The 288,358-nt window shown below is 38.4% G+C and overlaps 7 protein-coding genes across 15 annotated transcripts in view; 3 read left to right on the top strand and 4 right to left on the bottom strand.

The window, feature by feature from the left end:
* The window catches only part of agrn (agrin), a 242,698-nt gene extending 228,388 nt beyond the window's left edge, over positions 1 to 14,310 (bottom strand). For all 5 annotated transcript variants that reach the window (XM_052593910.1, XM_052593914.1, XM_052593918.1 and 2 more), the window contains exons 1-2: positions 13,849 to 14,310; positions 12,565 to 12,826 (exon numbers count right to left, since the gene is read on the bottom strand). In XM_052593910.1, the coding sequence (XP_052449870.1) occupies positions 12,565 to 12,826; positions 13,849 to 14,049 (463 nt within the window). In that variant the 5' untranslated portion in view covers positions 14,050 to 14,310. The remainder of the gene's footprint in view (positions 1 to 12,564; positions 12,827 to 13,848) is intronic.
* A 43,822-nt stretch (positions 14,311 to 58,132) lies between these two features.
* Positions 58,133 to 59,925, top strand: her9 (hairy-related 9). The gene is made up of 4 exons (XM_052593936.1): positions 58,133 to 58,482; positions 58,621 to 58,716; positions 58,820 to 58,907; positions 59,023 to 59,925. Exons 1-4 carry the CDS (start codon positions 58,375 to 58,377, stop codon positions 59,604 to 59,606), a joined length of 876 nt encoding a protein of 291 aa, XP_052449896.1. The 5' UTR covers positions 58,133 to 58,374; the 3' UTR covers positions 59,607 to 59,925.
* Positions 59,926 to 128,554: 68,629 nt separating this feature from the next.
* Positions 128,555 to 135,128, top strand: perm1 (PPARGC1 and ESRR induced regulator, muscle 1). The gene is made up of 4 exons (XM_052593919.1): positions 128,555 to 128,645; positions 129,195 to 132,742; positions 133,835 to 133,948; positions 134,209 to 135,128. The coding sequence occupies exons 2-4, from the start codon at positions 129,220 to 129,222 to the stop codon at positions 134,313 to 134,315; spliced, it is 3,744 nt and encodes a 1,247-aa protein (XP_052449879.1). The 5' UTR covers positions 128,555 to 128,645; positions 129,195 to 129,219; the 3' UTR covers positions 134,316 to 135,128.
* A 1,036-nt stretch (positions 135,129 to 136,164) lies between these two features.
* Positions 136,165 to 149,747, bottom strand: LOC128011469 (pleckstrin homology domain-containing family N member 1). Its single transcript, XM_052593925.1, has 16 exons — positions 149,503 to 149,747; positions 147,459 to 147,549; positions 146,664 to 146,825; positions 145,595 to 145,675; positions 144,966 to 145,056; positions 143,534 to 143,667; positions 142,967 to 143,113; positions 141,243 to 141,323; positions 141,072 to 141,147; positions 140,762 to 140,907; positions 140,519 to 140,665; positions 139,608 to 139,856; positions 139,278 to 139,439; positions 138,664 to 138,885; positions 138,049 to 138,109; positions 136,165 to 137,122 (listed from the first exon to the last, which is right to left on the bottom strand). Exons 1-16 carry the CDS (start codon positions 149,574 to 149,576, stop codon positions 136,947 to 136,949), a joined length of 2,100 nt encoding a protein of 699 aa, XP_052449885.1. The 5' UTR covers positions 149,577 to 149,747; the 3' UTR covers positions 136,165 to 136,946.
* A 5,847-nt stretch (positions 149,748 to 155,594) lies between these two features.
* On the bottom strand, positions 155,595 to 170,513 carry klhl17 (kelch-like family member 17). 2 transcript variants are annotated; one of them, XM_052593932.1, is made up of 12 exons: positions 170,323 to 170,513; positions 166,734 to 166,995; positions 165,818 to 165,939; positions 164,818 to 165,039; positions 161,409 to 161,525; positions 161,013 to 161,226; positions 160,781 to 160,925; positions 160,052 to 160,219; positions 159,775 to 159,863; positions 159,565 to 159,638; positions 159,279 to 159,460; positions 155,595 to 157,972 (listed from the first exon to the last, which is right to left on the bottom strand). In XM_052593932.1, the coding sequence occupies exons 2-12, from the start codon at positions 166,945 to 166,947 to the stop codon at positions 157,744 to 157,746; spliced, it is 1,776 nt and encodes a 591-aa protein (XP_052449892.1). In that variant the 5' UTR covers positions 166,948 to 166,995; positions 170,323 to 170,513; the 3' UTR covers positions 155,595 to 157,743. The 2 variants fall into 2 exon arrangements, with proteins under 2 accessions (XP_052449892.1, XP_052449893.1); XM_052593933.1 differs by lacking the exon at positions 170,323 to 170,513 and adding an exon at positions 169,143 to 169,311.
* Positions 170,514 to 170,833: 320 nt separating this feature from the next.
* noc2l (NOC2-like nucleolar associated transcriptional repressor) lies at positions 170,834 to 195,907 on the top strand. The gene is made up of 19 exons (XM_052593924.1): positions 170,834 to 170,990; positions 171,894 to 172,022; positions 172,856 to 173,054; positions 173,188 to 173,301; positions 174,592 to 174,706; positions 174,791 to 174,884; positions 174,973 to 175,051; positions 175,126 to 175,236; positions 175,355 to 175,468; positions 175,827 to 176,015; positions 176,355 to 176,494; positions 177,320 to 177,431; positions 181,141 to 181,254; positions 183,953 to 184,054; positions 184,666 to 184,809; positions 188,576 to 188,689; positions 189,694 to 189,829; positions 195,262 to 195,363; positions 195,547 to 195,907. Exons 1-19 carry the CDS (start codon positions 170,971 to 170,973, stop codon positions 195,675 to 195,677), a joined length of 2,259 nt encoding a protein of 752 aa, XP_052449884.1. The 5' UTR covers positions 170,834 to 170,970; the 3' UTR covers positions 195,678 to 195,907.
* Positions 195,908 to 197,290: 1,383 nt separating this feature from the next.
* Positions 197,291 to 255,839, bottom strand: LOC128011466 (sterile alpha motif domain-containing protein 11). Of its 4 annotated transcripts, none has more exons than XM_052593921.1 (13): positions 254,693 to 255,838; positions 253,179 to 253,270; positions 241,785 to 241,957; positions 230,041 to 230,132; positions 221,282 to 221,374; positions 215,262 to 215,417; positions 209,588 to 209,732; positions 203,325 to 203,440; positions 202,762 to 202,840; positions 201,858 to 202,582; positions 200,720 to 200,796; positions 200,126 to 200,236; positions 197,291 to 199,061 (listed from the first exon to the last, which is right to left on the bottom strand). In XM_052593921.1, the coding sequence occupies exons 1-13, from the start codon at positions 255,147 to 255,149 to the stop codon at positions 198,819 to 198,821; spliced, it is 2,559 nt and encodes an 852-aa protein (XP_052449881.1). In that variant the 5' UTR covers positions 255,150 to 255,838; the 3' UTR covers positions 197,291 to 198,818. The 4 variants fall into 4 exon arrangements, with proteins under 4 accessions (XP_052449881.1, XP_052449880.1, XP_052449883.1 ...); XM_052593920.1 differs by having other exon boundaries at positions 200,672 to 200,796; positions 254,693 to 255,836; XM_052593923.1 differs by lacking the exon at positions 254,693 to 255,838 and adding an exon at positions 254,444 to 254,496 and having other exon boundaries at positions 200,672 to 200,796.
* Between the last annotated feature and the right edge of the window lie 32,519 nt (positions 255,840 to 288,358).

The following is a 288,358-nucleotide window of genomic DNA, read 5'->3' as shown; positions in this document are numbered from 1 at the left end:
CTAATATATTACATATTTTCCAATATACTGCAATATATTTTTGTTTCATAAGGGCTTGAGACCTATACACTCTTGTGGAATTGTTTTCATTGGTAACTAACTTAGAACTACTATTTGAGTCACAAATCAACAGCTAAAGATGCCTTTTTTTTAAAGCGAATTAATTTATGTAAATAAATAAATAATATATTTTTATGTTTGTTTTTTCATATTTATATATATATATTCATATTTATATTACCTTGAAACATTTTTGTAAGAGAAACTTTACTGTGAAACAAGCTTAAGCTCTGCAGCCAAAATATTAAAAACTAAAAAATAAATAGATAAATAATATCAAGGGAATAAATAAAAATGAAGCAATAAATAAATATAAACAAGAAAGAAGATCCATTAAAGTAAATAGGTCCATTACATTTTACTAAAGAAATTGTAAAAGAAGGGACAAAGAAAAATTTAGTCGAACTTTTGTATTTTTATCTATGGTTCAGATTATACTATATTTTTGGTTAATGGATATTTTACTTATTTTTCGGATAACTAAATAAATAAATAAATAAATAGGTGCCTGAAGAATTGAAAAATAAGAACTGGGGACATCAGACAAAGGGGAAAATGCAAGGAATTAAACTGATTAAACATTATGAATACACATGATTTTACTTTTGAATACATCAATATTTTCTACATATCGTTTACTGTAAGGTAAATCATGGGAACATGTCGCCATTTCTGATTTCATGTTGTTGAGTAAAACCACATTTCCAAAGCACCATTTCCTAATTCCCAAATCCATGCCATTTATAATTGCTGAGCTGCGAACTATGAACAAGGGTGTTACAAGCCCAGAAACAATAAGTAAATTATTTTCTTCAAAGGCCACAACTTCTTTACAAGACCTGTCTTACTTGAAGTGTGCCACATTCCAGCATTTTCAGCTCCATAATAACAGAGTAGTAATGAGGCCGTTTCCTTCCACATGGCCACTGGTTTACAGATACTGACAGCTCGGCACAGCAGGCGGCCATTCTCATGGGCATGTGTGTGAGAAAGCGCGAGGGAAAGCCAGAAGGACAATCAGGAAGAAAGAGATGTGGACGTGAACGTCCCTAAAACTATCTGTCAAAGTCTTAAATATCTACTAGCAGTGTGTGTGCGTAACCAAGATGCCCTGTGTCAGATATCTCTGTTTGCCTCTGAAAGCCAGCACTTCCTTGCAACTGTTAGCTAAAACAACAGGATTACTAGTCAAATTCATTTGAGCCAGACAGATATCTTGACTTAAGAGGCCTTCAGCAGAACAAAGATGACCAGATCGCTGGAAAAGAGTGGCACTGCTTAACTACATGAGATCTGGAGCCTGGAGATTTTCTCATATGCTCATTCAAGGTGCTACATTTATGTTTCGTCAATGACGAATAAAGTGACAAATATTTCAAGAGATTAACATACACAGTTCAAATTTGTATTGTCAGATCGCATATGCTTATAAAAAATGGTGATACATTGGTTTCAAGAAAAGTATAATCATGTAGTGCAATCATAAAGTACTTATAAACAACATAAACCATTAATGCATGTGATTATACATTTTTCACTTCAAAGATTTCTACAAATAAATTTACCATTCAAAAGTTTGGACTTGGTAAGATTGTTTATGTTTTTGAAAAGCATCTTGTGCTTCTATCTGAATAGAAGCATTAATTTATATAAAAAATAAATAAAAACTATTAGTAACCCCAAACTTCTGAACGACAGTGTATGATGAATTTAAACACTATCATAAACACTATTCAAATATATAGGCATTTAAAAAAAAAAAAAAAAAGAATTCTAAGAAATTACACTAAAAAGACTATGCTAGATTATATTTTCTTTTCTTCATTAGGATATCACAACTGCTGCATCACCTGATCCTATTTTTATTTAAAAACATACACACAGTGTTAATTTTGACACGAAATTTTAATTTAGTTTTAGTCTTAGTCTTTTGACTATAATTCTTTTTAGTTTTAGTCAAGTTTTAGTCATCTGATTTGTTTTAATTTTAGTCTTATTTTAGTCGACTAAAAATTCTTGGTATTTTAGTCGACTAAAATTGCTTGGTATTTTAGTCGACTAAAATAAGACTAAAATCAATAACAGATTTACTAGACAATTTTTTACAGCTGGTATAGGAAACAAACTTAACCAAAATATATAAAACACAAATTCAACTTTATTTCAACACAACTGTGTCTTTATTTCGATTCAAAAGCTTTTATGCAGCAACAAACAGTGTCATGATAATGTAAACAATAACTAGCTGCCAATTGACCATCAATAAAAGAAAAATAAAGTTAGGTCCAGGACCTTAAAGCTTACAGCTGAGCTGAACAAGGAGTGCATACATTTAAAGTAAATATTTAATAAGTTGGCAGCTAGGTGGATAAAAAAAGTAACAAGATTTTATAAGGTATTCATTTGTCTAGCAATATTGTATGTTTTAAATACTACAATATTGCTAGATTTGTATGTATAATGATAGGATGTGAACATTCATGTTTTACATGACTAATATAGAAATATTTGTGATATTGTCAACAAGTAGAACATTATAAAATATACTAAACAGTATATTAGTTAGTATTAATCAAATGTATTTATCATGATATTACGTATTAGTATTGTGCTCTCATCTAATTTGAAGAAGGGGCTATTTTACAGTACTTTTCAGTTCGTAATATTTAATGCTACAACATCTACGCACTGCAGTCTTCCAATTTTGCTTAGCTCAATAAACAAAAGAACATCGTTGTGAAATTACATTTGAGAAAATGTCCGGGTGGCTCGTCTGTAAATGTCTTTTCAAATTGGTTGTGTTCTTGCCACGAATGAGCGCTCCGCGTGCTTTACGCTTTGTTTTGTTTTGTTCGTTGTCAAACGTGAAGTGAGCTGTGGACATTTTGTCGCTCTTTTAGACATCACCTCTTCGAATGCCGTCTTCCCGGGAGCTCATTTAAAAACTGAAAACCTTCGCTTCACGTCTCAATAAGTCAGGCTCGGATTGGTTCTCTTCTCTCATGCAGTCTCGCCTGTTCCATTTTGCCGGTTCTTGTGTTCATTCCTCGCATCTCTCCCGTCTGCTGATTTGATTTTTGTCACAGTCTATTTTCGTCTCGTCCTTTATTCGTTGACGATAATGTCAATCAATTTAGTCATAGTTTTAGTCTCCATCAGTGCCTTCTATTTTAGTTTTTGTTTCGTTTTCGTCCGCAAAAATATATTCGTGACGAAAATAATGACGAAAATATTTAGTCAACGAAATTAACACTGCATACACAGCATGCGTTATTCTAAGCATGAATTAAATCTATTTGTAAAAAGAAGTCAAATGATCCAGACATTGACCCACAGAAAAACCAAAATGTTTGGAGGTGATCTTAGATTACAGGATGTGTACACAGACCTATTCCCTCTCACACTCCATGTTGGGTTTAATAAGTACATGTTTGAGTAGAGAATTAGGTCGGGTCTGCTGCACCTCAGCAGCAGGTCTCGGGTCTGCACCTGGTGGTTATTACACTGGCAGCTTTACAGGCCAGATTCCAGTGTAATTACAGGTATGCTCAACAGGGCTCTGTAATACAGAGGACTGTGGGAAAGCTAGTGGCACATCTACCTCACTTTCCAAGAGCTACCGTTTCACGTGCATTAAGCATTTATCTTTAATGGTCAAACATATCGAAGTCATTCAGTTGCGGACAGCCCTAATGTCGGCCAGATGATGAGAGGAACCCATGATGAGAACCAAATGAGCTGAAAATAGAACAAGATGCTACCAGCAGGAAACAATCTAGGCGAGAATGACGAAAAGGAGGTAAAAGCAAACAGGAAAGGATTGTATCCCGACATTCCCATGGAAGTGACCATGCGATAACAAACAAAAAAATATTAACATCCTGTGATAGCCAAGTCTGGGATAATTTGAATCCAGCTAACAGGACACAAAGAAAAAAATCAGAAAGGCTAAATTATTATTAGAACCATTGTGGGGGGGGGGGGGGGGAGTGGGAGGATCAGCTATGGATTAAAGCAGCACAGGTTCCTCCGTGACCTTTCAAGTACACTTAGAAGGACAGAAAACCAGCAATGCAGCTCCAGTTTAATGATTGACCAATGCCAGGTCAGTGCAGGACAGTTTCATGCTGATGTTGGCTCGTATGAATGAATTCTTCCTTTTCAAGGAAGAAACACATTGCACACACTCCATTAGCATGTGTTATTCGGGCTTTTGTGTGCTCTTTGTGCTTTACACCTTACAACTACTGACATTCCAGTAGGGGCAAACGAAACGGCATCGAACCCCCTCCGTCATGGGTTACTTCACTCAACAAACAAACTGTAAAAGTGGATTGTATAGCCCTGAGTGAACTCTTGACCAGCATTTAGCTTGACAGGTGGTTGTCCTGTGTGCTATAGATGGGTAGAACATCTTGAATCAGCAGCCAACCAGCTACCATCTTCAAAGAGTCAAGCTAGATTTGGGAACTTGGTGGTCCAAGACAATCTAGAAAGCAGTTTTGACCAGCTTACTACAGACATCTGGTCAAATCTGGTTCAGAATTGTTTATAGCTAATCTAAGATTGTTATATCCCATTTGAACACAAGCTATGGCCAACGAGAAACCAGTGACAAATGGATATTCCATCAAAGATGTCCTCGAAACATTGAAAACTAAGCAATTTGCTTGGTTTCTATTAGCTGTTTTTTATTTGTTTAATTGAAATAGCATTGAGTTTGAGAAATGACCAGGGTGTTGCAAAACAATACTTGTATTTCTATTACAAGTTTGGAAGTTATAGTTCATTTAAGAATGATCATGTGACTTTTACGTACACCAGGTGACATATAAATGTGAAACAAAAAACTTTTCCATTGCAGTTTCGTGAAATATTCCTTTTTTGAACCACCTCATATGAGCGTAAAAAAAAGTTTGCGATATATGGGAGTTTTACGTGATATTGACGTGTTTCCATTGGGCTTATTTTCAATTCGCAGTTTCAGTTTGCGCAATTTGAAGGGTCATGGAAACACAGTTAATATTTTCTTTTCAAAAATCTTAATTTGCCTATCAACACACTATACAAAATAAGTGTAGGGAGACAATATCTGGTTCAAGAAACTGTCTCATACATTACAGCCCTGTTTTCATCTACCTATTAGAAGGCTTTTTTTCTTCCCAAAGTTTGACACCATGACCATTCAATTAGCAATGAGTTTTTCACACCATCAGCGAAGAACTCATTTTCACTGGACCCTGACATTAAAGTCAAGCTTAAATGGGAATCATAGTCTGTAGCAGGTTCCAGTGTCTAATGAAAAAGGAATTTAAGTTTTCCTCAACCTCAGCACTTGCTAGCGCCTTTTAAAAAATGAGCTCTCAAATTTAATTTAACCAGTGTTAATGCCAGAAATAAGACGGTGATGAAACTTGCTTTAGTCTCTTGAGATCTTATGGTCATTTAGAATGATCAATGCAAACAAGCTTAACAACAACAAAGTGTGAGTTAAAACATTGTCCAGTGACTAAACGTGTCTCTCTGGTGCCAGATGAATCTCTGGCTGTAACAGTGAATGGTGGTGGATTAGCCACATTAACCGCAGCAGCTGTCTATTGCCTCACATTTAGACCCCTCTCAAACCTTGCCACAGATCTCAAGGAATCCACAAGTGAAGTCTCCCCATCCATTCTACCCATTGTGTCTGGAATGCAAGGGGTTTTCCAGTCTATTGCCCATCTAACTCCTGAGAACATACTGACCAACTGAGTTTTTTTCCTCCTCACAGAAAGCACACAGCTTTTTTCTAAAAAGTACCAACAAACATCTATCTCACTGGACAGAAGTAGCAGGGACAAACTCTTTGCATTACATTTAGTGATGGATGAGTAGAGGCCAAACAACTGGTATTGATATTTCAGTTTGAATTAACTTTTATTTTTTACCCACAACCAAGGTATTAGGTTAAAAAAGACTCCAAATAAAATATTTTTAAAATGAAATAATTTTAAATTGAGGCCCCAACGAAGTAAAACATGCACAAAATCACAAAGTAAATACTACTTTTTTTTCTTTTTTTTATAAAAACATCCCTATAGAGATAACATGGCAAAAATAATACTTAATGGTCAATAAAAATGCAGTTGCCTCACTCTGACATATTTCCTTAAATCTAACAGATCTAACATTGAATTCCTCACATTTTTGGACTCTGTGTAATGAAATCAGTCTGACTTTGAGACTCTTGACATGTGTTGCTTAAACAATGATGTCTGCTGAAGAGATTAAACCAGACTCGGACTCAAACTGCCAAGAAAAAACTCTTGTCCTTTCTACAGGAAGAAGGAGAATATAAAGTAAAAAGAGGTGAGCAGAGGGCTGCAAAACACTCTTATTCCTTTGTTTCACAGCTTTCTCATTCCCAAAGCTTAATTAGCATTCCGAGCAAGTGTGGAGGTTTCAGGGTTTAATTAAAATCTTCAAATGTAATAACTTGGGAAAATCTAACAGGTATAATTCCCAGCCTTTGGCCCTTCCTCCTTACTTGAGTTATCTTTTCGCTGTCAGTTTTTCTAGCCTCTCAGTCAATCCGTTTTCTAATCATATTCCACAGAGAAAGTCCCAGTGATACAACATGCTAGAAATCATCCTACCAAAAAACACCTTCCCATGACTACCCAGACAAAGAAGTGCTTGTGCACAGACAGATGAATAAAGTGATAAGCCTATACAATGACTCAATGGAGACCAAAGTTCTCTTTGCATTTAAGACTAAATTACAGACAGATTTAATAACAAATTAAATAACCTGAGAGAAAAAAAATTAGATACTAGTTCTGGCATCTACAAATTTACACATGCAACTAGAATCGCCCTATTACAAACAGCCATCCAGTGACGCATAACAGTTATTTCCTATAGATCATTTCGGCCCCTGGATCCTTGTGTTATAGTGCCGACAGGCTTTCAGCTCCATTCACCGATGGCTGGTCTCCCAAATCTCATAAAACACATTTGGAAATCCCTGGGCTAAAGTCTGACTCAGGGAGATCAGCCTGAAATAACACAGGGGTGATTTTTTTAATAAAGCCCCTTTCTGAGAGGGCCCTTCTCCAATGATTCTCATCCCAAGACCATTAACAAGGGGTGAAGGAAGTCCTTCAGCTCAATTATGCTCGATCTATTAATCATTACGTCCTCAGGGCTGAGTGCAGGCGGGCTGACCTACGTGCAATGTGGAATCAGAGACACGCCAGTCCTCCTTACACAAACAGCCAGAATAAAAGGGAAGTGCGCCTGAAGACCTGCTACTCTCATTCCCAAATCGCCACACACACACACACACTCAATCCAGAGAGTTTTACTGGATGACCTACACTCATTATCACGACACACCACCAGCACTGAACTCTCTGTCCTCAGGCTAAAGCTCAACTTGAACTGGGCCCCTTGAACCATGTTGCCCTCGTGACAGAGGGACAAATCGGAGGAGAAGTTACCAAAAAATAAAAGAAAATGAACAATGTTGCAGTTCATTAGCTATATTAAAAACAAAATCTTACAACAAAAAACTTACTACAAAAATCTTAACCTCTTTCTCAAATCAAGCCGATCTCAGAGGCCTGTCTTTGTGATGTCACACAGACAGGCCCCTCCCACAACTGTTTGATTGACAGTAGCATTTCAGCACAGACTGGACTGGCATCTTACCTTAGACCCACCCTGAGTGAACTGTCTTCAGTCCACCATTGTTTCACCACCGGACCAGATGTAGACAAGAATGTCTCCTAAGAGACTGAGGTGTTCTGTTGTTGGATGAAATAATGACCATAGCAGTCTTCAGTTACTCAAAACATCTGAGCCACTGAAGATGCAGTGGATTACATTTGATTTTGAAGGGAATGAGCCACCGATCTTCTTAAATCATTTGTGATCAAGTTACAGAAAAAGTGCGTATAAGGTTTTTTAATGAATCTTTGCAAATCGTCTTTCCTAATAATGTGCTAAATAGCAAGTTTAACGATAAATGTGGCTAAAGTAAAGGGGGCGGGGTCAGCAGAGCTCATTAACATTTCAAGGAAAATACTATAAAACTACTTGCTCTGAAAAGAGCTGTATTTGACAGGGTAAAAAAATGTTTTTTTTTTTTACGATACCATTGAGAAATTTTAACAAAACTATGTTAAAGACTTTTCATTAAGAACCTAGAGAATTATATCAACTGGGCATCCTATAACCCCTTTAACAGGCACCCAAATAATCTGTTCATAATCAGACTGATAGTAATCAGACTAAAACTCTTAATGTAAACACCTTAAACGATCTGGCTGATCAAATGAAATTTCAATTGGATTGAAAGGGATGGTGTAGACCTGAAATAATCTGATCAACAGACAAAGAAATGAAGCATATAAACTTCTTAGAATATAAAACTGTTTTGGATTCATTCCAATTTTTAACCGCATATATTGAAGCAAAATGAGGAGGGATTTGTTTCAACACCAGTGTTGATCTGAAATAAACACACTTGTTAAAAATTACAGCAGGGAAGAGATTCTAGCATCCATTCATTAATATTAACCTGTTCACAAATCAATCATTCTTTTGAACTAATTTAATGATTTGGTCTCTAAAGGGTGGATTTGTTTTTGGTTTTGAGATTATTATTTGAGATTTTCATTGAAAATCTATAAAAGTATGAATTTTAATATTCAAAAATTATTGTGTCAATAATTTGGGGGACAGCAAGAACAATAACAATGATTTTTGTAATAATATCAGTAATGAACTCAACTTCACTAGTTCACGCTTACATATAATTAGCTGAGGTATGGTATGTGTATTTGGTGTGCTGTCCGGCGAAGGGCTCCGAGCTCGAGAATGGCATAAAGTGAACTTGAAGTGAGGAGATGGGGAGGAGGAGGGATGCTGATAAACCGTCAATGGATAGAGGTAAGTCAGCGATATTTATAGTATGGGATTGATTACTTGATTATTGTCCACCTGTGTTGATTAGGCTAAGTATCTGACGCGTTCCTCCCGAATCTTATTGATAAAATTTCATATATGAAGCCACAGTGTTTCATTTAATGACTTTTGGAAACACTTTTGACAAACACCTCAAAAGAATTTTAGAACAGGTTCGCTGCAATGAACAGATTCACCAAAAGGATCTGACTTCTCATTGCAACTATAAATCAAGCTTCTTCATGCTTTCATTCTCTTTGCTTAAGTTTCATCACTTCTTCCTCAAGTTCAAAAACTGCTGCAATGCTAACACATGAAGCCATAACATTTTTTTCTATCCAACTTGCTTTCCAGCTGTTCTTTTTCATAGTTAAAGTCTTAATTCACTCTATTCAGGGATCAGAAATGCAAGGATCACAACGGTTTGAAACAGGACCACTTTGATTTAAACGATTATCCTCCAGTACAAGGCAAGCTTCCACTATTGTGTAGTTTGGCATTTTATGAATTAGCATCCACATACTCATACAAAGTCAGAGAAACACTGAAAAGCAGCATGTTCTCACATGCCAACTTCACAGAAAGGAGAACACTTGATTTGTTGACTTAATAAACAATGCCAAAATCTCTGCTTTCAGGTTTCCAGATTCCAACTGTGGAATAAGACAGGATTTCAAAGATTAGTTCACGCAATAAAACCACTCTGTTAGGCTTTCTATTTATTTCCATTAAAAAAGTCCTGCTCTATTTCATTCAATGAAAGAGCCCATCAAGCTCCAAAAGGACCAAAAAGCATCATAAAACAATCATAAGTTGAAAGTCAATATGACTTGCTTGCTGTATGCCAAGATATTTTGTATTATGAAACAGACTGAAATATAAAAAGTCGGTACTCATTAGAAGTCTTGTTTTACAGCTTTGGACACCATTCCCTTTCATTGTATGAAAAACAGCAGCTCCGATATTCTTCTAACCATCTCATTTCAAGTTCCACAGATGCATTTGGTGTATTTTTGCCAGATGAACGCATTAACCAAAGTGCATTTTCACGTAACAACCCAAGTGGTCTGTTTCAGCAAAGAGCAAACAGGGTGGGATTGAGAACGAGATGCCTCTAGGCCTCTCCTATAAGCATTCCAGTCTACACTTGTATCAAGAATTTCTGATTGCGTTCTCTTGTTATCCCATTTCACCCTCCAAATCTTGTTATTATAAACAACGTTTTTTCCACCCTTAAGAAAACTTTGGCTTTGACGGCAGTATTCTAAACTTCAGCTAGGAATCTCTTCATTTCTCAGTGCTATCTAACCTGTCAGAAGTGAGGAGAGAGGAGAAGATACACTCAACAGGCTGGCAGGTACGATCTTGTTCTTTCCACCTCACACGCTCTCTTTTTTTTTTTTTTGCTGTAGGTCTAATACTAAGCAGTGACAAAGGAAAGATAAAAAATAAACTTCACTAAAAGGTCATGCTTTATTAAACAATTGATGGATAACATCAAATTCCCAAATCAGTTTAGCCAACTCAAAAGAACACCATTAGGCACCATTCATAAGTCACTCAGCCTTCAGGGCAGTACTTTTTAATTCAAGGCCTGGTTTATAGTTTACATGTCTAACCATGTCAAAAACAAAGACAGAACCACTGTTTCTGAATGTTTTGAAGTACAGGTCTCTGTTTATAGTCTCAAAATAAGAATTCGCAAGCTGCGTGTTTAACAAAACCGTTGGCCATTCTGAGCACAGCTGTTTGCTATTTGTAGCATGTACTTGAGCATCTTGTGTGCAAAACAAGATCCAATCCTATTACAATATAAAAAGAATCCCATTTGTTAAATAAAGCACATGTCCTCTCATTAGCCAGAGCAGCGTTTATTTTCAGTGGCCTTACACTTAGCCCTTCAAGTGCGAATGCAAAATACGGTATTTGCTAAATTACCCCCTTATCAAACCTTTTAGATTTTAGCAGCCTCAAAAAAGACAGTCTCTCCACAGCAGTGGCTTGTGCCAAAAAGCACAGCACTAAAAAGTAGAGAACAAAGAAAAAAAGGAGAAGGAGAAAAGGGACGTTTAGTGCCCTGAAGGAAAATCGTTCTGATTTGTGCTTGATTCTATTGAGCACTAGAAACCAATGAGGGCTCGTGAGTCACCTGCCATGTAGTCTCAGTCTCATGGTGGGCACAAATATGGCTGGCATGTGCTTCATATACCAATGTCTAATCAGTCTGGTTTACTTAAAGGTATAGCTCACCCAAAAATACGAATTCTTTCAGAAACAGAAGCTCAACCGTAGCTTCACGCAACAGCATCACTGATTCTCACGCATCAAGCAAACAAGCTTGCGCTTCCATTGACCATATTTATTATGCATTATGTGAGAGGTCAATATCCATATGAATAAAAGCCTAAATTAAATCTGTTGTCTGTGTCTATAAGCTTTTTGAAGCCTCAAAGTGTTGGTGTAATGAACTTTCAATGGAGGGACAGAATTGTGCTTTAACACTAACCAACAAGTAAACCATGGTTTCAAACTTTTAAAAGTCAATCAATCTCTTCATATTAAAGTGGTTGATTCTCAGGCAGAAGAAGCTGAAAACTGGACCAGACTTGATGTCAATATTCAAAAGTCTAGACAATACAACCTGCCATACAGAGAGGCTCTAGAGTGCAGATTTACACAATCGATTAGACCTATAAGAGTGATGTTGGCTTCAAATGCTCTGTATTCCAAACTAATGTGTTTTTTCTCTGTTTGTACGGCTGCCAGCATAACTACAAGCACTGCTGATTTACAAAATGGAAAAAGGAACTCATTATTTATAGGAGAAGGACAACAACTATTTCGCATTTACATTAATAAACCAAAAGCACTTTGAAAAGACACAGAAGTTTGGACATCAGTCTGGCCTTATTGATTCAACTGTTCTTTCCCACTGAGACAAACTTTGCTCTGATGGTCTGGCTTTGAGAAGGTTGAAATAAGCAGTGACTGCCATCATTATACAGATACAGGCGCCCTTGTGAGCTTGAAGCTATGCGGTTATGTTTTAGTATCTCCACTCTAACTCTATAAATGATTTCCCTCAAGGAAAGGTAGAGGTTTGGACTTTCACTCAGGTTAGTCAAAGGCCCTGGAGGTGCTCAGTAAGTGAACAGACACACCCTCCTTCGAGAACACTGACTGTCAGTGGCTGATTACTAGTGACGGTACACATGATTCGCTTTGCTTTTAAGGCCTGAGGGCCAAATAAATTTAATAAATGTTGCCAGCTAACAAAAAAGTTGGGAGAAGAACAAAAAAAAATGTAAAAAGTTTCATTTGGAATGCTATGATTGCTGTATTAATATAATGTCAATGGTTTATGTAATGTCTCAAAATGCGAGCTGCTTCATTAGGTACAATAAAGATGCAGTTGGAGCAGAAAACACCACCTGCTTTTGCAATCAGGACCGCCGTCACCACCACGGGAGATTTTTAACTCTCAAATCTCTACACGGCCAGAAGATGTGAGTTACAGCTTTATGCTGAATCAGGAAAGTGTTGTTTTTTTTTTACCTTCAACGCAGTGCTCCACCTCCTCCAAGTTGCGGAGAGTAATCCGCATCAGGCTTGAATTGAGCATCAGTTCGTTCTTGTGGCTCTGCCACATGTACTCAGGGGCCAGGTTGACAAAGAAAATGCGTGTATCTCCGGTGGCCACCTGATTGTCGCAAATATGGGGGTCTCCGAAACCGCCGATCATCACCTTGTTTCCCCCGTCCAGCAGCACCTCTCCATTCACCATGGTCTTGCCTTTTAGATAACGCCATACCCTGACCTTCAAACAGGGGAAAGACAACATGAGATTAAGTAAAAACACCATTTTCTGCAGATCAAGGTCACTTTCTTGCACATTCCAAAGCGGCCACCTACCGCCAGTTGCATAAGACCCTGCGATCTAACTCTGCACAACACTTACAATGCATTTCTGATTCATATATGCCTGAGTGATGGTCCAAAAGCATGAGGCCACGTTGAAAATATCTAAAATAATCAATTATGCTATGAAATGAATAGGAAATATAAGATTCTAGACTATTCCTATGTCACACGTCAAATTTAAGTAAACATGTGACTCTTGTGAACTGGTCAGATGTCAATTGTTATGTTTACGATATAATTTAACATTTTAAAAATGCAAAAAAAGATGCAGTTTTCATTAGTATCAGACATTGCCGAATAAGCTCTGCAGTGTTTTATGAAATGATGGTAGGAAGAGCTGCCATTTCAGATCAGTCTTCTTTTCACACTTTTTATCTCCTAATGATTAGTTTCTGCAAGACTTTGATATACGTGACCGCATTCAGTTACTTCTAACAGAGTAAGCACATGATTAGATGATAATTGCAGATAATTGAACCCAAAGCACTAATATAGCTTGAAAGGACATCAAATCACTGCAAAGGCTGTTCAGGTTTCTTGTGTTTGAAAGATCAAATTACAGGTGGATCAAAGTAGGACTGTGGACATTTTTCATCAACTGAGTAAAACCAATGTCCACACGTTACAAAAACCCATTAGAAAGATATTTAAACAAATCCCTTTTATATACAATTATTAGGCAATTCTAAGTGGTTGCAGCTACTTGGTGTTCATGAGTTAACCACTTAGACAGCATTATACATCATGTTCCCATCATATGAGTTTCAGACCAGGACAACTGAAATATTGAGCTGGTAGCTTTCGTCTATATGTCTAACAGGTGATATACATTGCAACACAGTTGCACAGAAGTACATATTTACCTTTTTTGCTTTCACTTTGATGCATTTGAAGAGTGTCTGGTGCGCAAAGTCTTACCTTGCAGGAATAAGTGTTGTGCACCGGATCCATGTTCAAGATCTCCTCTACAGTCCCTGTTAAAACTATATTCGCTTCTTCTTCTCGTTTTTCCAGGTCCTTTTCTGAACAACTTCCATGGCAACGCTGACTCAAAAGCACAAAAACAACAGCAAACGACCAAACGGGCCAATAAAACGCCTTTCTGCGAGAAAAGCCCATGGTCAAACCAAACGGATAAACGAGAAAGTTAGAAACTCTCTCTCAATGCAAACGCCGGACGAGTTCTGCAGCAAGTTTGATGTAAATAACAACACGACCGCGCGCTTGTCTCTATCTTCTTCAAACTTCACTGCATGTGATCTGCGCTCATATCTGCGCTGAGTGAACGCGCGAGCATCAGCCGGCAGACAGAGAAGAATAGAGAGAGGAACGAGGAATGCCTCTGCTCACCCCCCTCGTGCGCACACTCTCTGTCCCTTCAGAATGACGCTCCTTTCACAGGACATTTGCATGCAATCTGAATTGCTGATACGAGCGGCGGAGGGGGCGATTTCAAGCGCGCTGGTGAGAAGCGGGTGTAAAACGCCACCCCTTGGAGAGATTGTGCCAATTCGGGCAAATCAGCCAGTCCAGAGGATTATAGATAGAGTGATAGAATAAACTTTCAACTAACAGTGATCTTTTCAGTTACACTTGCATGAACATAGAGAGATTCTCAGTTTGAAGTCTTAAAACCTTTGGAATTGTAATGCTACTGGCTGGATTGTCACCAAAACTATCATGATTTACGAGTAAGTCAAGATTGAATTCTGAAGTTAATACTATTTACACGTTTTGTTTTACAACATACTTAGTCACGCTTCAAAAGTGACCTTTACAGCCGCTTTATAAAAAAAGCCTGCTAACAAAATTATATTAAGACTACAACGGCACTCGAATTTATCATGCATGTAAACTCACATTATTGTGGTAGTTGTAGTCCATACATAGAAAAACATTTTATTTTAAATATTATCGCTATTAACAAACCATTAGCTACTACTTTTGCCACAATAAACTCCTAATTTGCATCTTATAACAGTTAATAAGATAGTTGTTAAATTTAGGGATTAGGGATGTACAACATGGTCATGCAGAATATGTTCTTTATTACTGTTAATGAACAGCCACATGTTAATAATATGCTAATAATATGCTAATAATAGTGAGAATACTAAAGTGTTACTATATATATATATATATATATATATATATATATATATATATATATATATATATATATATATATATATATATATATATATATACCAAGAATAAGTATTAAAAAACTATAATAAATAAACCTGTACACACACACACACACACTATATACTTACTCTATATATTGTAAATCTTTTTTTACCTTCTTGTTGTAATAACAATTGAAATAATCATTATGTGGTCAAATTTGGCCAGCATTTTAGGTTAAGTGGGTTCTCCTTTCAAGTGTTGTAATAAGAACTATGCAATTACAACCAGTCCCAGCCAATAATTACATATTAAGTTAATGTTGTTCATTAAAATTACTTGGTATTTACTCATGCAAATACAGTACACTGTAAAATGCACTGTAAAGTACAGCATAACCAGATAAACAAAAAATTTAACCTTCACACAAATATTTGTACCAACTTTCATCTTAACATCTATAGAGGGCAATGAGTAACAGTGTTACTAATACAAACATCATTCTGAGACACACAACTGATAAAAACCTTACAGTCGCTTCCAGTTCTAAACTGACAGTGCATAAATTTCCACCCTCTCAAAAGCTGTAATTTCACTACCCGTCCATCTATTCCTGGAAAATGACAGGGCGTGGAATCTGTGGTTGCACTGATATATTTGTAGGAATACTTTCATTTTAATGGCACTATGTCCTGACCCTTAATTCTTATACCACAATACCAATGGTTTTTTAAAATATTATTTACAATCCAGGTTTGTGGTTTGAGAAATGGTTCTATTACTGACAAAGGTGTGAATTATTACTTGAGAAAGCGGCTCAGTGAAGGATATTTTTATATATTGCAGGTAACATTTTAATACATTATTAATGTAATCAACTTCACAGGCTCTCCAAGCTGATGTATAACCACCTTTCTTCCATGTTCAAACAGTTGCATGGTCCTAAAATCAAATTACATTTTTAATTGGAGAATGCAATGTAATAAACAGGGGACTCATATTTTAGCTGGAAGCAATGGTTTGAAGTTAAAAATGTTATGATGATGAATTTGTTTCTTACAAACACAAAGATGTTCACTTCACAAGGCATCAGTTGATGAACATGGAGTCAGGCTATTTGTGAATTATTGTGATTTAAACATTTTTTTTCAGCTGTTTGAACTCTCATTCTGAAGGCACCCATTCACTGCAGAGGATCCATTGGTGAGCAAGTGATGAAATGCTTTTACATTTCATCAAACTGATAAAGAAACAAACTAATCTACATCTTGGATTGCGGGTGAGTAACTTTTCAGCAATTTTTCATTTTTGAGTGTTCTTTTAGGTGGCTATTAGTTTTTATACAACCAATAAAACAAATCTCAATCTAAGACTGAAGTCCTATATACCCACCCACTCACTCACTCGTACACTTTTCTGTAACATAATGAAGTCAGCCCACATAAAGCCCATTACAGTCAAGCTCATTTGAGAAATATCATTCAAACTGATATATCACCCCAGTGGAATCACTCCATATACTTTGAAACAAGCGTAGGAGTTCAACATTTCTGGAAAACTATTGCAGCACTTCACAATGTGAAGAGAGTAATACTGCCTATGGATTGATGCGAAAGCAAAAGACTTGAACCGTAAGCCACAGACCCCACTGTTGAAATTCAGGTAACATAAACCATCAGCTTCTCTGTCTCAGCTTGAGAGCTTTTAACATCACAACAACAGCTCGCTCCTGCCCACAAATATTTCACCACAAAAGGTTTGGAAAAAAAAACAATTATTAACAAGCTCACCCAGAGGAGACACTTTCTTCAGCACCATGCAGGTCAAAGCATAATCGGCTTGACGGACACAATTATTGTTTTAATTCAGTTTAGTGATATTCTCTTAAGTCATTTGTTATTTGGATTTTGCTCCAAATAATTGCTATGCTATTATGGGGGATTTCTACTTTATTCACAGAGTGATGAATGATTGTAATGTGGTTAAATGTGCCAATTAAAACAATTCATGGCTTGTGATGTAAGTGGAGATGCAGTAGTTCTTGCTGAATTATGTACAGCTGCAGTGTTTGGACTATGGTCTATTGGAAAAGCAATTTATTACCAAAGGCATCTTCATCTAAACAGTTCTTACAAAACATACATGCATAAACATGGTAACTCAGAGGAGCTTTCTGGTTTGCTGTTGTTTTTGCAATGGAAAGCATAATAATTCATGAGTCTGCATCAATTTATTAACATGACTGTGAAGAATTACAAAATTGCTGAAGCACTTTAGTGCTTATAGGAGAATGTAAATGGTTTAAAAAGCAACAGGATAAATTAATACAGTGTCGATACATTTACAGAATTAAATCTATCTTATAAAATACTATATAAATATATATATATATATATACATATATATACACATATATATTCTCTGATTAATTTGGAATTTATTTAACGTAAAGAATAAAATGTGAAACTCTTCAGTCTCATTTGTAACGTTACTACGGTTTGTTCCTGGTGTGTGTTGCACCTGCATTAATGTCGGTCAGATGTCTTTTTATTTAATTTAGGGATTTTTAAAAGCTTTGTGGGTTCTGTGTTAATGCCCCTCTTTGCTTTCAACTCCTAAGTATTACAAACATTGTGTATTTTTGTAAAGACCAGTGTTAACCATAAAGAGTTTTGGCCAGGCACATGATTGTTCCCATGTGTGGTCTCCAGTTCTTCTCTCTGCACGCAACTGCCTCGTACTGACAATAAAATCACATCCTTATTTTTCATTTGAATCCCTCAGTTCTCTCCAAACATCTCAGTGTGTCTGCTGAAAGTGAAACATGATATTTTGACCATTCTGACAACAAGCTGCGAGCGACCCAGAATCTCTTTGACGTACCAGTGAAAAACATCCCGCAGTGCCAACGCCATGATAATGCCAGTCGACAGCTCACAAAGAAGACAAGAGACATCTGTATCACAGCAATATGCCCAACAATGGCACTATATGTCACTGCTACACTGAATGAAAACCATATGTAAACTTGCAAGAATATTCGCAATGGGACTGCTTTCAATAAAACTAAGTCCAGGTGGTCTGGACTGCATTCAGATGTCCAAGAGAGATCAGACATGAGTCCACACACTCTTCAAAATAAAGGTTCCAATAGGTGTTTTTTGTTTGTTTGTTTATTTTTTTATGGATTTGCAGTGTTGCCACAAAAAAAAGGATTTTTGGTTCCTTTCAAATAAACCATTTTTCTTAGTCTGAAGAACCTTAAAATAATTTTTTTTACTATAATAAGAGTCAGTACCCATCATACACTATGCAACATCCAGTGAAATCTCATCAACTGCCCAGTATCTGAAGACTGGCTTTGATTTTCTGCAACTAGCTCTTGACTGTAAATATGGCCAAAAGTTGAATTCCAGCCTTTAGCAACACAATGTGCTGAACAGTAATCAAAGCACGGGCCAAAGTTGAGCACCTTATTGGGATAAATGAAGCCAGAGATCATTGAAAAATTAACTGTGTGTTTCAATCTTTCATCGTCTCACACGGAGCGAGTACTGCAAGCCAAACATCAAGAGGGAACGGAGCAAACACACAACGATGGCAGCTTATGGCCAGATGTTGTTGTGCATGGAGGTGTCAAGTCTAAACAGGAAGCAGTTTCTCACACCTGTTGTAAAACTGGTTGCTTGGCAGGAATTTCTTCCTCAATTATTTCCCTAGCAAATTACTGCATTCAGTGCATAAAAAAAAAAAAAAAAAACACCTAAAAAGCCCAGCTCTGGTCTTCTGTGTTCGATTGGTTTGAGTATAGATGCAATATTTTCTGTGGTCTCTCAGGGCACTAAACAAACAGACAAACACTGGCCATCTGGATGCATTGGGGTCTTAACTTAATGCTAGCACACTACTGCATTCCCAAGTTTTCTTTTAGAAGAAAATAGTATCCTGTTCTACAATACTGTGTGCTCTGATGTACTGTATACTGAGGATTCCAGTCATCCAGGTATTTCATGCATGCAGAAGATTTGCATTTTCTGCAATACAGAAAATGTGCATACTGTTAGAGTATACATGCTATATATGTGGCTGGGGTATATTTTTAGCAATAGCCAAAAAAAAAACATTTTATGGGTCAAAATTATCGATTTTTCTTTTATGCCAAAAATCATTAGGATATTAAGTAAAGAACATGTTCTATGAAGATGTTTTGCAAATTTTCTTACCCTAAATATATGAAAACTTAATTTTTGAAAAGTAATATGCTTTGCAAAGAACTTCATTTGGACAACTTTAAAGGCGATTTTATTAATATTTAGATTTTTTTGCATCCTCAGATTCCAGATTTTCAAATAGTTCCATCTTGATCAAATATTGTCTGATCCTAACAAACCATACATCAATGGAAAGTTTTTTTATTCAGCTTTTGGATTATGTTCATGTATTTAGAAAAATTGACACTTAAGACTGGTTTGTAGTCCAGGGTAAAAAATACAGACAAATAGTATGAGGCACGTCCTGATTTTGCCAAGTTCGATGTGTTCCTAGGTCAACATATTTTGTTGACCCTGGAACAACATTTTACTCCAAAAATATATTCTTAACCATATCCCTACACCTAAACCTAACCTTAACCATGAGTAATCACTAAAATCAGAGGAAATGATAGATGAAAGACACTGATGTAAAAGCACCAAACACTGATTTTAAGCATAAACTTCACAAAATCTATAAACTGGTTCTTCAAATCTGATTGGTTAATCACAATGTTGTTCCAGGGTCAACAACGATGTTGTCCCAGGAACATGTCTCACTTGGTAAAATCAGGTTCTGCTAGTATGAGTAGTATTGTGATATGACATGTTTCAGACTCCATTACACATACATTTTACCACCCTCATGTAAACACGCCTGCATTACTTCAGCACAACCTTGAAATATTGACATCCACTTAACCTTTTAACATCTGCTTGTAAAGTGTCAGGCTTCACCCGAGTCTCACAAAATAAACACATTTACTGGTATCAGTCTCCATAATATAATGTGCACATGAAGGGATCTTCAATCTCCACTGTAGACCATACATGGCTGAGGTTATGAAGAGACCTGGGACCTCACACATTAAACTTTGCATACATTTAATCCTAAAAGTGTGCTTAAGCACAAAAGTAAAGAAAACTTAATGTACATCACAATGTACTCAGTTGCCTCCCTGAAATAACCATGTATATATATATATACATATATATATATATATATATATATATATATATATATATATATATATATATATATATATATATATATATATATATATATATATATATATACAGTATATAGCAATGTTTTATTGCACTGTATTAAAATATGAGTTAAGTTTATTGTTCTCATTCCACTTACAAATTATTTTTCAACTAAGCATATGCAAAATACACTTCAGGGATGTTTAGATATTACTACAATGACACCTATGCATGGTTAAATATGATTGGAAACAACACAGAGTAAAATATATATACAAACGGATAACTAAAATAATAATAAATATTACCGATTTATTTATCCTACATCTCACTAACTGTTGAAATAGCCTAGTAAATTCAATACAAAGCTGAACTCAGATGGCATTTTCTACAGGGCATTCCATATGTGGGGTTTATGATTACCTTCATGCCGAAATTATAACAGATCTGATTTTTTTATTTTTTTAAAGCAGTCATATGTTGTGAATTTCTGCCTTTGCCACCAACAAAACACTTGTGTGGTCTGTATAATCCTATTTAACCAATTTGTAAAATGTATAAGTATGTTAAGTATTTGTTCTCTTTCATCCGTGATAGAGCAGGCCTTTTAATCACAGGTGAAGTAATGTGAGGTGAACATGCCTTTCAAAATTCAAATGACGCAACGTAATTTCATCAACGTAGTTCTTCAAGCCAATCATTTTTCAATATCACTTTAGTGGGCCTATTTGAAGTTAACTCTATCCAACAAGTGAAATCTGAAAGAATATGAATAACAAATGAATTACTGTTTTATATGATCAAATATAAATTTGCCGCATTGAAGGAGTGGATTATGGAGTTTGCCTACACATAACCTACAGGCAGATACAGATGTTCATTCATTTATTTAATGGTGTTTAGATTTCTTCCCATAGTGTTGAGGTTTTGATTATAACGCACCGATGATCTAAACTACTTTTTTATCAAGAAGAGTTCATTTGCACACAGGAGCATGATCATTACACATCTACTGTAAGGACTTTTGAGATGGACTGAAGATTGTATTGATTTGTGTGGTTGCTGTAGGTCGCAGACCAAACAAACTATGGTCTTGAGCAAAGGCATTCTTAAAAAATTTGTTCTTTGCTGGTAACATGCTCATATATGTTGCCTAAATTATTTCTATGCTTATTGTGTGGGTGTAATGCAGGCTATATTGTTTGTTACAGGATTTGTGCGCATGATGGTGATTTGTGCTAATTGGTGGTTTTGTTTCCCTCATGTGTTTAATGATGCTGGCCATTTGTCTTGTCTTGTCAATACAATGATTCTCAGCATTTGTAAGGTGTAGTCCTCGTTTTATACAGTAGGCCTACTGTTGATAATGATTGTCTGTTGGATATTTTAAAAGTGGCAAAAAGCAGAATGATGGATTTTTATATTTACTATTTCTGTATGTTTAGACTCCTAGACCCATTATCTTAATTATCATTATGTAGCAAAGTTTTTAAATAGATTTTCTTTTTCTCTGTTTTTATTATTAACATTAATTTTCCATTTGTCCCATACCGTACTTTTCTAATCCAACTGTAAATTAATCATGTGAAGTAGACCATTTAAATGTTAAATACAAACAAATTTAAATTTGTTTAAATTAAATATTTTTGAGTAAATAATTTGTTACTTTTTTATAAAAATTTAAAAGGAGACAATAGTGTCAGTAAAGAGCTGAGATGAAAAAAAAGATGAATGAATGTAAATATCTCATGAACAAAATTTTAATTTTACTTTCAATCAAACTGTTTTGTCAAATTGTACAAAAATGCTATTTAATTGTTTTCAGAATACATTAAATTCTAAATGAATGTTTAATTCTAATTTGAATGCTGTGTTTTCATTAAAGTATGCTGGTTATTAAGCAAATTAAATAAGTGAAAGTTTGAAAAGTACATTTTAAGAAGAGCTGAAACTGAATAAAACATCAGACAGAGAGACGCAACCTTATTACTCAACAACAACGACAACAAAAAGCTCATCCTTATATTGCATTAGTTTTTCAAAACCTGCTTATGTTTCTGAAAGGGCACCATTTTTCAGCGTACAATCAGCGTGGGGAGACTTTTTGATTAGAGCTAATTTACAGTGGCGTGAGAGAGTGGAGTGGCCCCAGTGGACACATTTCCTAATTGAGTGAATGCGTTCTGCCGGCTTGAACACTCTGTTAATATATTGCCACATAAAATGGATCCGAGCTCTAAATTATGTCTACTCTTCTCCTTGTGCTTTCTGCAAACCACTCAGGAGACATGGACATATAGCCCCTGCAGGCATTGACTAAGGAAAAAAACTCAGTTTGTTTTACTATGACAAAGGTTGTGCTTAATATACAATGTAATCTTGTAAATCCTGATGTGCACTCTGATAGTCTGACTCAACAATTATAAATAGTGCTGTATGGGAACAGAGACAAGACATAAACCGTGATTTGCTGTGGGAAGGATCTTGGAATCACTTCGGATGATTCAGCTGGTTTTGACGGTGAGTTTGGCCAGTGTCTATGCTGTAGGTTATCAGTCTACTGGTGATGAGATAAGACCTGCTCCTGTCTTCCTTTTTCAGTTGACGAACAACACAAAGTCCATTTAAGGAACAGAAAGTGTCACCTAAATAAACTGGTAATCCGTGATTGTTAAAGTAGGAGTAGCATATAGAAATCACTTATATACAAATATATATATATATATATATATATATATATATATATATATAAATTACATACAAATACATTTGTTTGCTGTAACTCCAGGATTTTAAAATAAGCAACAACTTGGTAAAACCTTTTCAAAGCAGCTGTAGTGGTGCACTTTTTATGTCTTCTAGCTTTAGTCGTTCATGAATCACTGTAAGGGTGAACAGCATGACTAGACAGAGACTTCAGTAAAATCAGTGGGGTCAGAATGGAACAGAAGAACTTGAGAGCTCCACACAGCCCACTCCGCTAATGGGCCGTAGCATTTCATTAGGTAACTGCAGAGACACGGCCTGCTGGAAATGATTTTTCTGACTGATGAACTGCTGACACCAGCTGGCCCTGTGATGAAGTAGATGTCCTTCTCTGACTTCTGTTAAGCAGACAGATGATTTGCTGCATCATGCAGTGACAGAAATGGTGCGGCAGAAATCAGAGAAGTGATCATGTGTAGTGCACTGCCCAAATAGTTACTTTGGATACTGCCCCCATAACAGATAAACAGCTGATGCAACATGTTTATAGATCCAGACGATAGAGTGAATCATGTCAGTACTTATCATTTAAGCAAACAACTCTCAAATAAAAATGAGTCTGAAGAACGTACAGTAAGTATCTTTGTCTAGTTTGCAGTAAAACAGAGCAAGATAATAAGACTTGTTTTCAGAAAAGAGTTATACAAAAAGTCTGTCTTCATTTAATCCAGTTGTCTATTTGTTGATAATTGATTTAATTGAACAGAAATGCAAATTTCCTGAAAATGTCCTTAACTACAAGCCATAAAAAATGTCAATTGGCACAGACATGGTGAAATTTAGCATTACATCATTTGCTCAACGACTCCTCTGCAGTGAATGGGTGCCATCACAATGAGAGTTCAAACAGCTAATAAAAGAATTATGATAATTAAATAAAAAAAGACACATGGATCTCTAATTGACATTAGTTCATTATAACGTCATGTGAACAGAAAAGCTTCATCATTAAGATGTTTTTAACCCTTGCTTCTGGCTAAAATATAAATAATATTGTTTTCTCCAGTGAAAAATTGTCTCGTCTGAATTAGGAGAGAAGTATGCACAGATCAAGCACTGTTTACTTATTCTAAATAAATGTGAATTGTGAGTTGTATGATTTGTGAATAGTTGTGAGATTGTTATCAGCTGTTTGGACGGCACCCATTCACTGCAGAGGATACATTGGTGAGCAAGTGATGAAAGAAACTTATCCACCGTACATGTTGAATGGCCTGAGGATGAGTAAAGTTGTGACAAAACATTCTGATGAATTAATAAGTAGTCTATTTAATTTTCCTCTATCTTGAACTAAGTTTTTATTTTGTCTCATTGTTGTGTACAGGTTTGCTTCTCAAGTATCTAATATTGTTATGAATTATGTTTTAAAAGGGTGTTTCAATTTGTATCCCCCTGGAAAACAAGATAAAAATAAAAATTAGAAAATGATTTTCGCAGTGCAGCTGTCTATCTGTCTGTCCATCAGAATAGCAGCAGTGAAGCCAGTTATGGCATGTTGTTCACTCCACACGTCTGCCACTGCAGTGCTCTCTGACCACAACGCCTGCAGTCCTGAATGTCTCAACAGTAAAAAATGCTTCGGCTGTATCCGGGGTCCGTGCCACAGCATGGCCAATGCTCAAAAAGCGGCTGTTACACCTCTTGACTGTGCCTTCTAATTTCCTTACTCAGCGTCATTGAGCCTCCAGCTATCCCTCTCAGCACCTCGGCACACGAAAGGCCTAGAAGAGGAAAGGGGGCAGTGCTCCTCCCTCTTAATAATCCCTTTTTCTTATCTCTATTCCACTACTATACCTTCCATGCATCAGCTCCAGTGCACCTAACCCACAATCTGTCAATCAGCGCACACATTCAGGTGTTATAGACATTCCCTCAGTGCACCCACATCAGAGTATATGGAAAAGACTTATGACTACCTCTTTGTCATCTGGGTGACCATTCTGGGATGCAGATAGAAATGCAGACTTTTAAGTGCTAAATCTTAAAGGACATAAAAAGTGTTTAAAAGTGTTTGCCCATATGGTCACCTTTTAGAGAATCAAACACCTACAGCTTACCACTGACTGTGAATGGAAATTTCAAAAATGAAAATGAAAAAAAAAAAGGTAAAAAAATATATTTTGAGAAATGTATGTAATTTTGTTTGTTTGATGCTTTGTTTATTTGTTTATTTTATTTTTTTATAAAATAAAAGTGAATGGACACCTAAACTGTTTAGTTACCAAATTTTTTTTTTAAATTATCTTTTGTGTGTCATAGGAGAAAGAATGTCATACAGGTCTGGAATGACACGAGGGTGAGTAAGTAATGGCAGAATTTTTGACTACAACACAAAAGTGCATAAAAAGTATAATACAGAAATGCATTCCAAGATTCTAAAACATGCAAAGCATCATGCAAATAAAGTGTAGCTACTGACTGGTTGTTCATATGGTTTTAGGGGAAACCTACCAATGGATTCTCTGCATTGCAGTGCCATCTTTTTTTCTTCTTATTTAAAAAAAAAAAAGTAAATCTTGATGTACATAGCTTTGGAGACGGTCACACTCAGAATGAAATATATTTTTAATAATTGTTCTAATTGTATGAGAATAGGAAAGTCCACAACAGAACTTTAATGAAAACAAGTGATAACACGGAAATCACATTCAGATTAAAATATAAAATCCTTTTATAGTACCCATACAAATAACACCTCACAGACTGAACTGGCACTTCGTGGTTATCTGTTCCAAACAAACACATAAATGAAAGGGAGAGAAAACATTATTTCAGCCATACAAAAATGTTCAATGTAATGCACAATAATTTCAGCTTTCATTGTCCAAATGTGGTTTTAAATGAGGAAAAACTCTCAGGATGCTCCCTGTGGTGTCATTACTTATGTCGTGAGAATTCTGAAAGATAGACAGGCAGTCTGAGATTATACACGGCTGAGAACCAGAGTAAGGCAGTAATTTGGCGGTCTGAGAGCCAGGTAAAAGATGCCATCTTCACAGTGCACATATCACAAACATGTCTGGTACTGATAGCAGGATCACACTTGCTTTAGGGCTTCTTATGAAATGCAGAATATAAATATGGAAGCTAAGGGAGTTCTCAGAGTAAAACCTCAGAGAGCCCAGCAACAGAACTGATTTCGTTCAAGATTTTAAACATAAGCATCGTTAGTTTCTTCTGAACACAGTAGGCCTGTCTGGCTGTCCAACATCCAGCACGTAACATTCTTTGCTTCCACCTGCTGATCAAATAAGTTAACTGCAATTTTTAGTCTTAAAGGGATAGTTCACTTAAAAAAAAATGCTGACCTCATGTTGCTTGCAGCATGCTTTTTTCTTCTTCTGTGATATATAAAAGGTGCATTTTTAGATGATTGATCTTGCTGATTTTTCCATATGAACACGAATAAGGACTTGACAGGGCCTGTCAAGCTTTACAAATGACACAGGTCTTCTGAAGTCGTATAATAGCTTTGCATGAGAAACTCTGTGAAATTGAACCTCTTTTACAGTGTTAATCTTCCCCTCCAGTGAGCTGTACTGAGTGAGCTGAACTGAACAAATCATTCACACCGGTTTTGTGATCTGGGACAACCATTTCATCAGAAAGATTTAATTTAATCAGAGTTTGTTTACAAATTGGAATTTATCCATGGATATATTAAAAATGTGGATATGTCAATAATTTAATTGAGTAACAAATTAAATTTTGTCCATAAATTCTGTATTTATTTATTTATTTTGTACTGTCCTAGTTCTTTCACCTTTACTTACCTTTATGCTAAAAACAAACAAAAATAATCTTCCAAAATTCACCTTTTGTTATTGGACAGAATTTAGATTTCTGATTAATACTTTAAGTTCCATTGCAGAGGTATTTGAGCCTTTGCTATTGTTGGTCCTAGTCTATGGAGAAAATGTTTTATAAAGAAAAAAAGACAGTTTGTTACTGGACAGAATTTTGAATTCTGATTCAAATGTACTTTAAGACAGCAACACTGCCCTTCAGTGGTCACTTAGAGAACTTTACTTATTGTAATAATTTAGTGTAGATTGTTTTGTACATTTAGAGAAACTTTGCCTGGTGTAATCAGTCCTTAATCAGTCTATTTATTTACAATATTACATTGTCAGATAAAACCACTTCTCCACTTCTGCCAGTGTGTCTGAGAGTTCATTCGAACAGTCTCTCAACTCTAGCTCCAGCATGATGGATTGAATGGCTGTCCTCTAATCTTGGCAGCAGTCTCAAATTAAATTGGAGCTTTATATCAAGCTGGTGTCATTTAACATTACGGGAGTGAAACACTCAGGTGCGGGCAAAAATGACAACCAGTGGCAAGGTGCCAAAGCTGACAGTGACCTGAAAGCAGAAGGAGTGAGGGAGAGGGAAAATGACAAGCCCTTCAAAAATCTTTTTACAACGTGGTTTTGATTTGTCTGCCTGCTCATGTGCTCTTTGCATACTAAACAGCTCTTTGAAAGAGCCAGAGCGGGGCTTGTGAGATGTGCTCTGGTAATGGGAAGTTCAAAGTAACAAAGTAAGTTCAAAGAGTTCAGAGATGAAGTGTGAGTTTTATGATGTGTGACTGGCATCAGTATACACAAAATATGTATTTTGGATTGAGCATGGAAAGCAAAACCTAATTTCCATGCCATTATCACATTGTTTAGTGTATGAACAAGTTAAACATGTTAATACAAAACTTTAAAATATCAAGAAATAGTAGTTGATTTCCATACCTGGAAAAGTAATGTACTGCAAATGAACAAACTTAGAAAAAAGTTAAAAAAATGTCTTCAGTCAATGTAAATTTTTCTAATTGTTTATAAAAATGTAAATGTTTACATTCATGTTGGCTTGATGATTTCCTTAAATATTTTAACAGGTAACATAAAATTAGCATTTTGTAAAGTAAAATGTTTGTTATAAAAGGCAGTGATTTGATTTGTTTCCCGTTTCTTTGTTTTCTTGTTAACAACTTTCCATTTCAGTAGATCAGAAGAGGGCAGCAGAGATGCGTGTTTATGAACACTCACAGGCCAGCTTGACCAGAATTGCCAACAAAAACACTTGGTTTGTTCTGGAATTTCTCTCTGGGAATCTTAACCTGTAAATACTGACAAAAACAGTGTAGCAGAAAACTTACATAAATTCATGGAATTATCAGTTGTCGCTCAGTATCTCCCAATAACGTTTTAGTAAAATAATATTAAAAAGCTTAGTTTTATGATCAAAGGTCTGCAGTTTTTATTGTTAGTAGTTTCTTAACAAAAGGTATTTCAACAAAAAAATCATGTTGAATTCTGTTGATAATTTGAATGGCCTTGGAAATGAATAAAATATGATGCTTTAGGCTTTATGGGGTTAATAAATGCAGGTACGTGTAATTAATTATGAGAACAGATGCGACTGAAGCAAAAGTATTCTTGAAAAGAAATTTCAATAAAATGTTTTCTTCAGTCAATGTATTTTCTTTCTTCAAGCCATTTAACCTGTTTCTAAGCTTTGTAATGGACTCTAACTTTCAAATGATATTATCAGATCATCATATTAGTATCTAAATTATCAAAATATTAAAAAAGAGAGCATTTTAAATTAAAGCAAAAAGGAGGCAAAGGTATCCAAAAATGGTCCAATACAAATTTTGCTATATTCCATGTTCTTTGAAGCAATACAGTGTATTTGTATCACTAATTAGTGAGCAATCTCTCTCTCTCTCTCTCTCTTTCTCTCTCAGCTCACTGGAGAGGAAGATTATCACTTTCTTTCAGTTCCTCACATGTTGCACAAGTCATATGGATGTTTATTAAAAAAAAAAAAAAAAAAAAAAAAATATATATATATATATATATATATATATATTTGTAAAATATGAAAACTATGGGAATTAACAAATCTGTTGAAATATAGTCATAAAGGTTTGGAATAACATGAGGGTGATTAACTGCAGAATTTTCACAGTGAACAATTTAAATATTTGACTGAAATTTAACTCTTCGAATGCTTTGTTTTTGAATTAAGCAAGAAGAATTTGTTTCCTGTCAACGGATAAATCAGTTATGTCTTGAGAGCACATAAGCATTCTACTTTCAACAGCCCTGAAATGTCCCAATGATTCACTGCATTTCGGGGACACAAACAAAACAACAACTTTTAGAAATGCTTTATGTTCTTCGTCATGCTTATCTGCAGGCCCTCGTGTGAACATGAGTGGAAGGGAAACAAATCTTGGACCTGCTGACCTACAATCTTCACATCCCGTCTTACCCGTTCTCAGACATCTTTGATGCCACAAAAACAAAGAGGAAGTGGCATCCATAAGCCTTTGGGATTTATGCGTAAACCCATAGAGATGGCACTCCATCAGAGTCACCATTCATGCGAGCGATCAACTTTATATGGGAAGCTGAAAAGAGAAGGATTTGAGGCAAGAAAACGGGGGAAATTTGTCTGGATTGTCAAAAGGAAAAGCGCTGCATACTTCTCCAAAAGACTTTGATGTCACACAAGATGATTGAGAGATGGGAGGCATGGTTTGATTTAATTTGCCAGAGAATGTTTGGAAGGGGAGGAGGCAGTTTTGTAAAAAAAAAAAAAAAAAAAAAAAAGTCAGTTCACATAGAATGACAAAAAGAGCACATTTCAACAAATGTATCAATCTGCCAGTAAGGAGCCCCAGAAAGAGGGAGTGCAGAGGTCTGAATGACGTGAGAGGCTGAGGAAGAGAAAGCAGGTTGTGAGAAAATGCTCCGGTTGGCTCCTCTAAAGAAAAAGCTTTCTCTCTCCTGCTGGGCCCAGCTCGGCTCCTGTCCCCCGTCACAATGTGGGGCCTGCTGAGGCCCCCTGCCCCCTGACTGCCCTTGCTTCACTAGGAGAGCATTCCCAGCCTGGCTCCAGAACCCCGGCATATGGAGGCCAGACTGAGGGGGTTGCTCTCCACTGCGGCCCCCCAGCAGCAGCTACACTGTCTGGCAGCAGTGTGGAGCCTACTCCTAGAGAGCCGGACACGAGATCTTACTGCAAGGGTCGGTGCTTTACTGCAAGGGCACACTAAAACTGTTGTCAAAGACAGCATGAAGAGTGAAAGAAACATGAAATATATTCCGCTCTCATTTTACTTAAGAGCGGGGGTCTAGTTTGGACTGTCAGAACTGTCAGAGCTTAGTCGAGGACGACAAGCTAGTAACACCATCGAATTGCCCCCCTACCTGTTAAGCTTCTGATGTGAATTAAAAATGCTTTTAAACTGGGAGAGAAATCTCAAGCTTCTATTGGATTTTCCATTTGGTGTTTAAATCACACTTTGATTTATTGATCGGATTACTCTACTTTGATTGGTCAAACCAGTATCATCAGATAAATGTGGCTTTATAAAGTTAAAGAACTGGTCTGATAAGTAAAACAGGCCATATGTATAATGCAGTTGTTAAACAATGTAAATTAAAATAATCAGAGCCTGAAAAACCTAAAACAAAATAGTATTAATGGACCATATATTCCAGTTTATTCTTTGTTTTTGTTAAAGCTAAATTTTTTCATTTAAATTTTCCAATTATCTGCCAAATTGTTAATGTTAGTGCATCCCTAAAAATAAACAATAAACATGTCAAAACATTTGGAAAGATTTTTATATCAACCAGATTTAACTTGAGATTCTGCACAATAAGAAACCAGGGGGCAGAGATGAAGGGGGCATTCTCTAAATGCCTTTTGTATAGTTGCAGTCAACGGCTGTCTGTAAACTAGCTTCAAGTGTCCATTTGAAGAATTTCACTGTAACTGTAATGCATTGGTTAATGGCCCCACTAAATGGGCCACACATGCCGTCCCAACATGAAAGGTGCAATCTGTACAACCAAGTACACTTTACTCAGGAGAGCTATGCTTCTTGGCCTGCCCTCAGCCCTTCAGCTCCGACATTAACTAATGTTGGTTCACTGCAGGAATATGCAGCCATTCTAATGCAAATGGCAGATTTAACCAGCTCCTTATCCTCAGTGTCGGAGCCTCTGTTCAACTTGATCTGCTGGGAAAAGCGAGCGGAGAAAAAGAGAACCGGGAGGTGAGGTGAATAAAAGAGAGAGAGAAAGAGCAAGAAAGCGAGGCAACAAAAAATGGAGTGTGTAAAACATTATTTTCAAAGCACAGGCACAAGCAAGTTTGTTTCTTTACTTTGCCTTTGTGAATCTTAAGTAACTGGTGGTCAGTATGAATGCTGAATGTATGCTTGTAATTATGCGAATAAGTAACATTATGGTCGGATTATGACTGGAAAGCATGACCCAGTCAGCAAAGCGCCAAAGGAAGTGAGAACCCGGCGGAGAGTTTTACACTCTCTCAATGCAGAGCAGCAGAAAGGCCAGGTGGTCATTAAAACTGCTGTAATCCCCTTCATGAATAGATCACGGTTTCTCTCACTGTGAGGAAAGCTATGCATGAGCAGTACTGCAGAGAGAGAGGGCGAGAGAGAGAAGAGTAGTGTTTGATGCTGGGCCCCCAGGTCCTTTAGCACAGTGGCTGAACCATGTTTCTGAGCGGATGTGTTAACAGTTTCAGGCTCAATGGAGGGAGAAATCCCCACAAAGAGAGGTGTACAAATATTGTGGGAAATCCGTCCACTCTTTAATATTTCATGAAGCCCCACAATCTATTCATTGGACTTCATTCCTTTGGAGGGGCCCTCATTCAGACTCACTCCACCGCCTCAATGGGCAGCTCTTAATTGAGTGCCCGCTCATTTTCCAGCTCCCTGGCAGATTGTTCTTGATGAAAAGACCCTGGCTCTTCATCCTTCTCCTCTTCTGCCTAAGAGTGGGAAGCAGAAATGAGGGCGTGCCTTGCTGGTGGTATGCGTAAGAGGGAGGGTTTGTTCGGGGGAGGTGGATGAAAAATAAGAAGCAAAAAGTAAGGGAGATGGCAAGCAAGACCATTCAAGAGTTTGCCTGTGTTGTGAGGCGAAAACGCAAGGGTTGTCCCTCATCCTGGGCGAGATAAGGGTCCCATGCACTGAGAAAGTCTATGCCAGCACAATACAAACTGCTGTTCAGAGTGAGGCCTTAGGGCTGAGCAATGATTCAGTCAACTCATTCGGGCGCCCCGCTGCCTCTGGCTGACAGAGAGGCCTTTCAGCACCGCTGACAGCACCTCAGAGAAATCCCCCATTTGCACCCTGGGAGTCCCGCATAGTCTGGTGTCAGCCCACACCGCGTTTTAAAACAGTCCGCAAGATAGATGCCGCTGTGCTAATCAGTCGTTTGTGTGCTGTACGGACACCATGCTGGGAATCTCAAGATGCTGAAGAGCACTGAGCACCTTTTTGATCTTTTCAAGGGTTTGTTAGATCAACTGTTTATTTACCACACAGCGAGGCCCCTCTTTCATACCTTACGTCTTGAATGGGTACAACAGTGAAGTAACCTTCACACTTGTTGCACCTGTTCCCAAGCTAGACAGAGTTTCATTGATAAAACAACAGACATCAAAGCAAATCGTGCAGACCTGCCAAGGTCTCACATTGTGGGTCTTTGGTGAATTGTTGGTATGCATGTAAATTATATTCTGTGAGGTAAAACTGGACTGAAAGGAGTAATAAAGTGCTGTGCAGTGTAAAGACTGATATGCTTAAACCAAAGTGACATTGATTACAGCTGCTCGCACCGATTTAACTTAAGCCCCTTTCACACTGCACGTCGGACCCGCAATATTCCCGTAACATTGCCTGGTCGCCTTCTGTGTGAAAGCAACCACGTCCCGGAATTGATTACCGAATTGAACCCGGGTCGGGGACCTAGTAACATTGCGGTAATCAATCCGGAACGAGCGCTGTGTGAACAAAAGCCAGATCTAATTCCATATCGAAGTGATGACGCGCGTTATCGCGCGACTCTTTTACCGGCTGTTTTGAAGGAAGATCAACATTCGCGACGAAAACACATGTGCAAACTGTAATGAAGCAGAGATCAGTTAGTTCCTCACTTTCCGCGCTGACGCCGAGATCGTTTGCTTGCTTCAGTTAAAGTATAACGTGCCAAGCATTGTCGACTCGTACATTACACGTCACGCGCTGATGTCACGTGTCGTTACGGGATCTTGAAGGGTTGTGTGTGAAAGCACGCACATATACCGGGTCATCACCGGCAGTGTGAAAGTGCCAAATCTAGCGACCAGGGAACAATTACAGGAACACTTTACCCCTGTATTTGCCGGAATGGCAGTGTGAAAGGGGCTATAGATAAATCTTGAAACAGACCGAGACGTGGGACTCGAACTGTATAAAGCACCCCATCATATAAATCGGACCTGGCCCCATGTGACAGTGACCCGACTGTGAAAGTGTGACCTTGGGTGTTATCAGGATCCTGGATATGTCCAGCTGCATGCATGGCCCCTGATCCCATGATTAAAGGTCATCCGGTCAAAAAAGCTAAGCCTGGCATGCTCCAGCTGAGTCCGCTCACACTAACCCTGATGTGTGTCCAACAGGCTTAGGGCAACTCATGAGGGATGTAGGATGCCTGTTGAGAGGAGTCCAAGGGAGAAGAAAATCCACTAGTACCACCCCCTTCCATCAGCTCTTTCCTCCCCACCATGCCTGGTTTGCTTCTGGGCTCTAACGCAGGGAACTCTGGTGTATGCATGGAGTATAGATTCCTCAAGGAGATACATTTTTTAAGGCTGATCATACACGGGGCAGCTTTCTGATCGATGTTGTTGACAGGACCCACGACTGTTCTAAAGTATCCATATAGAAATTTGTTACCCTTTCTCGATGGAAAAGTGCACAAGAAACATTGCTCAAAAAAAGTTGCCCCGTATATCATCAGCCTTAGACTTCCTTTTTTAAGTTCCTGCTCTTCACATTAATGGGGGTGTCACACAACACGTTTGACTTTTTGAAATAAAAGTAACAGTTGACCAAAGTGTGTTGCCAGGAAGAAAATTATAGGAATACCTTTAATGTGAGCTAACTTGACTGGAAACATAGGGAATTTCATTCAAGAATACCGGAAAACGTATTTTGCATTGAAGTCTGAGAGTCAGGTTTAGAATATTAATGTGAGACTTTCAAGAGCCAGTCTAAGTGGTACCTCGTCTCTGTGTCTAATCCCGATTTTTTTTTGATTAACTTCAAGAATGCACTGTCTGAGAACTTAAAAGAGCTGTAGGAATTTGACTTCAGAAACATTGCCTTGATCCAGAGAGTGGTTAAATCCATCACAGAGCTGATAAAGTGCCACCACCTCACCCTGTCCCCATCACTACCGAGATAATGACAAGAGCATGCAACACTCAGACAGCTTGCCCAGCTCAACTTTTCAGTAACATTACAGGTGCTTTCAGAGTCAAGAGCCCAGCATAGAGATGAAGGAAGTCAGGGTTAAGCACAGTAACATGATTGCACCTTTCTTGTTAACCTAATAAGCAGGTGATTAATTCGAGGAGCTAATATTGATGTACCCAAGTCAGGAGGAAATACCTCCGGTGGCCTAATCCACACAGGCTTGGCCCAAGACACTCACTGTGCTAATCAGCAAGGCTCTTTGTGTTGGACAGGTATTAGCCAACAAGTGCAGGTCTGGCCTGCAATAGTTGTGGGCTTGAGAGGAGGCCTACCTCAAAGACCCCGGAATGGGAGGGGCGGAAGGAGGCCACTATTATCAAGGGTTTCTCCTTTTTATTTGCTAGGCTTGCATTTTCTATCTGCATGCAGTGGACATGAAAGAGTCTGGGTCTCAGAGTGGTCTTTGTGCCTCTTTATATTGGACGGCATCTAAATCTAAGCAGCCAGACTATGTGCTGTTCTGATTCTTAATGAAGCCCATTCTCTCAAAGCAAGTTTGGAAACACTGTTTGAGAGTCAAGATGTCCTTGTTCATTTTTTTTTTGTGTCCAGTAAGCCATCAAATTAAAAAGGAATCAGCTTCAGAGTGTTTCAAGTGGTGTTGGGTATGTCTATTACATTGGCCGGCTTGACCCACCTAGTTTGGTGACCAATAAAATTATACTGCCAATTGGCAGCTTTCATGTTTGGAATATTTATATCCCTAAAACTGAGCAGCGAGTGACATAAATAAACACAGTGGAGGTTCATCTTATCTGAGCTACAAGGGGCACGAGTGTGTCGCTGCCAAAGGCTGTAGTGAACTTTGACCCTACTGGGTCACAGAGAGCGTTTGTCCCTCCATAATTGGACAGAAGGGTCCTTTCGCTCTTCATTTAACCTTTTCTGACTGATTCTTTCTTCCCTAGTAGCCACAAAGCCCCTGGTCCTGACCCAGTTGTTCCTGGCATATCTTTGCTCCCCCAACCCAGGCCTTTGAAAGCTGGAGAAAAGCTGGAGTGTGCTTGGCCTGTAAGGAACAATGGCAGAGTTAGTGACCGCTGACCTCAAGGGCTTTGAGATTTTTTTCCTGGATCAGGAGCTGCCTTTCTCCATGGCTAGTTACTGCTCTACAGCTCAGGAACAGAATGAGAGTAAACACTTGTTAAGAAGTGATTCTTCTTCTCCTTCATCCTTGCACCAACACTCCCCCCCCATCTCCTTTTTTTCTTTCCTCTTTCTGTCTCTTTGGTTCTTTTGTGTCCATGTGTTATAGAAGTTAAGGCAGGTCCTCTCTTCTGGCAGAATCCTGAAAGTCCATCACTGTCACAAACACAATGTCCATCAGTCACAAGACGCACACTTAGTAACTATATGTATTTACGACTGTGGAAACTGTCAGATCTTTTGCCTTGCTTTTATTTTCTACAAAGAACAAAATGGAAATGTTGTGTATTTAGGAACTGGTAAAATAGAATTCATCAGTGTTAACACACACACACACACAAAGTATATATTTAAAATTGTGGAATAATACTTTTGAGGTAATGTTGTATTTTGATCCAGTTGGGTTCAACACAGACATGAGACAGAAAAAGTGCAATGGAATGTCCAATAGAGACAAATCTGCTGAAACACTACTATTCTGATATTATGCAATTAATGAAACAATTACATTTAGGTTAATACACTTTGTCAACTTTTGCTTTCATTTCTTTCGACAGAACAACTCAAGCTGCATGAACTCTAAGTTTGTGTATTTATAAATAACACAGAAATAAGAATCCATTTTTTTTTGTTTCAGCATTTCTTTTCGATATATTTTTTAAAATCACAGAATTTCAGTGTGGTCTCAGACTTCTATTATTACTAAGAATGCATTCAATGCATTCAACTTCATTCAAGGATCTTGTATTCACCGGATTCTATCTCCATTCCTATTGCAGTTTCCAAGAATGCCACCCCCACCCTATGAGGGCTGGTCGTCGAGGTGACCATAGTGCTGTCCTCTCGCGTGTCCAGATGCTGAACACAAGGCTGTACAGCAGAAGCAGACTGAGAGGGACCCATGAGAGGTCTGTGAGTGGGCAGAAACATATGGGCTGAAAGAGAGACCCACTGGGGCTGGAAGCTCCAGAGACCACAGGAGGCTTTGTCTTCAGCCCTGCCCTCCATACCACTTAATCGTGCAAAACAGCATTGTACAGTATTGTCAAGTGCTGCCTGACTTTAGTGTGTGGACACCCATGAAAAGAGACCCTCTCTCACTTTCTTTTGCTCAGTAGGTGTTTTAGTGCTTCTCTTTTAACCCATTCTTCTTCGTCAAATCACCTCGCTGCTTCCTTTTGGCCTTTTTGTCCAGTTTGAAATGTTCTCTTGACTGATGACCAGAGAGGAACTAAGTGAACTGATTTCCATTTCTGCATTGTCCAAGCCATGTGTCTGTAAATCTGTAGGATAGTCCAGTAATACACAAAAAAATCTCAGTCCTGCTGCCTCTTTATCAGTTATGGAGTCTAAAATAGCTGTTGTCCTACAAATTGTGGTCTGTCAAGGCCAAAGTCCTATACTAGAATGAGATTTTAATTGGGTTGGTAAAAAATATAGATTTTTAATTTGCTTCAGTAAAATAATTAAAAGGTTCAGAGTAGTTTGAGTAGTTTGAGCTGTTTTATTAATAATACAAAAAAATTGTAGCCATTTGGAAGTTTCTATAATTTATCAAATATTTTCTCTAATTTACAGTAAAAGCCTGAAGAAAATTTCTGTAAAATAATCAGGCATTATAAATGAAATTATAATTTCAGAATGAGATAGAACCAAATCAAATCATGAAAACTGAATCAGTACCTAGTCCTAGATTTCCATTAATGTCCATTAATGTCTATCAATTGTTTAAAAGTGCACTCAGTATTTTGTCACTATTATCACTTTACATTAATAATTGGCTGCTAATAGTTCACTTTGACAATGGTTTCACTAAAGGAACATTAAAAACATGGGCATATTTAATTCATTCATTTTTAAAAAAGCAACCAAAATTCTAAAAGACACTTTGCTTTCTACTTTTTAGTCTACATAACAATGGGGATAATTCAGACCTAAAGATTCATAAAGAAGCCTTCTTTACGCCTGAACTATTTTCATTTGCATTTTAAATAGACAAAGCACTACACATCCCAATATTCTAATTATATTACTCAGAGGTCAGCTGTTTGGAAAAATTACAAATATTATAATGGTACTGATTTACTGCTGAACGTGAGGTGTCCCATCCCCTTTAAAGCTTCCTGTCTTGTTGGGTTTATAAAGCTGTCCCTGGCCCTGTGAGGCATGAAATACATTCCCATTTAATTGACAGAATTCTAAAACAGCTGGCTGGCTGCTTTTCACAATATGGCATGTCTGCACACTTTTACTTCTTTATAGTTCTGTGTCTGGAGTGTCACAGATGTGACCCTGTCTGCAATCGTAACCACACTGTTCTTTGCACTCTTTTCTTCACAAATACTTTCCGCCCCATTTCACCTGTCTGTGACACACCCACCCACCACACACTCACGCACAAACTCACACATACACACACATTCACACACACACACACACAACACACACACACACACACACACGCGCACACACACACACACACACACACACACACACACACATGGATAAGTGCACCCATCACCACAGTGGTTGACCCCTAAGGCACCCAGGTTTTGTGTAATTTTTATTGTCATGTAGTGTCAAGTATTGTCAAGTTATGCTTACTTTATTTTACTCATAAATTAATAAACTCCATTAGAAAACCCCATAGAAAAATCTGTAGGGCACCCATAACGAATTCATTTTTTTGGGATTTGATGTCAGCTCTGCAGCACTCTATTGCTAAAGTTTGGGGATTTTAAGCACATTTGTGTTGTTACTGTGGCACATCAGAAACAAAAAGAATCTGAGAAAGTGTAACTTCAGGTTTGCATAGGTATTACATTTAAGGCAAAATCTGATTTTTCAAAATGTGAACATTAAAAACACACTTTATCCTATAAATTCTCTGGCAAAAGTCCACTGTACACCAAAATGCTCTAATACAAACATACCTCATCTGTCAAACACTGCAAATGTCTAACACAGTATGTAATCCCTCGGAATCGTACCCATAGATTCATTTTCCCTGTCATGTACACAATGACTTCAGTGGCACTGGAATCTGCTAATGGTTAATCATCTGCCCTGCCACACTGGGGTTTTGTGATTACGCTTGAGAACACTGGGGTGCTAATGGAAGAGAGGCCGGGCCGGCCTGACCCTGTCATTACCTTAATGTGGGCCTGAGCTCTCCCGCCTTGCCTCCTGCCACCATCAAATGAGCCTCACACATGCTAATGCCAGCCCTTTGATTGTTGCGCTAAATGAAAATTAATTGATTCTCATTCAAGTCTTTTTTCAGCTCCCTGTTTTCTCTACCGTGTGCTCTTTCTTTTTGGACCTGGCCACTCAACAATACACACCGCAGCCTTCTCCCCAATGCATTCTAAAGCATGTAAATGTACTTGCCATTGCTATGCAGACTCCAGAGGTACAAAAGAGAGTGAGCCGAGCAAATACAGCGCCTTGTCAGTTGGTTATGTATGTGTGTCGCCCTTTGGTTAGCAATGCCCTACCTGTAGGTTCTTCAGATTCCCTTTTGTGCATGCTAACACGCTGTGAGGAGTACAGTTCTGGGGGACAGAATGTGAAACTCTGTGGGTTGGTCTTCGGTCACAATGCGTAGTCCATGGTGTCCTGATGGGACCACTTAATATGGAGAACAGTGAAACAAAAACGAATTCCGTTATGTCTATGAATCATTTGCGGTCACACTGTAGACAAACTGTTGACAAGTATAAAAGATTCAAATTACTTTTTTGAACCAACAGAGCAGAAGCGTCTTTTCTAAAAGTTCCTCATGAGGCCTTTCTCATCTCATGATGTCTTGCCAAAATGCACGGGAAAGTTCTTAACTGAATGTAAAACCATTTCAGCACAATCTTTTTTACTTTTTATGTCATCATTTACTCACCATGTTGTACTAAAATAAACTTAATCTTTACTTTTTGTCATTATATAATTGACACTCAGTATAATGAAAGTGAATGAAGACTAAGGGGTTGTTGCCATAAAATGACATAAAATCACCTTAAATGTATCATAAATGTTTTTACTCACTGAAAATCTTCTTCAAACCATTCTTTTGACTGATCTTTTCAGTTGACAGTATAGTTCACAAAACTGGTCTGAATGATTCATTGAGGTATTGGACTGACTTGAATTTAGCTCAAAGACTCTTAGCATTCAATACAGACAGTTTACAGAATTATTTGATTTCAGAAGGCTTGGGACGAGATGTTTAAGTCACTTTTATGGTGCTTTTTGCTTACAGTTCAGCTGGATGGAAAATTCAACCATAACATTATTTAATATTTCCACTTTCGGTTTAAACGAACATGATTGATGAGTAAGCGACTTAATGTTCAATTTTGATGAACTATTTCATTAATGAAGTCAGCTGATTGATTTCCTTGCGTGCAGTTTGTCCACAGACCATTTAACTCCAAACATCCAGCGCCCTCATGCTTTGCTGCGGTTCTAATGGACTGTGATAAATTAATGTGCTGCAGATACACAGAGGAAAGAAACTCCTCGGTCTCTTTACATTGTCCCTCCAGCCGGTTTGTTTGTCGATCGATTGCCTTCCATTTTCCCCTTGATTAACCAACCCTGCTCTGCTCTCCTCTCCTTTTCTTTTCCAAGGCGAGGGAAGCAAATGGAGGGCTGGTGAAACATTAACCAGGTCGTGGTGGCTGACACTGATGGAATGAGACAGGAGTGTGATGTTCCCGTTGTCCAGTCTGAGGAGGGATTGTCCTCCGCTCCGGCTCGGTTGTCCGGGGTCACCTCAAAGGTCACCGTGGGCTTAACCCTCAGATTAATTTAAGGACGGGATGGTGAAAAGTCACCAAAATGGCCTTTGATTTATAAAGCTGACACTAACACGAAGCCCGTGACGTGTTTTGGAATGGCTGAGCGAGGAAGTGCGACAAAATAAGCAGGTCACTGTGAAAGATCAGCATTTTTGCTGCAGTGCAATTCCGCTATTGCGCTCCGTGTTTTTAGATGGGCGGCATGAGAGCGAAGTAGGTATGAATGCCAATAAAAGGAATGCCATTCGCAGGGCCATCATTCATGAGTGAGGGCTCCATGCCTCCACAAGCTTGCTCCCAGCTCCCCACACTCGTCGCCATTGTGACACTCTGGCAGAGAGGATCTTCTGTAGTGGTCGGAATCAATTCATTGGCCTGACAACACAGTACCAAACCAGGCTGCCCATGAAACCGCCATGAAACAGCCCTGGCCCCATCTGTCAGGGCCTCTGAGGCACATTGTGCCTGTGTGAATGTGCATGGGAGGGAAAGAGGAGGTTAATCAAGGTTTGGATGAGGAGGAGGAGGAGGGGAGAGGGTGTGTGACTGAATGTGTGGGAGGGGTGCATGACCATTATGATGATCTGCCTGTTTTGCTGCTATTCAGAGCCATTAGAAGAATACATTCTTTGGCACTCCTTTGGCTTGGGCAGTGTTCTGTCACCTATGCTGCCCATTTTCCAGCAGCAAGGGTGGTCACAGGGCAGTGGATTGTGGGAATCAGGTTAATTAGAGAGGCCAGGGCGTTCGATGATGAGGGTGAGTAGGAGAGAGGCGTTTTAAGATAATCAAGCAGACCCTTGGCTTGACCTGCTCCTTGTTTAACCAGCCCTGTTGTGATGTTCCCGACAGATCCGACCTCTTCCTGCTGACGATCCCTGGTATACCTTTCATCAGATCTCGCATTGGTCTTTGCGCACCTGCGAAGTCCCAGCCTCTGTTTGTTTTCTTGTTTTGTTCCTTCATCATTGATAACGCACAAAAGGCCTACAAAGCCTGGCGACTACATGTTTTCCTCCTAATTAGAATTCCTCCTTTCAGCGTTCAGAGTGGCAAACCGTGTCGAAGAAGCGCTCTTGTTCATTTCTCATTCCTGAACCTGAACCGCCCCGCTCCTACGGTGTCGCACAGAGATTCATGTTGGCTCTGCCGCACAATAGGATAAGTGCTGACCCCTAACCCTCTGGTTGACCTGCTCTATTGCGAGGGTTAGGGAGCGGTGCAGATGTGGGTAAACTTCCAGAGATCTAGAGAATGCTGCGCACTTGTTAAATGGCTGTTTCCCCCCTCGTTATTTAAAGAAAACTCCAAAGAGAAGTGGAAGATGGTTGTAATTAGAATGTGGGGTTCAAGCACAAAGGCTATTCCAAGAGGACAGATATATTCAGCTGATTAGAGTTGCCGGTGCTAACTAGCGGCCTGAGTGAATGAAGAGTATCAAAGGGTGTCTAAAAAGGAAAACAGTGCATAACTTAATTAACAAGGATCATCGCCTAGCAAAATCCAGGCTAAAATAACAGTTCAAACTGAGTACAATGAGTTTTTTTTAATTCTTTTAGTTAGTTCTTTTAGAAATGACGCACAAATATTATTCGCATAAATAACCTGCTAATCTACAGTTGTGTGCACCAGTAAGTTAACCTCTGCCTAATATATATATATTTTTTTTTTTTGTGTTTTTTTTTTTTTTTTGGACTTTGCAACGCACTGGCATCTCCGTTTCTCTCACTGCAGCACTTATCATTAGCCACCAGAAGGTGGCAATCTACACCAAATCATTCCTAGCTCATTCCTTTCATTCTTACATAGCTTTATTTATGTATATTTTCATCTGTGTTGTTTTCTTTAATAATTGCACTGTCCATGGAGCGGACCTGACTCACATTTCACTGCTGGTTATATATGCTATATATAATTTTGTATGTGACGAATAAAAATCTTGAATCTTGAATCTTGAATCTTGAATCTTGAATCTTGAATCTTGAATCTTGAATCTTGAATCTTGAATCTAGCTTGGTGTAAATACTGCTCATTTACAGGAGTGAATCCCAACCGGGGCCACAAGGGTATAGTTTCTATTCCAGAGGATCCTCAGAAAGATTTTGATTTTGTTATATTTTAGATATCATTGGACAAAAATAGTAATGAGTGTTGATTAATAACATAGAGATCAATGGGAAATCTAAGATAAATAACATAACAGCTCAATTTTGTGGGCTTCATCTTTCTGATTAAAAAAAAAAAAGTTAAAAAAAAAAAAGTTTTTTGTGCAAAATAAATTACTATAATTGCCCATTTTTAGAAATGTTACTTTATTTTAGATAGTTAGCTTGATACCAAGTAATCAATATTTTAAAACAAAACAAACTAATTTATGTCTAGTGTTAATAATATTAATAATATATTGAACAATCTTTTTCTTTTTTTTTTTCTTTCATAAACCAGAAATTATGGTTTCATTGGAAGGACTTAAATTTCTACAGGTTGTGGCTGATTTTATTTATTAGTCTGTTAATTATTAATTGCAATGTTATCAGGCCCTTTGATATTTTAGTTCTCACAGGAACCTAAGAGATCTAAACTAACTGTAAATTTAGCACAGAACAAAACAACACTTTAAAAAGTCTTATGTGTTCCACAGAAAGAAAGTAAAAGTCAAAGTGTTGGTAAATGATTTTTTGGTTAACTATTCCTTTATAATAAATGTTGTCTAACACACAATGCAACTGCTATTTCAGTAAAGCTGTATGTTTGGATTACTCTGGTTTTCTGCATTGCATACACAGTATGTTCTGAGTATGACCCAGAAGTTCAGTCATTCTCAAGTAAGTGATTTGTTTGCCATGCATTGCATCCCACAAAATACCTATTTCTAAGCTGTATCAGTAAACACTTTCAGATAAATGTCAGAGAGCCTGTTTATTAATTAATATCAATCAAATATTTACAAATATGAGATGCAACTGTCTTAAATCTGTCATTTGTCGAACTGTTACTATATTACTACATAGGAACCCTTGTTTCATTGAGACTGGTGGACAGTAAAAATGCAGGCTTTCATAGAGAGAAAGTGATCACATCTGAGAGACAATGCCTAGGAAAGCTAATAACATACCATTTAAATCAACCAAATGGGACAGGAGGAGTCTCCCTTTAAACTCTCTCCATGTCCACCTCTCAAAAATGTGGAGGTGTCTGTCTGAGCAGCCCGATCCTGGGGTGTCAGACAGGGATACAGGGAGCTCTATGGCTCGGGAATGAGACCCTTTTATTTTTTTCACCGTATCAGCATCATAAATGTCCTGTTTCCTATTGTGTGGGAACTCATCTCTGACATTGTTCCTGTGGATGCGGACACTGGTAGCCAATAAGTGGAACATGGTCTCCCATGGGGCTGGAGTCTAGCATTCCTGGCATTTCCAGTCGTCTGTGCTGCATCAGGCATGGAGGACTGGTGCACTCATCACTGATTGGGTTGGGATGTTTCTCCTGGCATGAAAGCACATGTGCGACCTTCATTGGAATGTCATTGTTTTTCCCGACCTGTTCCCTTAGTGATACTTTTTAAAATAACATCCGAAATGTTTGGTACTACAACATGTTTTTGTAAAAATCACTCCCACGTTGAGTTGAACGAACTGATTTACCGTTTCTCAGTTTTCCACGAATCCCGTATATACTGTTGCTAGTATGGTGTAAACATTCTGAAAGGAATGTAGGGGCAACGTTTCAGTTGACAGCTGCTTGTCATGGTGGGTATATTTTGCAGGTGAAGAATTCATCCTGTACAGTGAGAGAAGGGTTCTCACAGCCTGTGTTTGCTGTTTAGCTGGTGTGAATTCTACTCACAGTGTTCTGATGCCCTGTAGGGTCATGGTGAGATCAGCCCTTCCTCACACACTATCTAACAGTCTCTCTTTCTCTTCCATCTTTTCCCACACACACACATAACTGGGGTGTATTAGTGTGATTCATGCAGATTATCTGTTCTTATTAATTGCACGTCTTTAAAAGTTGTTTTGCAGTTGTTTAGTGTGGTCATGTGCACCAACACCAGAGAAAAATAAAAATAATGCATATACATAATATAGAACATTTAAAGATAGTGCTTTGCAAATGCTTGGAGATTCGTGCTCTGTACTCTGTTTAGCCTGACATGGACAAGTGATGTATTAACAGTAGTCTGCCAGTAAATGAGTAAGTGTATCCATGTGTCCTGGCAAGCACTGGAGTCCATTTATAACCACCCATACACAAGACAAAATCCTGGTGTTGAAGGAGCTTAATAATTCCTGGCAAACAAACGTAATGTATATATATATATATATATGTGTGTGTGTGTGTGTGTGTGTGTTGAAATGAACAACCAGTTCCAGTGAAAACCAGTGATTATACTTGAAAAAATTAAGGAAGCAACATAATTCTTTAGAGTGTTTTTTCTAATGATATATAATTTGTCTATATGTATGTAAGTATATTTTAATATTTTAATTGAGTTTTATTTATTTATTTTTGTTCATTTTTTTTTTAGCTTTGTCACAAATTTTTACATAAATTATCTGGTACATTAAGATATTTTAATATTTCAAGTATGCAGTGTTCATAGTTAGCCATATTAATAGCTAAATTTGATTCATGTTTCTGGTTGATGGTAGTGGCATTTAAAGCTAAAAGGGAGTTTGAAAATCGAATCATTTCTAATCATTGAATGTTACATTTGCAAGTAACACCTTTATAAATAAAATAATTACAAGTATTTAATCTGACATTATCCATTGACGTTTGCATCTGATATATACCGATGATAATATATTTTTTGACTAAAAAAAGAAAAAGAAAAGACCAGGAAGTTGATTCAAATCATAAATGAATAGCCTACCCCCAAACTTCATTTTTCACTTGTGTAGCCTGTTTTGTTCCATGTACTAAGAGTCAGAGTTCAACAGTTGTTTAATACACTTTTTCCCCTGTGTTATCCTTCTGTTTTGTTTGGATGTTACTAACTCTACCGTCAAATCCATTCTGGTGTCTTCCAAAGGTCTTTTGATATCATCTCGTCAGATCTTCAGTTGGCTCTTACTGTAAGTCAGAAGTGCCAAAATCTCATTGTCCTCTATCAAAACCGTATCACAAGTGCTTCGACCCTGAAACAAATGAAACAAAACTAAATTATATATGAGAGTGTGTGTGCATATTGTATTGTGTTACAGACTAGCCAAAGGCCATCAAAGCACGCTAGGGACTTGACGCTCCGCTCTAGCACAGGAATCTCCCAAATCACTCATGCAGCAGGAGGTAAAGCAACACATTATTGGCTTGCGCACTTTCCCAGGAAGGTAGGCAGGTCTCCTACCCTTTACTTTAATATACTCAACAACAGGGACCTAAGCCCGCCACAGTAGTGTAACTCTCTTCTTTTTAATTAAATATGCCCACGCTGACAGTGAAGACCTTTGCACCTTTTTTAATCGATATACTTCTCCGCATCTGTTTTCAGAGTATATGGGATCTTTAACTTGTCGGTCATCTTTTACATGCTATAAATACACAAGAAAAACCTAGGTCAGTTGATAACGCACATTGTTTTTTGTGCACAATAAATTAAGTGCATATGAGAAACAGTCTTTCTCTTGGCCCTGTATCCCAAAGGAAATGATTACCCAGGATGATTTAGGCTTAGTCAGACATTTGACTGAGCGCAATTAGGAGTGGAGCCGCTAGAAGCCTGAAAACCTGCTGTGCTCTAGAACTGCTTTCCAACCGCACACTGTTAAATCAATTCAGGCATTAGACACTCTCACCAGCGTCGTCCAACAACATCACTGAGCCAGGAGAGACCTGCACAGCCCTGTTCATGACTATCAGGCTCAAAGAAACAACTGTCACATTATTTGTTAAAGGCATAGTTCAATCAAAAACGAAAATTCTGTCATCCGTCTTGTCATTCCAAACCTTTATGAATTATTTTCTTCTGATGAATGAAAAAGAAGACAATATTTTGAAGAACGTGGGTAACCAAACTGTTGACTTCTATAGTACTTTTTTCCAATGCTGTGTAAGTCAATGGCTGCCGTCAGCTGTTTGGTTTGGAATGACATAAGGGTGAGTAAATGGTGAAAGAAATTTCAGCTTACTTTTTCAACTTAAAAAAATCTAAATAAACCAAATCTAGACACTTTTGTCCTCTTTTGGCACAACATTTTCAAAATAAATAGCAATGCTAAAAAATATGGCTGCAGCAAACTTATAAGCAGAAGGGAAATTCTCGTTATTTAAAGATTATTAGCTTTAATCTAGCTAAAGGAGCGTGAAGGCTCAATCACCCCGAAGGCTTTTTCAGCCGTTTTGAAACAATGGAGAAATTCACTGAACTAGAGATGACCCATTGAGAGAGAACCATTCAGTTTGAAGACCTACTGACTTGAATTGTTTTAAAAGCTGAAAAATACCATCACTTCAGGTATGTCTCAGATTGTGACGAGTGAGTATGTAAATAAGTGATGTCAGTGGGATTTTTCATGGACCACTTTGTGCCCTGCTGGGCCGTGGCAGGTGCCTGAAGGTAAATTCGGCTAAACTCCTTTGAACTGTTGGCTCAGCTGAATAAGAAGGCTTTCCACTCATTATAATTTTGACTAGCATAGCTTTTCTGGAAGCACAAAACGGTGAATGTTAAATATTTAAAGCCCAAATCAAAACACATTTGTTTTATTGTTTAACTTGATTACATACACAGAGAAAAGAACAGTTTTGTCTATGCGGGTCTAGGCTGTATTGAAGGATCACTTATTGCTAATCAGTGTTAGCTAGGCGCTGTGCTCCTGTCTCAGTGGGGTGAGGCTAAGAGAGCACACGGCCCAGAGGTGTCGACGGGGAGCTTCACCTGAGGCCATGCTTAGTCATCAAACAGACCGAGAGCTTCATGAGCTCTTCTAAATGCACCATTGTCTCCTCCCCGCTGTTACTTTCAATTCAAATCTGTCATCATGCAGTTAGTTAGGAGGAGAGAGAGTGTAGAGCTACTGTTAGCATCTGTTCATTAAGGCGCCTTCCCTACTCTGAAGAGAGGTTAACTAGGGTAAAACCAGATAGTAAGAGCTGATTTTGAGTGCAGTGGATGGAATAGATATGCACTACAAAGTGGCACAATTGTAGGCTATAAAGTGGATGAATGCAGATGCAGATGCAGAATTGATTGTGAACTATTTGTCTTTATTAAAGGCCCTGTTGATTTAGTGTGTTTGCATTTTTGTAATGTTTCAGCAGTATTATAAATTTTGAAGACCTAATTTGGATATAATATATGTCTGCAGGATATAAGTAATTATGTTATGTCATGCATTTTAATGTCCCTATCATATATCTTGATATAAAAACCAAATAAACTATGGGTATCATATTGCTTTTTTTTTTATTACAAATCATAATTAAATGAACATAAGTTTGGATTTTCCATAAATTTTACAAAGATTATATATATGCATTTGGAAAGTTACTTAAGGAGACCATCAAAATAATACAATGTTTTCTTGAGACCTACTCTGCTATTTTGTAGATGATAAAAAATAATAAGGTTAATTGAAATGAAAAAAAAAATAATCTTAGTAACAGCATAAGTAACCAAAGTATTTTATTAATTCTTTGAATGTGTTATGATTTGTTTTCTAGTATTTTTAGATTTGTGTGTCAATCGTTTAAATTTGATAAATATAAATCAATATTCTTAAAATTGTTGTTAGTATCAAAATTATTCTTCAATTCAGTGCTGCAGTGATTATGTATTTTTGATGGCCAACCCAGAAGTTAGCATCACCCTGGTTCTCTCCAAAGAATCCCAATAGGACTTTTCCATCTGCTTTTGGATGATTGGAATCAAGCTCTGTGACCAACAAATGTTATGCAAAAAACGTCTTAAGACTATTTGTTCATCATGAAAATCCAGAAATGAACACTACTTTTGAAATCACAACTTCAAAAAAAGTCAGTCTTAAGCAATAATACAATTTGCAGAAGGAAAAATCTATATGTTTGGTTATAAACAAACAACACCACATTAAACAACTCTTTATTTGAAAGAAAGAAAAAGACACTTCCCTCAAAGAATGAGTAAAATAGTTTTCAAAAAGTTCTTATAAATGTACTAAAACACGTTCAATTTATTGATTAACTACTTTTATTCACTTATTGATTACAAATCCTTAGAAAGTTACAGTTCTGTCTGTGAAGGTCTAAGGCTTGCTATGCTTTGAAGCATTACTTATAAAACATCTGTTGGGGAGTAACTATAGTTACATGTAAAGGAATTACATAATTTAATTTCAAAGTAAATGTAACTGTAATCTACCGAGATAAAACGTGTAATTAAATTTTGTAATTGTATTTATTTGTGCTTGTAAAATGTTGACAATTACAGAGGGGGTTACATCAGAATATTTTCACACACATACACTGTTTTAATTGATTTCTTTCCCAATATGAGACACCAGTGTTTCAGGAGTTTAGGACAGAGTATAGAACACATGCCTATTCATTGACTGTTTCCATTTCCTATTTGGATTTATGTATATGCTTTATTTTTTAAGAATAACTGTTTTGTCCAAGGCATTGTTAGATGCCAGTGTTTCCTGTCATAGCTATGCAAAGATTTGATTTCAAAAACAGTATCATAACTAAACTATATCTTATGATTTAAAATCTGTATTTAACCTCAGAGCGATCTCAAAGTAAGAAGAGGTGCTAAAGTCAAGGCGAGAAAAAACATTACAAAATCACACGGCTATTACTGATGTTTCAGATATTTTTATGTTGATGAATAAAATGTGAAAATATGTCAACAATATATCAACAGACCTTCTTTCAGGCATTTAACCAAAACATTTTTGGTTGACTTACGGATGATGGAACTGGAAGTGCTAAAATGCTAACTTTTGTAGGGATTTGGCCCACCATAATATATCATTCTCATGTAAGCACACTAAAAACAACACTGATGTTAACCTTTTACACAAAATTACCATAATACTAAATACCAGCAATCCTAATAACAGTTCTACCCGTCATCATCATCATCATCAAAACAACAATAGTAAGCTTGCAGGTTATGGAGTTTGACATGATGTGGGAGGCTTCGACTGGAAACAAAATACAAAAGTTGAAACTGTTAACCTTATAATGAGTTGCTCTCAGAACAGTGAAGAATGTGAGAGGAAAAAGCATCACAGGGATCATTAAAGTAATTGGCTGGAGCTATGCTGTGGAGGCATCCATGCTGTTGTGTTGTGTTTTCTTGGCTGGTCTGTTGGCTCCAATCGGACCTTGTGTCACAATGTTGCTCATAGCCCACAGATCAAGGGCCTGGACCCCGTAGGCTGCCCACTGGGCTCCAGGTGGGCACACTAATGAGCAAAGGCCCCAGCTCGACTGCAGCCTCCCTGGGCAGGAGAGGCCAGAGGCCGAGGGGTGCGGGGTCAGCCATTCGCAGGGGGCTTGAGCTGGGGGGGAGTCAATGTAGATGACAGAGAGTCCATTTAGGTTTGGGATACAGACTCTAAGGCTGCGTGGAGTGGCATGGAGTGATGATTTGTCAGCAAAAATGCTTATTTTGTGCATGTGCTACCTATAAGTTCTCCAATGCTGATTGTTGATGTGTTTATGAAAATAGTGTTGAATTGTCTTCTTGTCATCACCCCCACCCCTCAGGCTTTACAGTATTCCCAGTGTAAACACTACAGCAGTGATCTCGGTGCTGAAACCCCTCAAAAGGAGAGAGGAACGACTAATGGGAGTGTTTGTCTCTTCTATCCAGCAGAGCCTTTGTTGCTCTGATCTTACAGGAGTTTATTTTATCCCATGAGTTCATGGTGTTTTGAAAGAAACAGCCCATCTCCTCCACCACTGTTTGGCCCAAAATAAGATGAAAGGCACTGTAAGACCCCACTTTCAAACCCAGGTACTGTCACTGAAGAACATGAATGCGTAGACCTTCGATAATGGCTTCATAAGTTCGGTGTCTTCTGCTATCTTGTCTGTCATGGTGTCCTAGAGAGCAACAGAGGAGAATGGGTCATGGCCATGGATTTCGTGGTTTGTTTAGCCTGCCTTTCATGGGGGTAAATAGTCCCGGTTTGGCTGAGGCACCGATAACACGTGGTGGGTGTCCCGCAGTGCTGGTCAGTCAAAAGGGAATAAACTCACTCCATACAATGTGCTGCCTCAATAAAAGCTTCTTTGTGACTGGAGAGAAGGGTCAACTCACTCCTCCAGCCAGCTAATAAATGCCCACATTCTCTACCTTTTTGATTTTGTTTTGGCAAGTAGGCGCAGACAAAAGTAGAAAGACGTTTAATTATTCACAGGGAAATAGATAAAAGATTAATTTGCATCGATTTTGCTTCCTGACAAAGGGAGACGTTTTATGGACTCAAGGACCAGAATGCAGGCCATTTTCCCCAACCAACCGAATGGAACAAAAAGATGAATGGCACTTTTAGCATGGTTATCAATGACCAAAACCTGGAAACGGTCCCTTTGAACAATATTGGTTTTGTGCATTCTGTGCATTGTCTGGGTCCAAAGTTTATGCCGAAACCTTCCGAGAAATGCGCGTGCTTTAGCACAAGAGAAAACCAGATGAATTTAAATAATTCTGTTTGTTGCGTTTACAATGCAAGATTTCAGTAAAATCAGAGGATTGATGATAGCATTCAAAATGTTAAAGCAGTGACAAATGCTATTTTTTCTGGTCCATTTTAAGCTTTTAACTCTTCCAAATGCATTAACCAAAGCGTTTCAATGATTTGTCTTGCTTGTTTTTTTGTGTGTTTTGTGTAGAAGGAAAATAGATTCAACACAATCTTGCTTATTCGCTTACATGAATCATTTGTGCTTAATGGCTTTATTTAGAATTTCTATACCGTGCAATATTCAGTATATTTATCTAATAACTGATTGTACAAATATATTTTAAAGAGCCGTTTCTATCAATTCCCCCAAAAAGAAACATTTAAGAATCAGTACAGTATATATTTTTATAGCATATAAATAAAAGTTGTTGTTGAGAAAAAATAATATATGTTGCAAACTTTCAGCTATAGAGCTTTGAAAAGTGACTCTTTTTTTCAATTTACACAGAACCAAATCTAACAAACCCAAGCTGACCTAAAACTTTAAATACTACTCTATTATCTTGTTACTTTTTTCTTTTCTTTCTTTTTCTTCAGTCAGTACACCTAACATCTCCCTCGTGAGCTATTTTAAGCAGATGCACAACACTGCAAACCTGCCTTGGAAATAATTAGATCTTGTATATGTTTTTCCATTCTCTTTGATGTATTGTTTTATCTGCGTCACTCCAAGTCTTCCAGGAATTTGCAGCTGGGATGGGGAGGGTCCGTACAGGGAAGGCCGTATCTGTCATGATGTGAAAGAAGTGTGCAAGTTTGTCACCACTTAGTGTGCGGGACCCAAACCACAGCTGATTCCTCATAGAGTAATTAAAGCGGCAGGCCTCGAGATATACGAGCTTGCCTCCTTATGTGAAGGGAGGCTTCTTAAAACCTCATGAAAAAGGCTCCTCTTCTCATTGTGCTCATTGTCTCTAAAGCCTGTTATTAGTGCAGGGAGTCAAATGATGTTGAGCTCCTGATGAGGACATCAGAGAAATTACAGGTGTAAGATCTGTTTTTAATTGGATATCTGCCTAGCTTTCATACTGTATGATTGAAAGGACGCAGCGGTGGGAGACAGCAGGACTGTTAGGGGAGTGAGATGCATCCAGATCAACTTAATATGAGATGTAATTATAAGCTTCTCCTAAAGACACTGTTCTTGAGCTTGTTTAATGGCACCAAAATGAGAGTCCTGTTAAAGTGAATAATTATGGACTATGGGTGTGCCGGGTAACACCAGTATTTATCTCAGATCAGTTCTTAACAGAAGGAACAGATCCAAGAGGGCTCACCTAGGCTTTCATCCAAAATACTTTTATAACTGTTGTAGCGTGAGCTCATTGCAAATGTCCTGAAATAACGTGAGATGATATTCTGCATTCTGTATGTGTGTGTGTGTGTATGTGTGTATTATTCATACACACTGCATTTTTGTTTAGTTTTTTTTGTTTGTGTGTTTGTTTGTGTGAGAGTGCATGTGTGTGTGAGTGTGAGTCTGAGCGTGTGTTTTTTACTCAGCAGGGCTGCTAATTTTTTGATACAAAATACAGTAAACGGTAATATTGTGAAATAGTATTACTATTACAAATAACTTTTTTGTGGAAACAGTATTTTTTCTCAGTCCAAAAGAACAGCTTTCATTTATTAAACAGAATCAAATGAAATGTATTAAATTGAATGTTACGTTTAGTTTTTTTTTTATTAAAATGTTTTTAAAGTATTTAATCTTTTTCTTGATAAACTTAATGCATTTTTTCTTAACAAATGTCTTTTTTTATCTTTAGATTAAATCTTACTGACCCCAAAGCTGTGAACAGAATATTACAATTTAAATATTTTTTAAAAGTATTTCTTGTGTACTAGTTTCTTCTACCAGCAATTCTATAACAATTTCAGCGTTCTAATCAACCTAAATGCTCTGATAATCAACATCTCGCTGTTTTGATAGAACATTAGCATGTTGATTGCAGCTGAACTGAACTACAAGCAACCATAATGGCAACCACTTATGCCGTATCATTGTTTTAAAATGAGAGAAGATTGCATTAGCGTTGTAGTCCCTGTAAACTCCTCCAAACATTTATTTAAGATTTAAATTAGAGGTTCCAGTGATTCTCGGAATTCAATTTGCCGTTTTGTGTTTCCACAATCTGTCTCGCTCCACCCTTTTACATCGACATCAGCAAGAATGATCAAAAGTGTCACTGCACAGCTTTTACGCATTTGGTCCCGGCATTGTAGTGAAGTGACCCATTCCAAGTAACCCATATCAGACTGGAACTGAGGTTTATGAAAGAGTCTATTGGAACTTGCTCTCAAAAGATTTTGGGGGGGATGCCACGATGAAAAGTGCTCATAGAAATAGTATTTGGAGATATCAGCAGGCTCTCTGAGGGGAAAACAAACTAAACCGACCAATATGAGTTGACTTAATCTGATTAGGCTAACCTCATCAACGGCCTCTTAAAAAAAGAGAAGAAAGCCATGAATTGGTCAGAAAGGCTAGGGGATGGGGGATGCTCTCGCTTGCTCTAAGAGCACCAAAGAGTCTCAGTGAATACCACACAATGTAAAAGACATGCTGGTCCACAGATGGTAAAATGACAACGATCCATTTGAAAGGCAAGGCAAACTGAATTGGTCCAAGTTTTTACAGGTACAAAAACAATGAAATTGAATGCTACACGTTATATCACACCACTGCTAAAACTTTACTTTGAAGTCCTGAGGACTAAATGCAGCCACCCTCAAACACGCTGGAAAAAAATATTTTAATATTTTAATTAATTAATGTGGGATTCCACCTCAAGACTCCCCACAGGTCCAGTAATAAAGATGAAAGACTCGGACAATATTATCCGACACATAGATGTATTACAGCATTTTAATACAACAATGTTAGGTTTATAGAAATCCTTAGCAACAGTGTGTTTAAGATATCTTCCCTGCCAAGATTAACGCTTTAGATCTTTTGCCAATGTTTTCTCTCATTTTGGATATGGTCAACTAAAGACCCCCAGAATATGTTCTGAAACATATAGCACCGAATAATAAGTGAACAGAATCTTATTCTATAACCGTATAAACACAAAGTTGAGAGGTGTTCAGTACTGAAAACAGGATCTATTATTGTTTAGCACAAGCCCTGTATGTTTATTTATTATTATTATTACGTGACATGCATCTGAATGCTACCAAGAGAGATACAAAGTCCCACCAGAAGAACAACTTACAGTAGCAAAACAAGAAGCCATGAGAGGAACTTGAAGCAATGTAGCAATTTTATTTATAAATGTGGATTGTTTCAGGATGTTTCATCAACAGAATGTATTGTAAAACCGATTTCAAATACTTCTGTTTTTTTTTTCTTCTTTCCTTGATTCATACGTAGACTATTGAGGCCAATAAAACAAAACAAAAACAAGAGAGGTCTCGGATTATGAAAGAATTCATCATGGAAAAACTGAGGTCAGTGTGACTTTGAATTCTCAGATATTGTGTGGCTCATAATAGAAGTTTTTAAAAAGGCAAAATAGTAAATTGAAGTCAAAAGTTTTAAAAAAGGATATTAGAAAATACTCAAGTCAAATGCTTATTTGTTTTTAAGCTTTAAGCTAGATGCCGGCCATGTGACTTTACAATCTAATACAATGTTTTCATCATAACATGCATGTCAATATTCAGGGGCTATCATTCTATATTTTGAATCAAAAATGTATAAAGTCTTCCAGTCTGTTTTTTAGGGCTCTCTGCAAAACTCAAGATCAGAATCGAGCGAAGGGGCAGTGTGATCAAAGAGCATGTAAAGGGATTGACTCTACAACAGTGGCTAATACAGGCATAATTGACTGTTTTCGGCATTCTGTGAACAGATTTGGATAGGGACTGAGACTCATTACCCAACAACAAATGAACTTTTCTTCAGTCCAAAGAAACTACTATGCACGCTCTGATCTTGGACAACAGTGTGCTGGTCAGTGTTAAGTCTAATTACAAAACACACAATGCCTTGATCTTTTTTCATCTCGCTTTCCTTTTCAGACTAAAAGTTTCTGAAGGCAAAACACATCTCACAATTTTGGATTTAATCCAGTGATCTGAATTCCAAGAACAGTATTTATAATATTATAAATTTTTTGTGGGGTGGGGGGTGTACTGCCCTGAATTTCCTATTCATCAAAGAAGCCAGAGAAATTATACTCAGCTGTTTTCAACTTAACAATAATAAATGTTTTTGAGCTGCAAATCAGGATATTAGAATGATTTCTGAAGGGTCATGTGATTGGAGTAATGATGCTAAAAATTAAGCTTTGAAATCACAGGAATAAATTACATTTTTAAAATATATTAAAATTGAAGACAGTTATGTTACATTGCAAACATATTTCAAAATGTTACTGTTTTGCTGTACGTTGTATCAAATAAATGCAGTAGCAGAAGAGACTAAAAATCATATTCAAAAACTTTTGACTGGTGGTGTATAGATTTTAACTCTAAAATATATATGCAAAAAATGATTGGACAAAGTCTCTGTCTAAAATTTGTGTCCTGGCCATCTAAACAATTCTCTGAGCTCTATTATGGAGGTATAACACATACAAAAAGCAGGATTAAGGGCTACATAATATACCTCAATCCCAAAGCAAATAGGGCAAATTTGAAGGGGTGAGCGCACAGCTGGCCCCTGAGACCTCAGGATCCTGGGCAAACAGGCTTCCAGCATGCCCCAGCTAGTCTCGGCAACAAATGACATACAAGAGTCCCTAAACAATGGTCAACAAGCAGCCAAACAAGACTTAATAAATTCTCATTGCTATGGGATTTCTCTACATTATTAGATACATAGAAGACAGACTTAAATAAAAGGAGTTTTTGTAGCACTGGTTACACTGGTAGTCCTGTTTTATGTTAATTTAAATAGGTGTAATTAAAAAAAAATTATATATAATGGTCATATTATTATTATTATTATTATTAATAATAATAATAATTATAATAATCTGTGCTATTAACTCTCACTGTCATGTTGCAGAACAAAAGGCTGTTTTATAAACAAGTTTTTGGATGCAAAACTCTTGCAATGTTGTATTTACTATAGGAAGTTTCCTCTTTCTCAATATATCGATCCTCCAAAGTGAATAATATGAGATTTCAAAACACAGTTGTCTGTTACTTACAAATCATTTGATGTCATTTCTAGTCATTTGTGTTGAGGTACAGAGTGTGTTACCTCTGTGCTCCGCCTCGTGGTCAGATATGATATCGCACTTGACTGTTTAAAGTTGTAGTAAAACTTTCGATAGATGGCGCGCGAAACCTACAATTTAGTTCTTCCACTCAGTATCCCATCGGAAAATAGTCATTACGCTTGATAAATTATATTTTCTCCAATTAATTACACTAAATAATTTAAATTTTAGTGTTTGTGTTTAAAGTGGTTGCAATTAATCTGGGCCAGTTCCTTTTATAATTTACTGTCTTTTTCATTTTAATAAAAGTACAGAACTCAATAATAATAATAATTTACTTAAATATGCAGACGTGATGGATGTATTTTGTGTTTCATGTATTTCGTTCATTGCTTTGCTTCTACAAACATTTGTTTATATATGCAATTCTAAATCTGTTTGTTTTTTGCATTTTCCTAATAATCTTGCAAACGCACCAACAATCATGAACAAAACTCAAACAAGTTTAAAAACAGCCCGTCAAAGAAAAAACTTGAGTTCATAATTCAACAGCAATAAAAAAGAAGCCGCGAAACTTGCTCTCTAAACCCCGCAGCCTGCGAGTTTAGCAGCGGCACGTGCTCAGAGGACGCAGCAGTGCAGTGAGCGGGCGCGCAGACTGGCTGGCACGCGGACAGATGTAGCAACACCTCCCCCGCGCGCTCTCTGCCTCCTGCACTACTGGAATGATTGACGCATAAGATGTTCACCCAGCCAATAAGACGAGACTCCGCTTTATTTGCATAAAGCAGCCAGCTTCCCATTGGTTTCCTGCGTGCTGCTTCGAACCGCCTCGCGTGCCTGTACAGCTGTTTTCTTCTTTGAAGCGCAACCAGATCCTCAAAGTTTTTTCGGTTTTATTTTCTTTCTAAAAGGACTGGTTCCTCGTATTTCTTAAACGCGCAGTTAAACAAATACATATAAAATGCTAATACTGTCAACGTTTATTTGTCATATACACAATTTTACACAAAAGCGTTTTATAGAGAACATATATATATATATATATATATATATATATATATATATATATATATATATATATATATATATATATATACGGAACATCAATAAGAGTTAAATATTTAAAGAAGAAGAATCATGCAAGTCCCTAAATAGTTGGCTACAAAAAGTGCAAGATTGCAAGAATGTAATAGCCTACTGTTAATGCTAGTGAAACGATAGTAATTCGAGGAAAACGCATCCAGAAAAAAAATGCGTTATTTTGCCCCAGTGTAAAATGAGAGTTTTTGCAATGTTGATAAAATTACGTTATTTGTCAGTTGAACCATTCCGACAGCAAGTGCACAGGAATGCTGGTCTCGCAGTGCGTGTATGCAGAAATAGGCTACGTGACTCGGCTATAAAATAAAAATAAAAAAACTTCCTTTGTGGCAAACAGCTAGAGAATGGCCGCTATGTCATTTTTAGGGGGGCTATAGGTTATAATAATAATAATAATACGCGAAATTAATTTTACCTATGAAAGCAATACTTTATAAAACGATCAAGTTGCCATTTTCATTTGAGAATGTCACTTTCAATATAATACATATTCCGGTGAATCTGTCAAAGAAGGTTTGCATGCAGCTAAGGAGGTTGTACTAGAAATGCAAAAGAGTATTCCCCCAATTCCCCTTATCACTTCACAGCCAGGTCGACTCGACTGCACTCGTCTCTTTGTTGTTTGTCCCTCCAGGGCTGATTGAGCAGCGCGTGACTGACAGCCCGCGGGGGTGTTGTCCAATCAGCAGTCTGCCCGCGCCCAATGGGTGAGTCCGCGCGCCTATTGGCTGAAGCGAGTGTGGGAAAGAATGCAGAGAGGGTTTCACACGAACTGGGAGCATGCGATCTATCTATAAATACCGCTGGCGTGTGGCAGTGGGAGATTCGACTTGCCCTCTGAAGCAATACGCCACACACGCTCGTGTCCTCATATGACAGCCTGCAGACTATAAGTCATATAACGTAGCTGATAAGAGGGACTCACACTCTCTCTCGTGACGATCCCGAGATCTTGGCTACGCTCCGCATCTAATCCTAACAGACCGTCTCTGTGTTTTTATAAATCCATACACGGAATATAAACCCTTTTCTTGGCTTATACCGGACCCAGCTTTGGTTTTGATCATGCCAGCCGATAATATGGAGAAGCAGACCGCATCACCGATTGCTGGTGCCCCTGCCAGTGGATCTCATACTCCGGACAAACCAAAGAATGCCAGCGAGCACAGAAAGGTAAATGTCATATAATATTTTGGCACGTTTCGCGTTTGTAGGCTACTTTTAGATGAATGTCAAGTTGTCATTTCCATCTTTTTATTTAAGTAGCGTATTTTTTTATAGTAATTAATTATCTTTGCATTTCATCTGCAGTCTTCGAAGCCAATCATGGAGAAACGCCGTAGAGCGAGAATAAACGAGAGCCTTGGCCAGCTGAAGACCCTGATTCTTGATGCTCTTAAAAAAGATGTAAGTTGTAGCTACGAATCTGTCTATTCTTTAAATGTGTCAATAATCTAATAATCAAATTTTATTTTAAACAAAATGATTAACCGGTGCTTCTCGTTCACAGAGCTCCAGACACTCTAAATTGGAGAAAGCTGATATTCTTGAGATGACTGTCAAACACCTGCGCAATTTGCAGCGTGTTCAGATGACTGGTAAGTTATAAGTCAGATGTAGCTATTAAAATGCATAACTTTAGACATATAATTTAAAAACGTTATTTAATTTCCTAAATGCTCAGTATTAATGAACGTTACCTTTGCTTTGCAGCAGCCCTGTCAGCTGACACAAACGTCCTCAGCAAGTATCGCGCGGGATTCAACGAGTGCATGAACGAGGTGACTCGATTTCTCTCTACCTGCGAAGGGGTGAACACGGAGGTTAGGTCGCGACTTCTCAACCACCTGTCCGGTTGTTTGGGACAGATGATGGCCATGAACTACCCTCAGCCCGCCCCAGCTCAACAGGCGCATCTGGCTCAGCCTCTTCACGTGCAGCTTCCTTCAACTTTGCCCATCAACAGCGCCTCAATGGGCCCTAAACTCAGTCCATCGGAAGCGGTCTCACCCAAAGTCTTTGGAGGATTCCAGCTGGTGCCAGCCACCGACGGACAGTTTGCTTTTCTTATCCCCAACCCAGCTTTCGCTTCTGCTACAAACCCGGTCATCCCCTTGTACGCAAACGCAGGTGTCCCTATGACAGTGAACGCCAGTCCCCTCCAGGCCAGCTCGGCTCCCACGGTGGCATCTCCTATCCAGGGAATGACCTCCTTCGCGGGCGTTTCACAGGCCGTCAGTCCCGTTGGTGTTAGTGCCGGAGCAGAAAGCAATGAACCGGTGTGGAGACCTTGGTAGACTTGCTCATCCCATTCGAACTTTTAAAACAGTTTTTCACGATGAAGAAAATATGTTCAGTTTCGTTCTAAGGGACTTTGTTGACCTGTTGGTCAAGGCGTATGTTTATTAGCTGATTCCAATATTTGGATGTTGTTAATGAATATGCTGTTGTCAATTCAACAGCATAACACTTAATGTTTATAAAGTACTTTTTAAAATAAAAGAATTTAGTTTTGTACAAAGTTTGTAAAAGATTGTCTTATGCCAAAGCTTTCTTGATTGTTTTTTTCATGATAAGTGTTTTATGTTTGATGCTGAATAAATCAAAATAACGAAATATATCGTGTTTAAGCCCTTTTTCTATTAAGGTACAAATATATATATATATATATACATATAAATATATTACTTTTTGATATTACTTGCATTATGATTATTGCTTTACAATTTAAATTGACAAGTAACAAATTTACGATTTTAAGCAAGCCTTATTAAACTTTATCTGTTAACAAATAAGAGCAAAGAGTTTCCAAATGCGTAAAACTTAAATTGCATCTGTTCAACTTTATTTTTTATTTTTTATTTAAAGTCTCAATTAAGTTTTGTGGCTACCGCCTATTGCTCTTAGTTCTACGTCTGGCGGGAAGAGATCACCCTAAAGTGTCACAGGTTGAAATGACAAAGGCAATGAGAGGGTTTTTTTCTTTTCTTTTGCAAAAAGGTAATTAAACATCTGAAAAGGGCCTCATCTTGTATGCAGCGGGATCTTCAAGAAGTCCTAAACCCCCATTCATTGGTCTGGGAAATACGCTTTGGGTTAATGTCACTAACAGATTGCCTCAATGAAAAGAGAATATGGAAGAATCCTCTCTTCCTTTTGTGTACCAGTCGCTGTATTGCTGCACCTGAATAGCGCGTGGGGTGCTTTCGCTCCTCTTTTCTGACTAAACTGATGAGTTACCTCAACACCAAACATCTTTCCTAGTTAAAATGTAAAATGATAAAAACAAAAATTGTAAAAAAGACGACATGCAGGTCTTTCGCAGGAGAGTAGCTATAACTCCAGGCGAGTCGTTTATGTCTATGTTATCACAGGATGTAAACTTATCTTCCCTTTGAGCGCGAGCTCCGGAACTGCGAGACGTGTGTGTAGTGCGGACTGTCGGCATGGCGTTTGCCGTGTGTCTGCCACTTGCAGTCAGCAGCCCACTTCGTTTTCGGATTAGGTTACACACACCATGGCGACCGACGGCCACAGGGTTTTTCCCACTTAACAACTCCATAGTGTTAAACTCCGTGTAAGACCTACGGCACTGTAAAGTTATGTATTAATACGTCAAGTAATTTCAATAACAAATTCTATAAATTGTTCTGCTTTAGGCTATTTTGCGATTTGCTTAATTCACTCCAATCCATTGAGTGTTCATATATTTCTCCGTTAACTGGAAAAAAGCAATTTTAAAATCACAAAATCAAAAAAACGATGCCTAAACAGAAAGTTTGTGATGATTTTAATAGGCCTACATCAAGCACAAAAGTCGCGTTTGGCCAGCAGGTATACAGTTGTCACGAAAATCTTTACACTGAGTTTAAATCTAAACACAAAATTTGTGAAATAATTTTTCACAGAAAAAAAAGAAGACCCCCCTGAAAGCCATTTAAAGATTCGAACACTGCTCAAAACCCTCGGGGCTAATCTAAATCGCACAGAAAAGCTTGTTTTTGCACATGTGCATTGCTGAAACACTAGTTGGCAGTGTGTGGGCTCCGTGGCTTCTCTCTCTGCCTGCGTGTCTGAGTTAATAGTTCAGACTCAGAGATGCCGTTGTGGTGCTGAGGTCGTGAGAACCGAGCGAACTAGACTGCCTGCGGCCGGGCAGAGCGCCAACCCGTAAATCCCCGCTGGCAGGCCGGGTCGTGCTTTGGCCGCACTGCCTCTCTGGAGGTGAAGAGGCGCACACGCGTGGCCGCCAAGATGCGAGTTTTGAGCCAGAGTATAATAATTACAAGAGCCACTGTCCAAATCCAAAACACGGAGACTTTTGAAGCAACATGGAGAAGGCTACTTCTCATAGATGCACTTGTTTTATACAAAAAAAGTGTTATTTATAAATCAATAAACCTGTTGACAAGCAATTGATTTATTAGTATTTAGAATAGCCTGTTGAGGGCATGTTTTATGTGGGGTTAAGGGCATTAATTTACATTTTTATTGCATAGCCTAAAATACCAATTTTATGTAATATTTTATTATTTTATATAATAGCCTTTAAAGTTTGCCTCTACAGTCAAAACTGTACACACACGTGGTACAGAGGCTGTTCTACTAATACAGAGTTGAGAGTTGAAGATTAGCTTCTGAGTGTTTATATTAACAGCCATAACAAGCATTCCTCTCAGGTCTCGAGATAAAATACCCCAATCTAACAGAAATAACAATGAATAAATCCCCCTCTTTTTAATCAGCTTACCCAGAGAGATACGATCAGCTCTTATATTTCAGGTCCTAAACTCAAACTGGACAGTATCATTCATCAAAGAAAGGAAAGCGAACAAAGAGTGTATTCTGAAAGTATTCTAAAGGTATCTGAAAGGATGCACTACAACCACAATAAAAGTGTTAAAAACATGAGTAACACATTTTATAAAGACTCCATTCATGGAATGTTTTTGTGGACTGTGAGCTTTTGTTTGATCTGTTAATTCAGAAGATATTTCTCAAACACCTAACTTATTTTATACCAACAGAATAGCATTATGATTCTATGACTAGACAGTACTGGTCAACAAAGTAGTGTGTGTGCTTATATGTTTTTCCATCCTTTGCGTTCACAACAAAACAAGCTAACATATACACACTCACCTAAAGGATTATTAGGAACACCTGTTCAATTTCTCATTAATATAATTATCTAATCAACCAATCACATGGTAGTTGCTTCAATGCATTTAGGGGTGTGGTCCTGGTCAAGACAATCTCATGAACTCCAAACTGAATGTCAGAATGGGAAAGAAAGGTGATTTAAGCAATTTTGAGGGTGGCATGGTTGTTGGTGCCAGATGGGCTGGTCTGAGTATTTCACAATCTGCTCAGTTACTGAGATTTCACGCACAACCATTTCTAGGGTTTACAAAGAATGGTGTGAAAAGGGAAAAACATCCAGTATGTGGCAGTCCTGTGGGCGAAAATGCCTTGTTGATGCTAGAGGTCAGAGGAGAATGGGCCACTGATTCAAGCTGATAGAAGAGCAACTTTTTAACTGAAAATAACCACTCGTTGCAACCGAGGTATGCATTAAAGCATTTGTGAAGCCACAACACGCAGAACCTTGAGGCGGATGGGCTACAACAGCAGAAGAAATAAAGGAAATAGGAAAAAGAGGCTACAATTTGCACGAGCTCACCAAAATTGGACAGTTGGACAGAAAAATGTTGCCTGGTCTGATGAGTCTCGATTTCTGTTGAGACATTCAGATGGCAGAGTCAGAATGTGGCGTAAACAGAATGAGAACATGGATCCATCATGCCTTGTTACTACTGTGCAGGCTTTTGGTGGTGGTGTAATGGTGTGGGGGATGTTTTCTTGGCACACTTTTAGTCCCAACTGGGCATCGTTTAAATGCCACGGCATATACCTGAGCATTGTTTCTGACCATGTCCATCCCTTTATGACTACCATATACCCATCCTCTGATGGCTACTTCCAGCAGGATAATGCACCATGTCACAAAGCTTGAATCATTTCAAATTGGTTTCTTGAACATGACAATAAGTTACTAAAATGGCCCCACCAGTCACCAGATCTCATCCCAATAGAGCATCTTTTCGTGCCCTGGATGTGAATCCCACAAATCTCCATCAACTGCAAGATGCCATCCTATCAATATGGGCCAACATTTCTAAAGAATGCTTTCAGCACCTTGTTGAATTAATGCCACGTAGAATTAAGTCAGTTCTGAAGGCGAAAGGGGGTCAAACACAGTATTAGTATGATGTTCCTAATAATCCTTTAGGTGAGTGTAAGTAGCCCTGTCTAAATTTATTCTAGTTCAAATTCACACTCACGGGGACAAGGGGGAAATGCTCAGCATGCTTGGATATGGACACTGTGGGAGAAAGGTGGGGGGCAAGAAAACATGCTCCAGAAAAGAACCAGATGAGGCTGACACTCCTTCTTTCTCCTTCAGCACCTGTTGTCCAAGAAGTCATGAAAGACACAGCCATCAGCAAAACTTTTCTGGAGACCCAGACGAAGATCCTCATCCCAGAACATCTCCACACGTGAATTTCATGAACTGATGAAGACTTTAAATGAAACAGTTAAAATTAAGTTATCATTTAATCATATTTTATGCCATTCCAATACTATATGACTTACTTTCGTTGGCGGAACACGAAATAAAATATTGTTGAAAAAGCTTTTTGACCATACAATGTAAACCAATAAAACATTTGTGTGTTCTGCAGAGGAAAGAATGTCATACCGGTTTGGAACAACATGAGGTTTAGTACAACTTTTGGGGTAAATTATCCCATTAAAAACACCTCCTTTGACAGTTGTTCTTCAGTTTTATTTCTTTCTTTCATTATCTGTTCTTCCACTGATATTAATAGCAAGCGGCCCATCTTTCCCTAGTAGCAGGAGTCGTGTGGTGGGGAGGGTGGACACTCATATGGACGCACTGCCGGCCCTTATCAGATATCACAGCTCAAGGAGCCGCAAGGTCCTTGTCACTTGTCTGTAGGACATATTTCTGAGTCCAGGTTTCGCTTTTCAGCACAATCTATGGTTTCAAGTCATGGTGTCTGGGCAGTCTTTGAAGCCTTTGCGAATAGTATAGATGCCAATGGAGAAAGTTAAAGACCACCCCCTGACAGTCAGGAGGTCATTCCAAGTATTTATAATCCCATCTCCTTGGAGGCCTTGAAGAAGACCGACTTTATATTTGGACATGCTTTTTATTTATGATTTTGCATCTTGAGGACCATTTCCTTATGAGGATCTGACTGGTCAGCTGTTGGGCTATTTTAAGTGAAGTTCTTATATTACAAACATACTTCAGAGAAGATATCTATATATTTTTTTTTTCAAGATTTTATGTAGTTAATGATCACACACACACATATATAATGTATGAATGTGTATTTATATATATATATATGTTTGGAGTTTTGACCAATAAAACTCCCTCTCATTGGTCTTATTACTGACATGGACTGAATGATCAAATTTAGTAGCACTCTTATGGAAATATTATATATGTAATATTCTGTATTTATTTAAATCCGATTAAATCGCTGTATAATTAACTGTTTTAAAGTGTCAAGTAACTATTACAATTGCATTCACCTGCCTCAATATTTAATAGCCTTTTTAACAGTTTTGAGGATAATTATTTCTGAACAGATTGCAGTGTATTTTTTTTTTTCAATACCTTAGTACAAAAGTCCCCATTTTGGCACAAACCTACAGTATACATAACTCTAATTTCTTATTAGTGTGGATGACAAGTGGTTAACTGAAAAGTCAAACAGAGGGCATGATCTTTGGGTTCTCTCGCAATGAGTGCACTGTCTGTAGGATGCAGTTCTGAGGTAGTGAAATCAGTCCTCCCAGCATGGCATTTCCCCTGCTCGTTGAACTCAGTAATACATTAGGGCAAACTCTTTATTGCAGTTGAGTTTCAGGAAGCCTAGTGAGTCATGTTCACATTAGGTGTTTATGTGCCAAATGGTAACCATGAGGTCCAGTTTTTTATTCGCTTGTTTGTCCCAGTTGTGCTTTTTGCAAACTTCGTTAATGATTGGGGTGTTGCCATACATTTTCACATCCTCTTAATATGTGAGAAAAAAAGCAGTTCTTGTGTTTTGCCAGGCTGGTAACGTGTCCGTAAGGGTCACAGTGAGGGCACAGTTAGTGGGAGTGGGAAATCTGCCCACTGCATGGGTGGTGAATCAGCCGCTGTCTCACCACAAGCGCAGACATGCCCTAGATAGACACCTGAAAGTAACTGCTCACAGCTCTGACTCATGTCAACCCTTTCAAACCATCTGTGAGAATGTGCGTGTTTGTGTGTGCTCATGTCAAACAGAGGATCTTCACTGCCCTTTTAATGCACAGCCAAGAAACAAAACAACAAAAAGCAGAACAATACATTAACACAAATGGCGTAGTACCTTTCCTGTTGGGTGCTTTGATGATGGCCTGGAAACAAGATAAATACAACATCAGTCTTCCAATCAGGGTTTTTTTCTCTATTCATTTATTATTTATATATTTTTTGGTTGGTTAAGAGTCTTCTGTATTTTTAAGATTTATTTACTTATGTAGATGTGTTTTTATTATTTCTTGGTGAAACATTCATTCATTCATTCATTCATGTGTTTAAGATATATAAGATTTTTATTATTTCTTGGTGAAACATTAATTAATTCATTCATTCATTCATGTGTTTAAGATATATACGATTTTTATTATTTCTTGGTGAAACTTTCATTCATTCATTCATTCATTCATGTGTTTAAGATATATACGATTTTTATTATTTCTCGGTGAGACACATTCATTCATTAATTCATGCATTCATTTATGGGCCACTTTTTGGGAAAAAGTGATCATTCATGCATTCATTTATTCATTCATTGGTTAAAGATGTGTGGGGGTTTTATTATTTCTTGATGGGACACCATCATTCATTCATTCATTCATTCATTCATTCATGGGTTTAAGATGTGTGGGTTTTTATTATTTCTTGGTGGGACACCATAATTAATCCATTCATTCATTTATTCATTCATGGGTCACCTTTTTAAAAAAGTAATCATTAATTCATGAGGTTAAGATGCGTATTATTTCTTGGTGGGACACCATCATTCATTCATTCATTCATTCATTCATTCATTCATTCATTTATGAGCCACCTTTTTGGAAGAAAGTATTATTTATTTTTTTATTTTAGTTTTTTTATTCATACATTTAAAAATAGCCATTATCTTTTTTTTCTTTCTTTTAAAAGTGATGTGTGCATTTCTTGATTTGTTTGTTTGTTATTGTAATATTGTTATGAATAATGTTATTAAAAAATATTTGGGAGCCATAAATTAGTGTGTGTGTGTGTGTGTGTGTGTGTGTGTACACACACACACACACACACACACTCTCTCTCTCTCACACACACACACACACACACACACACACATATATATATATATATATATATATATATATATATATACATATTATTTTTTTTATATTTTTTTTTAAGTGAAGTGTGTAATTAATGAATACCTCAAAAGAACTCATTATTTTCATTATTTTTTTATACATTTTCTTTGAAAGGTGATGTGTGTTTCCATTTGTTGTCACTAGTAGCACAAAAATGATACACTTCACATCTAAAGACCAATCTGCTGATGTTATCTGTGTTCAGATGACAAGGATTAGGTGTGTGTTTATGATAGATCGCTGAAAGGCAGTCTAATCTCTCCACTTATGTACAGCGATACACAATAAAGTGCTATATGAATGCCTCATTCATTCGCTTATCCAGTCGTGTGGCTCATTGTCTTCCTACAGGATGTCCTGGTCTCTGGCAGGGCACTATCAGGCACAGGGTTGCTAGGGTGCGTGTGACAAAGAAAAGTAAAGAGAAACTACAAGACAAATCCCCTCACCAGATGTTACCAGCTTTTGAAAAGGTGCCTGGGAGCTTTCTCGTCCTGCACTTTCCCTCCCCTCATCTTGTCAAAAGATCAAATTGTTTTTCTTCATCTCTTTATCATGCAGCCTCATGTGGGTCTGCCTTTTTAAAGACTCTTGACTCAGACTGTGACAGGTCTCTGTCTGTATGGGGCTGCTCACAGTTATGAGTGCTTGTCTTCTTTTTTATCTCTGTTCTGTCTTTTCTTCTGACGGGAAGGTAAAGTTTACTCGTCTTGTTTGCCTTTCACTTCTTATGGTAAATACAGAGTAGTGTGCCTCCACTTGGAGATTTTATGGTGTTGATTCTCATGCATGAAACAGTCGAGTCAAGTGTCAATAAGAGAAAGGCTTCACTCCAGACAAAAGCAGCTTGTGAATGGCAGGGTGAAATGAGAGCACAGCTGGGCACACATGCACACAAACAATACAGGGTGAAACTCTCCACATAAAGTTTCCTTGGTGAATTAATCCTTACTAGTGACCTAGTGAATGTTGATTCATCTCTTAAGGTTTATATATATATATATATATATATATATATATATATATATATATATATATATATAAATGTTTAGTTTATTATGCTAATTTTGAGATGTTACTTTTTTGAAAGAATGCTGGCTAGTGAGTAAAATTTTCCAAATATACATTAAAAAGCTGGTTTAAGATGGATACATTTTTAGCATTTAACATGTTAATAAAATGCATTCCTGCATCAAAAGTCATGTGACTGAATTCAGTCAGACGATTGGCTACTATTACACACTGTCACTCTTAGACATTTGTGCTGCATCCAAAAACTGAAAAATGCTGCCTTCGGAGAACACATTTCCAGATAGAAGGCCATTAAGGCATTAGCTTCACTTCCTGACTCATGCACACTCATGTGCATTCCATCTCGTGATGGTTGAGCTAAAAAAAATTTAAAATAAAGATGGCATTTGAAAGTGGCATTTGGTGGTCACTGGTCAGTTTGTAAGTGTATATTAACTAACTTTTTGCACTTCTGATGTTATTAAACAGTTAAGCTTCCTCAGAATTCTGTCCGAAATCAGTTTCATGAGGTGCCTTTGTGCAGAAACGCTGTCTGTAAAGTCTTTGCCTGATAAGGCAGTAAAGCAGCAAGTCAGCTGAGGTGTTTGGAAGCAGACAAGGATTCTGCCTCGAAGAGCTACCAAGCTTCCCCAGCTCCAACTGTATAAATCTGCTGTGAAAATCTAACCTTTCATTGGATAATAAGAATTTTAAATGGGGAGAAATATCATTATGAAATAATTTTTTTCTCAAATACACGTTGGCACCCCTGGAAATTCTTATGAGTAAAATACCTGTGACTACTACTACTAAGTATATTCCCATTTATATTTACAATTTTGAGCACCCCTGGGTGATTTTGAACATTAAATAATCCAGCGATGGCTTCCTGTTTCACAGAAATATAAACAGGAGGGAAAAGAAAGCCCAAATTCCCCTAATCATCCATCACAAATTAGTGAAGTGGCTTTAAGAAAAGAGCTAGAGCAGTGAAAATTTCGGTTTCCACCATCAGGGCAATAATTATGAATTTCCAATCAACATAAAATGTTACAAATCTGCCTGGAAAAAGATGTGTGTCTATATCATCCAATGCACAGTGATAAGGAGCGTTTGAGTGGCTAAAGACTTTCCAAGGACCACAGCTGGAGAATTGGGAAAAAAAGTACCCCATGTGTACAATGAAATATACTGTTGTATTTTTAATATTGTGGGCCTATATTTCTGCTGGAGGTCCTGGACATCTTGTTTAGACACACGGCTTCAATGATTCTGTCAGTTATTAGAAATCTTATAATGGGGCATGTTTGGATTTTCCAACCGTGCAATAATCCAAACACAAAACTCAAAAACAAAATAAAAATGGGTCACTGAGCACAAAACCAAACTTCTGCTATGGCCATTCCAGTCCTCTGACCTGAATCCTATAGAAAATGAGAAAAGTGATCTGAAGAGAAGAAGAAGCACCAACATGGAGATGGGAATCTAAAGGGTCTGAAGTGATTCTGGATGAAGGAATGGTCCCTGATCTCTTGTCAGGTGTTCTCTAAAATCATCAGGCATTATAGGAGGAAAGCTGTTTAACTGGCAAATGGAGGTTTTTAAAAAGTATTGAATAAAAGGGTGTCGTTAATTGTGGCCAGTGTGTATTAGAGAAAAACATTGATATTTACCCCCAGGTTGGGGGTAAAAATGAGGTTGGATTTTTGTGATTAATATATATATATATATGTGCAGCAGCAGTATGTCTTAAATACTCACAGCACAGTATCGCTATGCATTGACAGTAGCAAGTTCCTGTACTTGCATACATTTACATTTAGCCATTTAGAAGACATTTTTGCAATAATTTAAAGCAGCAGCAATTCAGCAGCAACAGAAAAGCAGATCTATTCCTAGACCAAGTATATAAACATTGTCATATCCATCACCATGCTAAAATCTTCAGAGTTGTCATGAAAGAAATGTATTTATTTTTCTTTGATTGCCTAAAATATATTTTTATAAATAAATATTTTTTAAAACAGAAGACTTATTTAAAAAAAAAAAAAAAAAAAAAACACACAAAAAATGGATTATTATAATTTTATTAATATGAATATTATTTTAATTTGTGTGTGTGTGTGTGTGTGTGTATAGTTGATGATCTACTTCAAGCATGTTATAACTATCTAACTATTGTGTATCTGCCTGAACTTCAATATTGCAATATTATAGGACAAACCCATGACTTAAGTAACAAGATTAGTATAAGCAAACATAGCAAAATCCAATAATTAAGGCATCTGCACAAGAAGGCAGATCTTTTTATAGTATCTCATATTTAATATTCAAAGTTTCATATATCATTTCAAATTTACTCCTAATATAACTCAATGTTTATCAAGCTAAAGATGCTTGTTTTCACTTGCAGTCAGTTTCTTCACCAAAGGGCATGAACTGCATGGTGTTAGTCATAACCGAGACAAGTACCAAATCAGAGCATAAGACATGAGTGAAAATGTGAGATTTTGAGGCAAGACGGTCCTCTCAGAATTGAAAAAAGGCTTGTACGAAAGCTTGTTTGCGCTTGTGGTTAGGAGACCGTTTGTTTGAATTGCATGGAAGTGGATGTGGGTATGAGAACACAAGTTACCAGGGTTTCCGCTCTGAGCATTAGTATTCGTGCGCTACTCGTTGGTTCCTGCGTCACTGTATGCTCTGATGACGAGGGTCCCTGGAGCAGAACCACAAAATTGTTTTTTTTTTCACCTATTCTGCAGACTACCACATTGTGTCCTCCCTTTTCTCCCCAGCCAATCAATACCTCTTTGTGTCCATCTCTGTCCATTGATAAATCACTCAGGTCAAATGGTTTTTTGTGCTGCTGTCAGTCAAAGCGAAGGTATGACTTTGTTTTTTCCTCATTTGACAATAGCATTGCTTTTAACACACACTCATTGTTCATGGTAGGGCCACGTTTAGGGGTCTTTATCAGTGTAAAGTTGATTTGCCTCTCTCTATACTACAGTATCTGATCCAATCTTGGGCTTAAAAGTGAGATAAAGTGAGGTGGACCAGTACATCCACTGTCTGCCGGGCCACACTCTTGCTTGATAGATCTGTGGCTTCCGTCCATTGACATCAGCGCTTGTTATATCTTTCACGGGTCCAGCTCTCCAGTATCTGTTTATCACATTTAACATCCTATTCTTTTGATGTGGCCACTTGCCATGGCCTCCAGGTTTCCATGTCCAGCTCCAAACAAGCTTAGACACAACAGTTTAGCAGAGGAAGACAGCCCTCTGCAGCCTCTCACTTCCTATAATGTCTGAGGTGATTCCGATTTATGGAAAGTTTATTGTTCGCATGCTGCTTTGTACCGCTGGGCCTATCAGTCTGGAATGTTGCACTTCCCATGGAATATTTTTAGACCAGACATTAAATTCAAGACAGTCTTTGATGCACTTTTATTTAAACAAAAGGTGTGATTTAGAAGCAGACAAAAGGGTGTTTGAACAGCCTATTGTCTTCCATGACATTTTATGACAAATCAATACATAAACTGTCAGACGGCAGCATTGGGTCACTTCCTGAGGGACTGTTTGCTCCCAGTGGGGTGTGTGGCAAGGGGACAGTGGGGGCATTTTGGGGTCCGTGACCCTGCTTATTTAGGCTGGTTGAGAGTCGACTGGGACTGGGGCCATTGAGAAGCCTTCAATGGAGGCGGCCATCCAGTAGACAGGAGCACTGATAACCAAAGGGATGGACCAGGGTTAACAAGACATATTTAGAGAGCATTGTCATTTCTGGTGAAGAGTGGCCTTAATAAAAGAAATCTTGGAAGACGCTTCTTTCAGCCTCACACCATGAAACCTAGAGAAACGTTGACTTTCTGTCCAACAGAGGAAACATCTGGGGATAGACAATAAAGAATGTGTATGTATGAATAAGCAGAAGAGACCACCAGCTATTCAGCTTCACCTCAGTTTTCCGTTCTGGTGTCTGCTGAATTAAGATTTCTTACCCTCAAAGGTCTGATTATATTAAAACTTATTTCTGATTTTATTTATGTGTATCTATCTGGCAGCTAGACAGTTTTCTTGCTTATTGTAACCAACAGTTTATTTATTTAAGCCCATGTGTCTTAATAACAAGATACTATGCTTCTAACCACCGGTTGAGACTTGTAGTTCCAACCACACAAGTTTGCAACGTTGTTTTGGGAAATGAACCCCTGATCGATTCAGTTCAGAGCGCTTTTGTGAGACTGAAGGATTATTCAAACTCAAAACGTACATTTTGTTTAACCATTCATTAAAAGAACTGACTCATTGGTTCGGAAATCAGATGATAACATTTACACCAGAAACTAAAATACTGTTTAAGAGCGGAGAGAGGCGTTCACATTACAATTTTTCTGAATTGCTAAAACACATTTCTTGGAACCATCACTCATGTTCTCAAAATCTGAAACACATATTCAAATGCTTAAACTAAATTCACGAAACCTCTGACTCTTCCATGAAAATCAAGCAATCACAGCAAAACCATTTCACTTGCACTCAAAATCAACCGGTGCTCTCAGATCACACACACCAGACAATAAAATAACTACTACAGAGAATTAATTTGACACTACATAGAAAAATGGAGAACATGGCATCCAGAATTTTTTAAAAAAAAGTATATTTAATTGAGTAAGCAGTTTTGCAATTCTGTAAAAAAAGTATAGTAATTGCAACTGAGTATGTTGAATACATTGTATAGGCCTACTGAAGAACAGTACTGTGCTGAATATTGAATAGTACTGAATATTTGTATATATTCATCACTTGGATTCTGCAAAAATACTGCAGTCCAACTGCAAAGGCCAAAAAAGTCATATAAAACTCTAAATGAATAGCATGTTACAGTAAACTCAAATACTGTAAGTTTTACTCTTTCTCTCCTCATCCTCTTCCTCATCATCTTTCACTTCTTATATGTACTCCTCCTCTCCTTCTCAGATTGTTTCCATTTACTGTTCGTATCATCATTCAGACACCTGTGCCGCTTGTGTACTCTGAACTGGCTTATATTTTGTCCAGTTGGTTTGATCAAATCTTTACAAACAAGTGTGAACAAATTTGAATCGTGTGTAAACGATGACAGCTGTGCTTTAGCTGTGTTCAACGTTTCCTGCTTGTGTTTAGCATTTTGCAGCACAAATGCATCACAGTGTGATAAGTGTTTAAGTGAATGATAAAAAGAGTGCAAGAGATTTGCAAATAGAGCCTAACTGCCTGAACGACTGGTTTAAGCTAGTGAGAATTTGGTTCAGAATATGGGGTCAGTGTTTCAGCAATTCAGAAAAAAAATAACATAGTCTAACATAGACTGTGTTACATTTCAGTGGCACCATCATTAAAGGGGGGGTGAAATGCTCGTTTTCACTCAATATCCTGTTAATCTTGAGTACCTATAGAGTAGTACTGCATCCTTCATAACTCCAAAAAGTCTTTAGTTTTATTATATTCATAAGAGAAAGATAGCCTGTACCGATTTTTCCCGGAAAAACACGACCGGCTGGAGGCGTGACATGTGGGCGGAGCTAAAGAACCACGAGCGCCAGTAGGCTTTTGCGTTTAGAGCATGTGGAAGCTGTGACATTACCGTGAGGGAAAAACCATCATCCAAAACAAACCATGGCTTACAGTCAGATTCAGCCGTTTATTTATGATCCAGAATCAGATCCCGAGGCTGAAACTGAACGAGAGCAGCAGCAGCAACGACTCGCTCCGAGCGGGGCTCGAACCCGGGTCTCCGGCATGAGAGGCGGACGCACTAACAAGGAGGCAGAGATATTTTAAGCAGTTTTACTCACCGCCTGCGGTTCCAACACACGATCGTGACCCTTTTTCGTTGGGATTGCATCATCCTTAAGAAATAAACGATATGCAAATCCGTCGTCTTTACTGTTTGTAAAACAAGCATCTTCGAAATGCAGGGAACAAACAAAAACACTTACACAACTCCGTTGATGCTCTGTAAAAATAAACTCCATCCACTGGTCCCTTAAAGGTGCCATCTGTAATGTTTAGCAAAAAAAATCAAGTCATACTCCACATTCCATAACAGATGGGGGCAGTATGCCTCAATAAAGTGAATTGGTCCTATTGGCCCCTACTTTCACAACAACACTACAGCCATAGCCGAAGCCTAACTGTGCGTTTTGAAAGATTTGTGAGCGGTCAGACGCGCTAACGTAGATCGAATGCTTATTTTGAATTTAAAGCTGCCGCAAAGCATACAAGCTTGTTGATCTTGTGCAGACTAACCACAAGGAGTTATAAGTTAACCTCATTAAATATTGTTGTGGACGAAATATTAGGATCCTTTACTTAAAATTAACAATCTCAGACACCTTGGTCCACGTATCACTTTTAATTTATTTTTTATGTCCCTGTACGTAAACAGGGTCACATCATAGATTAATACAAACGCTAAACAGCATTAATCAACCTGTCCTTTATTCTGCTTGGAAACTAATGTGCCAACTCTCAAGCATTCACCGTAAGACACACGCAATTGACTCTTTTCACCCGCTTTCACGCCACACATCAATTTTTTCACGCACAGAAAAACCACGAAGCAAAGAGGACACGGAGACCAACAGACTAGACAGAGCAGCTTAGTTATGATATAATAATAGGGCTGTGCAAAAAATTGAATGCGATTTTCATGCACCTCTCATCAGTAAAGACGCTCCTGTAATTAAAAGTATATCTCCAGCCTGTGCGTTCAGATCAGGGTTGCCAGGTTTTCACAACAAATCCTGCCCAGTTGCTTCTTAAAACTAGTCCAAAACTAGCCCAATCGCGTTTCCGGGAGGTTCCCCGATAAAAATTGCTTCCCGGGGTTAAAATATACATTTTTGGGAAGGGTTTCCCTGGTAAAATTAGCATTTTAGGGGCTAAATATCACGTTATTGGTATTGTGATTGCTTCAAACCGCGGACATGAAAAACAACCGCAGACTTGGCAACACTGGTTCAGGTGGAGCGGCAGTTACTACACAGAGCCGTAGTCTACCGACAACTAACACAAAATCGCTTTCAAAATCGACAAAGAATCGCCTGCGATTTTAACATCGATTTTGTGTAGATTGTCAGTGAATTACGGCTCTGTGTAGTAAATGCCAACCAGTGTTGCCAAGTCTGTGGTGGTTGTTTTTCATGTCTGCGGGTCGCAGCGACCCCAATACAAATAACGTGATCTTTAGCCCCTAAGATGCGAATTATACCAAGGCAACCCTGCTAAAAAACGTATATTTTAACCCCGGGAAGCAATGTTTTATCGGGGAACCTTCTGGGAGCGGGATTGGGCTAGTTTTGAGAAGCAACTGGGCAGGATTTGTTGTGAAAACCTGGCAGCCCTGATCTGAACACACGTGCTGGAGATATACTTCTAATTACAAGAGCGTCTTTACTGATGAGATGTACACGAGTAAAGACATGCACAGCCCTATATAATAAAATGGGTAATGTTAAGTTATAGCTAGCTAATTATCAAACGCAGCTACGGTTAGCCAATGCTAACATTAGCACGTTTATCGAACAGCCTTCGATACATTTCTATGTTATAACTTCCCGAAAACAAATACACAAACATATAAAACAAACTTCTAGCGAAATACTAACAGCATCTAATTTACCAATCCAAAAGAAATGTTGCAAGATCGGAGTCGAACCTCATTTCTTTCAGGTCCATCAGTTGTCTCCAGTGATTAAAAGCAGTGCCGATGTTTACTCTTGATTTGTGTTTCCGAGCGCGGTTGTTTCCCTGTAGCGGGTGACGCTCTCTTCCCTTAACTGAAATGAACTAGTGGGCTGTACTTTCCACATGATTGACATCAGGTTCAAGTACACGCCCACAAGCCGTGCGAGTTATTCGTGTATTGTAGGTTGGCTGGTGGTTATGTTGCCCCCATACCGCCTCCCATGGCCGAAACTGGTATTACGACACCTGTCGGGCCGGGGCTAGTAATGCTAATGCTAATTAAGGTTGATATCTCTGCAGCACTATAACTTGACATTTTTTTAATGACATCATCGCCCTTACTTCTTCTCATTCTTTTGATGCGTGTAGGTCATGTTATGGATATTTTTACCTAAATTTTTGCATATGGCACCTTTAATGCATTTTTTTTTTTTGGTAATCTGTGCAGGGTTGTCTTGCCCTGGCAACCAAAAACACAATTCTTTTGTGACTTTTCGCGACGCTCTCGCTCTGATCAGTGAATCGTTCTGATCAGTGAAATGTCTGTGCTCAGCCTCACTATACGGGACCCATATAAGGAAATTCCGCTCCATCTAACGTCACACAGAGCAATATTCGAAAAAAACCAGGCGGCAAGGAAGTCGACCGGAAGTTGAAGTTGGCCGGGGGCTGCCATCTTGAAGCAGAACTTAACTTGTGTTAGCATTCCCATTAACTCCCATTCATTTTGGCATCACTTTGACAGCGAATAACTTTACATCTGAGGCGTTTAAAGACTCCGTTTGTCCATTATTTATTTCTAAAGATACACGACAATGTATAAAGGGCTCCATTACCTTCTATGTTACATTATGGCCCCGTATAAACAGTTTTTGTAAAAAATAGGCTAATGATTGCGTCATAACCACTCGACTCTCTGTCGCATTACCGTACAGACAGGAGGAGAAGCTCGCAGGCAATTAACTTAATATGTCGTACTGGCGTTACATTTTAAAATACTATACACAATAATTAATCAGAATACTTACTCCTGCTCACTCACGACAAAGAACTCCCCGCTCATGCTTGCCGTCTCTGCAAAACTAACGATGGCAGTTTGCACGCACAGCCACTTAGAAGATTTACATCTGTCAGACAGGTTGCTGACGTCGTCAAGCTTCGTTTGAGTCTGCGCTTCAGAAACGGAAGTGCTAAAAAACACTACAAATGAGTTTCACTTGTCTCAATTGAGTTCCAGTGGGGTCGCTGTGTCCATTTCTTTTACTGTCTATGAAAAAAACTTTCCGAAACTTGTGACAAACCGGAAGGAGTATTTTAGGAACAAAAATACTCCTTTAAACGTACAACTTAATTTTTGAAACTTTGTCCATGTTTAGCATGGGAATCCAACTCTTTAACAGTGTAAAAAAACTCAGTATGCATGAAATAGCATTTCAGCCCCCCCCCCCCTTTAAGATGCTTTCTCCACACCTTTACCTTACTTTACTTTGATAATCTCAAGCACATGCGCAGTGTTTTAAATGCTGTAAAATTGCCTCATATGCGATTACATAATCGTTATCGTGCAGAAATCGAGGTGTGCTAAATCTCTTTATCTAAATGCCTTAAACAAAATGGGGACAATGATTTAAGCATTAATATGTTTCAGAACTAGGCCGGTTTGATTCATTAGAAATAATCAACTCATCAGAGTAATAGATTTCAAAATATGCTGGATCACGCTTTGTGTTTGTGGTTCACACAAAAAAAATAACTTCTGAGAGTCATTCGTTAAAAATCAAACACACTGGTAGACCTGTATGTTTTTGATTCATTAAAAAGAACAGGTTCATGAAAACTATTTATTTGTAAATCAGACTATGCTGGTTGCGTTATGGTTTGATTAATTTTAACGAACTGGCTCGTAATAGTCATTCGTTCTGAACTAACTGAACAACACTGATCGAGTTGAATGGTTGTTTATGCTTGCAGCCCACCAGAACAACAGAAAAAAGCACATTCAATGCAAAACGGCATACTCAAATTCATTTAATTTAATTCATTGGTTTATTAATTTGTGCAATTTGTGATGGATATTTTGTTGCTTTGGGTTAAAGAAGATGTATAGAGCAAAAATAGTTAGTCTGCATGTCTTTTTCTTTTCTTTCCATTCATTCATTTTTTATCCATTGTGTCATGTGGAGTTTAAGAAGAGGGCTCTTATCCCTATTCAGAGTTCACTCCCAGCCCCCCATGAGACAAAAGTCTGTGATGACATCACCTAGTTTTCTCAATGAGTAATCCACAGGGACAGCTCATGAGATGTCTTATTCAAACTCAGATTATCTCCGCAAATCCAGTTAGCAGCGAAACTGTGCCACTTCCTCACAATACTTTTACTTTTGCTTCATTTCCATCCTTTTTCTTCTTTTCCTATGTGTTTCTCTCTAGTTGCTGTTTGTGTCTTTGGGGGGAAAAAATGTTGCAAAATGCAAATACGTTTTTCTCAATAACCATTAACTGCATCCACTTTTTGAGTGTTTGTCTTTGAGCCAGCTAATTTATTCAGACATTGTTGTTTTCCCATTCACAGTCAGTGTGCGACCGCAGTTACCTTGTCATTCATTCATTTGGTTGTCCAATTCAGAAGATTAATTATGCTAATCAAAGTTAATGCCACACGTGAGCACTTAAAGGAGCAGTTCACAGAAAAATACCACATACATTCACATACAAGTCTAATAAGGTAAGGTGCTGCTGAATGCTTCGACAATACTGAAAAGACTAGCGAGTATTAATGAGTGTGCGTATTAATGAGAAAACTAGTTAAATAATCTGTGTGATTTGTTTCAGATTGAATAACTTTCTTTTGAATATATATATATATAGTTCAGTAACATGTATTTTCTAATTTTAGTTGTTGTTATGCTCGTTTCCTTTTACAAGTATGTTCACTCTCTCTCTCTCTCTGCGACAATTAAAGTATTGAGTTTCTGCACAAACTCTGGGGAGTGAATTGTTTCCACTTTAACCATCCGAAGAATTCAGATGCTTGGCACCCGCTGCATTTAACTACATTGAAAGGCCCCACTACATTGGTCTCTGATCATTTGTCTTACCATTCCATGGGAAAGACTGGCATAACTGACTGATCTGCCCAAGCTGCATTTACTCATTTAGGACAGAGTTGAAACAGAAGAAGACATGTTTCAGGAATCTGAGAAGTTTATCACAGAAGTAGAGTTTGACACTTTCTTATAACATGGTCACAGTTTCAGTCAAATGAATGGAAGCTTGCTTCCATCACAGAATAAATAAAGATTATTGCTACTTTTTATCTTTGACATTTTTCTTATAATTGTAAGATATAAAAAACTGAAATGCAAGACATATTCTAAGACTTTTTTTCTTGCAATTCAGAGTTTAGAATCTTACAGTTCTGAATTTATATCTCGCAATTCTGACCCTTTTCTAGGTTTTACATCTAACAGTTCTGACTCTTCTCTCTGAATTCTGAATTGTGAGATATAAAATGTGACTTAATTGCAAAGCTGAGGAAAAAAGTCATAATCGTGAGATATAAACACAATTGCAAGATATAAGCTCAGAATTATGACTTTTGCCTTCTGAAATCAGTTTGTCTCTTGCAATTCTGACTTTTTCTCATAATTCTGAGGGAAAGAATGATAAAATGTAACTCTGAATTCTGTTTTTTTTTCAATTCTTCATTTACATCTCAAAGTTGTCACTTTTTCCTTATAATTCTGAAATGTATGACATATAAACTTTGCAAAAATTGCAAGATATAAACTCAGCATTCTGACATCTTGTTTAAATTTTGAGTTTATATCTCACAATTCTGAAAAGAATTCCAGACTAATGGCGATTTAAGTAAGTAATAAATAACTTATATATATATATATATATATATAGCATTTCAGAGTTTCAACTTTGCACTGCTATTGCTATATACTCTAGAAAGGAACAAGCTGTCAGTAATGTCCGTATAAATGTAGGAGCAGGTGGTGAAGAGGCCTTTGTTAATCACTTAATGATGAATTCTTCACTTTACATGGTGGCTTTGGGGCCTCTGTTTTAGTCCTTGTGCACAGGCTGTAGAAACTTTATAAAAAGTTTATTTTAGCATGAAATGAGTAGGCACAGATAAATGGCCAGCTCGAGGGTTTTGTCATCCAATGCAGTCAGGGCTATTGGGGGTCTTCTGACCAGGCAGGTTGAGACCATATGTCATCATTCCTGGGCTTTGTGTGGGCGTGTCTCTGTGGCAACCGCATCAGCTGTGGCCATTGTGTGGCTGGACTCAATAGCCCATATATTCATTGCTGGGCTATTGCAGGCCCTGAAACAGAAACAAATTGATACATACAAGCCCCTGCCCCATTGGGATCACATGACACATTTGAAATGAACAAAAAAAAGAACATTTTGGCCTGTTGAAAATCTTGAGAAAAGATTGGTTTCCATGGAGATGCTACGGCCCATTAAACTCGAATCAGATGTAAATTTCATTTGCCCCGACGTCACTGTCTCGCAGCCCCCTTCGCAGCGTAGACACAAATTAAACAGTTTGTTTGCCAATTCACGTGTCATTTTAATGGCTTTTTATGCGTCTCCTCTTTGTTTAAATGAACAGAATAACAAACCGTCATTGATTTATAATATCTAGCCACTTAAAAGAGTCTGTTCACAAGGGCTTTCACATGAACAGGCTAATTAAAGAGGATTAGAGGTGCAAACAGAGCCTTTTATTCAGATACTTGTCATTTATAGATACATTTTATTCCTGAGGCTGAATATAATCATGTATGATCCTCACATAAATGTCCAAATATTTGGGAGGACCGTTGCTGATGGCTAGATTTAGGTTTGTGTCATTTTGTATTTATCTTCAAAATAAATTAATAAAAAATACATGCGTACATGAACAAATAAGCATAAAATAAAGATTAAAATACTTAGATAAAATATTTATTCAATCAATAATTTTAAACAAAAATATATAAAAAACATAAAAATATATAATAATTACATTACATTTGTATATATATAAACATAAAAAACCATGGGGAAATGTAATGTCAGATGTTTGGACCATATTGCACTCTACTGATTTTAACAAATATTTTAATTAAAATTTTTATTTAAAATAATGCAATTATTTATCTTTTTGAAATCATCCACTTCACTTTATCCAACCTTTGTATTTCAAGATGCCATATGTGTGTGTGTGTGTGAGAGACATATCAGGAACTCTGTATAATGACATGGGTATGACACAGGTATTACAAGGAGAGGGTGACTTATGAGGACATAACCCATGTCCCCATTTTTCAAAACGCTTATAAATCATACAGAATGAGGTTTTTTTGCGAAAGTAAAAATGCATAAAGTTTCCTGTGAGGGTTAGGGTTGGTGAAGGGCGATAGAATATACAGTTTGTACAGTATAAAAACCATTATGCCTATGGGATGTCCCTACTTTTCACAAAAACAAACGTGTGTGTGTGTGTGTTAGAATTCATAGTGATGTTTAGTTTGACACAGATTTCTATTGCTCCTCTCTGTGCTTCTGTAGCAGGCCATAAATCCTGATCTCTTCAGTGTCTCATTAATGAGTTGAGGTCTGGGCGGCATTTTCAACCTCACAAAACTGGCTGATTTTACAGCCCTCTGTGTGGTTGTTTCTCTACGGTTGCTAAAGAGACTATTCCCGTCCCCTGACAGCCCTGAGATCACTCTCACAATGGGCAGCTTTTCTGTTTTCTGTTTCCCCTTTTGTGGATTTTTAGTTTTTTCTCAGAAGCTGGATGGCAGTCAGGAAGTTGTGGCATGGAACACTGGTCGATGTCTCCTCCAGAACAGGAAGTAATGTGCCAGTCTGATTGAGCAGAGAAAATATTTTTCTTGACTTGTTGGTGGGAGATTTGTTCAAGTATGCCGGGCTGTACTGTGTGTCTGTTTGTCTTGGGCCCAGTGCACTTTCTCTTTCCTCTTGTTGTTCTAATCATTAATGTCATTAAACAAGAAGGTTTATCCTGTGATGAGATGAGCTCGCTGGTGTTGCCTCAGCTTACAGGATGGCATTCGCTCTGCATATCTGATCTGGCTCTCAAGCTTTTAAATAATCAGTCATAATAGTTTTTAGTCAACATGTTTTGACTTTCAAGTTTTCTGACATTTTGTTATATTTTAAAATATAATTACTAGCACTTCAAAGTTTGAAAATTCAACTTCCATCTGATCTCCTTTGTTTGAAAATTCATTTGAATAAAAAAAAAAGTTGAAAACCCCATAACAAAATGATGTTCTTAGTATTTTTGTCTTGTTTTACTGTGCAAATATTTCAATTGAATCAGTCTAGACAGATGAAAAATTTAAATATGATAAGAAGTCCTGTTTTCTGAGATATTTATCAAAATGTATTGAATTTATGATCAAAATGGGACCAGTAAGTACCAATGGACTGAGAAAACAACCTAATTCAAAGGACAGATATTTGTTTATGTTTTAAGCATTAATTCACAAAATTTGGTTTAAACAAGACTTCCGATCTCCATTTTGCATATTAAGTAAATATATTTTTATTGAAGAATGTTCATATATTTGTACACAAGACAAAAATGACAAAGAAATTCCATTTTGCAGTGCATGCAACATATAATGTCACGATTTTAAGTCTTTCTGCTTCAATTTGAGACCTTTTAAGAACTTTTTAGGATCCGCAAAACCCCAGATAAAAGGTGTGATTTCAAACACTGAGGATAAATCCACAAATGTAAAAATGTAATGCAACCAAATAATAATAATATGTATAATGTATAATATGTATAATAACCAAATAATAACTAAATGAAAATGTTACTTAGAACACAAAGCTCTCACAGGTGTAGTCTGGCGGGTTGCCATGTCCATTGATATCCCACCATTTCTAACTTGTCCTAGATGGAGCTCAACCGACGAATTTGACAGTCCGATGACTGATTATAGTAGCAGCAGCACCAGCGTTGCTAATTTTCATATCTTATTGTGTTCTGCATCAGCCCTCCCAGTGTGACAGAGGCTTCCATTAGTGGATCATCTGTACCGCGGAGAGACAGACACGTAAAGCACAGCGGTACGGAGGATCCGAGGCTCGCTTGCTCTCTCCGTGTCATCCATTCATGTGCTGTGTGATTTAGTTGATGGAAAGGTCACTTTTCAAGTGTAAACAATGTTGCTTTATCATTCTGTTTGGATCAGACTCATTGATCGACGCTACTGTTGTTAGCATGTGAATGTGACATTGATTCTCAGTGAAATCTTCTGTGAAATTATGAACATAAACACTTCGTAGCATTCGTCATAAATCATCTCAGTGACAGAATTCCCAGAATTTGAGAGCGCAATGAAGATTTATTAGATGTTTGTGAAGAAGTGTTCATCAAAATGTCATGCATTGTCTGTGGCATTTCAAAAGCTCTACACGCCGTAGGTCATAATAGGAAACATCTCAGGAATGTCGCGACTCTTCAATGCTAATGCAAAGGAATGTGACCGTCTCAGTCATTTAATTGTCTGTATTTTATTCATGTGAAGAGGAAAGAGAAATGGATTTGGTTGGTAGACCATTGGCATGTCTGGTGTTCGCTGTTCTTTGACTTGTAGAGTGCTGGTGGCCCAGAAGGAGCCATGTTTACGCCCTCTCAGCCTGAGTGACAACCCTCCATGACCACTGAAAACCCTCTCAACAATTATTGCAAAATTATAATTGCCCATCTGGTTGTTCATTGAGGGTAACAAGGGTGTCCTCTTGGAAATAAGTCAGGGGTATTGAGGGAAAGTTAAGAAAAGGCAGAAGATCTCCAAGGTCCATAGGCTCCAATTATACAGAGATTATCCTTTCACGTTGACTGATCTCGAATTGAATAAAGTTTGGGCTGCATTACTGACAGCTGGGTGCACCACTAAAGGGGCTGGAGGCGGATCAGGGCCCCGGGTTACGGCGTTAGTCTGGGTCTGACCCTGGAGGTTAGTGAGGTGACATTATGTAGTGACAGCACTGAGGCATCTCCTCTTGGCTTTCTTCAAAGCTGGCGGGATAAATGCAGAGGGCAATCACATTAGGCAGCGCTTTCTGTTTCTTTTGCTCACCCTCGTTTGCCCTGAATTTTAAAGCAAAACTCCAAGATCCTGAAGTGCATGCAGGCTGTTGTCTTTTAAAGTTAGGTTAAGAGATGTGGGTCATGAGGCCGAACTCAGGTTCTGATGTCATCCAGCACTGACGTATTTGCATCTTTTATGTCTGTCCTCGCTTGTGAATTAAGAAAAAAAGTTAAAAAAAAAAAAAATGTAGCCACAGGATTTATTTATTTATTTACTTATTTTTTCATATACAAACTGAGAATCCTAGTTACAGTATAAGAGCCAGACTGGCTCCCTGGTCAATATTACAGGATTTCTTTTATTATTATAAATATATATATATATATATATATATATATATATTATTATTATTATTATTATTATTATTATTATTAATTGTTAGTTTAGAAAAGCTTGGAGTCACACTGTAAAAAAAAATCCTGCAGCTGTGGTTACCGGCAGCTGTGGTTACCAGAACAATACTGTAAAAATGACATCAAACCGTAAACATACTTACGGAGTTACATGTGAATTTTACATTTTAAACATGTATATTTAACATTGGATTTTAGTAATATTAACATTAGTTACACTGAAGTGAACAAGTTTGTTTAGTAAATGTAACATTTTAAACATGTGAATTCAACATTGTGATTCCGTGATATCTATGTCACTGCTATGCTAAACTGACGAGTTTGCTCAGTTAAATTTACATCCGGCTGTTTATTTAACAGTACATTTTTTACTTTTTTTTTTAAAGAAATTAATACTTTTAACTTAGCAAGGGTGCATTAAATTGATCAAGAGTTTATTAACTGACAATGAAGACATTTATAATCGTATAAAATGCCATTATACCGAAAAAATTAATCAAAGGTTCCACAAAATTATTAAGTAGCACAACTGTTTTTAACACTGTATATATATTTGTTTAATTATTCTCAGTGTTAAAAACAGTTGTGTGTTAGAAACAGTTATTTTAGATTGCAATAATATTTCAGAATATTACAGAATATTACAATATATTCTACTATATTTTTATATTATAAATATAAATAAACATAGTCTTGGTGAGCATAAGACACTGCTTTCATAAACAATTAAAAAACCCACCCTCTCCAAACTTTTCAATGGTAGTAAATAAATAAATATCAGATTTTCTTTTCGGTGCATGCTAATTTTCTCTACTTTTACATGTAGAATACCTTTGCTGTCATTTAAAGTTCACTAAAAAGTAATCATAAATTTAGCAGCTTCTCAAAAAAAATTTTTTTAATTGATTATATTTCGTTTATTTTTTTTAGACAAATTACATAATTTATTATTGACCATTTATGAATCATAACAGTATATCAGTATTGGTATATATCGGTATCTTGCGGAATAATTAATATTGTTGTATTCCTACAGGGTTCCTGTAAATCTATCTGCTAAAATTGGATGATCTTCATAGCAATTGCTGCAATAAATGCTTCTGGCAACAGATTCCATGCATAATTATTGTTGACCCAGGCCCTTAACCTGTGGTCATATCTTAGTAAGACACTGATTACTGTGTGATTATGGAGCATGGATACAGCGCCCTGACACGCTGCTCCCAGCATTCCCATGCAGGCACCTCTCCAGGTTGTGAAAAGGTGCTCCTGTGTGTCTCCTCCCGTGCCACCTTCCCTCTGGCTCTATAGTTTCACGCTCCGTTCGGAACGCTTAGATCTGCTGACAAGTGTTGCAGAGGCCTCTCGTTTTTATCATGGAAAAAGGCTGCGGGATTCTCATGCCATCGCACAATGCCTAAACAAGCGGGTATGTCTAATTCAATTAAGTACACGAGGCTGTGCCAAGCCTCTCCACTGCCGGTGTGACAGTAATAATGAGTCTGGGCTTTGAGCCGTGCTGCTGGTGGGGCGGGGGGTGTGTAGGTGGGGTGGGCTTTGGTTGGGGAGGGGGGCACGCTCTCCTTAATTCAATGCTTCTGGCAGACAGTATTTGAAATGCTGAAAACAGCTTGGAAACACTTATTTAGGCTCTTTTAAATGGAATATTCCACATTCCTATACGACTGTATGACAGAGGATTGAGAAGAGACACAAGCAGGCATTATATATTACACTGTGATTCTCTCTCTCTCTCTCTCTTTCCACTGTGTGGCACAAACACAGCTGGCCCCTAATCTTTGCATGCCAGGGGCCACACTGATTCAGAGCGGATGTGAAAAACAGTGGCTCATAATCTGTGAAAGTTTCTTTGAAGACACATCTATAGAGACCAGTGATTGTTGCGGAAGGCGCTGCCCTTATGTGCATTTCCGTTATATAGTATGTCACAATCTGAATAGCACACAATATAGCTTGGATCAATACTTTTGATAAGAAAGATGATATTGAATTGATAATTTGGGAAAATAATAAAATAAAATATAATAATATGTAATTAACAAACAAATAATTTAATAACGGGGGGAAATTCATATATAATAATTAAATATAAAATAAATCTGGTAAATTGATGCTCTTTTGAGATCGTCTAAGGCGTGTTGTTGATTAGCACAGACAATAATTTTAACTCATTTCGAGTTTATATGTATGATTATTGATTATTTGAATTGTTAATGATTATCATTAAAGGAATACACTTGATAAAACACAACATTCTACTTTGAAAGCATCTGTGGCATTCTGCTGATTGTCAGACAATAATTGTGCACCATGGTAAAAAAGTGCATTGTGTGGTAAAGTTACCTGGTTTTAAATCATGTTATTCAGTATGATTAAATGGTCCTGCCTGTTTTGAGTTACACCAACAAAGAGTTTTTGGATATATAAGTTTTTGATATAAGGAGATATATCCACCAAACATGACCCATAATATAGGCTGTAAAGCTTATCACATTTACTACGCAAATTCTGCATAAGATATTATCAGATATGATACCTCATGCTTGTAAAGAATGTTTATTTTTGCATCTTTCAATCATCATTGTATGGCATTACATTATATTTTCCCCCTCAACAATAAACTGCATTGCTTTGATCATAATAAGCATTTAAATATAATCTTAGACATATTATTGGAAGATATAGATTGTTGGACTGATATTTACATGCATTTTATGTAAATAGTCTGTTATACTGTCATAAAGATCTCAGTGATTTGCATTACAGGCTATTAGAATTTCATCTTTATGACCATACAATTTCAACAACTGCACCAAATTGCATATTTTTGCAATTAGTTTGGACTTCTGAATAGAATCATATCACATTCTCACCATATTATGCAATATATATATATACTCAAAACAAAACAATTATGCAACTTTAGTTGAAAGCATCTGCTGCTTGCTGTTGATTGCAGGAATTCCTTTAGTCTATAAAAGCAAAAGAGTTTACAGTGATGTGTAGTAAATGTTCTCAATCAAGCTCATTTTTTATTTTACCCAGAATATTCCTTTATTGATAATTATTAATGATTAAACTATATTTATATGTTGTTTCATGATTGGAGAACAATACATGCTTGAAATACAGATATATAGATTCAGTTAAATAATTCCAACTGATTTAGTTCTCTGGTTTGTCTGTGTATAAAGTCTCCCAAACCCGACTTTTTACCCTTTATTAGGCAGTGATGTTGACGTACTGACACCTCGTTGACTCAACTGATCCATCACTGCGATTAGTCCTCTTTAATCTGGCTGCTCTAAATTGTATCTTAGGAACCCTTTGGCATAATTTTAATAACAATAAACAAATGCATTAATAAATAAATAAACAAACAAGACTCTAACACTTCAAGGCCAAAGGAATACTTTGAATGAACACTAAGCGATAAAAGGAAGGAACGGTCTAGTGCAAAAGTCCTAGAGGACAAACCATTACACATTGCTTAGGATAAACAGCATTCTTATGCATTCCGGCACTTTTGACTCCAGTTAGCAAACATCAGGGACCAGGACAGCCTTTAGCGTCAGGGAAACTCACAGAAAAGGCCTCCCGCTGCACCCGTGAAGCACTGATTCTCAGGCGCTTTCAAAAAAGCCTCTTAAACGTTTGACTTTCTCACAGAAACAGCTTGCTAAATGGCATTTCTGTAATGGACTCCTGCTAGGGTTCATATGCGTTGTATACCCACGCTGCCCAGAGTTGTGTCAACACTATTAACATAAGAATGCCCTAAAAGAAAGGCGAGAAAATTTTTTTTTAGCGTAAAAAAAAATCTGAAACTATAGAATTCTTTGTTTTCCCGGCGAAAAAAAAAAGATTTGAATCAAAGACATTGATGGTCATTTTTTTTTCTGCCTCGGATGGAAAAAGTGGTGCTGAATGAATGTCTTATTTACATGCCAATGGAAAGGGGATGTGGTTTTAAAGGATGGGAAAAGCAGGCCCTCTATTATGGGGGGTGCTGGTAGCAGGGGCCGGGGACAGAGCGGGAGCCTCCCTGCCAGGCAGCGGTTAACAAGGCGCTGGCTGAATTAGAGAATGGCAATGAGTTTTTAATTGGTGACACATTATATTTATCAAGCTGACAGCCAGAGTCCTGCACCGGGGCCTTTCTTGTTTTGTCCCATGCTGTGCATTACTTCCCCCTAGGTGCCCCTGCACGATACCCACTGTCCGGGCCGGTTCCCTCACGTGTGAAAAAAAGAATCAAAACATAATAACTGAGCGGCAAGTTGAATGATAACATTGAATTATTCATTAGGGCTGTTTAAAGTGTTAGATAAATCGCGGGCCCCTCAACCCGGACAAAAGCCTGCTCATTGTTATCGGCCAAATCAGCACGGCAGTTTAAGGCCTCACATAAAGGCAAATCCTTTTCAGTCCTGTTTAGCAAGGCTGACAGAGCTCTTTGCGCTACAGAGGCTAAAGTTATTAACAAGTGTTTAATATTTGTATGGGAGTGGTTTATCATCTTCTGTTGGTAGTCTATGATTGCGAAGCTGGCGAATGATAACTATCAGCAAACACACTTTATTGAATGAGCATCAGAAAACGGAATAACTGAAAATATGATTCATTACAGACGAATTATGAATTATTAATAATTATGTAAGTAATTTACAGGGGTTTTGTTTATTGTTTTCAATTTAGAAACCAGTTTAAGTCAGTCTCTCAAGTTGTCTATAAAGTTAATTATTAAAATGAGTAATAATTGAGTCATAATAATGTGATTAATTTAGTGATATTGTGTTTTTTTTTTTTTAAGTTATAATAATTCATTTATTTGCAAAAATAATAATGAAAATGATTCAGATCCAGACCAATTTATTTTAAGCACAAATAAAGGAGAATTCACGTTACATTTGATATTTAATGTTAAAATTAATAGATATAATGTTTTAGTGGCTATACATAAAGTATATTCTGATCCATCCAATGAACTTTTTTTCCAATTCTATGTGTTGTTCAATTTTAAAAGTGATTAATAATCAAACAATAATTATGCATTTTAAGCAGTTTTGGATCTCAAATTGCAGATATTTTCTTATTATCAACTTTAAGTCACAGCTTGATTAAGATCCATCCATAATGATTCACGATATGAACGGTCGACATGAACACAAAAAAGAGATCAAAGGAAGTTTAGCTCCTTTTTTCACAGTTTGAAACTTAAACACTGGCGTGTTTGAGGAGCAACAGGATTGCATCAGAACTCAAACAGATTTGAAGAAGTCTTTTGTTGACCCTCAGAGGAATGGATTTCAGGGTAAAGCGCAGTTCGCCTCTTCATAATAGACCTGAAGAATGGGAGCGGGCGAAGGGGGCCTAATGAAATATTTAAGATTTTGGCTAAAAAGGGCCTTGAAAGTCACAACAAAGGATTTGCTGAGGGCTCTCATTGTTCGGTGGACTTGCGGAAGCCACGGCCGGACCACTACAGATGTGATGAGGGCCCATATTGAGCGGGGCTGTGCAGGCTCTGTTCACAGCTGTGTCCTTGCGCTCCCGACTGGGCCACCAGCCCTCTGTCTTTGTGCCCCATTGTGGCCGGCACAGAGCACCAATTTTACACAGAGCTGATTGCACAGCAACGCCTTTGTGTCATGGCTAAAACAGAGCCCCACCCAACCTCACCAAGACCCTCGCTTGTTTCCTCCCCCCTTCTGTCTCTGGCATCATTCTGATCTCAAATCTGTGGTCATATCAAAGATGACAAGGTGATTTTTTTGATCATATGAACACTTCAGAGAATCAGAATTGTCTTCAGTCTATCCTTGACATGTTCCCCTTCAAAATCTGCCTATTTAGAGCTTAATGGTTGTTGATTAATGGACCCTCCATTGAATGGAACATATGCCATTTTGGGATTCTATAAGAGCTTTATTTTTGGTGTCACAAGGGTCAAGGCAAGCTTTTTAACACACTACACGTGAAAAGGAGGTGATGCATAATTTACTCAAAATGCAGCTATTCACTGGGTGGTTTAAGCTCACAATAACAATTTCACCCCAAACTGAGGAAGGTTGCAAAACATCATTGTAACCTCTTCAAATGCTTGTCAGGTGCATCTGCCCATGATTCTGCTGTTCTTTTGAATTTAATTATCCTTTTATCATTGCCGGCTTTGCAGGATTGTGCATTGCTAAAAAAATATTATGTTTTGTGTCAAAGAGAGCTAAACTAAGCTAAGGAAGCCTTTTTCTGCTTCCGAGCAGAAAATGTGGTGTACATTAAAATAATTATTGTGAAAAGAATTTAAGCGGTAACAGTGCAATATATAGATAAAGTGAGATATACAATTATAAGATGCATTTGTTGGATTTAATGTTGAAAATGATAGATGTATGGTTGCTATGTAGATATAGAACGTTGCAATTGTGAGATAGAACACTGTCATTAAGAGTTTGAATGTTGTGATAGGGATATATGAAGTTGCTCTTGTGAGATAAAAAGTTGCAACTGTGCCGAATAAATTTGCTATTCTGAGATGTAATATATTGTAAGAGATTGTTGAAAATGAGATATATAAATGTGCAGTTAAAAAATAAACAGTAGCGATTGTAAGGTATTCATGTGCAAGTGAAATATGCAGCTATGAAGTTTCAATGACCAACTGTGAAAAATTAAGTTGCAATTGAATTATATAAAGTTAAATTTTTCCATTTAAAATCAATTTTTTGTAACCTTTCAAGTGAGATATATTAAGCTGCAATTTAAATAAAAAGGTGCAGTTATAAGATGCAGATATAGTTGCAGCTGTAATATTAAAAGTCACATTTGTGAGACATAAAATTATAATTGTGATACTATACATGACTATACAGTAGATGCAACTAAGAGATATAGTCACAATTATGAGAAACGTGTCCGCTTGTGAGTTATAAAGACAAACAGGAATAATGAGATATAGTCAGTTGTGCGATATAAAGATGCAGATAAGTTATTTGAAGTTGCAATTTTGAGATTTAACATTTAAATGTAATGCAACTGAAATAAAATGATGCAATTGATAGATATACAGTATAGTAGCAGCTGAAAAATGTCAGAATTCTAAGATATATCAGTGGGGCAGTCGCAATTATGAGAAATGTGTCAGTTGTAATATATTATGAGATAAAAAGTTGCATTTGTGATATCTTGTAAATGAAATATATCAATTCACAACTGTGAGATATAGAACCAAAAACATCCTGAAAGTTAATTAAGTTGCAATTATGAATAACAATTAGTCAGTTCTGAGATACTGGACAAAGCCACATAACAGTCATAAGAAATAAAGTTGAAATGAGGAAACTAAGTTGCAATTAGGAAACTGCAATTGATAGAAATACAAATGTGTTCTTAAATTAAGTCATTAACACTTTTCATTTTCATTCAGAAACTTAGCAGAAGAGGAATCATACCGGTTCATTTTGTTCAAGTAGTAATTAGTGATGCATACTGAGACTCTAGTCTCTTAATAAGCTTGCATTCCCCAGGTTAGATTCTACACTGCAACTTCTCAAAAACGCCTTTATCACATTCTTCTCTAAAACAGTCCTGTCTCCCGCTGGGGAATAACTCGAGTGGGCTGTAGGTTTCCAGCAATGTCCATAATAACGATAACGCTCACTATGGAGAATGCGACTGGGATATGTAACCATTATACAGCAATTACGCTCTTTAGCGTCCGTCTCGTTTGGGATACGCATAGAAGCGCAGTGTTGACGGCAGCTGAGCGGGAGCCTAGGGTAGACAGAGAATTATTCATGGGAGATATGGAGTCCTCCGTGTGGGCTGAGAGGATTGATGTAAACCAGAGCCTCTCGATGCCCTCCTCATGCACAGCGGCCGAGCCTCATCTCTGCCGTGTGTTTCCCCTCTCTCCACAAAGACCTGTCACGTTTAATGGCCTGTTGGCTGAGTGGGCTGCTGTAGACCTCTCCAAAAGAAAGGCCAGGAAAGAAAGGCTCATAGACAACTAATGCAGCTTAATATTCTTTAAAAAGGTCGAGGGACAATTAAAGGAGTGTTTCCCATGGTTCTCCCCCAGCGGTTTCTGCCCGCCTGCACAGCAGCTCGGCTGTTTGATGGAGTCTGAATACATCTTATTGATGGGGTCAGAGATTAGAGGCGATTGGGCCGGCTCTGAAAGGGGCCGTGCGCGGCCTCTGAGAGAGGTTTTTCAGCCAGGCCTGTCCGCCGGCTTCACACACCAGCACATTTGCTCCACTTCTCTGCCTGCAAATGCCTTTCCACAGAGCTGGTCTATTCACAGAGGCAGTTTGTGCGGCTGCTCTGTGTGCTTGGAAATGTTTGTACTTTTTCTGTGTACATTCATCTTAAGGTGATCTCAGTTAACCCAAATTTCACTTGGGTTACCAAAATCAAACGAGTAAGTAGTATTTGGCTGGTCATGTGATCTTAACATGGCGCCCCCATGATGCGATCCACTCCATGTAAATAAATAGATTAAGTGTCGCGATACAGTATGACTGGATTCTTCATCTCACTGAGTTGCCATTGCACTGGACTGTTAAACCATTTCCTCTTTCTCTAAAGGAAGTGGCATCCTAAATGTGGATGTGGGCAAAATACAATGTCTTGAAACGCCATTCTAAAGTGTAAGAAAGTAAAGTATGGTTTTAGTGTGTGCCTCAAAAAGATGGAGGGAAAAATACTGAAGAAAGCTGTGAAAATTGTACAATGAAAAAAAAAAAAACACGGTGACATTTATGGTAAAATACTAGCAGCTGTGGTTGCCTGAAAATCACCATAAAAAAATATGGTAGTAATATTTTAGATTTTACAGGCGTAACTTAAATTCAAAATAAAATTATATATGTATTTCCTTACCTGTTGTAATGTTAATATACCAACTTATTGGAGTACTAATATTTGTTTCAAACTATTGTAAATACACTAAAAACAAACAGCAGGCGCTGATGAGAAAGTCACATGATGAATCAGAGCTCATCAGAAACTGATTTTCCCCAAGCTGATGAAATTATAAAAAATGCAATCTTATATAGCTGTAAAAACTGAACTCACAATATAGATATTAGTAAAGTTAGTATATATATACATACACATTATAAATAATCTCCTGAAAATAGTATGGAGAATTACTATAAAATACTTGTATAACTAATATTTTTATATAAAACAAACTAAAATAGAGACTGATAAATATAATACAACCCCTGGCAAAAAGTATGGAATCACCCCTCTCAGAAGATGTTCATTCAAATGTTTAATTGTGTAGAGAAAAAACCAAGCACATATATGCCACAAAACAATTTTCACTTAACAAAACAATATTCTGGCTGTATAAAATACTTAAAAAAAAACAACAAAGAAAGATAACAATAGTCAATTACAAGTGTTTTTACAGATCAAACAGAGGAAAAAAATATGGAATCACACAAATCTGAGGAAAATTATATGGAATCACCATGCACTTTGCATTTCTAAAACAAACACCTGTATCTGATTACAACTGCTAATTAGTCTGCAGTTAAAAAAGAGTGCTTGCACACATTAGTGATGTGTTGAACCAAGATGATTGACATAACTCATGGCTCCAACACGAGAGATGTCAGTTGAAACAAAGGAGAGGATTATCAAACTTCTCAAAGAAGGTAAATCTTCACGGAATGTTGCAAAAGATGTTGGTTGTTCCCAGTCAGCTGTGTCTAAAATCTGGACCAAGTACAAATCAAATGGAAAGGTTGTAAAAGGGAAGCGTACTGGTAGACCAAGAAAGACATCAAAGCGCCAAGACAGAAAACTTAAAGCAATATGCATTGAAAACAGAAAATGCACAACAAAACAAATGAGGAACAAATGGGCAGAAAGTGGAGTTCATGTCTGTGACCGGACTGTAAGAAATCGCCTAAAAGAAATGGGATTTACATACAGAAAAGCCAAACGAAAACCATCATTAACATCTAGACAGAAAAAAACAGTGTTTCAGTGGGCTAAAGAAAGACAATCTTGGACTGTGGATGACTGGATGAAAGTGATGAATCACAAATCTGCATTGGGCAGGGTGATGATGCTGGAACTTTTGTTTGGTGCCGTTCCAATGAAATTTATAAAGACAGCTGCCTGAAGAAAACATGCAAATTTCCACAATCATTAATGATATTGTCACGTTAGTGTTATGGGAAACACAGGAGAAGGAACCAATTTGCAGGTACGTCGTTTATTAGGGATAATCCAAAAGGGTAAACAGTCCAGGCAGGGTCAAAACCAGAAGATCAAAGCAGACATAAACAAGACACTAACGCAAGGCAAGACAAGGATGACGGGCATGAAATAACATAACATTAAACAAGGACTCCGTAACACAGACTAAGACAGACTGGGTATTTATACAGAAGGATAATGAGGAGACAGGAGACAGGTGGGGAAACAATCAATTAACTTAACAAGGAGGAAGGTGACCATATAAGGAAACAGGAAGTGATCTGGGACAGACACCGTGAGAAGGAGGACATCTAGTGGAACCCCGGGGAACAACAACCCAGACACTGTGACAGTACCCCCCCTCTACGGAGCGGCTCCCAGACGCTCCAAGACAAGACACAACACAGAGACCAGGAGGGAGGCGGACAGGTGGAGGCTCAGGGGGAGGGACGGAGGGTCGGAAAAGAAAAACATGGGGAATAAACACCAGAAAAGTAACCTAAAACAGGGAGAACCAGGAGGGAGGAGGAACGGAGGAGGTTCAGGGGGAGGGATGGAGGGCCAGAAAAAACTAAGGGGAACAGACAGTAACATCACAGAACTCAAATACACAAAACAGAAGTCCATAAAGGGCATGTTGAGGCGCCCACCAGGGCGGAGCAGAGGACAACCACAGCCATGTGGTCAAGGCCAGAGCACTCCAGGGCGGAGCGGAAGACCACCACAGCCTTGTGGTCAAAGACAGAGCCCTCCAGGGCGGAGCGGAAGACCACCACAGCCTTGTGGTCAAAGTCAGAGCCCTCCAGGGCGGAGCGGAAGACCACCACAGCTTTGTGGTCAAAGTCAGAGCCCTCCAGGGCGGAGCGGAAGACCACCACAGCTTTGTGGTCAAAGTCAGAGTCCCCCAGGGCGGAGCGGATGACCACAACCTCTTTGTGGTCAGGGCGGAAGCCCCCCAAGGCGGAGCAGATGACCCACACGCCCCCGTGGTTGAGGCCGGAGTCCCCCAGGACGGAGCAGCAGACCACCCAGTGACCTGACCCGACTCCGGAGAGTCCACCGGAATCTGACCCGACTCCGGAGAGTCCACCGGGACCTGACCCAACTCCGGAGAGTCCACCGGGACCTGACTTGACTCTGAACTGTCTGTGGAAACCTGAGGCGCCTCGGTCTCTGGGAACTGCCTCTTGAACGGCCTCGGGCATCACCTCGGTAACGGCCTCTGGAACAGCCTCGGCATCAGGCACAGCCTCGGCCTCCGGATCAGTCTCGGGCACCGCCTCGGCATCGGGCACCGCCTCGGCCTCCGGAACAGCGTCGGGCACTGCCTCGACCTCCGGAACAGTCTCGGGCACCGCCTCGGCATCGGGCCCTGCCTCGGCATCGGGTGCCACCTCGGCCTCTGGAACAGCGTCGGGCACCGCCTCGGCCTCTGGAACAGCGTCGGGCACCGCCTCGACCTCCGGAACAGCCTCGGGCACCGCCTCGGTAACTGCAATGGGAACAGCCTCGGGCACCGCCTCGGCCTCCAGAACAGGATCGAGCACCGCCTCGGCCTCTGGAACAGCAACGGGCACTGCCTCGACCTCGGACACCACCTCGGCCTCCGGAACAGCCTCGGCATCGGGTGCCACCTCGGCCTCTGGAACAGCGTCGGGCACCGCCTCGGCCTCTGGAACAGCAACGGGAACCGCCTCGGCCTCCGGAACAGCATCGGGCACCGCCTCTGCCTCCGGGACAGCATCGTGCACCTTATCTGGAGACTCAGGCTTTGAGTCGACCATCTTGTGCTGTGGCACTGGGCTGGCGGCCATCTCGTGCTGTGGCACTGGGCTGGCGGCCATTTTGTGTTGTGGCGCTGGGCTGGCGGCCATCTTGTGCTGTGGCGCTGGGCTGGCGGCCATCTTGTGCTGTGGCGCTGGGCTGGCGGCCGTCTTGTGCTGTGGCGCTGGGCTGGCGGCCCTCTTGTACTGTGGCGCTGGGCTGGCGGCCCTCTTGTACTGTGGCGCTGGACCGGTGGCCAATTTGGGCATTGGCGCCGGGTTAGCGGCCATCTTGTACTGTGGCGCTGGGCTGGCGGCCATCTCGTGCTGTGGCACTGGGCTGGCGGCCATTTTGTGTTGTGGCGCTGGACTGGCGGCCATCTTGTACTGTGGCGCTGGACCGGTGGCCAATTTGGGCATTGGCGCTGGGTTAGCGGCTATCTTGTACTGTGGCGCTGGGCTGACGGCCTTCCTGGGCAGTGGTGCTGGGCTGACGACCACCCTGCCGGAAGAGACAGGAGTGGCTGGGGCATCCCACCGACACCGAAACTGCAGGTAGCGCACGAATTCCCAGAACTCCAGCGTCTCCAACTGCGCCATCTCTTCCTGAGGCACTGGATCATCCAGCCCGCCATTGAAGTGGTCTTTAAGGGCCGCATCATTGTATCCCATGCCTTCAGCCAGGGACCAGAACACTTGAGCCAGGGCGCCCACTTCGTTGCCCTCTTGACGGAGGGCGGTCAACCGAAGATACTTGACCCGCCTCTCCGCCATCTTGGCTGGGGAACGGAAAAGTGACATACCGCTGGTTCCTACGTTGACGGAGTCCTTCTGTCACGTTAGTGTTATGGGAAACACAGGAGAAGGAACCAATTTGCAGGTACGTCGTTTATTAGGGATAATCCAAAAGGGTAAACAGTCCAGGCAGGGTCAAAACCAGAAGATCAAAGCAGACATAAACAAGACACTAACGCAAGGCAAGACAAGGATGACGGGCATGAAATAACATAACATTAAACAAGGACTCCGTAACACAGACTAAGACAGACTGGGTATTTATACAGAAGGATAATGAGGAGACAGGAGACAGGTGGGGAAACAATCAATTAACTTAACAAGGAGGAAGGTGACCATATAAGGAAACAGGAAGTGATCTGGGACAGACACCGTGAGAAGGAGGACATCTAGTGGAACCCCGGGGAACAACAACCCAGACACTGTGACAGATATGGGGTTGTATGTCAGGTAAAGGTATGGGAGAGATGACAATCATTACATCTTCTACAAATGCACAAGTTTATGTTGAGATTTTGGACACTTTTCTTATTCCATCAATTGAAAGGATGTTTGGTGATGGTAGCATCATTTTTCAGGATGATAATGCATCATGCCATAGGGCAGAATCTGTGAAAACATTTCTACAGGAAAGACATATAATGTCAATGGCATGGCCTGCAAATAGTCCGGACCTCAATCCAATTGAAAATCTGTGGTGGAAATTAAAGAAAATGGTCCACGACAAGGCTCCAACCTGCAAAGCTGATCTGGCAACTGCAATAAGACAAAGCTGGAGACAGATTGATGAAGTATACTGTTTGTCATTAGTTAAATCCCTGCCTCAGAGAATTCAAGCTGTTATAAAAGCCAGAGGTGGTGCAACAAAGTACTAGTAGTGTTTTTATTTGGTGATTCCATATAATTTTCCTCAGATTTGTGTGATTCCATATTTTTTCCTCTGATTGATCTGTAAAAACACTTGCAATAGACTATAGTTATCTTTCTTTGTTGTTTTTTTTAAATATTTTATACAGCCAGAATATTGTTTTGTTGAGTGAAAATTGTTTTGTGGCATATATGTGCTTGGTTTTTTTCTCTACACAATTAAACATTTGAATGAACATCTTCTGAGAGGGGCGATTCCATAATTTTTGACAGGGGTTGTAATAAATTGATAAATAACATATTAGCAGTGTTAAATACATTTTGTAACTTTTATAAAGTAATGATCATTTTAAAGAAAATATAAATACAGTACTTACAATATAAATATTAACGATGTTATGAATTAATTAGATCAATGGTAATTTATGAAAATAAATAAATAAATAAATGTTTTTCTAGCATTGCTATGGCATTATGACTCAGTCTGAGACGTTTCAGTGATACTCACAGCAGACTGATGTGTTCTGCCCGTTCAGTCGCCTGCGAGGCTGCCCATCGATCTGGCACATGTCTGCAATGTGGCCTGTAGAACAAGTGTGAATATGCAAGTGCACTTTCACTGGAGTGCATCCCACAGCCCTTCTCACCCCACAGTCCTCTGCGCTTGAAAAAAGAACAACAAAATTGCCTTGTAATCAAACAGGCCAAACCATTAAATAATAAAGTTGCAACTTTGTATAGTGCACAAGCAAAATCTGTTCTTCATTTGTGACCCGTATATCTCGCTCAGATACTGGCCACTCTATTTAATCAGGTCATCTCTGATAGTCGGCTGTGTGCAAACTACCTTCCTGTTCGTCTGGAGAAATACTTTGAAATGCTCCTCATTTGGGAGTGTGTAGATGCGACCCTAAAGGGAACGGGTGCACAGCTGTATTATACAAAGCTGCTGTAATTAAGGGAAAGCTTCGGGTCAGTGAAAGCACTGGTTTTGTTTGGCTAGGTCCCTACATTCAATGGCATCTATAGAAGCATCAAAGAAAAGAACCCAATTACTGCACTGAGCGTTTTGATTTTGCTTTCTAATCTCTGCAATTAGGAGGCAGCTTTAAAATATTTAAAGAGTCTGCTAGATTAATTTTTTGTTTAATGTATCATTAGGCCAAATGGCATGCCCTGCACATGTGCTTTATGGCTGAGTATAATAGAGGAACTTTGTATTGCTCAGCGCTTGTTATATATTGTTAGTGTGTTGTTATATCTTGTTATACGTATAGGTCTAGCTCCTTGGTTTCTGAAGTAGTTGAAAATGTCATTTGAAAAAGCCAGACCTTTTGTTTTGTTTACTTCCTAGTATGTGTAAGGGACCATACCATAAATACAAGCCTTTTAGTTTGCCATTTATCCTTACAACAACAAAATGTTCTTTCTTACTTTCTTTCTTCCTTTCTTTCTTTTTTATTTATTTATTTATTTGTTTGTTTGTTTATTTTTTTGGAGGTTTAATCAATAATTTCAAAAAAGAGAGACACATTTAAAAAAACATCCACTCTCAAAGAGTAACCTGAACGTGTGATACAACAGGCTACATTATTATGTCTACAACATACATTTCTTCAACTATTCACTTCTTCAACTATAGCCATTTTTGGACCTGATGACTTTAAGAAAACACATAAAACACACTTTCACACTCTCATTTGTTGAATTTGTCCACAAACAATATTCCACAATGGGCATGTACAGTATGCACCCCAGGGCAATTCTGTCACTTTTTTCCTTTTTTAAATTATGAATATTCCTGCTACAGTGTCATTTCCACCATATACCACCATTGAGATATATCTCAAATTATAAAATTAAGCATTTTTGTTGGAAATGACAACAGTTCTCGCATAATTTGACAAATTATAGACTGAAAATTACACACAGTAAAAATACTACCGATTTACAAAGATTGTTTTCTCCACACGTTTTTTAACACTTTTTCATAAGGTCCCATTAGTTGCAATAACAAACGCTAATTAATAATAAGCTACATCTTTTTTTACCGTATTTATTGATCTTCGGTAATAAATATACAATTTTCATTGTTAGTTTACGTTAGCTCAGGCCCATTAAATAATATTTACAAATTTTTTTTATTTATTTATTTATTTATTTAATAATATATTAGTAAATGTTGAATTTACCATTAACTAATAAATGCTTTAGGAATATTTTTCACTTTAACTAATGTCTGAGTCTGCTAGATTAATACAGATTAATACATACAGAATCTAAATTGTAAAGTAGTACTTACACATTATGTATCATATTTTATCTCAAGCTCTTCACTGTCATTTTTGTCTCATTGGTAGATGCACTAAGTACTCAAGCTTTAGAATGTTTCTAATGCTTTTCAACAAACTTTTGAACAGAATGAAAAATAAATATAAATTAAACCCTGAGACAAAATTGTCTATAGTCAAAAACAAACAAAAAAAACACTGAATTCCAGTACTCAAATAGTCTCCTGTGTCCATAGTAATTCCTGCGTGTTGACACTTCCTGTGATCTGTGTAGATGCCCCCGGTGGAGTTTGAGATGCACAGTTGCTGGGGGCGTTTCTGACATTGGCATGGGTGGGTGGGGGTTCATGGGAAGGAACTGTGTGAAATGTTAATATCTCACAAGTGGCCGAGGCTGGTGGTCACCACATTAATAATATGCTACTACACTGCTGGCATCTGACCCAAGGATACATTCCTGCTGTAATGGGCAGCAGATGGACTGGGGTTTCCGGGAGGACAGCTGAGCGCTGGGCGACACAGAGGGACACCCCGACCTTCCCGACCTCCCTACTGACTCATCCAAGTTTTGGAACTTTTGCGGTTAAATTGCACTTTGTTTCATACCCATAACCCTCTGTCTTATAATTGCATGCTATTACGTCCAATATTACACATAATTTCAGAAATTAAAGCATATTTTCTTGACTTATGAACTGCCTCGTGTTGGAAGCAGTGCTTTTAACTCTTTTGTCAGGTCTTGAAGTAGCAACATATGGTGCCATTATAGTGCACTGAACATACATTTCAACGTGCTGCTTTGCTGCTTAACGGCTCTCTGGGGACACAAAAGGTCACTCAGCTAAAGTCCTGCGATTACACTCTAATGAGTTAACTCTCAATGGGAATGGCTTATTAGGACATTTTGGAAAGCTGTCAGCATGCAGCTAAAGAGGAGAAGTGTTTATGTTACTCAAATGGCTTTTTCTTTTCTTTTCTTTTTTTGCTACTTGTAAACATAAGTATAAAACGTTCGTGATGAGACAGTGATTGCTAGCAGTGCATGCTTTTTTCTTTCTTTTTTCTTCTCAAGTTTCTTGTTTTTCTTCCACATAAAACTTTGGAAGCTCGATGGAATGTAAAATGTAAAAATTATTATTAATTTTTTTTAATGGGAAGTTTATTGGAAAGTTGGAAAGTCGTCAGGTCAGGTGGATTCAGATGACTTTATTTTATTTTTTTCAAGATGGCAATGCATGTTTTAAACAAAATAATACAGCAAGATTTTTCTCTACTCTACTTTTTAATGATGAATGAAGAATATGATCAAGCGTTTTCCCCCCAAATGTTTTTATTCAATTTATTAAAGGTGCCATAATCTGAATCATTATTCAGTGCATTAACTAATAATGAGCAATACATTTGTTATAGTATTTATTCATCTTTGTTAAAAAATTGTTAGTAAAAATACATCTATAAGTTCATGTTAGAGCAATTCAGTGAAATAATATTAACAAATACAACAATTGTTTTTATCAATTAAAAAATGTTTAAATTAACAATAAGATTAATAATAGTATTTTAAGTGTTTGTTCATGTTACTATAATGTGATTAACTGGCGTTAACAAATGGAACTGTAAAGTGTAAAAAAATATATATATATTTAATTAATTTTGCGAAGTTTTGAGGTTTTGATTCATAATTAGCTACTACTTTGTGGTGGCGTAATTATAACAAATAAATATGTTATTTACTAGATGTGACCGTGTCTTGTGATTAAGTCAAGCAGCAGTTTCAGAATTCAGTTTGAAATTTAATTTATTGCTTTGCATCTTTTTAGGAAAAGCCCATCTATGCATATTTAGATGTTTTAACTTGAGCCAGTAAGCAAGCCTATAGCAAATGCACAGCAATAGGCCCCAGCCATGTCTTGGCACTGGAACATTGTGGAAACATAGAAGTGGTCTTTAGACATGGTACAAAATCCTAAATTCTGGTGATGATTTTTACACAGTCAGTTTGACTTGGTCTTGTCCACTTTTAGTTCCAAGCACGTCTTGTTAAAAGCACCTCTATGATCTGCGGTTTTGCGAGGTGACCTTGACATGGCATCACTTTGCCAGGAATATATTTTGAAAAAGAAGCTTCATTCTGACACACGGACACAGTCTTGGCCGGTGACCAGCGGTCGAGCAGCATTGGCAGCGGGACCGTGAGAAACAGGGGGGCGACACCCAAATGTCAGCACAGCTGCAGAACTGCTGAGCATAAAAGCCTAATTACAGAAATATGCAGCCAGAGGCCTCCCAACAGTGAAAACAGAGCTGCGTTTGACTGGCCTCTGTCAGAGAGCAGTAGTGTAACGTGTTCTCCGATCAGTGACGTGAGATTTACTGCGCGAGGAGCTCCAGGATTCCTCAGCTGCCGTCTGACATCAACCCGCGCGTGCGTGGGTGTGACGTTAGGTTTCTTTTCTCCAAAACTTAAACACGAGAAGAAAAAGAAATAATTGCAGGTATAATTAAAGTTACATAGACTAGCTACTACCTAGACCCTAATGAGTAACAATGGCACCTGTGAAATGAACATATTCCACATTACATATAAATATGTAATTTTATCACTTAAGAATTGTATTTAATATTTATTGCTAGAAAAACAGTGTTTTAAACTGTTGTGTTATTATTATTATTTGTAGAAATCAGATAATAACAAAGCTCATATGAAATCTCCTAAGGTTGACTATCAGCATTTTTAAAGGTTGAGCCCCTCCTTTCACCTTTGTTTACCTTATTTCACCTTTCACCTCATTTTCTCTTCATTTCTGTTGTAGGCCCTATTTCTTTTGTAATCTAATGTTTATATTATTCCTCTTCCATATATCTTCCATAACAGAGGCACCACGTTGACAGAATGCTATTGTGCTACTTATTTTCCATGCATTTCATTTTTAGAATTTCACAACATCTCATGTCTTGTCTTAAAGCAGAAAAAATTCCATGGTTTCTCAAATTGTCCTCGCATGTAAAAAAACAAAACAAATATATGACATTTTAAACCAGAGTCCCTTTTCTACAGAACAAGCCTAAACCATGAATAAATAGTTTTCGGTTATCAGCTGCTTTTCCTGTTAGCCCATATAACCCATTTCACGCCCGCTCCCATCGAATGCACTACAACATGCTTAGTTGTGTTTTACCTCTCAGTTTCTTACTTACCAATCATCAGATTGTCATTCTCAGTGCTCTGCATTTTCCCCATAGGGGCCTGGCTTTGAAGTGTGCACATTATGCTTAGGTCATGGCAGCTTCAGATTTCCCCTTATTTATGTACTTTTTAAGCAGAGAGCTGCACTGTTAGTCGCATTCTGTTGTGACTGATAACAAAACCTGAAAAGATAGAACACAAAACAACAGGGTGATGACTAATACTTATTTAGATCCATTAAAATGATACAAATGTACCAAGTTAATAGACTTCTTTAAAAAACAGTTTAACTTGCAACACCTGAAACTTGTTTCAAAGCATTGTAGGCTTGTTTCAAAGTATTATAAAGTAAAGTAAATTACTTTACTTAAGATGTGCTGTAGTTGCTAGTTTTAATGCTTTTCATGCAATATTTTGGAATCTACCAGTATTTATTTATTTAGTTAGTTTTTTAGATTTGTATTAGTTGCAACCTTTATTTAGTTTGAATGCATTTCATGCTATATATTTTGGAATCTATTTTTATTTTAGTTTTATTTAAGAGATGTACTTGTTGCTACCCCTAAAATATCCATATTGATTTTTTATTATTATAAGCATATCGTATTGCACACTAATATTTGTCTAGTATTTGTTCTATAATTCTTTTTACCCCTTGCTACCTTAATTTTTTTTTTTTTTAAGTTTTGTCATTATTGATATATTCTTGTTTAGAATAATAAGCACAGACATATTATGCAGTACTTTGATTTTGTCCAAATTTTCTGTACCCCCAAAATCACCCTCATATTGTTCCAAACATGCATTGATTTATTTTTCCTTTAATTTTTTGCAGAACACACTATTAAGACTATTTTCATCTAGTTTAATAGACTAGATGGTGGTCTAGAACAACACAGGACCCCATTTTCTTCCAACGCATGGGCAATACAAAAAAAAAAAAAAATTAAACATTTTTCAAAACATTTTAATTTGTTTTCCACAGGGAAAAACCAGTTCATACTTATTTAGAGCATCATGAGGGTGGAAAAATGATGATTGAATTTTCATTTAGGGTGAAAATCCCCTGAAAACGTACAAAATGTGTTAGTGTATGTGAGAGACAGAGACCCTCTGTAAGGCAGACTTTGTGATTTGTAGCATGTGTATCTGTGCTTACGTGCGGCCGTATGCTAGACTCATGTTTACATGTCATATCTTTGACAGACAAGTTTAAAGAGAGGCAGGAGGCAGCGTCTGCGGTCGGGAGCTGGTCAGAGGAGAGTTAAACAGTAAGCGAGGGAGAGGAGGGAGAGAGGGAGCGTGTGAGAGAGAATAAGAAAAGGGATAAAGAGCCTGTACTTGTGCCTTTCAAGGTGTGTTATTTGTTCAAGGCTGTCCAAACATTTACAGAGTGCTGGCAGCCTAGGAATGCAGAGGCAGGGCCGAGGCGGGCGAGCTTCAGCCGTGGGAAACCGCTGCTCTCCTCAACCTCTGCCGGCTCCTTCCCCCTCGGGCAGAGTGTCAACATACCCGGTGCCAGAGATTTGTGAGACTGATAGTGACAAGTCCCGTCAGCAGCCTTACGCACACACACACACCCATAAGCACACGCACACACGCTCCCAGCGGCACACAGGCCAGCTTTCCACCTCCCTCTCGCGCTGACACACTTTAACAGTTAGACGAGCAAGCACGAGGCACCCACACACCAGCACACACACTTAAAAACACGTAGTACAAAGACCTCTCTCATCCTTCAAAGATATACATTTTTACAATGCACTTTATTTGTAGCCGTCCGGATTGGTTAACAATACACGTACAATGCATGCAAATCAATATGATCGAGGACAAACTGGAGGGTTGGAGATTTCAGCTGTTTTTCATAGCCACTCCAGCTCATGTCATGGCTGAGGTCATATTAAGGAGATATTATTATAGGACTGAATGCTGAGCGTCCTCTGCTCCCTGTCATTTAGTTAATGGCTGAACACATTGTGTTTTGTGTGAGGGATAGAGTGGGCTGGGTGTGGTTGGGACACAGCAGCTGACAGTGAATGGTGATAAAGCTCTTCAGACTGCAGTAAACACTCTCACATGCTGCCGGAGTAGGAGTGTCCACTAGCTGTCTCATGAGTGTTTGTTTGATACTATGTGTGTGTGTGTGATTGTGAACAAAAAACTCATTTATATATGTCTATAAATGGATGGATGGATGGATGGGTGGAATGCTGTATTGTGAACAGTTTTTTTCTTCTTCTTCTTTAAAGCATAAACCTCATTAAACTTTATTAGATTTATATATCTATTAGTTTATAATAAAACTTTTTTTTGCACGCAAAAAAATGAAGGTTGTCAAAGGGGATTTGTTATGCCCCATTAAAATATTAAAAAACAAACAATGGTTTGTTAAGAACCATTTCTGATTGTCCAAAGAACCTTTCAGTGATCAGTGAACCAAAAACATAAAACATTTTTTTTTTAAATCCACTATAAAGATCTAAGCGCTTGTTTTTATGATTATTGATAGATAGTGGATATCCAATGGAGATAGAATCCAATGGAAAACTAAAAACTAGAAAATGTTAATGGATGGAGGAATATAGGATGGTTGTATGGATGGATGGATGGATGGTGGATAGATGTCTCTGGTTTCCTCATGCATACGTCAATGTTACCACATCTGAGAGCTTCAGATGGTCACCTCCTCAGATCAAAGTCCATTGCAAAGATATCCACAGTCAACAGACTCAATGTATTGCAGTTCAAAGGAGTCTCCAAATGGTTAAATATTTGTCTACTACTCGTCATCGAGTTATACGAGTGGCAGCAATTCCATGCGTGCAACTTTTTGTTAAGCATGAGAAACATGTCTGGTCGAAACCCGAAGCAGGAAGCCTGTGGTATCTTATGGCTCGGGGCAGGATGAATGTCACGCTGCTGGCTGGAGCAGAGGTGATATAAAAACAGTTTCAATCTTACATTGTAATATGAATTTCATCATGAATGGCCAAATCACTATAGGAAAGGGGGACATTACGGAAGATCTGAAGAGCACATAATAAACTATTGTAACGTTTGTCTTAGTTGCATTATATTCAGTATTTACTGGGTCATGTAGTGTTTGTTTAAGAGTGACAGAAGGAACAATATAAGGTGAAACTTGTTTTAGCTTTCCCACGTCTCTGTCTATACGTGTGCACTGCTCCTCTTGTCTCCAGGCTGCAGACACCTGCCTTCATTGCTGGGTAGGTCAGGTTACAACGATGAGGCAAGATCTGGCCAATCGGCTCCTGTGAGAACGACGAATGAAGGTGGTGGGAACTCTCCTCCCTTCTTTCTCTTTCTCTCACTCTCTTCCTCTATCTCCGCTCTGACGGCTTTAAACGGCCTTACCTGGGAAACTCGCACAAGTTAAGGGAGGGGCCAGCAAACTGCCCACCTAATGAATACAAAACAAAACCTTTTACCAACAGGTGAGTTACAGAAGTCAAGTGTGTTCAATTTACTCCCTTTTCCTTCCCCTTATTTCATTCATGGCATTGGGCTTTACATCAGCCTATCTTGGCACTATTCAGAAAGGAAAGAAAAGAAAGAGAAAAACTAAATAGAGGCAAAGTGTGGGAACTTTTCCTCCTTCCTTTATTTTCCAATCTGAGTGGTTTCATTGTTGTTAACCCTGTAGATGCTGGTTGGAGTTTCACACTTTGGCATGTCGGCACATTCTACATGTCTCATGTCAATTTATATGTAAATATCTTTTTCTTTCTTTCTTTCTTTCTTTCTTTCTTTCTTTCTTTCTTTCTTTCTTTCTTTCTTTCTTTCATGGTTGAAGGATATTGCTGATTATGTTTCATTGATTGATTCTTGTTTTAAGTATAAACCTCAACAAAAACTGCATAAATAAACAAATAAATAAATAAATAAATGTAAAACTTGACAATATGGTTCTTCTTTTGACAAAACTTTATTTTATTTATCATGAACTAACAATGAAAAATAGTTTTTATTAATGTATTATATTTTATTAAGAATGTATTAAGAATGTATTCATTTTGGATGCATTAATGAAGTAAAAAGCTGTATGTGTTACATATTAGTTCAAGGACCTATTTTTATATTTATTAACTAATGTTAACAAAGATTAATAAATACTTTTAACAAATTCTGTTTGTTAATGTTAGTTAAAGCAGTAACTAAAAATAACTAGTTGGACCTCATGGACTAGACCTTATTATAAAATGTTACTAAAAATATTTTTTTTTTGGACAGATAAAGCTATAAAGTAAGAAAAGAAAAACTTCAATCAAACTTAATTTAAAATATTGTAAAAAAAAAAAAAAAAAAACGTCATGCATTTTCAACTTTATATATTATTGAAAGCTTATTTTGCAGTTTGATTTTATTTATTAATTCAGTTATTTATATGAAGTCTAGATTTTACATTGTGATTTCTCAAGGCATCACAGTTAGAGAGCTCCATTGTGCGCTGCAGGAATTCTGGTTTCACACAACCACTGGGGTAGATCTAATACTGCCACCCTTGGGTCATGGAAAGTATTATGATATATGGTGATGTAAAAAAAAAAAAAAAAAAAAATATATATATATATATATATATATATATATATATATTAGATCATAATTAGATGAGATTATTAGACAAAATTAGATCTATTAGATCACACATAATAAGACAACTAAATTAAGGTGTGTATGCCTTTTATGTTAACAATGGTTACGGTTTAAAACTGGTGTGTGTGTGTGTGTGTGTGTGTGTGTGGATAAGATTATGTGTGTACGTGTATGTGTGCACATACAGACTTGGGCTGAGTATGAATGGAAAAGACAAGTACTGTATCTATCCATGACACCTTAGTGTGTCACCTTAGTTTCTGTTGCCCAAATGTTTCACACTGCCTGTAAATGTGGAGAGGCCAGACGCTTTTTGCAATACTGTGAAGCAGGGAATTGTTTGGAGGGTCTTAAAATTAAGCTAGCTCAGTATAATTGCAGTGGATTATTTTGGCCATGACGGTTTTCACCATTTTATTGTTTAGTTAAATGTTTTTATCTTTTAAGCACTTTTTATACATTTATACTACAAACCTCATTACACTTCCTGATTAATGATCTGTGTTTTGCATTGATGCATCTCCCACAGTCAGTGGAGGATTGTTAGGAATGTGTAGAGTGTGTTGTTCTGGCGGTTGATTAAGAGCAGGAAGGCTGAAGGTGTGGGCAAAAGTGGTGTTGAGAGACTCAGAAAAACACTGAGAGCGTTTACATGCACAACAATATGCTGATAACAATCAAAAAGCAACTCATTATAAAAAAAAAACCTGACAATGCAAGAAAACAGGACAAAAATTTGAAATGACTGTGCTTTTCTCTGGTTTTGACATAAACAAAAATGTGCACATAGGTAGTTTTTTACATGCATATATATATATATATAACATACACACACACACACACACATATACATATCACGTGCATACATACAGTGCATATTAAATACAGTATACACTTATAAGAAAAGGCTGTAAAAAATATGTCCCAATGTACTGCGATAACATGAAGGAATTTTCCATTTCGTATTTTAAATGATGCATTATGTTATGTTTTTGAGTTAACAACTGTTGAAAATTCACAGGAATAAATAAAACTGAAAAAAACAAAAAAACAGTTTTTACTAACCGCAAACTTTCGAACAACTGTTGAAAATTCAAAGGAATAAATAACACTGAAAAAACAAAAAACAAAAAAACTGTTTTAACTAACCGCAAACTTTCGAACTGTAGTGTATTTATGATATATTCATACAGGTTCTATTACTGTCGTGTTTAACAGTTCAGAGAGACAGACTATGCAAAACCCCGCTATGGTTCGATTATAACTGCGCATGTAAATATACTAGTGTAGTTAGTCTGTCTGCGCCAGCTCCATCTCAGACTGACAAGCACAAGCTCAAATTGTTTTTGTGGTCACTGCAAGAACACCCAGACACTTGTCAAACTGGATTTGGCTGACTCATGTCACCGGTACGTTTCTCTTGAAAAGCACTACCTACACAAAAGGTGTGTCGGGTTTTGACAGACATGCAAATGGTAAAAATTACAGTGATGTAATCTTGCAACTATAGTTCAAAGATGAATTTCAAAGACACTTATGAAGGGCAAACTCAGCACCACAGCAAACTGTCCAGTCAGCAGAGCAGCAGTCGGGTAAAACAGTCTTCTGTTGAGCTACTAAATAGACAGAAACGCCCCAGACAAATCCAAATTGAGACTTTTCCTCAAACGCACATGTTAGTCACTAAAATCGTTTCTGACCCCGGTGGGAAACCAGAGCATGAGCTGAATGAACAGTGTCCAGTCACTGAGCCCCGTCCCCAGAGTGCATCCCAGGATCAATTCCGCCAATACTGATCTGTTGTCTCCACACCGCTGGACAGCCCTCTTCTCTCTCCATCCAGACTCATTTACATGTTGTTATTGTCCACCGTCTGCAACGTAATCTGATCGCTTCTACAGCACACACAAAACCTACATGAGACACAGGCCCTGTTTCCCATTGTGAGGCCTTATTTCCCATGAACCATGGACAAAGGTGAGAGAGGAAAGGAAAGGAGAAAGCAGAATCGACGTGAGAGAGCAGGTGGTGCCAAAACTGACTCTGTGTCTGAAGTTACTGAACCCAAACCTGTAGCCAGTGCAGCAGAGATCAAAGCAATGTATGCTTCAGTATTCTATATGCCTTTGCCTTGCAATACAATGAGTGCTGCAAAATTACACATTGGTGAGAACATAAAATAGCAAAGCCAGTTGGAACTGTAATGGTTTAAATCAAACTGCATGAATGATGGTCTGACTAGTGGACTGACTATAGTGGATGGATAGATGGATGTATGCATGGATGGATAGATGCATGACTTTTACAACATGACTATGTAATGAGTTAAATCGATCTAGTGCAAGATGAGCATTCGTGGTTAAAAAGTGTATTTTGTTGTTGTTGTTTTGGAAAATGACTGATCGTTTCCCGAGCTTATTTCTTGGCTGGGACTGTGTAAAGCCATTTGAAGCTGCATTGCATCAACATTCAGAACTAACAAATATTGCTACAAGTGTGATTGCATCATATAATAATTGCTGTTAATAGTGTTCATCGTGTGGTTGACTACGTCTTGCATTAATTTTTCTGAAAATTCCTGAAATATGCATATAAACTGATGGTCACCACTTATAAGCTACTACTAAATATTATAAAAAAGGTAATTTTCTGTAAAGTTGCTTTGCAATGATTGTATCGTAAAAAAAAAAACGCTATAAAAATAAACATTAATTGCATTTAATTGAATTGAAACTGCATTTAGGACATTTTGCCTGTTGGGTCTCATTGATGTCCACTACAAAAAACCTTAATTTCTTTTCAACTGAAGAAAGAAAGACATATCTTGGATCACATGGGGGTGAGTAAACTATGAGGAAGTGAACTGATCCTTTAATACATTAAAATACAAAGGTAATGTGAATCCGATCATGAATGCCTAAATCAACTCTCTCTCTCAACAGATGCAGAGATGTTGCTTTAAGAGTCATTACAGACCACTGAAGGGAGTATGCGTGGTTAACATGACCTCAGTGGAACAGCTGCCCACGTAAATGTTATTTGTTTGTGGAGGGCCAGTGTGAGTAAACCTTGTAATGCTGATGTATGGTGCAGTTTATACAGAGGCGTCAGCTCGGCCCATGCCCGACACCTAAAGTGTGGGAGACCTAATCGCACACGGCCATAAATAACAACAACGTGTGAACGCAGTCTGAGATGTTTCCTCAAGGTGTGAGGGTCATCGATTATCCCATTAGCAACTAGTCAGGCAGCTAATGCTTTCTTTGGTTTAGTTAAGCCCCTTTCACACTGCACGTCGGAACCCGCAATATTCCCGTAACATTGCCTGGTCGCCTTCTGTGTGAAAGCAACCACGTCCCGGAATTGATTATCGAATTGAACCCGGGTCGGGGACCTAGTAACATTGCGGTAATCGATCCGGAACGAGTGCTGTGTGAACAAAAGCCAGATCTAATTCCGTATCGAAGTGATGACGCGCGTTATCGCGCGACTCTTTTACCGGCTGTTTTGAAGGAAGATCAACATTCGCGACGAAAACATATGTGCAAACTGTAATGAAGCAGAGATCAGTTAGTTCCTCACTTTCCGCGCTTACGCCGAGATCGTTCGCTTGCTTCAGTTAAAGTATAACGTGCCAAGCGTTGTCGACTCGTACATTACACGTCACACGCTGATGTCACGTGTCGTTACAGGATCTTTAAGGGCTGTGTGTGAAAGCACGCACATATACCGGGTCATCACCGGCAGTGTGAAAGTGCAAAATCTAGCGACCAGGGAACAATTACAGGAACACTTTACCCCTGTATTTGCCGGAATGGCAGTGTGAAAGGGGCTTTAGTGTCTGACTACAACCTACAAAGCTAGTACTGATCACTGGAAAACTAACGCTGTATCTAAATGCATATTTTTTTCAAAATTCGAAATAAACAAAATTACATTTAGATGTGAGGTAAAGTGTATGCTACTGTACTTCTAAACAATGACAACATTTAGTAGATATTTATATTTTGAAAAGTACATTCTTTCTCTTAAAAATTTACCAAAATATTGATGACTCATCCTGCACCACACAGATTTTTTAGTCCAATCATGTACTCTCTAGAAAGAAAAAGGCCCGCCCCCAATATCTTCTTCATCTGACTAAATCATGATCCATGACTGTCAAAATTTCTGTTTCAATACAAAATATGTCAAACGCAAGAAAGAAAACCATATGCTAACAATAAATGTAAGGATTTATGTTTGAAGATATATGATATATATCTTTTGTATATCATAACAGTTGCTGTCAATGTTATCAATGTTTTACGTAGCTATCAATGTATTTACATCTCACTTCTCTTTAAAATGCAACTGTTTTCTTCCTCATTTCTTTAAGAAACAGTAATCTAGATGTGACTAAGGCTACCTGGGCAATAAAAGGCAGAGCAGACAAATAAAAGAGCAGAATGTGGTGAAAGCAAATAGAGGAGGAGGTGGAGAGGGAAAAGTTTAACTCCTGCGTGTTTAATTGAAGTCATTGAGGGGAGAGTGGCACGTTCCCTCAGGGCCGTGAAGAGAAAGGACAGCTCAAAGCGAGAGGAAGGGGAGGACTGCAGTAAAACAGCTGCTTTCTCACAGTGTCATCCATTTCCAGAAGAAAGTTATATTGTAGAGTCAGATTTTCATGGTAATAAAGGGGTCCGTTGGGCATTTTTCAGCCCTGATGTCCTAAACACCATTGTTTATCAGTCTGGAGAATATATACAGAAACATGTCAGATTTTAAACAACACTGTCAATGACCCAAACTGGCCACTGCAATACCTCTGCAAAATGTTTCAAAAGACAATCCTAAATGCAGAAATACAGATGACCCACACCAGAAACGTTAAAAATCAGTAGGTGATCTAGATTTTCCTTAAGACATTTTTTACTTCAAATGGAACCTGGAAGGTTTTGACCAAATCGTGGAAAACAGGATTCTTCTGCCAATTCGCTGTCTATTATAAATAGATTGAAGCTGTTGGTCCAAATACCACTTTTGAAGAAGATGAATAAACAGGTGAAATAATGTGACAAATGGAAACTCAGGCTAGCTTGAGAGTTGTTGTTTATGTTGGATTCTTGAGCTTGAACATGTCATTTAGATTGAATGGAAGTAAATTTTATGTTTAATGTTAAATTAACATTTCTGTCATTGTGAAGAAGTACTGGTGGCACCATTTGATCAATTGTCCACTCAGTATGTGGCAAGTGGACTCAGAATATAATTAATTACTGCATGTTAAATTATACATGTGGCTCACGTTATTTACAGTCTATGTAATGTCTTAACTTTAACCTGCCTGATCGTCAGTCTGCAGTCTTGTTCATCTCAGTTCATTGGTCTTTTACTTGTCAAGAAATTTTACCATTAGTCATTCAAGTGCTTGGCTTAAGATATAAATGAACTCCAGGCTGTTGTGAAATGAATCTCTCCTGTCCACTGAATGACCTTTCCCACAAAAACATTATCATATATAAGTGAGTCTTGGAAACTTTTCTCCTAATCCCGAATCCAGACTTTCAATTTTAAAATATGAAAATCCATTATAACATATAAATTGTAGATTATGACTGTCCGACAGGTGACATAATTTCGACAATTTAACACTAATACAGTTTCCTCTAAAAATGCTGGTTATGAGTGATAGTTAAGAGAATGCATAGAAAATAATATAGAGTGCCAGTGAGGGTGTCAAAAGTGCATTTTAAGGTTTAAGAGGTTTTATTTTTTACGTCCTCATTTTAAAAGTGCCCATAATTAAAACATCATTCTATTATTCGTGGCTAATGTGTTATATGTTAATTAATTCATCCTGCATTTCAAACAAAAGCCTTTCATTTTCCCTCAATTTTCAGAGCCTAATGCTCTCCGACCTCAGACAGGGAGAGTGATTCTAAAGATGCACTGCATTTCATTCACCTAACAGCAGGAAGATTACAGTTTGTTTTCTTTATCTCTCTTTTTTTGTCATTTTAAGGTCTCTGTAAGTCCTGCTGTTTTGCCATTTTAAAGCCAGACTTTAATCTCTATATCTGTGTTTTGTTCTGTCCCCTCCTGCTGGAGACTGAGCTGTGAGACAAAGCGCTGTTTACACTAATGGCCCACTAGGCCTTTCACTGCAGAAACAAACAGCGCTGGGGAAAGTGAATAGAACTTAACATTTTGACATTTTTCCACATGCTCTCAAAACCAATATTGACCTAGCTCCCCTGCAAGGTGGGCTTTAGTCCAAGGACTTGGCATTAAAATCAAACCCATGCATCTCAAGCAGCAGGCAACAAGTCAAGGCGAGAGCCAACAATGTCCTGCCCAGGATGGGGTTCTCCTGCTGGGAGGGCAGAGTGGACACTGTCCTGGGCTCAAGCTGGTACACAGAAACAGCCACAATGAAAGGCTTCGTGCCACCCCCCCAGTTTAATGATTCCATCTGCGAAGGCCGATTGTAGCCGAACCGTAGACCTCGCTGGCGCCCGATGCAGACAACAGGAAAGGGACAGCGGGGGGAACCCATAAGTGTAGTACCACCCCGTGGCAGGGAGTGCTTCTCAAAGGCCACATTACAATCAATTAGGGCTCTAATGAGCAGGATTTGGACTTGTAACCTGTGGCTTAGGGTCAGTATTTAGCAGAGTCTCAGCGGCACAGCTGGACAACGCGTCAATATGCTCCGAAATAGCTTCAGACTGGAAGAGTGACGCAGCGGGGAAGTGCGGCATGCATAGAGGTGTCTGCTTCTGCTCGGGAAAACACACATACATATACTCGCTTCTCTAAATGGAGAAGACACTAATGGTAAGGAGAACAAAAGGAACAAATCTCACTCAATAAAATCCATTCATTTAGTGTGGCTCTGGATGAATGTATTATAGACATTGCAGGCAGCGAGGTGACATATGGGTAATGTGAAGAGAGCAAACAGAGAGCCTCGAGGCTGCAAGTTTACAGCATTTACATACATGGCCAGCAGCCATTTCAGCAGGTTTTTGCTCACAGGGGGTCCGACAGAGAGAGTGTTGTGTATTTGAGGGTAACGTTGCCCCGGGGCCGTCAGAATGACTGCACAAGAGGGCTCTCAAATCGCAAAGTCCTTCACAACTGAGGGGGAGGGATCCCTGATGGTAAACTATTGTCAGCAGGGGGGAAATGCAAAAAGAGGAGGATAAATTGATCAGAGATCTCTAATTATTTATTTATTTATTTTTTTGGTGTTTTGCTAACTTCTAATCAGTGTGTTTACTTTACCTTGCATACTTTATCCTTAACATCAAGCATTACAGCTAAAGGTTTAAACACATGGTTTAAAACTTAATCAGAGCACATTTTACTATTGTTTTGGCGATGTATTCAAAAAAAAAAAAAAAAAAAATATATATATATATATATATATATATATATATATATATATATATAATGTGACGAGTCAGCTGCCTCCTCCCTGATTGTCACCGGCACCCCGTCCTAAATCGCCGCCCTTCACCAGGCTCCCGACTGGAGTGGGTGTGTGAGAGGAGGGGCGCTGGACGAGTCAGGGCTGGCGGCGTGTGATGGGGCACACCTGAAGGAAGTGGAGCCTCATTACCGCCGCTGTTTAAAAGCCCAACGCGCCTCTCCTCAGGAGACCGGTCTCTTCCCCGTGCATGCACACTGGTGTCCTCGTGGGTCCAGGAAGGGTGCGTTGAGGGACTCCCGCGCCACCAAGACGTGAGCTGCCGGACCCGCGATCCGGATGGGAACCGCACCCGTATACACGGCCGACGGGCCAGGATGCCGGGCCGTCCATCCCCTACCAGCGCCGCGGCCAACGAGAGAGACGCGGCCGCTAGGAGAAGCCGCCGCCCCTCGCGCCCCGGACCAAGGAGGGGAGCGCGTGCGGCCGCCGGACTCCGCCCCTTGCCTGGACCCTTCCTTGATGAACACTGCCCGACCCACACAAACCCCGCAGCACAACGAGGACACCAGATCCCCTGTTATTTTGGACACTTTCCCCTTTTGGCCACTTTTATTCCCTTTGTTTTATGATTTCTGTTAATAAAAGCCTCTCCGAGGCCTGACGCCACGCCCACTGTGTCTGTCTTGTGCTCCTCCCGTGACACTGGTGGAGAATGCGGGCAAGCGGAGCCTAGACAGCGCAGTTGGGAAACGTCTGGTGACGTCACTCCCTCTCGCTTGCAAACGTTCGTGAGAACCCAGACTGGGACGGAGGAAAACTGGGGACAGCCTCCCAGCCACACAAGGGGTAAGTGACTTTTCCATTGTCATTTTGCCCGGTGGTTGGTTGAGGCTGTCACTAAAACCCGGTTTCTCTGTCCCTGTTCTGGTGCGCTGCGAGAGGGAGGACCGCCCGGAGAGGAAGCCCCGCCCACTCCGACCGTTTGGAGCCTGGTTGAGGATGGTAGCACTCCCGTGTGGGTGGCGCCCTGGGGACGGGGATGTCGCTTGGGAGGGGGAATGTGACGAGTCAGCTGCCTCCTCCCTGATTGTCACCGGCACCCCGTCCTAAATCGCCGCCCTTCACCAGGCTCCCGACTGGAGTGGGTGTGTGAGAGGAGGGGCGCTGGACGAGTCAGGGCTGGCGGCGTGTGATGGGGCACACCTGAAGGAAGTGGAGCCTCATTACCGCCGCTGTTTAAAAGCCCAACGCGCCTCTCCTCAGGAGACCGGTCTCTTCCCCGTGCATGCACACTGGTGTCCTCGTGGGTCCAGGAAGGGTGCGTTGAGGGACTCCCGCGCCACCAAGACGTGAGCTGCCGGACCCGCGATCCGGATGGGAACCGCACCCGTATACACGGCCGACGGGCCAGGATGCCGGGCCGTCCATCCCCTACCAGCGCCGCGGCCAACGAGAGAGACGCGGCCGCTAGGAGAAGCCGCCGCCCCTCGCGCCCCGGACCAAGGAGGGGAGCGCGTGCGGCCGCCGGACTCCGCCCCTTGCCTGGACCCTTCCTTGATGAACACTGCCCGACCCACACAAACCCCGCAGCACAACGAGGACACCAGATCCCCTGTTATTTTGGACACTTTCCCCTTTTGGCCACTTTTATTCCCTTTGTTTTATGATTTCTGTTAATAAAAGCCTCTCCGAGGCCTGACGCCACGCCCACTGTGTCTGTCTTGTGCTCCTCCCGTGACAATATATATATATATATAAATTGAAATCTTGAATTGTCAGGTTATTATAAGAAGCTGATGTTTGGCAGTTATCAGCGCTTTGTTGTACATGTAAACACACTCATTGACAAGATAGTGGAGAGAGGACAGGACGTGATATGGGAATGGGATCAGGAAAGAGTCTGGCTGCATGATGTCCGTGAAAGATCCGCAGGACCTGACGCAACAGAATGCAGCACGGGACAAATTTTGTCTAGCTGAGTACAGATATGAAATGGTATACTGGTGCATTTTTGGATTTTCTCTTTTTTTTTTTTTTTTTTTGATTGTAGGCAGCTGCAACAACCGATGGCACCAGAGCGACACAGAATCTGTTGGCAAAAGTGGGACAAAATATATTTTTTTTACATTTGTCAGGAGCAGGACTAAAAAAAAACCCATCTTGCACACACCACTGCTACATGAGTAATAGAGCACATCAACGAATAATATTTAAAGCCTGAAAAACAAAAAGTCTTAGCATCATTAAGCTTCACTGTATCAAACTTGGATTTACCACCTTTTAACTTCATTGTGAAAGGGGAATAGTACTGTTTTGACTTACAGAGTGATAAGAACATCTACATTTGTTCATCTACCTCTAAAAGAAAGAACATCTTGAGACAGTAAGATGTTTGTAGGCACTTAACATTAACCTCAATAGCAGCACCAATCAAAAACCACACCATAAAAGTAAAAAACCACCACACATCCACACAACAGCTGAAATAATTACTAGTTAGTAGCTAGTACAATTAGTATGGGTTAGGAATAGGATTAGTAATGAATCACCAAACAATAAGAACATTTTCCAAAGCACTTGTCCTATGTAGTGTCACAGGGACGGTGTAGGCCATTCCATCACAGTAAAACTAAATAATATAAAGGTCATTTATTAATGCCACAGTGCATACTGGGAACTTCTAAATATGTATCAAATTAGCAGCACCATTCAGTATGACATGTTCGTGGTCCACTCTCTGCAGCTCTCAAACCTGACGTGTATATGTACAAATCAGTGCTTTGGGTCAGTTGTACCTGATATCTTTCTCATCATCTCAAAAGTAAAAAACAAAAATCCGACATAACCCTGTGGAATGATTCGACTGCCACTCACAAAAATCTTTTTCAGAGTCATAAATGGATATTGTAAGGCCTCATGCCCCCAAAAGTGATCATGAACACCAGACAGCGGAACTGCTATGAAGTGCTGCCCGAGAGTAATAAAAGTATAGCACATGCACCCATGAAGGGATTTTTTAATCAAATGGAGTGTGCAGAGGAACCTACCCCCCCTCTATGTGTTCACCTCAGCAACCCCACCCCAACAGTAAGAATTAAAGTATTTAATGTGATTTCGCTGTGTGAACCTCATAATGCATTAAAGGCCTAAATGTCTTGAAGTCCTGCTCCTGCCTCTCTTATCATATTGGCCTCAGTGGGAGCTTGGAGAGGGAGTGAAGGAGCCGAGGTTTATTTTAAGTTTCCCATTGTTTAGGCAGGCCCGTGTTGTTCTTGGTGGCTAGGAGTGAACTTCATTCCCAGCATGCAGCTCACCCTGTTTGATTAAAACTGAGACTATCGTGGAAAGCTAACAGCTTGTGTTTTCGAACCGACTGTCGCTCTCATCTCTTTGAAGCTAAAGCAAAGTCATATTTTGAGTTTCATGCATTACATTATTTATCACACTTCTAGTAAGAAATCTGAGATGGTTTGGACTGAGAAGGTCTGGGCGATGAAAAGCACGTTTGTACTTCATCAAAAATCATTATTGGCACCTTTAAAGCCAAAAAAAAATAAAAATACTGAGACAGACAGCCATCAGCCAGTTAAACACAAAAGCCCTAAAAAAAAAAAGTGCCTGAAAAATCACGAAGTAGAGGCTGAAAACTTTCAGTGTTTCATGTGACTGCGATGACATCATGGGGATCGCTGTTGAGGAGCTGTGGACCTTGGGAGCTGTTTGCTGTCTGGCAGGTGTTTCTTTCTCTTCATTTTACCTCTTTTTTTATTTTTTTCTTCTCATGCGATGAATGAGAGAGTAAATATCACTTCAAAGAGCAGGGCAGCTCCACGTTGAGCTGTGGGAGAGAGGGGCAGGGAGCTCCTGCGGAGAGGTATAAAAAGTTCTTGTCTCTTGTTGGCAAGGTACACCATAGATTAACAGCTCTGAGGGCTATGTGGGCTTTTATTCACCATCATAAGGCTGGAACACCATGGTGTGATAACCTTGAGAAGTTCCGAGACATGCATTGAAGTATATTAAAGTCTCAGAGTGACGTTTGTGGCCTTTAAAGGGCTGAAAAGTGCTTAAAGCCCTGTCTGACATTTGACCTATCACCTATTCTTGTGCCTCATTAAACAAGGCAACACATCGGTTGCAACTACTTGTTATCCTACTGTTATGGCAACATTCAAGCAAATAAGCTCCAACCTCTTGCCTCAGATGGTGTCGTCATCTACATAAGGGCTTTTACCCTTCAGAGAGCAGCACTCCTCCAGAACAAGGTCCTGTCAGCAGCACTTGCTTGGAATCCACCTCATTGTCCAGAGAATGGGGCTGCCCGGACACAAATTCTTCAACGCTCTTAATGAGAAAGAAAGAATTGACTCATTGGTTATGTTAATGTAGTTGTTTTCACCTCCAAGTCTTATCTACAACCTCGCTGGTCTCATTTAGCTCTGGGTAATTTGACAGCGCTGGTGAAGAATGTTGCCATTCAGCAAGAGAACTAAACATCGGGACTCTTCAAAACCTTCATTTACACGTACAAACAAACTCACAATAGAAAAAAGTTAGGGCATGCAGAAAACAGAACATACAGAGGTGTTTTTATCTTTAAATAGTTGCATGCAATAATATATCGTTTTATAGGACCTCTTACAGGCTTCTTAATTTAGACGAATATGGTTTGTAGGGTTTACTGGGATTTCTGGAGGAAGGAAACAAGTTCTCATTTGTTTCTTCTACACAACAGCAAATTGAGATTTTGTCTTCTTCTCAGATATTTCTTGGAGAGAAAAATCCATGAGTAATCTCAAAGTCTGTATCGAAGGTTCACAGAATTGTAAGTTAAGGTCCATTCAGATCAAGAAGTATAACACCACCATGGGGTGGTGATGGCGCGGTGGATAAGATGCATGCCATTGGTCGGAGAGCATCCACTGTGAGACACCAGTGTGTCCCTGAGCAAGACACTTAACCTCTAGTTGCTCCAGAGGCGTGCGACCTCTGACATATATAGCAATTGTAAGTCGCTTTGGATAAAAGCGTCAGCTAAATGTAAATGTATAACTATTAGCATCCACATCAAACGGACAACACTCCAACAAAATTGCATGAAAATTTCCAGTGAGTCTGAAGACCTTGATAAGTCAGGTAAGGTGTTTAATTAGCAGGACACCTCTGGTTTATTATAATCGTTATTGTCATACTTGGTGGTGTGAACAGACTCATACAGTCAATCCGTGAATCACACAGAGTCATTACTTAGCTAACACCTGACTCTCTCACTTGATTATGAGACAGAGATTTCCTTTCCAAACCGTTAGAAATATTAAGTGGCACAAATGCAATCAGTTTCATTACAGTAAAAGCATCAAATTAGAACTTAATTATTCTAAACACAACTAGAAAACACCCAAAATTATATTACATCAATTGCTGTAATTTATATATTAACCCATCCCTTCACTAAAACATACAGCAGTGACTGCTGTTAAAGGTAAAGCAAGTTATTTGGTAATTTGTCAACTATTTGTCGACATTGTTTTTTATTCAATGTTTTTATTCCTTATTCCTTATCAAAGAGCAACATTTTAGTAATATAACTTTCCTCTGGTGTTACCAGTGACTGATTAGCTAGTGATGTTTACCTAAATGGGAGAGAACTTGCTGATCCAAATCAGAAGGACACAAACAGACTCCTTCAGAGAAGGAAACATTTGTACGCTCGGGGGCCATTTACCTGAAAAATAAGATAAGATTTAGCACTAACTCCTCTGAGACACTGCACTCCTATAGGTCCAATTCTGAAGACTGAAGTGAGGACGGTGAGTGTTGGTAATTCAGCTATTTAACTGGATGTTAAACACTCTACCTTCTGTAATGATCCCGTCACAGCAATTACAAGTTTTGAAAGTTCTACCTTCTAAATTCCCCCTCGCTCAGGCTCCAGCTGAGGCACATTTTTCAAACAGCATCAGCCGCCAAAAACATTTCAAACCATATAAATGATAAAAGGCGCGTCTAGTATGATTTATTGGGAGCCCACGAGCACAAATAGCATCTCAGATGCTATTCAGGCCCCAGCCTGAAGCCTGGCATACTGCAGGGGGAAGTCCAGGGAAAGCACCGGACCTCACTCCTCTCAGCAGCAGGCTATTACTCTGTCTGTCCAGCCAATCCGTGAGCCACATAGTAAGGGAGTGAACCGAGAGAGGGAGTAGGAGTGAGTCCAGACGTGTCCTCCCCATGCCGAACCGGGTGTGTTTGCGGTGAGAGAGTGGATGCCCTGTGATTTACTGTCTGATCCTGACTGCACTCCAGCCTTGACGTCATCCGCTCTCTACTCCTGCAGAGCCGAGCACACAGGCACACAAAACACTCCCTAAAGCAGTAATGTCTCAACGCTCTGCTCGCCTGGCTGCTCTGCCAGGACCCGGCTCTACTGTACATGCTCAGTGGGCTGGAGAGAACAGAAGAGGCAGTGTGCGAGCCGTGGAGCGTGGGATGAAGACACACCTAGATGAGTCTAAGAATGGGATTTAACCATCTAAAGACTGTGTGTTTGTGGAGGTACATGAAAGAGAATCAGAGATGACGTCAAAAGTGCCTGTCAGAGCATAATGAATTCTAACTGTGTTAAAGCGCAACAAAAGCTCTATTTCTAAACATTTCACCTCAAAAACAGGAAAGAAAACATTAGTGATTTTGTATGTGCTCCAATGTGCAAATCTGTCTCACACGGTTGTGAATAAAAAGCCCTGTATAGACATTAAAAAAAGTAGCAGAATACATACATAGCTGAAAGTGTTCAGTAGATATCTGATATATCTTAAGAATGATATTCTATATTTATTGCAAGCTGTCTTTCAACCACAAAAAGGCATTTGCATAATTTACAAATTAGTTAAAATTATCTCCATCCATCTGCACAGGGATGCAGAAGCCAATTAGAGTTTGTTTGTGTGTGTGTGTGTGTGTGTGTGTGTGTGTGTGTGTATATATATTAGAGAGAGAGAGAGAGAGGAAAGAGAGAGAGAGATATATTTTGTCTGAATTTTTGGAATTGGTATGTATTACATTTTTCTACATATATTTACTATTATTTATTAATATTATTAATAAACAAAGTTATCATCATTAGAATTTTTTTAATTCAATGATCAAGCTGTACTGCAAAAAGACTCACTTAAATTAAACCACTACAAAGAAACTATCCACTGATAAAACATCTTTCAAGATTTGACAATGTAAAATTATAAATCACTTCCAAAGTATTCAACACTGTTCCAATAAAATCAGTCCAGAAAATGCTAAACAATCTGGTTATAAGTACATACTTTGCTTATCTTGAATATCATGCAACATCTTTCATCAGAGCTATTCAGCACTTATAGTGGGTATTGTTTCTCGGTCCAGAGCTGATTGGGCTGTGAGGAGTAATAGCTGCAGACCTGAGAGGTCAGAGGGCAACTCTCAGTCCAATTACGGTGTGGTTAAATTAATGAGTAGTGACAGCCGTGCTCTTGTTATCAGCCATGATGAGTGAAGAGGGCTGTGTGTCCAGTGCTGGTTTGTATAAGTCTGTAGACATGCAGCCTGTCAATGCTAGATCTGGCCAGTGCCTGGCCCCGCCGGTTCCTATTGTTTCATGGCTGCTGATAACCCGGGTGACCTCGGGGAAACAGGTTGAGCCATCAGTCTGTGTGTGGTAGAGGGTCTGTCAAACCTTTGTCATCAGATCACTCATTAACAAACACTTCCACAAACGGAGAATAGGTCTGTGATCAGTCCTGGTATGTTTAACTCAGAGCAAACACACAAGCCATGAGGTTGAGAGGATGTAGTGCGTCTGTCTGGAAGGATTTTAATCACATTTCCTGTCAGCCCCCCAGCTCGGCTTGCCTGATATTAATGCATCCATACTTTCTCTACAGTTATAATAGCTTACCAGTCCAGGAATCCCTTACCAGGGATCTCCTAATAATTCATTTTGTTCAGTAACATCTGCATTAACTGGTTTTAGTAAAGCAAAAAAAATGATCAGAACCTGAGTTAATCATCCTGACCTCACACCAAAGTAATTTGAAGGGTTAAAAATGAGTGTGTGTTGTTAACTTTACTAACAGACAAGCTTCCGTACAGTTTGTGACATATGGAGGCCACATGTCTGTCTGAAAAGCTGATAAGGGACTAAACTGATGTGTGAGGCCAAAAAAGAGACACGGCCTTTCAGAGAAACATAATTTAGTGTTTATTCAACAGTAATCCTAAACTGCTGTGAAATTTCCATAAGTACTTTATCCAAAAGCATAATTTGAACTAAAAGCTGTGTCCCTGATAATAATAAATGGGATCATATTACGCAGTCATCCAAAATCTTTGTAACAGGATAGGACAATGGAGGTGGGTTATTAAACTAAATATAACTCTCATCCTATTCCTGCCTGTATGACCTTTAATGCTTCAGAAATGACTCATCTTGAAGAGGAAGGCTGCGGTCTGAGACCCTTCCCTGATGATCCCTCCCAGGCTGCCCTCTGCTGAGTGAGATACATTGTGGACCACAGCCAGACTTATGAGTCAGAGAAAGTCAGATGGATTTTTCTTTTGTATTATATACTTAACAGAGCTTTGTGTAAAAACTCAAAATTAATGCTTAGACTAGACATATACTGTATGTAACTAGCGTTTCCCAAGACTGATGCCATAGGCCTAAACTTAAAAGGAAAAAAAAAACAATTCAACTGAAATGCAACACATCAGGCCTGCTGGCAATAAATTATAAAACTAGTGTATTTAATTTAATTGGAATTAAAGTAAAGAAAAACTGAATGTCTAAACGAAATGTATAACTTGATAAAAACTTGGTATTATTACATGTAGCCTACAAATAGATTTTACAGGATGAATGTTAACTGGGAACAGATAATGCGAAACTTTTGAACACTAAGCAATAATTCTCTTCTGCTGTAATATTAATCTCGACTGCCACCTTGTGGCCAACAGTTAACGACATTGCAGAGCGATTGCATAGATGCAAAAAGCTTTCTGGTTAAGTTAACTTCACATAGATTTATTAAATGTTTAATTATTACAAAAAAAAAAACTGTATTTCGCAATTTCAAGTATTCGCTAAAAGGCCTAGACTTAAAAAAATAAAACAGAAAAAGTTACCCATTATTTACATTAATAATAGTAATTGTAATCTTGTTTCTTTGTGTAGCCTGTGTGTGCGTTTAGCTGGAACCTGACACTCGTGTCTCAAATCCAGTCAATCAACAAGTAAGCCTATAACTGATACCCTCTGAGAATCTGAAATGAGCAGTTCCTGTGCTCCTTTAAGGACATTTAAGCTTCTGTAAATAATAGGATTGAGCAATGGCTGAGGTCCCGATGACCGCTATCGCAGCGCGCTCAGGTGCTTTCGCGAAACAATGCGCATTTGTTGTTATCTGCTCCCGCGTGCAGCGATGAGCTCCGAGCACCGGCCCGTCATTGTCTGCAGTCAGTTAATGCTTTTTAGTGCCTCCGGCTCACAGGAAAAGATAACGACATGACAAAGTGAGACGCATTCTCACAATACAGTACCTATGTTGACAGAATCTGTCGAACATGTAGCCTTCGCTAACTTTTTAGGTCAGCTAACTGAGGATGACGAGTAGGCCCACCTGAGGTAACTTGGCTCGTTGGTTGTGTAAGTTAGGTTTCTACTTCTACACACGCAATTGATGTGATGGTCTCAACTACTACACTGTGCCAGCAGAATATTACTCATATTACACATATTTTTGTTTGTTAATAAAATTTAAAGTTTATAGTGGTTGTTGACTTTACTTGGAACTGCAACCTCATATATCTATGGATTATATCTATAATAACCTAGCGGAAGTTATTGGTAGCCTAATTGCTCAGCTGGTCTTGGAAGAAGATAACCCCAGAGGCTGCCATATTTACCTCATGTAGGCCTAGTTAGCTATGTCATGTGATTGACCATTTCCCAAAGAAAATAAGTCAATTTACGAGCAATTTGTAATCTAAAAATAATTTATCTCTGTTAAAGCACACTATAATTACATGAAATACTTTGTCTCAGTCCTGATTTGTGGTTTTAGATTACAAACTATTTATCTGGCTAACTTATCTAGTTTAGGATTGATGAATCTATTTGATATCCAGACATTCTTTCATTTATTCAGAGAGTAAGGCATTGTGAAGTGAACTCCATATTCCATGTGGCAACACGTTTTTAGACCAGTGGTTGTCTCAACAAATTATATAAATTTAGGCTAAATGATTAAAATTATTTAAATGTATTTATATTAACCATGTCAATTAAAATGCAAAGAAAAACTTTCTTCATATACTTTGAATTGAATATTGTCTCGAACAAAGGAGAGTAAAAAAGGTTAAGAATGGCATGTTTATCTTATATGCAGAGATGGACCAGGATAGCCTGCTATAAACATTGATAGTATGATTTTTTATACTATTTAGTGTCTTAAATAGTAATTTTTCACAATGCAAAGACACTATTAAACAACTCGAATAAAAAATGAAATTGCTATAACAAGAAGGAGTCCTGTGTACAAACCTCAGATGATGTTATATACTTCTTCAATAAACTATTGGGCATACAGACCATGATGCCCAAATATTTCATTTAAACTCAAGACATGTTAGCATTTGTACCAATAATGGCACCATTCTTTAAAACGTAAGATTTCAGAGAAGACAAGCATGAATTTAATGATCTTTTTCTCAAAGAATTACTTAAAGTTTCTTTTGTTACATGCAAAACTAAAAAGGAGATGCCATGCCATGCTTTGTTGAAAAACTGTCACTTGACCTGGGCGTTTCTATTTACAAGGAATTAAAAAGTCAGGCAATGAATAGTCACAGCTGAAACAGCAGTACAATTAGAGAAGAAACACCACAGTATTAGCAACTGCTAAGTAGTCCAAACAGATCCCAATCTTAATCCCAGAAACGGATTTATTGGGCTTAATCCTGTTGATGAAAACAAAATCCCACCTGCGTTCAGACAGCCCAACGCCCCAGGTGCAGTAAACTCACTAGACAAGGCCTTTACCCCTCTGTCTCAGTAAAGCTCTGATGAATTGATAGTGTAGGACCTCTCTGGGCAACGTGCCCGTCCTGTGGTTGGTTAATTGGTGGGGGGAATGTTTTCCCACAGAAGCCAGAATAAAATGTATAAAGGTCATGAATAATTAAAAGAGTGAATGCAAAGTGGGTTTTGTTGGTCTGAATGTCAAGCAAACTTCTCACTTCAGAAAGACTTGAAGAACATTCCTACTGTGAAAGAAAAGGGACTCAAAGTGCTACTGACATGTTATATGATATATAGTCTTCGGTTCTCACATTTAACATTTTTCTAATATGTAAGATAAACCTGCTACAGTTTGTCCTCTGATTCTCTATGGAGTTCAGACACTTGTGAAGGAAGGAAGAACAGAAGGCGCGAGATCTCTGATGATGATGGGATAAAGAGAGATCTGTTATCTTAATATCATAATGATTTAATGACATTTTGCAAAATGGCCAGATTAGGTAATCCTACTGTCTACATTTACTGTGTAATCTTGATGTCTCTAAACATGCCCTCGGACCCCATTTGCCATTCAGCCTTTTGCTGGACAAGAGCCAACATGAGCAACTTTGTACAAATCATACACGTGTTATTTGCTGAGTTTGAAATCATTATAAAATATGTTAGTTCTTTATGAATTTGTTGCAAAATTGCATTTATGCATTTGCCAGATACTGTCCAAAGCAAATGACATTGTATTCAAAGTTGACATTTACATAGTCATTTCTTGTTTTCTTTGGGAATCGAACCCACGACCTTGACGACTGCCAAGCACTACTGTTTGAGTTACAGTCCAGGAAAGCTACAATATAGCTTTTAAAATTATAATTCATGATCTGGTTTGCTAGCATTTTTGTCTTTAGATGTCCTTGTATAATATGCAGCATGTGTTTTAAGCACTGTGGTGAAGAGACGTTTCAGACCATCACGGCTGTGTCAGATGACCAAAATATGAATGTGTTCTTACTGTGACATTAATACCTTGAGTGGCATTCGCCATGACTTGTTTCTAAGCTGCTGGAAAGAAGACCCTACATATATTCACATGATATCACAGCAGAAATCTGGCAACAGACACAATCATATGACTTTTAGTTATAGAGTCCTCCACTGTGTCAGCTGATGGAATCTTTTTGATGGCAGGCAATACAATCCTTTGCCTTCCTAGCTAAACTTGCGCTGAAAGATATGTGCAAAATGGAATGTCATTGGAAGCTGAAATGAAAGGCTACAATATACCAACAGTATATACTGTAAAAGCTTTGTTCAGTCTATATAATGTATGTGTTTTGTATGTCTTAAGGTTTTTTTTCTTTTTATTTTTATTTTTATATTGCACAATGGAATGTTTTGTTAGAACTTGCAATGTAATTGGAAAATGAAAAGCAAGTCTTTCAAGGACTTACACAACTATTACATCTATATGGTATTTGTATACATGCATTTATCACCCACAATAATTGTTTTTTGTTGTATTTAGTTTTTTGCAAATGTCCTTCTTTTGATGACTGTGATTTCAATGTGTTTTACTTCTCTTTTCTTTTCTTTTTAGCTGTAAGGGGTTCAAAGCTGAGATCGGTGATGTACTATAAAATGAAAAAAAAAAGATAATGTAAAAAGACAAATTATATTTTGAGAAAAAAAAAATCACAATTTAAAATAATTGTTTTCTTTTGCAGTATATTTTAAAATGTAATTTTTGCAGAAATGACAAAGCAAATTATTAGCAACCATTAATCCAATCATCCGGTCTGTCACATGATCTTTCACCCTGGGTGCAAAGTTGCTGAATAAAAGTAATAAAATCTTTACTTTTTCCAGCATGTGAACATACATTTAAAAAAAATCGTATAATATTTTACAATGTAAACACTAATAAGACATTCATTCTAAAGCTGCCACATCTCTCATTAACTTTTTGTCAATAATATGTCATTTACATGCAACTGAAGCATGGTTTTTCGTGGCCAGTCATTCTTCTGGAAGACTGCTGTGACTTCTGCAGTGCTGCAAACTATAATAATAAATACTAAATCTAGCAGATTTTGTAACAGCCTTGCCAACTAAGAGTCTATGGTGTTCACTTTGTACATATTTGTTTGGTGGGCTGGTGGAAGGTGTCAGAGAGTGAGACAGAAAGTGCTGCGTGTATTACGTGATGTGTAACACCGTTCTATTTATAGCAAATCATAGGGCCTGTGGTGTACCACTCTTACTCAGAAGGACACACTTCAAAGGGCATTTACTATGCCTCAGGCTACTGAAGTAGTGTGACAGGCTAACTGCTCTGGAACTTTTGCACTTTCACACCATTGAACAGGTACTGTACAGATTTCTGTGAATTTAATATTAGATTTATATTATTGTTCACACCCAACAAAAATAAATGTGAACAAAAGCAGTGGATTCTGCATACTTGTTTCCCATGCAGTTTTACCAGAGAGATGAACATTTGTATTATTTTTTTTTTTTCAAAGAGTTATGTTTGATTGTATGCATGATTTACTTTGATAGTAAAAAAGATGGACTCATTAAAAAAAGATAACTTTAGTAGTAAATTGTAATGCAAAAAAAATAAAGCTTGAAATAACTGCAATTTTAGTTTATTCAATGTTATTGAGCTTTAGAGCACTTTGCTTCTGAAAAAATTGATTCAAGTATGTTGTTTCACGATTTGTGGTTGAAACATCTGTTTTTCAGAATAAGTTTAAAAATAAGTACCAAATGACACTGCTTGTGCCATTCTTATAAAGCAGGTAAAAACATCTACATTTTAGCATTTTCTCTTTTTTGTGAAATGTATTTATTTATTTTTTTGCCACACTATTTATTCATGTCATTCATTGATTAATTCTTTTTTCATTTGTAGATTCAGAATTGATCATCCATTCACGATGGACGACTTTGAATACAGTGTGCACATCTCCGACCAAGACTGGGACTGTTTTTTTCAGGAGTGTGAGAACTGTGACCTGCTCTCTCCAGTGCTCGCCAGCCGAGAGGACTCGGGTATGAGTGACATTGATGAGATGGGCTGCTTCCTTCTAAACAGGACCCCGGCCGTAGGTACAGCATCCATAGACCCTGATCCAGACCTTCAGATTGATGGCCCGCCAGACTGTGAGGCGTCACCTGTCTATAATTACCTCAGCAAGTACGGAATACGTAGTCCAGAGCAGGTTCTCTCTGGCAGTGAGGAGGACTTGCACCTTCAGACTGTCAATCTATTCTTTGAGCAGTTAAAAAGTGTCACAGAAAATCAACAGCCCTTGGAACAAAGCCACGTTATCATTCGTGGAAGTGAGAAGACAGGTCATCTGGAGGGTTTGATTGATAAGCAGGATATTCTGTCGGCAGACACAGGCCCATCTGGCCGAAATGAGGCTTATCTTAGAGGAGAAATAACTAAACATGGTGTGGCTCATACCTGGGGCGATATAGTCTCAGAAAAGTCATTAGAGATCACACCCGCTATTGCACAAGAAGGTGCATCAAAGTCTGACACAGAGCTAATCATTGGAAGGAAGCTATTGACAACACCCCTAATTACAGTACAAATGAAGCAAGAGAAACAGGGAAGATGTAGCGGTCTGAGCAAAGATCTAGAGCTCACAACTGAAACAAAGCCACCTGACAAAGAGAAGATGGTAGTGCTTAATAGGAAAGATGTGATTGACCCATATCTAGCAAGACAAAACATTGCTCATCTGGATGCTATAAGTAGCTCTGACTCGAAGGATTCACCAATCGGTCAGATCCCAGTGTCACCTTCCAGAAGAAAGCGGAGGAAGAAAAAGAGACTGAGTGTTGAACCAGTAGAACAAGGACATGAGGCTCCGATCCACTACCAGCAAAGTGAATCAGAGGAAGAGAGATTTATTCAGCGGGAAGAGATATGCAACCTTCCTGCAAATGTCTGGAAGACAGAGCAACTATCATTTCAAAGAATTAAAACACCTTCAAATGCACATAATAATACTGATCATTTACAGCTAAGAAACACATTTGACTTGGAGGCCTCAGCTGATTTTAAGTTTTCAAACAGCTTGCCAGTATCTTTTACCAGTAATATAGGCACCACACTTCCGAAGCCGGAAGTTGGACGCATAAGCTTAAATACTATTTCCAGAAGCATGCATGATACATCCCTTATAAACAATGGACAATTAAAAGCAAAGATTTGTGAGCTGTCATTATTACCCCAGATAGATAAAGTTCTGAATGCAAAAGAAAGTGGATTAAATATAACCGAATCCCTTCAATTTGATCCTGCCGTGCACTTAAAAGAGAGCAGGAATGGTATTAAAGAGACCTTATCAGCACCTCTAAGTGATAATTCTGATGAAGGATGTCAGAGGAAATCCTCATTATCTCCTAGCGTTTCCAATGCTCTTGATTTAACAGAGTCTTCTTCCTCTACTGCATCTTTTAAATTGACAGAGGACAAAGATTTATCCTGTTTAGGAAATGAGGATGACTATTCTCCATTAAAAATTGAACAAACAATTCCAAACAGTAGTAATATAGCAGCGATTTCAGCTACCGAAGAACGAAGCTTGTCTTCTGACAACATTGATAGAGCAGAATCTTCTTCAGATGGAAACGTTCCAGAAACCTTTACTTGTTCACAGAAGGCTTCTCAAGAATGGCAAGCATGTATTCATGAGAACATTTCAGAATCTCAAAGCCATTTGACTTTTGAAACCATTGAAATAAACACGTACATGCCTGTAAGTGAGACAAATTATCATGTGTCTGATAATATTAATCATGGAGCAGGTGAAGGTCTTATCAAAAGTGGAAATAAAACTAGTGAGGTAATAATTGTGAATGCCTCGTCCATAAAGCCAAGTAATTTAGATGAATCAGAAGATAAGAGAGACATTAGTGATAGTGAAGTTGCTGTATCAGCCAGGAATAGTAGTGAACAGCTTTTTTGTGAAAAGTCCATCATATCTTGTGGTCCTACAGAAGGAACGCTCACTGAAGATCCTACTCAAGATGTTTCAGAGTTGCCTCAAATTATGGCTGCTGAAATTAAGGACACTTCCTCCGGGGAGTTGAAAAGTGGAACCAAAGATCTCGAGAGTGTTTCTCTTGATGCTTCAAATCAACTTCCAAGTCCTGTGTTTGCTATCTCCTCCTTTTGGAATGAAATGGAGAAGCTAACCATCAATGACATACTGCGCCTGCGGTTGATCAGTAATGCCCAGCACCCCAGCGTTTTGACCCAGCCCGAGGATGGTAACATAGCAGACATTACAGATGCTGCAGACTCGGGATACTTTACTCAACCTGATGACTCTAAGCCAGAGCGCTTAAGTGGAGACATGTCTTACATATCTGACCTGGATGAAGACCTTGCACAGCTTCAAAACCCATTTCCTTCTAAGCAAGAAGACGAGACGAGTGAGTTTCCTAGCTCTTGTGGTCCGATGTGGGAGAACGGTCCAGATCCAGATATTGTGGGTGATGAAATGGTGCACATAAGTTCTGAAACGGCTCTTCCTGACCATCTCTACCCAGCAAATTCACAGCAGTGCTTCAGAAGAATGTGTAAGAACATGTCTGTGCAGAATCTGCAAGCTCTAGATACTCAACCAGTCAGACAAATCCTGAGAAATGCCTCGATGCATTCACTCCATTCAGAGGTAGAAGACGATTTGATGGATCCTTTTTACCATGTGAACACTTCAGGCTCAAAGATCTTTTCTGATGATGAAGAAGAAATAGAAAGCAGCGGTATAGCATTTTCTGAAATAATCCAGTATTTCTTTGGTGAGGATGAGCCTGAACGATGTGCGTCTCGTGCAGATAACATAGCCGCCTCATACCTTGATGGCACCGGCACCTCATTGCCTGAGACCTATGACCATTTTTTCTCAGAGTTTGATTCTGGAAGTTTTGTTTTTCCAATTGTGGAAGAGTCAGGTGGTGATAAAATGGTTCCCATATTTTCCTGCTCCCGCTCGGCTAACAGAAACCTTCAGTTCCCAGAGGCATATGACTATTTCTTCCCTGATTCTCCTGGGAATTCTGATGAAGATGATGAGAATGACAATGCAGCAATCAAGGTAGTGACACGGTATGACTACAAGTCTCCCAACCATGATCCTATTGACATGTACGAGCACTTCTTGTCTGAAGATGAGAGCGACTTCCTCTGGACGAACCCTCTGTCACTTAGAAAAGTTCGACGCACAGGTTTTACAGTCCCCAAAGGGAAGGCATGTTCTGGGGAACTTGTTCCTGTGAAGACATTTCCCAAAGGAATCATTCAACCTATCAATGCTATGAGCCCTGATGGAAGCCCCTTTCCAGATTCCTTGCTCCTCAAGCTGGAGAACCGTATCTTCCAGCAGCTGGCTGAACAACAGAAGAAGTGTGTGGAGATGCAGACAGTTGTTGCTGATCCAAGTAAGAACCTCTACCATGCAGTATTTTGCACATAGACACTGAAACTGCAAATTGCAAACAAACACTTTCTTGAAGGGTTATTTTTTTGTTCCCTTTAGACTTAAGTCTAAAATAAGAAAATACATTGGTTTCCCTAAATAGTTTTCATTTTAATCAGCTTTCCCCTCTTTTCTGTCAATAGCTGTTGACTAAGAGTATCTAGTCACATGTAGAGCCATGCCCGGGCTGATGGAATGGTAGTACGTGCAAATTAGTCCTGCTGGGCAAGTTCTCAAATCGGCCATGTCCCAGAATTGAAGAACATGTTTCAATTTAAAGTCCAAGTAAAAATAGAGGAAACTCCAGGAACATCAGGACACTTACCATCATCACTTCATCAGTCACTTATTATCATTTGGGATTCAGCCATAGATTATCAATTCACTGTTAAATCACTAACTGCCTACTGATATATGATTTTATAAAAAAATGTTAGAATTGAACAAATGTTTTTGTTAGCACTTATTGATATATAAGAATAAATACTTAGCAAGGAAACAATAAATTGAGCAAAAGTGTCACTAAAGAGTAAGAGTAAGACTTACAAATGCTTCAATTAAATTCTGTTCTTTGGCACTTTCTGTTCATCATAGAATTCAAAGAAAAAAATATATCACTGTTTCCACAAAAATATTAAGCAGCACAGCTGTTTTCGGCACTGATAATAATTACAAATGTTTCTAGCATCAAATCAGCACATTAGAATTATTTCTGAAGGATCATTTGACACTGTAGACTGGAATAATGGCCGCTGAAAATTCAGCTTTGCCATCACATGAATAAATTCCATTTTAAAATATATTAAAATACAAAATGGCTGTTTAAAATGGTAATAATATTTCATAATATTAATGTTTTTGCTATGTTTTTTTAAATGTTGAAATAATAGTATATATCTTTCATTTGTATTACATTTTTATTGATTTTAGGAACCCAATTAGGATTTGAATATGTTCATGTTTACAGGTATTTAGGGGTGTTTTTTTATTTTTTATTTTTTTGACCATTAAAAGATACTGTACTGTTGTTCTGATTTTGGTGCATCTTTTCTAGGGTTGGATGCTACATTCTTGCCTCTTAAACAGGCAGACATGTGCTTGGTTTGTATTGCTTTTGCCTCCTGGGTGCTAAAATCAACTGGTTCAGGAGCAGACACCTGGAAAGCTGGTATGTGTTTTTATTTTCCTGGTTAGGGTTAATAAAGTGAGTCCTTAATTTAGTCATTTGGTTACGTTTTGACAGCATTTATTTCAAATGTTATGCTTTTCAAAGAAGAAATGTGCAGACTAAGCCTTTTCCCTGGTAAAAAGCTCTCAGTCGCATCAAATTTAGCAAAATTTGGATTTATATGAAAGTTTGGTTTTGTAAATCAATTGATAGTAATCCTTAATGACGTATATCTGTATTGTTTGATTTTTTTTATTCAGCTCTCCTCGCGAACGTCAGTGCACTCTCTGCCATACGATATCTGCGCAGACACAAGAGGGAGGAGGTCTCTGGAAAAACTCCTTTGCGTCAGATAGAGCCAGCATAACTCTGTAGCACAGCACAGCCCTCAGATCTGATTTCAGTCACATCTTCCTTTTTCCATGTAATCCAAAAGGGTGATTGTGAATGTCAGACATGTGCATGCATGACTTTTTCCACCATTCTCAGTACATATTATTATGATTGACACTCTGATGTGTGTTTATTGCTGGTGAACTCAGTTGATATACAATAGAAGTTGCAAAATATCAGAAACAACTGTGACTTCAGGCCAGTGGCATTTCAATAACTTGCATAGTTTGCAATGTAGTTTGTTTATGAAATGACCAAAGCTCTTTTTCTGATTCTGAGATATTGTGGATTCACTGTTTGCAGTGAATGCTGTTGTGCGTTGTGAGGAAAGCAGCAGTATGTTGATTAATATTTGATAATGAGATGCTTATGAAGGTGTTGTGATGGAAGATGGACATGTGTGTCTAAATAAGGGTACCTGTGAAGAGATTTTAATGGAAGAGCTAATGTCTAGGCACAAATATACAGTTTATTGTGATATTATGGGGATACTGGAATTTTTGCTGGGCCAAATTATTTTTGTGTATTTATAGACCATCTAAATATTCAATCATAAGCCCATGTGATGATGTCACTTCGTCTGATTCGTTTAAATTTTAAGCATATGGTGCTCCCAGTTTTCAATATCATGTAGGATAAATAAATCTTATGTTTATTTGAAAGCATTTAAATGAGTTTAAAGTGTGTTTTGTTTATCAGTACACCTGTATGTTAATAATAATGATTATTTTGGCCACTAGAGGGCACTATGCAGCTAATCGTACTATGAGCCTGTCTAATAAGGTACGTTTTTTTTTTTTTTTTTTTTTTTACAGATTGTAAAATTAAAAATTTGTTACAATTTGGATTAACTATTTTTTTAATGGAAATAGAAACTGAGATTTGTGCTAATAGTTGTATTTACTTATTGCTTTATTGAGACATTAAATACGTATACTTCTAATTGTTACCAGCAGATGGCAACAGAAGACTGAGGTGAAGGTCTCAATAAAGACCGCGCGCTGACGATCATTATTCAAATAAATAATTTCTAGCACACTGTTGAAGGTTTAATTTCTTAACGTTTTACAGCATTTGTCACCCTCCAGCTTTACTGGATTAATTGTAGGGTTGAGCGGGGTAAGATGAACCACACACCTAAACCTACTTTTTCTCTTGACCATAGCTGGCAGAAAATATAATCTCAACAATAATGAATACACAATGTTTTTAATCTTGTCATTTCATTTGAAAGCAACATCCGTTATATTTAGTCAATTGAAACAGTTTTGACGTTGTGTAATGTTGAATATCGAGTTTAAAAAAAGAAAAAGAGAGATCTGTGGACACGTCCGTGCTATTATTTGTGGGGTAAAAGTTATATTTTTCATTTTGAAGTAAAAAGTTTTTGGGAAAGATGGACCCCCGAGAATTGGTACAGAAGGCTCAAATGGCATGTTATTACTGGTGTTTTTTTTTTTTTTTGTTTTTTTTTTTTTTTTTACTGAATACTTATTGCAATTAATGGGGTTATGTGATATTTCCATAGATGTACATTTCAGACATCTTCACTTTCTTTAAAACAAATAGGTCAAAACTGAGTGAAATCATTACATTTGCATTCATAGTGTTCCAATTAGCATATCTTTAAATAAAATATTGACAAATAAACATGTACATTTCCATTGGCCTGTATATAAGTTTTAGAATAATTTTATCTTTCAATAACTAAATTGTCAAAACAACATTTTATATAGAATAGTAGATTTGGTATTTTATATTAATGACATTTAAAAATATATATATTTAAATATTAGAATAAGAATCATATCAAAAGCCATTCATACATTCTGTAAATGTTTATTTAGGAGGCTTCTTACTGCAATAGGTAACATCTTACCCCTCTTTTAATATTTTGTGCTATAACAACTAAAATAGCAAATGTCTTTATTTATTTTCGATAATAAATCCTCCTGCACATGCTAACCTTACATCTAAATATGTTATCATTTAAAAGTATACATTTTACACTCAAAAATGTAAAAATTACCAACACATTCATAAAGTGTTTTATCACTGTTTATTTGTCACAAAAAAAAAAAAAATGTGAGAACAGTACAGACGTCTTTTCCACAGAACAAATAGATTTCTTGAACAAAAAGTAGAAGGCCATAAGGAAAGTATAAGTATAAATAAAATAAAAATAATAATAATAATCAACAATAATACAAACGTACATTTAAAACTTAAATAGAAAATAAAATTACATATTTACACTTGGTATGTATTTAAAAAAATATGCATATCCAATAGTTTGTTGGACTCACAAACTAAACTAAATGCAAAAACTCCCAAATGCTACTTTTCCTATATTCATATATACACATATGCATCAATCATTGTAATACACTTGTTTGTACCTAATTCAGCAGTCTGAAGCCATCTCCACAAAATTAAAGGGTATTACATGCAAAAGATGTCATAGAGCCATTGAATAAACAAACTGTGAATATCCAGATACTCGGGCATGTCGGCCCTCGGTGAAAACATGCCCAGTGTGCATGTGTGGCTTTGATTAGTCTGCTATGTGTGCAAGTCCAGGCGGGCATAAGCCCATTGTTCTCTTTTATGACCATCTCTGCTGTGTTGTCACAGTGCCTTGAGCTCCAACATAAGCCAGTGTCCGGTGTGGTAAAGGTCCAGGCATCGACTGAATCATCATATTATCCGGGTCACACTCCCATATGTTATCATAGTCCATTTCCTGGTCATCTGGATCCACTGGCTGAAGGTAAGAGTCATCTGTGAAAAGCAATAGACAAAAAATTAATGTCTTCCAATACTTAAAATATTTAGTTTAAATCCATGATTGTTTTTAATTATCATGCCTGGAAATCCCAGCTGTAAACTTCCCCGTTTTCAAGGATTGAAAGGTACCCTGTTCTTATGGAATGAACCTTCGAAACCCGGATTTAGTATGTAAAAATGTATTATCTGAAATCCAAATCCACATGCCAAGTTTAAGAAGTTCGTAACTGAGCCATCTAAATACTTCATGCCCTAATTTAAGATCTGACATATCGTTAGTTGTGTTCTTTTCCATAGAAGGGTTCTAAATGTCTTGCAGGATATTTTGTCTTGTCTTGCACTTGTGAGCTTTAAATCACCCTCGGCGGTAATTCTGTCCATTCGCTGGTCTTTCCTTCATGTGCCACCTGCAGTGCTGTCATTTAAAATACCCTGGGCCTGAGCCGCCTTACACACACAAACATACACACACATGCCCCTTCATCTGCACTCTTGTTTCCACTGTCATGTCCTGCCTGGGCAACCACACCCCATCAAACCCTGTGTGTGTGTGCGCGCGCGCTAGAGAAGGTCATTCTAAAACCATCCTATTCGCTGTGCCGTGAGAATCTGCTCTATGCACGTGTCACCATGCATTATTTCCTGCTTATGGTGTTGTGTTTAAACCTGACAAGTGAGAGTGTATACATGTGGCCTTATTAGACAATTAAGCTATTCATTTAAACTTTTTTTTTTTCAATCAGTTGAACCAGTCTATACTGATGATCTAGGTAAACATTTCACACGCTAAACAAAACCTGTGTCCACAAAACTGGTCGTGCAACTCGCTGTGTGTACCTTGTGTATCTATTTCTCTATCTACATCCGTGAAACATGCATAGCATCGTGCCATTGTGGTGCTGGATGTCAAAAATTCTCACCTGGTGAGTAACTGTAAGATATCTGCTGCGCCTCCATGATAGTGTGACCTGAGAAACCTCTCTGTAAAAGACAGAAGAACAGGAGATCATTTTCATAAACTGTTTTGAAGCTACCTACATGTAGAACAATATTTCTATTGTTACAAAAACAAACTTATTTCAATTAATTATCTTCTATTCATCAGAGAATCCGGAAATATTCACAGAAATATTTAAGCAGCACAGTGGTTTACAACAAGAAATGTTTCTTGAGAACTAAATTGGCATTTTAGAATGATTTCTGAAGAATCATTCAAGAAGAAAATTCAGTTTTGAATCACAGGAATGAATGTATATTTGAAATATTTTAAAATAGCAAACTGTTACTTTAAATTGTAATTGTATTATTTCACAATTTTCCTCTTTTTATAATATATTCGATAAAATAAACGCAGCCTTGGTGGGCATAAACAAAAACATTAAGAAATCTTACAGTAGTGTACATTGAAAAATACAATTAAAATGTACAGGGGGGATAAAGTAAAAAAATGTCTGGGTGATGCAACTATCCTGATATCATCAAAAAAGCCACATTTAAAAGAATAAAAGTCTTGAAATCTACTTCCATCCCATTACCTGAGAGATGAGTTTGTGTTCTGGCTGTCGTTTTGGGGTGGGCAGTAACTTCAGTTTGGAAACGGCCTGGGCACGTAGCTCTTCAGACCTCTGACTGCTGTCCAGCTCGGGCTCCAAGGCCTGGCCGTGTCTGATTTTCCGTCCCAGAGGAGGAGTGCAGAGCCGGAAGGAGGGAGGAAGGAGAGGGGCATACGACTGCTCCATGGAGCCCCGGGAAGAGTGCTGTGTAGCAGAAAATATACACTTCATGAGATTTGCACTCACTCAGAAGGGTGATTTAAGAGATAGCATTGTGAACCAAACCTGACGTACTCAGCCGATTAAAGGATTTAGACCTAAACCAGTTATTTAATCCAGGTTTGAAAACCCAACAAGTGTAAACCTGCATTCAGTGTAGAAATATTGTCTCAAATGTGAAAAAGTTAGAAGGAATCACACTTTTGTCTCATTCGGTCAGCAGCCTTTTTCATTATGCATCTGATGGTTAAATAAGTCATGTAGGCTATGGGGACTTTCCATGGCTTTAGCTCGTCAAATCAGTGCCCCTGCTTTCAGGGTGTTTGGTCACCACGGTGTCAAGTGAGAGAGCGGATCTGATATCCTGACCCACTTACCGATGCATGTGCAGTGTTCTCCTCCAGAGGATACATACTGGGGGTGCTGGGGTCGTCATAAAGGGGCGAGAGAGGTTTGCGGTGGCCGATCAATTCGGAGTGGCGGTGTGGAACTAAGAGCTGGTGTTTGACATTTGTCTGCGGTGTGCTCCAGCTGTTTGACTGAATAGAGACAGATGGAAAAATATAAGTTACACTAGTTGTTATGCATTCCATTTCCCCCAAGAGCCAAAATGCAAAACAGATGCAAATAATGCAAATGTCACCTGTCTTCAAAGTGAAAAAAACGGTTCTAAGTAGGTCATCAGATTACAGTCATGCTCTGCTAACCTTGACTAGCGGGGCCTTCTCGATGCGTTGAATGGGGCCATTGCAGTGCACCGAAGTGTACGGCGTGTTGTAAACCGGTGACATGAGCCCCTCTGAAGCGAGATAGGATGTCTGTGGAGGGGAGGAGTAGTGGAGTGAAACCGGACGGTGGTCAGGGGTCGGTCGGACGCGAGAGGAGAAGCTGCTGCTCCTGCTGCCCAGGTGAGCTGAGTACTGTGTGTCTGAAGAGTTCGGCCTGCTGGAAATGAACTGTACCAACACACACAACACAGAAACAGATTAACTGGACTGTATTCACATTCAAATGTACTCAGTTTAATAACTTTCTACTATACAATCAATTTCAGTTGATTGAAAAGTTCTAGTCGTACATTTTTTTTCTGTTTGAGTCAAAAAAAAATTGCTTTAAAAACATAAAATGTGCTGTGTATCACAGCTCATGTTGACTAAGAAGAGTTAAAATGTTGTAGCACCGTATCATATTGTGGTTGAACATCAACCCCTGCTTCTATTAAGTCTTCTATTAAAGTTATTTTAAAGAGTTTTTAAGAGTTTGAATAACAAGAATAAAGAAAGTTTGATGTATACTTTTGTAGGATACTTGGTAAATAGTGTTAAGTGATAATCCACAAGAGTCTTGTAGGTGGTAACACGATGGAAACTGATTGCACACATGTTAATTATTAACAGCCCATCTGGAACACTGCTGATCTTGTTCACAACCACATGTGCTGCTCCTCCAAAATAAACATGAATGTCATTCTTATGAATAATGCCCCATATTTTAAATCTGTAGATAACCACTGGCTAACCCAATTTCATTCTAAATATGAAATCAAACCCATTCCGGATGGGCAAATATGTTCACAGCTTGATGTTAATGGGTTTGGGTTGTTGAGATAGACACTTACACAGAGAGGCTCAGCATAACCAGGAGAAATAGGGTTGTCGTCGGCACTGGGCAGCTTGAGCTCATGGGATCTGCGTTTGTCCTGGGACTGCCTTAGCGGGTCGGTCGCTCCATGGCTGCTGCTGCTCCACCTGTCAAACTCTGGAGCCTGAGAGTAATGGAGGAGAAAGTGAATATCTCACAGCATTTAGACGCGGTATCTTAGATATTCAACACCATGTCCAATATGGAAGTGATCGCTCACCTGTTTCTGTGTTGGGGTGTAAATGATGTCATAGACAGGGGCAGGAGGTCTGAGAATGGGGACGTCAGCACTTTTGAAATACTGGATCCAGTCATTGAACTCGCTCTTGTCCAGACAGGAGACGATGATGGGATTTATCAACTTCCCTAATGACAAAACCCACAAGAGTTAGAGTCACATGTGCCTCTGTGCAGAAACGTCACAGCATGATAGGAAACCAGTCAGAGTTTACACTCATCTTTATGGCACATATCAGATCTTTGCCAAGAACTAAAACATCCGGCAGCTGAAGTTTGACTTGTTAACTCACCCTCAACCATAAATGTGTTGGGCTTGATGTCCTGGCAGGGAGTTGTAACTGTGATCATGTTGAGAGGAAGTTTGCCCTGCAATCGCAAATACATTCAAGATTATTTTCCTCACTTGATTATGTAATGTTAAAGCTGTATTCATTTGTGCAGATGAAATTATTTTGAGATACCTTGTAAAAGAGGCCATCACTCTCTTCTGACAGAATTATGAGATAGTTGGGATACAACACCAGCAGACGGTCATACTGCTCCTGCAGCCAGAGGAATTGAATCACATTCATTATCACTCATATAGGCCTACAGTACAGTAAAATAAGCAAGAAGCTAATATTGAGTAACTTGCTTTAGTCACTTTATTGCAGTTACTTTATTTGTTTTTGGTCCACCAACAAACAATTTCCAAATAAGTAGCAGAGCTGGTGTGGGTATGTAAGCAAGTTTGTGTCCCCTAACTATTCAGAATCTTTGAACAAATCGATTGCAAGACTATTATTAAAGACTATTATTATAAAGACTACTATTAGATTAAAAGACTAACTCATTAACTTGCTTCCTTCGTAAGTGAATCAGTGTGTGTGAACAAATAGTTTGAGTGAATGATTCAGTATCTCACGGATAGCAATGGGAGAAATACATTTTTTTGAAACTCTGAATCAAAATGTTTTTTTTTTTTCATTTGAAGCGCTGAAAAAATCCAGGCTGGCATTCCCTGCTGGTCAAAACGGTGTAAATGCAACGAGCTCAACCTTTTACAAACCAATTACAACTGCTGTTATGAAAGTGCAGTCTATTAAATGTAATCTACAAATCATTAAATATCATTAAACTGGCCTGGTTACTTGGCTAATTAGACAAATTAAAAACACTTTTCCTTTTCTTAATCATATCCACATTCATGGAAATTCAGTTAAACTGAAAGAGTATTATTTAACTAACAGAGGTCAAATTAAAATCATATAGACCCTATAGTTTACCAGTAATAGCCCTTTAGCTGAACCATCAGAATTGTAACATTTTTAAAACAGTATGATTCGAAACAAAAGATTCATAAAGGCTTCGAAGAATTGTTTTGAAAGCACCAATTATCTGGAGCACAACTTATCTGGAACGCCAAATACGGAAAAAGCGTAGTGAAACAAAGTGCTATTGGAGCGGAATATCTAAGAAGCTGACCATCATTTTGCATTGTGTGAAGCACAGATTTCCCAGAGGTCTTGCTCCGACCCAGAGTGTGTGTTTTAACTCAGGGTGTGTTCAGAGACAGCTGTTGGGTGAGTCAAGTCAAGTGTGTGAGGCAAGCAACTGGTTTACACACCCTTTTTCACAAGCAGATCTTCTCTGCTCTCACAGTACACTTAAGAAGGACTATCAGTTGCGCACTCTCCGGGAAAGTTTTAGATATTTGGCCACAAGGACACCGGATATTGGGTTACACTACAGTCCCCATCAACTGTCATGCTTTGTGTTTGTATGCTGTCAGTTCAAGGAGACTTGCAGAAACAAGGCAGACTCTGACTAATGAGGGTAGTGTGAAAGTGGCCATGCCAAAACAGACCCTAAGTGTAAACTGAGCTTGCTTTGCACCTCTTAAGAAAGCATGGGGGTGAATTTAGACCCTCCTCATGCTAAGACCAAACAATTAATTCAAAGGCTTTTCAGAGTTTATGTCATTCTCGGTCGTGTAATACCAATGCACAAGTGAACTTCACTGTAACTGCATTTCCTTATATTTTGAGTAATAGATGACATTTCAATTTTGCTGTATAATGTTTACTATTGTTTTATGCCATTATATTTATGCATATATATTTTTTCCCATTTTTTTTTTAGGTTGTGTAGATAATCAAACCAAAACAAAGGGTGAGATGATGAGAACATCCTGGAGAGCTCTTACCTGACAAGGCACGTGTTGCAGCCTGACTTTCGTGACGTAAGTCATGGTCCCTAGACTCTCTCGCTGCGAGCCCTCCCACTCATAAATAGGCTCTTTACTGATGGAGTTCCTCAACTCCTCCTTTTCCACTTTGGTCTCTTCTGAGCACTGCACATTTGGAGGCAATATTGGGTTTTAAATCCATGTTCAAAAGTAAAAACTGGTATGACGTGTCTTATAATATGGGAAAGATAAGGGAGTGTCATCGGCATTGGGGATTTCAAAGAAATCCATTGCTTCTCGATAGCTAGTCCCTGCCAAATATGGGATGCGGATGTTTGGCTCAGTGAGCTCACTTGTTGCAATAGCATGTGTCAGAACAGGAAAGAAAACATGTCTTTTATAAAATCCAGCTAAGGTGACCACAAAAGAAACCACTCCCTTATGAAATCCCAGAGGACAATGGCCAATATTAGTCACTCTGACCTGAATTAACACCTTTTTTTATTACGTTCATTGTCTTATACTTCAATCTGGCAGCTAGCTAATACAGGTAATTCTGATTAAAGGTAGATTTTTTTTCAGTACCTTAATTCTTGTGTAAGTCTCTGGTAAGATAGCACTGCCACCATTGGCCTCGATTTGTTCTTTCAAAAGCCCAAACCAGTTGTTCATCTCCTCTTCTGTCGAGCAGTACACGATGATTGGATTTAAGCTGACCCCTACAAAGGCCAAAGACAAGGGGTCAGAGGTTAGGTCAGATGACTGTGACCAGTGACCATCTGGATCTCTTTAAACCCTGCAACAGGTTGCTAAATATTTTAGTGAATTTCTTGTTTTTAAGTATAGATGCATTCATCTAGATACTGTTGCTCTGTTTCATGTCACTGTTGACACTTCTGACCCTGAGAGCAAATAATCTGTTTCAAGAACTCTTAACATTTCGACATGCCATGCATTTGCAGTAAACCAGTTGTCCCTTCTTGAAAACAGCTATTCTGAAAGTATGCATCAAACCTGGAATCTACCTTTTATCAGACCCACATTCCAGCCATTATCAGCGTAGATATCAGCCACTCTGACCTGCCCTGTACAGTCATTTCCAGTTAGGTGTGATGTTTTTTTTTTTCAGAGACACGTGTTCATGTGCAGGACATTTTTTCCCCCCAGAATACATATTTAGTCAGGACTGGAAATGCTGCTGTGTGCCTCATAGATTCCCAAATCTCACTCCCGGCATTAATCTAAAACATCATCTTTCCAATCTAAAATACAGTAGTGAGTCCAACTGATATAATGTTGTGGCCAATAAGTAGATGTATTCTCTTATTTGGAGAGTGGGACTTAACATCACTTAACGGTTAAGCTTTAATTATGTTTCATTCAATCACGGCCACATTGACTCATCTTCCGAGAACATTAAGCATAGTTTAAGCATTTTGTGGATTGCTCAGTGTGACAAAGCAATAAAGTCAGTCATTTCTTATGTGGTAAATTCTCATAAAAAATTTATAAGCAAACTTGTGTGTTCAGGTCCAGTGCTCTGGAATGTGGGGTATTTTAACTGTGAAGGAGAGGTGAGGAGGGAAAGGGCCCTCGTAGCTTCACAGCTGAGCGAGTTCAGGCGCACCTGTCGTATAACAAGGGGGGTCTTGAGGACAGTTTATCTCTCTTCTGACTAGTGGCAAATGGAGGAGGGTTTACTTTGTGTTAGTGCTTTTGAACCTCTGGAATGTCCGAACATGGGAAGTGGTTTTGAGCCTACATAGTGTGGCTTTACAATGCAAGCCTCATCCGTCATTTGTTTTCTGGTTAGTCACAAATTCCACTCTTAAATATATCACTGGGAATAACAGGGGTTGGAATTAAAAAAAAAAGACCTCCAAAATGTAAGAAATAAAATCTCAGAAAAACACATAAATTTTTATTTTCTGCAATTAAATCTCCCCATCACTTTATCTTTTTGTTTCATGCCTACCTTTTCCTGTTTGTTCAACCCTAGATTATCAAGCACACTCACCGTTTATCTGGAATGTAAATTCCTGCAGTTCACCAAAGCTGTTCCTATTCTGCACCTTGCAAATTGTGAGCTCTTTGAGAGGAAGTGTTCCCTGTATAACAAAAATAAACCATAGTGAGTTTAATTAATCTGACTCTATAGTGAATTAAATAAACATTTTTATATAGAGAGCCATTAGAAAATCTACATTGGAAATATGGGATTCAAAATTTATATATTTATTTAGTTTTTAATACACACACAAAAAAAAAAAACTTAATATTGTTACTGTACTGTAGATGCCTGTCACTTTGACACATTCAGTATTGCACAATCCTCTTTACCGTCGCCTCCCAGTGACTCAGGTTAATGAATACAGACATAATAACAAAGGTAACAACAGATAGAGCACATTTTATGATTGAAGACAACTTAGTGTGGCACTTTTGGCATGGAGAGGTGACACATTTTGCATCATCATAAAGCATAGAATATCTGTAATTTCCGTCTCCGTTACTGAATGACTCAAACGACAGTTCATGCCTAAGGCAGTGACACAAGCATGGACATATGGAGCTCCTTTATATTTCGGCCTGTGGAATGCATTGTTTATTGTGTAACAAAATGAGTAGAGTAGGTGCATCTTTTACCTGGTATGTGAGTCCAGTTGTGTTGTTTGAGACAAAATGAAGATGGGTTTGGAACAGGTCCAGATAGCAGTCATGCACATCCTAAAAGAACAGACACATTCCATCAGCTCAGCATCGACACAATCAGGGGATCATTCTGGGTAATGCTGCTTTATAGGTTTGAATTCAACAACAATGCGGATTAAAAGATTTCACTCTCCCATAGTCTGAATAGCAAGATTTTCAAAGGTCATGTTGAAGGCAAACTCTAAACAAGATGCAACATTTCACCCAGACAACTTTATTATAATATTATAATAATAGACAGGGCATTAATATGTGGCATCTTGTTCACAATCCCATGAATGAATGGTTAAATACTCCTGTGTAAATCAAGTCTCAGCGAATACTTTCTAAGAAGTGTTTGTTTGCATTAAAGACTAGTTTAAAGCAGCTGACGTTGATTTATCCCAGACAGCTCATTTCCTTTCATCTGATCTAGGTCTTTACCACATGTTACAGAATATGCCATTATCACAAATACTGTTAGGTAACATTTCCTTTCAACTGTAATGTCACAGCTGTACAGTATGTTCCCCTTTAACCTCACCCTGTGTTGGGTTATTTTACTTCCCTCACCTTCACACTGTTTTTTCCCCAGTATGACTACATGTTATCAAACCAAAGAGATTCCCACGCTTCAGAGCCAATGTGTAATTTATCAGTGGTTTGATCAGTGTGCTCTGCCCCGGGCAAACTCTGAGCCATTTCACAACACCTCACATCTATGCCTGTTCTGACACGGCCTTAACTCCCCAAACTGAGTTGCATCAATTAATCAGCAAATGCACGTACGTCATTCCCACAGTGCTTCGTACAACCACCATGTGACATCTTGTATCTTCCATCTGCTTGTTATGCATTACCTCATAAAGAATGAGTAAGTGACTGTCACGGCTGCTTAGACCACCTTAATCATCAATTAAAAGTCTGTTTTGAAAGTTTTATTGAATGATTATTCTTGACGACTGCGTGTTTGTTTTGGAGTTTGATTGGATTCGAGTTTTAGATGCGAGTTGGTGTGTCTTACCTGGCAGTGCAGGAAACGGAAGCGGACTTTGGAGCTGTGGATCATTCTGCCATAGTTCTTGACGTTGATGCTGCTCTTTTTCCATCCACTAGCTGGGTCGTAGGGGAACGGAGGGTCCCATTTGATGTTCTCGATCGCCTCAAGATCTTTGGGTGACATTTCCTATGTCAACACAGTGTTAAAAGTTAGCTCCATTTCTCAATAACATCTCATTAGCAAAAGTGTACTTCTTAAATGTCAAAGCCTAGCTAATAGGGAACGTTTTAAAAACTTTGTCTAAATTTGATTAGCCTTTTTTTAAAAGTTTTTATACATTCAAAGCTTCCAATTTTGTTTTCAGGTAACATTCTACAAACATTTGTTACATTTTGTTTAACGTAAGTATAACAAAATAAAACGTTCTTAAATGTAAAAAAAAAATTGAAGTTTTGACTTTTGGATGCAATATTTTCATAAATTAAGCAAACGTTTTAGAACTTAGACTTGTTTTCTGGTAATATTCTGCTAATGTTTTCTGAAATGTTAGTATAACAAAATAAAACCTTTTTTTAAAACACAACAAGAAAATGACGTTTTGAAGCTTCGCAACTTTGGAAAATGTAAGAACATTTTTGTAATTTAAGAAAAATCTAGATAGAACATCATCTGGTAACATTCTGCTAACATTTCCAAAGTGTTAGCACAACCAAGGAAAACATTTCTCAAAAAATGCAAACGTGATGTTTTGAACATTCTCTGAACTTTTCATGATTTTACTGAGAAGGTTAGAAAATCATTCGCTGGAAGGTTCCTCACCTTTCTTGGTGTTACGGTGCAGAGAATGTTGATGATGCTGTTGGACTTCTCCTGACCCTCCTGTGGGTACTTTTTCCGGAACAAACGGCTGCTGCTCAGAAAACAGTGCATAAAACAGACCCTAGTTAGTCAAATATAGGGTTGTGAAATAAGAAAAAAATGGATCAACCCCACACAGGGGTTATCTTGACTCAGGATGATCAGTTAATCAAGCTGAGTCAGGGTCAGTCTGTCTGTGAAGACTCTGGTGCTCAGTGTCCCACATGAAAGATTGCATCACTATTACACATGTCCATTCTTCCTTAGCTTGCACTAGTCAACATATCAGTTTTACATCTCTGTCTGCACCACTAAAAGAGAAAAAAACAATAAAGCTTGTGTTACAAACCACAATGCCCCACTCATGAAATGTCTTTTGTTACCCTTGACTCCCATTTATAACCATTAGCGTCAGATCTATATAATCAAGTCCTTCCTGCCCAACAAATGGCTAAGGAAGTCAAAGTCAGCGAGGAGATCATGCTCAGAGAGACATCCTCAGTGACTCCCATGTTTTTCTTCTCTCTCTTTGTCAACCTGTCTCTGCTTTGAATGCAATCAGCATAACAACACTGGGCTCATTCATGCAGACAATAATGGGGAGTATCAGTGATTTACTAAGGCTCAGTGATGAACGTGTTTGGCATCCGGAGAATTCATCCGGGAGAAGAATGCAGGTTGTAGACAGTCTGTTACACAGAACATGCTTGTAAAAGTGATGAAAGTTTGACAGTGACAACTTTACGTAATGATTTCCAGCAGACCACCCTTTGTTTTCATTAAAAATGCAACCATTAAGTGGACTTACTTTAAATCTGATAGGGGTCCTCCTGTGTTTTAAAGGGTCCAGGGTCCCACTACACTGAACTCTGATCTGATATGTTCACATTAAAAATACAAATACTTTTTTTTATGGTCTCGAACTCTGAACACTAACTGAACCCAGTAACTTACATTCAGAGCACATGCAAACCAGACACAGTCTATTTTACTGACAGGTAGTCAAAAGAGTTGTCCAAATTGGGCAGCAGTAAATTACACAGATCGCTGTCACTAGCAGTGCAAACACAATAGGATAACTTTCTGCGCATAATAAACCCATTTCTCTCATAAAACCACGAAACCTGAGAAATCGTTCCTTCCCTGAAGTCTGCACTGGAAACAGAAATATATCTAACTGTATTACACAAGTGAATTCTGTCAGCAGATGAATGGATCAGTCAGTGTGAAGTGAGATCCTGACACTGAGCTAATGAGATTTACAGAAAGCATCATTGCACCGCTAAATTCAAATCACTAACCCATGTTCATCATTTTTCAATGAGTATTTTTTGCCTTGTTTTCCATTCAAACGTCATCATATATTACTAAACGTTTTAAGCAGCAAAAGGTTAAAAGCAATTTTTTCCCCCACTAGCAATTTTTCCTTCTTTTATATATATAAAAAAATATCTAAAATGTAAATAATATTTTAAGTTAATTAAAATAATCATGATAATAACAATAATAATAAATATTTGTAATAATAAAATAATAAATATATTTAAAATGCTAGTGGGGTGAGGAGAAAAAAAAAATGTTTGGAAGCAAATCTTATAAACGAATATCTTATACACTTTAAAATAAAATGTCTTTGTTGTTTTTGTAAATAAAATATTAAATAGAATAAATACTTTTACAGGTTTTTTTTCCGGTTTAAAATGTCATGTTTAATTAAATGCGTTATATGCAGTTTGTGCGTATTTGTGAAGTTTATCAGACAATAGTTTCTACAATTGTTTTAAATGTACACAAATTTGCTTCACAAGTAAATGTCCCTGGTTTTAATGATGATTAGAAAATTCTACTGTATAGATGTTTGAGCTAATATAGTTATTTATTTTCCAAACTACCGGTATTTCAATCCAATCCATCCTCAATACATTTCATGACATCCCTCTTGTTTGCATGACGTCTTCATACTTTTGAAGCTTGATTCTTTTAAGGTAGTTTCTCTGGTTCTTACCTGTTCCTGCGTATGAAGCTCTTGCTGGAGAACCTGAAGTTGTGTTGGGGGACGCATGACATACTACTCCCCATGTTGCTCCTGGGACAGTGTGTGTATCTCCTCGATGAGAGAGAGAGCGCTGGTGTATCTGCCGCAAGATCAATATCGTGTAGTGATCCCTGTTGTAATCCAACCTCCCTGGAGTGAGTGAGTGTGTCTGTTCACCGGAGAGACGAGACTGATACTGAGGCAGCAGACAGGCGAGAGAGGAGTGTAGGAGAGAGGGAGTGTGTCAGTGGGTGGAGATAAAGTGAGGTGTGTGTGGGCAGGGGGGGAGGAGGGAGACGAAGACGGGGGACCAGAGCAATGAAGTTCACACCTTCTGCGTGAGATCTCTTCTCTAAATAAAGACTAAATGGCAAAGGGGAACGTGTAGTTTTTCACACCTTATAGTGGGCAAATGGCACTGATTCGAATGTTTGTACACTCTGATGAAAGAGTATTCAAATCTGAATGGAGCCTGCTGGTGTCACTTATCACAGTGGACACTGCAAACATGTCTGGACGAAGCCATGCTCTGAATACTACAGCCTGATTATATTATTCACTAAAATAACTAATATTTTTAAGATGTCTGGAGATCTGTGTAATGAAAAAGTTCGAGAACACTTGAAAATCACTTAATGTCCACAATTTTCTAGTATTTTTTGTTTATTATTGATATTTTGTATTACCCTTGCTGTCAGTATTACTGTTCTCTTGAGTGTTGAGTGTTTTCTGGTATGTTGTTGTGTGTGTGTGTGTGTGTGTGTGTGTGTTTTATTACCATTCCTGCCAGTATTTTATTTTGTTAATTATATTTTATATTTTCGTATAATAATAATAATAATAATAATAATAATAATAATAATAATAATAATATAATTTATTATTTTTTGTTTTGTTTATTATTAATATGATTTCAATGCTATTACTTTATTTAGGTTTTATTTAAATGTATTACATTATGTTTAAGTATGTATTATATGTACAAAATAAAAGTTTTTGTTTGCATAATATATGTGTGTTCTGTGTATATTTATGTATATATAAATACACACACATATATATTTTGAAAATATTTACATGTATTTACATGTCTATATTTATATTCATATTCATATAATTTATATTAGAAATAAATATATTTAATACATATGCATAATGTATTTGTATATACATAATAATTATACAAAGCACATATATGTATATTACGTAAACAAAAACTTTTATTTATTAAACGAGAGCAAATAATTGTACACCACGAGTTTTTATATTTTATTACCTGAACAAACACAAAGCTTCCACAGAGCTTTTACACTCGTCTGTATTTGCTGTGAACATGGCACTCGTGATTATATGGTCTCTGCGTGTTTGCAAATGTGTCAGATATGATCTAATCAAATTAAAAGTGCAACACTCCCCGTATGCAATCAAGGAAGCACAGGTGAATAATCCCATCCTGGTCAGGGTTTGGATCCCTGATATCTTCCAGCTGTCAGACATGCAGATTGCCTCAAGAATATTACATTATATCAAATGTAATTACAAGTTCTAGCCTCCCTCTTTGTATGTCTTAATGATGATTGGCTGTTGTATGAGGGATTCTTTAAATGGTTCTTCTAATGACGTGTAAATGTATTTGTACGCAAACTCCGTGTATGCATTTCAGCTCTTGCCATTTATGATTTCATTCCCACAGCATATTTTCAAACAAACCCTCAGAAATCAAATTTTAGAGGTTATTGTTCTAGTGTGGGCGGTTGCTGATTCAAACCAGCTGGAAATGTGAGTGAGGCCACGCCGGAGGCACTAAACTGACACATTCCAGCTCAAGCGTTTCTCAATTCACTATATTAAACAGCTACAGCATGTTCATACCCTTATGAGATGCTATGCCATTGTTTATAGCTTACTGAGAAGTTCCATGGTTCAGACTAATAATAGCTGAATTTCGGAGTAATAAAAAACTAATCATAAAAAGTATTGCACAAAACTTGAGGATAGTGTTCCTCTGTTTTATTAACTCTTTCATAGAGCTGTCATGGAAAAACAGAGATGATGTATCATTCCCCCGTTGTGCGTCTGAACACTGAAGATCTACGCTGTGAGTCATGAGGTGCTCACTCTGTATCAAGCTCGGAGTCTCCTAAAGGAAATTACAATGTAAGAAATAACAGGGAAACATCTGACATAGTCTGGGAAAATCTCACTTCCAGTCATATGGGTTTCTGTCTGCTCATCTGAGTTTCAGTTGCTTTTTGGAATACGGGTCAGATGTAAGGGAAGGGTTGGATCCAGGATTTTCAACCCTTACAAATCCCTCTGTTCTGACTCACAGTCAACTCAGAGACCTCCTGTATTTATAAGATCTTACACTAAAAATAATTTTCATTCATAAAATTAACAAACATGATTACCTTTTATTTTGCTTAATATTTAATTAGCACATTTACAAATATATATATATATATATATATATATATATATATATATATATATATTATTTGACATTTTATTAGTATTCATTTAATTAGTCCTTTAAATTATATTTTTAGTTGTTCTTTCTTTGTTTTTTTCACATTATTTGTCGGGGTCAGTGAGCATTTTTTTTTAAAGAAATTAATACTTATATTCAGCAAGATTTTTTTTTATGTTGTTACCATAAATACCAAAAATAAATAAATACATAAATACAAAAATATTAAACAGCACACCTGCTCTCAACACTGATAAATAAAAATACATATTATTAATATAGCATTTTAGAATGATTTCTGAAGGATAATGTTTCAAAAATAAAAAGTTTTAAGTTATTTTAAATTGTAAAAATATCTAACAGTATAACCTTTTACTGTATTTTTGTTTCAATAAATTCAGACTTTTCGAAAACATCTAAAAGGGAGATTTAAACATTTTTTTAAAGCCCTCAAACCTTTCACAAAATAAGCTGCTTTTGGATTTTAGTACTCATAAGTTTTCTTATTTTTATGGCATTATAAGGTTCAATAGTAGTTGTATACTACGATGAACAACAATAATTATGATAATATACCTAAATGATTTGTTTACACTAATGTTTTGTATGTACTGTAATCATTGTCCAGTAACAACAGCATATTACCGTGAATTCATATAATCCATAAAAACAGAAGGTTTACATTAGGCCCGTGTTTTTGAAAGTTGTCACAAAGGAGAAAAGACGGATGTGGAAGGAAGTGGAAAACCAAGCCAAACACAACAGTGTATCTGACTGCCCACAACATTTTATGAGCTTTTCTTCCGATCTTATTCAAAACAATCAGTGCTTCCTCATCTGAAAGAGATTTTCTGTTTTGGATCCTATGGGGTTAAATGCTTAGACTGTGTGTGGATTATATCTCCAAACAAATGGAGGGAAAACACGAAATTCTCAGTCACCATTTACTTATGATTCATATCCCTAATATTCATTTTGACCACACTATGACCTGCGTATTACACGCCTAATAATATGACATTATCTATTACATAAATTCAACTTTTTCGAATAAAGTTGTTTTCAAATAAGTTTACAGGAAAAATGATCTCAAATATGGTGATAAGACAGACTTTAGTTCACAGTGTACTATCAAAGTCATGAATCCTTCAGACAAACATCTCACACACAAGTATCAGAGCTGTGCATTGAGCAAGGCTATCTGCACGAGCCCATCTGGGAAGTCCCTCTGTAATGTTTTTTCAGACTCTCTGGGTGCACTAGAGGTGCTAACATCACACCTCTGGCTGTTTTCAATGTGTGCAAGAGAGAACCACGGGTGTCAGAGCTCTCACAGTACAAAAAAAACGGGTGTAAGAGTTGGAATAAACAAGGCTTTGAATGGCCACATCAAACAGGTTTTTATTCTTTATTGACAGATTTCAGTGGAGAAAAAGGAGAAAGTACTGTTGAACTCGAAACCAAATCCTTCCTTGTTCCCTGGAATACCTGCAGGTGCTGAATCAGTTTTGGAAGGATTGCTCAATATCCAACAACGTTTGTCTTTAAATATATTGTCATAATTCTAGGGAAGACAAGGTAGTACTTTTATATAACGGTTTGGGGCGGGGGGGGGGGGGTGATTTTTCAGCAGGGACACATTGCATTACATTGCTCAAAAGTAACAGTAAAGACATTCATTTTAGAACAGATTATTTTGTACTTTCTGTTTATCAAAGAATCCTGAAAACCAATCAGTTATGATAAACCTGTCATTTATGATATTTTGAAAAAATAAAATATATTTTTTCAAGCAGCACAGTTGTTTTATTTGTAACTTTCTTTTACCAAATCAGCATATTAGATTGATTTGTGGATGATCATGTGAATAATAATAAAAAAAAAAGCTTTAAAATTTAATTTAACAATAATACTGTTATTCTGTATTTTGAATCAAATAAAAAGAAACACCTGGTGAGAATAAGAGATTTTCAAAAAAATAAACATAACATTTCACATCATAAATGAATATAAAATCTGTAATAATTATTATACTTGAACTCACCATGTATTTAAAATAAATAACTCGTTTTAAAAAAATGTTTAAAAAAACGTAATTTATTCCTTTGATGGCAAAGCTGTATCTTTAACAGCCTTTACTCCAGCCTTTAGTTTAGTGTCACATGATCCTTCAAACATTATTCTAATATGCAGGATTTGCTGCTAAAATAACATTCCTTAACATTATCAGTGCTGAAAAGAACTTAAAATGTTTGTGGAAACCATGATACTTGTACTTGTGGAAACCATGATACTGCTGCTTTTTTCAGGATTCTTTGATCAATAGAAAGCTCTAAAAAAACAGCATTTATTGATCAATTTAATGCATGATTGCAATGTATGAATATGAATTTCACAGGGCAAAAAAACAACCTTACCCCTAACTTTTGAATGCTAATGAAAATTAAAAAGTAAGAATTCTTATATAGTTTGTATCTAATGTGATAGAAAAAGCTAGCAGAGGTTGTTTTACGGTGACTGGGGAGCCGCTGGACAGACACTGGGGCCGTGTTAGCGTCTCCTCTGCTGTACAGCTATGCCTGTAGCTGTTTTTCCAGGCTGTAAACTCATCATGGTCCCTCATATCAGTGCGCTCCAGGGCTCGGGACATGCGCAGTGGCTTGCGACAGAGCCCCCAGCCCCCTGCCTTCATTAACAGAGCTGCCTAACAACAGACGGCTACGAGGGGAATACACAAACACAGATGCTAAAATAACAGAGGACAATACTGCAGTCCTGAAATGAATCTCCTCCACATACATCATATCAGATGAACTGCCCAAATGTGTCTGTACGTGTGTGTAAGTGTACAGCACAGGTGTTCGTGCCGTGAAGCTGAGGTCACGGTGGGTAAAGTGAGAGTGCTCAGCTGTTTGCTTACATCAGTCAGACAGCAAAACTCGAATGGGCTCAACTTTGGATGGTCTTGCTCTTAATCCAAAAAGCATTTTGTTTATTAAAGGGACTGATCACCTAGTAATTCAGTTCTGTCATTATTTACTCACCCTCTTGTCATCTTTATGATGTTTAAGCTAAAAAGGAGATGTTTAGCAGAATGTCCACGCTGCTCTTTTCCATACAGTGGAAGTGGATGGCGAGCAGACATTAAGCTAAATTAATCTTCTACATACAACATACAATGCATTCCTGAAACCTTTTGAGAACAATCTTGCTTGACAACTTTGGTTGCCCTTCACTTTCTTTGAAAGCAGCTTGAATATTTTGGTATGAATTCTTTTACTTTCTACTGAAGTAAGTCATTCAGGTTTTATAACACGTGAGGTGAGTAAACAATGACAGAATTGTATTATTTTAACTCTTTGTGCCATTTTAAACTTGCACATGCACAAATGCTAATACATAAACCGAGTAGCTAACACCTTCTTCTGATATTAGTTTGTTCAAAAATAATGAAAATTATCATAATTTACTCACTGTTGTTTCAAAACTTTTTTTTTCTCTCCTGTGGAACATGAAATTATATTTTGAGAAATTTCTCAGTGCTTTTGGTTTGTCTTTTGTCACTGGGCACAAAAACTGTTTTGTTAACACATTCCACCTGAAAACAGCTTTATTTCATTTACAGTAGTGTTTTGATCTTGTATACAGCAGTATATTGCTCCATTTGACATTAGTGCAAAATTCATGTTTGTTCTTAAATATAGCAAAACATAATAACTGGCACAATATAAATAACACATTCAATAACATTACAATCCAAAAAGAAAGCCACAGTTACACTGACATTGCACAAAGTTTCAGGATATTTGGTTATATACATGTACTTTAATTCCTTTCTGTGGGGTTGTGGTCCTGTGGTGCACATATATATACTGTATGTATGGTCAAAGTGCAGGATGCTTCACTTCTACAGAATCACACATACACAGCACTCTTGATTCCCTAGACACAAACCTTTACTGTCCTTAAACAAGTCTCTCTGAATTAACAAAGTCCTTTAAAAAAAGGAAACAAAATCTTAACTTCTTAGAAGTTTTGAAATCATATAATACTACGCTACATTTTAAAACCTACATAAAATGGCAGAGAGCAGGACTGACTTGAAAGTATAGTTCCCCAAAAATGAAAATCATTGACTCACCCTTAGTTATGTCATTTCATAACTTATTTTATAAAAAGAAGATATTTAGCAGAATGTCCAAGCTGCTCTTTTCTCATACAACTGTCTTTATTCCTATTAAATTCAAATTGTACAGACAATTCTTCTAAATATATTCCTTTGTGTTCTACCTAATAAAGAACGTCATGCATGTTTGTAACAACCATATTTTGGGGAAACTATCCGTTGTTTTGGGGTGATCTGTGCTCTCTTCAGATAAACTAATTACTCACTAAACTCACCGTTCACTCATCTACCCATCTGAGGTAAGATGCATTGGTAGTGGCTGTTACCAAAGACATCACAACACAACACACACGATCTATAGCCATCAAAGCTGTCAAATCTGACAACCCTGGCAAATAAACAGGTTCGAAAATGCAATACACAATGACGTGGTTAACGAACTTAAGACCTGCGACAAAATACAAAAAAATGTGACATACAACATAAAGGAGCTTATAATAGCCGAGTTACTCGCATTGAAGGGCTTGATATTGAAGTGTCATTGTTACTGATTCCATGTCGAATCAGAATTAGTTCTGAGCACCTTTCACCCTTTCGAAAAACGCGAGAAATGAGAAAGTGCGGCTTTAACGTCACAGCTAGTTTTAGGTATGGCTATTGTCTTTATTTAAAAAGACATTTCTCCTGGTTAGTGATATAGACGTGTCATATTAGTAAAGTTTGTACTCATGTAGAGTGTGAGCTCTCAAAGGCTTGTAATACATGACTGTAGAAAACAAACCAAACATGTCTGTTAGATTAAACACTTAATAGCTGTTCTTCTTAAATCTCAACATTTCATATCAAACACCAGTGCTTCTATGATATGTAGAATGTCCATTAGTACGTTAAAACTATATTTCCCCTCTTAAGTCAGAGGTTCTCCTTGAAACATCTCTGAAATAGTGTTATATGTTTTTATATTACATTTGATAAATAAATAGGAAAATAAGTGAAACAAATATTATGTTGTCAACACGATCTGACACACTCATGTGTACGTAGTGTAGAATCCAGCCACCGTTTTGTTTGAATTTTCTGCTTCTAAATGTCCATGCGCATCTGTGGTGAGACAGGGCAGCATTGCACATTACTGCCACCTAGTGTGAAACAGCAGCACTACAATATTATTTTCTGCCAGGACGAAATTTCTGTAAACATGCGTGGCAGAACCTGTCAAGAGCTACATTCCTAAAGTTTTTCATTCTTTTTTTTTCTTTTGTTTCATATATTATTTCTTCATATTTCAAAAAAGAATCATAAACATAAATATACATTTAGATATACATCATACACAAAGTGACCGCAAAATGGCAGAGCAACATTATTTTGCACTTTCAAGCACTGGGGTTTATAGGGGGAGAGCTGTGGAGGCCTAGAGTGTGTGAGAGGGTGCGTTTTTTCTTTTCATCCTTTTTTTACCCTCGTAATCTGCAGAATGCTGCAGTGTTCCTCCAGGCAGAAGGAGGGCACTGTGGCCCATGAAACACTCCTCGTCTGATGCTCAAACTGAGCAGTTGCGCCTCTTGGCCACACAGGGCAGGCCGCTGGAGCTAAGCCGGGTCTTTACCCTTTGTCAAAGACTGGTGGAGGAAACGGAAAGAGTGGGAGAGGACGGAGGAGGAAAGTTGAGGAGCTCCAGAACAGCAACTCCCACACTGCTCCGGCGTGTGAACATACACGACGCCGCCACCCATTTGTTGCTACGAGGGTTGTACTTTTCTATGGAGTTGAGACTAGAGCTGCCATCATTGCCTCCAACCGCATATAGCCAGCCATCCATGGCAACAAGGTCATGGGTGCTCCTGAAGATCAAGAGAAGAGATGGTCCATTAGGAACCAAATACATTTTTTTTTGCATTTAAAAAAGGGTTGTTTCTTTCTTTAAAGGGATAGTTCACCCAAAAATGAAAATTCTGCCATTAGTTACTCACCCTCATGTCGTTGCAAACCTTTTAAGACCTTTGTTCATCTTCGGAACACAAATTATGGTATTTTTTATTAAATTCAAGAGCTTTCTGACCCTGCACGGGTCTTTTTGCAAATTCAACAATTTCTTCTCTTTAGTGTCAGTCTTCGAAGCTTGTTTTCGACAGTACAATTTTAAGAAAGTCCTTATTAGGGGTTGCACAGAATAATCGACTAGTCGACTGCAATGCACTTGTCCTATAGAGGAAGCAACAGGATAATAAATCTTTGAAGGACTTCCACATGTACGCTCCATTTCCAAACAGTTAAAATGACAAATAAATGTATAAACCCAATAGCTCCACAAGACGTGTGATTATATTACTGGATGCTCAATATTGAACAGGAGAATGTACATTCTAAACAGCTAATTGTACAGGTAAATTAATCACCATTCTAATCTAATGCGCTGCTGCACTGTAACGCACACACATAGACTACAGACAGTAGCTCGTACGTCATGCGCAGATTGCGCGCGCACAGAATCATTCAGCACGGAAATGTACTGTCAACACTGTTCTGTGATTATTTTTCAATAAAATAGCTTAGAAACTGAAAAGTTCAAGCACATATTTCTTAATAACTAAATCCCACAGCGTTGCTACAACTAGAGAGATGCTGCCATTTAGAAATAATTTACACACACAATCGCTCTCACTAATTCATTCATATAAATGTAATCTTTACTGTGCTACTTTATCTACATCTGATTTATAAAGAGCAAAAATCTGTGAGAAATAAAACGACCCAAAGGCAAAAGAACTGATAAAAATGAGCTGTTATAGGAGAAATAGCCATGTACGCAGCGCTGTGTCATATGCCGTAGATGTGCACAAGGGGTTCGTCACAGCTCCAGACTTATTTGTTCATTAATGATGTCATCAGCGACTAGTCAACTTCAACTCGACTTTCATCACATAAAAGTCGACTTTAAGTCGTTCAACCCCTAGTACTTAGTACCTTTCTGGGCCTTGAACGTGGTAGTTGTGTTGCTGTCTATGCATCCTCTTGTATGTAGTGTTCCGAAGATGAATGCTCTTACGAGTTTGGAATGACATGAGGCAGAGTAATTAATGAGTTATTAGGTTTTCGTTTTTGGGTGAAGAATCCCTTTAAACAAACACTTAAAGGTCACTGTCAAACCTGCGGATGTTCATGGGGGCCACTCCTTCCCAGGTGTTGGTTTTCGGATTATATCGCTCCACTGAATTTAGGCAGCTGGTACCATCATTGCCTCCTGCAACGTAAAGCATGCCCTCCAACACAGCAACTCCTGCGCTGCTCCTCCTGCTCAGCATGTTGGCAATGGCAGTCCAGGCATTACTCTAATAACAAAACAACATCCTTTTGCATTCATTTAACCATGGACAAAAAACATAAAACACCCCAGAGATGTTTTCAACATGTCAGAGAGACATGCGTCACCTACCTGAGGGTCGTACTTTTCTACAGTCGCTAAGTGTGACGAGCTGTCATACCCACCGACAGCGTACAAACTGCCATCTAATAGAAGAAATAGGAGAAATGGTTTCATGTTTGTGGTTCAATTTCAACTGCTTAAGATATAGAGGAAGTGCTTGCAGCTGAACCGATGACAATCCTTTAAATTTTTTAGTACATTAGCATTACATATTTCTACCTAATGTGGCCACTCTAACGTATCTCCTCCTGGTGCTCATGGCAGCGATGGAAGTCCAGGTACTGGTCAGAGGGTCATACCTCTCCGCACTGCAGACAAAATCAAAGAGAGAGAGACTTATCAAAGAGATTTCTTTTTATTGTATGAAACATTTTATTTTTTATATATATACACAAGTATATTGTAGATACCTTTTATTATTATATTTACTTTCAAAGTCATTTTAGATAACTTTCTCTACTATTATTTTTCACATTTGTTTGTCTAGATAGTATACCTGTTGAGACAAGAAGCCCCATCATATCCTCCTGCTGCATACAGCAGCCCATGCAGGACCGCCACACCTAAACAGCTCCTCCTCGTTCCCATAGACACCTCAGGTTGCCACGCATTAGTTACAGGGTCATACGACTCCACAGTAGCCAAATCAGAAGTGCCATCATACCTGGTTTGGGAAAAGCAAAGAAGAGACAAAAATTAACAATAGATCTTTCCCATGTTTTTGTATATATTGCATCTTTATTATGCAAGTAAAGACAAGACCCGTCATCTTTCTCCGAAATTTATTAGTCAACAGCTGACACATTTCCTAACTTATCTTAGGTAACTCTTTGATTGCTTCAGCAAGGTAATCTTAAGAAAATATTGGGGCTTTCCGAACATTCTGTTCCTTTTGTAATGCAACAAATCATTTCTGGATGTGTGGCCTTGGCTGCGGTGTTGCATCTTGGTGTTTTTTCAGCATTGTGGGTGCTGCATTTTAAAGATGCTGTATCAAGTTAAAGACTGTTCAACTTCTATGGAAGCACATTTCTGCCACGTAAGAAAAAAAAAAAAACAGGTGAATACCAAGTTTGACCATTTTTATGCTAAAGAAGCACACATTGATGCCTCAAAAACTTAAAAGGTCTGCAATACAAGGGTCTCTCTACCAATTTAGTTTAATGTTATGAAAGTAAAAAACAGTTGATTCTCTGACAAAGATGACGCTTTTGGGTCTGCGTACCCTCCCACAGCATAGAGCTTGTTTCCAATAGCAGCCACTCCAACTCGTGCCCGCCGCGTCGACATGGATGCAACCATGTGCCAGCGGTCCGTCCTAGTGTCATAGGCCTCACAGTCTCCATGAATGGCGAAAAGACTGCCCCCACCTGAAAGACATTTAGCATTTAAATCAACCAACCAACCCACTGACATATCTGCATGTGTTTTATGTGCTCATTTCCTTATTTACAGACCTACAGCAAAGAGCACCGGACTGGCCCCCTCGCAGCGGCGCGGTCGGGTGCGGCTGTTACTGAGGACACCCCTCTGCTCGGGCATCAAGTGATACTTCAGTGCCTCGATCAGCAGGTCTTTGCACTCGGAGTGGTGACGCACCAGCAGCTCCGTATCCACATTACTCATCAGGAAGTCTCGTGTCAGCAGGGGCAGACGCACACACTTCATCAGCTGAACACATGGATGGAAAGAATGAGAGGTAAGATGTGTGTGTAAAAAGGATTAAAGAAAGCAAAGGGAGGGGATAGAGAACATGTATCGATTTGCAGAGGCATAATCCCTTATAAGCATTAATCCTGTGATTTACTGGGATGTTGCTAAAAGCGCAATTTGACAGCAGGAATCATACCCACCCGGGGCACATGCTGTCTCCGCCCATCAATGTCATGCTTGACCCAGCTCAGCACAGCCCTGTACACCTCCTCCTCTGATGGGACATTCAGGTTATCACTAGAAATCAGATCCAGCACCTGCACAAATCATAACCGATCTTAAAACTAAAGGAGTGGTGTGGTGTCAGTTGGACTCAAGTGTTTGCATAACTAAAAGACAAATTGCTATTTTAATCTGATCTTAATCTTATGCAATATATTGTACAGGACAGATGTGCACAGTTTGAGTTTGAGCACATCGTGTTCTGCACAGAATGTCGAAAAACAGATCTCTGTTTGAAAAAGAGCTTGTTTAAAGTCAGTATTACATTGATCAACACTGAATACAGATGTATATTTTCACCTATTCTCTATTCAGTAGACAATTTAAATAAATTAAAAATTAAAAATTAAAACAAATCACTGGAACCTTTATGTCATTGCAAAGTCACATAAATTAAAGGAAGTTTGTGTAATATACACATTTTGTTAATACATATAAACACACACTACCATTCAATTCTTTGTGGTAGGCAAGATTTACAAAATCTCCAGTAATGCAAATTATCAGCAGGCATTATTCCAGTCTTCAGTGTCACATGATCCTTCAAAATAAAATGCTGATTGGTGCTCAAAATGTAACATTTCTTTTTTTTATTAATGTTAAAAACAGTTGAGCTGCTTTATATTTTTGTGGAAAACATGGCCATTCTTTCAGTATTCGTTAAGCTCCAAATAACAGTTTTTATCAATTAGACTATTTGAAAAATACATTTTTGCAACATAATATATTTATATTAGTGCGGTCAAATGATTAATCCAAAATAAAAGTTTTTGTTTACATAATATATATGTGTGTGTACTGTGTATATTTATTATTTATATATGAATGCACACACGTTTGTATATTTATACATGGAAATATTTTCAAAATATATACTGTATATGTGTGTATTTATATATACATAATAAATATACACAGTATACACACATATATAAATAAACGTTTATTTTGGATGCTATAAAATATTTTATATTATATATAAAATGCAAAATAACAACTTAGTTATAATTAGACTTCTTTTCAAAATATTGCTGTGTTTGTTGTGTTTACGTTATGCTAACATGTCAACTTCTGGGTTAACCAATAGTGCTGAGTGAATGTTTAGATTAAGCAATGGCAGACGGGGAGGTGGGGGAGGAAAGGCTGACAAACTGTTTGGGAAACAGTTGTCACTCTTTTTCAATTTCAATTGCTGCTGTTATTGATGCAAAAATTGCACGCATTAGCTTTGTTTTCTTTGTGTTGACATAAGATTAGATTAGATTAGATTCAACTTTATTGTCATTATGCAGAGTAAAAGTACAGAGCTAATGAAATGCAGTTAGCATCTAACCAGAAGTGCAAGAATATAGTGTTTCATATACATAAAAGTGCAGAGTAAGTGAAACCATGATACACCGAATGTACAGTGGAGTTGCTATATACAGTATTGAGCAGAGTATATACAGAATATAAATGAGAATGCAGACTTTGGCATACTATAACAATATCATCTAATCTACACTTGCAATAGCACTACAGTCACAGACTGCTTGTTTATTTGGGGCAGAGGCCACATTTAACATGGCTACAAGCATTTCCCACGTCTTATGGTTTAAATACGGGGCCAATGGAAGCCTCCAGCCTGCAACAGCTGTTAAGAGTGAGAGACCCAGAGAGAGAGAGAGAGAGAGAGAGAGAGAGAGAAAGAGAGAGAGAGAGCGGAGAACTGTGTCATCAGCAACCTCTTCCTAACGGTTCGCTCCAATCAGTATCTAACCAGCAGGGGGATTTCAAAGAATCACGCAACCTTTCAAAGCACAGAGATACTAATACCAGCAGCACTCCATTAATTCAAAAGATGCTTTTCTGCGAAGAGAGCAGTTTAGGGCTGATGAAATTAGTGTTGTATGAGAGAAGGAGCTGCTTTCTGCTGATTAGCTGTCTCAGCTTCTCACGACGTGCTGTTTTCACCGTGTATTTGAGCGGATGATTGACACTGTATTGAAGGTGCTGAGGCAGAGAGCACTTATATCAGTGTCACCATGGGCCAATGCGTTCTGACATTTTAGCTTTTGCAAGTCGAAGAAGAGGTCAAGGTTTGGCTGATTAGCATGGTCCAGTTAGCTCCTGCTGATAGATGCTATAACTATATTATCTTAGGGCCCAAAAAAATCTCTCTTGTTTTCACAGCCGTGTTCCTGTGTATGCTGGATGAAACCATGTTTTTTTTTTTTTTTGTACTATTACTCCAGTCGCCAGTGTCACATGATCCTTCACATGATCCTTGCTCAAGAAACATGGTTCTGATGGTTAATGTTGAAAACAATTTTTTTCAGGATTCCTAGATGAATAAAAAAAAATCTAAAGAAAAAGAAATTCATGTTGTTAATATCCCTAAATAATATACTACAATTAAAATGTTTGGGGTTTGTTTTTATAATGTTACAAAATATTTCGATTTCAAATAGAAACAAACCAATCCGAATTGTGTAGTATGTATTGTAATATGTTGTTTAGGGATATTAATGAATTTCCTTTTCCGCTGCCTTTCACGTCACACTTTCTGGTCACATGGTTTTTACAGCTCGGATGATTATAAACATCTGTTCCCAGAGCACATGTGAGAAAAGATGGCAGAATTTGAACAACGTAATTCCGAGAGACACTGCACCAGCTGAGCAACTGACATTGAAATGAACAGAAATTCTATCTGACAGCTTTCTCCAGAAGAGAAGGGAGATTCTTTTCTTTCTTTCTTTTTAAGAGGGTGAGGGGCATATTAAAAGCCAGGATGTAACCAGTCTTCCTGCGCTGAAGGTCAAAATGGTACGGATCTTTTTTTTCTCAGACCGAGTCAAAAGAATCAAGACTTCCCAGGCGACAGGGAGGAGGAGAGAGGATCAAGAGATTCTGTTTTTAAAAAGCTCAAGGCCAATGTGACAGGAAGTGGTGTCAGTGACATGTATATATAATTAGACATCCGTAGCCAAAACCATTTTTCCTCCAAGGATTGTTATTGCTCAGCTCCCCATGCATCCTTTAATGGATACGCTTTACACCCCTCTTTTTACATCCTGAATAAATCTATTCTTGAATACCCTCTAGGATCATACTTATATTATAAATATTACATATAAAATGTAAAACAAACAACTTAAAAATTTGACCAAAATAAATAATTTTAAGCACATAAGAACTGAAATACTAAAACTGAGCAAAGTAAAAATATTTGTAAAAATATCTAATAAAGATATAATAACACTGAAAATGATGGCATTGTTTATTTTTTATTTTTGTGTGAACTATGCATTTAACTACATTACTGTCCTAAAGCAGATGGCTCACCTGTTTGAGAGGTAGCAGCATAAACTCTTCAGTCTTGGATACCTCTACAAAGTGCTGCAGGACATACTTGTGGGCCGACTTGAGAAGGTCGCTGCAGGAGTGAGTGTCTGCAAAGCCACGGATGCCCAGGCAGTTTGAGGGGTCCAGCTGGCTGAGAAGGAATTTGCAGCAGGCATCTCTCACTCCGTTGAGCTGCAGGAGACTAGCTGCAGGCAACAGCGTCTGCTCGAGGTTCAGACAAGATGAAGTGGATGAAATGAAGGTAAACTAGAATAAAGTAAGTTAATCTTTAACATCATTAGGCATTTAGCCATTAAGGTGTGGTCACATTAACCGAGTTTGCTTACAGAATTACAATAATATCCCACACAATCGGGAGGTTCAAATGAGAAAGCTGCTTGATTCAAAAGTGACTTCTGAGTGAGTTTTTACATTGCTACACTACTGACAACAGACTTTCACAAAATTTTATTGAACATTTTATTTTATGTATATGTATGTGTATATAATGATCGCCTAAAGGCGGATTCGAACCCAGGTCGATAGCGTCAAAATTAAAATGTCACACTTTTTACTATCTGTACCACTGGACCTGAAGATTATCAGAAGTCTTTTGCAGTGTTGACTAGCCAGATCACACCTTCGTGGGATATCTGCACTATTTTAATACTAAAATAGTTATTTTAAATAGTAAAATTATTTCAAAATGTGACCGTTTATGCTGTACTTTGGACCAAATAAATGCAGGCTTGGTGAGCAGAAGAAACTTTAAAAAACATTAAAAATCATACTGTTTAAAAACTTTTGGCTTGTAGTGTATGCACATGCTCTTTTGAAAAAGCACATGTATCAGAGGACCTTCGACCTTACGATTTGCACAAACCGTCTGAACTTCCCATCTTGGTAGTACCTCACAAAGCAAACAGGATAACCCCACACAGGGTAATTATGAATGTGATATATACATAATGCACTTCAAAAGAAACTAAAGGTGACATACCTGCACATTCCCCTCTCCTACTACAATTTCGGCAGTGTAGGCATACTGCACCAGCTGCTCCAGAGCCTGAGGGTCAATGTCATGCAGGGTCACATGGGTCTGACGGCTCTCCGACATCTCATCTGCACAGTCACAACACACAGCAGTTTATCTCAAACAGAGGCTTTTGCAGAACACTAGTAGATTTAGGCAGTTTCCAGGGGTTTGACTACACTGTTACGGTCCGTTCACACATACAGTGGCCTCTGTGTGAACCGTCCATCAAAGCAGGTGCCCTAAAGTTATCGTTTGCATGAACATTTGCTTGATTTTGATATGTTGCCAATGGTCAATGATGTTCAAGACACCAGAAATCACAGTATGAACGAATTAACCTTGAGACAATGTTGTTTTTGTTAACTAAACCTTTTTTCTTTTTTTTTTAAATGGGTCTTGTTAATTGAAAGAAAGCTGAAACAAAAGAAATTTATATTAAATGTAAATCTATCTACGGTAAATTAATATCAGAAATGTCGCCATGGCTACTTTTTGAAATAAAATAAGTTGAAGTACTAAAGTACGAAGTACTATTTGCACAAACAACTTTTTCATAGGAAAAACCAGGCACCTGCTGATCTGAGACCAGGACAGGGAAGAGAATAAAGCATGGAAAAACATTAGGTGATGACAAACGGCTGGAAGGAAGGAAAGGCTTGAAAAGGAAGCCGAGGTTATGTACACATCAGAAATAAACAGTACACAATACACAATACACCTTAAAGACCATGTGAAGTCAAGATTTATTTTTATGTGACTTTTAGTTCATGTGTGTTAGCTTTTTCTAAATGGTAACATGCTCCAAAAAATTCACAACCATTATCTTTAATAAATGAAATGCTTTAAAAAAAGACTTATAGTAACAGAGAATGAGACATACTTGTAAACATGGCATGGAAGTACGGACTGCAGGAGGCCAGCACCACCTTGTGTGCCTTGATCTCCTTGTTGGCCACATGGAGCACAATGTCGCAGAGCAGGCCACGCTGCCGCATACGGTTCATGGACACAAAGGAGTCATGGTAGTGGCGCTTGGAGTTGTGCGAGATGCTGTGGCCATCCCGGTTCAGCAGCTGCATCCCCCCCTCCATCATGCCGGTGCTCACCGAGGCCAGCTGGAGCCTAGGCCTCACTCGAAGACACTAAAGGAAGACAGAAACACACCTTATAAAACCAAACATAGAGTTTTGTGGCTTTTAGTGTACTCCGTTTATATGCTAATGCACTAGAACTTGAAACTATTTTTTTTTTTTACAGATATACAAATTTGAAATTGACACTCTACAAAGAAAAACAAAAAGTATTAATGATCCTCTCATCTTGCACTATTCAGATTTTTGTCCAATCAAATGCTCTCTAAAACTAACAATACCCCGCCGCCATCAAATGTAACCCTAACTTTTTTCAGAGGGCTTGTTTCTTTAAGTATTTTACCTATAGGGATTATAATTGTCTATAAGCAATGAACCAAAAAAATTATATTACAAAGTTTGATTTGCAGCAAAAGGATATTTAAAAATCTAAAAGACAGTCTACTTCCCTACACAGCTATAGTCCCATGAAGCATTGTGAATGGCATCAACAAAAGCATATCATCATACAGTATACCATTTATGAACAACCTCACTGAGTGTAAATTTCTCTATGGAGAAAATAAATAATAAATTTACCAGGCTGTTTTTCAATAGGAAATAAGCCAAGACTAAGTCAAGGAAATAAAAAGTGATTTCACAAGGGTTTTTAAGAACTCTAATTCAAACTAAAGCTAATTATTAATTAGCTGTTAAACGTGTTTACCGTCTGTGCATTACCTCTAACAATCTTTGAGTTATTTGCCCAGGCTGTAAATCCATCTTAATTTGTGCGTTCTTGTTTCACATTTCCTTTCCATACAGCATAATGGTTGCTTCGAGGCATTTTGAACAACGTGTACAGAATCATAATGGGAGAAGCGATCCAGGCCGACGCGCTCAAGCATTAAATATCATGAAAATGATCACTTCACAAATTCCCACTCATTTTATAGCTTATAGCTACATATGGTTTGCTCTTGAATAGTCAGTGGCCTTTTCTTACTGGCCCGAGGCCTTGAAAGCTTTTTATATTTGGTCTCCTGTGCACAAAGACTCCTGCACACTCACTGAATAAATAAACCGGCTGGTTGATTATAAAAATGAAAGCGTGTTCCAGCTGAAAGGACCAGTGGGATGGAAAGGTTGGACCAGGACACGTCATGATGAGTTGGCCAGCCAGCTGCACACATTCAACTCTCCATCAAAAGCATCACTATAGAAACCAAGGTGCCCACGGTAGCATGTGCTGGTATCTGTCATACACTTCACTTTGAGTGGGATGGAGCTGCGTGAGACATTTTAAAGGAGGGTGATTAATAGCATTCCAGTTGACAAAGATGGGATTGCAAGATGCCACTTCTTCTATATCAGTGTTGAGGTGGATTTTGTATTAAAGAAAATCAAATACAGCACCCAGCAATGGGATGCTTTGGTGAATAGAAAGATTAAAAAGCACGGTTTTCCTTACAATACCACTCCAGCTCCAAAGCATTACTCATGTTACTCCAAATAACAGCCGACAGGTGAAAGAGCATGAAAAGTGCATGGATTCATAGGCTCAGTATTACAGCCAGCAGTCGTGCGGCTGCCCACAAGATGGCTGTGGGGTTTCAGATGTAGAAATCCTTTAGTTATACAAAGCAAACACTGCGGTCTGAAACCTGAGGTCACTAATAAACTGTTTAAACATGCAGATGAGATAAAACGGTTGCTTTTGGTAGGCATTCAGTCTCTTTGTGGCGCTTAAAAACAGTAACAAATTGAGAAAACTTGTATTATGATGGTTCATTTCAGGCAATGATGCATTTATCAAAAGATTTACTAAAAATGACAATTGTAACCATTATAAGACCATTGTTACTAGAATAAAACTGTACCGAGTTAAAAAACAAAAAAAACAAATGAATAATAAAATAAATGACTATAATAATATGAGAACGTTTTTGAAATCTTTGTACACTGTTAGAAAAAAATAAAGTATTCTCATATTTTAAGATTTTACCGTAACTTAACAGTAATGTAAGAATCAGACTGCACAGTTCATATAGAAATTGCACTTTTCTTCCTATATTCTAGACAAGCTGTGCCAACAAACATCCCATGTATCATTAAATCTGACTCAGCACACAGTGTGCCATCCAGACAGAGCATCTCCCCTCCTCCTCTGTTCTATACAAGTCATGCAGCACAATAACACTGAGTATAACCAGCACTACCTGATCTGATGGACGCCCTTTCCTTTAGTTTCGTTTCTCTGCTTTATGAAGAATATCTCGGATTGAATCCTAGAGTGCAGCAGATGAGTATCAAGAGCACAAATAAAAAAAAATGCATAAAGCCTCAGTTTGGGAGCTTGTGTGCTGTTGACGTAAATGAAAGCCGCATGAGTGCTGGAGGCTGACGTCACTTTTTAAGGTCGTGCCGGATGTTAGTTTTTTTATTTTATTTTATCTGAATCTTAAAATTGGTTTCTAATAAAACTGCTCACATACAAACAGAACTGAACAAGAGATTGTCGAGCAATTTGATAACGCCCCCTCTATAATCTTTCAAAGCTACAACACAATTATTAAATCACAACTCCTTAACAACAGTGATGGAAAGTCCGATTCATTTTAGCGAATCGGTTCCTTCTAACGGTTCGTTTCAAAGAACCGGTTCTAAAATAATTCAGCAATTATTTTACGTCGTGAACTCAGCAGGTTTACATAAGATCCCTGATACTCCAGCGTTTATTACTTTTTTCTTTTTAGATTTTTCTCTAATTTAAAAATAATTTTTGAAAGCTTAATACAATTTGTCTTACCGTCTACGCGATTAGAATTGTTCAGAGTGGGTTTGTCAATACGGTTAAAACGATTCATTGAAAAGATTCAAAACAATGATTCGTCCACGACTGGGAAATTGCTAAAACTCATTGTGCAGGAAATAAATATTTTGCTGTCCAAGTATATACAATAACTACACTTAAAATCATACAATGAGGAATATGTTGCCTTATATTAGCAGTATAATAAGAATCACTTAGCTGATCTCATATTTTCTTTGTTCAAAGGGGATACAGTGCAGACATATACGTTAGAGATCAGTTGCAATGAAAGCTGACAAATGAAAAGCATCGTTCAGCCCTTATAACATTTCAAACGCTTTATTAAACTACAGCTCCAAACATGGAGAAGTCAATGTTCAATGCATGAGCTTTAAACATGATCAAGTGACAAACTGATGTCTGTAAAAAAAAAAAAAAGAGCACAATACCATAGTGCAATTTCATAAGACTGCAGCTTTGACACGATGAGCATGTGTTTGCATGACGTATATTTTTAAAACTATTAAATGATAATTAAATAAATGTTGCTTAATTGTCAGCTGTCTGGATGAGATCAGTAAACTCACCTGGCGTCGTCTTTGTCTGATTGACAAGACTCGTTTCTTTCTGTGTAGCACTCTCTCCAGTTTCGTCTGTGTGTGTGATGATTAATTTTGATGCATGTAGTGATTTATTTAGCCGTGTGTGGTAATTGACATGCTACATCACATGTCGCGTCAAAGCAGACGTCTGTCTCAGCACTGATCGGCATTACTAAAAAAAAATAATGTTCTGTTGAATATGTCACGCCCACCACAATTTTGTCTCGGCTTTGTTGTTACAATGGTGCTAGGATGTGTTATTGTCTACCAACCTTTGTGGTGGGAGACCTGTATCGGTGGATTTTAGATGTTTAGATATGAGGTATTTTATATATTTATTATATATTATATATCGTCAGTGGCTGGAAACCTTCTGAAAAAGAAATTAAAAAAAATAAATATAAAAAAATCCTGTTTCACCTATATGTTGAGACAAACACAATCGGTTTATAATAATATTACCAAAAACAAAATGAATAAAAAACGCAGACATTATTACCTTTAGTTAAAACAACTGTGGGCTTTCGTTTTTGTTCTGTGTTTGACGCAACGTTAACCAAAAGATCAACTCAGTTTATCTTCCGAGAGCGGTGCATTGTGGGTATTGCGTCCCTTGCACGTTTCTTATCCAGCATGGCAGGAAAAAACAAGAGGTATGTGCCATTCTTAGCTATTTAACCTCACAAAAATCATCATAAATAGTTAAATTACAGTGAACTTGACTGTATATGGAGGTGTCAGAACGCAATTCACTTCAAATAACACTTACCTAATTATATATTTGACGATAGCTAGCTAGTTCTAGCCACTGATGAACTCAAATTTAGCTGTCTTTTGGAGATCAACCTATATATTACTTAACATTTGTGGGGAGAACATGGTACTATTGACCGTAAATATATAAGAGTTAAGTCTAAATTGATTTCTTTGCATTTTTCACTATAATCAGCTCCAAAATGAGTTTAGGAGTAACTTTAACGTTAATCATTTTCTGGTGTTCTAAAACTACATGTGCTTATTAAGAGTTGGATGAATATTATTCTAATTTTGAGACAATAAACTTTTGCTTTTGTAACTTAAGTATTTAGTTACCTTCCGAATGTAATTGCTTTTAAAAAAAACACACATTCTTTACATTTTCACGTTATAACGGAAGGAAAGTTGTCTAACCATGCTTTCTTGTTAACACACTAGACTAATTTTGTTACTATAAAAAGCTCTAACTTTACGAATTATTAAGTGAACAGCACTTTTGAGTAATATTACAATCATGTTGAAGTTATCTAGAACAGGGGTTTCTGTTTTTTAGATATCATGGATGGACCCCCAGCTATGATCATTTACATGTTAGGGACCCTGTCCTAAACTTTAAAAGGCAGCTATATACTTTCATATATAAAGGTCATGTTAATATGTATTATTTGGAAAATATTTAGTTTATATTACATTACATCATAACAAAACAAACACAAAATACATACTTGGGACGCAACTAGCTGAACACGTAGTAAACAAAAACTTACCGAATGCTTTAGTGATGTGCCATCTATGTGCAGGAAATTGGAGGATCTCAGTGTGGATGAGTTCATGTTATCTGGGTTTGATTCTGGTGAGGAAGATGATTTTGAGGATGAGGAATCAACACAACAGAAAGGGAAGATGAAGAAACCTGCACCTCAGAAGATGTAAGTGTGCTCTTTGCATTTTAATGGTAATTCCAGTGTGCCATTTTTATTCCAGTTCTCTGCCTCATTCTACAAATGTTTGCGGAGTATATACAAAATTCAAGGCATTGATGTTTGCCTACAAAACTACCACTTGCTTTGCACCCATTTACCTAAATGTGTTACTTCAGACTTATGTGCCCTCTAGAAACTTGCGTTCTGCGAGTGAACGTCGCTTGATTGTGCCATCCCAAAGAAGCACAAAGTCACTTTTACAGACTTTTAAATTAAATGTTCCCTCCTGGTGGAATGACCTCCCCAACTCAATCCGAGCAGTTCTTCGCTATCTTCAAGAATCGGCTTGAAACCCATCACTAACCATATTTATTTGACCCTCTAACTTTAACACTCACTGTTCTAATTTTATTCTTAAAAAAAAAAAAACGAACTACCTTTCTAATCTTTTTGTATTCTATTTTCTTTTCATTTATTATGCAATTGTGTGTGTGTGTATATATGCATATATATGCGTGTGTGTGTGTGTGTAAAGACCTCTAACACTAGCTTGCTCTATTCTTTTTTTTGTTCTGTTTTCTTTTTATTTATTATATTATTTAAAAGCCCATGCTATGTGTACTGTGTTAAGATAACTGAGACTTTTTATAGCACTTATATATCATTGCTCTTTTTGTTGTTTTTGATTGCTTCCACTGTCCTCATTCGTTAGTTGCTTTGGATAAAAGCGTCTGCTAAATGAATAAATGTAAAGGTAAATATGCTATTGTTAGCACTGGAGGAAGCTAGTGGGATAACATGTTTTTCCAGTGATCTAAGTCTGATCAACTGTGTCTCAGGTCTGACAAAAAGCAGGGCAAGGCATCTGAACACAAGGACCAGCTGTCAGCCCTCAAGAGCAGAGACCCAGAATTCTATGAGTTCTTACAAGAAAATGACCAGAAGCTCCTGAATTTTGATGACTCTGATAGCCTTGAAGATGAGGAGGAGGAGGATGAAGAGGAGAGGATGTACCACAAACTCCCTTCTCAACTGGAGGTCAGTCATTTAGTTCTTCCTTTGAAACTATTCAGTACTTTTTATAATATAAATCATAAGTTTACAGTTAGTGTGAATGTGTGTTTCTCTCTTGGAATATGAAAAAAAAATCACAGTTTTTATGTGACAATAGGAAGCTGACGATGATGAAGACGAGGGGGAAACAGGAAAAAAGGATGTGAAAAAGTCTAAAGAAGCTACTAAAGTCACAGAAGCAATGATTGAGAACTGGAGAACTGGACTCAGGGTAACATGTTTATATTAGCTTATATTCAGTAGGCCTGTGTTTTTACTTTCAGATGATCAGTATGAGCTCTCATTCATTGTCAAAAGGGGGTGCTTAACTATACTGGATGACCAGTGTGCTTTGTTTTTTACTTTTCTTAGAAAGCTGTTATATGGATTTATTTTGACAGTAAATGAGACATCTTAAATTTACACACAAAAAACCCTGAAATGTAAATTTTCCAGTGACTTGGTTAGCTGTAGATTTGGAAACTGACACAAGGGGGAGATATTGTTATTTATGTTGTAGAATCACTAATCAGTTAAATGAAATGTTTAGGACCCCATCACTACTGCCAGTTTAGGGTCAGTCTTTGTTTTTTTTGAAGATGTTGTTACTTTTATTTAGTAAGGATGCGTCAAATTGATCAAACATTAATATAAAGACATTTATAATGTAAAATAAATGCTTACATTTTTAAATAAATGCTGTTCTTTTGAACATTTTATTCATCAAAGAATAAAAAAAAAAAAAAAAAAAATAGAACCACAAAACATTAGGCACTGTTTTCGACATTAATAAGAATTGTTATCCGAGCAGCAAATCAGCATATTAGAATGATTTCTTAAGGATCATGTGACACTGAGAACTGGAGAAATTACTGCTGAAAATTCAGCTTAAACATTATAGGAATAAACTGCTTTTATAAATGTATTTAAATAGAAAAATGTTAAATACATTATAACAATTATAAAAGCTGTATTTCAGATCCGATAGATGCAGCCTTGGTGAGAATAGAGACTCAACATTAAAAACACACATACACACACAAAATAAATAAGCTTTCCATTGATGTATGGTTTGTTAGGATAGAAAAATATTTGGTCAAGATACAACTCTTTGAAAACCTGGAATCTGAGGGTGCAACAAAATCCAATCAAAATATTGAGAAAAGTACCTTTAAAGTTGTCCAAATGAAGTTCTTAGCAATGCATATTGCTAATCAAAACTAAGTTTACATTTATTTCTGGTAGGAAACTTATAAAATATTTTTATGGAACATGATCTTTACTTAATATCCTAATGGTTTTTGGCATAAAAGAAAAAATCAATAATTTTGACCCATACAGTGTATTTTTGAATATTGCTATGAATATACCCATGCTACTTATGACTGGCATTGTGATCCAGGGTCACATATATATTTTTTGTTTTGCTTTAAATCAAAGTTTGTAATGTTTGCAATGTAATCTGGAAGATTCATGGTTTAGAACTCTTTACTGAAGATCTTTCTGATGTTTTTCTTTCCAGAAAGAGCCCACGGCAAAATTGATTAGGGACATCACACAAGCCTTCAAGGCTGCCGTGGCTACAACGAAGGGCGACTCTGAGGAGCTGTGTCGATATACCATCTCAGACAGCGCTGGTAACTAACCGGCTTTTTAAGAACACCTGCATACAAAGCCGAATATGTTTAATGTGTTCACTGACAGCCTGTTTCCAAATACAGTGTTCAATTCCCTCATCCTGTTCTGCATAAAGGACATGCATGCAGCTCTGAACAAGATGCTGAAGCTGAAAGCTCCAGAGAAAGGCCAGAAAAAGTAACTGCTCTGTTCCTCTTGCTGTGTCGATATATGCTTGCATCAGTCAGATTTCTTCACATAATATTGTGTTAATCTGTATTTTCAGATTGATACTTCCATCTTCAAGTCCCAGGTGGCAGAAAAATCAGATTGATATTAAGATGTATATTGCCGGTGTTGTTCAGGTAGATTTTTCCCTACATATTTTTTTATTGTCAGTTCATGAATCTCAGTGTTAACGTGATACTTTTCTGTTCAGCTCCTCTCCAGTTTAACCCAGTCCACAGTAGTAGCTGCAGTTCTCCGTCATGCCAACCAGATGGTGCCATACTACCTGTGTCTGCCAAAACAGTGCAGGCATTTTCTCAAAGTAAGCACTGCAAATCAATGACACTAACTTAAAGAGCGTAATGGTGCTCAGTGTTGGGTTTTTAATCCAACAACAAAAAAAGCTGAGCATCTGTGGTGTTTTTTGTTTGTGACACTAGAGTCTGATCAAACACTGGAGCACAGGAGAGGAGACTGTGAGGGTCCTCGCCTTCCTGGCTCTCAACAAAATCTGCCGAAACAAACAGGAAGTCTACCTGAACACTGTTCTCAAGGCAAGTTAGGTTTTTACAACATAACATATATGCATATCAACAAGTTTATTTCAAATTTGTTGAGATTTACACTAAATATTCCTGCCATATTGTTGTTTTCGATTGCTGCGTTCTAAATTGAGGAGAACATTGCAATTGGTAACATTTGCAACAGTAACAGTTTTTAAAGCTTCTTATGCTCACCAAGGCTGCATTTATTTGATCAAAATCTTTTGAATAATTATAAATGGATCAGCTGTTGCTTTTGATCTATTTCATGTATTTTTGCTGAATAAAATATGAAAAAAAAGAAAATACGATGAAATACTAGTAGTGAATATATTATTATCATTATTAACAGTGAGTTTTCTGTTTGCAGCAAATGTACATCGCCTACGTAAAGAACTGCAAGTTCACGTCACCCAACACTCTTCCCATGATTAACTTCATGCAGCGGACTCTTGCTGAGATGTACTCACTGGACACACAGGTCTCCTACCAGCATGCCTTCATTTATATCCGTCAGCTAGCCATCCACCTCAGGAACGCCATGAATTTGAAGAAGAAGGTAGTTAGGAGTCTTGTCCTGTTTTCTCCTGTTTTAAAAAAAAGACCATTTGAAGTTAACATGAAAATAAAATCGACCGCATTTGTTTTCTTAATTCTGATCTTATTGTGAACGATTCATCTGTGCTTGTTATTCCAAAGAAAATTCTTCAGATCGCTGTTTAAGAATTGTTTGGCACTGTTGCAGCAAACTCTCATTCACACACTTTTTACAATCCACTTAATTCTTGATAAAAAATATCTTTTGGATATACTCTATCACTTAGAAATGCGTCCGGTATATGTTTTTGCAGGTGTCAGCTTATGTTTATCCATGTTTTTCTGTTTTGTGCATGGACAGGAGACGTATCAGTCGGTGTATAACTGGCAGTATGTGCACTGTCTGTATCTGTGGTGTCGGGTGTTGAGCACCATATACCCCAGCGAGGTTTTGGAGCCCTTGATCTACCCCCTGTGTCAAGTCATCATCGGCTGCATCAAGTATGATTGATTGTGTTTTTGTTTATTTGTTTGTTGTTGATGTTTTTTGCGTACTCTGCATTTTTAAAGAAATATTTCACCCACTTTGAGTATATTACTCGAATCCAATGGGTCAGTGTGGTGCTTGTTTTTGTTTTGTCGTTTTGGTGAGAAAGTCAGTAATGTAGGGCTGTGTGATTTAATTAAATAAAATCGATTTTGTTAAATAGTTTGGCGTGATTATCCAAAAGAGTAAAGTGCAACACTGTGTCCTTAAAATACAATTATTATATTTCTCTCAAGTACTTTAATTTACAGTGAATAATACAATAGTGTTATTTTTTATTGTTTCATAGTAGTAGTTATATAATAATAGTATTTTTTCATTGTCTATTTATTAATGATAATAATAGTGATTATTATTATTTCATAGTTTTAAAGTATAGTCACAAAAGTTGCACAGCCCTACAAATAAGAGATTTTTTTTATTCAAAATAAAATTGCTATCACTTTTTTGTTTTTTGTTTTTCAATAAAAAAAAAAAAAAAACAATAAAAAAAAATTTGGGGGTGAGCTATTCTGTGTCTTGACAATGTTTTTACCAGCATGTGGCGCCATTAACCACATTTAAATTTACAATTCTCAGCGTGTCGATTTGAGCTCAGCTTTGAATATTGCATTGCTTTTCTTCCTGCAAAAGTGAAGACCTAAAAGAAGATCAATTTGGATAAAAAAAAATGATGCTAAAAAATCCATATTATTTGTTCGCTTACAGAACTCCTGTTCTCAGTTCATCTCTATCAAGTCATTGATGGCTCTGTTGTGTGTTTGTGTGTGTATTTGTAGGCTTGTGCCCATCTCTCGATATTACCCTCTGCGCCTGCACTGTGTCAGAGCGATCATCCTGCTGTCTGCCAACACCAAGACATACGTGCCCACCCTGCCCTTCCTGCTAGAGGTGAGACTGACATATCATGCCTTCATCAACTGTTGTGATGTTCAGATGTTAAAATAAGATTTTTTTTTAAGTTTTAAAAACCTTTATTTAGCAAGGAGTTGTTAAATTCATCAAACGTAACAGTAAAGACATTTATAATGTTACAAAAGGTTTCTGTTTTAAAGCGGGCATAACACACAGTTTTGCGCAATCTCCTGTTAATCTGTACCTATAGAGTACTGCATCTTTCATATCTCCAAATATGAAGTTTTATCAGATTTATAAAAGACAGATAAAGCTGCGGACGAGCTCCTCGAGGCGTGCTGTGGGCGGAGCTAAAGAGTCACGAACACGTGCAGCTTTTGCATAGCTGTGACAACATAAATAAAATGAGAACAAAAACATAATTAACTTAAATTAACTTTGGCTAAATATGTAATGCTAGTTTTGCATGTCTAGCATGAGAATCGAACTTTTAGCAGTGTAAATAACTCAAAATGCCCAAAAATAGACATCGACTGGAAAAAAAATGCTGTTGTTTTTAATTGTGGAAAAATGATCTGCTTCAGGTTTCAATGTGTTGTGTGTTCAGAGATGGTATTCTGCATACCTTGGTTGTAACAAGTGGTTATTTGAGTTACTGTTGCCTTCCTATCATCTCTAACTAGTCTGCCCATTCTCCTTTGACCTCTGACACCAACAATGCATTTTTTTTCACACAACTGCCGCTTACTGGATATTTTCTCTCTTTTTTTTGGACCATTCTCTATAAACCCTAGAGATAATTGTGCGTGAAAATCCCAGTAGATCAGCAGTTTTTGAAATACTCAGACCATCCTAACTGGCACCAACAATGATTCCATGTTCAAAGTCACTTAAATCCTCTTTCTTCCCCATTCTGGTGCTCGGTTTGAACTTCAGCAAGTTGTCTTCACCACATCTAGCTGCCTAAATGCTGCCATGTGATTGGCTGATTTTATTACCATATAAAATAATTGTTTCTCTTTTAATATACTTTCAAATATAATTTATTTCTGTGATGCAAAGCTGAATTTCCATCAGCCATTACTCCAGTATAAAGAGTCACCATGATCCTTCAGAAATCATTCTAATATGCTGATTTATTATTAGAATGATCAATGTTGGCAACAGTTGTGCTGCCAAATATATAGATTTTTTGGAAACTGCTACACTTTTTTTCAGGATTCTTTGATGAATAAAAAGTTCAAAAGAACAGCGTTTATTCAAAATATACATTTTCTAACAATATAAATATTTGCTTTCACTTCTTAGCAATTTAACACATCCTTGCTAAATAAGAGTCATTTCTTTCAGAAGAAAATAATTTGAAAAAAAATACTGACCCCAATCTTTTGAACGGTAGTGTGTATTGTTTGAAAATGTTGCTATTTTAAATGAATGCTTTTCTTTTAAACTTTTTATTCGTCAAAGAATCCTGGGGGGGGGGGGGGATCACAAGTTTCAAAAAAATATTAGGCAGCACAACAGTTTCCAGCACTGATAATAAATCAGCATATTAGAATGATTTCTGAAGGATCATGTGGCTCTGAAGACTGGAGTAATGATGCTGAAAATTCAGCTTTGCATCACCAGAATAGATTAATTTTAACGTTTATTAAAATTGAACAATTTTATTTTACATTGTAATAATATTTCACAATATAATTTTTTCCCCTCTATTTTTGATCAAATAACTGCAGCCTTGATGAGACTAAGAAAATCGTTCTGATCCCAAACTTATGAACGGTAGTGTGTGTATACATATATATATATATATATATATATGTGTGTGTGTGTGTGTATATTGTGTGTAGTTATATAATATTGTTTTACTGTTTTTTAAATCAAATTAAAGCAGCATTTTAAAGCTCTCCGAATGCAGAACTGTCATCGGTTTTTAAAAGGAATCTTAATTCAAATAGTTTTTGAACTTGTACAACACAGACCCTTCCTAACATCACATCTGACTGGGGTCTGGTGCAGTCTAATTATACAGATTAGTCATTCCGAAAACCCACCAACTAGTCACCATTGGAAAATTAAAAACCAAAAAGTAAGACGCGACAAGCTACCTAAACGGTTGACAAGCTTTGAATTAAAGACTAAAAGATAAAAGACACCAGAGATCAGAGACTGCGGTCTGCATGAATGCGCATCCTAATGTGTGCGAACGCTGCGCGTCTTCGTTTTTGGGAGAAGTAGAGGTCACAAACTGTCAACATTTTCCACAGTGTGAGGCGGGTGACAAAACGTGTGTGTTTGTGTGTGGCTGGCGTGGGCCCCTGCGGTGACAGCTGCTGTGAGAATAGAAGCGTAGAGGCGACAGTAGCCGAGACCAACGGAAGAGAGGGATGGAGACGGGGGGACGGGGTGGGGGGTGGTCACTGCTTGGCTGCGATCTCCCACCAGTCCTAACCATACTGCGATAAAGCCTGGGGGGGAAGAGCGTACGTGTGTGTCCGTGTGTGTGTGTGTGTGTGTGTGAGGGAGGTCTGTGGTTCTCACTCAGCTCTCAAACGTGTTGTGCAGACCACATCCTCTGTCAGTGTGGCGACTCCCACCGACCCCCTTCTTGCTCCCTGTGTTTATTTGCGATGCAGGCCACTTCCTGTTTTCGCGCTCATGTTAAAAAGTAGGCGTGCAGTGATGTAGAGTAGGACATGCCTCTCTCTTTATTTTTCTCTTTTCCCGCTCTTTCTCCCTCTCTCTGTTTATCTGTGCTCTATGATTTCAAGCTTCCTGTTGCAGTAGCCCCTGAGCGTATCAGGTTGGGACCATGCGCCACCACTTCCTCCTGTGTCCCGCAGGCCGACACCACATCCGTTGTTTGCACAGACCGGCCGTCCATGAGCACACACACACACACGTCACACACACACAGACACACAGACACACACACCTCACTGATTCTAGATGACCTCGTCAAGCACTTTTAACTGCTCTCAAATGCGGAAGCGCAGAGAGCTTTGGGAGACGTCATAGACGTGTACCAAAGTACGCAGACTGACTGAATCTTTCAGTTATTTGTAATGGAGAAAGTGAGTACTGTAGTATTATAATCTAAGTTGTAGTTACATATTTTTAAAAAGTTATGGTGAAATGAAATTCATTCTACAGGTCTTTGCACACTCTTTATGTTTCCTGCAAAAATGTGTATTATGAGAAAAAAACCGCCAAGTTACTTTTACTACACTGCATATTTTTGATCACAGTTTTGCACTTACAGCTTTAATAAAGTTATTAAAATAAAATAAAATGAATAAACAAAAATAAAATGAATAAACTTGAATGAATGAATAAACAAACAAATCAGAAATTACTTAAATCAGTGAATGAAGTTCATCTATTTTTTTTACAAGAAGTCTCAATAATAATAATTTATTTGATTGAAAATACAGGAAAGACAGCAATATTGTCAGATACTGTTACAATTTAAAATACCTGTTTTCTGTTTCAGTATATTTAAAAGTATAAGTCATTCCTGTGTTGGCAAAGCTCAATTTTCAAGTCTTCAGTGTCACATGATCTGTCAGAAATCATTCTAACATGCTGATTTGGTGCTCAAGAAACACTTCTTATAATTATGTTGAAAACAGTTGTGCTGCTTAACATTTTAACACTGTAGTCTTAGTTTTATTTGTGTTTTTCTGTGCACGTATGTCTGCGATGCAGTGCTCTGATGTATCTGTTTGTTCACTCTGCTCCTCAGATCCTCCAGCAGGAAGACTTCAATAAGAAACCAGGCCGCATGAGTATAAAGCCCATCAATTTTGCAGTGATCCTCAAACTCAGCAAGACCAATCTCCAAGAGAAGGCTTATAAGGTGACAGACACATCCTCTACATCTTTGAGTTTCAGACCTTCTTTACGAATTCTTCACGTCCATTCATTTTATTACTATATGTGTACTTAGCCTGCCAGAATTAACGTGTTTAATTGAAAACTATTTAATGCGTTTAATACTTTAAAGGGATAGTACACCCAAAAATTTACATTTTCAAGTTGTATGATAGTTTGGACTAAAATACTACAAATTAAAAAAAAAAAGAAAGAAAAAAAATGTCTTTATTTTCATACTTGCTTTTTAAGGCAAGTATGAAAGTAGGATGAATAAATATATATTTTTGTATTAGTCCAGTCTTCAGTGTCACATGATCATTCAGAAATCATTCTAATATGATGATTTGCTGCTCAAAAACCATTATTGTTACATTTATTATTACTTATTACTACAGATGTTGAAAACTGTTGCGCTGCTTAATATTTTTGTAGAAAACAATTTCGGGATGCTTTGATGAACATAATGTTCAAAAGTTTTTTTTATCACATTAGAAATATTTTTACTGTAACTGATAAATGTAACGAGTTCTCTCTGTATAAAAGTATTGTTTCCTTAAAAAACAACAACTTACTGACCCCAAGCTTTTGGCAGGTAGTGCACATCCAAAATAATGAGCAAAGAGTCATATTAAAATGAAACCGAAGGCAATCACTTAAATGCATCAGATAAAGATCGGCCCTCCTCCTGGGCCAGGAGCCTGTCGTGTCTTCATGCTGACTGGCTGTAACTGGATTGAGGTTAGGAGATGAAAGCCTGAACACGCTGCTACACAGGCTAAAGCGCCGCACGCCTTGACGCTGCCAAGAGGATTGCCACACAAGCTGCAGGGATTATCCTGCTCTTCTGGTTGGCACGGGGAAGCTTTCCAGTATGTTCACCCGGGCCAAGTCATCGCAGCCACAGGCCCCCCGAGACGCCGCTCCACCCTTGCTGTCTGGGACCTCTGTCTGACTTACTAAATCTTAAATATTTCCTGACTAGTAAGGGCAGTTACGAGCAGGGTTTTCCCGTTTCCATTGTGGAGGAATGTGTTTGCGAAGGCTGCGGCTGTGAATTTTAGGTAGGGCAGAGGATTTAGGTCCGATCCCTGCACTAAACCGGGTCAGGATTAGTGTGAATGCTTGAATGCCAGGTGTTGAGTAGAGATGTGAATACTCTGTGTCGGCCTGGGCACCCATCTCTGTGTAGGGCATGAACTGATTGACTGCAGTTTTTTCCATGTATGTTTCCTCAGGAACAGGTGTAATTTATAATGGACATTGGTGCTACTGGGACTGGCTTTTCTTTTTTATTTTTGTGTTAGATTGACACAAGTTTTTGAAATTCATGCCTCCCATCTGTTAATGCCCCCAGTATGTCTCCAACTTGAGATATGTTTTTAAGTTATCCATTAAAGTGGATTACATTACACTACCATGAAAATATTGGAGTCATCACGAAAAACATTTTTGATAGCAATGAATACATTTATTAGGAAAGGGTACATTAAATTGATCAAACGTGACTGTGAAGACATTCAATAAACAATCTGATTAATAAAATATTTATATTTGAGATAAATTCTGTTCTTTTGAACACAAACATTTTGAACATTGATAATAATAATAAAAATATAAAAATATTAGCATGATTTCTGAAGGATCAGGACAATGAAGACTGAAAAAATTATCAGTGTTGCCAACTTCTTTCAATGGAAAGTAGTCAAAAAAAGTTTGAAATGTTGGTAGATGATGTCATGTGCTAATTTGCATATTTGTGACATCATTGCGTCGTATTGCCTTTTACTTTTTTGTCTCTCTGTGCTCACAAATGGTATTTAATTTAGCCAATTTCTCAATAAAACTGTTTTAATTGATATATTTTACTGTTTCTGTTGTCAGACAACCGGATAATGACTGAAACGCGGCCCTTTAAGACTACATATTGACCAGCTGTCCCTTCCAAGCTGTTAATCTGCACAAAAATCCTAATTTGTAATTGAGCCATCACCTGATGAAATCAAATGCACATAAGATAAAACAAGACAAAGACAAATCCTGAGCTGTGATTTCGGCTATATTTGCATGCAAAATGAGAGAAGAAACATAGTATCTCTTTAACTTAATGCCCTGCTCCTCTTAGCCTCTTGCTATACAGAGCAGACACAGAGAAAGAGGTGTGCGTGCTGGGAAAGCAAGATCTTGCCCTCGTGCGGCAGAAACTGAGTCATAGAGACTAGCTAAGGTTTGTCCAAGAAGTCGCTAGATTTGTTGCTAGTGGCTTTTTTTGGAAAAAAGTCGCTAGATCTAGCTATAAATCTAACTGTTTTTATCGTGTGGTCACTATTGCTGTTAAACCGATCGTTTGATATGAGTACTTATGCGGTTTCCACCTAAGTCAAAGCAGCGTCCATCTGTATAGGAAGTAGGCTGTTAAATATACACAACTGTTAGCCAATCATAGCAGTGGGCGTTTACTTCCGAGTCTACAATCTGCCATGCATTTCAAACAAAGCGTTCTGATGAGGGGGACAAAAACATGGTCCCAAATCCTGATAACATTGAAAGTGGACAACAGAGAACAGTACAAAATAATATGTTTTCCCCTTTAAATCCGAATGCAACAACACTGAGGTTTGTTTCTGGGCCGTGAGTGCATCCTGTGTGTTGATTTGTGAATGCTTGTGTTTGCACTGTTTCAGGATGGTCTAGTGGAGCAGTTGTATGACCTCATTCTAGAGTACTTCCACACACAGGCCTGCTCTATTGGCTTTCCTGAGCTGGCTTTACCCACCATCGTTCAGGTACTGTTCTCACTCTTTTCTGGAATAAGCTTTGATTTATTCACTTTCCTTCCTAACGTTTACTACATCGCCAACAGGTCATAATAAGTGAAAGTTATGGAGCGTGCTCAACAGTTGTATTTAATGGCTCCTTTTAGGCCTCACACCTCAACATACACATCCCGACACTTACGCTGGCGACACAGCACACACATACACCAGTGTTCACACTCACACAGCACGCAAACACACAGGCTGGAGGGAAAAGGCCAGCTTCTTTCACCATCACTTCTTTCAGCCCTCTTTCACATACACACACACACTGGCCACATCCTCTGTTCTGGCCAAAACCCGAGCTTTCCTCACTGCTGTTCAAAAATCCGGTTTTGAATATTTATTCTTTTGGCCCAGTCAGGTTTATTTATAATATCCACTCCTGTTTCTTCTGTACCTTTCATTGGCGGAATAAAAAAAAAAAGGAAATCAAATCTGTACAGAGAGTTTCTAGAGATATATTAATGTTTCTCTTTGAGGATAGTTAAAAAAGATTATTCCTGCATGTGGCTCTGAATTTTTGTGATGTTTCATTTGTTTGCTCTTCCCCCTACTGTCTCTCATTTTGGTCTCCTCAGCTGAAAGCCTTCTTGAAGGAATGCAAAGTGGCCAATTACTGCAAGCAGATGCGCCAGCTGCTGGAGAAGATACAGGAGAACTGCAGCTACATCACAGGGCGAAGGCAGAAAGCTGCTTTTGGCGTGGCTGACGTCGCAGCTGTGGTGAGTGCTTTTTTTTTTTACCAGGAATGGGCCAAACTGTTGTTCAAGTCAATATGAAATCCAAATGGATGCATTACAGTTATCTTATAATCTTTTAGCAAAATGTAGGCCTTGTATCAAAAAGCCACACAGATGGGAGCAAAATTATTAACCATTAATATAAAAGTTCAACAAAAACCAGATGCAATCAAGTCTCACTTCGTTATTTTTCAAATGTTTTTTTTACTTCCTGTAAATGAGTATACTACCTTTCCTACCTCAATTTTATAATTCTTGATGTTATATATCAGTTTAATATTAATACATTTATTAATTTTTATATGCATTTATAAATGTTATATTTAATAAAACCAGTACAATTAATTCATACTTTCCATTCAAATAATAAAAATATTGTTCTATATTATTATTTAAATTTATTTCTGCATTTGTAATTGTTGTTTTTGCACTCTATATTTTCATTAGTCTGTTTTCGATATGCGATAAATTTTATGGCAGTTTTAATATTTTTTTAGTACATCAAGATGAAATAAAACATGAGAAATGTTGTGAATAAAAATGAGAATTTGATGTTTTAAATTTTAAGTTTATTTTATTTCAAGTAACAAAATTAGTTTTATGATTTGAGATTAAGTTAATAATAATAATAACATTGCTGTGCAGGAATAAACTTTTTCTTTACCACGTTGCACACATTTATGTATTTTTGTTCAACTGCAGTACTGCAGGTGTTACCATCTATAAATCAGGAATTAAAAACATACACACAGGTCACGCTAGCTCTTATTACACGCAAGGTCTTATTTGTAGCTCTTGTCTGAGTACAGCTGATGTGTTCACTGCTTTAGCACTGATTGAATGAGTCCTAACATTTTTATCCGTTTGTTTTGATTCATTTCGTCAACCCTAGGATGTTTTCTTTTACTTTTCTGTTTTTCCACCCCTCTTCGTTTTTTCCAATTACACCGTGACCATAACAGCACTTCTAGTCAGACACTTGTGAGCTTTGGGACCAGACATGGCAGTCAGATGTTTATTTTAGCTGTAAAAGCAGACTGTTATCCCTGTAGTTCCTCCTCTTTCCTCCCACCTCAAACACCACCCTGCCTTTCGTCCCCTCGCAGGTGACTGCTGGTCACCCACAGTCTTCGTCTGTGTTTGTGTTCAGAGCCCTGTGTGTTTACGTGTGAACACATCTGAGTGTGTGTTCCTGTGGTCAGTTGAAAACAGCATGTGGCTGTTGGCCTGGAGCCTAGTTGACCACACCACCTGGAGGTCAGGAAGTGCAGTCACAGGTCCTCAGACAGATACACACGGCCATCGTGGCACGGAACACTATTACAACCGTAGCCTGATGCAGGGTCGGTGGCGGATGTGAGAGCAGATGAAAGTAATGGAGCGGAAAGCTTTCTAATGCTGTTTCTCTCAGCGAGAGACTCAGAGGAGGATGAGCAGACGTTAAGTGCTTCGTCTGCGAGCGTCTGGTAACATCAATCCAGTAGCAGACTTTGTGCTCGCCGAGCATGTTTATTGTAATTACAGGAAATGTCACCGTTTTCATTAGTTTTGTTTTCATTTTAGTTTACTTTTAATTAGTGTTGGTGTAAATGTTTTCATATGCATTCTTTTTGAGAATTTATTTTAAATTTGTTTAGTTTCAGGATTGATTTATTCATGTTTGTGGCCCTGGACAAGATGTTTTTTTCAATTGAGCTTTATGCTTCTGAAAGCTGAATAAATAAGATCCAGTGATGTATGGTTTGTATGATAGGACCATATTTGTCCAAGATACAACTATTTAAAAATCTGGAAATTTGAGGGTGCAAAAAATCAATATATTGAGAAAATTGCCATAATGTTGTCCAAATGCACTTTACTTATCAAAAATTAAGTTTTGATGTATTTATGGTAGGAAATTTAAATCTACAATTTTCATAGTCATGAAAATAAAGAAAACTCTTTGAATGAGAAGGTGTGTCCAAACTTTAGGTCTGTACTACTTCCTTTCTGTTTGATTGTGCATCTTTTTTAGACAAAATAGTGTAAAATATATTTTAGTTTAATTAAAACTATATCATACATTTTCTTTATAATTCTATTTAGTTGTTGACCATATTGTAGTGCACATTTATAATTCAATTTCTTTCCTTTTTTATGCAAATTTTTGTCTTAATAGGAGTTTCAGTTAACAGTAATAACCCTGGTGCTGACTGCACTGATAATGATGAAATTGGTTGGAAGAAAAAAAATGAGGGGACAGCAGGGGTGAAGGTTGTGAGAGAAGGTGAGAAGTTGCTTCCTCTCTGGGGCGAGATCTTGGCTCCATTCATCTCCATCTCCGCTCTCATTTGTCACCCCTGCCGACGCACAGCTCATTCATCTCTGCTCCCCGCCCCTCGCTGTCTCTCGACCAACTTGAGCTTCTGATAAATATTTAAGGCCGTTTAAGACTGAAATGAAGGAGAGGTGGAAGGGTCTGTGTCTCTCCTCTGTGTAATGTTGAGCCGTAGGGAGAGTTGCAGCTGGGCAGAGCATGCAGACAGCATGGCACCATGCCGGGGTGCGTCTGTTACTGGGCTCCGGCCAGCGAGAAAGATGTCCTTTAGTAATGAGGGTGGCATGGCAAACTTCTCACTTGACACTGCTGCCAGCACAGCTGCATAAAGCCGCATGCCCCACGGATCAGTCCAGCAAACAAATATCTGTCTATATGCCTCCATCAACTCTAATACTAACCCTAACACTTCACACAGAGGTTAAAGAAATATATTCCTAATTACCTAGTGTTAATCTATCTCTCTCTTTATCTCTTTATACATTTACATATATTTATTTTACTGGTATGCAAACTGGTAACACAGTATATTTTATAGTAATTTTATTGGTTATATGAAAAAAATGAACACTTAAACTTGAAATTCTCTCTTGCTTGACACCAAAGCTCAGTGTGCATATACACGAACCATTGCAATGGTTTAAACATTGCGTTGTAGTTTCTTGCGTTTCATTTTAGCCTCAGTACCATAGTGCTGAGTGATCGCTTCAGGATTTCCTTCCAGAATGTGCACCGCAGTAGTTGAACAGATGCTGCAAAGGATGAAGCCCCCAGTTTGCCAGGGAGCTCATCCTCGCTGGTCATGTACACATCTGTTAGCTTAGTTTGGGTCTATTGCATCAAGGAAGGAGCATATTGCGCCCTTTTTTAGCTTTGATTGTTTTTACTATCCTACAAACCACTGCAAATTGTTATAAATAAGTTTAGCTAACTGTAGAGTGAAGTTGAGATTTATTGCAGTCTACTGAATTTGGAGGTCAACTAATCTCATTTTACCTGATCAATATCATCCACAAAGACCTTTAAGGAAAGGCTGGCAGGGATTCACTCTCTTACCATCCTCCCCTGCACCTTTATCCTTCTGTTAGCCACTTATTTTTGCTGTTTCAGAGAAAAGGTGTTCACCAGGGGTCACTTCTTGGTCCGCTACAATTGGCCTGATACTTAATTAATACACTTACGAGTATAGTGATAGACCTTACAATTTTTTTTTTCCAGACTTGCTCTGTTTGTGTGTGTGTGTTTTCGGGGGGTATTGATTCACAATAACAGAGCAGGCCTATGTGTACACATGATGTCGAACAATTGTACTTTTTGAGTAGCTTTATGGCTTTATTTTGTTGAGAATGTGTACTGAGATCCCTTTTGTTTAGCTCTCCTATGGGTGAACATGCAGTAGCATTCGTTGTGTTTATTTTGGTGTGTTTACAGGCGGCCTGGGAGAAGCAGGTAGCAGAGGAAGGCACTCCACTCACTAAATATTACAGCCAGTGGAAGAAACTTCGTGAAAAGGAGATTCAGCTGGAGATCTCTGGAAAAGAAAGGGTAAACATGCCAAAACCACATCCACGATTACGATTAGACCCAAATAATCCAAACCACACCTTTCAGAGGAAGTTGGATTTAGTCAGGTCCTTCATTTTTTTTCCATTGAAAGTGTTCCATTGACAATGCTATGGTTTGATCTTCAGAAATAATAAATTTTTTGGAATTTTACATACGGTGTGTGTGTATATGTAGATAGATCGATAGATATCAAGCTGTATGTTAATCCAAGTGCTATTTTAATGCCAGTCTTATATTAAATGCACAGATGTGATCATCTTTGTAGTGCTGGTTCTGTGAAAGCACCTACTGTGTGTGTTGGTGTTGGTGTGTGTGTGGAGCTGGAGCGTGTCCATAGGGAGATAATGGAGATGACACCAGGCGGAGTGTTGGCGTCTAGGAAGCGGCAGATTGGCGGAGGAGGCGGCAGGGCTAGTGCTACAGGAAGAGTATTATAGCGCTCAGGGCTGCGTCCCAGGCTTTGATCCACTGAGTCCCCACGCTCAGATCTGATTACCACAGCCTCCCTCCTGCCTCTACTGCCTCTGCCATTTCCTCCATCAACACACACACACACACACACACACGCCCCATTATGTTTTTAGGAGAGAATAATATGACTTTATTTTTTGGGGCTTTTTGTTTTTTCAATTATTTTTATATATTATATTATTAATTAGAATTAAGATATATATATATATATAGATGAAGGAGGTTGAATACCCAGTCTCATCAGTGACTCTTTTTTGACATCTGAAGTTAATGAGATGGAAGGAAACTCAAAGAATAGTTCATTGTACATCAACTAGAGAAAAAACAAAACACTTCCACTTCCATTCTACCAGATTTAGTCTACAACTAAATCTGAAATGAAAACAAGCGTTTCACCAGCATTCTATTCTCATTAATGTTATGTCTGAAGTGTTTTGTTCATGTTTTCGTCTGTTTTGATTAATGACAGCATTTAAAGATCTTTTTTTCTTTCCCATCGCATTTTAATTTAGATGGAGGACTTGAACCTCCCTGAGATCAAACGCAAGAAGGCTGAAGAAAAGAAAGTAGACAAGAAGGAGTTCAAGGGGCTTTTTGAGTCAGATAGTGATGATGATGATGATGATGATGACCTGTTGAAGTCCAAAGGTAAGGCTTCTTGTTAAAGCTGCAATTAGTACATTTTTGGGTTAAAAATGAAACAAAACAAACAAAATCATTATTTGAGCAAGTACATAACCAGCCAGTGTTCAAAACTATCGCCTTACTTTAGGCCAATTTAAAATAATTAATTTATAATAGTGTTTTCTAATTTGAGTGGTACTGGGTAGGTTTTGGCGAGAAATTCGAGCATGGCACTGCCTCATTACGTCACGTCTGGAAACATGAAGTTGTCCTGGCTATTAAGCTATCGCATGTGAGGATCCTGCAGGGGGCGGATCGTTTAATTATAGCCTATTTCCACAGCAGGTGGAATAATTAAATGTCAAAAATCATTGATGGCAGATTATAATCAAGAAAGATTATATGAAAGACGTGAATTAAATTAAATTATATTCCAGTTGTAAATGTGGTTCTGATTACAGATAACCTTGTGTATTTTAAAGACCACCAGTTCAATGGGAGCATAAATTGCTTTTGGAGTTGAAATAATTTCTTAATATGTAATTTGAATGATGTGACAATTAGAGATTAGACTGTACAGAAATTGAAATATTAAATTAAAATTTACAATTGCAATGCTCTACCACTTGAGCTACAGGAACACTAAATAAAATAAATATACACGCTAATACACACTATACTCATTAGTCACGCAATGCTGATGTTGTTAACATTAATAATTTGAGAATAAAGTATAATAATAATTTGCAGGGTTTGATGTGATATGAACTGATCATTAGATTAAATCACCATTGGTTGCATGATTTATTGCAATGTTTTTTTCCTCAGTTGATCAGAACAAAGCATGGCAGAATTGTTACTTGTTCAGTTGACAATATGTGGTGAAAATTCTTATTTGGGTCATATATTTCAAGACATTTCAAGGCTATAATCCGTGATTGCGAAGTACAGTGAATATCCACACCAGTGCAGTGAGTGACAGCTAAACATTCACCTCAAAACAGATTCATCTGTGCTGAATCACAACCCACACATGGAACATAATTCCTCAAGGAACTGCAATTCCAGGTTTTCAAACATGGATAGCAACAAAGAGGCAAAACTTACAGACTGCAGCTTTAATATATTACCCAGTTCCTGTATTGCAACTAATGCATATACCATACAAATACATGTTTAACATGCAATGGGAAGGATTCCTAGAGTTTTGTTTTCCTGTAATGCCTTTCTTTGTCACCGGGAGGCTGTAATCCATTGCTGTGTGCTGTCAGAAGATTCTTTCTCATCTCAGAGATGAGTTCTGAAACCACAGAAAATTAAAACCCAACAGATCTATTGAAGTACACCTTTATTTTGCCTCTGTTTTGTTGTAATGCTTAAAGGAATAGTTCACCCAAAGAGAAAATTTGGTGTTGATTTTGGTGGAGAATTTTTCTCTCATACCAACCAAGATGTTTCTACATCGGAACAGATTTGGTCAAATTTAGTATTACATCAGTAGCAGACCAATGGATCCTCTCCAGTGAATGGGTGCCGTCAGAATGAGAGTCCAAACAGCTGGTAAAAACGAGTCCATTTAAAAGCTTCCTGCAGTGAAAAAATCCATCCCGTCGTCAACCGAATCAATCAACCGAAATATTTGTTTGTAACTGTTTTGGCCTGAAAGTAGTGCTTGATCAGTGCATTTTTCTCTCCTGATTCAGACAAGTGGATTTTTCGATGAAAAAAAAAACTATTACGGATAGAAGACTAAAGCAACATTTAAAAGTAAAAAAAAAACACCTTAATTTGTTTTATTGATTTATAAAAAAAAAAAAAAAAATTCAGGTTGTGAATTGATTCCATTACTTGTGGATTATTGTGACATTTATATCAGCTGTTTTAACTCGTTCTGACGGCACCCATTTACTGCAATGGATCCACTGATGAGCAAGTGATGTAATGCTAAACTTTTCCAAATCTGTTCTGATGAAGAAACTCATTTGCATCTTTTATGCCTTAGGATGAGTAAATGAAACACATTTTATGGGAACATTTTTAACAGACTTTATTCAGCCGATTGTAAAAGTGGTCTCTTATATATGACAGGATTAGATTGCAGGAACTGAAAAATTGAGAGGACTGAAGGGAAATGTTTTTTTTTTTTTTTTTTTTTTTTTTATAGAGGTGGAGCTAGGTTAAACATTTTGTTGAAAGATTATAAATATGAATACAAATATTTGTTACATATTCCAATAATATGTGCAAATAATTTTGGTTTCATTTTGGCTTTAAAAATTATTTTAATTAAACAGTCTTTACAGTTGATATTGAATATTTAGAAGCATTTCGATAGAAGCAGGAAACTATTACATATTTCAAAAACAAAGAACAATTATATAACAATATAACACAAAATAAATACATTTCAGATGTGTGAGCTCAATATCGCTGGCTCATGTTCTCTCTCTCTCTCTCTCTCTCTCTCTCTCTCTCTCTGTGTGAGTATGTGTGTGTGAATGGATCTGAGGTGTCAGACGTGCACTTGCCTCTCCTCTTTTAACTCTATATCTGGAGTTGTGTGCTGGGTCATGTGTCGGACACATGCCACAGTCTCCCACTCCTCCCACCCATAAGGCCGACAGCCGCAAAAAAAAAGTCCCATGGAGGTGGGAGGCGAGAGGAAGGGCTTTTTTTTTTTTTTTTTTTTTTTTTTTACATCTGGTGCTCATTGTGTGGAGTCCCTACAAATCTCTCTCTCTCATTCTGTCTGCCTCTCGCTCTCTCTTACTCTGTTCTCTCTTACAGGAAGCTTTTTTTTTGTGCAAACTTAGATCCCAGTGGGGGTTTGTAATTCAAAACATTCACTTGAAAAGATGTTAGTGGCCACTCCTTCACCACACGGCTTAGCTGGCCCATACCTCCAGCGCTTAGACCCGAGGAATACTGTCACATGACCTCTAATAAATTAATTTGTGGTCTCGGTTCGCATATTGTCGAACAGAAAGCACTTTTTTGTTGTTGATTTGTTGTTCTGTTTTACTCCTTTACCAAACCCACAAATAAATTTCCCTTTTCGACACTTTTGATTAAGACATTTTTCCTTCTGCAGTTGGATTTCTGGCGGTCACATGGCAGAGATTTAGTGTAAGCGGCTGGTGTGAGCCTAGGAGTCGTCACTGTAGTGAGAAAGAGGATAGGAAAGGATGAGGGTGGAAGCGACTGTTATGAAGTCATTTTGCATTCACATGACAATATTTACATATCCGTACCCTGAACTGGCTATTACAGGATCTGACCACGACTGGTTGTGCTGGAGTTTGTTTGGAGTTTGAGGATATATATATATATATATAATAGTAGTGATATACCCTTTTAGTAATAATTCATTCATTGTTCATTGATGCTGTTTGCTTTTAAACGTACTTTAACTACAGTTGGAAAGGCAGAAACCGATTGTTTTTTTGTGTTTTTTGGATTCAATCTTAATCTCAAGTTTCCATCGTTTAAATTACTAACAAGTGGATTTTCTCACTGGAATAAACTCAGGTTGGCCTAGTAGTGTCCAATTAATGTGCTGTATTCGTTTGTCACTATTTTGAGGTAATCTGATGACTTTTCCCAACTTCTAGTTTGTTTGTCTCTGAAGTTTTGGTGCATGTCACTACCTGCTGGGTTTTAATATTCTTGAGTCGTGTTTATTTCGTTGTCGCTGCAGTGTGCCAGATCATTTAATGCCTTCTACGTTCAAGACTTGGCTTGAGCTTTCTCCATCTTAAAGTGGAGACTTTGTAAACACCCTCATCTTCAGTGTTTCTGTGTCAGAGCTGAGAGCAACATGTAGATTGTGTCTTTGAATTTTTTATTTTTTTTTTCTTACATTTTCTCAGTATTGATCAGCCCACAGGCAGTCATTAAAGTCTTTGCTTCATGCTCCTCGTGGACTTTCTGTACCCTCTCTGAACTCTCCGTTATATTAAGATGCATGAGGCTCGTCTCAGCAGCAAGGTGTGCGCCTGGTGTTAAGCTCGGCTCCCCCCTCTGGCTGGCCCCAGTGTGTGCTGGGTAATTAGGGTGGAGGGTGTCTGGCTGGGGAGGTGTCTGTGCTGCCATTCACCTCCCAGGCAGCATCTAATCAAATCCCACTTCAAAGCTCAGGGATTTCAACTCCGTCCTCTTCAGAGAGCACGAGACACTCCCACACACACCTCTGGATTAGCGAGGCTAAATTGCCGTCAGAAGCTAGCCTCTACTTTTGTCATGTAAATAGTAACCTATGCGTGAGCAGCATGGGTAGGTCAGCTTTGGTGTAGTCTAGTCTCTAGACGAACAAGCGCACTCTTTCTGTTGACTGTGTTTAATGGGAGTTCATCTTTAGAAATTGTCTTAAAAGTTCACTTATTCACTTACAGAATGAAAAGTAAATATTTCAAGTCAAAAGACATTTTAGAGGCAGATCAAGTCTTTATATATATATATATATATATATATATATATATATATATATATATATATATATATATACACATACATACATACATACATATATACATACATGCATATATACATGCATGCATATAGATGCACTTTTTTTTTTTTTTTTTTTTTTTTTTTTTTTTACTGAAACACCAAAATTAAAGATTTAATTCAGCAAAACCAAAGCTGAAAATAACCGTTGAATAGTTTCATATTATATAATAGTTAACATACTCAATAAAAATATCAACACATCTCAAAACACAGAGTTGAATGCAAATGTTTAAATAGCAATAAATTCAATGGCTGTTTTTTATGTTCTTGTGTTTTTAATGATGTAATTGTTTCCACTTAATTTAGCTGTTGAAATATAAACATTTGAACAATGTTTGTAATAACATGACAGATTTACTTAAACATTATTTAATAATAATTACCACCTTAACAGGTTAAAGTATAAATATACTAGAATAACTTATAAGATTAAATTTTTATTGGATTTAATTTTGTAATTATAAGGTGGAAGATGTGCTAGTCAATTTTGAAAACTAAAAACAACTGAAAAAAAAGCATAGATTAAAATATTGATCTTGAGAGTTAAGAGCTGATAATGGTTCGTCAAAAATTACTTTTTTATTTTATTTTTTTAATTTTTTTATCAAGAAATATTGTCAATCTGTCTTGCATCCACACAGCTGACATTACCAACTGTATCTTATACGTTGTGTGTATAATAAAGACCCTGACAGTCAAATGCAGCATCGGAGACACTAATTAAACATCACCATTTCTGGCAGTAATTTCGAATGTTAGGCCATTGCTAATTTTTTAGGTTTAAAATGAAGTCAAACGTATGTCTTTGGATTAACATACACCAATGAATTTTGATTTCATGTTGACTTTTAAAATGCCAATTTAATCAACCTATTCACCTTAACTCCGTATCAGTAAGATCACTTGTAAGACGGTTTGGATTAGAGCTTGTGAATCTATTTTAACAGGAGAAAAGGGCGACTCTGATGAGGATGATGAAGGCCTTGAGGACCTCTCAGACCTGAGCGATGATGATGAAGAGGATATAGATGACTTGGAGGATGATTCAGGTGATTTATGTTTTAAATGTTTCTGTAGAGAGCTACGATTGGCTTTGTTTAGGGTTAGATATTGAATGTGTCTGAGAAATCTTCTGTATGTTTTCGACATTATTCTGCTTATTATATTTTTCGACCATCTTAACTAGGTAGCATGCCATTAATTTTTTTTACCCATTTTTGACATTGTCTCAGATGGTGACCAGAAAAGGCCGTCGTCTTCTAAAGGCAAAGCACCAAAGAAGATGTTGAGCACAGAGCTGAAGGAGGTGGCTGAAGGAGATGAAGATATGGTTGAGGACCTGGAGCTCTCTGATCAGGACTAAAGTCACATCAGAGGGACCTTTCTATTTCACATCCAAACATGATTTATACAGTTAATAAAGCAATAGCTCACCAAGAAATGAAATACTTTTCAGGAAACTGTTCCTTTAAGAGTCATGTACAGTCCCTGATGTAGTAATTTTTTTGCACCATTGTATTTTATAAAGTGTGAAACAAAACAAATTGATCTAACACTTCATAAGGTTGTCAAATTAAAAAGAACTTACTAAAACTCTGAACTTTGTTTTAAAACTACTAAAGGCTATCTTTTTCAGCTCAGTATTTGGAGATGTTGCATTGTGCCGAGGGCACTGCTTGTGTTCAGAGGTGGTGAATGGGTAGGCCAGAGGCGGGAGGTGGAGGCACGGGGTCGGCCCTGAGCACCAGGCACCAGCCAAACACTCGTATCATCCACTGCCAGGCTGTGCTGCCCAGGTGGGGAGAGAGGAAGAGACGAAAACAGAGAGCAGCTTGTTCTCTCATCAAAACATCTCTCCCCTTCAGTGCTTTCACGTCACTTTCTGAAACTGCTTGGCTTTTTCTGAGCATTTTAAAGCAGCGTTTAAGCTGCCAGCACTCCACACAGCTGTAGTGGTGCTGTAGGAAATTGGTTGAGAACGACTACTCTACTAGAATAGTCAAAAAAAAAAAAAAAACTTAAATTTGTCCTCACTCTCTTTTAACAATTCAGTTCGTTTCTTCCAGTTCATAAGCCTTAACGATTTGTTTAGGAATTAGCCTGATCTCATTCTTGAGATCAACTGATACGGTTCACTGGAGAGAAAGACTATTTACAGATTATGACTAATTTAGGTCTATCTTAAACCTATCATAAGACATCAGAAGACACTGAATATGAGGACACATCATAAAAACATTCATTGTGTTTCCTTTTTAAAGTCCACATTCACTGTAATTGTAAGGAAAAACATGCCCAAGATATTTTTTGTGGTTTATGAAAGCAAGTCAAAGGTTTAGAACACCTTAAAGGGTCAGTAAATGGTAACATCATTTTATTCCTTTTTAAAATCATCCTCTCTGAGGCTCACAACTGGGTGTAACAGCTGTTGTTTATGGCTGAAGCATCTTTCCTGTTGCATAATGGGAGTGTGAGCACACATATTTTGTGTTCTGTTCTTTCCATCACTCCCAGCTTGAGGTGCTGTTCAGAACGTCAAGCAACGTTAAATTCAGACCACCGTGACTGAACGTCAGCTGGGCTGCATTAGAGTAAATTCAGTTTGCACTAGAGCTGACGCACCATCATGCCTGTGCTTGCACGAGTCTGGGTAACAGGTTTACTCGTCTATCACTCCGAGCACAGTCCATCACGTGCAGCACCTGGCTCTGACAGTCACGGGTGTAGTAAAAGATTTTTTTAAGGGCCGGATGTTGGACATCCATGAGAGTCAGTTGTTCTTTAGGTTAGGCAGGGGCCACAGGGGCCCTGGCCTGCGACTGAACCTAACGCTCTGACAGCTGTTGTTGACCTGAACCCTAACACCCCCCACCCCTCCCCTAACCAGGGGATTTACCATCCGCTGGGACCACCACTCCCTGCCCTACAGTGGAGGAGTTTGGAAATAAACATATTACTCAAAGAAGAACGCATCTGCAAGTTTGCAATAGGATTTATTTCACCCAGCAGAGAATAGAAAAATAGGATGAAGACAAAACATTGATGGGAAATCTAGAGACGGTTTTAATGAATTGCTTACATATTTAAAAAGAAAAACAATCTCAAAGATTTGCATAAAGAGCTTTGTGCCTTCCATTTCCCTGCAACAAAGAGAAAAGTATTGTTCTTTGGGATCAATTTGAGGACAATTTAATATTTCGTTGCTCTTAACTACAGCAAACAAATTTCCTATAAATATTTTTTTTTTCTCATTTATATGCTGAAGTGGCATTTAAAATTGGGGCTCATGATGATTATAACTGGAATACACAGCAAACAGAAAGAAAGATGAACAAAAGTACCACTGAGTCAGCCCAGTCACATTTTGTTCGGTAATAAAGATTTTTAACTCGTGCAACTACATTTAACAAAACGTACCACTTATTTCATCTTCAGTATATTCTCATCTTGAGCATGTGTCTGTACAATTCAGGATAACATGTCTTTCCCTCAGCAGTAAGTGTGACATCACAATGGCATTAATCCATCTATGGACAGGCATCGGGAGGGATGTTCATCCTTCCCTAATGCTCTTTTTTTCGTGTGGTTATGAAACTAAAACGGGCCCAGATGTTTGTCGGGTATTAGTTTGGGCCATTGCTTTGGCTGATGGCTTTTGGTCACAGGAAGTTTTAAGTGCTTTACACATCTGTTTCTGAGGTCCTTTTCCATTTCACTTCCTTTAGTACAGCGCCCTGTATGTGTACCTTGTTTCGTCACTGGTGAGATCAATGCTAGATCTCGTTTGAAAATTCCACATCCATCCATCTTTGTTTTTGGACTGTGGAATGCATAGTTGCACTGGTCAAGACTGCAAATGAGTTCCATCCTATTCTTATATTTACTCCTCTTTGGAGGATTTCGTTTTTCAAAACCACAGAGAATTTAAAATGGCTGGAAGTTGGAGCTGCAGAAAAAGAAAGCGTTTCTTTCGAAGTTCACCGCTCCCCGTGAATGTTTGGTACAACAAGAGTTTATTGCAGCGAACGTTGCTTTCTTACAGCATCTGACACAAAAGAATGTCGTATGTGTGCCTTGTACGTTCGCTGGATGCGTCTCCCTTCCTTCTGGCATGCTGTTTAAGAGCAGCTGTCTGCTCACGTTCACCTCTCGCACACTCTAACGCTTCCTGTCTCGTCCCCAAGTCCCTATTTGCACATCTTTGGATTTTGGCTTCCACACAGCCGCTGCGAAGAGTGGAGCTGTTTTAGCCCGTGTCATTTCATCAGTGTCTCTCATCTTTCTGCACATTTCTCCACACTTTTCCTAAAAAGATTAAGTGCCTCTGCATAAAGGTCCTCAAGTTTGCTTTTATTTTGGGAGGAGGGGGGGTAGAGAGGGTAAGAGGAAGGAAAGAATAGTTCAAAGAGAGCCCCCTTCATGCCCCCTCTCTCCGTTTTTACCTCCTCCCTGAAGCACTGCCTCTGCCATATGGAGAAGCAGTCAAGAGTTATAATGGCCAAATCTACGAGGGAGGTTTAGTGGAGTCGTAAGCTCCCGCTGAGGAGGGGTTTCCGTTCTCCTGTTTGGGGGAGGCGCGGCAGGCAGGAGGGGGCACACTGAATGGGGAGGAAGTGCTGCCAGTAGAAGGAGGGCGGGTCTCGGTGGGCAGGGGGTCTCTGTCTGTGGGGCGCAGAGCAGATGGCGGCAGCGGGAGGGCCAGCGGGAAGCTGGTCATGTAGAATATTCTGCCAATACGTCGCGCCACCTGAGGAAAGCAGCCACATGCCAGCGTTACTTCTCACACTGTACAGGACCAGTGATTGCTTTCATGTCTGCTTAGATTAATGAATGCAGAATTGTGATTACACATGAAGAAACAAAGATAAAAAAGTGGTCCTATTCATAGCTCAGGGGCAGGCAAGTTCAGTCCTAGAAAGTCTGAAAAAAAAACCTCACTTTGCTCATAGCCTTAGTAATCCTGAAGACATTGATTAGCTTGTTCAGGTGTGTTTGATTAGGATTGGAGCTAAACTATCTATGACCAAAATTGCCTATCCCTGCTATAGGGTAATGGGGCTGTCGGCAAGGTTACAAAAGTTGCCCCACAGGTGTAAACATGTTCTAGCCAAAAGTTTTAATCTGCTTCATGTATTACAGTCCATCTCGTGGGCCCCCCAGGTACTGTACGCAGTTACTGGGGGAACCAAATTTGGAGACTCTAGGCAAGGAGTGTAGTCTCCTGCTCCTGGTGGACCACTTCAGTGCAAAGTTTAGATCCAGTCTTACCCATCACAACTGCTTGGATGTTTTAAATGATCCTGAAGACACTGATTAACTTGTTAGGTTGTGTTTAATTAGGGTTGAAGCTAAACTCACAAGCAAGATAGGACACCCTTGCTCTATGGCAGGGATGGACAACTCTGGTCATTGGGATGCCTCTGTTTGGCAGAGTTTAGCTCCAACCCTGATCAAACTCACCTGTAGTTCTCAATATCTTGATAAGCTTGTTCATGTGCATTTGATTAGGGTTGGAGCTAAATTCTCTAGGGCAGTTAGGACAGAGTTGCTGACCCTTTCTCTATGGAATACCTGCCCACTATTATTGCAACTTGTACAGTCCTGCTCCTGGAGAAGTATGTTTGGCTATGCCCTATTTACAGCTATTTAATCATACCTGAATCAGATAATCAAGTTCTCAGGATTACTTGACAGAGAGGTGTGTAAAAGTAAGGTCTGCATGAAATCTGCAGGAAAGTGGCTCTCCAGTAGCAGAATTTGACACCCTTGGTACAGCAGGTATTGGTGTTTTTTTTGTTGTTGTTTTTTTACCTGAGAACGGATCTTGAGGGCAGGCCCTAGTTTCAATCCCATGTTGTTGAGCAAGTGGTCTTCGGTCAGCAGTGGCAGAGTCTCGCCGTCGATGGCCTGCTCTCTGAAGACCTGAAAGAGATGACTTGGCTTCAGCTGGTGTTGATGAACATGCACCAATTCACTCCACATGCACACAATTCATATGACTCTCATTCCACAGGGAGGCTCATGCACACTGGGCATCTGCAGTGAAATGAGGTGCGCTGTGATAGACGGGGGTTTTGGTGATGCGTTGCGCATGCGACTGAGTGACATCCACTATGGTGAGATGTGTGAGACAGAGCTGTGAGTGAGAAAGATAAGAGCAGCGCAGAGCGGCCTTCTAACTTTTTAAAGTATGCTCTAGAAACATCTAAATCAAGCTATTCTGGTCTAATGTTCTCGTCTACGAATTGGAGCACATGATCTTCATTCTGTGCTGTACTGTATGTCTCCAGTAGCCCCTGTTAAAGGCAGAGGGAGGAGAGGAGGCGTCCAATGCTCTGCTCCTGCTCTTGTCCTCACCTGTGTATACTCCCCACAGCCTGCTAGGCTGCTGATGAAGCTGCACACCTCCTCCACACTCCACTTGCTGATGTCCTCGGCTGCTCCTGCCTCTTCTCCATCCACAAAAAGACCTCCCATAGCGCCTGTGTGCCCGCCGGGCCGAGAGGAAGCAGAAATCATTAGAGACAGAAGGCCCCCTGTCCCCTTACATGCACGCTTGCGCCTACGCCCCGCTCTGTTGTTGACCCTGTCTATTACAGAGTTTAGTATAGGTCAGTGACAGGGCCCCTTTCTGGGGGAGGTCCCTCAGCTGGAGCAGGTAATGCATTTCAGATGGCCAAGGTTGCTCTGCACTCATTCAAGTTAGGTGGGGACAAACACTTCAACTACTAGCCTTTAACTAGATACTGTATTAATGCTGGGCTAAACCTTATATGCTTCTTTAATGTGTCTATCTCTTGAAAGAATTTTTCAGAACATAATTCTGACGTTGTGAAAGTAACTTTGTTTGAGAAACAACCCCAAATGTACGTTCCTGACTTCTTTCATGGTAATTCATAGTATTTTGTTGTTGTTGTTTATAAAGCCATTGTATGCCAATGTCATACACGTCAATTTATAAGGACAAGAAAAAAAACTGCATGGGAAATAATTTTGTCTATAAACAATGACAGAATTTTTTTTTTTTTAAAAGTCGCATTTGTGTGACCATCCTATCAATGGCACGATGAGACATGTATGTTGGTATACTGGTGCATTTTTGTGTGTGAGCCAAAATCTTTTTGTATATTGCATGTTCAGTATTTGCAAGAATGCCTGAGGAGGGTTAGCTTGGCTTCTCTCGGAGTTGGTCACTTCCTCATTAGGTGACTCATTTTCCATTAAAACTTGCTCTGGGCTTGCTTGCACTTTGGGCTCAATTTCTCAGTTTCTCTAACTCTCTCGCTCACTCTTTCTGTCTCTCTGAGGACAAGGAATACTATTTGAACTCCAGATTTTACAGATAGTTAAAGTTGAGGAGCAGGCATATGGTGTCACTAACACTCGTGCTGTGTATGTGCGTTTTAAATAAGGACGAGTTTGCTGACCTGGAATTGGAGGATTTTGTATATGAAAACTGTCCCTAAATGTCTCTTAAATGCAGTATCTCTTATTGGATGTAATTGGGTTTTATTATCTGAAATTTAAAGACCTGTAAACTCACCGGTGTGAAAGTAAGGGCTGGTGTATGGAAAGGTGAAGGGCAGAGCTTGTCCAGGCAAGGTAGGTAAGGGTGGGATTCCAGGTGGCAGGTATTTGGCCTCGCTCTTGCTCAGTCCTGATGTGAAGAGGTGGTGGGTTGGTGACTCTTGTCCAGTGGAGCTACAAGGAGCACTGAGTCTCCCTGATCCCTCCCCCAGCTCTTTCACTGCTTCACTAGACTTGGTCACATCCTTGCCTTGGCACACCTCTGAACCGAGACTATGTCCGTCAACTTTGGAAAGCCTCTCAGGCCTGTCTTCCCCAGCCTCTGCATCATTCTCAAAGTCTTTCATGTCTTCATCCTGTCCCTCAATTTCCCCATCCCGTGCACAGCCCTCCCCAAACATCTCTTTAGTCTCAGATGAACCACCATGTTGGTCTACTCTGAGTGGTCCTCCTTTCCTCAAGCTCTTCCTGTTGCTAAGGTCTTTAGAGGAAGTGCCTGCTGCTGCCCCCTGGTGGTTGAGGGAGAGTAATGGGGTGTTGTTGTGCCGCAAAACCAGCATGGCATTGCGGCGATTGAGCTCCTCTCGGAGTGGGTGGCCCTCTGGGATTTCTTGCAGGCTGCGCAAGGCAGGGTGTTCTGCATGGAGTCCAGGATGCAGGCCCAGTGGGTCCGCCAGCAGTCGCTGCCTGTGGAGATTCTCGAACTCCTTCTGTCTCAACAGTTCAGCAGACATTTCCAACCTGGAGGAACAATACACAGTCAGAGAGTCAAGCTGCAACTCGAAAATAAACTGTTACATTATAATATTAAATTCCAAACAGTATCATCAGTTAACTATATATATTTTGCTATAGTACAAGCAGTTGCTCTAACATCAATTTTAATCAGAGTCTAAGACATTTTTCTGTGCAGTTCGTACCTAGCAAGGTTCTGTTTACGAAGAATCTCCTGTTGACGGGCGAACATCTCTGCCTGAGCAGGCTGCAGGAAACCGTAACCTACAGGGCAATGGCAAAATAAGAAATTCATCTATCTGTATACAATATAAATATAGTGCTCACAGATTGTTCACATTATTCAACATAGTGATCAATACAGTTGCTTCAAATAAATGATGCTAAACTTTTTTGCACAAGAAAGTGTTTCTTTCTCAATAATGTTGATCAGTGTCTACTGCTGTACAGTTTCAACCCTAACAAACCTAAATTATAGTTTGAAAAGTCCACTTGTGCTTTATTAATTTAGATGATATTTTATGACACAGAAGTGCAAAGATAATTATATATTATGTATATTTTTTAGTATTTGTAAATTATTTTGGGGGCTACCATAAATGTAAGACAAATCTAAATATAAATAGATGTATCAGAGACCTTTCCTGAATGTGTAAATGGGTGGAAAACAACCCATTAAAGGAACTCCCAGGTTAAATGAGTTTGTAGTTAATGTGAGGGTGTGTTACATCTGGCAGAGCTAGCTCACCTGGGGTTTGGCAGAGGGCAGAAGGCATGCCCAGAAACGGGGGACGCAGGTGAGGCCCCAGAGCAATGTGAGGAGCATTCTGCGGGGACAGCAATGGAGGAGGGTGCGATATGTCTCTGTACACAAACAAAAAACACACCATCATTAACCAACTGCAACAGTTTTTCTACATGTCTCCATCGCACATGCCTAGCACTTCAATAGTACTGGTACAATGATTGCAACTTCTGTTGCTGTTCTTACTGGCATGGGATGTGTACCTTCAGCAACCTGCTTAAAGTAATCATGAAACAGTGTTTAAACCCATTTTACTTTTTAATAAAAGTTGAAACAAAAATATATGAAATTTTGATTGCAATGATCTTTTTTTCTTTGGAACCACGTACACGCATGAATCACTCAAAATAAAACAAAATAACATGTATAAGCACATGTAAGAGAGAGTCTGTTTTGATGTCACTTTAGTAAATGGTTACTCACATGCACTTTCTTATTGTGTGGTATGGTAATGACACAGGATTTCTCGAACAGTACAACTGTGCTTCAGTATGGTAATGATACAGGTTCTTTTCCATAACAATTTACATCTGTACAAGACAATGATATAGATTTCCAACAGTCTAATACGGCTATGTAATTGTAATGTTTCAGGCTTTTTAAGTCAGGTACAGCTGTATGGTGTTATGGTAATGATACAGGATTAGTATGTTTTAGTTGTGCTGTGGTATGCCAACAATACAGATTTCCAACAGTTTAATATGTTCATGTGGCGTTATGGTAATGATTCAGGTTTTTTAAGGAGGTACACAGTTATACAACATTATGGTAATGAACAGGTTGCCAACAATCTGTTACTGCAATGTACTAACAATACAGGTTTCCAAAATCTAAAACAATATGGCTGTGTGGTGTCATGGTAATGCTGCGTTCTCTTCCACCGGTTATTTTTATCGCTCTCCCCGGTGCACGCAAGCCACCGTAGCCCCTCATCAGTCCTGTCACGTTGTGGACAGCGGCACTGTTTGTTTCCTTGCCCACCCCCCATCACCACAACCTCCATCATCTCCTCGCTCTCACTCCCTCCCTCTTGCTCTACCGTGCTCTGTGGCCCTGCCATTCTGGTAATGAGGCCTGAATGCACAATAAGAGCATGTCATACTCCGACAGCTGGGGCGGCCCCCCAGCCTCGCCCGGGCTACAGGCTGAAGCACCCACTAATTAACACAGTTCTTCCTCTTCCACCCCAACACACAAGCATACATCCCCCTCCTCTTCCTGTCTCTCTCTGCCGTATTCAGCCAATAAAAAGGTGGCGTGTCGCGTAGCCTCAATTATATTTTTTTCCTTTTGTACAGGCGGAGAACACAGGCTGTTCATATACAATACAGCGGCCGTCTTTATTGAGCCCTGGCAGGAGAGAAGAAAATGTGAGGAGGGGTAAAAAGAGAAGAGGGAGGAGGGGAAAAATATGAAGAAGTGTACTATGACTGCTAGTGGCGAGGTGTTGAAATCCAGGCAGATCATGCAGTGTATTTTTAAAGCTTTTTACTGCTCCTCTGCCAATGCAAGCTCCTCCATTTACAGCAAATCTTCACTGAGCCCCCCCCCCAAAACACTAACACATGCATAAATATAGTGAAATCCAGCGCGCCTAAAGCAAGCGAAAGAACAGTGTGGTTGCTTTGTACTTTGACTGAGCAACACTTGCTCCAGGGGGAGAGAGACTGAGCAACGCAGCACAACACAAACACATAAACATCCAAACAGAAGAGACGAAAAACAAAAAACCATCAGAAATTAGGAGAGAAGCCACATTTTGCTGTGCTCTACTTAGGTTTTACGTCATTTCGTAGCTAAATAGCCCTTGCGTGTCTTTCTTAAGCAATAACAAAGAAATCTTAAAAACAGAAGAAGACGTGGTGTGTGTATGTGTAGATGGAGGGGTGGAGGAAGGTGTGGAGAGACACAAAGTGGGGAAATCATCGATCGATCGGGCGGCCTGTTGAAATGTTAATGCTAATCGCATAACTGCTTTTCGCCAGTGCCTCGCACTTCAATGGCAGCTCCAATTAATCTGGAAGAAGGCAGCGCATGACCTTGGGGCCGGGAGTCGAGCCGGCAGCCCAGCCATGCTTATGTAATTACACTGTGAAGTGTGTAATCACCTGGCCTAATCCCTCAGGCCTCACATTTAGCCCGGGCGGCGCTGGCCAGGCCTGCCAAACTCTGCGCCGCCCTGCGCGGCCCACAGATGAATAACGGTCAATTAAAGCTGCATGACTGGGGCCGCGAGGCGTCCGCTCGATAGTAATTAGCTGTAATCATGGGGAGACGTGCCCGGCAGACGTGCTTCTCCTTTTATAGGAAGCAATTTTGGAATGAGGCAAGCATTAACCGTTTCACTCTGGGTCTTTGGCCCACAGAAAAAGAAAAATGGGGTAGAGAGCAAGGAATAAACTAAGCGATATGGTGGGTAGCAGGGACGATGATTCTACTTTTATGTGTATTCTCACATATAATATTCAAAATACAAATTTAAAAGCTGCTGTGTGTGACTAGTGGAACTAGATGAAGTTGCAAAAATTAATTTAACGTTTCTCTGTGCAATAAAGAGATTCACCCGAAAATGTTAATTCTCTCGCAAATAGAACTCAAATGTGTTATTACTTTAATTCTTTAAAATATATTTTTTTGTGTTTCACAGATTTAAAAAAATAATAATAATACAGATTTGAAACACATTAAGTAAATTATTTTAAAATTTTGTGTGAACCATCCCTTTAAGTAGAGAGGTACGTATTTTAACATTAAAAGACACTGCACAATGCAGCTTTTGGAATGTGTTAAATTTATTTCCAGTACGCTGACTGCTTCTCAGTTTACTGGCTTAATTACCTCTACGTCTTTTGAGAACTGCCTCCGTTCTTCCACCCTGCCCCGTCTCTCCGTTTCTCTCTCTGTCGATCTCTCTCTATCTCTCTCGTAACCTAACTGGCGGAAGGGCAAGTAGACGCCACTTGTGTTCACTCATGTGTGACGACCTGTCAGAGTGGCAGCGGCGTCTCTCCCTGCCTGAAAGCAAAGGCGGTGTGGAGTGTTGTGCATATGTGTGTGTATTTGTGTGTGTGTAAAGGCGGAGGCAGAACACCAAACTGGCCAGACGAGAAAGAGAGAGAAAAGTGGAGCGAAGCTGACAGGATGGCCCTTAATGAGAGGAGCGTGGGGGATTAGCCGCTCGCCACACCGTGCCCGCCTCGCCTTGACTCGAGGCGGGAACACATTTGCACAGGAAGCACATTAAAATGCATAAGGCTCTTGCTCACCCACCGCCCCCCTACCCAGACCACTGTCTGTTGCTTGTGCTGCCCCACATGCCAAACACATTAGGATTTGCCTTGCAGATTCCCTAAATGCAATCTGCCATTTAAACCCAGACAAATGGCTGGTCGTGGCTGCAGGACTATTGATCTTGATAATGATTTGTTTTTAACAATAGCCACTAATGGGCGTCAGATAATCAATTATGGAGAGTCGTTAGAAAGGTGAGCTTGAGGAAGGGCTTCCAGCTCACTGTTATAGCCTAGTCGACTCTCTGTTGATGCTTTAGAGGTTTTGCAATGCCACAGGTCTATGCTAAATAAAAAAAAAAAAAAATTGTTTACTGACATACAGCCAAGTATTGTGACCCATACTCAGAATTCGTTCTCTGCATTTAACCCATCCAAAGTGCACACACACAGCAGTGAACACACTGTGAACATACACCCGAAGCAGTGGGAAGCAATATATATATAGTAGACAAGTAGAGACATACATACATATAGATAGATTTATACACACACATACATACATATATATCCACTTTCATATACCGTACTTTGGAATTTCAAAGCATTGGTTGCTCTTTTACGAACAATTTAAATGAATAGGGACTGAAGTTTTCAAGCTTTATAAAGGACATGAAAGCACCATATATGTATCCAAAAGTGTTTCTGTGAACTGATTCGGCAAACCAAAATTTAATGATTCATGCAACAACAAAAAAACGTGAAAAGAGTGATTAGTTAACAAATTGCTGTTTTTCTTGTTAAAGCTGCAGCAGGTAACTTTTGTAAAAATATACTTTTTACATATTTGTTAAACCTGTCATTATGTCCCGACAGTAGAATATGAGACAGATAATCTGTGAAAAAATCAAGCTCCTCTGGCTCCTCCCAGTGGTCCTATTGCCATTTGCAGAAACTCCATCGCTCCCGGTAAAAAATAACCAATCAGAGCTGCGGTCCGTAACTTTGTTTGTGTTCAAAATGTAGAAAAATGAACATAATAAGCGAGTACACCATGAATCCATTTTCCAAACCGTGTTTTTAGCTTGTCCTGAATCACTAGGGTGCACCTATAATAAGTGTTTATATTCGGACTATTTTAGATAGCTTCGAGGGGTACCGCGGCGGAGTAACCTAGTACCTTTGTGATTCTTCATAGACATAAACAGAGAGAAGTAGTTCCGGCTACGATGTTCTTCCGCAAAACGCAAGCAGTTCTGTTTATTAACCGCTAGAGCATCAAAAGTTACCTACCGCAGCTTTAACACTTAAAAACATGCCCAGCGCACAAGTCATATAGATCACTTGTAACACTTTTATTGCCCATTTTGCATTTTGTAAGCTTGAAATCTTTGGTCCCTGCTCACTGTAATTGAACATAAAAGAAAAAAATTTCTCATATTGTGTTACGAAGAAGGTGAAGGGTTTGTAACAACCTTAGGGTGAGTAAACAATGACAGAATTGGGTTATTTAACCAATAAATGGGCATTGTATCCGTTTAGAAATTTTCAGAGCTAAAAAAAAAAAAGTCAAACAAAGGGTTAAAGAACCGATAAACAAAACAAAAAAACAGCATGTAGAAGCGAGAAAAAAACACTTTCCTCCCTCCCTCTTTTCACCCACAACCTAGGAAGTGTGCAGGCCTCGTTAACATCAGCGGTCCTGTGTGGCTAATTACCGTGAGCTGGCGGAGCTGCGGCGGCTGGCTGGTCAAAGCAGCATGCTGAGCTCCTGACATGATGCTGCGCTGGGCCAGAAACCAAACAGAGTTCCCCCACCCACGCTGGGCGACCCCTCCCAATTCACTTCCTCCCTACCGCCTCGCCTCGCCGGCCCATTATCGATCCTCCAGCTTCCCGCGCCACATAAATAATCGACAAGCAATTACCTGCCTACTCCCGCTGCCCGGGCTTTGTTTGGAGGCGGAGGGGAGCGCCGCAAGCTCAGTGGCCTTGCTGAGATGAGGAGAGAGGGAGGAGGAGGAGAGATATTCGGGGGGAGAAACCTTGCAGGGAGGGGGAACGGCATGTGTTATCTTAGCGACCCGTTCGGTCCTGAGTCCTAAAATGCCTCCTGACAAGATCAAATCGAACAGGGTTGCGAAGAGGTCATACGCAGAGATCATACCCAATGGCACATCCCATTAAGTGGATTTTCTATTCTTTCCGTGGCCTTAACGCCAACTTCCATTTTTCCCTCCCTTTTCCCTCTTCCGTTACTTTGGTGCATAATTCAATTTTTTTCCTCTTTTCTCTTCGGCAGACAGTCACCCACTCCAACATGCATGCAGTATTCATTAGAGTCGGATGCTGGCTTCATTATTAATGTAAAATATTCATGTTATTTTAAAGCTTAGCTTTTTTTTCCTGTATCCATGGTCTTAAAGTGTGCCTTGGAGGTTTTCATTCAGCAGAAGGGCATTTATCAACCGAACGCAGACGCACGCTTACATCTCATCCACTTATACACTACGATCTAGAGTCAAGAAAGCTTGTGGTGGTTTCAGCCACTGTCCAAGCTATCTCTGCTCTGTGTAAATCAAAGTTTTCCTTAAACGAGCTGACAGCGTAACAAGTAACAAGGGATAGGATATTTTGTCAGTTGTTTGACCTCTATTTCTGCATTGCACTAGGTAGCGCCATCTACTGTGAAATCTCATTGGCCCAAAGTCTTTTGCCACATAATTTGACTGTAAACATCAAATATCCCCTTTTTAGTCGAGATAGTGATAGATGAATATCACTAAAACTTGTTGCATCATGTCTGGTTAGAACACCATGTTGAGTTGTAGGACCATGTGGCCCATCACAAAGCAAAAGGAGGAGAGACTAATATGACAGACTCAACATTCATTTAGTTTGCAATCTATGACATTTTAGATCAAAAGCATTCAAAAGTGAGATTCCAGAGAATACGATGTTGTGCATGTGCATTACCGCTCAGAGAAGTGTGTGTCTCTGTGTTGGGGAAGGCCCTGCTTGCGCCGCTGGCTGGAGGAGCTGCCTGCAGTGGGGACGTGGGCTTCCATTCCTCCTGGGTTTCTAACGGCAGCCATGGCTTCCTGACGCACACGCAGCAGCTCTGTGAATGGAAGGAACAGACCAGTTAAATTGAGAAACTCGTCCGGTCTGTGTTGTCAGAGCCAAATCTGTCAGTCTAGCTCTGAACCAACACTGTAACATTCAGTCCAAGAGTCCCAGAGCAGGATATGTTAACCGCCACACAGGCAAGACTCCACCTCAAATACGAATCATTAAGATCTGTTTAAGAAAGACAACGTTCTGTTTAAGACGAACAATGGTTCATTTTAATAACATTCAAACCGTCAGAATAATTTAGAATAATTGAGGTTGCTACCATTTTTACAGATGTTACTGATTTTGATAATGAACATACATTTACATCTGCATCCTGATTCAAGCTATTACTTCTATCAAATGTGCATTTATATAAAAAAATATATTATATATTGTGATAACATGACTGAAATATAAGTGAGCCGGTGGTCTCCCTCCTGAATCTGTGATGTTAGACCAGCCCAGACCATCTCCCAACATTACCAAACTAACAGGGTCACCACAGGAAGCGCACTCTCTAATGAAAGGGTGTTAAATAGAAAATCCATCCTGCATGCCTCCCTTTCTTCCTCTCCCTCGTTCTCATCTCTCGCTCCCTCTCTCCTCTGGCCTTTTTTTAATTAGACGGTTCCCTCGGGAGCTGGCGGCCATTTCGGAGGCTGGCGTGTGGGCCTGAGTGATCGGGTCGGAGGTACCGCGACAGATATTAATGTGCACAGGCCCGCTGTATTGATCTGTTTATTGCAGTGCCCCGCGGGGGCCCGGACTGACAGCGGACAAACCTCTAACAGCTCGTGAGAGGGAATAAAAAAGATTGAAAAAAAGGATGAAGGAAAAGCACCATGGAAAAGCAGCAATGACTGTCATTTGGTCACATGCTTATTCCGGATGACCAAAGAATTTTCACAAACATTATAACCTGCTGGAAAAACCTGGCAAAAACTTGTATATGGCTGCATCCAAAATTGCATACTTCCTAACTATATAGCATGTCTGAATTCACAGCATTCATAAAACAGTAGGTAAAAGTGTGAACCACTCAATAATGAGCACTGAATAGACACTTTACTATCTCATGAAGCCACAAGAGAGGATTTGTGAATGGCAGTGATACTGGTAGGTCATATGACAATGACAGCATAATACACACACCTTTATACTAAATAGAACAGGTTTTTTTTTTTTTTTTTACGCAAAGTAATTTCTTATTTAAAAGAAGTACCTAGTCAGAGAGTAAGCGATTTCCAATATGTTATGGAAAATGGTTGCTGGTTTCTAGCACATCACTGATACTCCTAGACCGTCTCGGACAGGCCATAAACCTTCTAATATCCAGCTGCTGCTACCACCATCAAGTTCCAAAACACACCTATCGGCTTTCCAGCAGGGTAAAACAGTCCCAAAACCCAGTAAAACTCAAAGCTGCTCTGAAGCCCATTCCTCAGTTGCCCGGAGATGAATTATTCCCTTTAACCTGCAACAGAGTTGGCACAGGGTCACCCGGGGGCTGCATGTACAAGCACACAACTCATCCAAACAGTGACATCCTGACACCCATGCAACCGTCTCCCACCCACATTCACCTCACGTCCTCTGTCACATCCCGGATTTGCATAATCTGAGTCAGTGTTCCTGTGGAATCTTTAACTAGGGAGATCTGGTCTCCCCTGCACCATCTACACACAGAGCTCCAGTGGTAAAGCATTGGCAGGACTTTGAGAGCTTCTGTTTGGCACAACAGGTCCACGTGTGCCAGGAGCAGCTAACAGACACAGTACTCATCTGGAATTCTTTCAGCGGGGACAACAGATCCAAAAGCAACAGAGTATAGCCCATGCCTTTTTCTCTCTCTTTTTTTTTATTTCACTCCCATTCAGGGGCGTCGTGGAACTAGTTTTTTGAAGAGGCACCAGTGACAGTTCTGACTCACTTACATGAGCGTAGGACGTGTTAGTCTAGTGAAATTCATTCTGTTAAGGTTCAAATCGCAACTATTTCACTAGAATATTTTCATATTTATTTGATGCTAAAGACATATTATAATCAATGTTAAAAATATTGCGCTGATATTTTTTGTGAAAACTGGTAAATTTTGTTTCAGGATTATATGATGAATTTAAATTACAAAAAGAACAGCATTTATTTGAAATATTTTGTAACAGTATAAATGTTTTTTTTTCTGTCATTTCTTTTTTCTTTACTAATTTAATGTGTCCAGGCTGGATAAAAATATACTTTTTTCTTCCAACAACAAACTTACACCAACTTTGCTCCAAACCCTTGAATGGTAGTGTATGTGTATAAAAAATGTATATTATAAATATTAAAATATATCATCGAGCTATATTTTGCATTCAAAATCCAGCCCAAAATGTGAAGGGTCATGGGCCCCACCAATCAGAATAGGACACAACGTTTGAGTGCTTATAGAAACCGCATCATAGCCAAATCTAAAGGTGCACAACACCTTATACACCCCCACCCCCCCAAACACACACACTCACACAAATCTATCCACGCCTCCTTCACGGCCTTTCATTTCAGGGCCTCCACTTCAAACACATGAAAGGATGCTCTGTGGGGATCCAGGAGCGAAAGAACGAGGGAGGAAAGAAAGAGAGAATATAAAAGCAGGGCTGTGCGTGGAGAGTTCTGGGGGAGAGTGTGTGTGTGTGTGTGTGTGTGTGTGTGTATGTGTGTGTCTGGGGGGGAATGGTCAGAAGGGCCTGGCCCTACTCTCCACCTATGTCAAGGGGTCTTTGGAGCCTCTACTGTATAGAACCCAACACTGCATCAACACTTCCAGACACACTTCAAGGGCACACACGAGGGGGTGGGGTAGAAAGACAGAGCCATAAGGAAGGTGCAGAGATATGAAGAAAGGAAAGGAGCCAGATTGAAAGAAGGCATCTCAAAGGAGAGAGCAGGGAGATAGAGGCACGTGGAGGTAAAAAAGAGAGGAGAAAACACACAGAAACACAGCTGGGGCTGACGCTTCCCTGCGCCAGAGAAGTTTCTCTGAAAACTCACTCCCGACAAGTCAAAAGCAGCTCTGTGTGAGCTATAGCACTGAAGAAACAGCAATGACAACAACAATAAAACAAATAAGAACATAAATTAAAAGTGAGTAAAATATGAAGGAGTGGGAAGGGAATGTTTGGGACAGACAGACAGCCAGCCAAAACCCGCAAATTTGTCAGAAGCACTGCAAATGTAAACAATAGAAAAAAAATTACAATTGTGTAAAACTTTGAAAATCATTATAAATTTACCCTTACATCATTCCAAACCTGAATTAATTTGAAATAAAAACCCTGGACCACAAAACCAGTTATAAGGGTAACATTTAATATATATTCAATAAATAAGCTTTCAGTGGATATATGGTTTGTTAGGATGACAATATTTGACCAAGACTCAACTATTTGAATCTCTGGATTTGAAAAAAAATCGAAATACTTTGAAAATCATTAGTTTTTATTTATTTAAAGTAGTACATTTACAAAATATCTTAATAGAACATGAGCTTTACTTGATGTCCTAATGATTTTTGGCATAAAAGAAAAATCAATAATTTTGACTCATACAATGTATTTTTGGCTATTGCTACAAATATACCTGTGCTACTTAAGATTGGTGTTGTAATGTAGGGTCACTATTTTGTAAAACTAATTCACTGGAATAAATGGGGAGTGATTGCAGTCACAAACAAAAGGTTATTCTGGCTTCAAAAAGGATGCAAATGCACCATTAAAAGCATCATAAGACTGGTCCATACAATGTGTGCATTATATTCAAAGATTTTGGAAGTCATACAATACATTTGTATAAAAAATACATTGAAGTTTCAGTTATTATTCCCTGACAATCTTCAGTACTGATGACATTTTTCAGTCTGATTTGTGTACTGAATCAGCTGATTCATTAAAAAAGGAATACAGTCACAATAATGATGTGGTGCTTTTGCATCCTCTATGAATTTCAAAAGGATCCAACACAAAAAGATGGGTTGTTCACCAATGGGACAATGTTGTCAGTGATTAACACCTTATATTTCTCTCATTCAGTACTTGAATGATACTTTGAAGGTGCTTTCTGAAGCTTGAAAGTATCAGTCCATGCGTGTGAAAAAGAATGACAAGTACAACGTCATATTTTGTGTCATACAGACCTGGAATGAGACAAGGATGACTAAACGATGACATTTTGGGGTAAACCAAGAAACATCATGGATATATACAGTAGACCACTGGGTGAAAAGGTGAGAATAGGTATCTCACTCATCAAAGTCCTGGCAGCCAGGCATGCTGGCAGCGGTTGACTGGCACGGCCTTATCGTAGGCTTAGGAGCTCAGCGTGCAGGGGCAAGCCAGCACACTCACATTCCTCAGGGGAGGAACAGCACCTTGGCCTGGTGAGTCAGTTTTCAATGGCAACCATTATGAAACCATACACCTGACATTTTTCCAGAAATCTAGGGGAGGAACCGACTGTGACCCCGCAAATCACGCGGCTGCTTTCACTCGCTGGATTTCCCACAGACGGGTAAACGCCCTGTCTTTTCTTCTCAGCTTCAGATTCCTTTCCACAAACAACCACGCCTTTTTTTAGGTGGTTGCGGATGATGTGAGGAGCAGAGATGGAGAGTGGAAGGAAGTTGACCAGGGAAAGTGAAAGGGATGATTGCGGATGATGAGATGAGAGAAGATTTGACAGAATCGGGAATGGAATTGTCTGTGAATTCATCCTCAACAAGGAAGAAAAATAGAGGAACTATTAGGTGGAGGTGACAGGAGAGCGCAACACCACTGTCATAAAATCCCAGACGCGAATGGCACATACAGTGCCACTAATTCATTACAGATGTACGAGAGGGGCAATTAAACCCTTTATAGCGTTTCCCCCCTTTGGATTTGCAAGCAGTAATTAAGAATCATTACTGATCAAATAAAATAAAAGTCGTATGCTCTCAGATTTAGCATGAATGTGAGATTGATTCAATTTATGCTACTGAAAAAAAAGGCCATAAAGGCTGGATGCAATTAACGGTTTCTGAGAGAAAAACGTCAACAAGGCTCTAGAGCGCAGTTAAGATGTATCCAAACAAATAAAACAAAATGATGCTCACTAAATTTCGGTTTACAAATCTTACAAATCCACACCCGTTAACCCTGGTATCTCGTCAGTGATCGTAAATTTGAAAAGGCACAAGAAAAAAAAGAGCAAAGGAGCCGTTTTCATGGTGTTGGTAATTTAGAGGGTTGGCTTGCAGCCAATCAAAGGGCCAAATCGATCCAGTCGACCTCAGGGCCCAATGGCAGTGTTATTTACTACTGTGTGTGGCAGTAGTCACAGATCACCCACTCTGACATCCTACCGTTGGGTGTGCTGAGACCACAAATAGAATTGTCAGTAATCTCCGCAGTCGAGCTCTAGTTGTTTGTGTGGTATCCAGGAAAAAGACTACATGGGTAATTAGAGCAGATACAGAAACAAGCTCAAACACACACACACACAGGTGATGCACACTCACCATGGCTTGGGATGCCCATGTTGTTCGCCAGCTGGTACAGGCGCTGCTGCTGCTCCTCAAAAGAGCCATGCTCATTCAGAGCTGACATCATGCGCCTGTAGTGCTCCTCAGGGGTCATGTGACTGCCCGGCTCCAGCGCAGGCGTGTGAGAGTTCTCTGTGGGATGAGAAGCAGCAAAATTCAATCAGCTGGTCCCAAACTGTGTGATTTTCTGTGAGATGTTTGAGTGAAGGCGAAGCCTATGTGTGGTTCTCCTTGGTACGCTGGGCGGCAGTAACTCAAGCCAGCGCATGGGAAGAGATTCTTGGGGGAGAGATGGGGAGGAGGAAGAGAGGTGGAAGGGGGATATTTTACCCTCCTCATTGAAACTGGAGCTTTGCCCCGGGCAGGCGAACAGAAGCAGTGCGGCCCAGCGCAGGGGATGGGGGAGTGTGTTCTGCCAAGCGCCAGATAATCCACCCGAGAGGCTTCAGGTGTGTGTGTGTGAGTGTGCTCATGTGGATGATGTTTTGAGGCATTGTGAGTATGAACAATTTTGCACAATATAGGTGTGTGTGTGTCATAGATAGATAGATAGATAGATAGATAGATAGATAGATAGATAGATATTTGTATCTATTTTGAATTACATTCCATGTGAATTATCCTTCCTTTCATAGTAATTTGAATTACAACTGTATTTCCTGTTTACTACCTCATTTCAATTTCAGGAAATTTCTTGGCATTCTCTGTTCAGTTTTGAATGACACACAACCCTGCTCAAGGAGACATGACGGCTCGGATCTGAGGTCTAAAGCTCCTTTATTACGGTCTGTCGGTGAACAGTCCGTGTTAAATCCAGCCTCTGCAGCTTTTCTGGCAGCTTTGGTCATTAAAGGTAATACCTGCTGCACTGAGATCAGTACTACCCTCCAGCTGTGTGTGTGTATTTCTGTGACTGTGTTGTGTGTTTGGGAGGTAGGATCTCAGACAACAACAGCTGCTACGCTCTCAAACTACACATGTGCACACAAAGGCACACACATTGCTATGTTGTTTGGGTGTGGTGATGGATCACAGACACGCAGACACAAGACATTAGATCAGCGGCATTCCAAAGCCACGCTAATCCACAGCGGGTGACCGACGCAAGCCAACTGTAATTCACAGGACTAAAACACACATAACACCCATTTATCATTCTCACTGCAGCAGCCGTACTGATTGGGTACACGGTAATGAGTGAGCAGATAATGCCTCAAAATAAAACACTGTCCTAACACGAGAGATCTCAGGCAACTGATTGCTGGGTATGGATGTGCTGTGACACATATATACCGATGTCACATACTAGATGCAGTTATGTGAAATTCTATTATTAGAATATTGGCTTGATACAAAAATAGTAATATTTATTTACTATATAAAAATTACTTTTTTTGTATTTCAGAATGAGTAACTCCACCAACAATGAAATCTCATTGGCCCAAATTTCTGTGAATTGGTGTTTGGTAAATGTCCTTGGGAATTTTAACAATCTTCATATTAATGTATTATTAAGAGGTATTAATAACCTCAGCATGGCAGACATGCACTATATGGTCAAACGTATTGGGACACCTCTTTCTAATGAACAGGTTTGACTATTTTAGTAATTTCCATGTGTACAAATCGTAATGTTTAAGCTTAAAATTATATTCTAGGGAATAGTGTTAATTTTATAGCAACAGTTTGGACCCTTTTCTATTTGAACATTACAGTGCCTCTGTGTATAAGGCAAGGTTCAAATAGAAATTGGTTGATTTAGTCAGTGTGGAACAAAGCAAAGTCCTTATCCCAGTTGAACACCTCTGGTGTGACTTTAAATGCAGACCTTGAGCCAAAATCTCATCACTAAACACCAATCACTTGTACATATGAGAAGTCATTTTAAACACTTTCAAAACTGTTGCAACAGAGATGGAAATACAATTTTTACATACATGAATTATGTTTCCATCTCTGCTGCTAGTATTTTTTCTGGGAATGTCCCAATATGTTTTGTCCATATATTGTATGTACAAGTCATACAGTATTGTTCAAAATAATAGCAGTACAATGTGACTAACCAGAATAATCAAGGTTTTTCGTATATTTTTTTATTGCTACGTGGCAAACAAGTTACCAGTAGGTTCAGTAGATTCTCAGAAAACAAATGAGACCCAGCATTCATGATATGCACGCTCTTAAGGCTGTGCAATTGGGCAATTAGTTGAATTAGTTGAAAGGGGTGTGTTCAAAAAAATAGCAGTGTGGCATTCAATCACTGAGGTCATCAATTTTGTGAAGAAACAGGTGTGAATCAGGTGGCCCCTATTTAAGGATGAAGCCAACACTTGTTGAACATGCATTTGAAAGCTGAAGAAAATGGGTCGTTCAAGACATTGTTCAGAAGAACAGCGTACTTTGATTAAAAAGTTGATTAGAGAGGGGAAAACCTATAAAGAGGTGCAAAAAATGATAGGCTGTTCAGCTAAAATGATCTCCAATGCCTTAAAATGGAGAGCAAAACCAGAGAGACGTGGAAGAAAACGGAAGACAACCATCAAAATGGATAGAAGAATAACCAGAATGGCAAAGGCTCAGCCAATGATCACTTCCAGGATGATCAAAGACAGTCTGGAGTTACCTGTAAGTACTGTGACAGTTAGAAGACGTCTGTGTGAAGCTAATCTATTTTCAAGAATCCCCCGCAAAGTCCCTCTGTTAAAAAAAAAGGCATGTGCAGAAGAGGTTACAATTTGCCAAAGAACACATCAACTGGCCTAAAGAGAAATGGAGGAACATTTTGTGGACTGATGAGAGTAAAATTGTTCTTTTTGGGTCCAAGGGCCACAGGCAGTTTGTGAGACGACCCCCAAACTCTGAATTCAAGCCACAGTACACAGTGAAGACAGTGAAGCATGGAGGTGCAAGCATCATGATATGGGCATGTTTCTCCTACTATGGTGTTGGGCCTATTTATCGCATACCAGGGATCATGGATCAGTTTGCATATGTTAAAATACTTGAAGAGGTCATGTTGCCCTATGCTGAAGAGGACATGCCCTTGAAATGGTTGTTTCAACAAGACAATGACCCAAAACACACTAGTAAACGGGCAAAGTCTTGGTTCCAAACCAACAAAATTAATGTTATGGAGTGGCCAGTCCAATCTCCAGACCTTAATCCAATTGAGAACTTGTGGGGCGATATCAAAAATGCTGTTTCTGAAGCAAAACCAAGAAATGTGAATGAATTGTGGAATGTTGTTAAAGAATCATGGAGTGGAATAACAGCTGAGAGGTGCCACAAGTTGGTTGACTCCATGCCACACAGATGTCAAGCAGTTTTAAAAAACTGTGGTCATACAACTAAATATTAGTTTAGTGATTCACAGGATTGCTAAATCCCAGAAAAAAAAAATGTTTGTACAAAATAGTTTTGAGTTTGTACAGTCAAAGGTAGACACTGCTATTTTTTTGAACACACCCCTTTCAACTAATTGCCCAATTGCACAGCCTTAAGAGCGTGCATATCATGAATGCTGGGTCTCGTTTGTTTTCTGACAATCTACTGAACCTACTGGTAACTTGTTTGCCACGTAGCAATAAAAAATATACTAAAAACCTTGATTATTCTGGTTAGTCACATTGTACTGCTATTATTTTGAACAATACTGTAAGTGTTTGGTGATGGGTTTCTGGCTCAAGGTCTGCATTTAAAGTCATTTAAAGAGGGATTCAGCTGGGATCCGTCAGACCAGTCAAGTTGTTCCACACTAAATTAATCATTTCTTTTTTAACCTTGCCTTATACACAAAGGCTTTCAAGAATCGGAAAGGGTCCTGTCCAAACTATACAATTAGAATTGCTCAATTCCCTATAATTTCATTATATGCTTAAACATTAAGATTTCTACTCATTTAAATTACTAAAGTAGTCAAACCTGTTCATTAAAAGGGTGTGTCCCAATATTTTTGGCAATATAGTGTATGTAAATGTCTTGCTTAAAACACAAAGTGAAATATGAATCTCAACAATCATTTGAAACAAAATAATCTCCAACAAAAACAACAATATTGCTATGAGATTTCGCACCTCATACGAGGACTGGTCTACAGAACAGATCCAGATCACTGCCTTCTAGATGCTTTATTATATGTGACTTGGTGTCACTGAGTCTGCCTGATGTTTCTGCTGCATGCCTGCTGTGCTGTTTCACCTCATTAGCTCAGCTGGTTGACAATACTCAGGAGCTCCACCAATTTGCATATTAGCTAAATATTAGCAGTAAATATGATCATGAAGACAGTGATTCTGTGCTCACTTTTAGACTTTTTTCCTTCACCATAATGATACAAAAAGTGCCACTACATGTCCAAATGATATCCAGACATACAAAAACCTCAAAACCATGGGCTTATCGCATAGACTCAGACATATATTCCTGAAAGGAAAACTAAACCACAATTTTGTTTCCTAGCAGAAGCAGGAAGTCAAGCACCCTTTCCTCCTTACTGTGTCCTTCACTCAATTGCTCATTTTCTCCCCAATAGACCAATGTAAATTATATTAGAACAATTCTAGTAATTCTGGACCTCTGCATTTGTGTTTTTCTTTTATACCTAGTTAAGCCATGTGGGTTGTCGGTATGGATGTGGGATATTCTATGGGTATTCTAAGAGTCTTATTGACTGGAATATTACTAACTCAATTTTCAACGATACAACTTTTTACAATCGATTTCCTAACTTTTTGTCTCTACAAGCACAAGTCAGTAATCAGACCGGAGAGTTCCTACAGAATTCACACCAGACAAAATGTTCCTTTTTTTTAAGTTTTCCTGCTTGGCTGATGTGTTTGAGGCGGGCAGCGTCTGAGCACATAGTGCTCGCATTCTCCCTCTTGTTTTCTGTCGTCTGTCTAATAATCAGATAGAACTGTTAAACAAAGGAATTAACGTATACAGAAAGTATTATAATGATTGCTTTTATATTATTAGTAATATTAAAGCAAACATTATAATACTTTCTTTTTGCCGTCAGCATTAAGCAAATACACATTTATATCATTTAAACAAATCTTTGAAAGACTAATGAACATTTAATTTCACAAACTTAGTTGAATCCAGTTGTGATATCTTGTGAAGTGTGCATTTTTTTTCCCAGCATGATCGCGTGTTCTCTGTGTGACGGTCGGTCCATGTGAAATAAATGCTTTAAACTTTAAAAATCTAAAATTTGATTCCCAATGCACACAAACTTCCCAGAATACTGAGTGTCCTGTTGGTTACAGTGTTTACTTCATTTTTAATTATATTTTTATTAAATATTTGTGTAAAATACTTTGTCATCTAAAGTATAAGTGTTTATTTTACACATTTATTTTTTAATCCATTGTCAAGTGATTTCAAATTTCTTAAATATTAATTAAAATTAAAAAAATAATTACTTTGGCTTTATATCGGCTTTCCTGCTTTCCAAGATATTGCATCAGCAATCGGCCGTCAGAAAACCAATATCGGTCGACCACTAGGCAAACTAGTAAACTTGTCACCTCTACTAGATCTAGATCACCACTGCTTTGACCTTTTGACCACACGATGCTTTTTAGCAGCTCTAGGTGAAGGTGAGAGTGTTTGGTTAATGACTGCTGACTTTGAATTAATCCATATAGATTCTGCTATTGAAGTCTGAATGAACAGTTCACTATTTTAAGAACCGAACTGTCTGTTTACATGTAAACATGAATAGGCAAATGCTGTACTTGTGAACTCTCTGTAGAGAGTGTGTGAAAAGGTTAGCAGGAGGGGGGAGGAGATGTGTCTTCCACTGAGCGTTGTTCTCTCCTCCCTCCTCTTACTATCTGTCCACCCCTTCCCTCCACTCTCGCTCAATCTCGCTCCATCTATTCCCACCTACTCCATCTTACGCACTAAGGTTAAACAGCTCTAATTGAAGTGCATTATCGTCTCCAGCACACATACGCACATCCACACACATGCACGAGAGGGGCCCTTACCTTTAGGTGACACGCTGCGGGACTTCTTGCTGTCAGATGGGCACTCGCTGCTGCTGTTGGGGGAATAGGCTCTCCTCTTGCCTAGAATATCATCTGTGGAAAAAAAAGAGAGAGAAACAGGTTAGAGGGGCTCAGATGTGGTCAGACGGCTCCTAAACCCCTCAACATGCAGCTTGCTGCCTGGCTCTATACCTGCATACATGATGGAGCTGTGAGACCGACTAAAGATACGAAGAGTTGAGAGGGCCCTGCGCCAGCGTGAATGACAGATCTGGTTCTTACTCAGCCATGTGCAGAAACGAGAGATTCTTTTTCCCGCTCTCTCTCTTTCTCCTATCTCGAATAAACATGCTTTCTCTTTTTTTGCACTCACCCTCACTCTACCGTCATTTCTTGTCTTGACTCTCTATCTATCTCTCCTGATCTTCACACCGGCCTAATACGGAGTAAAAGCTCCAGAAATGAAAAGACGAGCAAGAAAAGAAATTGGAGAAAATGTAAGCGGTCTTGCCTATGTCTTCTATCAAACTCCTGTTGTCCAAATGTGTCCTTTTTGCTTTTTTCACTCACTCTCACTCTCTGTTTTCAGTGAATATAAAGCTCACACCTTTTGCTAATCTCTTCCTTCCTTTCTTTCACTCTTTCTCTCCCTCCCCCTTTTCTCTTTATCTCTCTCTCTCTCTCGCTCTTTCTCTTTCTCTCTCTAGAAAAGTGGAGGCTGTCTGCACTAGCCTAATGCAGCGCTCTAGTGAGCCGCTGGTGTCTAGTGTACGATTACAGCACCCTCCTCCCCCCAAACACATCTCAAATCAATATCCTGCTAATCACGCTGGGAGGGGTGCTGCTGAGAGCATGGTGGTGCATGCATGCAGGAAGGAAGAGACCGTTTGTCATTGCACTCTCCTCTCTCTCTCTCTCTCTCTCTCTCTCTCTCTCTCTCTGCCCTCATGCGCCACATGAAGTAAAAAACGTCAAAGCCACAGAGTTATGCTCTTCCTTTTGTCTTTTGTTGCTGTCTGATTCTTTATCTAAATGGACTGTGCAATACGCTGAGAGGAAACGGATTATACATTTGCTTGCATTTGAACTTTTATTGTATTTATTGTGTTTTATTCTCTATGGATATCATAAAAAAAGTTATTTTTAAAACATTTATGGTGCCCTGCAGGTGCATCATTATAAAGACCTCATTCAACAAGCACATAGATATTTCTTATGTTGACATCTTTCGTATTGAAGGACATGTGGGTGCAAAAAAGGGACATATCGTTCTATTTGTTATCAAATAGACATTCCAGTTGGTTGCATTTGGGTTTAATAGGTAAAAATCTCTTTAATTTACACCATAATCATTTAGGAACTTTTAGAGGCTGATCTACATTGAGGTATGGGGTTGTTGTTCAGTGTATTTGTTAAAGCTATCAGTCTCCATTATTTCAACTTACTTTTTTAAATAATCATATGTAACAATGGAATTCATGGTGAAAAACTACATTACCCATGATTCTACAAGAAATTTCCACCAATCTGAGAATCAAGACAAGCTAATTGTGCCAAACTCCTATTAAAAACTGCAAATGACATAAAAGTCAATCTTCAAACACACTCTTAAACTACTTAAATAGTGTATATAATAAAGTTTTGCAGTAAACAAAATATGGTGTTTTATATAAATAAAATCTACTATATTCTTTGAATAAATATTTTTACCTGTCATTATTAATTTGATTGTCATTCACAATAAATCATGGGATTGTTTTATTTACGCGTTAATGCCTTTAAGTACAACTACTTGTACCTTTGTCTTTTTTTCTGACTTTCAAAGTTTGTTATATTGTGATTCACCTTGTTGCTGGCTGGTTTGGTTCATGGCTTATTAACAAAGAGTTTTAAAAAATCCCTATGGGAAAAATTAATGGGAATAAGCTCACACCTAACATGTACAAACTAGAGAGTTGCAAAACTCTCGTTTTGATTTCACAAGGTCTTTAAAGGAAGCCATTACTACAGATGACCCTTATGTGTAAGCCATGAATAAAGCTCCACACATCAAAGAAGAGTGAAGGGGGAGATTCTTGCATGGCACAAAACCGAGAGAGCCTGCACCTCTGTAAATGTCCGACACAAAAGTACAAACTACTCTCTCACACCCCTACCCCTCGACACCAAGCGTACTGCTCATCCCTCTCTGATAAGAGTGCTGGAAAGAGACACAGAGAGAGAAAGAAAAGCAAGCCTGCGCTTGAAAGAGCTTTTGGAGTGGCAGAGCTCAGTCTGGGATTCTTTGTGGGGAGCGAGCTTTACTAATGACGCTGTTTGATGTATTCTCATCAGGGGGGAAGGCTGTCTATCCCAGTCCAAAGAGAAAAAGGGGCCTCTCTAATGGGCCCCCATCTCCTCTCCTAACCTCTGCCCAAAGACAACAACAACACTCCCTCCGTCTGTCTCTTGCTCCACTTTTTCTCCTTTCGTCAGCCTTTGAGGTGAAGAATCTCCCTTGGCGTATTCAATTATTTTCCGCTCTCTATCTTCACGTGGAACTGATACGATCACGGCATAAGTGTAAAAGTATAGCAATCGGCTGCTCCTGTCTATGCATGAGCCAAAAGAGCTCAAAAGCCTGCAAGGGATGTGCAAAAACTTCAGATGAGCAGGTAAGGTTTTAGTTTAAAAGGTGTTAAATAGGAGTAAAAGGGTTAATTCCCCTAAAAATGAAACTGAAACTCTGAAACTCTTTCATCATTTACTTACCCGCAATCCTGTATTACTGTCTTTTCTTCTGTTGAACTTAAAAGAAGAACAGTACGGTCCCCATTGACTTCCACAGTATGGAATGCTATGGAAGCCAATGGAGACCATCAGCTGTTTGGTTACACAAATTGTTCAAAATATCTTCTTTTATGTCCAACAGATCTTTTATGATGAGAAAATGTTCATTTTTGGGCGAGATGTCCCTTTAAAAGGAGCATGAAGCTACCTAATATGAAAAGGGTTGGGGAAAAACTTCTTCGTAACCACAGCACCCTCTGGTTTCTGTAGCAGCTACGTTGAGCCGCTCTCTCTTCCTCTCTGTACGTCTCTGTTCGACCCTAATCTCTCAGCAGTGTCTTTCCCACAGGGCTCAGCCACCCTAGCACCGCTATCTCCAACCCAGCCTGTTCTCCAAGCTCCATCGCGTCTTATCAGGCAACCTCCTGCCTGCCAACACTCCCAAAGCCCTGGGCTGAGTCCAGTTCCTCTCCATCTCAACCTCCATCTCCATCTCTTTGAAATCAACGGTCCTGAACTGTCACTCAGACCTACAGCTCAAACTCACACAGTGCTCCGTCCCCCGAATCAACCCCCCAAGTGTTTAATCACAACCTTTGAAACCTTTTTTTTTTTAACTCTCATGATATGATTTGACAGCACAGAGTGATTTGCAGTATGAAATGCTTTCATAAGCGAGAGAGCAAAAGTTTTGGAGCAGGGCAGCGTGCCCGTGGCGTCGGCGCAGGCGGAGAGGAAACCTGGCCCTGGACCGAACTCTGTCTGCTCTTAGCACTTTGGTCTCTAGCTGAAGTAATGCACTCAACAAAAGAAGAGAGAGTTCGGGACAGTGAGGAGGAAGCCGTTATTCTGCATGGAGGAGCTGGAGGCGGGAAGCGACACTGACTCACTTGCAGTTTCTTTTTTCCTATAAACCTCCATGTTAACTGTTCACCAGCTTCTCTCCTGCTCCTATCCATTTATTGTTCTCTGTTTGCATGATTTTTACTCAAATTTGTAATTTTTTTGGTAGTGTATGAAGGAGCAATTTATTTAATTAAAAAACTTAAATCTTTTAGATCTAAGTTGAGATTTAACTTCTCAGATATGTTTGTAATAGAATACTTGCATACTTAGAAATATATACTTCATACTAGCAAACTTGGTGCATATTGCAGATTATATACTTTACACTAGCATCCTTAGTGTATAGTGCAAAGGATAGTGCATAGTGTGGAGTATATACCAAAAAAGGTTAAGTCCAAATGAAATAATGAGTCAAAAAAGCCATAAACGTTCACGTTGTTTTCACTGGAAATGGAAGTTCAAGTTGAGAGTACTGCATCAAATGATATGGTATGTCTCAACATATTTTCTATTGTATATCGCACATTTTGGCCAAAATATGTTAGATTGCTTTTTCAAACATAGCCTTTAGCTGCATTTGGAATACCATATTAGCATACAAATCAAAAGGCAGAAATAGTAATATGCTAGTTTACTATTTTCCAAATTAAACCTTAGTCTTTTCTACAAACTTTTAAAGAGTTATTTTCGTAAAAATATGCTATACACACTTTATATACTTCTCTACCCTGAAACTTAGCGCTCATTCAAAAAATAAATGCAAAAAACAGCTTCAAAGAGCTTCAAAAATCCACAGCAGCAGCGAGAATACTGCACTCTCTCTGTCTCTCAGTGCGCTCAAGGGAGAGGCAGGGTTTCAGCAGCGCCTGTCTGCCTCAGGGTCAGAGATTTTTAGGCGGAAAGCCTTTAATACCAATTAAATGTTGCTTCTTAAAGCTGTGATGCTCAAATTTAACACCAAACAGGGAGGCTCGGAGCTGCCTCGTGCCTCAGCCATGTTACCCAACTCACAGAACGGCTTCTGTTGCCAGCGCTGTTGCTAATTCCTTTAAACTTCAGCCTGTGCGGCACAGAGCCAGGCCAAAACAAGGGCAGAACTTTAATAGAGGTGGGGGGAGAAAGAGAGAAGGCTAGAAAGATGGAGAAATAGCAAAACGACTAAATGAGCAGAGAAGGAGGCTCTTGGTTTTCTCCTCCTCCTCCCTTAGCTCCTTCCGTCTCTCCGGCTACTGACAAGTTGGACAGGCCACACTCCTTAATTCCCTTTTCTTATTCCCTTAATCTGTCATCTTTATCAGGCAGGGGAAGTGGCGGGCGTCGCGGCGGAGCCCCAACCTCCAATCAATCTCCACATTACAGCTGACAGAATGGTGCTAATAACTTATTGATCCCCCTGTTTGTGGGGCTCGGCCAGAACTGAAAGGATGGCATTGATTGGCCATGGCGGGGGGGTGAGCAGCACGGCGCTTCCGCCAGCCCAGAGGATTCAGCACCACCCCCCTCTACTGCCGCTCCCCCACTGAGAGCCTTAGGGGAGAGACAGAGAGAGAGAGACAGAAAATGAGGGAGGGCAACACACAGAGGAAAAAGAGAAAGATCAAAATCATGGGAAAAAGAATGAGAAAACAACAGAATGAGGCAAAAACCACCGCAATTGAGGGAAAACAAAAGACGAAGAGACAAATGGTGGTTGAGGAAAATGCAAGAAGATGCAAGAAAGGCAGGCGTCTGTGAGAGAATCAAAGGACAGAAAAAGGAAAAAAAAAACGTGTATAAATTTGGTTGCGTTATATGACAACCAATGTGCTCACGGAGGTGATATTGCTATTGATTATATCATATATTTGGGTGGTATTTACTATGCCAGATTGCTTTACTTTATGTACATATAGTATAAGAAAAAAATTAATTAGTTAACAAAAGTTTTTAGGCCAGAAACTTGTTTTCCTTTTTTGAGTAACGTGAATTTCCGCAGCTGAATTCATAAAGTTTTAAAAAACTAGTTTTGCTGTTTTGAATGAACTATTTTCAACTCAAGCGTTACATAATGTGAAGCAGTTTTTTGCACTGATGTCAGTCTTGTTCATTCGTTATGAATAATCGTATCTTTTTTGGCCTCCATCCATCACATCTGTGATATATTATAATATTATTATAATTTATAGTAACAGTTTTCTATTTTAATATATTTTAATATGCAATTTATTTCTACAGAGGCTGAATTTTCTGAATTTCAATTTTGAATCAGTGCTGAAAACAGTTGTGCTACTTAATATTTTTGTGAAAAGGTGATATATTGTTTTTCAGGATTCTTTGATTTAAAAAACAAACAGAAATCTTTGTAACTTATAAGTACCTTTATTGTCATTTTGGATCAACTGAATGTGTGTTTGCTGCCTAAAAGTAATAATTTCTTAATTTAAATAGTAAAAAAATATATAAATATCTTGTTTACACCTAAGTTTTTGAATTAATTAATTGGTTAATTAATATTAATTAATCTGAGTAGAATTTAATAAACTTTTGAAACAAAACTTATTCCATAAAATACTTAATAATTTTCACCATTAATAAGAAATGTTTCTTGAGCACCAAATCTGCATATTGGAATGATGAAGAATCATGTTACACTGAAGATTGAGGTTTATATATATATATATATATATATATATATATATATATATATATAATCAAATATTATATATTTATTTTCTGTCTATTCAAAGTGATTTACAGTGCATTTGGCTATGGCCCGCCCATTGATATAATGATGATTGTGCACAGGATAAGTAGACTTGTGTAAGGGGGAAACAAACATCACTGACAGGACACTTAGATGCTTCGTCTTGAGCGAGAATATTTAGATTATAACATACAAATTCAGGGAATCTATTCACTGGTCCAAATATACAGCAGTCTCACGCTGACGCTCCTGTCTGTCTTTAGGAAACCATGAGAGCGGCAGGGAGGGAGGGGAAAAAAAGCAAAAACACCTTATATGCCTATTAAGAGTCTCTGGTCTGACCGCAAAGCCACGTTTAGGAGTCTACACAGAGAGCCAGACAAGCTGCCGGCGCCCTGCCCTCCCCCCCATCCCTCACTGGGGCCAGCAGGCCGTCCGGCCGGACGGAGAGAGGGGGGGTGGGTGAGGGAGCCGCCTCTCCTCCATCGCTGACTGGCTGCGGCTGACGCCTGGGTCAGCTCTCATGTCTGTCCCTCAGATTTAATTAACGGGCCTCTCCGGTGCAAAGCAACCCCAGCGCTGCAGTCGGCTTCCTCTTCCTCCGCCTGTCTCGCGACTCCACACTGCAGTCCACCCTCCCTTGATACCATACGACGCTCTGCTCATTCATTTGTTCTGCACTTTTCCAACCTTTTCTTCTCTCTCTCTCGCTCAACCACATACCCAGAGAAGAAGTCAGACTTGAAAGGAAGTAAAAGAGACTGTGTGACGGAACAAAAAAAGCTGTTGGAGTCTCACAGCTGAACATGGAAAAATGAACACTTGCGTCTGCTTTGATTCAAGCTTATATAAGCTCAACCTTTTACGTACTGCTACATCCACTATGCTGTTACTTGCTGCATCATGTGGCCAAATGCAAAACTTAATAAATGTGCATCTTTGATCTTTCTGATCATGTGAAAAACACACTTCCAAATGGCTCTGTTCTAGCCATTCGACCCCTAACCTGGCCCAGGGACGGAGGCTCTCTAATTTCACTGGCAGACAGAATTAGACGCGCTGCGTGATCGGATTGGACTTGTTTACAGACATGAGTCTAGCTGCTTACAGCACCCGTTAAACCTCTTTTAAACGCTCAAACTGACAGATTTTGGTCATCAGCCACGCTGCAGGTGGCTTCCGCTCTTACTCCTTTGTGTCTTCTCCAATTAAGATTATGATTAATTGAGCATCTTCTATTCAAGTAATGGCAAATTTGACTGGTCTAGTTTTTAAGTCAACCCTTAGATCTCCAGTCGAGTAGAAACCTAGAGCCAGGTAAAGGTGATTTGAACCACATTTGGAGCCATACGATCAGAGAGATATAGAGGACTGGGACAGTCGCTTAAGACTTTGTTATGCTCCACTGATGCTAATGTAATAGGATTTAGACACATATATTCACATATAGCCATTTTACCAGAAACCAATAGGATCCTCCACTTGACTTGGCTGTGCGGTATTTATGTACCACAACATAAAAAGCTCAAATTAATTTTAACTAAAAATAATAACCTTTTTTTTTAGTGCTAAAATTACTAATTAAAAAAGTGAAATCTAAGGATGTCTAACTTTAAGCAGTTAGTGATATTAATAGTCTTTTGTAGACTTGAAAAAATAATAATAATGAAAAACCAAGATATTAAACCACACTGGTCAAAATAAGACTTGTTATTAAAAAGTATTATTTAAATTAAATAAAATCAATACAAATAAAAGTATAAACTATTAAAAATAAAATAAAAATATCTTATATTTTAAGAAAACAGTAATAAATGTTACAAATATTTACATTCAACATAAATCTTCAAACAACATTAAAGCCTAGGTGTAAAACCAGACAGGTAAAAATGACTTAACCAACTTTGGGTGACCATGTGATTCAGCGAACCAATGAGATTAACACACATTATGTCCGGTAGTCCTTCTGTTTGGTCGGAGATTAATGACAAATAAAGCTATTTACTGAAAGTAGTTTTAACGGTGGTTTAAGTTGTGTGCTAAGAGAGACGAAGACAAGAGCATTAAGTAATGGAATGAATATGGCCACAATGGAGCGCCTAATGAGCTTACAGCCCTCAATCATACAAATTAAACCGAATTAAAGTACTAGCACGCAGTCAGTGTAATTGTTCTGCATCAATCAAAGGATAAACCCTGTAAAAACAGAGTATGATGGCAATAAAACAGAATATTAAAGACAGAGAAAGCCACAGAAGCAATTACAACGATAATGCAATTTCACAGATTTGACAAGTTTGTATCATAATCATAAAAGCATTTTTGGCCACTTCACTCAGACAACTTCCTGTGTGTTTTCTTTTGCTCTTTAAGTATGTTTTCACTTTATATCCATAATCACATGGCCGAACATTCACCTCTGATTATATGTGAATGTGTGCTGTCTCTAGGTGTGTCCTACCTGAGTGTGCGGAGCAGGGCTGGCCCTCGGGCATGCCGTGCTGTCGGGTGTGGTGCAGGTTGGAGATGATCGTTGAGAGGTCACTGTCACGACTGGAAAAAGGAAAGCAGAGGAGGAAGAAAGAAAAGGAGACAGAGAGAAAGCAAGAAGAAGGGAGAGAGAGAAAGAGAGAGGGGGAGGGTAAATAATGCATCTCTAGGTTCTTAATCACAGATTCATAACGCAAAGCAACTCACTAACACACACACTCACATTAAGTATACTAGGTTTAAAAAAAAAAAAAAAGTTTAATATAGAACAATTCTGCCCAATTAAACTAAATTGATCAAACTTACCAATTGTACACGAGGAAAACAATGCATAAAGTGTACAAAAAGTAAACCCAAGGTAATTCCACCACAAACAACCTCAACTGAATCAAACATGGCTGACCTGGTGCACTCCAGTTTGGTCCCTTTAAGTTGAAACGCTCTCTGCCTTTGGCTCTTTTGCCTTGCTTCTGTATTCATTGTCTTTTGGATTTTAAGCGTATAATGAGCACTGACAGATTCCTGCATCAAGCAATTTTGAGATTCATCCTGTCTCATCTTCAACCTTAAGATGTTCTAATCAACACATTCAACTCATAAGCAGTTTATGAGCTTAAAACCAGGTGATAATGGTTTTTATGATCGCTCTGCTGAAATCGCTCGGGTCTCTGGAGGTGCACGAGGTGCTCGGGGGATGAGTGTAATCTCCAGAGATCTGCCATTTCATAAAGGAGCCTGATAAGTGGTGAATAAAAGACGCTGGTTTATCATTCAACATGAGCGTGCAGATTTAGAAATTAGAATGGATAATAAAATTTGTATGTAATTCCGGCGATATTTAAAGGTGCTGTATGTAGGATTGACACTGAGTGGTTGAACTAGGTATTGCAGTCCAAATTCAAAATGTCAGAGAGGATTTTTTCACCTGGCCCCTCCTCCTTAGACTTGACGCACACGCAGGTTGCCATATTTATGACACAAACAGGAACAAGTGCACTTGATGATGAATGAAATGAAGTACACTGTGTTTTCCACCAACTGGCAACCCTGAGTGCCGAAATACAATTGGTTAAACTGGCAGAGGGCGCGTTTCACAAACCAAAACAACAACAGACATTCTGGCCAGAACGCACATTTTCAAAGGAGAATAACTGACTGAAGCATTGTTTTTCAAATAAAAAAGTATGTTAACTTAGTGTGTTTCTTAAACTTCTTCAAACACATTATGGTATTTTTATGCTTTAATCAGAGTCAAAATCTTACATACAGCCCCTTTAAGGAAGTACTTGTGCTCCGGTGTCATACACAAGCCAGAGAACCAATTCTGTTAGCTGTTTTGGACAGGTGAAGAAACCAATGAATATTAATATATACTTGAAGTTATCTTGCAGCAAGCTAAACTTTTAGTTTCAACTTGATATAATGTTTCAAACTTAATCAATAAGACATATTACATGGTTTGATTCAAACACCCCAGGTATCCACACATTTGTTTGGAATGATTTTATTGTATACATTTTTTCCATAGTAAAAGTGACCCCACAAAGAATCAATATTATCTTGTCAATTGTGTACTAATAATATTTGGTAAATGGAGTTTAATTAGGTCAAAGGAACCTATTAAAACAAATAAAATGGAAAACATGAGGTTAAATATTTTTTATTTCATAAATATCTTTCATAATTATGTTTACATGTCACTCTTTCATTTTTTTAATTTTATATTTATTTTTATTGTTGTTGTATTGTTGTATTTATTGTTGTATTGTATTATCTTCTTTAAATAATGTTCACACATGATTCATATACACATGAAACATGAAGAGAAAGAGTTAAAACTCTTAAAACTAGACCGACAAACTGATCCCAGGCCAGGACCGACATTCACACCGCACACTTGTCTTCCTCTTCCTGGTCGTCTCTTCAAGGCCAACTGAAGGGTTTACAGATTAGAACTGGACAAGGCCGTCCCCTCAACCTCCCTTCCTCCCTCCTTCCTCCTCTCATCTTCCCTCACTCATCCTTCATTAACCCTTGTAAGTCCTGCTTGGGCCATGTTGTCTCTATAGAGACCAATAGAAGTGTGTCATGGAAGTATTTTAATGCAATCTGATTACAGCTCTGATCGCATTATAACGCATAATAATTTCAAATACCCGATTAGCATTTAGCAAATATCAGATGCATATCTCACAGCTCCTGGTGGTCTACGGGGCGCACTAATATCAAGAGAGCTCCAACGGACATTTTACGGGCTGTCACAGAACAGTCTCACAATCCACTGTGTTTCTGTGGTGGGCCTGTGGCCCTGCTGTTTGTGGCAGTAGAAATGCTAGTTTTACAGTCCGTAGATTACAGGCTGGGCTTCAGTAATGTCAGCCTGCCACGCTTTCAGTTCAGCTACAAACAACACAGCACGCACAGGAATTTATTCTCCATGACCGAACTGGGCTGCAAATTCACTTGCCATTCCGAGAAGCCAGAAGTCTGACAGAAATGCCATTGGTCGAATGTATGACAAAAGATCAGATGCACGATACTTATAAATATTACAGCATTCACTGAGCAAAAAAAATGCTGGATAAATTAGGATATTATCTTAAATGCAACTTAAGTTAATATTGTAATTGAGTTAAACGAGCATGAGCAATGTTAAATGCAAGTTATTAGAAATTATGAAAAAAGTCAAGCATAAATTATATAGAAAATTATAATTTTGTAAAATATTTTTCATGTTTAATTAAAAAAATCATTATTTTATTTAAAAATACTTTAACATAATACATTTATAAATATTTAATAAACAAAATACATTGTTACTAACATAGACAATGAATACAATGCAGCGAAAGCACAATCGTTCACTACATTTACAAGAATAAAAAATTATTATCAGAAAACTCATATTTCATTTGATAAAATACAAAGATAAATGAGACTGAAATGAATCGATAAAAGAAACATTAATTCCCTGCAAAATATGCAAAGTGATCTGACAGAATATGCTACATCGATACAAGCTGCATCATACAAAAACAAACACCCTAAACAGCTCAAACTCTAGTAGAAACCTCTTTTTTAACAGCATTTAGATTGAAATGTTATTCAGAATTTGACGTTTGTCTATTCTAATTTGACAACAGCGCTATAAAATAATAAAAACTTGCATGAAACTATGCTACTCCGTGCAGCGCAAAGGTCCATTTAACCTTTATCTAGGAAACAACTCTGCCGTTCTCTATAGGTCATCCAAGTTCCTCCATCCATCCCCTTAACAGGGCATCAGTCCAAACAACAGCTCCATCTTCCAGTTCCCGCTCTGGCAGTTAAGGAAAGCTATTATCCTCGGACGGAGGCTCTGCAGTGAGCTCACTAAGCAAGGACATTGTTAGCAAGTTAATTAGCACACTTTTTCTGGGCTGTCCCGGTGAGGGCCGCTAATGAGGCCTCCCACGCCTGGCGGCCAAGGTCATAATCTGCGTCAGGGCTGGAGCTAAGACCCAGGTGCCTGAGTCAGCGATCCCACACAGGGGAGCACAGGGCGGACCTGACAACTCCGCTTAGGACATGAGCTGCAGCTTATCACGCACTGAAGACGATCAGCATAATCTCCACCTAAACTGGTCAATACCTCTTACACCTCCCTGTCAACTGCAGACACTTTGCCCCAGATATGACCAACTGAAAGAGAACACGCAATGGGCAACATGCAACAAATTGGGACCTGATGACTCTACAGTGACCAGTTAGAAAAGGCTTGAAAATAACAATATTTAATGCCATAAATAAAATGTCAAATTAAATCTCATGCAAAAATATATTGTAATAATCTATAGTACATTTTACATTAACTATATATATCATATCTATTATATCATATTAAAAATGTGCAGGAAAAAATGTGCTAGGGCTGGTCGGTAAATTGATATATACAGTCTAACAAAGGAATGTGTCAACCAAAAACATGCTTTACTGCCTGGGACACGATTTAAAGTATGTTTTGAAATAACAGTTAAATTATGTAGTTTATGGTGGGCCCTTTTAATCATATTTTAAATAATAAATACTTTTATGTTCTAAAGAATTTAATTCACTAAACGGTCAAAACCAGGCATTACTATTCTACGTTTATTTTTATGAATTTCTAGCAAATGTAATATTTTGTAATATACAATATTCAAATAAATAGAATAATAGCATATTTGGAAGGTGCCAAAAAATGAATCAGAGACATTCAATGCAGCTTCAGAGTCAGTGCTTTACAACGGAATGAAAATCTGTGGCACCGCAACGAACAGCAAATCATCTTTCCGATGCCAGAAAGATAGGGGTTTTTGCATCAACTGTGTTGTTGCTGGTAGCAGACACATTTCCTCACCACAGCACTCACATGCAGAGCTGAAAGCACTTCCATCTGTTTTTTACGTACATCTGATATAGGAGCACTAGGCCTAGGGTTTGCGGTTGAATGCAGAGAAAACCAGCTGCACACCTGCACAGAGCTCTGCTTGACTCTGATTCAAATGCTGCTAAAGGGATAAAGGTAGCTGTGTAAGGGATTTAAAGAAATAGTTCACCTCAAAAATGAAAATTATTCACCTTTAATCTTCCCCTCCAGTGAGCTCTGCTCAAGAACTGCCACAACTGAATCACTGATTCAATAAGTTGAACTGGATCAGTGAATGAATCATTCAAATGGATTTTGTTAACCGAACAAATTAACTCAACAGATGCATCTCCAAAGAATGATTTGTTCCCTAATCGGGGATACAGACTACAGATGTCTCTTAAATAAAAAAGTCATATGGACTACTTGTTTTATATCGCTTTTGCATTCCTTTTTCCAGGCTTGAAAACTCTAGTCCCCATTCATTCTCACTGCAATTGTAAATTAATAATAGTCATACAGGTTTGGAACATGATGGTGAGTAAATAATGAAAACTTTTGAGTGAACGGTTCCTTTAAGAAAATGTTTTGTGCTTATTTGCACTTAAGCTGGGTTTTCAAATATGGCATCTAAATAAAAAGCATCCGTTAAAAGACAGGTATTTATGAACTGACATTGCATTTAAAGCAGCTCAGAAAGCCATTGGACAGACGTGGTGTTCCTCATGGCAGCGGGAACGTCAGGGAGGGAAATAGTGCCAGCACAAGTGCCCCTGCGGTGACACGGGAGACGAGAGCTGGCGCCAGATATAGAGGTCACACTGAGAGCTGGCAGACTGGGCATCCTAACGCCAGGGCTTACACCATTACTGAACACAGCGCTGATAGTCTCACCCTGACACACACACAAAGCGGTGCCAAGCAGAAAGTGGGAAGGCATGTGGAGAGGATGCCTCCTTTTTACAGAAAGTGACAGACGTTTTGCACTATGAACTGGCACTGGAAAACAAGACCAAAATTGAGAACCAATTTGGGTACAAAAATGGTACAAAACTGAAAATTTTACCATTACTTTTATTAAACAATCATTCTGAACACAGGTTGCACTTAAATAATGTCCAGTAAAAATAAAAAAACTTTGAGAAAAAAAATCTATGTTTCTATTTTTTTTTTCTCTCTGTTGTTATTCCGCTCACATTCAGAGCGAGCAGCCAGGCCTCAGCGAGGAGAGCAATAAATAAATATCGAAATAGATACATAAATAAATGAGAGCGCAGTGCGTTCTCCTGAGCTTTCTTGTTGTTCCTGCCTTATAAAAGCTGATGGGAGGTCGATAAGCACGCGGGAACCCAGAAAAGTAGAAGTGAAACAAAATATTATTTTGCCACATTGAACGTTGCGGCGTTGGATAATCAGAAAAGGCGAACAGCGTAAAAAGCCTGAGAGTTGTGATATGTGGTACAATGTCTGTTTAAAGACAGCTGCTCTCAGTAGATGTGACATTAATGACATTGATTAACTCATTTGGTTGAAACAAAACCAATCAAAGAGATGCTAACAGGAAAAAAACACCTGATTAAAACATCTTCACTGTTTTACATATTTATGTTCACTTGACACGCAAGGGAAACGCATTTAGTTGATGCGTGTTCAATACAATACATTTAGTTTCTAAATGTTATTTACGGCACAATGCAGACTTCTTTTCCATTAAACAAGTGGTCTACAGTTAAATTTTATGATTACATAAATTATTGAAAAACAAACAAGTAAATAAAAAATAGCATTGCCATAGTAAAACGCTTTAAAAAATGTGTTAAAGTACGCATTCAAAAAAGACGCATTTACTTATGAACGTTTTTTTTGGGGGGGGGGGGGGGGGGGGGTTAGGCTTTAATTCCAGCCCTTTGAATTTTGAAAGTGTGAGTATAAATTAGCAAAACTGTTATATCGCAATCATAGCAGGATGCATTTGTCCACTTTTTAAAAACAGGGCTTTAAACGTCACAAGTATTCCTGAAAACAGTAAAGTGTAGAACGGTTAGCCTACAGCCGTTCCTTGGGAAGAGCCCTGGACATTCTAAAAGTTCCAGAACTGGAACCCAACCACTAATTACTGCCTTAAGAGAAGGTTCTTTCCAGGAATCCTACAGCATCACATCCCCTTCCCAGCAGTGTGTCGAGCAAAACTGCAGAACTGCACAGGGAAAGGTTTTAACAAAACAAAAACGAACGAATGGCACACATGGTCACATGGTTTAAAGTAAACTTGAGTACTCATTTCCTCCGGTGGACCACACAAATGATTGAATATGGACAATTCCATTAAATCTGTGTGACCGTACCAAAACCGTTCAAACAAAAGAACCCCTTACATAAAAAAATTTGGTGTTGCCTTAACCTAAACCATTTCATCCAAGAGGCATTTCATCATCAGCTGAATGTCTCTGAAAGTGCAAAAAACATCTATTAATCTATGGGTCTATTATTTGTCTGTTGTTTTTCAGAAAGAAATTTCCAAAAATACCCAGTGTCAAAGCACTCAACGATATTACATTAATCAAAAAAAAGTTAAAGTGTCAGATGAAAATGCCCTTGACTGTACATACCAGCATTTTAAGAGCCTGGCCAGTCACAGTGCGCTAAAGACGCTGGTTTGGGTTGGCTTCAGTCCTGAGGTTTGGACCAGCTGATTTCCACTTCTGGCTAGATGAGTGCTTACATTCAGGTCCAGACAGCCACCAGGGAAGAGGACGGCACGCCTTGCTGGACAAACGCTTCTAAAGCTAAACACAGACAGGTCAGGCCCTTCTATGAAGAGGCCGCAGAAACCCGGGGGAAGACAGACAGTATTTCTATCCAGACAGGTGCAACAGTTGTCTGATTTATTTCCTTTCCCTGTCCCTCGTGCTCAAGGGGAGGGTCCACCATTCTGGAATCAACCTGCCTCCTCCTCCCCTACTTCATCTAATCCACTTATGTTTCTGCACTTCGTTTTTTTCCATAGGTTGTAAATAAGAAAAATCATCAAAAATCGTGAGAGTATCCTAATTAAATCAACAGTTAAATGCCAGTAAGATTAACACAAGAGACAAAATTGACTTTATCATTAACTTAGCATTAATATAATAGACACTATGGGATGGGCCATCTTTTTTGGAGGCTTTTCTTAGCAGGTTGTCCTCTGAGTAAGTATACTATCTTATATAATCCATGATGGTTACTCAGTAATGACCCAGACAAGCAGTCAGCACTTCTCAAAGCCCTGGTGTTGACACACCTGACTGTGCACAGGTAGGCTTCAGGAAATGATTGGCATGACCTTGAAGACTAATACTATGACAAACATCTCATACTTGCAAATTGTATTGCTAAAGCAGAATGCGAAAGTGAACGTTTTCAGATAGGAGGCCAGTCGACGGTATGGAATTGTCTTTATCAGCCGATTATATTTACATTTCAAAGATAAAACCGAACTTGTTATTCTGTTATTCAGTATGGTGTTTAGACTCATTCAAGTGAATCGTGACCCGAAGACCCTCAACCTCCACATATGAAATCACTAAGAAAAAAGGAATATAAAAGACCATGCCAAGTGTTACGCTTCACCCTAAGCGCAGTTGTTTTCTTAAAAAGAAAGGTCTGTATGCTTGCAGGATACAGGAGGACTGTGGACTAATCACCTATAAACCTGCTGGCCATTAACATTAATCTGGTTAAAAGATATAGGGAGTCTTCTTTAAGTTGTCAAAGTGTACCGGCTTTTCTCACGGCAGTGGCTGGAAATCCTCTGAAAACTAAACGCGCACGATTGCACAAACATATATCATCGGGAGGTGTCTAAAACTGCACTCATTTTGTTTTTAAATATCTTTGGGTAGAACGGTTAAAGTACGCTGAGGTCCAAAAGTCTGAGTCTGGGATTCAAAATCTTACTTAAACCTGGAAATAGACAAAATTTTAGGAGAGACATCATAACAAAAAATGAATAATAAATATATCAGATTATTCCCTATTTAAGAACATTTGTGACACTAAAAATCTTTTTACAAGTGGTCAGAAATTCTTGCTTCCATTGAAGCAAAAGAAGCTCTTTGGATCACGCTGGAAAAGTTCTACTGTCACTGAAACAAAAGAAAAAACGAGTACAGAGACATTGTGGACTTCATTTAAATGCAACTTTTTTTTATCAAAATGTTAAGCTGATAATATAATTAGCATTAAATTAGATAAATGTTAAACAGAAGCGGTCTCAAGCTTTTGGGACACCTCTGTACACAGTACATATTAATGCAGATAGATTTGGACTAAAGAAACGCTATGCACACTCTACCACAACATTAATATAAACTGCAATGATGAGGCGTAAATATGATCAAACGCAAAAAAGAATTCCCCATACTTCACCATCCATTGACTAAATCCAATTTGTTAAGACCCCTCCACAACTCACTTACCCAGTCCAGCTCAATGGAAATTGAATTTCATAGACTGAACATCCCATTATCTCTTTCGGTCAGATCCTCATCTCAGTAAAGTATGGGTGAGGTGAGCGGCCCCGGAACAGAGGAGAGACGTGGCTCCTCGCAGTCCGCCGCCTTTAACAGGGAAAAGCCCTAGATATTAGTCATAAGTGTTCTTTAAATTCATTAGCATCTTCACGCGCGGGTATCTGAAGTGTTGGGGGGAGATCACTGTAATGAGTTTAGCTTGCCAGTTCTGGTTCCTGTGCCGTCCTTGGTGTCACAGGGTAAGTGGCTGCCAGCGGCTCGGGGGTTGAGTGAAGGAAGTGACCAAGAAAGTCTTGCAGATGAGGGCTTAGGTTTGTACCTGGGCATTCAGAGCTGATCCTCTCCAAGGTAAGAACTCGGAGCCCTTCTTTATTCCACAACATAATCATGTTCAAGTTGTGCTTGTGAACACATCTGGTAGCTAGCTAGCATCCTGTGTGGCTCAACAAAATGGACTGATCCAGCTATGACCTGCCTATGCTGGATGAGGGCATGACCTCAGAGGTACGTATAGGCTGCCTTGAGAATGATATCCCAACAGTGCTGTGTAATGACCCAAATTTACCGCTTAACACCAGTGGGCATAAACCCAAGCCTCTTATACTCAAATGACTCAACCATTGGAATTCATTCGCCATTTACTGCAGGGGAAAAAGTTTATAACTGCACAGCTACAACTATTATGGCACATCTTCACGGGAAAAGAGGTGTTAAACAGAAAGGCAACTAAATAAGTCAAATTATCACTATACGCAATGGCGGTTGCTCTAAGAAAGCCTGACAGGAGTTAGGGCTAACGGAGACATTTTTAGCAAGAGCCAAGTGGCTAATGAGAAAAGAGAATATTGTCTTCTCTTACTCTTCTCATTAGAAGCACTGAAGCTTCCAGGAGATTTAACTATTCACAACAGCACATGCAGACACAAACTCTCACTGCAAACACCGCTGAAACTACTGCTGACACTTCAATTCAAAAAACTGAAAAATCACCTAAAGACCCTCGGAGGACAGAAAGCCTCCAGTCTCAAAGCAACAGCTAGCTTTGAAAGGCATGCTCTGGTGATTAAAGAATACTTAATAATAGATCAGAACCTCAAGGCCGGGCTTTTCAACAAGTTTTTTAGTAGAAGCGGAGATGGTCTGACAAAAATGCGGTACCCCAGACTCACCTGCCAGGGCTGACATCTGCTGGCTAGTTTTCACCTGTAATGCATTTAGGCAGAGCGAAAGGCTGGTGGAAAAAGCGTTCTCTTCAGCCACTGCTCTTAGCTCACTGCTGCACCGACCGCAGGCTCATAAGCTTCTTCAGGCTTGTGTGCCAGAGAGGAGGGAGGCCAAACACAGCTCATGAAGATTTAATGAACGCTGAATTCCTTCATTTCCCTCACAGTGATTGGAGACGGAGGTGTGGAACTTGTAGCACATCGCAGGATGGGTTTTATTTTTTTCATGGAAAAGCAAATATTAAGACTGTTTCAAATTATGGAAAACTTAATTACGCAGCCTCATTTAGGCCAAATTTTAAGGCAGCACTGCATATATGCTTCACAGAGACCACAATCCCAGAATGCATTGTGTTGGCGTTAATCAAAAAATACCAAAAAGTATCCATAAAAATGCTTAATGTAATTAAAAAGTGATACTTTCCCCAATATTTGTGTTCAGAGTGAATTGAAAAAATTCTTAAGTAGTTCACTAGGTTTTGAAAAAGGTCTCTTCTATGTTTTTTAAAATGAATGTAATTTATGAATATTAAACCGTTATAGTTAGACAGTTATAACATAAATGGCATGGACACTTTAAAGCACAAAACAAGTACTTTTATATCCCATGATACTCAACAATCACTACAACATTTTTATATGGTACTTTCAGAAACTAACCAATAATACTACCATGGTCCCACAATAGTGCAAGTCCAAAAACTCAGACATTTATGGCTACCTATGACACCTTTATTAATACTTAGTTAGTGATATAAAAAGTGATATACAAATGAACAGGTGTTAAGGCCTGTTCACTACTATAACTAAGGATACTGTAGGTGTATCGATAACTAAATAAGTGTCCACATGTGCTGTGATTATATCATCTGCTGCTTTAAACGCTCAAAGTTCTTCCATTGTGATTCCAATGCTATTGTTTCTCTGTCGTTATTATTATAGCTGTAATGTGGACTTCCCTATTCTCATAGAATCAAAATGATTAGTTGTAATCATGATGTAAAATGATTACTTTAGCCTATGATGACCAGGTACTGTCTTGCTTTCCACAGTCTTTAACAAGAGTTAAAAAACCCAAAATAGAACTGTGTATGTGGTTAAGGCACATGCTAAAATAATAAAGGTGTTTCTTTTAAATTTAACACAGTGGAAATTAATCAGGTAGCCACTCAAGCCATTCTGAGATCTATGACATCAAGAAAGTTGGCATGACTGCAAATACCTCATCAACAATATCACTTCTCATATGGTTCATGAGAAGACCTCATGTTTATTTCTGTGAATGCATCCTGTGGGCTCACTAGCATGGGTATTTTGTTGGCACATCCGGTGTGTCTGTAGTGTCTGCCAGAAAACTAAATGAGCATATTTGTGTGTGTTAGAGGGTACGTGTTCGTCAAAATAAGGGGCTATGAGGGTAAAGACCTAAGGGTTGTTTAAAACTCTTTGGTGTTATACTGATGTCTGATATGTCTAACCACTTTCCGGCAGATCATGGTTGATGTATCAATCCCGGGCACTGGGATTGGCACTCAACTTTTTGCCCACCCACACACTCGCACATTTACACAACATGCACTCAACAAATTCTCACCTCTTTCTCATGATAGTGTAATGCAGCTCTTCCTGTTTGATGTCTGCATGATCTCCACTGGCCCTCTCGCTGCCCTCACTGTCGTCACTGCTGAAAACGGAGGCCAGCTCCTTTTTGGGCACCCGTGTTGGCGCCAAGGGGATGGTGCGTTTCTCTGCCAGTCGCCCACGGTTCTGCAGGAGCACAGAGGGGACAGACAGACTGAGACTCTGGGAACAGCCTTCACTGATTTTACTGGCTTGAGCTGCAGTACAGAGAAATGGCTAATGTTCCCGATCCGTCACACGCTGGTTGAGGTTTCAGTTCTCTTTAGGCTGATAAAACACATTTTGAATGGATTACAGTCATATTCATTATGTTTTTGTTTTGTTTTTTGCATTTGCATTCATGTAATTAGTTTCATGAAAGGCTAGTTTTCAGTACACACATAATCATAATTTACCCAAGCAGATACAATATACTCTGCAAAAGTTAACAGTGTAGTGTAAATAGTGTAAAAGTAAAAAAAAGTGTAAAAATGTAATATCTATAATATTAATAATAAATACATTTTTTTATACATTACTACCATTCTACAAAAAATGTAGAGGAAAAAAGCATTATAATTAATTGCGCTACAATGGTGATTACCCCCCAAAAATATGGACTACAGCTTTAATGAATCCAAGATCCATAATTTCATAAAGTTTGAAAACCCCTGATTTAATAATCTGGGATAAATTAAACAATGGTGATTGGTTTGAGGAATCACCCCTTGTGGTATGTGACCTTGCAGCCTTTTGGTTCATAAGCCATGAATCTAATAAGAACACTATACCAGCCTCAAAATTTGCATTCACATGACAATCTAAAGTTAAAGTATTCTAAATGACTATAAATTCCAGTAAATTGTCATTCTATTTCTCCTGCTGTCATATGACCTACACAGATCAGCCTCACAGGACACATACATTTAATGCAGCTGCATCTGAGTCATGAATCTCATAAATGATGAATCATGAATCACAGGTCACAAATCATGAGGAGGTAATGACCTAACATAAGCTGAACTCCAACAGCAAAACTTAGTCAGGAAGAGAGAAGTGCAGAGGGAAAGACCATTGATCCACAAGACCAGTGATGGAGGATGGGTGAGTGAACGAGACGTGATAGTGATTCCTTCTCTTCCTCTTTCCCTCTATCCACATCAGACATCTAAAGACAGCGAAGGATGAAGGGGATGAGAGGCCCTCAGGGTTTAGTGTGTGAAGCTGAGCGACCTTTAATGTGACCTGAAGGGGTCAGTGCAGATTTCTGTTCCTCTATCTCTATCCATGAGTGAACAGAGAGGGAGAAAGAGCAGATTTGACGGGAAAAAGAGAAGATTTAAAAAAGTGAAGAGAAAAAGTGATGAAACCGATTGCAAAAATGGTATGGAATGGATGGGTACACTCACTGCATCACCTCATAATCATCAAATAAGAAGATGTACACAATTTTTGCCATGTGACTATATAGTTCCTCAGTGTCATGCTGCTTGCGACTGAAAGACCCACATGGGGAAAGTGCTGGAAGCTTATGTAAAAGCACATTTATAGGAGTCTAAAAACATATGCAACTGTTTGTTTGTTTGTTTTGTCTGACTCAGTTAAAAAAATAAACATGCATATTTTATTTAAAATAGTAAATGAAACACTTCCCAAAATGGTAAACTACTATTATGAAATACTATTATGAGCATTACAACAAAATTATGAAAATTCAACATTTAAATATTACAAATATTATATATTTTTCTGGTTCACAAACATTATTTTATGCATAATTTTGTGCATCATTATACTTTTTTTATTTTTATTTATTTTCGGTCAAATGTAACTCCCAATTTAAATCAATTTATTTCTTGAAATGACAACGCTTTCACCCCAAATTGGGATAATTTGTGATACTGCATCACCCTTATAAGTCTTCTATCTATGGCTATATCGTATAGATACTTTCTTTCAGTTCATAGCAGAAAATGTAAAAGCGGCAAAGCTTATCTCCCCTATAGGTGTGTTCAGAGATCCAGAGGATTGGATACAGCTTTGAAAAACTTCAACTGAAAAGTCTGTTTGTGTGAATGGGTCGTGTAAGTATGTATGTGTGTGTGTGAGCATGCTTGTATCTCGGTCTCTGTCAAACTTTGCCGAGCCCTGCAGCTATCCTTCCTCCACACCCAAAGCTTGCACGCGCACATACACATATGCAGAGCATCCCACAGGAGCCGAGGCGTGAGTGGCAGGCCGGGGCAGGAGGTGGAGAGACTAGCCAAGAGGCAAACAGGTGCAGCCCCTCTGGATTCTCTCAAGTGGCATACATTAAAACGAGGAGGGAAAAAGACGAAAAAGATGAAAACATCCCTGAGGATGGGCAGACTGAACACAGCAGAGCGACTGTTATTTTTATTTTTTTGCAAAGGAAGCAGTTTATTTTCTATATGTCTCCTATTTTAACATAGCAAATGTATTTATTTAGATTAAAAATGAGTTTAATTTTAGTTTTAAGTATTTAGTTTGAGCACAGCATCAAGTAACAGATTCATTTAAACATCCAAGTTATTTATACTGAGATTAATCTTGTATAAAACTCAACACAAAACCGTGAACACACAAACAAACACTTCATTTTTCGTGACATTATGTTCGTGCGTTTTGGAGATGTTAACAGCCACTGGAAGCCACGTATGAAGTGCGCTGGCACTAGTGATGCTTTATCTGATAAAGTTAGCGTTGAAAGATGACTGTTACCCACATGGCCTCAGCGGAGACAGGCTTCCACACACACACACAAACACACACACACACTTCCCTGCCCCCATTCCTCCTCTCCAACCCCCACCCTTCTCAACGTCCTCCCGGAAAGCCCCCGTCCTGCCCCCTCGCTTTATTCGGAGTAACTGACGCAGAACCGGGGGCGGCTGCACACTATTTCCGGTAACACTTCCGCACAGAGGGAGTCAGGGAGGGTGCTTCAAAACAAAAACATAAAAAACCTGGGCTTCGATTCCCGCCTACATGAACATACACACACATTCACACCCTCACACACACTCTGTCACTCAGGCATGGAAAAATATTGAATATGAATTTCCTCTAAGCAGCATTTCTATGAATAAGCCCGCCCACAGTTAATGTCTGCCCTTCAATGAGACGAGATATATATATACATTTGTACAAAACGCACACACACATAAAAATAAAACCACACATGTAAACTCAAAGTGAGTAATCAGCTTGGTGGGGTTTCTGTCTTAAGTCCCATAAAACCTATGAGCTGAGAGACTTCGAAATTATGAGCGATGTTCTCACCGTCTCCTCATAGACAAGACCTCACAAGAAATCAGCAGAATTACAGCACAGTAAGGCTGCCCTTTGATAAGCCTTAACAAGCCAGGAAAAACTTTCCTCAAAGTTATATTAGGCTGTAACAAGCAAGGACTGTATAAAAAAGACACACACAGTGACCTCTGGGTGAAGATGAAGGATATATGTTTCTGTTCGAAAGTTAGGGGTCAGTAAGTTTTTTAAAAACTTTTATCCAGCAATGATATATTAAAATGATCAAAAGTGACAGTTTAGATTACAAAAGATTGCTATGTTAAAAAAAGATGCTCTTTTGAACTTCATTTTCATCAAGAATGTATCATGGTTTTCACAAAAAAAAAAAATATTAAGGAGCAAGACTATTTTCAATATTGATAATAATAATAATACATGTTTCTTGAGCAGCAAATCAGCATATTACAATGATTTCTGATAACTAGTGTGACACTGACGACTGATAAATCAATGATAAATCAAGCTTTGCCATCACAGGAATGGATTACATTTTAAAATGCATTAAAATAGAAAATGAAATTGTAATGATATTAAAGTATTTCTGATTTTTACAGTATTTTTGATCAAATAAAGTGACAAAATCTTACAGATCCTAAACTTTTGAACGGTAGTTTAGCTTCTTCCTAAAGTACTTCCTACAGTGAGTGCCATTGATTTTAATTTTTTATCCACTTGAATATGGGAGACAGGAACACAAGTTAATGTGAAGAAATTTACATTAAAAAGTCTAAACGTGACCGTAATAATGTACTAGAACCAACCGTAAAGTTACTAAATAATAAAAAATATTTTTTTATTAAACATTATTTTCTTTTCCAACTTTATGAACACTAGAAAACACAGTCACTTTCCAGTACACTAAGTCTAATAGTTGGTTTCTACGGTAATAAGCAATGATATGGTAAACAGGTGTTTCACGTCATAGCTGTTACCGTATCATGCATTTTAAGATAGAACGCTGTAGGGACTATAATCAGCAAGTGGGACCGGTTCTATCCAGTGTATAATCTGCATATAATGTGTTTCAGTCTACTTCTGAGTTCTGAAGGCATCCTTAAATTTTTTATTGTTGGCTCAGACAGTAAGGATGATATGGAAAAGCCGAGAGACGTTTTCTTGGCGCTGTATCTTCTGAAAGGTGTGCTGGCCTTCTGCTAAGATACACACACACACACACACACACACAAACACACACATTTGCACACAGCAGTAGCAGCTCATGACATTCCTGCAGCTGTGGCGTGCTCCCCCAGCACTGTCCCCGGGGGACGAATGCCTAATGAGTCACGCGTCTGTATGCTCTAACCTCTGTGTGTGTGTGTGTGTGTGTGTGTGTTTGTGTGTGTGCGCCGCATACATGCTGAGCGTAAGTGTGGAGGCAGGACCCTGGGCAGACTTGGTACAAGCTGGGGGTGGGGGCCTGTGGGTTGGTGTGACAGGGTTTAATGTGCTTACTATTGGAAATGATAAATACTTTATGTGCACACGTCTTCTTGCCACAAATTTGCCATAGAGGTCAGTTACATCCACGTGATGGGATCTATTAAACTTTTTCGTGTATACAGCTGGCAAACAACTTCCTTTCACCAAACCAAATTATAAAAGCGTTCAAAACTACAGATTGGTTTTGTTTCCACAGTGCTACAGTAGTTATGGAAGTAAGTTATATGGTAAGTAAGAGAGAGCTGAAGGGCAGTGTGCTTCCCATCCGCACCCAGAACAACCTCCCCCTGACCCATAGTGTAAGCAGGCTGTGTCAGCCCAGTGAAGCGTCTCCCGGTGCGGGGAGGTCAGTGGCAGTCCAGCCATGCATGCAAAGATTTCTCTGCCTGTGTTTGGATCCCCCCTCCCTTCAAAAAAGACAGCCACAGGAGACCTTTATAGATAGGTACTGACTCCAAAACACTCCCAAGAGTCCAAAATATAGAAGCTGGAACTCAGAATGTATAGAATGTATAGGTCACATTTAAGATAATAATTTGTAAGTGTTATTTTAAATAAAGCTTTTTTTTCAATTATTAAACATTTACGCATTACTATTCAAATGATTGGGGTCGGTAAGATGTAAGTAAAATCCAATTTTCTATTTTCATATATTTTAAAACAATTTATTGCAGTGATAGCAAAGATGATCTGCTGTCACGATCATTTAGTAATCATTCTAAAATGCTGATTTGGGTCTCAAAAAAACATTTCTTATTATTATCAACATTATAAACAGTTGAGGGGCTTAATATTTTTCAGGAAACTGTGATACATTTTTTCACAAGATTCTTTGATGAATAGGACGGAATTCAAAATCAGAAATGTTTTGAAACTTTATTAACATCGTAAACTGTCGGTTTTGATCAATTTAATGCAGTGTGAAGTTAATATAAGTAACTTTCATTTTAGACATAATATTGTTTTGTCCATTTTTTGATCAACTAAAACGGAAAACGAAGCCAAAGCAGGATCAACTGAGAAGCACAGAGACTGAAAGTTACTCCAGAATGCTGCAAAGACAAAAAAGCTAAATATATAGGCCTACGCTTTCGAAATGCTGATCAGATTTGAGGACAGTGGAAAAGGAGCTTATAAGAATTAAATAAAATCGATATATTTATTTAAGTTATTTAGATAATTAATATAATTACATTTAATAAAACATAATTCTAGTAATTCTCTTTTTTATTTTTAGGTTTTTTTGTGCAAAAATTATGTTACACACTGTATCTGAACAGTTGAGAGAAGAACTGGGTCAGCCGTATGTAAAAACTGACATTTGGGAGGAGTGCGTCCATATATAGCCGCAGTGGCTTTGTAATGATCAGCTGTATGAGCTGATAGATAAGCCCTGTACCTTTCCCACCAACACCCACACAGACACACCCAGCTCTGATACCAGTACACACACACACACACAGTCATCCCTCACCTGCCTGTGAACCTTTCCTGCACTGTCTTCCTGTAACCAACTCCTGCAACTTCAGTGATAACATTTCCTGATTAATCTCCATATGATCTGAAAAACATGTGGTGGTTTCAGATGTGCACACACAAAATTAGTGAAAGTAACGTCTCACCTGTTTATCACTGGGGAAGATGTATCTGTGCTTCAAAATACTCATCTCTGCGGCAGCACAATCGCCATTTGAAGCAAAAGCGGCTAACAGAATTAACAGAAAAAGCCTGTTGTGAGTTTGGTGCGGTTTTCTAGGGGGCTCTAATTTGCTTTAATTCATGAATGCAACACACTGCAGAGACTGCCTGGCTGCTCGCTGCTGTCCTGAGGAGGGATCCTGCCGTTGCCATAGCAGCATAGCCTCGGCTCCATGTGAGGGATACAAACACAGCGCTACACGAACGCTCGTACGGCGCACAGACACGCGCACACATCGAGTCTAACCCCCCACAGTGACGGAGCTGTTGTGAGACTGTGTGGCGTCAGCCCCCATTCCAGCCCATACCCAGCCCTCTAGCAACACTCTGCCTAATGTGTGTTGGTCTACGCTAACAAACCTCACCTAATACCACACGCTTTACAGCCAAAATATCACTGTCTAATTACGCTGCCGTTAACGCAGTTCTAGTGAATTTCTCATAATCGCATAATCGACACTTCAATTACTTTTGTAAACAATCCACTTTAACCACGTCATCCCACAAAAGAGTGGAAGATCGGAAATAAAATTATGATACCTCATTACAGGGAAAATTCACCTAAAAATTACATTCGGTCGTTATTTACTCACTGTGATGTCGTTTCAAACCTGTATGGCTTCGGTTTTTCGGTGGAAGGTAACAGAAGATATTCTGAGAAATGTCTAGTGTTTTTTGTCCATACAGTGTAGGGCAATGGTACGCAAGTGTTTGATTACAAACATTCCTTAAAACGTCTTCTTTTATGGTTCACAGAAGAAAGTCAGTCATACTGGTTTGGAATGACATGAGGGTGAGTAAATGATGACAGAATTTTCATTTTTGTGTAAATCATCCCTTTATAGTCAGCATGAAATGAAAATTCACTTTTGTACATGTTCGTATGTGTATGTCATCATTTAGCACGCTTTAACTCTGCCCCTTTCCTTCAATCAACTGCAAAGTAGGGGTGGGTGATATGACCAAAATCTTATATTATGATACGAGTCATTTTACTTCACAGTAAAAATATCAATCACGATATAGTTACTGCCCACCTCTACTGCAGTCACATTCATTTTTGAAGGCAATGTCCACTTCTTAAAATCCAGTTAACGATCTAGTTAACGATATTGAGTACAAGTTTAACGTATTATGAGTAATAAACTCATAATACATTAAAATTGTACACAATATGAAAGAAAAGATCTGTCGTCATATGCACTTCATTGTGACTTTAAGTCTTTTAGACTTTAAGTGACTTTAAAACTCCAAAAATATCCATATATAACTTACATTTCATTCCTTTACATAAATATTTTTCTCTCATTTATAGCACTTTTTTTTTAATTTGGTCACTATTGACAACTATTGCAATGAAAGAGCTGCAAGATCTTTAAAACTGTCTTTGCATTCCGGGGGAAAAATAACAGCATTCATGTTTGGAAAAGACATGAAGGTGAGTAAATAAAGACATAATTTTCATTTTTGGGAGAACTATTCCATCCACGTTCAGTTTCTTCTTGCCTCCGAAGGCTGCGTACCAGCCGTGCAATGAATACATCAACAACTGCTGACACTGTTCTCTTTGAAGGACCAACTCTAAGATGTTTAGACTGCGACATCACCATCTTCCATGTTTTTTTGACCAGCCTTGTTCCCAACCCCCCAGTGACAACTCTTTCTTGACCCGGGACGCAGCGGGGGGAAGCCAAGATTCATAGAGATATTTACGAGACGGAGCGGAGTGTAATTTCCTGCCAGCCTCCACTAGTTCCGCTGAAAAAAACAGAAGAAAGGAAGAACATTTCTCCTGGGAGACAACAGCCAGGCCGGCTGAATGACTCTGACTCTTCAAGGAACAACAACATACGATCATTCATCTGTCCACACAGAAACACGCAAACAATGGTTCTGTGTCATCAAGCACACTTCATTAGAACAAATCTACATATAATTTATTAGCAGTAAGACAATAAACCACAACAGCTTAAAGGTCCAAAAGTCACATATCACACCTAACGCAAGGTGTTATGATGAACTTATAACCTTGAAATGAAAACCTTTCACCTCCGGTATGACTGCAGAGGGTCGAAAAAAAAAATGCAGTTACTGAGTATTTAGAGTAATGAATGGAACTGTGTTTACATTGGTCATGAAACAATATAAGAAGAAAACTGTTATCCCTCTCAGAGATAACACACACCAACACAGAGCATGTTAACATATTTGCATAAAGCATGATAGAACCTGTTGTTTTGTACATGTCCGTGTTTTTACATTTAATCTTGCAAGATTTGTGGATGCTAATTCATAAAAGCTACACTCAAGTAAAAGCAGAATATGAGTGTCACATTCATACTAAATACAGTAGCTACATAAACAGTTATTTTATTGAAGTGACTGATATACACAAAATCCCTCAGACTCTCCATTTTCCGGGCTCACAACCGAATTAAGAGCGAGTTAATGTCATTGCATCACTGACATGCATAGCATGAGGCATGCACTTCACAAGAGTTTTGTGTTAACTTAATATACAACTGTCAATTTCAAATGCTAAAGAAGAAGCAATAAGTTTATGGTTTATTCTTCACACTCTTCCTGTAACTCCTCCTGCAAACTAATTATTGTAACAACTTGTTGAAATGAAAAAAAACAACATCAGTAAAATAAGATATAAGGTCAACCTTGAAGAAGTACTCAAACTACTGTTAAAAAACATGAACAAGTTCTTGACAAACTTTGCGCACAGTCAAAGGGAAAGTGTGTGTACATTAAGTGAGTGAACAAGTAATACCGAGGTGTTAATTATATTCTCAAGATTTAATATTTTTTCACACAGAAGCATTAACGTGTGAAGATTTATATAGTGTGAAAGTAAGTGCTTTTCAGAGAAAGTGTGTATGTACTATCAGTGTTTATCTGTTTGTAGAGTTACAGGAGTCATTACGCCCACTTTCTACTATCCCAACTATGAGTACATCATACTTTTTGCTGCACCAAACTGAATTTGAAGACATGACATAAAATTCTCCAATTCCATCTGGTACCACTAGTGGTGCTAAACTTGCAAATTTCACCTTTTAAGAGAGAAACCAAAGGAAGGCCATAGACAGAACTCCTTCAAAAAGCAGTAGCATAGAGGGGAATGAGTGAACATGAAACGAATGACCAGCTTCAACCATATATGAACAAACTACAAACCGGGATAATACTCAAGACGAATACAAAAGTTGGCCGCCAGATTAAAAAATAAGTGACAGTTGATAAACACATATACGGCAGACTTAAAAAAACACAACAATCATCTCACCAAGTAGTCAGATCAGAAATGCTGCAGATGATGTCACAGCACTTAAAAGAAACTGTAACCGTTTCACAGTAAACGATCAAACTTCAAAAGAACTTTACGTGTGTGATTTGAAATAATCAGATGGAAGCTGGTTAAACCAATTAAAGCAAGACAATTTCAGTCAGGGTTTGATTCATCCGAACACTATCAGATGATACGGCACCACAGAACCCTTTCACTTCGGGAATGATAAGACAAGAATCAGACAGAGCTAGTGACGAGCCTCCTCCACTTCATCTTCAAAAATCAGCCTCCATGAGATTCTAACGCCCTCAGTGTGAGGTAATATAAGGGCCCCAAACAACTAAGCCATTAAGTTTTTATCTCCTCTGGCTCTGGCTCAGGCCCTCCTCAGTAGTTTACCTGCATCACTCAAACACCTCCAGCTTATCTGAAGCGCCTTCGCTTTGCGTGCCGCTGCCTCAGTAATCACCGGTAGCTACGTTCAGTAGCTCAGTAAGCTTCTTACGCCCTTCCCCTCCAGATTAACCGTTAGAGGCGGCAACAGACGTGCTCAGTTCAGATAAAAACACAGCACCTGTGTGGACAAATACTGCAGGCAACCAACCGCTAGCCAGCTTGCGGCACGCACACACACATGCTCACACACAATGCACTAAGTTGATTGTTCTAACAGAGGTGGGAGATATCACAGAGTGAGAATAATGAGATATGAAAGTCCATACACAGCTAGTAATATTACTGATTAACTTCAGGATATGATCACAATCTGTGGCACTGCCATAATTCGGCAACAGAGCAAAAAAAAATCTGCAAAAATGCCCTCTAGAGAGATGAATCTTTCAACTTCTCCCAATTTCTTTCTGACCTTCACGGACACTGAACTAGTTTTGTCGTCTACATGATTGATGAAGCGTCCTGGAAAAGTGAAAATAAGGAGCGTGTGGTGCATTTTGCTCGAACATCTGCTACAGGAAATCTGTGACCTTACATTGCAGCTCAGAGTCCAACAAACCAAAACAATCAATTCCAACCATTTCACATTTCCTTGTACTTGGTCTTTATTTACTTTCTGGGAACCAACCGTGACAGCACTAACAGCAAGTCACTGTCCTTCTTAACATCTCTAATTCAATTCAGAGAAAAATGCATCAAACCGTGTAATTCACCACCAGTGGCTTGTCATCCTCTGCTTAACTTTTCAATGAATAACCTTCCTTATGCTTTACATGCAGGACAACTTCAACATATGACAACAATGCACAAACTTGGTCATCCCGTAATCAAAACATTACAATTTTGCTATCATTTAGTCTATATTTTTAGATCTTAGGCACAGTCTCAGTCACCATTGACTTTCACTAAATGGAAAAATGAAGCAATGAAAGTGAATGGTGACTGAGTCACTAACATCTCCTTTCGAAAGGTAGAAAGTCACACAGATTTAGAACAACATGCGGCTGATTAAATAACAGATTTTTCATTTTCTGAGTAAACTATCCATTTAAAGTGATATATAAAGAACACATTGTCAGTATATTTAAAATACACATTCAATTCAAAATAAGTAAAATGGACCAAGCTGAATTGCAAACTTACCACAGGAGATGAAATTCTGCAGCCAGGGCAGTCACAGATTGGAGGATGTACTTGTAAGATTCCTTTGGACATAAGTGTCTTCAGACTTTTTCCTAAAAAAATTAAAACAGTCGTTAACCTTTTAGATTCCTGTAAATGTATATATGCACACATGGAGTACAAAGCAAACTAGCATCCAAATACAGAATTTGTTTCACGTTAGCATCATGCATCAAAATCAGCTTTTAAAAGAGTCATTCAGAAATGGACCTGCATCTGATGACTCCAACGAAACTGTACCTAATGCATCCCTTCAGTGCGTACTGTACTTTAACAACTCCTGCAGTCATCCACCCATCTGTCAAACTCATCCATGGGACAGTGTCACTGTGCAACAAAAGTGTCTTAAAAGGACATCCATTTTATTTATAGTAAGTGACCAAGAGTAATACCCAGAGTGCACATGTACAAAATTAGTCTTTACCAAAATAAACTGTTGTCCGAAAGAAGACTTGAAACCTCTGGAAATAAACTCAAGTAAACTGCATAAAATTCTTTAGATGAGCTTGTAAATCAGCACAAAGTTATTACTTATACAGTAACTTGTCAAAATATGGCATTTTCCTCACTTTAAATCTTCGTAAACACAAGCTGCTTCATATGATAATGTGCCACTGTATCTTATCCTGATGTACTGCACTTTACAAACAACTCCGTATAGACATGTACATCACTACCTGAACATTATATTAAATATAAATCAATTTTTAAACTGTACGGGTTTATTAATATTAGCAACCTTCTAAAGACGAAAACTTTCATTCAAATGCTGTCTTAACATTGGTCAAGGGAAAACCAGTGACAACCTGCAGATATAGGTTTGTTGTACTTATCTACCATTAACTGATCTAGAAAATCGAGATAAAACCCTGAAAAGTTCTAAACTGAATAGAAATGACAAATGGTCGACACGAACTGAAAGGATGGAAATAAAAATGTTATAACGACACAGTGATAAAAACACGAGCCAAAACCATTAAGTAAGCAGATATCTCACTAAAGAGTTACCAAACACAATACAGCATCAAATTTGTTGTTTTCGACCTAATAAAAAAGTGTACGGGTTGAAATCTTTGTAAACACAAGTTGCTTAATCTATAACTGCTTGATAATGTGCCACGGTGTCATAATCCTGCTCTACTCCACTTCATTACAAAAACAACTCCGGGTAGAAGTGAAATTCAGCCAGAAAAGTTTTCAATTCAAGTATAAAATATTCTCCTTACTTTAATATCTGTCCAGTCCACGTGCGTAAAAACGACTTTTCACCTTTTCCCCAACAGTGCGAATCCAAAGCCGTTCGACTCAAAGCACTGTGAGCTCTTCTCAATACACTAAAGTCATTGCTCTTCAGCAACTCTTAAAATTTTTATCGCTAAAAAGAGCAGTTCTGTTAATTCACGAACACGACGGAGGCTAAACCAACCCTTATTTCAAAGGCAATATTCACTCGGCTGCTCGCGACACTCACTTACCTTTGTGCCTAATGCTCCGTTTCCAGTCTTTGGCTGTCTCTCTTCCACTCACGAACTGGAACTCGTTTGGGGTGAGCCACTCAGCCCGGTATTTGATGGAGGGCCCTTTGCTGCCCTGGCACAGTTTGTTAATGTACAGTAGTGCTTTGTTTTCCCCGCATTCCACTTCGATACAAGGCTCCCCGTTGTCGAAAAACGGCTGAAAGTCCGGGATAGACGAGAAGCTCTCCAGCATGAAGTCGTCCGAGTGGTGGTGAAGGTGCTGCTGATGCAGAGCGGCGTCGCGAAAGCCCAAGTACGCGCGCTGGTGATGGGCGAAAATGTGATCGTACGGCGGCGGATGAGGGGTCACCACGGGGATAGCGGTGGCATTTAAAGGGGCCAGGTATTCGGGTCGGTTAAAGGCGGCTAATGCCATGTCTTCTCCATCCAGTCTCTCCTTTTTGATGGCAGGCATGTTACCCGAAGCGCAGCGCCGGTAACGAGTGATTAGCAGTTCATGCGTCCCAACTTGTGTCCCTCTTCGCGGAGTTCCAGGCGCACCGGTGTGTTTACGCACGACTCCCGCGTCGCTGGCTGACAGCAGAGCGCTTAAGTTCAGCCATTCAGCACTTCACTCTTCTCCTCAGTGCGCTGCTCGCGTGACGGGTCTCCCCGCGCTCCTGCCCACCACATCTAATCGGACTAATGCCTGACATCTCCGCCAGATATTAACGCTGAGCGTGCTTTAATGGTTGTTTATCACGCGTTTCCTTTAAAATAATCACTATGGCAACTTCGCGCTGTTTATTTCCTCCGTCAACTCCAGTGCTAAGTTTATTTCTGTCCAGAAAGTAATGAGGACAGCATAGGACTAAGATATTTTAACACATAGCAAAGCGTGTGTATATGTAGTGTAGATCATGTAAAAGTTCAGTAGTACATGCACAGTGGGTAGTGAGCCAGACTGGCTCGGAGCATTTTCATATCTGAGGAGAATATAAAAAAATATGCTAACTATGTGCGAATTTTCGATTGCAAATGATGCCTGGCGTTAATGGGACTTTGTTTTTTTTCCTCTCTCTCTCTCTCGCTCTCTTTCGCTCGTTCTTTCTTTTAACCCCTAATACGTCGCTGAAGTCACGCTTTAGTTCACAGACCCATACCAAACAAGATTTGCACTCTCCGCCGCTTCTCAAACTTGGCCCATTTAAACAGCGGAGGCAGCGCGAGCGCGAGCGAACTCGAGGGGTCCGCGACGGACGAGGTTGCGTCACTGTTTCCAGTCACTGCAAAGAGTTCACAGAAATCATTTGATTTAGGCTTTATTTTCCATTCTCATACTGCTATGTGGTTACTTTTATTCAGTTAAGGTGTTTTTTTTTTTTTTAGTAAAAGATTTGTTGATTATAAATACAAGTTTGCAAGTTTATTACAAATCTTTTGAAATAATGATAATAAAAAATACAGCTTCTTGTATTTTATAATTAATTTTTTTAATACTTTTTCAGATTTTTTGATAGCATGTTTTTGGTTTACAGTATGTTGCAGTACATGTTATTTTCTGTTTACTGTTAGCTCATGTGTTTTTTTGAATTACATTTAGTTTTTTATTGGAACAAGTTGCAAGAAAGGTCCATTTTGATTCTTTAGTTTCATATCATTTTGCACATAATGTGATCATGTGGCCTAGTTGTAAAATAATGGAAGCTGTAGTTGCCAGAACTGTACAGTAAAATCATTCACAAGTTAAAAAAAAGTACAGGATTGCTGTAAAATGTACATTATAATGTAAACAAAATAAACAGTGCAGTTGAAAGCAATTTAATGTTTTGGCTGCAACAGCCTTTTAATGATCATTTTATAATTTAATAATCCTCTAGTCTGTCAAACATAATGAAAACATTTTGATGTTATGCAATATATATTAAAAAATAAAAGGACAAATCCTACCCTTATTGGTAAACAACATCGCAAAAGCAATTATACTTCTTAATTTATTGTAAACAAATCAGATGAAACTGACCGTGCTATTTACATACAACATCACCATTCCTTCAGAAATTTAAAACAAGGCTTACGTTCCTTTTTTTCTTTTCGTTAATGGTTTTTATTCGCACTTTAACCTTATCGATATAAGATGTAATCTATGTATAATCAAAGATGATCAGATGATTCTCTAGGTGTTGTTGAATACTGTACCAGAGGTAATTTAGCTAATGGTTTCATAATTTCAATACAATTTCTATATTGAAGTGACTTAATATTTTTAAGGCAAAGATCATCATTATTGTTGCTTTTGTTGAATTTGCTCAGTCTCATATTAACTGTTCACTTTGCAACCTTGTGAGTCTTAAACTTTCTGGATCATTTCAATCTAGAAATCAAAAACTGCCCCCACAAAGACATATCACAAGAAAACTGGAAACAACCTAAAGGTCAAAGGTTCTCAGAGACCTCAGGAGATCCCTGAAACCTCAAGTGTGATGATCCCCCGCGGGGATACCCTGCCCCCACACCCCTACTCTCTTCTACATTATAATCACTGGTGAGTCATGAGGGACTCTATTTATGAAGGAGGGGTTCCCCTAAATTTACAGATGACAACGTAGCGTTCAACCCACGGTTTGGTTCAGGACGGCTTCCCCTGAACTTTCAGCCCCCACATTATCGACAGTTCAGCAGAACAAGACCTGTGGCATCCTCCTCTTGCTCATCAAAATGAAAGTGCCACCCACTCACACAGAGCGTGAAATGGTTTCATATTTCACAACATGCATGCTGAAGAAATTTCTCTGCTTTTGTTAAATAAAGTTTGGGTCACTTCCTTCTCACATGCTCGCAACTTCATAGCCAAACTCAAAGTTGAATGAATGGATACATAAATAAAAATAAATACATTCAAAAGTATTACATAGTATGTGAACAAATCTTAAGGTGACTGTCTAAACTATAGTTATGAATAGATGAATTATGAATAATGAATATATATATATATATATATATATATATATATTCATTCTTTTCGTCCTAAAGCTTTTCAGACTACAAACATCAAAGAAAATCTGAGGCATTATTGTTGCTATCTATCATTTTTAAAAAGTATATGTATTATATGTATGGTACATTACCAAAAACCAAAATGAATTATGCACTTATGAATAAGATTTATGGATTAAAAGCAGTATCACTTTCAGTAAAAATATGATTTCGTTTTCTGTGGGCCTTCCTATTATTACACAACGTCTTCGGTATAATACATGTCAATAACTTTGTTTTCTCCACAGTCTCTGAGCGTAGGTCGCTGCCCACGGTCCTGTCGGATGTGGAGAACCCCCTTGCAGTCGTCCCCGCCTCCGCGCTGTTGTTGGCAGCGGCCCCGGAGCCACAGCGCTGCCGGCGGGGGAGAGAGGTAATAAATAACCCGGGGAGAGGAGCGGAGACCGCCGGGCGGTGCACAGTCTGACCTGACAAATACTCACTGGAAACCCATCAGAGAGCGAGAGCCCACCCCTAATGCTTGGAGCCAGCCTTTCAGACATGAGCAGAGAAATATATAGGCCTGCCCATATTGGAAAAAAACGCAGTCTCTCTCTCCCATCAACATTAAAAGAGTGAAAAATATTCAGCAACAGTGATTAAAAGTGTAATTCTAATTAAAATGGTTAAAAATAAATAAACATTAAAATTATGTAAATTCATATGAAATGAAGACTAAATGCATACCATAAATTGTCTCTGATACAATATGTCTTCTAGAAAAAAGCAATTTTGACTGTATTCCACATGGAGAAGGTCACCCACTCATGTATGCCATGTTTGCATCACATGACCAGCTATGTCATGCAATTGGCACAGCTACAGTAAAATAAATATGTATGTATGCATGTATTTGTGAGAGGTAAACATATGGAAACAAAAAGTGAAAACAAAAAATTGCTGGTAAGCTAACAGGTACTAAATACATTTCATACATCCAGGTCAACAGATGTCAGTATAAAGTTAAAAACCACTGGAACTAATGAAACAAATAAGACATCAAAACTTGTACATCATTTTTTTAATCAAATTATTTTGATATTTAAAAAATCCTTTTCATATTTTATTAGTTCACATTTTATAAAAAATATTATTATCATATCATCAGGGCAATTAGTTAACTAAAACTTTAAAAAGACGTAAAAAAAAATGTGATAACGTATTAAAAACTATTTCTTTCAGCTACAACCATTCTCATTTCAATTTAACAACTAGGTGTACTAAAATAACTAAATGGAAAAACTATACAGACACATAAAAAACTACTAAAAATGACGAAAAACACAACAAAATGACTAAAACTTTAATTAGAATTTAAAATATAACAATATAAATATATACATACAGAGCCATGAATGCTTGACTCTGATTGGCTGACGAACGTTCTGAGGTGTGCAATTATTTTCAGGTAAACGCACAGCAAACTACTTCCAGGCAGCTCTCTTGACCGCATTACAGTTCCATATCACTTAACGGTAATAATGGTCACTCGGTTTACACAAAAAGGTGTTGTCAGCGCTGCCCTGACGATTTTATCAGTTAGCCTATAGTGTATAGCAACTTAAAGGCTACACAAGACATTTCTCAATAGCTAGCTAGCACTGTTTAAAGATGCTGCAGCAGAAGACTGTTGAGGGACGCATAGAGGTGGCTTAATTCACACAAGCTCTCTCTCTTGCTTTCTTTCTAATAACTACATTAATAACTGCATTAGAATGCAATCAACAGCTCAAGCCTCCATTACCAGCTTTTTAAAATGATGTTTTGGAACTAAGAGGCGTTGGATGAGATGCGGAAGAAGTAACACACAATTGTGTAAAACTGGACGGATCCCTTTAAATATATTATCTGATCGATGTCTTGATGTGTGGTAAACGTAGTATAATCTGAATAATTGACTACAGGCTGTTGAATTATTAGAAAATAATGCACACCAGAGTTGTAACGGCCATGACGTGGGTGTACATTATTTTTCTAATAATTCAATGGCCCATCGTCAATTATTCCTTACATATATATATATATATATGTGTGTGTGTGTGTGTGTGTGTGTGTGTGATATATATGCTGTTAAACAAAAACTATATTAGCTTTCTAATGATACTAAAATAAAATTGGAATAATACAAATAATAAAATAAATATAGTTTTATGTCTGTCAAAATAAAATGTAGTACATGGCCTGATGCTTTTCCTTCATCTGCATTTTCTTCAGGTTCTCATAAAAGGAGGCTTCTATTGGATTTTAAATGGACTCTCCAGAGGGACTTCGGAGATCACAGTTGCCAGCTCATGCAGCGCCGGTAAAGTGATGCTGTGTAATGTAAAACCCTGAGCGTCTCCTCAGGTTTGTGCTGTCGTGTCGGCGCCCTCCGCTGCTCTCTGGAGATTTAGAGGCCATGGAGGCGGTCTGTGATCCCAACTGGCAGCCCAAACTACCACATGGGATTTATTTCCTTGCTGGACGGGTGGGCGGCCCGGGAGGATACTGATTTTAGCCCAGTGTCTGAAGCTGTCAGCGCCATTAAAAGCAACCGAACCATACTTCCCTTGCCTTCCCTAAATGCTTTACTTCCATTGTTCTTAATGGACAAAGTGAATATGCAATCACACAATACCGTTCAAAAGTTTAAGATCAGCAAGATTCTTTTAATGTTTTTGAAAGAAGTCTCTTATGCTTGCCAGGGTTGCAGTTATTGGAACACTGACATTATGTTATATACTTCTCCTATAAACTGAATATACTCATAGATAACGTCAAGACATTGATTCCAAAGCTAGCAAGTACATCCCTGATCATGTTAACCATGCTGTAAAAAAAAAAAAAAAAAAAAAAAAGTGTATTATTGACAACAGTGCCGTACTTCACATTTACCAAGCTGTGAAAGGAACATAAATTGTTACTAACAGTTAGCTCTCCACAAAATTGCAATAATGGGCAATTTATTTAGGCCACAACAATAGCTGAAATATGCAGGATTATTATGAGCTAACCATCATGAGATAAGAAACAGGCAAGAAACTTAATCATGCACTGAGAAATATAAATAGATGTTTAGGGTGTAAAATATTATTTAGTATTTATAACTTATAATAATATCTAAGATTTATATACTCGGAACATTAAAAAATTACAACATTTTGTTCCTAGAATGAAGATCTAAAAAGTGTCTATAATGTTCAAATAAGACTATTATTGTGTCGATAAATGTATTATTTTACTAGCACATGGCAGGTTGGCTTATCTGTATGCTGCGGGAAGAGTTAAACCTGCAAAGAGTAGTTCCTGATCTCTCAGGCCATATTGATTTTTCCCTCCGTGATCTGAAACCAGCAATCAGCATTTGGTTTGAAATAGCCCTGAAACAAGCCAAGACGTCAATGAGTCGCCGACACGTTTCAATTAGCGTGCCGCCCAAGCCGATTTGTCCCCCGGGGCACATTGGCTCAGCAGGCTGGTCACGCCAGAAGAGATGTTCCATAGAGGTACGTGATTTAGGCAAATATCAGAAAGGGCAATGCAGGTAAATCTGTGCATAAACTCAATGTGTGTGAGAATATGCCACACATATGACAGTGAGGTAATTAGAGAATTAGAGATATTAGAGTTTCTTTTAGTGTAGAATTTCTTCTTATCAATCAATATTGAATATTTAATTGTACATTCTGATTTCCCTTTTTTTTACATTTAACTTGCAATCATCTAATGCTCATGCTCAATTTATTTTTTGAAACTTATAAATATATAAGTTATATATATATATATACACACACAGTCATATTAGGACACCCTATGTATTCCATGGTTTTCCGCATCAGGACATAATAAAAAATATATCTGATCCTTTGCATGTCTTTTTGGATTTTTGGAAAAAAAAAAAATATATTAACAACAACACATGACATATCACATGGTGCCATTATTTGTTTAAAAAAATAAAGCCAACATGGAAAAGCCATGTGTAACAAAGTTAGGATACCCTTACTGTTAACATATGAACTGAGAGGGTAAGTAGAAGTCAGGCACTGCAATCATCAGCAAGTGTGAGCACCTCCATACGAGCGCAAGTTTTGGCAGTTTGCTGGTCTGGAGCCTTCAGGTGTATGTTAACACAAAGAGAAATCAACAGCCATGAACTTAGAAAAGCAACTGTTGCTGCCATCAATCTGCCATTTCCAAACAAGTCCATCATTCCACAGTGAAGAAGATTATTCACAAGTGGAATGTGTTGAAAACTGACACCAAACCTCCCAGGTGAGGACATCCCAGCGAAATTCAGATCAGACGATGTAACGCTTTCATAGAAAAGACAACCCAAGAACTTCACCACAGACTCTACAGAACTCAGTTAACCTGATAAAGTTCACGACAGTACAAAGCCTCTTCTGTCTAAACAAATATGGCAGCACGGTTTAGGTTTGTGGTTAACAATTTTAAGACCATCACAGATAAATTCATTTTAATTAAATTCAAATTAAATTAAAGCAAAATCAAATGAAAAGAAAAGGTATATAAAACTATGCTTAAGTTGTCTGTTAGCCCCAATGTCTTGCACAGAATGTGCATGTGACTGGAACGGTCTTGCACTGCTTGGTGGGTACACAAGGTGGGAACACTATTAGTTGGGGTGTTGCTTTTGAGAAGAAGGTGGAGAAGAAAATGGAAAAGGGCAAAAAACAAACAAAAAAACCCAAAACAATGTAAGAACAATATAGGCATGCAAGGTGTCCAGCAGATACCCACATACGTCCAAGTCGAGTTAGTACAACTAGAGAATAATGTTGAGAGCTTAATGCTGGTGCTTAAGTTCAAATGGAGTATATATCACAAAGCACTTGTTTTGAATTCTAAAGGAGTTTTTCATGTCTCCACAGTAATAATAGTTTTGATTGGAGAATTTAAGTCACTATGCTACACTCCACCACTAGGACAGTGTCATTGTCCTGAGGAGAGAAGTGAATTTCTGCAAAACAAACATTAGCCTAATAGATGATAGTTTCAGCTTCTGCTCAGTGGTCACATATTTAAACATATTTTGGCTCATTAAATGAGTCTTGCTTGTGAACTTGTGAAACACAGTCAGTAATAATTCAAGACTTTTAGCCAAGTTGGGTTCTAGCTAGTGTGCGTTTTGAGTGCGTGAGCACAACATCCCTAAAGTCAGCTGTTTTTCTGACCTTCAGCCGCTATGCTCCGCTCCGACAGTTCTCATCAGCAACACTACGCTGCACACTCTGAAGCCCTGTGGAGGTAGACCAGAGCGGTAGAGAGAGAGAGAGAAGTGGGGGTCGACGTCCCCCAGATCCCTCCTCATCTGCCCTGAGAGGTCCTAAGAACCCTTCCAGTTCTCCTCTCTCTCTTCAGCAGCTCTACCTCACTTCCACCGCAGGCCGTCTCCCCCCAGAACCCGATCGATAGCGCTCTTCTGCTTTCATCAGACCAGCATTGTGGAGAAGTTGCACTTCCTGAAGAATCACCAATCCAACCTTGAGTGAGCTGGGTATGGCTCTCTCACCGATGGGCTGACAGCCCGCCAGACTTCACTCATTAGTGGCAGTCTGCTTTAATAGATGCAGAGTGAACAACACAGAACGAGGAAATGATGCTGATCTGAACCTGGGTTGCGTGCGCGAGCAGCACAGCACACTGCATCAGAGAATCTGCACTAAACACTGAGAGAGACACAATATTCTGTACTGTATCAGTTACCCACCGATATTAGAGATTTGTTTTTTTTATTTCTCTGTATTAATCAGTATTAAATAATTTTTTACATCTTGATTATCTTTTTTGTCAAAATGCTTAATCGTTTAAAAGACACTAATAATTTCTAAACAACTAAATTTTTAGCAATCATTGACAATGAATAACTGTAAGTGTTGTGTAATGTTGTGATGCCTAAATTCACTTGCAGCATTTCATTTTTTAGGCTTTATTTCTTTAGACAAAATGTTATTGAAATTTAATATAGGCCATTTTTTTATCAGCAATAATATGAAAATTATCAGACATTGCTATGTAATCTTCAGATAATTGCAAGAGGAATATCCATTTTTTATAATGTACAATTATAATTTTGTGATGCCTTAATTCAAATGAATCATCTAAAATAATTGATTTTAGTTTTCTGAGCTTTATTTTAAATGTATTTGTCTGTTATCAGAATATATGAAAATAATTATGGGCTTATTGCTATTCTTAAATAATCCACAGACTAATGTAATTTTCAGTTAATTTGAAAAAATGAATACGTATTTTTACTACTGTACATGATAATGTTGTGATGCCTAAAATTGCTTGCGGTATTTAAAAAGATATACATGTATATTTTTTTTTTTGACAATTCAGCAATTTGTTGGTTATTAGGTACAGCATCAATATTGAAAAATCTGCATTAGTTTTTCACATGAAATGATAACAGCACAGAAGTCTGAGACATCGTGATAATGTTCTAAAATTGCTGGATAATCATGTGTACATTACAACACATAAAAAGACATCTCTTCATTGTTTGGGACGTTCATCTTATTTCAACATATCTTATTAGCTTCTAAAGCCCTCGTTCAGGTGATACCTGATCCAACGGTACAGTTTTCACAATCTTTAGCCAAAGTCTAAAAAAACAGGTGTCCGTAGCTCAAAGTTCACTGAAATCTATTTTGTTGATTTAAGATGACAAGGAAGCTATATATTGGAAAAGAAGCGGCAGTTTGGCAAGTTAGTTAACGGATCCTTCCAGGAAGAAATTCTTTTGAATATTTACCACTTAACTTCATTTTGGAAGATGATCCAAAGTCTTTGTAACCATAAATTCAATAAGCCTCTCTTTCTCCTGTCTGCAAATAGGCAACTGTTAGCACGCTTGAATTAACCTTTAAGGATTCCCATAATTTTATCTGGAGTAAATCTGTCCAGTGACAAATTACTCGGGTTACACTTTTAATGTTTCTTTCCAGTGTTGGTTGGAACCCAATTTTTTGTTTCCCAAAACAGGACAATCAAAATGTTGTCCAAACAGACTTCTGTTCAGGCTGAACCACAGCACTACATTTTATTGAATGTCTGAATCACAGCCTTTTCTGGAAACTGTCGAGGTGCCGGCAAATGCATACGTAGTTTCCACTCTTCACGTGACATTTGAGACAGGCTGACCGCTGGAGAGAACGGCAGGATCCGGCGGCAGCTGCCAAGCCGTGGGGACAAATCTGAACTCTGCAAACACAGTCATGTCAGCGGCAGTCTGGCTCAGCTACACTCGCCCTAGAATGGCACCCGTTCACATATTTAGACGACGTCTGAGCCTCTGACTCACCCTGAAATACAGAGGAGGAAGCACCAACAAAACGAGAGACAGTGTCTCTTTCCAGACAATCCAAAATAGGTACAGCTTGTAACAGACTGATTATAACCAAATGGTGAATTAAGAGAGGGTAGCACTTCGCAAGCTGGTTTCAGTCTTGTGTCTCCGCACAATAACATGATCTACAGTATTTATGAGGCAACAAAAATGACCAAACCCTATAAATATGTAATGAGGTTGTTTACTGGATGGCTGTTGAATTGGGGATGGGAATATTGTGCAAGTCTCTCATGAAAGGAAACATTTGTGAATGAATAGTAACAAAGAATGTAGATGAGCAACCATCTGGAGAAATAACTTTTGTTTGGGTCAATGACATTAATAATACATTAAAAAATGCAGTTTATGCACGAAATGATATCACAAAAAAGACTCCCAAACACGTAATATTTATAAATGAATAATTCATAATATTAAACAAATATATATATTACATTTACATGGAGGCTATTTAAGAAAGTGATTTGTTTTTTATGGTCACACCACATGACATTATTAAAGGGGTCATCGGATGCTACATGCACTTTTACAAGCTGTTTGAACTGAAATGTGTGTTCACAACCACCCTATAATGATAATCCACCCAGTGTTTTTTTTTAATCTACTAAAATATTTACCCCTTTCTCAAATCAAGCCGATCTCAGATGCCTGTCTTTGTGATGTCACACAGACAGGCCCCTCCCATGACTGTTTGATTGACAGTAGCATTTCAGCACAGACTGGACTGGCGTCTCACCTTAGACCCACCCTGAGTGAACTGTCTTGAGTCCACCACTGTTTCACCACTGGAGCAGATATAGACAGGAATGTCTCCTAAGCGATTGAGGTGTTCTGTTGTCGGATTAAATAATGAACACAGCAGTCCTCAGTTACACTCAACATCTGAGGCGCTGAAGACACAGTGGATTACATTTGATTTTCAGGGGAATTTGTCCCCAATCTACCTAAATGTGTCTATGTTTGCGCAAATCATTTGTGATCCAGCTTTACCTACACAAAAAGTGCGTACAAGGTTTTTTAATGAATCTTTGCAAATCGTCTTTCCTAATAACGTGCTAATTAGCAAGTTTCACATTGAATGTGGCTAAAGAAAACAAAAGAAAGGGGCGGGGTCAGCAGAGCTAATTAACATTTAAAGGAAAATTCTATAAAACGGCTTGCTCCGAAAAGAGCTGTTTTTTACACTTCCATTGAGAAATTTTAAACAAACTATGTTACAGACTTTTCATTAAGACCCTAAAGAATCATATCAACTTGTGAAAAATGGGCATCAGATGACCCCTTTAAAAGTCTTAAGTAGGGCTGTCATTTTTATCCATTAATTTAATTAATTAGTTAAGGAAAAATAACACAATTCAAATTTTAACACAATTAACACACCTGCCCCTCTCCAGACCTGCATGTCATCTTACATTTCATACAATTGACTGTTGACAAACTGAAGGGCAACAAAACTCTGTGTGATAACTTATAAAATTCAGTTACATGCCCTTAAAATGTAAGATATTGTGTCAAAAAATGCCCCTGTATGAGATATTTCTTGTAGCTGACAAGAAAAATCACACAAGCATCAAGAGCAATATCACACAAGTGTTGTTTTTGTCCCAAATGGCACAAGTGCAAATGTGATTTTTAAAAAAAATAGTTCAATTTTGTGTTTAATTTTAGATGGGCTAGCTTACAATATTGTCTGTTTAAAATCTGTCTGTTTAAAATTAGCTTGATTGGTCTATGGCGTACAGCGGTGTCAGAAACGATACGCCTATTTCAATAGCTATGTATTCTGAACGCTCGAGAAAATATAAACATCAATTATTTATCATACTTAAGGCCTTTCACACTAAGCATGATGAGAAAAAGCGAGGCGAATCACCAACGAACGGTGCTTTCACACCGAACGCTAAATGACTGTTCGCCTTATTCTAATGCACAGACCAACAATGCATTTTTCCTCAGATATATATCTCGTAAACTGTTTAACATCATCCGCTGTTCAATATACAGCATTAAATTAAGATAAACAAGAGTCTACACCAGAAACAAATTATCTATAATGCTCACAAGAATAGGCTACATCCTAAAATATAGTTAGAAGTACAATTAGCATCAAGCTACACTTGAAAATGTATGTAATTATTAATGTATTTGCTTACTCACTCTAAACCATCATCGAGTACTGCATTAGAATGCTATCAATGGCTCAACGCTCCATTACCAGCTTTAAAAGGACGTTTTGGAACTAGCAAGAGGCATTGGATGAGATGCGGAAGAAATAATCCTACTCACAACAGCGATTTAAATACAAAAACTGGACAAATCTCTTTAAATATATCATCGGATCGATGTCTTGATGTGCGGTAACCATACTATAAGCGGGATAATTGATATTTGCGTCGTGGCTGCATCACCACCTTGGGTATGCATTATTTGTCTAATAATTCAAGAGCCTGTTGTCAATTATTCCTTACCTGTTACCCTGTGACGTGTAGCCTTCACGGAAGTAGGATTCAATTTTCTAATGACTCGTTTAGGCTACAGAGTAGATTCTTTTTTTGGGAGACAATAACTTTATCTTTACAACTTTGCAGATCGTTTACATTCACATGCAGCTAGATTACACACTGCATGAAAGGCAATATTGGAAATGCATAATACGGGCACTTAAAAAAATATGAACATAAAAGGAAATAATGAAGAATGTTGGTAACCAAAAATAAAAATAAAAATGTTAACCAAGCTGATTTGTTTACCAATGACTTTCACCATAAGAACGAAAAATACTGAAATGCTTCCCAAATAATTATCTTCTTTTATGTTCCATAGTTTCTGTTCGGCTGTTGTAGCCTATTCGTTTATGTGTAATATATTTTATGTTGAATCAAATAAAATATTCCTTTTTAAAGCTACTCATTTAAAAAGATAGTGACTTTATCTTTTGGGGGTAGTCTATTTTCACATGCCAGATTTTATTTGTGAATATTCCGATTAATTATTCGCCACATCACAGCCCTATACTCTTAAGTGTAAACTTTTATTGTAAATAGAATATATGTTTTCCCTATTAACTTGAGATCAGCAGGAAATACTGACTGAGTGAGAAACCAGAGAAGCAAAGCACCACATCACGTTAGCATTCCCGTAAGTTAGCATTGTTGTGAGTAAATGTGGAAAGATGGAGTGTGAATTAAGGACACTAATATTCCCTGTGGTCTCTGGCGGGGGGTGAGTCGGAGGAATGCTCGGCGGAGCAATCCCGCTTGGCAGGTAGATGAACTGCAGATCATACGGGCTGGAAAGTGGTGATTAATGGGAGCGGGAAGGCGCTGGAAAGAAAACAACGCTATAAATCAACGTCACGACGATGGTAATTGTAATTGAAATGAATTTGTCTGCCCCGAGCCAGCCATTGCAATTGATATTGACCAAAGCCCTGGTGGTCCATAGAAAATGAAATTGAGAAAATGTATTCAGAGTATCCACTGTAAGGTCTATACATCACTGTATGACACAATCATCTCACTGTGGGCCAATAAGAAGATGGAGCAAGCTAAGGCCAGTGTGGGTGTCAGATGCTAATGAGCTTTCATATGCTCAGCTCAAAGGTGGCTAATGCTGTAGATTTGTGGGGAAAAGAGCTACATTAAAATTAACTTAAAGGTGCCGTCAATGAAAAATTATATTTAGTTGTGTTTTGGGATTATCGCGCAATGGAAAAGCACTAGTGTAAAAGAATGATATGTATAAAATTAAAGCTATTATTATTATTTTGTATTATTAATATTACTATTATGCATAAACTGAAATGTAAATGGCTTACAAAAAAAAAAAAAAAAAAAAAACGTTCGTACACTGTCCACACTTCATGATGCATCACTATCAGTCTTGCCTTGACACATCTGACCTGCAACCTTTTATAAAATAAGATCCTTCAGATTAAACCTATAAATTTGGCATTTATAGGTTTAATTTGTACTCTAAGATAAAGAATCGTCGTCCCCAATACTGCTGATATTTTATACACATTTTTGAAGTAGTAAAACTGCTCTAAATTGAAGAATCACGTGTAAATGAAACCACTTTCCTTAACCATGACTGTAACACACAGAGCATTTGGTATCCTGCAGGAGGGTTTGCAGCCAAACTTGATTGGCTTCTGGTTGGTTTGCTTTACCAGCACATAACATTGTATACTATATTATACTGTAATTCGAAGAGAGCCATTGGCAATTCAGATCCCTGGTCTATGGAGAGGCTCAGATGAACATCTCGGCTGGAGGGACCCGTGCAGAGGAACACAATGTGGGATCGGCTCAGTCTAATGGTACCACTTCACAACCCTGACGTTACGTTATAATAAAGTATGTTTTGTTTTGCAATCTTGCCCTTTTGTTTAGCGGAATTATAAGCAAGGAAAAAGCATAATGCAGGGTTGCTCGGTTTCTAACGTAAACCTCAGACTAATACTTCCGGTAGGTTTTCGTGTGCACTTTCTGCACAGACATAGAAAAAATCTATATTTCATAAGTGTGCTGTGTAGCTACAGCACCCAATTATCAGCAGATAAGATGGAGGGAAGCCCTGGAGCGTCAAGCCAGATATTTAGACCAAGTGAAGCAGGCGAGGCAGGCTCGCAGGGACCAAAACCCCAGGGGCACTACAGGCTCACCCAAGCTTTTTCCCCCGCTTTTTCTTTCTTTCGACTGCCTCCCTCGATCCTTACTTCACCTACGGGGTTCAATTAGCAGTGACAGCAGCTCGCACCACGAGCCTGTAGCAGGAAACGGGGTGAGTCTAAATCACCACAGCACACTACAGGCCCACTGCAAACATGTAAACATGAAAAAACACTCATCCGCTCACATCATTGGTGCTCGGTCCTGTCAAATGTCCCTGAACTGACAGAAAAACCCTTTTTTGGCTTAGCACCACACCATGCAGCGTTCTGTGGGCAACGATACTCCACCAGTCAGAATCACTTTTACCCACACAAACATGTACTTATAAACTGACCTCAGCCAACAAAGACTGTTTTGTACCACCCATGTAATGGATCCAGCTTCAACACACGGTAAGGTCACTTACAGGTCAAGCATTGCTCATGGTAGGCAGATGAATATCGATCTATAGGGACCGGGGACTATTCACAGGGCAGGCGGCCCACAGATCAGCCTTGGGCAGAGGAAACAGAGGTCATGGGCTAGAGAGCACACAGTTCAAACACAATGAACTTTTAACACCTCAAGAAACTCTATAGGGTTATCCACTCGCTGACCAAAATTATACTATACACTTGCTGCACACACCGCCCACAGCCATACACTCGATGCACAAATAAAGTAGATGATCGAGTCTTTATAAATACCCTCAGAATTAAAAATAAATGTTAAATAATAATAATAATAATAATACAATTAAAATAATGTTTTAGAAATGATTTTAATAATAATAACAATAATAATATTAATTAATTTATATAAATATTTTATGGTGGCTAATATTTTAGTAATTACTTTATATTAATACTGTATATAATTTTTTTTTTAAAACAATATATAAACAAAACAAACCATATTATATCCCAGAATATCCAATAGTTGCTGTTTTATTGTTATACCAAGGTATTTTCAGACTTTCTTCAATAATATAATAATTGTTCATGTTTTTTAACCATATTCTATATATATAAACAAAACAAACCATATTATATCCCAGAATATAAAATAACTGCTGATATATAGTTATACCAAAGTATTTTTAGCCTTCCTTAAATAAAATAATTTTACATTTATTTAAAGAAAAGTTTATAAATAAAATACACAACATATTCTAAATTCCATTGTTAAATATATTATTGGATTTCCTTGAATATAAATAGATTTTAGTAAACAGTTTACAACTTAAGAGCCCTATGAAATCATGTTTTCTTTCCTGTGATTACAGTTTCATTCTGAAATAGGAAGCAAGAGCAAAACATCCCTTTATAATATCAAACAAGCTATTTATATCACAGCCATTAAGGTGGTATTAGGAGGCAGAACACTTTTTGATTCAAGGGCTTACAAATGTAGCACCTATAGGTTCTTGTGGGAAACTACAGTAGCGATGGTAAATTCCTGTAAGATTAGCTCAATTTAAGATTTTAAAGCAATACTGTATTCAAAATTGCCCGAGATGCTTCTTGTCTCAGGTAGAATTGAAGTATTCCCTCAACATATAATCATCGCCGTGCCGAAATGCAAAGCTTCCTGGTGGCCTTAATTCTGGGAAACTGCATTGCAGGACATTAGAGAAGCTAAGGGAGGTTGGCAGCATGGAGAGGCTGAAACCAAGGACACAGTTGGCAGCGTGCCTGCGCTCGGCTGTGTGTGCAGTCAGGCGGAGTGGAGTGGAGGCAGGCCATGCCTTGGGGCATTGAGAAGAGGCCAATTCACTGCTCGACTAGCCAGGCCCACAGAGACAGAAAGTGATAGAGAAATTAAAACTGGAAGAAAATGGAGAAACAGCCAAAAATGACGGAAGGGGAAATGGCAGTGCTTAGCAAACTGAGTACAGGAAGTAACAACAACAAAGAATGATCTTTAAAAATCAAAAACGCTCTAATAAGTGGGGGAGAGGCACACCTTATGAGCATGTCGTGAATACGAATTAGTATGCAGAAGAAGTCATAGATAGTGTGTGCTAGATGTTTTAGCATAACTGATTACACAAACTGTACATCATTTAATTAATATTCATGAGTCAGACTGGTGAATCTCATAAGACAATTGACTATCGATACAACAAGTCGGAGGAAGCTTTTGCTTACACTTAGTTTCTCCAGACTTTCCACTCTCTCACATGATTAATGCTTAAAAAGTTGGGGGGGGGGGGTGAACTTGTGTTTAATGATTGCTATGTCCCTGTTCAAAAATAATAAATCATGTCTGGTGTCCTCTCTCACCTTCTCCTGCCTGGTGTGTCTACAAATTATACAAGTTACTAATTAAAATCAAGTGTCGGGTGCTTGGTGCCCATGGTTCTTCAGGAGCCAGACTCCAGAATGTTTTCCCCAAGTTCCCTTGTTTCATAGGTAACTAAGTTAAGGTACTTTAACAGCCTGTTCCTGGGTTGGTTCTTCCTTACCCTATCTTGCATTATCACTCTCCATCCTGCTGAAACTAGACGTGGTGGTGACTGTCATCTTCTAGCGATCAATCAGCACCCAAACAAGCAGGGTCTTTGATGCTTGCAGAGAAGAAAGAAAGAGTTCGAGAGAGAGGAGGAAAGAAAAGTTTCCTTTTGACAAGCATGTTCCATTGTGAGAATCCCCAGCAGCTTCTGACATCTGGTTCCAGTTAGCACCATGACGCGTTTCCTGCCCGCCTGGGCCACGGTTCACAAGTCAAACGCCACACTGCAGATTGCAGAGAAAAACACACACGCACACAAACGCACTCCAATATTATCTGCATGTCTGTTATGAGTCCTGAACCACCTGTGAAGATACTATATCTTTTTTGTAAATATTAATATACTAATATAAACTAAACATTTGTTTTTAAAAAAAGCCACTTATATAACTATATTATTATAAATAAATGAAAACCATTTGAAAAGTGCTTTTGTCATAAGCAAGAATTACTTTCGAATTGTTTAATTAAAAAAATTGGGCAACAATAAATATATAAATAAAATCATTTTAACTGCCCAGGTAAACAAAAATTGGGCTGCAAACTAACTAACTAACTAACTAAATAAATAAATCCTAGGAATAAACAAAAATTTGCAACAGTAAACAAATAAACAAATGTAATTGTCTTGGGATTAAACAAGAACTGGCAAAGAAAGAAGGAAAGAAAGAAAGAAACAATGAAAGAAAAAAATCTGTCTTGGGAAAGAACAATTGGGCAACTTATAAATAAATGGTATATTTCGTGAATATGAATGATATGATACAAGAATTGTACGCATTATAAATCTTTTACTGAAGTAAAACGGCTGTTCTCATGCATTTTAGCCACGTTACTTTATCCCCCTTCATATCTGAACACATTTATAACTACGCTTGCACTGCGGATGTTGCAACTACAGTTGTCATTATTGAGCAATCACGCGAAGAGGTACCCGAGCGATAAGCAATGGAAAAGTGTGGCCCTCGAGAACGTGGGGCGTGGAATGCAAAATGTGCGCTGCACCTACACACACTCTGGAGGGAAACCCTACAGTCCGTGGGTGCGCTTACAGACACACAAACATGCATACACACACGTACATACATACATGCCCCATGACTGGGGGTTGTGGGTAACGAAAGTGAGAACAAGGAGGAGCGATGAGCGTAAAAGTGAAAATGTCAGGAGTATAGATATAGAACATGAGCCGACCACAGAAGGGCTTGCCTGCGTTGGTGGCGATGCTAAACTCCCCCTCGAATGCGCTGCACTCGCCTTTGATCGCTCAGGAGCCAGTTTGTCTGCCCCACAGCTCACTGAGGCCTGCAGCTGAAGCGAGGACTCGTTTTATCATACAACCAGAGATCTTCATCGGTGCATGGAAAATCAGGTTGCAACCCACACCTACATCGTAAAAGGCCAAAACAAGAATACAAACACTCAGAAATGACTCGATGGCTACACAGACCACTCTCACACTGTATGAGCCTCCCACAGATCCACACGATTTCCACAATCACATTTTTTTTGTTGTTTTATTTGCCATCGACTGCTATTCATCACACACTCCGTGGGCTGCATACGACCCTCAAACCTTATTCTGTGTCCCGTGTGATGTTGTCATCATCATGGCAACCAGAAACTGCTACAACCCACACCTCGTCTTACCATGAGAGGCATGGTGTAATTAAATCTTAATCAACCAGTAGAGATTCTGCTCTGATGTTTATACTATTGGATATAATCTGGATTTAAAAAAAAATTTTGATTTAAAAAAATAGATGATGTTGTGTGAAGACATTTGCAAAGACATGTTTTCATTCTTAGCCTGCCAGAGTTAGCACCTGCTAGTGGACACTACTGTTACAAAGTCAGATTTTAAATGTTCTTGAAAGATGTATTTTATACTCACAAAGTTTGGATTTAAGTAAAAAATACAGTAATATTAAAAAAAAAAATTACTGATTTAAAATAAGTTTTTAGTATTTTTACATATTTTAAAATATGATGTATTCCTGTGATGGCAGGAACAAATGTTCAGCAGCTATTACTTCAGTCTTCAGTGTTACATGATTCAGAAATCATTCTTATATGCCGATTCGGTTTTCAAAAAAACTTGTCTTACTCACTTTTTATCTGGCAGTATTAATTTTCTAAATGTTGCATTATACAAGCATGAACAAATAATTTTACGGCCCTATGAAATCCACTTAATTTTGTTTTTTACACAAATTCAGTTTTATTTGTTTCCAAATGGAATCCATTTATTTATTTATTTTCATTTTAATTTTTCTAGATTCTGTTCTAATGGTTAAATAAAAAAAATCAAAAAGCATGTCTAATTAATTTAAATCATGAAACTTACACAATTTAACAGCAGAGAATTTTTTTTTCTCAAATTCAGTTAAATTTATTACTAAATTCTGTTTTCCACTAATTTTCTGGAGTTCCAATTTAATGATTTAATGGTTATATTACATTTTAAAAATCAAAAGCATTCCCAAATAATTAATTAAAAAAATAATAATTATAATTATAACAATTTAGAATTATTTATTTATTTTTCAGAAATAGTGTATCATGTTTTCTTTCTGGTAAATATTCCTTAAAAATAATGTTTTAGTAATTTTAGTAGTAGTAGTTGTAATATATTTCTGTCACAGTTTCTTCAAGTGACTTTCAGTGCAGTTTTAGAGATTATGTTTATGTGTTTGTGTACTCGGCAGCTGAGGCTCAGTATGTGTGTAATAAATGATCGCGCATCTGCGTCATTCTTTCACTGAGACAAACAGAACATTCAGGATTCGTATTTAAATAGTATTTTTGTGGCTTAATATTCACAGACAGTGGTCCATATCACATTTTGATTTACATGTAATGACCTACTTTTGATTTATTCATCCAAAATGTGTCAAATTCCGTTACATTCTGCTTAACACAGTAAATTCCATTTTTATTACTGGAGTCTGCAATGCGTTTAATGCGGAAGTGGAATCCAGGACACTATAACTTTAATTATGTCTTCCTGTTAATGTTTTGCCATTATTAGTTACAAAGATGAAAATAAATCAACGCTCCCTGCACTTTTGCTTTCTTTTTCCTCCAGAAATAAGGCAAAAACAGGCACCCTTGAAAATTTAAGCTGGAGTTATTGATTTGTGGGAGGCGTCAGTGAAAGGTCAAGCTCATCTGAACATCAGCAAGCAGAACGCTGCAAGCTGCTCCGTAGCACCCTTCCTCACCCAACCTGCAGCCTTACGGCGCTCTGTCTGATCTCCAGCTGTAGTACCACCGCTCTCTGCCATGCATTCTGCTATAACATATTAACATCCAATAACCCAAATATAACATGTCAGCCATCAAGTTAACCGCATAGGCCTTGCTTTCCTCTGTGCTACTTTTCTATCTCTTTTCCCTCTGACATATACACCTGTGCGCGCACACACGCAGGAATAGCACATGGTAGTAACCCCCCTCCAGCGATGTTCATATCCTGCAGGAGCCCTCGGGTTCTAACCTGTCAATGTCGTGTGGTGTGGCAGGGTGGTTCTCCTCCCCTCAGTGGATCAGTTAACCTCTTCACAGGCTGGGACAGCACTGCAGCTCCCGCTCCACACGCACATGACCTTCAGCACAGTGTGAGAGACACTGCTTATACATGTTCATTAGAATGCTTTTAATTATGTTTATTTAGGCATTTCATGATCTAAGATAGAGTCATAGACCATGTAACATGGAAATGGCCCACTCATAAAAAAATGTATAAAAAAATAATAATGCATGACATTGCTGAAGCTATGGGAATTAAAGGCCTACCTTTTAATGTGCTAGCCTAGCACATAACCAGCCTGATAAATTGTTTGATTTGTGTAAAAAAGTTTTGATATATTGACGCCAGATTTTGTATAGTAACCTAAGATATGTTATTGAAATTGAACTAATTAATTGAAACTGAAAGTCACATTAATTTATGTTTACATTTTTAGTCAGCATTCAGAATGCAAGCTAGCCTACTAGCATAGTGCTAACTGAAAAGAAAAACTCGATTAGCTAGAACAAACTGACACTACAACATGTTTTTGCCATTGTGGAAGGGTGATAGGATCTTGTATGATAATTTGACCACAATAGAAATTAAGGAGGACATGCCCCCTCCAAAATTCAGATTTTTTTTTTTCAAAGGAATTAGTTTTAAAACATTACATAAGATTTCCATTTCAAATAAATGCTGTTCACTCAAAGAACCTTGTGGCAAAAAAAATATCACAGTCAGTTTACAAAAAAAGCAGCACAACTGTTTTCAACACTGATAATAACATTAATAAATGTTTCTTGAACAGCAAATCAACATATTAGAATGATTTCTGAAGGTTTATGTGACACTGAAGCCTAAAGTAATGACTGGTTAAAATTCAACTTTCCATCACAATAATAAATTATATTTTACAAAATATTTTAAAAGTTAACCATTATTTTAAATTGAAATATTATTTCACAATATTACTATTTTTACTGTATTTCTAATCAAATATACAGCATTGGTGAGCATAAGAGACTTAAAAAAAAATCACACCCATCCCAAACTTTTGACTTGTAGTGTTTATGGTACTGTGCATGCTGTAGGGATGATTCCTTGTCTTAAATGATACATGAAACGTGTGTGAATTTCACATGTGTGTGTGTGTTTGAGGTAAAAGTGGTAAGGACGAACATGTACAGGCACGGCACGCACAGATCTCCTTACTGAGAGATGCTGGCAGCATATACTTATATCTCTGGTTTCTCCCGTGTGTGTGTGTGAGAGTGTGTGTGTGTGGCGGACTATATTAAATCCCTCTCGCAGTGGAGGTGTCGTGTTGCGGCTGCTGCTTTATGGCTGGTGCCGGAGCAGACTGGCGGCATTATCTGCATGCTGAGGAAAGCCTCAACCCCCACCATCATGCCCAGCAACCTCAGGTCCAGCAGTGTTTAAAAGCCCAGCGAGGTGCAGAACCACCTGCCATACACACCTCTAGGGCAATTACAAGTCATTACGGGTGTGACCTGTCTTCTATCACCTCTCAATTCTCACCCCATCAACACTTTGATTATGGTCAACATCCAGGAAAGTATTGTTGGGTATAGACCACATTCTGTTGCTCTGGCCTATGTTCACCTCTGAAGCTGGTCAAACAAAGTGCTAAGTAAAGACTACTGTTTATGCTATGTGAACTCAAATGCAGCCTCACCCAAGATTTCAAAAGAAAATCTGCACCTTTTTCTGAGAAAAAGAAAACAGATTTGTGGCAAAAAGTTTAGTGCTACAATTACAGTGATTTTGATTTTGGAGTAGCCTACTGGCATACTAGTGTATGTAAGGGATATATAACTGTACAGTCAATGTAGAGGTCACTGGCAGACAAGAGCCACTGCAAGTAGATGACAGAATAACAAAAAATAATGCACATAACTTACATGTATGAATGATTAACAGAGACATCTGTCACTACTGAATTATAGATTAGCCCAAGTCAAACACATGGGCACAGACTCCCTTGTGTTAGAGGTACAAAATGCTGCCTTTTATGGCACTTACAGGAAACTCACTGACCATGTTTACATGCACATCATTTTCCAAATCCATATTCCATATTCTGGTTAAGGCTTAAGTCTGAAAAAAATTACAAAGACATACAGTAAGGGCCCAATGAAAGCCAACATGTAGGTAAGGAAAATATTTTAAATGAAGATCATGTTTCTTTTAGATTTTCTTTTATTTATTTTTTTATTTTTTTTAGTGTACAAATAATAATTTTGTACTTATTTACTCTAACTTGGATTATAACCTGAATATGCTATGGACAAAGAAATATACACTGACACATTCTTTAAAATATCTTTTTGTGTCTGTGTTCCACAGCAGAACGTCAAACTGGTTTGTGAAGACATGAAGGTGAGTAACAAATGTTCATTTACAGTACCTATTCCGAATATGGCCAAAATTCTGATTAATACTGGAATATGTTTGATTGTTTGATTTCTAGCAATGAACATATTTCCAGAATCTCTTTATGATGGTCAGGCTAATAGATATTACAGTTACATAATCACGCTTAAAGAATATGAAATAATATTCTCGACTTAATCCTTGAGAGTGAATCAAGTAAACCAGGTAGGCTTACTGGTAATGGAGATTTGACTAAACAAGCTTAATTTTTCCACCAGAATACTTCATTACTTACTAAATTAAGTAAATTAAGCAAGATTATTGGTGTGGTGGATAGATGGCAGATTAATTGTTTGTTTGGGGTTTTTTTGGAAACTGATATAAGTGGGGTCTTAATCTCATGTGAGTGTATATGATTTTGAACATGTTTTTCAAAAAGTAATAATCATTTCAGTAAGTGTGTGTTTTTGTTACGAGGACAATAAATGCTCAGCCGCTTTCCTCTCAGATTATCCCAGCTTGGTAAAGACTGCCTCTGTGCCATTTCTCTAAATCCTGCTCTTTTTGGAGGAGAGATTGTACTTCCAGCTGAGCGCACGGAGAACAGCATCACCAGGGACCGGTTCGATCTCAGCCTTACTTCAGAGGATTAGCCTCTTATCAAGCTCCTAAGAGCTGCTGTAAGAAGTGTCTCTAATTACTCCATCTTTAATTAACCAACACGTCAGCCCAGCCACCCAGGAGCTGCCGGCTCCTCACAGATACAGTGCCTGACTTCAGGAGGAGGCCTTCAATTCACCAGATATAATAGAATGGGTGTTATTTCTGTATTTATTCAAGCTTCTAATTCTGCTAAGGTAAGTTACAGGGACCAGAACTAACTGGACTTCTGAAATGAAGAGGAAAAGTTCAGAATCTTTTTTTTTTTGTCAAAACCCACGTCAAAAAGTTCAAGTTTGTACTTTGCTTCAAATATAATAACGACTATACACTAACAATAATATTTGATCTTACTTATTGTTTTAGGCTATTACTAGTTACCTTCTTTTAGGACTGTCAAATTCTCAGTGTCATGATGATCACAGATATGGAGGTTATACAGTATTTTAACCTTTAAATGTAGCCTTGAGTGGTCTTGAGTGCTCATTAAACAGCTCATTTAATGTTTTAATTAAAGAAAAATATATATTATAAATATATATAAGGTAGTTGGCAGGCAAACAGTTTTGGTTCCCATTAGTGGTTCAAAATCGGTTTTCACACAGTAAGCTATAACAGGTTAATATTGCAGCAGCATTGTGGACGCATTTTACAGTGACCAAAAATGATTCTGGAGTAGCAATACATAAAATGATATATTATGGAAAATACGTAAAATATCGAGAGGCAGCATCACCTATAACACACCAACCTATACAAAAAACAACAACAAAGTTTAACTGCCCAAATACCCAAATTTATGACAGGATTTTCATTTTTGAATTTAAATTTTGAATATTTTAAAATCAGAAATTGTCAACAACTTCAGTCATTCTGGGTAATTTGTGGAGTGGATGCAAATATTATAAATGAACATGACCACACTGACAGCCAAACCTCTTTAATGTAACATTTCACCTGTATTCACCGTACACTCACACCTCAATAAGAAAACAATGAGTTCACTGTGGTCAAAATACTTTCTTTGATGCTTTATCTGTGAGTTTCACAATTGAGTTATTATGCCATAAAAATACTTAATCTTGAATATTTTGTGTACTATACGTTTTGCTTTATTTTTGCACTGTCTGTGACATCTTAATCTTACTGTATTGTTTAAGTAAGCTCGCCTCCGCTAAGAAAATGCCCCTGGCCCATACCCACCACAGCAAATCTCAGAGGGAACCCTCCCACGGCCCATACACAGTCCACACCTACTGCTTTTCCATGCATTTGCTAACTGCTGATAATCATCTGCGATGGAAAGTGTGTGGGGGCTTGCAGGAAACCCTTCAACTACTGTGCCAGGTAGTCTAAATCTGAAACACACGCACTAAAAGCTGCACAAAGCGATTAGTCAACACTTCAACAAAAAGACTCCTGCAAACGCATAAAGAAACATGACAGTTCAGTGTATGAGACTCTGCGTTTATCTCATTAATAGAAATCAAAGGGGGCAGGTGGCAGCGGGGAACGCCAGTGTTGTTCCTGCCAACGAAACGAAGAGGAGAGCATCATGGAGCCCTGTGGTCACGCCACCCCAGTTCTCCCCAAGCCAGCCGGAGGTCGGCCCGAGCACACATAAATTAATAGTCTTCCTCACTAATTGCTTCTCACTTAGACAAATCTCTGCAAATCACGGGGCGAGCCGGCAGCGCTGCTGATTCCCCCCGGGAGAGGAGACGGCAGCCAGGCGAGGGGGAGGAGGGAAGCGCCGCCAGGAGCGTGTGCAGTGTGGGCGCCTCTGAAAGGCGAGGGGGAAGTGATCCCTGGAGGGAGAGGGAATAAGAGAGAGAGAGAGAAATAGAATAGATACATACATAGGCCTGTACAGGCACACACACACACACACACACACATTTGCTCAGAGAGATTGGTCCAGGCTAGGCAGACCTTGCTAGCCTCGGTCCCCCCGACCCCCTGCAAACATGCTCAGATCTCCCCCCCGCCTCCTCCGGCTCCCTATCTCTGTGCTCAAACACCAGCCCAGGGAGGGGAAAGATGAAAAAAAGAAAAATCAATAGCACAGATGGATAGCCGGATAACAGGGTCCGGCATGCTCAGGCAGTGAGGCAATCCAGAGGGTGCCCTCACAACTTCCACACAAGCGAAAAGAAGAACAACACGAGGCCGTTCGAGGGAGAGAGAGAGACGATCTGCCCTGGGAGCCTAATCATACCCCCACACCTGTGTTCCAGCCCTCATTTATCCAGCCTTCCCACACACAGCCACCAACCAAAACACTCGTTTATTTTCCAACCGCCGTCCTCCCTTCCTGTGTTTTTACTCATCTTCACCAGGCCAAGTTTAGGAAATCTGATCATCTGCAGAGCCCACCAGGTTCATCAACATCAACTTCAAGTTTGATTCTGTTCAATTTAATGTTTAATTTAATGAGTGTTTACTAATAACATGATGTTTGGGTTACTGATGAGGGTTTCGAAAACATTTTTGAGCAAAGGACCATTTCATAATCCCCACACTGAACAAAAAGGCTGTAATAAATCATGCTGGACATTTCAGCACACACAAGGTGCTAAAAAAACAACATCTTGAAACATAAATATTATTATTATTTACTTCATATTAAGATTTGAGTTCATGCCTTAAAATTCTAACAATTATTATAATCATATATTTTATTATAAATGTATTAGAAATATAATAGTTATTATTATAAATAACAATTAATGCTTATTATTATTATATTTATAATAATAATTATTATTATTAATAATACATTTATTTAAAGAAACTGACCAACATAATTTAAGTTCATGGCTTAATTAAAAACCTATTATTATTATTATTATTATTATTATTATTATCATCATCATTAAACAAATTAAAAAATAAATAACCATGGAAACAGGAGTGGGTTTCACACTTTAAATAAAATCTGAAATAACATTTTAAACTTTCTGATTTTATGTATTTTTTTGTTATAAGCTTAAAACATTTAGTTAATAAAATACAATGTATTTGTTGTACTTGTAGTAGTAGTATTACAGTCTTGTAATCTTATACCATCAGTTGTTCACAAAATCCATAAATTTTTCTTGGTGTCAAATTATAAAACCCTGCATTAGAGGAATCCATATGGATTGAACTGCTGTATCTAAATATGTTCATTACATCAAAGCCTAGTAGCAGCCTGTTGGGCACATGGAGTAACGAATGAGGTCCTCACCTTAATATCAGAATTACTAGAACCATTTCCTGCACGAACATAACCAACCATAATGATTGTACTGATGTCTGCTCTAATGAGCTAAATGAGCACTAACTGTTCCAATCAGAGAAAAGAGATCCAACATCATTTAGACACTGATGTGTGTCATTCATGATGATGTCACAGTGTTGATGAGCCGCTACATGCGTCTCTAGCACCACCTAGTGATAAAGGTGGGGACTATTTGTGAAAAGAAGTGTGGCACCATATGTTGCTCATTTCTCAAACAATATGTATTTAAGCACATTAAAGCTTTGCCTTTTTTTATTTAAAAAAAATCTTTTAAATTATAAGTAATAATGAGTAATAATTAACAGTACTGTACTTCATTGTACTCTACATGCACTCGACATTTAGCTCCTGGTAGGAGAAGCGAGAGGAAGTGGAGAGTGAGTGCAGGTCAGAGTGTAGATGAGGACTGCAGCACAGTTTGTGGTGAACAGAAGTAGCGTCTCTGCATGAGATGAACACCTCTGACTGATATTTCCTCTTACTCTTTGGATATGATGCCTTCTGGTGGCTGTGTCGGGGCATGACAGAGAAACAGACCCGGCAGACGACCGACTGCGTACCTGCACAACATATGAAAGTGGAACCTATTTAAAAAAGTCAATATCTTTCAGTCCATATTTGAAGTAGTTTTAACTTTAGTTCAGTGGTAATAGATTGAATAATAACCTTTTAAACAATTAGTTTAAATAATAATAATAATAATAATAATAATAATGATAATGATAATAATGATTATATATATATATATATATATATATATATATATATATACTATTCTTATTTTTATTTTTTTAAATAAGTCTCTTATCCTTGAATTTATTGAATCAAAAATTTCTCTTATATTGTAATATTTCACAATGTCAATGTCATTTCACAACTAAATACAGCTAAAATCTTATTTATTCCAAACTTTTAACCAGTAGTGCGTTTTTTTTTTTTTTTTACTCACACTGTATAAATACTGTAGATTCTTATACATGAATATACAAAAATACTGTGACACCTAACCATTACAACAACAGGAACTATAATGAAATTGCATTCTAAATACATAGACATTAATATGGAGTTGGTCTCCCCTTTGCAGCTGTAACAGCTTCCACTCTTCTGGAAAGGTGTTCCACAAGATATCAAAGTGTTTCTCTGGGCATTTTTTACCCATTAATCCAGTAGAGCATTTGTGAAATCAGGCACTGATGTTGGACGAGAAGTCCTGGCTTGATCTCTGTTCCAGTTCATCCCAAAGGTGTTTGATGGGGTCAAAGTCAGGGCTCTGTGCAGGCCAGTCAAGTTCTTCCACACCAGACTCATCCAACCATATCTTCATTGACTTTGCTTTGTGCACTGGGGCACAGCCATGCTGGAATAGAACAGTGCCTTCCCCAAATCATCCCCACAATGTTGGAAGCATAGCATTGTCCAAAATGTTTTGTTATGCTGAAACACTTGGATTTTCCTTCACTGGAAGTAAGTGACCCCTGAAAAAACAGCCCCATACCAATATCTCTCCTCCACCAAACTTCACATCTGGCACAATGCAATCAGATGAATAACGTTCTATTGCCAACTGCCAAAAACTAAGTTTCACCCATAAAACGGCATGAGTTTCCACTGCTCCAGAGTCCAGTGGTGGTGTCCTTTACACACTTTCAAGACTTGCAATTGCATGTTTGTCAGATGCAGACTGCATAGCTAGGTGCTTCATTTTATACACCTGTGGCAATTAATCTGACTGAACCAAAAGAATTCAACAATTAATAGGTGTGTCCCATATAGTGTATATTGTTGCCTTCATATTTTCTTACAGGAGATCATCTGTGGTATCAAAAGTTTGGAAATAAAAAATATGTCTTTAGCCAGTGGCCCCAAAACGACACTGCCTGTTTGTTTATACAGAGAAAACACAGAACCTCGTTCCACATATATTTCTATAATCAAATCTAAGTAAAACATCCTTGTATACCAACCAAAAAAACCATAAAAGCCTTGTCCCTCTGCAGGTAGGACACACTGAATGAAAGTGTTGTAATGTGCATGGAGAGACAGTGAGGCAGGGAGGATTGTGGCACAGCAGGACACTGTTCCTCTCCAGGTTTTGCAGGGAGTCGTGTCGTCTAGGGAACGCAGGGAGCCCAGGCCTCATTAAATGTGCTGAAGAGACCCATCAGGAGCAGTTTTACACAGCCGACCCGTACCACTTTCTCATTACAAACCCTATCCTCCCCCAAGCACTCTGCCCACACAGCACAAACCCTCCAATATCAAATCAAATCAGCCAGCCAGGGAAATAACCCAGTAAAAACACACTCGCGTCACACATATTCACACACTCCCACTGACACACACACACACACACACGGCCGCATACAGCATGTGAAGCATGTCCTATCTTCTGTTCACTGGCTGAGATACAAAATAAACACACAGAGTGGCGCAGAGATATGAATATAAACAAAACCATATCACATATACAGTTTAACAAACATTATGGAAAGCAAGTTAATGTCCGGTAAGAACATCTCATTCAAAATGGAGGACTGTCTCGTCTCTTTTAACCTCCCACACAGAGATGTGCTGAGCAGAGGTAAATGAAGACTGACTGCAGAGTACACACACCTCCACTCTGTTTGCTCAAAGTCTAGTCAACCGAGGAGCCATTATCAGTGTTTACACAAGCAGCTTTTAACTGACTGATTCAGCAACATGAGCTTCTTTATGAGCATTTGTATGCACTGGTATACCTATACCGCATGTCCTCAAGGTTTAATGTGAATGCATAGTATTTTTGCTTGCAAATGATACATTTTGTTCCAGAACTAGAGAAAAAAAATTGTATTTGTTGATTGGAAATCTATTGTCTGCGGTTCCTGTGATACTTATGTAATGGGAGAAAACAGCTAAAGCAAATTCCTCTGCGGCTCTCAGTATTGACACACCTGCCTTCAAAGACTGGTTAGATGTGAGTGAGTCGGATTAACACTGTTTACACAACGCTAACATCTACACACACAATCATGAAAACTACATTCAGACCCAGGTCTTTACAAAAATACACACAGAAAAAAGGTGCTTTAATTAAAACATCACTGCTGTGCTAAAATTAATTTATATATATATATATATATATATATATATATATATATATATATATATATATAATAGGCCAGAGTGACCGGAATCAAACCAATAAAACCTTTAAAACATTAACAATAACAAGCTTAGTTTTTAGTCCATATACATACAGTAAATGCACCATTTTAACTGTTCAAATAATCGTCTCTATGTCACTCGTGTTGTTATCCTCTAGAGGGCGCACTCAGCCCAATTTCAAAGCAATCACGTGACTCTAAAAGAATGGAATCGTATCACAGTTACACACATCGTGAGGTTCTTTATTCGTGTATCTGAAACCGGAGCATATACCAAACGGCAGCACTTGTCCCACTTTCTAGAGTAATTTAATGGTGCTGCTCTGCGGTGTTTTCTGTCAGGGATGTTGTGTGGTATGCTCATATTTGGGCAGAAAAAATAAGTGTCAAGTTCAAATTCCAATCAGTCGTTAATTAAGAGTGTTAAACAGGAAGAGCTCATGGTAACACGAGACATAGGTCAGCCAGCGGCCTCCAGGGGGCGCTGCAATTAATTCAGTGGTTTGAACGCCAAAGCTGTAACTTGCCCCGAGACATTGGTTTTAAAGGGACAGTTCACCCCATAAACAAAAATTCTGTCATCATTTACTCTCCCATGTTGTTTATGTGGACATAAAAGATGTCAGGCGAATGACAGTCCCCATTCCCCTTCATAGCATAGAAAAAAGATAATAAGCTAATTTATATTTTTCAGATTTTACTTTAAAAAATGTAATCAACTTAGTGGGTTATTATCGTTGATTAAAAGTAAACCTTTTTTTTTACATTTCTGTTAATTGAAATAAAGTTGAAATGAAATAAAATATGAATATTAGATGAAAAAACTAAACAAATATCAAAAACACTGCCTGGGCAACTGACTCACTAAATGACATGCTATAAACAAATGAAAACTACAGCTGAACTAAAACTAAAACAAACTGAAAGAAAATATCAAAAAACTAAAACACAAAAAAAATTACTACACATTAAACAAATTAGAATGAAAACTGAACATGTAAAAATAGCTAACACACACACACACACACACACACACACACACACACACACACACACACACACACACACACATATATATATATATATATATATATATATATATATATATATATATACAAAAAATATATATAATAGTTTACAATAATAAAATACCACAGCCAACATAAACATATACTGTAGGCTATTGTTTAAATTGCTTTAAAAAAAAATTAAGTAATTATGGAGCATAAACACTTAGATTATCAACAACATTTGCTATGAAAAATAAAGCAGGATTGTTCCACCACTGCCATAATATATATTAATAATATTTATTATTAATTCATTAATTTATTTTGTTATTTTGCTGTCTCTTTATGACAGGCAAGCTGCTCTTAGTAGGATTTAATCTGAATCCTCTTAGTCCGAAATGATATTCTCTACACTGAGCTCAGCGTTTATTTGAAAAGCAGACATTTCCTCTCTCTGCACACAGACAGAAATCTGTGGAGGTTTGATTCTTCTAACATGTTTTCAGTGCTGTGCAATCACAGATCCGCTACATTGAAGCTGTGAATCTCAAGGATTAAAAATCACATCTGATCACTGTAACACTGCCATTTCTAATCCAAGGATGTAGTTATTAAACTGGAATACTGTCTTGCATTATAGAGCACTTGCCTTTTAAGTGCTGTTAGTTAATATCATATAATAATATTTCTGAAAGTGTGAGATTGCATGCCAAAGGCATCTCATCTGAAATTAAATGAAGCACTTATCTGAGCCTAAATGCATGAACACATATATTATAAATAAATATATCCATTCAGCATATTTTTCTACTAAAGCACTCCTGGCTCCCATTTCAGTTTCACCTGAAGACAGCTGCTGGCCTTTGAATCAATATACTAGATCATCACAGACGGGTGACACACATCTGTGACCCAGGAGGTCTATAATACCTGGAGAAAGCTATGTTTATAGCATTACCATTCATCTCAAATTCAGCTGCTCTGCTGGCGCAGGATCTATTTTCCTTGCTCAGTTCTGTAGCTGATTACCTGAGCTGCAAATGTTGATTAATCACTGTAGTCAAACAACTATTTTGACTCTAGAGAATTTTATTTTGTCAGAAGACACAACCCCTTTTTTATGTACTGTATGTCAATTAAGGAAAATGATGTTTGCAGCCACGAGATGCATTTATGAGATCATCAACCAGCAGTAGCTAACCAGTCCATGTTAACCAGTAAAACCACCATCAGCAGTTTTATTGCTCCAGAGTTAAGACAAAAAAAGGCTCAGAAATCATATTTTGCAACATATAGCCAAAACGTACACTATCATCAAACGTTTGGTATCAGTAAGATTTTTTTTACATAATCAATAATTTTTCTCATTATCAAAAACTGACAGTAAAGGCATTTATAGTGTTTCTAGTCTGTTCTGTTTTTAATAGATTTCAAATAAATTGCAGATTTTTGAACTTTCAATTGATCAGATAGCCTTAAAAATCTTCTTTTTTTTTTAGCTTGCAAAAGACACGAGAAAGACTAAGAAAATAATTAAAAGTAACCCCTTCAACAAGTTCAGGCTGTTCAAGGACTGTGTACACTGTACACAAATTGACGAGAGCTGGCTGAAAACCAGTCCTGCTCATATTTAGACTGGTCTGTTGAGCAACAAAGTTGTGTTTGGGCTGCTACAACAAGCACTTCTCAGGAAGATGTTTGTTGCTGTATTTATTAAAAGGTTAGCAAGGGTCATGTTGCTGTTCTTTTTTTAAGATTTAAGAGTTTAGTTTTGTGGCAGTTTGTAGCAAGTAAACAACATATCCTTGAGCTCAACTGTATGATCTGCTTTATCTACAGAGATATGTCTAAGAAAACAATTTACTTCTGGACAGGCAGAAATCCTGACCCCAAAGTCAACACATATTTTCTACAAGTTTCTTTAGTTTTGCCAATAATTTGTAGCAAGTCGATCTACTTATTAATTTGCCCATCGTCAGGTTAAAATAAACACATTTGTGGTTCCAAACCAATGATCTATAATAAAAAAACAATATCATTGTATATATATATATATATATATATATATATATCTGGCTGCTATATTGGGGTGACAACAGTACAGATATA

This window comes from Carassius gibelio, chromosome B23 (assembly GCF_023724105.1).
Source record: "Carassius gibelio isolate Cgi1373 ecotype wild population from Czech Republic chromosome B23, carGib1.2-hapl.c, whole genome shotgun sequence".
NCBI lineage: Eukaryota > Metazoa > Chordata > Actinopteri > Cypriniformes > Cyprinidae > Carassius > Carassius gibelio.
This window is presented reverse-complemented; position numbering and strand designations above follow the sequence as displayed.

Excerpts from the sequence above, each read along its gene's own strand:
- her9 (XM_052593936.1), top strand. The coding sequence starts at position 58,375 with ATGCCAGCCGATAATATGGAGAAGCAGACCGCATCACCGATTGCTGGT. Across the intron at positions 58,717-58,819 it reads TTGATGCTCTTAAAAAAGAT|AGCTCCAGACACTCTAAATT; the intron begins GTAAGTTGTAGC and ends TCTCGTTCACAG. Across the intron at positions 58,908-59,022 it reads GCAGCGTGTTCAGATGACTG|CAGCCCTGTCAGCTGACACA; the intron begins GTAAGTTATAAG and ends TTTGCTTTGCAG.
- perm1 (XM_052593919.1), top strand. The coding sequence starts at position 129,220 with ATGGACGACTTTGAATACAGTGTGCACATCTCCGACCAAGACTGGGAC. Across the intron at positions 132,743-133,834 it reads GACAGTTGTTGCTGATCCAA|GGTTGGATGCTACATTCTTG; the intron begins GTAAGAACCTCT and ends CATCTTTTCTAG. Across the intron at positions 133,949-134,208 it reads AGCAGACACCTGGAAAGCTG|CTCTCCTCGCGAACGTCAGT; the intron begins GTATGTGTTTTT and ends TTTTTTATTCAG.
- LOC128011469 (XM_052593925.1), bottom strand. The coding sequence starts at position 149,576 with ATGGGGAGTAGTATGTCATGCGTCCCCCAACACAACTTCAGGTTCTCC. Across the intron at positions 145,057-145,594 it reads CAACTGGACTCACATACCAG|GGAACACTTCCTCTCAAAGA; the intron begins GTAAAAGATGCA and ends TTTGTTATACAG. Across the intron at positions 139,440-139,607 it reads AGAAGGCCCCGCTAGTCAAG|TCAAACAGCTGGAGCACACC; the intron begins GTTAGCAGAGCA and ends GTCTCTATTCAG.
- klhl17 (XM_052593932.1), bottom strand. The coding sequence starts at position 166,947 with ATGATGGAGGGGGGGATGCAGCTGCTGAACCGGGATGGCCACAGCATC. Across the intron at positions 161,227-161,408 it reads GGAGACAGCATGTGCCCCGG|CTGATGAAGTGTGTGCGTCT; the intron begins GTGGGTATGATT and ends CCATGTGTTCAG. Across the intron at positions 159,639-159,774 it reads CGTTAGAGTGGCCACATTAG|ATGGCAGTTTGTACGCTGTC; the intron begins GTAGAAATATGT and ends TTCTTCTATTAG.
- noc2l (XM_052593924.1), top strand. The coding sequence starts at position 170,971 with ATGGCAGGAAAAAACAAGAG. Across the intron at positions 176,495-177,319 it reads GTCATCATCGGCTGCATCAA|GCTTGTGCCCATCTCTCGAT; the intron begins GTATGATTGATT and ends GTGTATTTGTAG. Across the intron at positions 184,055-184,665 it reads CTTTACCCACCATCGTTCAG|CTGAAAGCCTTCTTGAAGGA; the intron begins GTACTGTTCTCA and ends TGGTCTCCTCAG.
- LOC128011466 (XM_052593920.1), bottom strand. The coding sequence starts at position 255,149 with ATGCCTGCCATCAAAAAGGAGAGACTGGATGGAGAAGACATGGCATTA. Across the intron at positions 215,418-221,281 it reads CCGCAGCGTGTCACCTAAAG|AGAACTCTCACACGCCTGCG; the intron begins GTAAGGGCCCCT and ends CTCATCCCACAG. Across the intron at positions 202,583-202,761 it reads CGTAAACAGAACCTTGCTAG|GTTGGAAATGTCTGCTGAAC; the intron begins GTACGAACTGCA and ends TTGTTCCTCCAG.